Source organism: Mus caroli, unplaced genomic scaffold (genome assembly GCF_978045245.1).
Source record: "Mus caroli unplaced genomic scaffold, Mus_caroli_1 scaffold_9, whole genome shotgun sequence".
Classification (NCBI taxonomy): Eukaryota; Metazoa; Chordata; class Mammalia; order Rodentia; family Muridae; genus Mus; species Mus caroli.
The window spans coordinates 40,573,877-40,862,234 of record NW_028227264.1 but is presented as its reverse complement, the minus strand read 5'-3'; the positions used below and the strand labels follow the sequence as shown (position 1 = coordinate 40,862,234).

At 44.8% G+C, this 288,358-nt stretch overlaps 3 protein-coding genes and 1 pseudogene across 6 annotated transcripts; 3 read left to right on the top strand and 1 right to left on the bottom strand.

The window, feature by feature from the left end:
* The first annotated feature begins 21,653 nt into the window (after positions 1-21,653).
* Nr2e1 (nuclear receptor subfamily 2 group E member 1) lies at positions 21,654-42,444 on the top strand. Of its 2 annotated transcripts, none has more exons than XM_021175021.3 (9): positions 21,654-22,549; positions 27,102-27,247; positions 30,647-30,734; positions 32,108-32,343; positions 33,558-33,704; positions 36,684-36,780; positions 37,168-37,317; positions 37,552-37,657; positions 41,686-42,444. In XM_021175021.3, exons 1-9 carry the CDS (start codon positions 22,525-22,527, stop codon positions 41,846-41,848), a joined length of 1,158 nt encoding a protein of 385 aa, XP_021030680.1. In that variant the 5' UTR covers positions 21,654-22,524; the 3' UTR covers positions 41,849-42,444. The 2 variants fall into 2 exon arrangements, with proteins under 2 accessions (XP_021030680.1, XP_085699471.1); XM_085843345.1 differs by lacking the exon at positions 21,654-22,549 and adding an exon at positions 25,052-25,189.
* A 29,785-nt stretch (positions 42,445-72,229) lies between these two features.
* Snx3 (sorting nexin 3) lies at positions 72,230-104,844 on the bottom strand. Its single transcript, XM_021174179.2, has 4 exons — positions 104,407-104,844; positions 80,793-80,888; positions 74,330-74,454; positions 72,230-72,946 (listed from the first exon to the last, which is right to left on the bottom strand). Exons 1-4 carry the CDS (start codon positions 104,566-104,568, stop codon positions 72,841-72,843), a joined length of 489 nt encoding a protein of 162 aa, XP_021029838.1. The 5' UTR covers positions 104,569-104,844; the 3' UTR covers positions 72,230-72,840.
* Positions 104,845-126,861: 22,017 nt separating this feature from the next.
* Positions 126,862-288,066, top strand: Afg1l (AFG1 like ATPase). Of its 3 annotated transcripts, none has more exons than XM_021174127.3 (13): positions 126,862-127,098; positions 150,800-151,023; positions 166,521-166,572; positions 179,975-180,076; positions 181,235-181,365; positions 190,928-191,027; positions 206,945-207,003; positions 239,635-239,717; positions 260,392-260,462; positions 260,719-260,819; positions 281,877-282,017; positions 284,144-284,257; positions 287,051-288,066. In XM_021174127.3, exons 1-13 carry the CDS (start codon positions 126,960-126,962, stop codon positions 287,174-287,176), a joined length of 1,443 nt encoding a protein of 480 aa, XP_021029786.1. In that variant the 5' UTR covers positions 126,862-126,959; the 3' UTR covers positions 287,177-288,066. The 3 variants fall into 3 exon arrangements, with proteins under 3 accessions (XP_021029786.1, XP_085698925.1, XP_085698926.1); XM_085842799.1 differs by lacking the exon at positions 126,862-127,098 and adding an exon at positions 127,132-127,323; XM_085842800.1 differs by lacking the exons at positions 126,862-127,098; positions 166,521-166,572 and having other exon boundaries at positions 150,933-151,023.
* LOC110303157 (U1 small nuclear ribonucleoprotein C-like) lies at positions 268,447-269,912 on the top strand (annotated as a pseudogene).
* Positions 288,067-288,358: the final 292 nt, after the last annotated feature.

The following is a 288,358-nucleotide window of genomic DNA, read 5'->3' as shown; positions in this document are numbered from 1 at the left end:
CTAGCCCCAGTTATTATACAATTTTAAAAAGGTAATAGCAACTTTCAGATTTTGATACAAAAAACAGTAGAAGTTCACATTCATTAGCCTGAGGATTTCAAAACAGTTCACAAATCTGTAAAAATGTAAAAACTATCAGATTTTAATTTTCATACATAATTTAGCCTGCACTATTATTTTCCAATGCTTTTCTCTTTTTACGTACTCTACTAAGCTTAAAGTACTAAAATCTGGGCCAATGAGATGGCTCAGTGGGTAAAGGCACTTAATGTCATGTCTGACTGAGTTTGGTTTCCAGGGTGTATATGGTAGAAAGAAGAGAAGGCTAGAAAGGCATGCTGTGACATGAATATGGGGAAGAACACCACACACACACACAATTAATTAACTAGTTAATTTTAAAAGTATTTAAAATTAAAATGCTAAGATATTTAAGAATGATGCAGTTTAAAACATTTAAGACTCAAGATACTTATTGTAACGGCTGGACTGTAAGCTACTAATTGATAAATGCAACATCACTAACTTCAAGTGTAATAACTGTCAGTAATTAGAGCTGGACATAAAAATTTAGTGAAAATATATAGATTTTAAGAGAATCTTTAGAATGGAAAACGGGTCAATTTTTGATTACTAATAATTGCAGTGGCAATTCTGTTTAAGCTCGCAGCCAGCAGGACTACGGGATCTTTAGAGTTTAGCTGACAAAGATCTTCAGGTTGGGTAACTCTAGTTCTCTTAATATGCAATCTCCTGGTAGTTTGTAGGTCCTTCTAACCTGGTTCCCCAAAGTCAGTCTGTGATGGATAATCTTGGTTGGCATCCTGACACGCCTGGCAAGCAGGATTCTCAACTGAGGAACTGGCTCCATCAGTGGCTTATGGGTATGAGATGAAGGCTTTTCTTGGTTGCTACCTGATATAGAAAGATCCAGCCCACTGTGGGTGGTATTAGCCTTAGACAGGTGGGTCTGGGATGTACAACAAAGGCAACTAATGTGGCGAAAGGGAGCCAGTAAGCAGGGTTCCTCCACGGCCTCTGCTGATGAACAAACAGTGAGATAAAACAATGTTTCCTCTCCAAGATGGGTTTTTATCTCCGTGGTTCATCATGGCAACATGGCAGGAAGCTAACCAGGACACAGGCTCATATACCTAGGTGTTAAGTGACTTCTTTAAACACAGTAAAAGTCTTTTTTCTTCTTCTTTTCTTTTTCTTAAATTAGATATTTTCTTTATTTATATTTCAAATGCTATCTCAAAAGTCCCCCATACCCTCCACTCACTCCCCTCCCCACCCACTCCCACTTCTTGGCTCTGGTGTTCCCCTGTACTGAGGCATATAAAGTTTGCAAGACCAAGGGGTCTCTCTTCCCAAAGATGGCCAACTAGGCCATCTTCTGCTACAAATGCAGCTAGAGACACGAGCTCTGGGGGTACTGGTTAGTTCATACTGTTGTTCCACCTATCGGGTTGCAGACCCCTTCAACTCCTTGGGTACTTTCTCTAGCTCCTACATTGGGGGCCCTGTGCTCCATCCTATAGATGACTGTGAGCATCCACTTCTGTATTTGCCAGGCACTGGCATAGCCTCGCAAGAGACAGCTATATCAGGGTCCTTTCAGCAAAATCTTACTGGCATATGCAATACTAACTGTCTGGGTTTGGTGGCTGATTATGGGATGGATCCCCGGGTGGGGTCTCTCTTTCTTTTTTAAGATTTATTTATGTTATGTATGTGTGTACCCTGTCACTGTCTTCAGACACACCTGAAGAGGGCATCAGATCCCATTACAGATGGTTGTGAGCCATCATGTGGTTGCTGGTAGTTGAACTCAGGACCTCTGGAAGACCACTGACAGCTCTTAACCGCTGAGCCATCACCTCTCCAGCCCCAGGACTTTTTTTTTTTTTTTTTTTTTTTTTGACAACTGAGATGCAATGGCTGGGATAATGTAGCAGAGTAGATTTAACTTTGTGTCTAAATCATGTTTTCAAATATACTGTTTACTATGAATCACTTGGGGTAGTAATTTATGGCTTTAGTGTCAGAATTAGGTGAAATCTTACAGAGTTTATATCTTTTAATATTAATGTTTCTTGCCTGTACACAGCACACCACAGACAAAAATTAATAAAAAAAAAGAATTTTTAAGAAATTTAAATCGAAATAGCAAGATAAGTAACTAGTTAAAAACTACTTAAAAATTGTTTCAACAAAAACATTTACCTAAAGAAGCAAAGTATAATACTGAGTTTGAATAGTAGAAGATTTAAAATAAAAATAAAAATTGCTGGGTTTCAAACATTGCTAACAGTCCTTTTACCCCTCTGTCTCACTCTATCCCCACGTGGGTGCTTACAAATGTACTTGATTTGAGTATGAAACTTTTGTTTTGTTTTGTTTTTCGAGACAGGGTTTCTCTGTATAGCCCTGGCTGTCCTGGAACTCACTCTGTAGACCAGGCTGACCTCGAACTCAGAAATCCACCTGCCTCTGCCTCCCAAGTGCTGGGATTAAAGGCGTGCGCCACCAAGCCCGACGAGTATGAAACTTTTTATCTGTGAAATTTATCACTTACAGCATAACTGTGGATTAAGTTGACAGTTGTGGGGGGTAGGAAGAGCATGCCCCAGGTCAAAGCTCCACGATCCTCACTCAGAGAAGAGCATCAGGTAACCTGCTAATGGGCCTCTGAGAAGAAAGCCCAGATAGTATACAACGCGTGCACCTGACAGACCAGGTAACCTGCTAATGGGCCTCTGAGAAGAAAGCCCAGATAGTATACAACGCGTGCACCTGACAGACCAGGTAACCTGCTAATGGGCCTCCGAGAAGAAAGCCCAGATAGTATACAACGCGTGCACCTGACAGACCAGGCAGTAGAGAAAGTAACTTTGGAAAGCACTCTTCCAGGTTAGGGCCATTTGTGTCTCTGTAGGTTTCTGGATCAATGTTCCTGAATTAGTTTCCCTACTTGCTCTTAGGGAAAATAGAATCCCCAGGAAAAGGTAGGGATGGGCAGAGAGACAAGGGCCTCCCTGTCTAAGAATTCACACCATAACCATCCCTTACCTCACTATATGTGACAGAGGCCAGAAGACAGAAGTTGAAGGCTGAACTTGTAATTTGGAGCATTTGCGGGGTTAGACATCACCACACATGCAGTGCCTGCAGAGGCCAGAGGAGGCGCTATATCCACCAGGACTGGAGTTACAGGAGGTTGTATGCCATCGCATGTACAAGGAGAACTTTACCTGGGTCCTATGGAACAGCAACCAGTGCCCTTTCTTTTTAAATGGTGTATTTATTGTTATTTCTTGTGTATTGGTGTCTTGTCTGCATGTTTGTCTGTGTGAGAGTGCTGGATCTCTTGGAACTTGAATTATAGACAGCTGTGAGCTGCCACAGGGGTTCTGGGAATTGAACTCGGGTCCTCTGGAAGAGAAGCCAGTGCTCTTATCTGCTGAGCCATCTCTCCAACTCGAACTCTCAATCTGCCTCTGCCTCCCAAGTGCTAGGATTACAGGTGTCAGCCACCGTATCTGTCCCCTAGACAGATTCTGTAAAGCTAAACTTGATACACATGCACTTTTTGTGTACAGACACATTAAACATGTTCTGGATTTGAGTATCGGTCTCTGGGTTTCTGCTGCTTATTAATTTCTCTGCTAATCCAGATGCTACTTGCTCTTAGAGGGGTCAGTGAGTACCATCCTGATAACCTCCCAGAGACCAATGGAATGTCAGAAGACCTCTTCCTCTTCCTCCTCCTCCTCCGAGTTCGTGCACGGCGAGCATGCACACACACACACACACACACACACACACACACACACTCTGCTCCTCAGTCAGGTGTCACTCTTTGTGAAGTCACCTGTGTGTGTACAAGGCCATACACACTTCCCTTCTATGCCACTCCCCTGCAGTAGGAGCTGCCCACCTTGAGTCTCTGTCCCTGAACAAGTCCTTCTGACCTTTGATTGGTTACTCCAAAGACTCAGTTTTCACAGATGGACCTGCCTCCTGATTCTCACAGCCAAACTACAACCAGCCTCTGTGAAGACAGCAGGGATTTGAATGAAAGTGATGAAAGTTGCCTACAAAGCTGCAGTGTGTGTGTGTGTGTGTGTGTGTGTGTGTGTGTGTGTGTGTATGCACATTGGCTTACATGTGCATCTGTATATGTGAGCATGTGTGTCTGTGGAGTATGTGTGTGCATGTGTGAAAGTGTATGTCTGAGTGGTATAAATATGTGTGCATATGTGCGTGTACATGTGTGTGCACATGTGTGTGAGTGTGGTGTCCGTGTGTTCACATACATGTGTGTATATGTTTCTGTGTAAATGTGTGTAAATGTGTGTGGCTCTGGTGTGTATGTGTGCACATGTGCATCTGTGTACCTGTGTCTGTGTGGTATATGTGGTCATGTATGTGTGTGTGTGTATATGGTGTATGTGTAGGCCAAGAGGTCAGTTATCTTTTTCTTATTCTTTACCTTATTCTTTGAGGCAGTTTTTCACTGAACCTTGAGTGACTCAGCTAGCTGACTAGCAAGCTCTAGTGTATGCTTATCTCCCTGTATCCCCAGCTGTCCTGGAACCCACTATGGGGACCAGGCTGGCCTGGGATTCACAGAGATCTGTCTGTGAGAGGATCTTTCTCTGTCCTGGGCTGGGAACTGAACTCAAGGCGTTGTGGGTACCAGGCAAGGATTCCACCTCTGAGCTGCAGCTCCAGGCTGAATACGAGTGGAAATAATTTATCTGGATGTAATTTTATAAAGAAATAAAGCCTAATTTTATAGAACAAGCATAAGAAAAATCTCACTTGTGTTTAAAATAAATATTTCTCAGTGTTTCCATTTTTGCTTTGTGAATTTAAAGAGAACCTGGGATTTTTAAAAATGGATGAGTGATGGAGTGCAGTTATGAGCACTTACTGCTCCTGCAAAGGACCAGATTCCATTCTGAGAACCCACACGGCCGCTCACAACCATCCACCCTCCAGTCCCAGGGCATCCAGTGCTCTGACCAACTTAGGTACTCGCCACATCAGTAGTACACACGCATACATGGAGTCGATAGTCATACACACAAAATAAACCTTTAAAAGTAAAGGTATGGGGCTGGAGAGATGGCTCAGTGGTTAAGAGCACTGACTGCTCTTCTGTAGGTCCCGAGTTCAATTCCCAGCAACCACAGGATGGCTCACAACCATCTGTAATGGTATCCGATGCCCTCTTCTGGTGTGTCTGAAGATAGCAACAGTGTACTCACATACATGAAATTTAAAAATCTTAAAAGTAAACATATTTTATTATTATTATACAAAAGTTGAAAAGCACAGAAAAATAATAAAGAAGAAAATATTAAAAATCAAAAAAAAAGAACTCACACAATATGTATTCACTGATAAGTGGATATTAGCCCAAAACTTTGGATACCCAAGATATGAGATACAATTTACTAAACGCATGAAACTCAAGAAGAATGAAGACCAAAGTGTGGACACTAGAAACAAAAAAAAAAAAAAAAGAAAAGAATCCTACACCAGCCAACCACTGCTTATAGTTTCTCCCAGTCCCTTGACTATGTATATTGTGAAATTGGTTTTTTTGGACATTAAGTTTTAAAGTAATGGCTCAGCTTTTTGGATTTTCGTTTTGGGTTTTGAGACAGGATTTGTGTGTGTGTGTGTGTGTGTGTGTGTGTGTGTAACAGCCCTGGCTTTGTAGACCAGGCTGGCCTGGAACTCACAGAGTTCTGCCTGCCTCTGCTTCCTGAGTGCTGGGATTAAAGGCTTGGACAACCAAGCTTGGTTTTGTTTGTTTAATTTGAGCCATCACCTGTTCTCTCAAGCATCCACTTTAGCAAAGCATCTTTTCCAGGCTGCATCCAGAAAAAAACACCAAGTGTCTGTTCTCAGCCAAACATCCTCCCACACCTCTGCCTCAGCAAAAACATCTTCTCTTAAGAGAGTTATCAGAAAAACATCACATGACACAACTAAGTCTCCAAAGAAACCAGAAATGTCCACTTCCAAGTGCCACCTGCTTAATAAAACAAAATGGGAGCTTATAAGTGTTACTGCGTAGAGCCAGCAAGGGGGCTCACTGGGTAGATGTGTTGCTGTGCAAGCCTGAGGACCTGGGTTCAATCCCCACGTAAAGGCAGAAGGAGAGTCTTGAGATCATAAAGTTGCCCTTTGAACGCCCTGCCCCCCCTGCCCTGCTCCCGATCCCCACCCCCATACCACAGTATGCATGCTCTCCCCCACATTAACAACAATGAATTCCAAACATTAGCAAGATGGGGCCCGGAGAGATGGCTCAGCAGTTAAATTTCTCTTTGGAGACTTGTTTTCAGTTCCCAGCAGGCACACACACACACACACACACACACACACACACACCAATTCAAGTTTCAAGGAACACAAAGCCCTCTTCTGGCCTCTGAGGGCTCTCGCACATATACGCATGGTTCACATACATGCATGCATGCAGGCAGGCAATCGTACACAGAAAATATTAAAAAAAGTGGGGGTGGGGAAATGGCTCAGCAGTTAAGAGCACTGACTGCTTTTCCAGAGGTCCTGGGTTCAATTCCCAGCAAGCACATGGTGGCTCACAACCATCTGCAATGGGAATCCAATGTCGTCTTCTGGTGTGTCTGAAGACAGCGACAGTGTACTCATACATTAAAGAAAGAAAAAGAAAACGTCAGCAAGAAGCAGTTTACAAGGAGCATTTCATCAGCTCTGGGATAGATCTAAATCACACTTTAGGAAATAAAAATTTCAGTGATTCCTCTTTAATTTGGAAGTCATTTCCCATTTATACAGAAGAGAAAATTAGTGAAGTGGAAAATAGGTATATATATTTTCCAGAATACAGTTCAGAAGCAAACAGTGCAAAAAAAAAAAAAAAAAAAATTCTAGAAAGAAGTCAAGTTTAAAAATGTGAAGAAGGTGCTAAGTTTTGGGGCTTTTTGTTTTGTTTTTTCCCCCGAGACAGGGTTTCTCTGTGTAGTTCTGGCTGTACTCACTTTGTAGACCAGGCTGGCCTCAAACTCAGAAATCTGCCTGTCTCTGCCTCCCAAGTGCTGGGATTAAAGGTGTGAGCCACCACCAGTAAATTGGAGAGGAGGCATTTTTCAAAGAGGTAACAGTAAACACTTTCCCAAAGTTGTTAAAAGGTACCAGTCCTCAGGCCCAAGAGGCCAAGCACACACCCACCAGGGAAACAGGAAGAAACACTCACAGAGAGCTGTGATTATAAAAGCACAGAAGTCCAAAAGCAGGGGAAACCTGAACTCGCATGTGAGTGCCCTGTGAGTGCAGAGTATAGTACTATATAAGTAATATCATATAATAAATGAAAAATAGGAAAAACGAGCAAGGTATGGTGGCATATGCCTTTAACCTCAGCACTCAAGAAGTAGAACAGGCAGATTTCGGTGAATTGAAAGCCAGCCTGACTACATGTTCTGGGAGCTAGCTACAAACGTAGCTGACTCAACGTTAACAATGAATTGATTAAAGAGAAGAGGTCAAAGTGGTTGTATGAAAGAATTTAATGATAGAACAATAATTTTTAAAAGAAATCTGGTGTAGCTAAAAGATTAAGCCATAGAATTACTAAAAATGATTTTTTAAAACTATTCACTAAAAAGATACACAAATTCTACACCCATATGCATCCTAAACCCTCTACTCCTTAATGTCGGAAAAACAGAGTTTAATGCCTCCCCACTCTTCGCAACATTGTATCAGAGGCCTAGCCTGAGGTGGCAAACAGAAAACAAGTCAAACGTTAGAAGAAATGAGGATAGAAACATGCCACTTGTAAATGCTGTATTGACCATACAGATAACCCCAAAGAAGCTAAGGAAAATTATTATGATCCATAATAATCAGAATATATTTAAATACAGTAAAAATATTGATAAGAAAGTGTAATGTTTAGGAAAATGTCACTAATGCTGAGTGGTGACAGCACGTGCCTCTGATCACAGCACTTGGGAACTAGAGGCTGGTGGAGCGCTGTGAGTCCGGGCTAGCCTGGTCTGCAGTGAGTTCCCAGACAGCCAGGGTTATACAGTGAAAACCCTGTCTCAAGAAACAAAAACAAAAACAGACTAGGAGGAGGAGGAGGAGGAGGAAGAGGAGAAGGAAGAGAGGGAGGAGGAATCATCACAATGGCAAAATATATCATTTAAGTCCAGCAAAAGTTGTACATTTGGGATGGAGAGGTGGCTCAGTGGTTAAGACCACTGACTGCTCTTCCAGAGGTCCCAAGTTCATTCCCAGCAACCACATGGTGACTCACAACCATCTGTAATGGAATCTGATGCCCTTTTCTGGTGTGTCTGAAAAGAGCAATGGTGTACTCATAGACATTAAATAAATAAATCTTTTTTTTTTTAAGAAAAAGTTGTACACTGCTGGCTTAGAGAAAAAAAAATAAACCTTATTACAAAGCACTGACAATAGCCTGTAAAAAGACTGAACTGAGTCAGCTGAGACGGCTCAGTAAGTAAGGGAGCTTGCCACCAAGCCTGACAGTCCGATGTCTGAAGGCCACAGGGTAAGAGTTGAGCACCAAGTCCTGCAAGCTGTCTTCTGACATCCACACCCACACCGTGCTGTGCCTAGGACACCCTACAAATCAATTCAATAATCGAGAAAAAATCCAACCCCTGTTACTGAGGGGATGCACTAACCCTGGATGATACAGGTTTACCGCCCACTTCACAAAAGCACGCCTAATGGGGTGAAGACTTAAAGGTAGACAGAGAACTATAAAGTTCAGTAAATGATTTGGGAGAACAAAAATAAGACAAAGCCGCCTGGCTGTGGTGGCGCACGCCTTTAATCCCAGCACTTGAGAGGCAGAGGCAGGTGGATTTCTGAGTTCAAGGCCAGCCTGGTCTACAAAGTGAGCTCCAGGACAGCCTGGGCTGTACAGAGAAACCCTGTCTCAAAAAAAAAAAAAAAAAAAAAAAGACAAAAGCTGAGTAGAATGGTGGTTTCCCTTCCAGCACTGCAGGGGGGGAGGGGCGCGGGGGGGGGGAGGGGGCGGGGGGGGAGGGGGCGGGGGGAGGGGCCTGAGAGGGAGAGAGATGGGCAGATCTGCCTGACAGAAACAGGAGGAGAAGCAGAGGGAAGAGGAGGTGCTGGAGGAGGGGCAAGAAGAAGAGAAGCAGGGGAAAGAGGAGATGCAAGAAGAGGTGAGCCAGGAAGATGAAGAGGAGCTGGAGAAGGTGGAACCCCCGTGGTCACTTGCATCATATTCCCACAGCAGACATCTACACACCAATGAGACTGCTGTACATGGAGGGAATTACCACAATTGACTCAATACCAACACTAAACCTATTGAGAGGGCAGAAAGCACAACCTGTTGAAGATTAAGTAATGCTTGCTTCTGTTCATAAAGTTGATAAAAAGTAAATGTCACCGTGTGTGTGTGTGTGTGTGTGTGTGTGTGTGTGTGTGTGTGTGTGTGTGTGTGTTTGTGATTATACTGCAAGCAGTGAGTTGTTGGGAAGGGGTGGGTGATGCTGTCCCAAAGAGGCCTCCTTGTGGACACTGAAATTCTCATTTTTAACACAGCAGCTCAGGTGTGAGCATGCATTTCATTTCATTCTCCTCTTTCTTTTCTTGTGCAGATATCCAGCATTTTACTGGCTTGATACAGCTCACCATCAAATGTTAACTATATCTTAATTCCCTGACCTTGGCTAGTGCATTGAGGCTCAGACTGCTCTGCTCTGCTTCTTGGAGGACTAGCCTATTAAAAGCGGCACTCTTGGGTAGGGTTCCCTCCCTCTCCCCTTCCTTTTCCCTAACCCCTCTCTCCCTCTTCCTGTTTCCCCCTCTCCCTCCCCTCCTCTCTTCCTCCTCTCCCTCCCTTCCCTTCCCTTCCCCTCATTTCCCCTTCCCCTCCCTCTCCCTCTCTCCCCCACTCCCTCCTCTTCTCTCCCCTTTATTGGTCTTCATACTGTAGAGTAGGCTGTCCTCACAATCTCTGTAGCTGAAGGTGACTGTGGGCTGATGGTCCTCCTGCCTCCCAACAGCTAGGATTACAGTCTGGCCTTTCCATTCTGTGACTGATTAAATCTAGAGGACCTGGGGATGCAGGGCTCTCTCTGGGGCTCCTGACTATGGATTCCCGATCTAGGGCCGTGTTCCTTCCCTATCATTTCTGCACTTTTCTGGCCACCTGAGCCTGAGCTGTCAGGACCCTCCTTCTTTCTTTTCAGCTAGGTTCACACTTGAGGACCTCTGACCTCTGTGCTCTAATGGTGTCCACACTGACTAACTCAAAAAAAAAAAAAAAAAAGTGCGTTTTGTTTTTTTGTTTTTCCTAAAAAATAAGTACTTCAAACTTGGTTTACAAATTAACCAAGGAGTGCTGGGGAGGTGGCTCAAATGGGGTTGCACCAGGTGGCAGTGCCACACAGTGGTAGCAACACACAGCACACACCTTTAACCCCAGCACTCAGGAGGCAGAAGCAGGCAGATCTCTGAGTTCTTAGCCAGCCTGGTCTACACGCTGAGATGCAGAAAAGCCAGGGCTACACAGAGAAATTCTGTCTCAGGAGAGAGAAAAAAAACAACAAAAGGAGAGCCGACCCAAGTTCAATTCCTGGCACCCCATTTCAGGTGACCCACAACTGCCTGTAAACCCAGCTCCTCAAGTTGATTTGACACCTTTGGCCTCCAAGGGTCAGTACTCACAAACACAGACACATGCACACACACTTACAAATAATAAAATGTATCTTAAAAGGGACAAAGTTAACTAGGGAGTCATGGGGAGGCCTGGTATTAGTACCTGCACCACCCTCTGTGTGACTGGGCCTCTCATAAATGCTAAGCAGAACTCCACCTGTAAAACAGGAATATAAGCAACCATGCTGGGTGCTCTTAGAGGCTGGGGCTATAAACCTGTTAGGAGTCATACACACCATCTTAAGATACACACCTCGCTTTGGTGTGGCAGTTTCACCAACGGGCTCATTCTTGCATCCCATAATGCATGACTGCAGGCTTCATGCTTAGTATCATAGCCATACTTGCTGATATAGGTTGAATGCTGTATTAATTTTTGGCAGGAGTTAATAACTTTCACAATAAGCTGAGGGTCTCAGCATTTATTTGTTTGCACTTGCAAAAGGCACCAACAAACCTAAAAGAAAGCAGACTGAGGGCTGGTGGAGGGAAAATGTGGATTCCCAAATTCCTCTTCTGGGAATTCAAAATACACAATAGCCACAGCTGCTCCAGATTCCGACCAGAAATTAGCAGAGAAGTTATCATTGAAATTCAAAGTTGTGACATCTTTAGATAAATATTTGTCCTTGATTTTTCACAGCCTCAGATTCAACAGAAATCTGGAAGGGTTCGCTGTCTGGCTCAGAGATCTTTTTAAAATGTGGTTGAAACAGAGCCTAGACTGGATGCTGCCAACAGGTCTGCCCACCAACTCTCGCTTTGATACCACCAGGTCCGGGTCTCTGCCTTCTGCCCTCCTCAGTCTGTCCCTCAAGATTTCCCTCACCCCTTAATGCCTCCTTGGGTTTGGTCCCTGCTATCAGCAATCTTCCACTGTGCCCACCTAGTGTGCCAGGACTGTCGCTGGATGCCCTCGGAAGGAACAAATAGACTTCTAAATCCAAAAGCCATGGTAGAGCAGACACAGGAGAGGAAACGACCCCTCTTGTCAGCTGTTGGCTTCAGCTCTCTATCCGCTGCCCCTCCGCCCTACACACACACACACACACAAGCACACAACACAGGTAACTCCTGCCCAGCTGGAAGTTCGTTCTGGTTGAGGATGAGGCCTTTGCCACTTAACCAGGACTGGGATATTTGTAGGGTACGCGCACCTTCATAAGCGCTTGCAAACTGGGGAAAGCATCCATTGTTGAAGGAATCTCTTCTTCCTCTCAGTGTCAGCTCAAGAGGGCTCTGCACCCGTCCTTGCTCTCTCAGCCTGAAAAGGGGACAGGCTCCACTGTCTGTGGTGTTTAGATCATGGACAATGATGAGTCCGTAATTTATGTTTGTTTTAAATCATGAGCACTTCTCCAAGCATGTGTGTCTACAGGGTAATTATGTATCTTTTCCCATAAGTCACTTCTTCCAGTTAGTGTCACTGGTTACAAGTAATGATTTCCCACTCAACATTCATAGTCCTCCCCCTCCTCTCGCTCCTCCTCCTCTTCCTCCGCCTGCCCCCTTTCTCTCTCTCTCTCTCTCTCTCTGTCTCTCTCTCTGTCTGTCTCTGTCTCTTTCTCTGTGTCTCTCTGCCTGTCTCTGTCCCTCTGTCTCTGTGTCTCTGTCCTCTGTCTCTCTCTCTGTCTCTCTCTCTGTCTCTCTCTCTGTCTCTCTCTCTCTGTCTCTCTGTCTCTCTCTCTCTCTCCCTCTCTCTCCCTCTCTGGCTTCGAACTCTCAGAATGCTGTAGAAGTCTGCGGTCCTAGACCTCACATCATAGACTAACTCCCCTTTTGTCCTCCAGCCAGAACACAGTAGCTGCTTAGTAGCCACAGGGGTGATCAAATCTGCCAAGGCTCGAGCACTAATTGGGGCGTTTCTGTGTCTCCCAAGTCACCTGCCTGTACTCCCCGCAACCGAGAGGACCCTTCCTCAACAGGGTCAGTGCCACTACCCCACGCCTTTCCTCAGCCACTCTCAAGACGGGGCGCCGGTATCCCATCCCGCCTGGTGGGTGTGGCAGGGAGGCTGCACCTCACCTTGAGTCCAAAGAGGGCAAGAGGGGCGGGGACAGTGGTCTGGCAGCCACACCCACGTCCCGTCTCCATCCTTGATCTCCCTTTTTCCCAGTCCCCTCAGACGCCTTTCCTCTTCCTCTCGGGGTTCACATCCCTTGTCCCTTTAGAGTTCCTGTCCCTCCGTGGTCCCGCCAAAGTTCCTTAGAGGTTCCCACCCTTTTGGGGTCTCTATACTTTAGGGGTCCTCATCCTTTCTCGGTCTCTGTTTCTCTTAGGTACCATTCCTCCGGGATCCCCACCCCAGTCCTCATCCTTCCAGTATCCTCGTCCTTCCAACCCCGGTCTCCCCACCCCTCGTCCCTCCAACATCCCTTCCCCCGAATCCCCCCACCCCCAAAGCAAGAGCTCGGGAGAGAAGCGGGTGGAGAATCTCGGCGGCCTCCCCCTCCCCCTCCTTATAAAAAAGAAATTGACTTTTGTTTGGAGTTTGTGAAAAGTGGGGCTCGGGGCCCAGTCAATGGGGCGCCCCGCGGCGCGGGCTGAGTGGGGCTGGAGCGCTGCGCTCCGCCGCGGCCCCAATTAATCCGCCCTTTGTGCGGCCCGCGCCGCCCCCGGCGCTCAGCCCGCGGCATTGTTCGACCGCGCCGGCCGCGGGATTTTCCCTTTTCAAACAGCGGGTTTTGTCCAGCGCAGTTCGAGCGGAAGTTTCTCACTGACAATTTGCCCCAAATAGATAGATTTGTCAGCAGCGACCTTCGGGAAGGAAGCAAAAAGCCACCGGTCTGAAGGTTGGGCCCCCCAGGCCAGGACTCGCCGCCCCACCCGGGACTCCCGCTCACCCGCGGCTAGTGACCCAAATCCGCGCCGCGCTTTTACGCATCTGTGAAATGGGCCGGCGAGCCGGCGGTCCAGGGCTCGGCTTCGCGGGCGCCCAGCACCCGGGTTTCCTTTCCCTCCCCAGCTCCCCAATTTGCAACTGAGGGCCAAAGCTCCAGCCGGAGCCCGGCCACCTTGCTGCAGCCCGAAAGGTAGGTCAGGATGGCGTGCACGTGCGACCCCTCTCTGCCCTCCTTAACAGAGATGTCAACCGAGTTAAGTCACAGGTGGCGCCTTTGTACGCCGGCCATTGTCTCCTCATAAGTCAAGATAGAAAACGCTTTGTACTGCCCGGCCACGATCTGCAACTCTCAACTTGGGAGTCGGGCTGTTGGACTCACCCACCCCCACCCACCAGAGATATCCTCCTGCCGAATGACCTCACTTAATAAGCAAAATTGAAGTGGAGGCTGCTCGCTGTTGGTGAGAAGAATGGTTGCTGATTTCTTCACTTAATGGCTAGTCTTAAAATGCAGTCACACTGCACAGATCTGCAAGTGTTCCGACGACCTGAGCTGTATTAATTCGGTTCCTTCATTTTCTATCTCGCTGTGGAAAATACAAAAGATGGGGTATGTCCACAGCATGTCTCAACTGTACCCCCAACGATTTCCCCTCCCTTTCAGAAAATGAAAATGTCTTGCTTGTTGCACATGAGGAAAAAATGAGACAAAAAAAAAAAACCTGTTTTTTTGTTTACCCATCAGGTGAATGCACGCTTCGGCACCACGCGGAGGAAACCCTAGGTGGTCTTCAACAACATTTCAGCGGTTAAGAGCTACAATTTAGAGAGATGACAATACGCACACAGTGTCAACAGTATTTAAACAAACATCCCAGACAACAGAATAATGGTTATTAACGATGGTGCTTTGAGCTCCTGACAAATTTCCCATGGCTGTCTGCAGCTCAACAGCTGCAAGCTTCCCCCTCCACCTCCCCCCCCAAAAAAAAAACCCCAAACCTGTTTCGGAGCATCACTTAAACATCTCATTAACAGTCATGTGCTCCAGAACAGCCCTTTTGAGTGCAAGCAAAGAGAACGCTCCTTAGTAGCAGGGATGAAGCCAGAGGTGCGACTGGCTTCCATGCCCAGAAAACTGTAACCACTGTGCTGGGAAAAAAAAAAAAAAAAAAAAAAACGCTATCAACCTCTCTGCAATGCTCACAGCCGCCTGTTGGTCTGTGACCTTCAATACAGGTTGGCATAGCTGCGGAAAAGGAGCTTTGCCCTGCTAATACTTGCACAGGTGTTTGCAAACTGTGTTAACTGTGATGCTAGGCCCTGTGTTTGATCATTGTGGCAATCAACCAACAAAAACTACCTTACGGATGAGGGCCTTTGGAATCAATTCGTCCCCTGCACACCCTGAGTGTACATATATAATTCGAGCTTCCACTTAACTACAGCAACTGGAAATGCCCTTGTGTATAGTTTCAAGTATGTGAAACATATAAAACTGGCTAAGTACACAGTTTTTTACCTAAGCATAAATTCGGGGACTGAAGTCTAAGTATCCTCATTGAAGTCTATGTATCCTCATTGAAGTCTATGTATCCTCATTGAAGTCTATGTATCCTCATTGAAGTCTATCTATCCTCATTGTCTTCAATGTTCTATTGGATAATTCCTTAGTATCCACTCACCATTAAACGGCATGAAAACTTCAAAGAACTTCAACCTTAAGAAAAGGGCATCTGAACCTGGGGGTCCTATCTTGCAGAGATGCCCATGCCGTGTATCTGGTGAGGATGGGGGTGGAGAGAAATGAACTGCTTTAAATAGTTCATTAGTTAATCTGATAGAAATGTCAGACTTCAAATTTCATGTCCATTCCAAGTGAAATTTTCTGGACAGAGGAGAAATTCTTGCAACTTAATTCTTGAGTTGTGAACTCCTGTACCTGAAAGGCCAGATCCTGCGCTCCCAGCCAGCAATCATCTTAACGCCCTGAAGCATGAGATCTGATTACCCCTATCATCATCTTAGCTTGTAGGGATACAGATGTTATTAACGGCTGTAGTTTATCCAACCCTTTTTTAAAAACGCAGCTGCAGCGTTTGACTTAGGGACCTCCTGTGAATCCCACTGGTTGCCTCCTTCTTGCTCAAGCACTTGTGGGGGGGGGGGGGGTGGGGAGAGCAGAGAGAGGGATGTTTGCTTTGTTTTGGAGGGTGTTTTTTTTTAATTTTTCTTTTTTTAAAGATTTCCTTAAATAGCCACTCTGCGTCTTTGTAAGTGATGTGAATTCTGAATCACTGAGGACAGCAGAGTTCTGTGTGAACTGCATCTCTTGGAAACAAAACATACTAGGGTGCTGGATGTTTCCCTGCCTTGGCAGGAACTGATACTAAGGACTGTTAAGTATCCTCCAATGTGTTAGCCACGTTTAAATCAGGATACATGTTTTAACATTAACAGTTATTTCTGTTAGTGCTAAAATGATTTTTTTTTTAAAGCTAAGAGACCCAGTTTGTCAACCCACAGTGGTCTAATCTGGTGCTTGTTTATTCTAATCACTGGCCTTTTCCATGCATATCGCCTTCCAGTGATTCCCTTGTAAATCTCAGCAGTTCATCTACAAAACAGAAAAAGACCTCCCAGGCTTCCTATCCCTTAGGACACAAGGAACTAAGCAGTGGTAGAGAGGAAGTGTGAGGGAGTGTTGAGGAAAGGAGGCTGGGGTCGCAGAGATGGCATTCTGTCGCTTCAGGATACACAGGCCACTGCTCCTAATTCCCGGGCCTTCGTTGGGAATCCAGTGAGTCTCCTTTAATTGGAGCTCTGAGAAGCCTTTTTAGGCAGTGTGGGGTGGCTTCCTGCTATGCAATAGATATTAAGGAGCATCAAGAGACCAGGATTCTTGTGTGGTCTTTATTTTCAGATGGGTGACTAAGGACAGGGTTTTGTTTTGTTTGTTTGTTTGTTTGTTTGTTTGAAGGGTCCCAGTGTCCTAATCAGTAAAAACGAATGTGTACTGTGGTCCTTTCTGATTTGTGTGCTCTGAGAGTCTGGGCGTTACAAGAAAGCCAAACTGATTGGGTAACTTATAGGAACTGAAGGGGCTAAAGGAGGATGGGTACCCAGCATCTTCCAGGAAGATGCCTCTTTTGTAATCCCTTAGACAGTTTTGTTTCAGAAAGTCAGACTCTGTTTTGCCTCCTGAGACTAGGGGACCCTGAACCTGTCCCTATACCTTTTCACCCAACACTGTCCCACTGAGGGGGGGGTGATGCCAATCAAACAGGTTCACTTACATATCCCATTTATGTAAACCCCACTAGAGCTAAACTCACGGAGGGCTGGGTAGCTTCTACTGCTGCTGCTTCCTCATCCTCTTTCCTTCTCCTCCTCTCTCCTCCTCCTCCTCGTTTGTTTTTCAAGACAGGGTTTCTCTTCATAACGCTAGCTGTCCTGAAACTTGCTCTTTAGACCAGGTTGGCCTCGAATTCAGAGATCTACCTGCCTCAGCCTCCTGAGTGCTGGGATTAAAGGTGTGTGCCACCACAGCCCAGCAGGGCAGACACTTCTATTTGAGTGTTAGTGCAAGGTGCAGTGAGACTCCAGAAGTTTCTCCTCTTTGACTCTAGAATTGAATTTCTTCTGCCCAGTAGGGTGTGTATGTGTGTGTAAATACGGAGACAGGATTTATAACGGACAACTCTCAGCAGCGCTGTCCTGCATTGTGCTAAGAAAAGTCTGCAGCTCAGTGCCCATTGTCTTCTGGGGGAGCTGGGATTGCTTTCTGGATTGTTCTCTGTGGGGTTTTTGTTTTTGTTTTTTTGCTGAGTAGAGTCAGTAGCCAAGCAATGTGTGAAAAGGGTCAGTAGCCAAGCAATGTGTGAAAAGGGTCTTGGAAGAACTGAAGAATCAGAAGCAAGGCTGGTACCAGTTCTGCCACTTAGCAGAACCTTACTGGACCCCTGTTACCTGTCGGGGCTCTGCCCCATGATCCACCTACTGGGCAAGCCATAGCCAGGGGCTGTCTGGCAATACACTTAGAAGTAACTGAAAAGCATGTTTCTCCCTCATGCAAACTAGCATGTAAAGAAGGAAGGGGCTGAGTTCCACAGTGACTTCAGCAGGGCTTGCTGCTTACAGCCTTCCCTCCCCTCCCCTCCCCTCCCCTCCCCTCCCCTCCCCTCCCCTCCCCTCCCCTCCCCTCCCCTCCCCTCCCTTCCCCTTCCCTTCCCTTCCCGGTCTTTTAGGTCTTTTCCATTTAGTAGCAAGGGAGAGAGGCAGGGAAAGGAGGCTTTGGCATCCTTTGAGGGAAGCCAGTGCAGAACAAGCATCACATACAGCTGTCACCCCCCCCCCACCTCCCCGGGGACTTAGAAGGGTCCCCTCACCTGCCTCTCACACAGCCTGGTTAACATGAATTGAAGCACTGCTTTAAACTGGCTGGACAGAGGAAAGACCTGTAAGAATCGGTCTCAGAAGCTGCACAGAGCATGCACTCAGTCCAAGACCAACTTTCCAGGATCTATGTGTAACCCACAATGCTGCTCACTGATCTGGGAACCTCTGTATACTTTCCAAGTGTCTCCTGCATTGACCTCAATCTAAAACATTTTTAAAATGCTGTTTTAGCCAGGTGGTGGTAGCACACACCTCAGTCCCAGCACTCAGGAAACACAAGCAAGTGGAACTCTGTGAGAGGCCAACATAGTCTACAGAGCAAGTTCTGGCACAGCCAAGGCTACACAGAGGAAACCCTGTCTCAAATTTTAAAACACTGTTTTATGTACATGGGTGTTTGCCTGTATATACATGTACACCACATGCACGGCTGGTGTCCATGGAGGCCAGAAGAGGGCATCAGATCTCCAGACTGTAGTGACAGATGGCTGTGAGCTTCCATTAGAGTTCAAGGATTCAAACTCAAGTCCTCTACTATAGCAACTCTTAAATGCAGAGCCAAAACTCCAGCCCTGCTGCCCCAAACCACTATTGTTATGTGTCATCGGTACCCACTCCCAGTCTCTATGAGTAAGGAAGGGGCCATACCATTAATCTATATCCCCAGGACTCACATGTTGGGTGCTAATTATTGTTGCATGAATTTTTCCCCCTGAATCAAAATGGAGTCATCCTTCAATGAAACAAACCTGGCTGGGGTTGCAGGCTTTAGCTTAGGTTGAGGCAGCAGACTCAGAAGAGGTGAGGGGGAAGTAGGCACCTTTAATCCCAGCACGTAGTGGGCAGAGGCAAGAGGATCTCTGGATAGGAAGAAGCCAGCCTGCTTTACTCCATAGTGAGTTCCTGGATAACCAGATACACAGGGAGACCATGTCATGAAAGCAAACAGACAAACAGAGGTGAGAGAGGAGATAAGGGGCTAACTTTGGATCTGGTCCTGGAATTTGGCTTTTCCCTTTTGCCAACCTAAAAATGTATCTTTGCATCTGTTAAAGATGGGATAGATGGCACTTTCTTTTATCAATCGTTCTCCTTAAGAGTCTTATAGGGAGAACTTTGGGAACTGGAAGTTAAACAAAGGCACAATCTTTTTTTTTTTTTTTTTTTTTTTTTTTTTTTTTTTTTATAGATAACAGTCTGAGGGTCAGAGAGGTCTAGTCGCTTGCCTAAGGTTACACAGCTAGATGGGCAGGATCTGATTTCCCATCTCCTGGTTTCCTCGCTGTGCCTCTAGTAGGCCCCTCGGGAAGTCTGCCAAGGACTTCTTTCTTTCCCACATTCTGTGGCACCTCCTATGAGGCGGGCAGCGTGTTAAGGCCAGTGGATGGGAAATGAAGTCAGTCTTTGCTCTGCTAAAGATTTTTCTTTGAGCCGTGTCCCAATTAGCTTCAGTTTTCCAAAGTTTAGAGCCAGGGTCCCTGTGGCCTTCAGCTGGTTGGCTCGAGCAGGGGCCAGGCAGCCCTTGGGCTTCTCCGCGCATCTAGGGGCTGTAGAATCCTAAGCCCGCCAGCCTATTCTGGAGCTAGTTGCTGCCTTTACCACCGAACCAATCATGCCAGAAAGTCATCACGATGATTTCAGAACTGTATTGTGAATTATGCAAAACGCGCGGATAATTACAGTCGGGCGCCCAGAATACAGAACGCATATGCTGCGGGGTGGGTAGCCCCTTGTGGCTTTTGCCAGAATTGGATAGTTCTCTCGGTGTGGAGTGGGGGTGGGGTGTGTGCACCCGTGTCTGTTTAGTGGGCTTCTTGGCACCTAGTTCCATTAAGAGTTAGTTAGTGGCTGGAGAAAGAACATTCCAATTTTGTTTGGGGGACAACTGTGCCGAGTTTGGGAGTATTTTTCACAAGTTTTGGTGTCTGTAAATGAGTCAGCAGGCACTGCAGGAGGAGTTGTGAGTTGTTTGGAATCCAGGGTAGCCAAGTCCTTCCACCTTCCAGACTGGGCACCTGAAAAATCGCTAGTTCTCTTCCTGTCCACAAATCCTTAAACTTCTCCCTGAAGACAAGTCGGTGTTTAGTTCCCACCACCACTTGCCCACATCTTTGCCCGCGGCAAATTAGTTCCACTTGAAGTCCTTTGTCCTTGACCAAGCGCCCCCTTCTGCCTCCACATCGCGATGGTGGTGTCTGCCGCAGCAGCATCAATTGGATCTCTGGCAAGAGTTAGACCCGAACACCAAAAGCCGAGCCTGGCACCCTGGCTCTAAAACCCTAGCCGGAAATGCCTCTTCTCTCTGTGCACTGAGTTCGAGTTTAAGCTGTGCTGTGAGCAGGGCTCGCTGGCAACCCAAGTTGACTGTCAAAAAAATGTTAATTTTCCCTCCTTGTCATCTAAAAATCCCCAGCATACCCTATACTCGCCCTTGTTTGAAAGACCATAAAGGAGAGGTGGTATGGGACACGGTCACTCGCCTCTCGGTTGTTCCAAGTGGCCTGGCCCTAAGCCTGGTAGTTGCTGTGTGTGCTGCTCTTGGTTCCTTGCCTCCCAGGCTCGGGAAATCCGGGAAAAGTCGCTTTCAGGAGCTGCGGCCTGAGACGCGAGCGTACAGCCCTTTCGAGTTGGAACCCGGTCCTTGGATCTGCAGGGCCAAGCGGCCACAGGGGAGACGCCAGCAGGCACTGCGGCCAGGTGAGGAGGGAGCTGCGGGAAGGGTGGGCTAGCGACCAGGAGGAGCGCTGTCCACCGCTCGCCAGACCCCAGCCTCTAATTCGGTCTGGAGCGCTGGAGGCGCGACCTCTGACCCCCGGCCGGGCCCACGTCCCGAGGAGAGGCTGACAACCTCTTGTTCGACAAGTTCAAGCGGCGGAGGGAGCTTAAATAGAATTAATCTCTTAGAGATCGGAGATCACTGCTCCCTCGGCGCGCGCTGTCCCCGCGCCCTGCCACGACCAACGTGCCAGAGAGCTCTAGGATTTCGGGTAGGCGACCCGGCTGGGGAGGAAGGTGGCGGAGCTCTCCAGAGTCCCCAGGCCTGCAGGGCGAAGCCAGCGACACCCGCTGGGTACCAACCTCAGGAGGGAAGGCTTTTAGGCTTTGCCTCTCCGCTGCTCAGTACACGCAATGGAGGCGAGAGGGACTCCGCCAGCTCCGGGTTGGCCGGTTTTGTTTGCAAGAAGCTGGCGAAGCCCTCCCCGCGGCGGTGCCCAAAGCCGTCACGCCGAGACCGAGGGACCGCCAAGATCCCAGACCAGTCCCCAAGACCGCTCACCGCGACCTCAGGTCTGGCCTTCCATAGATAGTTGCAAAATGAATAAATTACTCACCTCGGGCCAGATCCAAGTTTTACCCAACAGAAGGGGCACGAGACCAACAATGAACCAACTCACATGGCCATGTCCGGGCGCACACAATCATACACAGACACAGCTACCCAATATCTTCCACGAATCTATCTGTCTGGCATTCTGGAGAGAGGGGAAAAGCGTTTTGAGAGAGCCCCGCCACCCCTCCCCTCCTCCCTTCCCGTGAAATATAAAAATTCATATTTTTTTTTATTACAAGAGCGGCTCCGTCCTCACCATCACGCACGCACGGAGCCGCTTGCCCGTATTCACTCTCAACTCCTCAGCTCCGAGAGCGCTTGCATTTTCTTTGGAAGCCGCTTGGAGGTTCATTAATATCATTAGCATTTAACCCCCTCCCTCTTCCCATCTCCTCCCCGCACATGGCTGACGTCAGACCCCGCCAGGAGTTGGGGGAAAAGCTAAGTGGGCCAGGGACGCCCTATTCCCCTCCCCGCGGCTGCCTGTCAGAGCGCTACTGGAGATATTACCAGAGACCGGGCCCGCAGCGACAGGCACAAAGTCACAGGGTAATGAACTTCGGGGACCCTTCGCCGCTGCACGCGCGGCTGTCCCCGGAAACTCGGATCTGGCCACCTCTCCCCTTGGAAGATCTCCCAGCAATCTAGTTTCCCCTCTCCGCGCCCGGGCTCCGGCAGCGAGGAGCTTAATCTGCCTCTGAGACTGCGGCTGTGATTTTCGCCTTTCCGCAGAAGATCTGCAGTCTGCAGAGAGCTGCCCACTCTGCATGCCTGTGTGGAGGGAGAGATTGGAAGCAGTACCAGGCATGGGGAACGAGGGGAACTTCGCCCTCGTTGCTCCGTAGGAAGACCATTTCCGTGTCTCCATCTCTGTCCTTCCATATTCCCCTCGCGCTGTCCTCCCTCTTCAGCCTGTCTGTCCATCTCTCCATCTGTCTGTTCAAGACTGTGTCCACATCAAGCCGCATCCCCAGCAGCTGCAGTTTTGCTAGAGCCGGGAAAGAAACTTAAGGATGCTTACATTTCCACTGTGGAACGAATTCTGAGCGCAGGGGAGAGCAGGGCAGCGCGCAACCAATAGCCACCTGTCTGTCCCGCCCGGGAGCCTCGCAGGCTGGAGGGCGGCTGGAGAGCGGCGGCGGCCGCCGGCGACGTGGGCGCCGTGGGTCGGGAATCCGGCAGTGCCCACCAACCGCTGCGCCCGGGGACCGCCAGCATGAGCAAGCCCGCCGGATCAACAAGTGGGTACCGCTCGGGCAGCCGCGGGGTCCTGGCGCGTGGCCTGGGGAGGGCAGGCTGGGAGGCCGGGATGGTCCTTCTGAGAGCTCTGAATTTGAGCCCCAGAGTGATACTCTCTCGGGCTTGTAAGTCCGTTGGCCTAGCTCTCTTAGACTGTTGCGTTGGAGCGTTTCGTGCAACTAGGAGAGCAATTTCGTTGCTTCTGGATGCTAGTAGCTCTTCCGGGTCTCCCCGGTGTATCAGGAAGGTTGCGACCCGTGGCAGCCCACCGGTCCAGCCTGCTGTTTCTATTTAGCTGCAGGTGCCGAGGGTGGGAGGGGTGAGCCGGGGGCGGGAACTGGGCCGCAGCTCCAGGCGGCCGCACAATAACGCAGCCGCTCAAAAACTCAGAGCTTGCAGCGCGCAAAAGCAACTCTGCAAAAAGCGGATTTCGAATGGAATGCTTTGCACTCCGTTTCCAGCTATTTCAAATAATCCTGCAAAACCGGGAAGCAGAAACCATTTAAAAGTCACATTTTCCTTAATCCTAAATCCGCGTAGGTCATAACTGGGGAATGTAAAGTATGGCGAGCCAGTCTAGCAAAGAGAGGACCAAATCCCTAATCCCAAGGACTTTCGGAGCCGGAGCCCAGCACCGACAGGAGTCTGCGGCCTGCTCACTCCGGGCGCTTCTTCTTCCAGCTTCCTCTCCCATAGACTGCACTGCTGCAACTGATCTCTGCTGACCTCCAAAGACAGGAGTGCAGGGCAGCTGTGCGTGTGCGAGCGCAGAATCTGCAGACCCTCGGAGTGCGTAGGCCTGAGCCGGCGTAGTAGGCGCCTACGAGGTGCAACGGTCTCCCCGGGGCTTTCCAGTTCCCGCCTTCCACAGGCCGGAGGCTGGGAGTTCTAGGGTCTGTGTATAGTGCGCACACCCTGAAACTCGCTAGCCACCGGTGTAGTCCCCCCCACCACCCAATAACATTTTTGGCGCTCTCTATGAGTTCCTTCCCGCCCCCTCCCCCTTCACTCGCCCTCATTGTCCAGGGTCTTTGAAAGTTGGAAGAGTCTTGGTTACTTCTGGGGACTGATAATGAAGTCTCACTTAGGATGGATGCAGTTCCCGCCTCCACCTCTCGCCCCCGTAAGAAGTGGCTTGTGTTTTCATTTTGTGCGCTTGTTTTGATTTGGGTGCTGAGTTTAAAAACTAGAGTAAAGTGAACGTCAACAAAACAGAAAAAGAAAGAAAGAAAGAAAGAAAGAAAGAAAGAAAGAAAGAAAGAAAGAAAGAAAGAAAGAAAGAAAGAAAGAAAAAGAAAAAAGGAAAAAGGTCAGAGATAGGGCCCAGGGAAGGAACCTTCACCACAGCTTCAGTGCACAACCGACTCTTGGGCAGGACCACGGCTTCCATTAGCCTTGGCCTATCCTTGCCCTGGCTGTTCTGAGCTCTGGAAAGTAGTGCAGGCTCAGAAATTAATAATAATAATAATAATAAAATTCTGGGTGAGTATCTTTCCCAAGAGAAACAGGAGACCATTCCTGCTGCATTACAAACCTGCATGCCAGGCAAACACTGAGGTTGAAGGGCCTGGGAGGCCTCCCTGGCACGTTCACCCTGGAACAGCCAAACCTGTCTCTGAGATTTTGAGGAGCTTTGCTCCTTTGAAGCTCGAAGCTTCCAGCGAACTTGAAAAGTGTGTCCTGGGAGGCGAGGGAAGGGACGGGTGCGAAGCTAGGCGTTCAGCTCAGCACCCCAGCTCTGTGAACAAGACAGATGCTGGCTGGCAGACTCTGGACTTGGGAGTCAGGGTGGGCACATGACGTGAGAGTTGAGTTTTCTAGCTTATCAAGCGTTGGATATTGCCCTTGAAGGCCTGGAGACTCCAGTCAGTGCCCGATGGCTTTGAGAAATTTGCTCTCTGGGTCAGGGAGCAGACCCTGCAAAAAGTGCCGCTTCATCCAGGTTTTCAGACCCAGGCTGTGGCCAGCAGAAATTCTGTGGCCCTGCGGTCCAGGCAATGAGGGGACTCTGAGAGCAGCGGGGCCGGTCTGGGCCCTGCGAGGCGGGGAGGTCTTCATCTTCCTTGGCTGGCTGGAGAACAGAGCCTTGTTACCCGGATCCCCGCCTGGGTGGTACCAAGACCCTGACCAGTCACCCTTGCAGCCCAGACTAACTTCTTTCAACAGCCTCTGATGGTAATTACAGTAATCGAAGCTGCCATATATCTTTAGGCAATTATGACCCACAAAAAGCTCCGAGGGGACCCCCTGGGGAGGGAAGTTAAGAACCGTTTTCCAGCCTCAGGAAACTCGCTCGACTCACGTCTGAGTTCGCTCGGCTTGCTAAAAGAGAAGAGCTACGCCGCAGTCAACCAGCTTGTCTGTGACCCCAAGTCACCTTAACGTGGCTGGGTGGTGGAGTCGGAGGCGTCGACCCTCTATGCCCTGGAATTTTCGCTTCCCTCCCTTCTGTGCCCCGCCCCAACCCAGCTCTCAGGCTCTCCTTTGCTTGGATGGGGAAGTCAGCCATTAAGGCCGAGCAGCAAGCCCAAGTGGTGACAATTGGGCATCCTGACCGATGAGCCAGAAAAGGGCCATCCACCTTGAGCTCGTCTTCTCCAGAAATATGTGACCGTAGGCTCCAATCTGGATGGGAAGCCTGGGTAAGCGGCCCGCCACTGCTTCCCCTTTGGGCTCACCCTCAGTGCTGCCGGGACGAGAAGGGCAGCTGGGGCGACAGTGCTCCTGAGCCCTTAATAGGGGGCCCCAAGCGACCAGAGGGAGGAGAACTTTGGAAGATCTGAGCTCTGCGTTCTGTTTCCACGGGGAGTGCTGTGCAGCAGAGCTGGTGGCCGCGCAGTCCAGGCGCGACCGTGAGTTGTTTGGGGAGTAGTGACAGGCCCCAGGGGGTGAAGGACAAGAACTACACTTGATTCACCCCAGCCCCTCCCTTCCCCAACACAATCTCCGCTCTTGCCCTGCGGGAGAGGGGGCGCCCAGGCGGTGGCCGCAGCGCCGAACGCCTCCCCCGCCAGCCTTTGTCGCCGTCCGAATTCCCATGCTACTCTTTTTGACGGGTCACTGGTGGCTCTATAGGCAGGTGCTGCGGCGGGGTTGTAATTACCCGGGCTGAGCCGGGTCCTTACCGACCTCCCCCTGCCGGGCCCCCCGCACTCCCCCCTCCACCTGAGGAAGAGGAGGCCAGGGCCCGGAGTGCAAGCCGTCTCAGGCGCCTTGGGGTTCCCTCGCCTCGGGGCCTCCGCAGACAGCGCCCTCACCTCCCCAGCTCCGTTGGCTCAGCTTCCCACCGCTGCCTCTCCCGCCCCCAATCTGGGTGCTCCCGGGGCTGCTGTGGGGTTCCCACGAGGCGGGAGATAGCCTGGTCCCGGGTCGGAATGCCTTTGACCCGGAGCGATGGGAAAATCAGGTGTTAATTGTTGTTGGCTGTATTTTTTTTTTTAATGATAATGTTAACACGTTTTATAAATATCCCCATTGTTTACGGAAATGTGTCTTCGTCTGTAGCTTGATTCAGGCACTTGTTGGACTCAGGCCTGAGAGAAAACACGCACCCCTTCTTAGTGCCCTCTTCCCAAAGGCCGGCAGGCTTGGAGAGCCCAGGCAAAGTTCTCCTGCGTGGGTAGCAATCCCAGACAAATTAGAGCCAGTCAAAAAAACAAAAAACAAAAAAGCAAAAACAACTCCCCTTTCCTCCAGCAGCAAAAAAAAAAAAAAAAAAAAATGCAGAAGACGCCACCACCACGAAGTGGTGAAGGGAAGAGACCGGTGTTTCGGGCGGAAAGGACTTGGGGGTAAAGGGGGAGAGGTGACTACCTCTGTCTACCCCAACTAGAAAGCCACCAATTGGCTATCTCTGTTCTTGCTCACACCGGTTACTTCCCTCCCCCTCAACTTTTTTTTTTTTTCTGAAAGAAATAATTTCTCAAACTCGCAGCACTAAGCATTTTTTTCCATAGGTAAAAAGAAAGTTGGGCAATTACCACTACCCTTATTATCATTAATAATCTGAGTATTAGCATCACAATAATAACCCTAATAATAACAGCCGCCCGGCTCAGCTCAGAGAAAGCTCGATTGCCTTCCAGCTGCCAACCCGGTTCCAGTCGTGTTTGTTTTTCTTCTTTTTCCCTTTTACATTTCAAGTTTGTCTCCTTGCGCGCTCACTAACAACTTTTTTTTTTCCCCTGTTAAATGCAAGAGCAGAGGAGGGAGGCAGCCAAACTTTCGGCGGAGCAGAAAGGCAGCGGCGGGCCGAGCTGCTGCCCGGGCCTGCTGTAATCTTTTATTCCAAAATGGGTCTCGGCGATTAGAGGAGACCCAAATACATGTAGCGGTGCATGAATAATGCTTATTGTAGGAAGCTGACACTTGCTCAGGGAAAAAAAGTTTGGCTATAAAATCTCTTCATTATTTGCTTTTACTGCAGCCCCGATGCTAATCCCCTCAGAGGTCAGATTGCTTAGCATCTCGCTCCCCCTCTCCCCTTTCCTCCATCTCCTCCCCCCACATCCCCCGCACTCCCTCTCACTCTTTCCCCCTCTCCCCGTCTTTCAGGCCGCATTTTAGATATCCCTTGCAAAGTGTGTGGTGACCGCAGCTCCGGGAAGCATTACGGGGTCTACGCTTGCGACGGCTGCTCTGGATTCTTCAAGAGGAGCATTCGAAGGAATAGGACCTATGTCTGCAAGTCTGGAAACCAGGTACTCCCCAGGGTTGAGCTTAGCGGCTCCCCTCTGCGACGTGCCCCCCACCAATTTCTGCCAAGGCTGCCTCTGAATTCCCTGACCTCGGTCCTTTTGCCTCCTCTGTCTCATCTTTGGGTGGCCCTTTGGCTCTGGAAAGGCCAGATTAGGTTAGGGAAGGCAAATGAGTTTACAGGAGAGAGTCAGAACTCCCACGGTTTTTCTTGGTCACATTTTGACACTGAACAAGGCCCACACCTAGTCTGAAGGCCTGCCCAGAGACAGCAAGGAAGCAAGCAGAAGCCAGCAAGTGGCCCATTAGGCTGCCCACCCTTTGCATTCCCAGTCTTAGCAGCAGCCAAGCTCAGTCTACAACCACTGAGCCATGGCCACCTCCACCTTGAGCTAAGACTCCAGAGTGAACGCTGGATACTCAAAAGCCATGCAGCACCAGATGCTGGGTCCTTTTGGCTCTGCAGATGCTCTGGAAGTAGGCAGGTGTAAGGACTCAGAAAAGTGCAGGGTTGGCTAGAAGAGAAAGCTCAGAGGAAGTTAGGATCCTAATCAAATTGCCCTGCATGTGTTCCTTTTCTGCTTACAGGAAGACCCTGCTGAGTTGCATTTCTGTCTGGCAGGGGCTGACCTATCTCACAGACACGGGGCAGTTAGGAAGTGAGCAGAGCCCAACTATAGCTTCCAGCCAGAGCTAAGTCCATTCCCAGGTCAGACTCATGTTCACCTAAGTGGTCATCTTTCCACTCCACACGTGGCTCATCTTTACATAGAAGCCTCCCCTTCACTCCTCCCAGACTCCTAAGAGTTCCTTGGTTAGGAGGCATCCTCTAGCAACCAAAATAATAATAATAATAATAATAATAATAATAATAATAAACCACCCACTAGTTAATGTATAGAACACAAGTCAACTCACATAGTCATCTGTCACTAGTAAATTATTGTGAGTTCTTGTTCAGATGGACCACTTGCTCTTACCCATTCCTGATAGATTTTGATTGGCAGCACACACACAAGAAGACATGTGCTGGTAGATAAGTTATTTTGAACACCTCACCTGCTTTCTTGGGTTCTCAGTGTCTAGCTCACCACTATCACATTATATACAACATGGGGTTGTGGCCCAGAAGCTCCATGGGTTTGACATTCGTAGAGTGCCGGATCTCTACTTAGAATTCTGTTGTTGTTGTTGTTGTTTGTTGTTGGGAGGTCTTGGTCTATAGCCTAGGCTGGCCTGAAACTCACAATCTTCTTTCAGTCTCAGGTGTAGGTCACCATGCCAGGCCACATTATCTTACACACCTTATACGTGCATCTAGTGCATCTAACAGACAGAATTGGGAAGTCTGAGGTGTTGTGCTTCCAAGAAGGTGGTCACCAATTCAAAGACACTTATATAGCAGTCTGCAGTGATTGCAAAGAGGTGGTAGCAAACCCATCAGGCCCGTGTCCTTTCCTTGGCAAAACGAATAAAGGTGTCAAGTTGAGGCTCCTACTCACTGGCTCCAGATCTCTCCGTGCGTGCATTTGATGGGACTGAAAACCCACTTGAGACATTTTGCCTTTAAACGTTTATCAATATACTGGAGAAGGGATCATTCAAATTGGAGATCCAACTACATTTAATAATAAATCATTTGAAACTCTTTACACTGAGCTATTTTACTGCTGGCCAAAGATGCTGTGATGACTTCTAGGAACTAAAAATCCAAGTTCTTCTCTTGTTCTAAGACTTAAGTAAACACCAATTCAATTTCTTATTAACAGCACTGATGGCATTTAAAAGTCACTGTGAACCTCCATCTACCTTTACTTTAAACAAATCAACATCCTTTGCTTTGGGTTGGTTCAGTGTGTATGTGTGCGGAGTATATGCTGTGAGTTACATCCCCAGCCCGAGGCAATGGACTTTAATTGGTGAAGAAAATTAGATGAGTTGTTCTTGTGTGTAATTTTCCTCATGAATATTTCAAGAAGTAAATATACTCATTCCAACTTCAGTGTTTAAGAATATGTAAAATTGTGAGGCAAAATTAAAATACTTTTCTGTGTATAAAGTACTTGTGCAGAAGGCTAGGAATTTCACTCAGTGCTTCAAAACAAAACATATAGATATTATGTATCTATATACATGCCCCCTCAGTAATGACACGGACACACACAAACACTAAAAAGAAACACTATCCGGGCTGGCTGTGGTGGCCATAGGAGAAGCAGGAGGATCATAGATTTAAGGCCAGCCTAAGCTACACAGTAAATTTCAGATCATCCTGAACTATAGAGCAGGAAGACTCTGTCGCAAAAACCCCATGATCTGGGGATACAGCTCAATGGTAGACACTGGCCCGGCCCTGCATTCAAAACCAGCGCCAGATTACTAAACAGGGGAGGAAGAAGCCTTACTGCTTATGTTTTTGCTCTTGTTGTTGTTGTTTTTCTTGGTTTTGTTGCTGTTGTTTGTATTTTGAGACAGGGTCTCACTCTGTAGTCCTGGCCACCCTGGTCTCACCAAAATCTGTCTCTGTCCCCCTAGGTGCTAGAATTTAAGTTGTGCACCACCACTCCCAGCTAAATCGTCTTTTTATAGACTCCCCTCCCCCACACATATACAATTACATAAGACATTTGTATGCTTATCCCTGTCAGAAAAATATTCGTAAAGCAGCAACTGTTTACCCCCATTATCTGGCTGATTCTTCACTCTACCTTACCCTCTTCTCTGGCACTGTCTCCCGAATCTTCCTGAGTTTTCCTCTGCCCTTCAACTCTGCCCTCCCCCACACTCTCTCTGTGGGCCTTTCCCTTCTAAACACCCTGGCTTTCACCCACATTCCAGGGATGGCTATTCCCGGTAGATCTAGGCTGAGACCCATCCTTAGTACCTCAGGGTTGACTCTGCTTTGTGGTTGTGCAAGGATGGCTTAACTACAAAAGGAAAGGACCTAGAGGTGCAAAGAGTAAGTGGTGTCTACTTATCAGATCAATGGGCTCACTCGGAGGTTGGCAGCAAGCAATAGCTACAGGCTGGCTAGCTTCTGGCTGAGTTCAGGACCAGGTCGCTGTCTTCGGTCCTGAAAAAAAAAACGTCATCTGCGCGTTGTTCCGCTACTGTTTGCTTCTTGAGCTTCTTCTCTTGGCCCGAGGACATCTCGAGAATCAGGAAAAACTTTTCTCTTTGTCCAATAACTTGAGGTCGAGGACTGATCTTCTTGTCTCAACCCTGGGAATCCCAGACCCTCACTTACCTGGTAATGCCCAAGGTCCTCCCAGGTCATTGGGTCCAGACATCGGCCCTGAGTTGGGGGCTGGCCAGAGTCCCCACGCTGGGCCTCACACCCCAGGATGGTTCTAGTCCCCACCTAAGGGCTATGGGGAGCTCTGACTGCCTTCGGTCTGTTTCAGGGAGGATGCCCCGTAGACAAGACACACAGAAACCAATGCAGGGCGTGTCGACTGAAGAAGTGTTTGGAAGTCAACATGAACAAAGATGGTAATCAGTACATGCTTTTATTCTTCTAATTTTGATTGGGTAGTAAGTAAATTATATGTACAGAAAATAGATGGCACTCCTATGCATGTAAATCATTTCCCCAACAGAACTCTCCTCTCCAGATGCTGGGGACTGGCCTCAGGCTGTGAGTTGTAGCCTCTCTGCAGCAGTCCCCAGCTGACCCCACAGTATTCCAGGAAGCCCCATACCCACATGGGAAACTTGCGCCCCAAACGCACACTCACCAAGGCAGTGCTTGAGGGCAAGAATCCCATGCCCAGCTGCATATTTCCTGCTTAGGATCTTAACCCTGTTTCTCACCTCTTCTTGCAGTCTTTTGTAACCTCCCTAAGATCTCATGATCAAGTTTTTATGGAATTCTCCAAGCACAGAGAGAGGAAAGTGGGAGATTTCCGGTCCTCGTTGGCAAATTCAGTATAGCCATTGAGTTGGCCTTAAGCTTTCCAATAGCCTTTTCGGTGGACCAGAAGAGAGAGAAGGGGGGTTGGCTAAAGAAGAAGGATGACACACAGGGGTGTGTCACACATCCGGGGCGTGCCCACATCCCGGGGCCCAAAGTCAAGCCAGACCTGGGTCCTAAATAAGTTCAGGATTTAGATAAAGCTTCAAGCTGCATTTCCCAGCCTTCCTCAGGTCTGGGCTTTGCAAGGACATCCCTGGGCCTAGGAGAAGGTGGAGGAGAGCCTGGGGTGGCTGTGTAGTGAGTCTTGCGGTGGAGGCTGCCTGTCTGGAATGCCCTCTCTCTGGCTGCTCAGGAAGCAGGAGGGAGCGTCCAACCTGTTGAACTTATGTATTGACAACTTGTCATGCTCTGCGGGTGGAAGATTGCCCTGAATTAATTTGTTTGTTTAAACTGTTGGTGGTAATTGTCACTTCTCGCACACACGTTCAAGACAGCTCGCCCCTGTCCCATCCCCCATCTTTCCTTGAGCTCAAGTCTTTTTTGGGGGGAGGCTTGGAGGCCAAAGCCACTTGTGGGGGGGACACCTGCAGGTGGGGGGAGTCCATCTCTGTGACTCTGATTACGTGTGATCCTCCCTTTCTTGATAGTGGAAGCGAGAGCACCTTGTGATTTTGGAGACCCTGAGGGTCCTTGGTTTCCCTGAGATGCCTGGGTGGGAAGGACCGCTGAGCATTTCCCTCACTCTTGTCCATCTCAGATCCCTGCTTCCCACCCGTGCCGGGAAAACGTGCCCAAGCGCCCTGCAACACGTGCCCTCTCTCTTCTTCACCTCTGCCCCTTGGTAACCTTGCGGGTGGGTCTATAAGTGAAGATGGAGACGCAGCCCGCTGCATCCAAGTGTCACCGCGCCTTTAATCCCAGGCATGTGTCCATCTGTTTGTCTCTGTAGCTGTGCAGCATGAGCGGGGTCCTCGGACGTCCACCATCCGCAAACAGGTGGCTCTCTACTTCCGTGGGCACAAGGAAGACAATGGGGCCGCTGCGCACTTCCCCTCCGCAGCGCTGCCAGCCCCTGCTTTCTTCACAGCGGTCACGCAGCTGGAGCCGCACGGTCTGGAGTTGGCCGCTGTGTCTGCCACTCCTGAACGGCAGACTCTCGTGAGCCTGGCTCAGCCCACGCCCAAGGTTAGTGGCTTTGCTGGGTCCAAAGAGACTCCTCTTAGGCAAAGGGAGGGGGAGGCCACGCTCAGTTCTGAGCTGAGCCGCGGTCTGGGAAAGATGAAGGAATTCCCAGACGCTCTCTCTGAGTCTCTTGCTCCTTCTGTTGAGCCAAAGATGCTGATGTTTGGCTCAACCTACAGTAGACCACTCTCTGGGCACTACAAACGCACGCACACTCCTGAGGATGGGGGTGGGTGCGGGGGTGGGGAGCCAGAAACCTGCACCTTTAGGAACGCTAAATCGGTTGGTGAGTGGAGCTGTCTAATCTCAGAGTGCAGCCTCAGGTGCTCCCAGGGGCCAGAACAGACTAGAACAGAAGTTGGCTCCACCTGGATGAGATGCCCCGGGATCTATAATCTTGGACGATTTCAGCGCAAGAGAGAAAATGTAGAAATCCCTGTTAAAAAGACTGTATTCTTTGTTCTGCCCTTACCCACAATCAAGGATCCCCCGGGTTGGTCCTGTGGGCAGGGTCGCAGCCTGACAGACCTGGGAAGGCTGCCATCTAGGGACTGCATTTCAGGCCTCGAGTTGATTCCTCCCAAGGCTCCCACTGAAGGGGAAGAACCTAGGATTTCCCCCCAGAGGAGGCCAGCTGCAGCCTCACACTGCAGGGAAGCCAAACACCTGGGCACATACACACGCACAATATTTAATATTGCTTTCTTACCCTTGATATGTATAATAAGCTCTGGAAAGTAGTGTTATGAATATGTTGTCAGTTATGAATGGGAATGCTCTGTGAATGATTAAGATGTCTAATTGAAATATTTCCATAATATACTAATCCTTTCTAAAAATACTCATATGCATATTTGTGTTTGGGATGCCTATTAATTTATACTTTTTTCTCATCTATTTTTATTTACACAAATGCAAGCAGTTCTTGTCTAAATTGGGAGCCAGGCCTGGAACTTGGCTCAGCCCAAGAAATTTTTTATTGCAGGGGACAGAATAGCCAGACACCCCTTTGGAAGACAGAAACCCCCAAAGAAAGCAAACATGCTTCCCCCAATAGACAAGATTTCTCAAACCCTGTAGATAGAGATGTTTGAAGGCAACTGAATGTTTAACCAGAGCAGCTCAGCCTCTGTTTCACCAATGCATTGAAATGTCAGCTGTTTTTGCAAAGCTGGGGTTCCCTCACTTGCAGTATTTGTCTTTCTTCCTCCTCTCAGTATCCCCATGAAGTGAATGGGACCCCAATGTATCTCTACGAAGTGGCCACTGAGTCCGTGTGTGAATCAGCTGCCAGGCTTCTCTTTATGAGCATCAAGTGGGCAAAGAGTGTGCCAGCCTTTTCCACTTTGTCTTTGCAAGATCAGGTACGACCAGGGGTGTGTGTTAAAGGAAGCAAGGGTGCTCAGCCTTGTGAGCTGGACATTGCCTGTATATACCAGCAAGGCAAGCATGCTTTCGGAACCACAAGGAAGCCACTTATCTTTAACAGTATCATTCTAGAGTTCCAAAATATTTATGGAATAATTAGTTAGAAATGTAACTACGCCCAGGCAGTGGTGGCAGACACCTTCAATTCCAGCACTTGGGAAGCAGAGGCAGGTGGATCTCTGAGTTCAAGGCCAGCCTGGTCTACAGAGCAAGTTCCAGGACAGCCAGAGTTACACAGAGAAACTCTTACCTTGAAAAAAGAAAGAAAATGTAACTACATTACTTCAGGATAGCCAGATGTGCTCTAGGTAAAACACATACAGAAGTACATTATATCTTTTTACAGTTTCATTGAGACATCAAATTTAAAATCTTCAGTGTTCCCTAACACTGGTGACAAGCCAGGCTCAGGAAGCACAACTGTGATCCCCACTCAGCCTCACTCAGGAGGTGAGGCAGGAGGTGAGGCAGGAGGTGAGGCAGGAGGTGAGGCAGGAGGTGAGGCAGGAGAGCCTTGAGTTTGCAGCCATCTTGAGCTACAAGGAAAACCATTGATACAATGATGTTTTCTTACAAACACTCAAGCTGAGAGGAGTAGAAGGTGGCAAAAGAATTTCCAACCCGGTGAGATTTTGTATCTTCAACTGTTTACTCTCCACTGTGATATGCACAGTTTTGGCTACAGATTTATCACCATGTAGAACCAGGAGATGCTGTGCACCTGTCTTGTTAACTAGTCTCTTGTTAGGTTTGTTCCTGTTGGTCTGTTTGGAGGCCTTGCTGGAGATCAAATCCAGGGCCTCGTGTGTGAGAGAAGCGTGATATTGCTGGATGACACTCCTGCTTTCTTTCTTGACTCTTTCACTGCTTTTAGAGCTTTCGGGAAAAAAACAAAAAACAAACAAAGCAATTCTACATAATTCTTTAGTTATAAACAGTGTTCAAAAGTAAGAAAATTATGTATTGGAAAACTTTGCATTTTAGCAAATCCCATACATTTTGTTGTTGGGAATATAAAAATTATTTAAAATGCCATTATGACATAATTACATTTCTTTTTTTCTGTTGTTGTTGTTGTTGTTGTTGTTGTTGAGATAAGCTTTCTCTGTGTAGTCTTGGCTGTTCTGGAACTTGATTTATAGCCCAGGCTGGCCTTGAACTCACAGAGCTTCACCTGCTTCTGCCTTCCAAGGGCTGGATTAAAGGCATTTGCCACCACCACCTGGCCATAATTATTTCTAACTAATGACTCCATAGGTAGATGCATCTTTGTCAATGTATTTTTTAATCTTTTTTTTTTTTTTTTTTTTTTTTTGGTTTTTCGAGACAGGGTTTCTCTGTACAGCCCTGGCTGTCCTGGAACTCACTTTGTAGACCAGGCTGGCCTCGAACTCAGAAATCCACCTGCCTCTGCCTCCCGAGTGCTGGGATTAAAGGCGTGCACCACCACGCCCGGCTGTATTTTTTAATCTTAAGAGAAAGAAAGAAGGGCTGGAGAGATGGTCTAGCAGTTAGGAGTGCTGGCTGTTCTCCCAGGGGCTCTGTAGTCAATTCCCAGCACCTACACAGCAGCAGCTCACATCTGTCCATGATTCCAGTTCCAGGGGATCTGACGCCCTCACACAGATGTGCATGTAGACAAAACACCAGTGCACATAAAATAAAAATAAAAATTTTTTTAAAAACAGAGGAAGAAAGAATCAGGGCAACCACAGTCATAGGCTCTCGAGAGCACTCACAGAAATGTAGTGATGGTCCTTTCCCCAAAGGCTAATATGTTTTTTTTTCTTTTTCTTTTTCTTTTTCTTCTTCTTTTCTTTCTGGTCAAACCTGGACTTTGCACATGCTCAGTGGGTGCTCAGCGAATGCTCTGACGCTGTTACACATGGATCCCTGATACAGAGTTCTTAAAGCAGAGGGTTTAGCTCTTTTCATAGCTAACTAATCATAAGCGCATCCTTCCAGATGCTTCTTCGAGGAGGGCGAAGGATGTGCCAAACACATGTGATCTCCTAGCGTGAGATATGCCCACAATTACTGTTTACCTCTCATTTAAAAACATTTCCTGTATTTGATGCAGAAAAAAAAAAAAAACCTTAATTTTGAATGCATTTAAAAATTAAGCATTTTGGTCTAATTGTGAATTTAGTTACAAACCTTCATGAGTCTCAGCGCACGTGCACATACATGTATGTATAAATTGGCTACTTTTTCTGAAAACAAGAATTTGTAGACTCTAATCCTAATAAAATTCACTTTTTGTCTGCCACTTAGCCTTTGGCTAGAAACCCTTCAATGATAAGCAAACTACAGTGAAGTGGAATTCAGTATATTAATTTGGAAAAGGAGCCAGATTTTCATTTTAAATATTCAGTAGCACATTTTATTAGAATGAAGATGGCGGGCACCTTGATGCTGTCCACTTATGAGCCTCAGAAAAATCAGGCAGGGAGAGGAAGTAAACGCAGCAAAACCCGATTAACATAATTACACCCTGATTTTCCCTCCCTCGCCTCCTGGGAATTAGTGAATTCTCCCTCTCCAGGAGGATGGGAACCCTGACCTAGGAGCTCAGCCAGCCTTCAGGGTTTCACACCAGAGCAGCCTACCTGCTCAGCAGCTGCTAGTTTCTAGGTGGCCAGCAGGTTGAAGCAAGGACATGAGGGGTTAACTCTTTCCTGAGGGGATTGAACTGTGATGAGCTGGAGGGGCTGACTCTGAAATGCCTCTGTGTGTGTCTATAAGCACCGCTTCAAAAAGCAAAATGTGGGAGATAGGGGGGAAATAGATTATTTGGGGGGAAAAATGTACCAAGACAGGCATTTAAAACACTTTAACGGAAATTTACATATGGAAATTGTTTATAAATTTATAAATTGCACACTATATTATATTATACATCTATTGTATGACAGCTGATGCTTTTGGAAGACGCATGGAGAGAACTGTTTGTTCTAGGAATAGCACAATGGGCCATTCCGGTTGATGCTAACACTCTACTGGCTGTATCTGGTAAGAATTGCACAATTTAATGACTTTGTTGTAGAAATTACCATAAAAATACATTACTGAAAAAAGAATAACATGTAAAGAATAACAAATTCCCGCAGAACAATAGAGTCTACCTGTCATTTATAAATCTATATTTAAATGCAAATAATGTTGTTCCGTTGTATTCATGACTGCTTGCATTGTTATTTAAATGCAAATTACTGTGTTTGTTATCATCCAAGAGAAGATTTTATATTAACTTTCATACAATATAGCCAGTTTACATGGAACCAGATATCTCGGAGTGACAATTGGATAGATATTGATATGCAGGATTTTGTCAAAAATCAATATTAAAACATGAAAATGCCTTCATAGTAGAGGATTTATCCCAGATTTCAATTCTAGGCATGAATACTGACAACACAGACTCCCAGAAGCTGAACAAGATCATATCTGAAATACAGGCTTTGCAAGAGGTGGTGGCTCGGTTCAGACAGCTCCGATTAGACGCCACTGAATTTGCCTGTCTGAAATGTATTGTCACTTTCAAAGCTGGTAAGCAGGCACACACCCCTACCTCTTGCCACCCTATTAATGAAGCTACTTCAGAGCCTAGCCTAGACTGACCTATGGAGGGGGGGGAGAAGGAGAAACATGGGAGGAGGTGAGGTGGTGTTTTCACAGAAGTGACATTCCAAGGTTGGCAACTTGCTTGCTCATTCATCACCTGTTCAGTGTGCCCACGGTACTCCCTGCCATCTCTCACAGTTTCCTGGTCTCCATTTCTAGTTCCTACACACAGTGGTTCTGATCTGAGAAGTTTCCGGAATGCTGCCGCCATTGCAGCTCTCCAAGATGAGGCTCAGCTAACTCTCAACAGCTACATTCATACCAGGTGACCGCTATTTGCTGGGAACGTGTACTTAAGAAAATTGCCTCCATTGTGAGTGCTCCAGCAGGCTGTAAGAAGCCAGTTCAAACGTCCTGGCTAATTATCCTGTTGCCAGCCAGTTAATTGAGTTAGAATCCATGTTCTCACCTGTCTCTAGAGGGGAGGGTGAGAAGGGCAAATTGAATTAGGTGATGTGTGTGTGTGTGTGTGTGTGTGTGTGTGTGTGTGTGTGTGTGGCGCATTGTCGGGCACAGTACGCTGTTCTGGCTGAACAAGCTGACCAACCAAGAGGATCCATGCGTTTGTGAGTCTAGGCATGGAGAAAGTCAAAAAGCACTGCAGTCCGAAACACTGAGTTAGAAAAGGCACAGATCATTCCTTAGACAGGAGCGTTCCTTCATAGGCCAACCCCAAGTTCAAGGAGCGCAGAGCTTTTAGCCATCTTTGCTCCGGTCATGACTGTTACTTGCTCTTAGTGGTTGGTGTCTGCTGAGTTATCTAGGGTCCCAGCACCCACAACTTTACCTCCGTCTAAGCAGGGCCCTCTAACTGATGCAGAATATTGGTAGAAACTCTCCAACTTGGAAGATCAATAATGTCCCCCCAGCCCAGCACCAGTGTGGTCTTTACCAATCTATTTCGAGGCACAAAAAGGCAGGTTTTAAAAAGAGTAGTGAGACCTGTTTAGCTTCCTAAGTTAGGAGTGTGGTGGATCTGAGGTTGGAGTAGAATGGAGACTAAGAGATAATGTTGATCATCTCAACAGTAGCCACAGATACCCCGTGGAGGTAAGCGTATGGGCAAGGGCCATTAATGCCTCCCTCACTAAGGGAGAAGTCCCAAGTCAGCAGTATCCATTTAGATGCTAGGACATCCCTATTCGTGTCATATATCACCCTTTCAATGTTGAGGGAATAAAAGTGTACTGCATTTTTTAAACAAACAAAAACCACTGAAATGACCTGGCTTGGTAGTTTATGTATGTACGCTTTCCCACAGTAAAGTGCCACGGCTGGAGATGTAAAATCCACTTTGAACTATAGAATATAAATCGGAAGCACTTAATTTTGTAATTCAGAATTACAAAATGGAACAGGACCTAATCTGAGCATGTTTCTCCCATTAAGCTCTGACTTGTATATCACAACTAACCTCTGACTCTGTGAGCTGGGAGTATATTCAGAACACTGAGCAGAAAACATGGAATTCAGTTACTGGTTCAGCCCAGCCTGTGCACAAGTGGGGTGGTGTAAATTATCTCCAAGGTCAAGAGACTGCCCTTACCATTGTGTGAAGCAGACAGAAACACCACCTTCAGTTCATACAGGAGAGAGGGAAGAATGGGAGAGAGAAATTCTAGTTGGGAAAGAATAAAGCAGACTCAGCCCCAGAAAGGGTTGGCTAATGAAGAGGGCACGTGGGAGGGGCTTCTTGTGGTGGAAGGATTTCAGTAAGGAAGTGTGAGTGCAGCCCCGGGGGTGGGGTGCCACCAGAGGTGGTGTGTGAGGTGCCAGAGGACCTCAGAGATGGCTCAGTACTACAGGAGCTTCTGGGGTAGGGTGGCCTGGGAGAATCCCACCCCTGCTTATCACTGTCTAACCCTGGAACTGGAGTTATAGACAGTGTGAGCTGCCATGTGGGTGGTGGGGATTGAACCTGGGTCCTCTGGAAGAGTAGCCTGTGCTCTTAACCACTGAGCCATCATCTCTCCAGCCTCCCCCTCCCCCCCCCCCCCCCCACCAGTCACTTATTCTCTACAGTTTGACCAGTTGTCTCTGCGGTATCATCTACTGATCTCCTGGAAAAAGCAGCCCCCTGGTGAGAGCTGGGAGCTACACTAACTATGGGTAAATGGATAAAAATTAGGAGAGCAGTTTGATAGTGTTCAATTACCAACATAATACTAGGAGGCTCTTCTCTAAAGTGTATGACCACCTTAGTCACAGGTTCTTAGTCCAGTTAACACAGTACCAGGCATGAGTTCATCTTGGAGCGGTCCTTAAATCCACTACAAAATAATCTTGAGCAGCCAGATAATGGACACACGCATTGTTTTGTTTCTAGGGACTCTACTGCGTGTGTAGTAAGCTGTTCTTACTGACAGAGTGGCCAGCTCTTTCCTAGCTAGAGAGTAAGAGGAGTGGAAGGGATGAGTAGCTGACCCACTTGCCAGACAGTCAGGAGCTGACACTTGGCTTGGGTGTGGCTCTGTGACAGAGCACTTGATCGCTGTGCACACACAAGGCTCTGGGTTCATTCCAGCGCAAGCATAAGGCAGTTGGCTGCCTGTGGTTTCTGGATTCTCCCAGGTCCATCCTTTCCAGAACGTGTTGTTTTCTGCAGCAGCTTCTCACAGTAGGGAAGGGTTGGTGTATTGGGCAGATGCCACGGACAGAGTAGACACTTTAGGCATCCCTGCTACCTCACCTGAGCCCAATCTGGAGAGAGAAACAGAACCTCAGAAGAGAGAAATGACCAAAACTAAAGGAAAGCCTAGCAGATCGCTCAGCCAACAGAGCAAATGGTGAAACTTAGCTGTTTTGCTTTTCTGTTTGTTAATGAGGTTGTTTGGTATTTTTGTTTAGTTGAGCATTTTGCTTTTGTTTTTGTTTTTGTTTGGTTATTGCTGTCTGAATGAGGGTCTCATTCTATAAGCCAGACCTACCTTGATTCACTATCACTGTATATAGTCCAGGCTAGTTTTAAACTCAAGGCAACCATTCTTTCTCGGCTTCCCAGGTCCTAGGGTTATGGGGATGAGCCACCATATCTAACATTTTTTTTAACCCTAGATAAATGTCATCATTTCTGTATTCCTTAGTAGGTGTGCTCTGGTGCCTTGTCCCTGAGTTCCTATAAAACTTGATACTGTGAGATCCAAACAGTCAGAGTGATTTATACACTTTGTGTCTGGCTGGACGAAGTTCTTCTTTGTCTAGAGCAATAAGGTGAACATGGAAGTTGTTCTCCTTGAGTCCCTCTGTAGTGTGGGGCTACTGGGCAGTTAAGCACAGTTCGCAAGGTCCTGTGAAGGATCTCTCCGTTTCTGGCACCTGTGGCAGAGGTGGAACACGGATCAGCCACACAAGTGTCTCTGGAGCTCAGTTTTAGGTAGCTTTTTCTTAGTGAAGGGACGCTTTTCTGCAAAGGGCGTTGATGCCCGTGTCCAAACCATTGGCTGGAGTAGGATCAGGGTTTGAGAGGTAGGACATAGCATCTAAAGACAGCGGGGGAAATGAACGTGCACATCTGAGTGCAAATGTATGTTGAACATCAAGTAAGGACATTGTTAAGCAATTTTTCCCATCTTTAATTATATGCCAATTTCATTGACATGAAAGTTGGGTGGCACTGCCACCCAACAGAACTTAGTCTTTAATTTGCAGTGTAATAAGGGTGGAATTATTCCTGAGAGTGACAAAGTATAATGCCTGAATGATAATTTAGAGAATTGCTTAGCAAAAGAAGCCATTTTATTTGAGAGAAATCGTCTGCTCAAGAGTGTTGAGAATTTAAAAATATGAATTCCACTGCCAACTTCATAATCAACCCTATGGTCATTCCCTACAGTGATAGCATTGCGTTTATTATGTGGCTAAAATTAGCATCAGGTGTCTTAAGGCTGATTTTTCTAGAAATAAAAATGTACTCCCTTTGCTAACATTGAGATAGAAAGAATGGTATTGATGGATGATGGATGGATGGTGGGTGGGAAGATGGATGGAGGATGGATGGATGGATGGATGGATAGATGATGGGTAGGTGGGTGGATGGATGATAGATTGAGTGAGTGAGCGAGCGAGCGAGCAAGCATGTGATTTGGGCAGTGTTTTTCCTGTTTTGGAGGATTCCAGTAGTCATCCTGTGAAACAGACAGAGACACCTGTCCTGAAGTCTGCTGTGGGGACAATATGTTTCTGAAGAGGCTCTGGTCAGCAGTTCCCTGGGAGATGATGTGTGTTCAAGCATAAGTTGTGAATGGCTGTTTGTGTGGGGCTCTGACATCAATTTCCTGCCTTCTCCTATTGCAGATACCCCACCCAACCCTGCCGATTCGGGAAACTCCTGTTGCTTTTACCAGCTTTACGGTCAATTAGCCCATCCACCATAGAAGAAGTGTTTTTCAAAAAAACCATCGGCAATGTGCCGATTACGAGACTACTTTCAGATATGTACAAATCCAGTGACATCTAAGGGCTCCAGTACCCACTTTTCCAAGATGGGGCAGTATTAGATGGACATCTACATGCAGGTCAAACCTCAAATAAAAAGACTTTCTGGAAGGAAAAACTTGGGAGGGAGTGGCCTTCAGGAAAAAAATGCCAACGGACTCAAAACAACAGCTATGACCTGCTGTCCCCCTGAAACAGGACAGCTGGAAAGGCCAGGTGGTTACAACAGTTATTGTCACCATGCCCTGGGATGGGGTGAACTGGGCTCACCAGCACAGGCTGAACCAGGCGTTCTGCCTCTGACCTGGAAGATCCCGCTGAATCATTCAAAGCTGAAAGACAAGCCATGCTTTCTTCTCCTTCATAGCACATAAAGTCAGTTGATCAACAGTAGCTTTTTGTGTGACACCATCATATACTGCAGCCTTCAGGACTCGGTTGGGTTGGAACATTTACTTAAAAAATAATGCTTAGGTTTTAAATCAAAAGTATTATCAAGCGTTTTCCTTCTATCATAATACTTCATTAAGTGGCCTTCAGAACCAAGCGAGTAAGCGAAACGTAGCTTATGCTGTGTGATTTCCTTTCCCTCCTCCTCCTCCCCTTTCTGGTTATTTTCTCTTTCTCTTTCTCTTTCTCTTTCTCTTTCTCTTTCTCTTTCTCTTTCTCTTTCTCTTTCTCTTTCTCTTTCTCTTTCTCTTTCTCTTTCTCTTTCTCTTCCTCTTCCTCTTCCTCTTCCTCTTCCTCTTCCTCTTCCTCTTCCTCTTCCTCTTTCTCTTTCTCTTTCTCTTCTCTATTTTCTTCTCTCTTTTCTCTTCTTTCTTCTCTTCTCATACCGTAGGCCAGGCAACCTCATTAAAGGAACTGACGACAATGGCACTTCTCGGCAAGACTTCAGGGTGAGCAGCATGGTGAGACACAACAGCTCTACAGAGAACCTCCGTCCAAGGAGGAGGAGTCCGGACAGCAAAACCAAATGATGTCGAACCAGGTGATTAGGTGAGGTGGTCGCTGTCCCGTCATCAAAGTGCTGAAACCAAAGGCCATAGGGTCAGCGAGTCACACCAGACAGTGAACAGGGACACAAGCCAGAAAGAACTTCAAGGAGATGCGTGCTAAACAGACTCCTGAACATTCCATTGCTAACAGCCTGAGACTCTTGGATGCCTTTCAGAAAACTCTGGTTTCTAATAAAGCCTCAAATGCATACATACACCTCCTCCCCCCAACACACACCATTCTATACTCTCAAGCTGCTCCTTGGGTATGAATCTATACTTATGGAAATATAGAAACAAACAGTTTTAAATAGCTGCTGTACTTTTCACGTTTTGATTTATTAGGTACTAGCCTGAGGGGGGAAATTCAGCACTGGCCTAGCATAGGATGAGTCAAACTTCTCTTGTACAATGTGAATTAACTGATTTGTGAAGTTAAAAGGTTGTACTCATTGTATTTACAAAGAATAAAAATATATTGAATTTAAATAAACACTGCCTGATTCTTTCCCACCTCTCTGGCTTGTTAGTCCCCATCAGTTACAAGGTGGTAGCATCCCCAACTGGTATAAAAAAAAAACAACCAAAGCTCGGAGCCCTCCAGCACAGAGCAGGAAGAAACTGAACAACAAAAGAAATGTCCTTCCTACAGTGAATCTTATTTGTAAAATGGCAAATAAATAAAATTTAAGATCCCGTTCTCTATGGCTCTCAGATGTCATTGCATCTGTTAGGAAGATTGGTGCGTGAGGAAGACCAAGACTGGCAAACAGTCTTCATTTCACTGGGTTTCCAGACTCTAATCCTGACCAGGAGTTTGCAATCACTGTACTTGTGAGTGGTGTGAGGAGGGAACCACAAGAGGCCATGCAGGTTCCCAGGAGCACTTAGGGAAGTTCTCCCTGCAGCACAGGGAACAGCGTGGACTTGGAGGTGGCAGACCAAGCAAGGGCCGGTTTGCCTCTGTTCTAGTCTGAAATGACCTTGGAGATAGGATGCACAGAAGTTCAACCATCCACACCTTGTGGCTGACTCTACAGAGAATGGGAAGTCCACCTTGCTCGGGTAGCACAGTGCTAGAAGAGTCATCTGTTGTGCACATGGCTCTGGGTTCTACACTCAGGACCATACATGAGCAAAAGGTACTCAGCTAAGTATCCAAGAGCATCCCTTCAGCTCTGCATTTCACAACTTAAATGCCCATCAACAGAGAATGGACATACTGTGGCAAATAGAGAGTGACTAGGTCCTTACGTTTCAGTGAGGGTAAATCAGACTTACAGAGGAGGGAAAATGAACTGCCTGGTATATGTGACCTGGTGCCATTTAATATAGTTTTGCATCCTGTAGGCCAGATGCTCTTTGCAAGCATTTAAATGTTCCAGTAAACATTTAATACAATCATGAATGATATAAATGCTTTTCCTCATTGTAGACAGAGGTCCCATCTGGGAAATGGTAAGATTGGTAAGGGGTAACATCTTGTGTGATGGTTTAGTTACTAATAAACAAATATGAAAAGCACCTGCAAGAACAAAAGCTAGAACTGATAATACTGGCTGGTGGGTCCAGGGCTGTTTATCCACATTTAGTCCAGTTTTGCTTCATTGCTGCAGGGTAGCAATTCCCAAAGCACAAATCAAAATCTCCACCTCTGTCATTGGGCGTAAGTAATATATCTGGGGAAAAACAAAAAACAAAAACAAAAAACTTCCCAGATTTAGAAAGCCCATCTATCAAACGAGAGAACTGCATTGATTTGACTGGGGTTGTTGTTGTTGTTATTTTTTTATTTGTTTGTTTGTTACAGACAAGGCCTTGCTGTGTAGCTCTGGCTAGCCTCGAATGCCCAATCCTCCTGTTGCAGCATCCCCAGTACTGTGTTTGCAGGCATGTGCCACCATGCACCAAAAGCACGGAGAGGGTGGCGTCTGGGGCTGAGTTCATAGAGCGCCACCATGTGTGAAGCCCTGGGTCTGGTCCCCAGCATGGCATAAGCCAGAAGGGTACAGCGCATGGGTAACCTTGGCATTGGGGAGGCCATTCTTGACTAGAGGCTTGCCTGGGCTATGTGAGAAAACTGTTTCAGAGGGGAAACAAGTATGTGTCTTAGTTAGGGTTTTATTGCTGTGAAGAGACACCATGACCAAGGCAACTCTTATATGTGACAACATTTAATTGGTCCTGGCTTACAGTTTCAGAGGTTCAGACCATTATCACCATGGTAAGAAGCATGGCAGTGTCCAGGCAGACATGATGCTGGAGAAGGAGCTGAGAGTTCGGCATCTCAATCCCAACGCAGCCAGGAAGAGACTGTCTCTTCCTGGGTACTGGGCAGAGCGTGAGCATAGGACCTCAAAGCCCACCCCCACAGTGACACACTTCCTCCAACAAGGCCACACCTCCTAATAGTGTCACTCCCAGTGGGCCAAGCATTCCAACATATGAGTGGGTGGGAGCCAAACCTGTTTAAACCACCACAGTATGTAAAGACGCTCACTTTTCCATCTCGAGGCTGGGCCCTGCAGATACTCTTCTCTGCTAACTGATGGTTTGCTTTGTTTGCAAAAGTTTCCAGCCTGGTTTGGTTCTCGTTTGTAAGAGCAGAGATGATCAAGCAAAGACCATCCCGTGAGGGCCTGTGTTCTGTGGCTTGTCACACCAATTTCACTTCCCTTTAATGTTACTGGGGATGCTTAGGTCGATTCAGAGGGATTACAGTTGTACTTGGTATTATTGTGGGTGAGCTACCCGTCACGCCACCTGGGAGGGAACTCCTCCCCTGAGGTTAGAGTTGACCATGGGCCTAGCTGTGGCCAGTGGAAAGTAACCTGGCTCAAGATTCTCAAATTATTTCATTGATAGCTCAAGGTTTTTAATCTAATTTAGGATTCCATGAATTGAACCCATTAGCCAGCGACATTTTCCGTGGTTGCCTTCCTTGATCTCCTTTTCTTTGTTTTTAAGAGGGGCTTCCTACATAGCCCAGGCTAGCCCTAACTTCTAATCCTTTTTCACCTTCTTGAATGCTGGTATTCCAGGCTTGTCCTGCCATACCTGGTCCTTAATTACTTTTATTCAAATGGAAACACTTTACTTTCTCCATGTGTCTGGCTGTTCCCTGGCTGTTGGGGGATCAAACCCAGAGCTTTGAACACAATACGCGATACCAGGTTGGATCTCATCCAGTGTAGCTACTTTGGTGCCTTAGGTTTCTATTGCTGTGATAAAACACCATCACCAAAAGCAACTTGGGGGAAACAGGGCTTAGTTCATCTTATAACTCTCAGGTTACAGTCCATCACCGAAGGAGGTCGGAGCAGGAACTCAAGGCAGGAGCTGAAGCAGAGACCATGGAAGAACTGTGCTTACTGGCAGCCAGAGCTACCTGCCCAAGGGAGGCACCACCCACAGTGAGCCAGGCCTTCCCACATCAATCACCAATCAAGAAGATGCCTCACATGCCATCTGGCAGGGGCATTTTCTCAACTGAGTTTCTCTCTTCCCAAATGACTGCAGCTTGTGTCTAGTTGACATGGCGTAGCAAGCATGCCAGGTATCTCACATTAGGATGGTTCTCTGACCACCTCATGGTCGATTGACAGCTTCTCACTACAACAAACTCAACTACAAAGAAACACACTTCTGGGTATACTTTTTGTGGCCTCGTGGGGGTATTTCTGTAGGATAGTCTCCCAGTGGTGTTTCTGGGTCAAAGATTATATGCATTTTTAATTTCGATGGGTACAGCCAAACGGCTCTCCAAAAGGGTTGTATCAATTTGCACTCCTGCCAAGAGGGTCTGAGAGGGCCCATTTCACCGCTCAGAATTTAAAAGTGCTTAATCAGACAAAGGCTTGATGAACACTTCAGAGGCTGTTAGAAAAATACAGAGAATGCATATGTTCCCATCATTAATATGCCTCCCATACGATGCGCTGGCTCTGGGTAAGTAGGTCTTGCCCGGCCCCCATGGTCAGAGCTGCATTGCTAGGCCACTTCTGCGAACCTGACAGCTTTCCATGTCACAAGGAAGGTCAGGAGAAAGTGGGTGCGTGCAGATGAGGAAGCACTGTGGCTGATCTCCTCTACTGAGAAAGATCTTGCTGCATAAGCTGGAGTGTCACTTAGAGATAAAATAAGTGCCTGCTGTGTGCAAGGCCCAGGGCTCTGGCCCTCAGCACTGTAACAGAAACACCAGCCCCCAAACATCAGAGAACAGACTCTCCTTTAAAAAGAACATTAACAAAAATAATCGCTGCAGAAGTAACACTCTCCCTCCCCCTCCCCCTCCTCTCCCCTCCCCTTCCCTCCTCCCTCTCTCTACCCAGGGTTGGGGAGGGAGAGGGAGAGAGAACAGAATTACTGTGTAGACTGCAGGACAGCAGGCTGGGCAGTAACTCTCTTTAAACTGAGTTAACTCCAGTACCCTTACCACGAATGACAAATGGCTTCTTTCCCATGTGGTTTGCATTTTGAGTAGTGCTTGAAGGGTTTTGGAACGTATGCTAGCTCTTTTTCTCCAATTGCTGCTAACCTCCACAGGGCGTGTGTGTGGAGAAGGCCTCTAGCTCAGCTGCACACAGCCAGCTGGCCCATCAGCAGCGGGGCACCAGACAGACTCAGGGAAGGAACCAGAGTGCCGCCACGTGTCCTGGCATCTTTGTGTCTCGACGAAGTGATACAATGTTCTAATTGGAAACTGCCTGCAGAGTCAGTGTCATGAGGACACCAAGCTTTGCTCTTTAGACCAGCAGGGTGGCCTTATTCTGTCCATGGTACCAGTGCCACAAACATCATCTGGTTTCTATGTCCCAGGACACTGAGGCAGGGTCAGGAGAGATCCAGATTCTGCATGGAGACTGGAAGACAGAAACAATTCCTGTCCATCCTGGTCAGCCTGGATGTTTCATCAGCCATGATCCTGAGGGAAGGAGCACAGACCAAGGTCGAGCAAGCTCTGAGCTTGGAGTTCCAGCCATGAGACCCTCGCTCATCAGCTTTGAGGCCTCTCCGCTCTTCTGGATTTCATCTGTGAAATGGAGTATCCAGTTCAGCAAGGCCTAACTGCCCTCCTTCCAGTGTAATATCCCATCATCATTATCTTCAAGAGGGCCTCGGAGGCCACCGGAGAAGTTCTCCTCGGTGGTAAGAATAATCAGATTAAGTCCGTTTCCAAACGTGCTCTGCCTTGGCTACTAGCTCCCCAAATCCTTCCACTTAGATAAGTCCATCTCCATCTTGGCTGCTCATAAGATCACCTGGGGGTGGGGGTGGGGGGCTGGAGAGATGGCTCAGCGGTTAAGAGCACTGACTGATCTTCCAAAGGTCCTGAGTTCAAATCCCAGCAACCACATGGTGGCTCACAACCATCTGTAATGGGATCCAATGCCCTCTTCTGGTGTGTCTGAAGACAGCTACAGTGTACTTAGATATTATCATCATCACCATCACCATCACCACCTGGGGAGTTTTGAAAAGCTTAATACCCAGGCTGTAGTCCAGGCCAATTATATCAGCCCCTCTGGAGGTAGGGCCCAGGCATCAGATATGTGTGTGTGTGTGGTGGGGGTTGTGTGTATATGTTGTGTGTGTTGTATATTATTATGTGTGTTGTGTGTGTGCTACGTGTATGTATTTTTTGTTTGTATGTGTGTGGTGTGTGTGTGTGTGTGTGTGTGCTGTGTATGTTATGTGTGATGTGTATATGGTATGTGTATGTTTCATGTATATTTGTGTGGGGTGTGTGTATGTATGTGTTGTGAGTGTTATATGTGTGTTGTGTATGTATTATGCATGTTGTGTGTGTGGTGTGTATATGTATGTTTTGTCTGTATGGGTGGTATGTGCATATTGTGTGGTGTGTGTCTGTGGTGTGTATGTGGTGTGTGTGTATGTGCTATGTATGTTATGTGTTATGTGTGGTGTGTGTGTGTGTGTGGTGTGTGTATATGCTATGTATGTTATGTGTTATGTGTGGTGTGTGTTTATGTGCTATGTGTGTTATGTGTTATATGTGATGTGTATGTGTGTGTGTTTGTGGTGTGCATGAATGTTTTGTTTGTGTTTGTGTATGTGTGACGTGGGTTGAACCCAGGGCTTTGTGTTAGGTGCCCAATCACTGAGCGAGACGCCAGTCTGATACAAACTACCAAGTGACTTCTGCTGTAGCTAAGGCTGGATGCCCCAGCTCAGGAAGGTGCATCTTCAGGCTCCGGAACTGTTGGTGAGCCTCGTCCCTCCCTTGTGTCTGGTTGCTCTCCCTCTGCTCCCTGGTGACCTTTTAAGAAGTTAATTCTTCCCCCTCTTCTCCTGCTCTGGCCTGTCATTGAGCTCACCCCGCTGATTGCAGAGCCTGTGATTGAGGGCCTCTTCTGACCGATTCCCTTTCCCCCAAAATTAACGTGATCATTAAGGCTTATAATTTCACTCACCAGTGCTATCAATCAAGGGTCTGTGAAAACGGAGTTAAGAGTCCTTTTGTAATTGGCAGCAGCCTGGGATCCTGAGCAGAGCATTCATGGTCTGTAGGGAGGCTGGAGGAAAGTGGGGGCTGGTATGCAGAATAGAGCTGCACCCCTGAACTGACTCCCAAAGCTTGCCTCCCCCCCTGGAGCTAGGAAGCTTCAGTTTCTGTCTTCTGTGGATGTCACACGGAGGAAGCCGGTCTCCCCACCCCAGTGTCTCTCCGTAGCATACCAGGTCTCCCTGGAACCCCTGGAATAAGAGAGATGAGTGGATTCTTCCGAGATCAGATGAGATCGGGCGCGTTCAGGGTGGTATGGCCGTAGACGAGTGGATTCTTCATACAAAATGGAGAACTCTAGTCTGGCTGGGGAGGACCAGTTAGTTTGGATTATCCATAGTTCAAAGTGGAGCTGAGGCTGTCAGGTCGAAAAGGCTTTTGTACATTCTTGCCTGCTTTTGTTGTATAGGGATACCTCAGGACCACATGCTACAGCTGAGCCCAAAGCAATGCACATTGTGGCACCTCCCCACAACCCAGATAACTGCATGATGCTTCTGAGTATGGGAAACAGTGGGTTAACCCAGCCCTGTGAGAAGAGCTTAGTTCTTCGTGGGAGGGCTTGGGTGTCTGATTCCAATTCTAGCTTATGCAGTGCCTCATGGAACACTTGATACATACATGGTAGGTGGCATATGGGCCAGAGGTGAGGGGATAGCTATTTCAAATACAGCATTGTGCTGTAACAGGGAAAGAGAAGCAAGAAGATCAGGAGTTCAAGACCATCCTCAGCCACACAGCAACGTCAAGGTCAGCCTCGGCTACAGAGGACCTTGTCTCATGCAAGCAAACCAAAAATAACAGCAGTAAGAAATTAAATACAATGTTATAACAGCATGCAATATCTTTTTTCTTCTTTCTCCTTTAAAGACAACAGCAGGAGAATCTGAAGGCAGAGAAGGCTGCTTCTAATTGCAGCTCCTCAAGGTAGACATTTCAGCTTTTATTTTTTCTACTTGCTGCACGCACACCTATATATTTACCATAGCTGCAATCGGTGAAGACACTTTGCATGCTGATGCCAGTACTGTCCGAGAACTAACCTTTCCATTTGTAGCCATGGGCTTACAGAATTCCTTCCACTGTTTGCATGATAATTCTGCTACTCGAGTGTGCGAGGCTGTACTTGCCATTCGTTGTTTGGATAATTAGGCTTAATGAAAATGCTTAATAAAATAAATGCAGAATGTGGGAAGTACCATGAACAAATCGTAGCCTGAACTGGGTTTAAACTGTGGACTTGGGATAGAGAGGTAGCTCAGAAGCTAAGAACGCTGGCTGCTCCTCCCAAGGACTTGGGTCGGATTCCCAGCACCTCATCAATCAATCAATCAATCAATCAATCAATGAAGTTCACAATCAATTGCAGCTCCAGTTTCAAAGGGAGGTAACTTTCTTCTGTCCTCCGTGGGCACTAGGTATGTGTGTGGTACACAGACACACGTCTAGGCTATGAAGAGCTTTTGGGACTGTCTCTAGAAACTTGGCAAGAATTTGACACTGGACCAGGACACTGAAGTAAGCTCAGGCAGGAATTTGACTTTGGACTAGGACAAGGAAGTAGGCTCAGATGAGAATATTTACACTGGGGCTAATACAAAACTCAAGGTAAATTCAGCCCGTGTGACATTCCTTTTATCTTGGTCATCCTAATAAGCCCCTAGAAACAGGGATCACAGGACTTGTTTATTGCCTTGTCTGTTCCTTCACTGAGAACTTAAACCTAGTACTTAAAATGGTATAAAAGCAGACTGGGAAAAAATAAACCCACTTCAGCCTTGAAACAGGCTGGGGCCATGCTACAGTGTTGTCTAATTGTCTTTTTCTTCTTTTCTTTTCTTTTCTTTTCTTTTCTTTTCTTTTCTTTTCTTTTCTTTTCTTTTCTTTTCTTTTCTTTTCCTTTCCTTTCCTTTCCTTTTCTTTTCTTTATTTTTAAAGATTTATTTATTTATCTATTCATTTATTTTATATGAGTACACTGTAGCTGTACAGATAGTTGTGAGCCTTCGTGTGGTTGCTGGGAATTGAAATTTTAGGACCTCTACTCTCTTCAGTCAACCCCGCTCGCTCAGTCTCTGCTTGCTCTGGCCCAAAGATTTATTTATTATTATACATAAGTACACTGTAGCTGTCTTCTGACATATCAGAAAAGGGCATCAGATCTCATTACAGATAGTTGTGAGCCACCGTGTGGTTTCTGGGATTTAAACTCAGGACCTTCAGAAGAGCTGTCAGTGCTTCTACCCGCTGAGCCATCTCGCCAGCCCTTCTTTTTCTTTTTAATCTTTGATCCCTCCCTGCATAACCTGTTGACTGACTGAGCTGACTTGGTCACCAGGCAAAATACCCATACTCATAAAATAAAAATTTTTTAAAAATCTTTGAAACAAAACCTGTGAACTCCTGGTTCCTGGTTCCTACTTCCTGAGACGAGGACTCAAGCAGAGCTTGGGCTGGGGATCTGCATTTAGCAGCCCTCCAACATCTGGCTCTGGTTCTATGATCACCTAAAACACTGCTTGACACTTGGAGTGACTTTCTTCTGGGGCCATAAGTGATATCAAAAGTCAACTCTTTCATTTAGAGCTCTTCCAATCAGTACTAAGGCTGGGCACAAGAGTATTCTCTTCAAAAAAGCAGGTCCTGGCTGTCGAGACCACACCCCACGGCTGGGAATAGCTCAGAGGGTAAAGGTGTTTGCCGTGAAGCCTGGCCACCAGGGTGTGAGTCTCAAGATCCACATGGTAGATGGTAAGAACCAATTCCCAAAGTTGTCTGCACACACACACACACACACACACACATCTATACCTCTAAGAAGACAGTATGGACCAAGCTGGGCGTGTGGCTGTGTAAACCTGTAACCCACCCCTTGGGAAGCAGAAGTGAGAGGATCAGGAGTTCAAGGCCAACCTGGCTTATATATCTGGGTGGAGGCTTAGTCAGGGCTACAGGAGACTCTGCCTCAAAAGAACAGGAATAAAAACAACCAGGGAGTGTGGGCCATGCTGGAATGTCTTCACCACACCTGGCTGTTTGTAGGTGTCTGCTGTCCGGTTGTTGTCCTGGAAGATAGTGTCATCCGAGATCGTGCTGACATTGTGAAGGTCCCATCCTACTCCCCAGGAACCAAGAACATCATTCTTGGCTCCTGGACGCAGGAACTCAACACTCCTGTGACGGGCTAGAGGGTGAGATGAGATTTCCTTCCATCTGCCTGGGGGAAGGGGTCTGAACAGTCAGTTTGGCGAGGGTGTCGATGCAGCACGGTTTGGCTCAATATGCGGTGTCTGCATGACGAGAACGCCCTGCTCATATGTTTGAATATTTGTTCCTCAGTTGATGGAATGGTGTGGGAAGGATCAGGAAGTACAGTTTTGTGAGACGTGTGTTATTGGGGGTGGGCTTTGGAGTTTCAAAAGACTGCTACACTCCCTGTGCTGTTTCCAGCTTGCTTGAGATGTGAGCCCGCAGCTGCTGTTAGAGCAGCCTGCCACCTCCTCTCCACCACTGTGGACTCTAAACCCCGGAAACCACAAGCCCCTTCAAAACTAATCTTCCTCTTCTTCCTCCTCCTCTTCCTCCTCCTCCATGTTTGCCTGCTTGTATATGTCTGTGTGAGGGTATTGGATCCCTTGGAACTGGAGTGACAGTGCATGCTGCTATGTAGGGGCTGGAAATTAAACCTGGGTCCTCTAGGAGAATAGCCAGTCCTCTTAACCTTTGAACCCAGTGCCCAGCCCCCAAACTCTTTCTTCTATAGTTGTCTTGATCATGATGTCTTACCACAGCAGTAGAACAGTATCTTAAGACGCTCCTGGAAGCGTATCCTCTTCCCTGTGTCCACCAAGGCTTTCATACCAGCTTCCTTTCTCTCTCAAGCCTCACTATGATGGCTTCCTATGCTGGCTAGTTTTAGGTTAACTAGATACGGACTAGAGTTATCTGAGAGAAGGGAGCCCCAGTTGAGAAAATGCCTCCATAAGAGCAGGCTATAGAGAAGCCTACGGAGCATTTTCCTAACTAGTGATAGATGAGAGAGGGTCCAGCCCACTGTGGGTGCTGCCATCCCTGGGCAGGTGGTCCTGGGTTCTATAAGAAAGCAGGCTGAGCAAGCCATGAGGAGCAAGCCAGAAGGCAGCACGTCTTCACAGCCTATGCATCAGCTCCTGCCTCCAGGCTCCTGCCCTGCTTGAGTTTCTGCCTTGGCTTCCCTTAATAGACTGTGATTTAGGATATGTAAGCCAAATAAACCCTTTCCTCTCCAAGTTGCTTTAGTCAGATGTTTTCTCAGAGCAGTAGAAACCGTAACTAAGGCATCTCCTCATGGAGAGCTACTTTGCTTAGTAATGGGACTTGAGGGTCTAGAAGCAATGTCTGCCTCCTTTCCCATTGTTTGCATGAAACCTTGTGTGAAGACTTCGCTGCTGTTTCAGAATGCTGGAAATAAATAACTCGAGAGAGAAAGGGTTTCTTTGGGGCTCATCATTCATAGTCCTTGGTCAGTGTGGTCGTGGTGAGGCAGAACAACATGGTAATGAGAGTGTATGACAAACAGGAAGTAAAGACGGGGACGGGACTAGGGATCTGATATAATTGTCAAGAAGATGCTCCTCCGAATGGATTGTCACCACCTCTCAAACTAATGCCATGATCTGGAGGACCAAGTTTGCACCCCACAAGGCTGTGGGGGACACGTCAAAGTCACTCCTTGACACCTCCAAGCCTGGAATTGGTGCATCTGTAAAACAAAAACAGAAAACAAAAAACAGTAATGAAGCTGAGTTCCAGAGCTCTGGTAAATGCAGACACACAGTGAACAGATGATGTGGCACTCGGAGGATTGTACCATTCCTGTCCTCCCCAGCTGGCAGCTTTCAGAAGATGAGAAGGAGTCTCTGTCTCACGCAAATCCTCCGGAAAAAGTAAGGCAGTAACCAGACCAGCTACCCAAACTGGATGTAGTGGTTTGACTATGCTCTGATCAGGCAGTGGCACTACTAGGAGGTGGGGCCTTTTTGGAGTATGTGTCACTGTGGAAGTGGGCTTTGAGGTCCTGTCCTTAAGCTCTGCCCAGGGTGGAAGAGACCCTCTTCCTGGCTGTCCTCAGATCAAGATGTAGAACTCTCAGCTCCTTCTCCAGTACCATGTCTGCCTGGACACTGCCATGCTTCCTGCCATGAAGATAATGGACTGAACCTCAAAACCTGTAAGCCAGGCCCAACTAAATGTTGTTCCTTCCCAACTAGGAGTTGCCTTGGTTGTGGCGTCTCTTCACCAATAGAACCCTAACTAAGACAATGGCCTGCCCAAATTTCCTTGGTCTTTCAAGCCATAGGAAAATTTATAGATGGCGAATGAACATTATCTCCCGGCTTTATGTCAGTCGGTTTCCAAAGACAGGTAAGGAACCGCTTCCCAGTCAGCGTCACATCCCTTGTATTGTTTCACCTCCCTTCAGTCCTCATTCTCTCCTAATTGCTCATTACTGCAACTTGAAGGCGCAGGAGAGTTCAATGACAAACTGTCACCTCTGAAAGCCTGCAACTAGACACACCTGATAAATAATTTCTCTGCAAGGGAAATGACCCAATTCAAGCCAGATTAATTATAGGAAAGGCAGGTTTATTGGGAAGCTGCTCTCAGATGAGTTCTCTGGGCCCAAGAACAGAGACCAGGGGAGTCATTATGGGGAGAGGGGAGGGGAAGGGGAAGAGAAAGAGAGAAAGAGTGCATGTGTGCATGTGCAGAGAGAGAGAGAGAGAGAGAGAGAGAGAGAGAGAGAGAGAGATTCCTGGCTTATGTAGGGAAGATCCTCTGTGGGAAGAGCAGCCCAACCCCTGGCTTGAAAGTTCAGGGTTGGGGGCAGGGTATGCCAGGTAGGGGCTGAGGGATGCTGGAGATCCTGGAGGCCAGATCTGCTTTAGTATGTAAGATATGCATCTTAGTTTTCTGTCCCAGAGTCTGAAACCAAACAACACCTTCTCTGAGAAGTCACCGGATTTCTCTCTAGGATGTTGGGTCTTTATCTTGGGTAGGATTTTCAAATATATATTTTAACACAACCGTTAACTTGCCTAAAATCTACACTCGCTTTGAATAAACTACAACATCATGGGCCAGGAAGATATCCAGTGGGAAAGGCACCTGCTGATAAAACGTTCAATTCCTGGCACTCACATGGTAGAAGGAGGGAGCTCTTCTCTGACCCCTGCAAGCGCATCATGGCATGTGCAGTCCTGCTCATAAATCAGAATAATAAATATAATAATGATGTATAATAAAATGCCACTATCACATCCACGCTCACCTTTCTGAGATGATCTGCTAGTCTCTGAGTGCTGGGTATGTCTATGAGAACACAGGGAAGCATTATAAGAGAGTCAGAGGTTCTGAGGAAACAGAGCTGGCCCTTTCTTAGTACTTCCTTCCTTAGAAGGAAGGCAAGCCGGGCGTGGTGCGCACTCCTTTAATCCCAGCACTCGGGAGGCAGAGGCAGGAGGATTTCTGAGTTTGAGGCCAGCCTGGTCTACAAAGTAAGTTCCAGGACAGCCAGGGCTACACAGAGAAACCCTGTCTCAAAAAATCAAAAAAGAAAAAAAGGAGAAGAAGAAGAAAGAAGAAGAAGAAAGAGGAAGAAGAAAGAAGAAGAAGAAGAAAGAAGAAGAAGAAAGAGGAAGAAGAAAGAAGAAGAAGAAGAAGAAGAAGAAGAAGAAGAAGAAGAAGAAGAAGAAGAAGAAGAAGAAGAAGAAGAAGAAGAAGAAGAAGAAGAAGAAGAAGAAGAAGAAGAAGAAGAAGAAGAAGAAGAAGAAGAAAGAAGAAGAAGAAGAAGAAGAAGAAGAAGAAAGAAGAAGAAGAAGAAGAAGAAGAAGAAGAAGAAGAAGAAGAAGAAAGAAGAAGAAGAAGAAGAAGAAGAAGAAGAAGAAGAAGAAGAAGAAGAAGAAGAAGAAGAAGAAGAAGAAAGAAGAAGAAAGAAGAAGAAAGAAGAAGAAGAAGAAGAAGAAGAAGAAGAAGAAGAAGAAGAAGAAGAAGAAGAAGAAGAAGAAGAAGAAGAAGAAGAAGAAGAAGAAGTGTGGACGCCCAACTCGCCAGCAAGGAAGACACCACAACAGGATTCTTCTGCACACGTTTATTGAGAGAGCTTGATAGCAAAGGCAAAAACACCCCCAGTCCCAGAACTGGTGCTGCTTATATAGGCCTAGGAGTAGCGTGTCTATACTTGATTGGTTGTGCTTTCAGTGCCTCATTTACATTCCCGGGGATGGCTGTGACTTGCCAAGAAACCCTTATGCACATGCGCACATTGGTTGTCTACCCGAACTTACGGGCGGTGGCCAGCGGTAGCCAGCGCCATCTTGTAATGGCGTATGTGGCTTCCCACAAAGAAGAAGAAGAAGAAGAAGAAGAAGAAGAAGAAGAAGAAGAAGAAGAAGAAGAAGAAGAAGAAGAAGAAGAAGAAGAAGAAGGGGGAGGAGGAAGAGGAAGAGGAAGAGGAAGAGGAGGAGGAGGAGGAGGAGGAGGAGGAAGGCAAGGTCAACAAGGCCTACAAACAAGGTTTAGCCAGTCTGAAGTTTGAGGAAAGTCACCCTAACTTCTTCACTTATGAACTATGTAGGAGGAAATCTACACAGCTGCTCTGCCAACATGGTGTCACTGAGACCTTCATATTCTGGTGCTGGGCGAGTCAGCTGAGTCCCCCAAACCCTTGCTAGCCTGCACTGTCTCCAACCTCCCAGCCTGGCCCTGTCACACCCAGTTCTGTCTCAGTCTCAGAAGGGTAGCTCTCACTCTCATCAGTGATGCTTCTGGCAGAAGATGGAGACCATGACAGAAGTCCACAGCGAACTGTGGAGTGTCCCACCACAACACAAGTACATCTTAGGCTCAGGAAACATCCTGGAAGAGGAGGGTGTGGGGATGACTGTGAGAGCACAGGACCAGGAAGCCTTCTGTGAGATAATATCTTCTCTGATAGGGAAGCTGCTCCCAGGACACTCTAACATTCCTGCCACCTAGACATGACCTGTACATGACACGGACAGCTGGTGTGCCAGTGTCGATGTGCATGTGCGTGTATATGTGTATGTGCGTGTGTGTGTGTGTGTGTGCGTGCGTCTGTGTGTGAATACCAGTAAGAATTAAAAGAGAGATCATGAATTTGGGAAGGAGTAGGATGGTCAAGGGAGGAGTTAGAAATGATATAAGTAGAGTACTCGTGTATAAAATTGTTTTTAAATAGTGAATATTTCTACTGGTTGGGTAAGCCATATTGGATTAGACCACTTAGCTTTTGTTGTGTGGAAGCCATTCTTAGTCACGCTCTGTCTACTGGACACTGGCCTTCTTGGCATCAAAGGTATGTCTATTTGGGTTGCATTCCTGTGGAAACCAAGATGGGTCACAAGAGAATACAGACTCTCCTAAGGGTCATTTCTCTCTCTCTCTCTCTCTCTCTCTCTCTCTCTCTCTCTCTCTCTCTCTCTCTCTCTCTCTCTCTCTCTCTCTCTCTCTCTCTCTTTTTGTTTTCGAGACAGGGTTTCTCTGTGTAGCCCTGGCTGTCTTTGAACTCACTCTGTAGACCAGCCTGTCCTCAAACTCAGAAATCTGCCTGCCTCTGTCTCTCAAGTACTGGGATTAAAGGCGTGTGTCACCACTGCCCAACTGGGTTATTTCTTTCTTTTTAAAATCAATTTGTGTGTGTGTGTATGAAAGTTTTGCCTGCGTGTATGTCAGGTACTTGCATGCTTGGTAATTATGAAGGCCAGAAGAGGGTGTTGGAAATTGAACCCTGGTCCTCTGGAAGAGCAGCCAGTGCTCTTAACCAGAGCCAGCTCTCCAGCCCCAAGCTATGGGTCATTTCTTGATGGCAGGTCACAGTTCTCATTCAGAATCCCCTTGTCCCTCCTTGGTGGCAATTGTCCCCACAGGTCCAGCCTCAGCATCCTATGCCTTCATCTTTTTTACATCTTGCCTTTGTTTTGGTAGTTGGTCCTTTTCCTAAAACTCTCCTGAGATTCTATAGTTTGGTCCTGAGTGGCCAGCTGTTTGCTGTTTTGAAAAAGATTCAGCACATTTTAGTGTTTCCATGCCTTTCTGAGCATTGTGTTGTTGTCATTGTCTGGCCTGTGCATCTATCTGCCCCACATAAACATAGAATTTATTACAAAAAAAAGGAAGGGGGAGGTCTGATTCTGACGTCAAAAGTTGGTTAGGAATGAGGAGACCGACTCAGTGGCCCAGGGAGTGCTTAGCATGTACTCCTGGGTTGGATTCTGTCTTAGTTACTTTTCTATTGTGTGACAAACCACCATGACCAAGGCAACTTACAAGAGAACGGGTTTTCTTGGGCTATGGTTTCAGAGGGTCAGAGTCCTTGATGGTATTGGGAATAGCTAAGACCTCACATCTTGATCTGAAAGTAGGACGCAGAGCATTGAGAATTGCCAGAGCCTCTTAAAACCTCAAAGTCCACATCTAGTGACACACCTTCAACAAGTCTACACCTTCTAATCCTTCCCAAACAGTTCTCTAACTGGAGACTCTCCTAGTTAGGGTTATTGTTGTTATAATGAAACACCATGACCAAAAGCAACTTGGAGTTTATTTGACTTTCCTTGTTAGAGAACTCTGATGTTACAGTCACAATCCACCATGTCTGGATAGCTCTCCAAGCGTGGTGCAAGCTTGGACTCTGTTTCTCAGCGGGGCTCCCACTTCTCGCCTGACCTTGTCTGGAGACTGTCTTTGAGCACAGATGCCTGGCTTTGTTTGGAGGACAACCATGTGCAGAGCTCTCTGCAAACGACACAATGCATGACTCAGCACACAAGGCCTGCTCTAGCTCCCCTTCCGCATGATAATCAGGTGCTGTGTTAGGATCAATCTGCCTTCTCCACCATACCCCTAAGAGCCCTTATGTACCCTACCCCTGGAACAACAGAGTAGAGCTGTCCCACTGCAGCTGACTTGGGAAGTTCTTACATCATATGGCCTTCCGAACCCTGCTTGCCGCTTCTGCTCTCTCTATCCTCAAGGGCCAGTGGCCATGACCCCCTCACCCCCTGAGAAGGGAGACCCATTATACCCCTAGCCACAGTTCATTGAGGGAAGCCAAGGCAAGAACTCAAACTGGGGGGTGGGAATGGGGAGCAACCTGGAGGATTGCTGCTTAGTGGCTTACTCCCTATCTCTTGCTTAGCCTGCTTTCTTATAGAGCCCAGGCCCACTAACCCAGGGCTGGCCCCACCCACAGTGGGCTGTGCCCTCCCCGCCAATCACTAATTTAAAAAATGTCCCACAGACTTTTCTACAGCCCAATCTTACAGATGCATTTTTTAAAAATGGAGATTCCCTCCTCTCATTGACTCTAGCCTGTGCCAAGTTGATATTATATAAGCCAGCAGAGCAACCAAGTGTCATATCATACAAGCCAATGGGAGTGTCCCCTGCATCCCCACATACAGAGAGGGAGGGAGAAGCTTGAGAATCATGACAGCACATACCTGGAATTCCAGCACTCAGGAAACTGAAGCAGGAAGATAAGTCTAAGCTAGCCTGGGCTACATAGAGAGAGGCCTTGTCACACACACAAAAAGGCTTAAACCACCTGTGGTGGTTTGAATAGGTATGGCCCCCATAGATTCACAAGTTTGAATGGTTGGCCATAGGGAGTGGCACTATTAGGAGCTGTGACCTTATTGTGTGGCCTTGTTAGAGGAAGTGTGTCACTGTAGAGGTGGGCCTTTGAGGTCTTAAATGCCCAAGCTGCATCCAGTTTCCTCCTCACTGCCTACAGATCAAGCCTGTAGAACTCTCAGCTCCTCCTCCAGCACAATGCCTGCCTGGATGCAGCCATGCTCCCTGCCGTGATGATAATGGACTGAACCTCTGAACCTGTAAGCCAGCCCCAATTAAATGTTGTTCCTTATAGGAGTTGCCTTGGTCATGGTGTCTGTTCGCAGCAATGCAAACCTTAACTAAGACACCATCTAATACTATAAAGTCAGGCTGTTGTTTTAAAGTTCCAAATTCTTTTCCCATGTCCTTTCTCACAGACGGAATACAGAGAATCAACCTCCCTGAATTCTGTGGTGGAAACCACTGGTCTATGACGCTGGGAGCTCAGGCTTGCTTCTGGGAGACATCGAGGAGAGGATATATATATACCAGGAAGCGCTTTCCTTTCTCATCTTTGCAGGAAACCCTGAGGAGTATCACAGAATGAATCAGGCCTTCCAATCAGGTGGGGCATGAAGTGACTTGCACACCTTCCTCAAATCCATAATATTCCTGGCGTGGCCATGTACACTGATCATACACACGTGTGGAAAGACAAGCAAGGTGCTAAGGCTTGGTGGTCTTTTTTTTTTTTAAGATTTATTTATTTTATGCAAATGAGTATGCCACCACTGCTCTCTTCAGACACACCAGAAGAGAACATCACAGATGGTTGTGAGTCACCATGTGGTTGCTGGGAATTGAACTCAGGACCTGTGGAAGAATAGTTGGTGCTTTTAACTACTAAGCCATCTCTCCAGCCCAGGCTTGATGTTCTTGAAGCTGTGTTACAGGTGCTAGGGGCCATGTGACAGCATGGAGTGGCAGGCGTGTCAGCAGAGGGCAGGGGCAGACTGCTGGCTCTGTGAACCTCAGGGATCAGCAGTCAGCTGGAGCCGAAGCAAGATCTTGTCATCCCAGGGCCACCACAGGCTCTGATGAAATGTGGAGAGCAAACCACGTTTGCTCAGACCTTGATCAGTGTTCAGCTGCATGGTGGGCAGTACCCAGAGACAGGGACATCTTCCTGGGACCCTGAAGTCAGTGGCGCTATGCCTGAGGGCCTGACGCCTTTCCTACAGCCAGGAACACATCTACTGAATAAGCCTCTATTATAGAGGACAACTTAAGGAGCTGGAGAGCAAGGGGGAGACAGAATTGCTCTCTGGATACCTGAATGCCATCTAAAGGGCTACTTAAACATTCTCGTAAGATGGGCTGGAAATTCTTTCTGGGACCGGATCTTGCTCTGCAGCCCTTAGCTGGTCTGGAATCCCCTCTGGTCTAAGGCCAGAGTTAGCTCAAACTTACAGCACTCTTAGCTCTACTTCCCAAATGCTGGCACTGTAGGTGTGGTCACTGTGTCCATTTCAAGGTGTGGCTCTGGATGTTCACACTCATGAGTCTCTTATTTGATCTTCTTTAGTATCTGCCTATTGGCATGTGTTAGCACATGCCAGCAAAATGCATTCATGGATAGACTTGATTTATTTGGTGTCGGGGATTGAACCCGTGATCATGAGCACGCTAGGCAAGTGCTCTACCGCTGAGCTATTCCCAGTCACCTCCCTCACATTTACTTTTATCTCTAAGTAAAATTTATGAAGGCCAGGTAAACGTGCAGATCACCTTAAAGGGCTGAATTTGTAATTTGAACTGTGTGAGGGCATTATTTAGTCCTCTTACCGTAGTCATTTGATTTGTGGAAAGGCAGGTTAAAAAAATATCATCAGCTGGGTGCAGAGGCACACACCTTTAGTTCCAGTTCTCAGGAGGCAGAGACAGGCAGATCTTGCGACTAACCTGGTCTACAGAGTGACCTCAGGTCAGTCAGAGCTACAGAGTGAGCTCCTGTCTCAAACAGAAACAAAAGTAAAGCAAACAACCCCCTGGAACCAAAATAGATATTGCCAAATAAAAATGTAAAGGAAAAAATAGTGGGAGCATGGGTAAGATTATTCTTGTTCGTTTTTCAAACAATCTACCATGTGAAGAGAGAAGAAGCGTGTGTGAGTCCTGAGCAAATGCATATTGCTGGTGTGGGCGTGGCCACGGAGGACTGAGGTGGTTTGAATATGCTTGGTCTATGGCAAGTGGCACTATTAGGTGTGGCCTTGTTGGAACAGGTGTGGCTATGTTGGAGGAAGTGTGTCACTGTGCAGGTAGGCTTTGAGGGTCCCTAGTGTTCCAGCTCTGCCCAATGTAGAAGAGAGAGTCCCTCCTCCTGGATGTAGAACTCTCAGCTCCTTCTCCAGCACTACGTCTGTCTGTATGCACCTTGCTTCCCATCATAACAATAATGGGCAAAACCCCTGAAACTCTAAGCCAGCCCCAATTAAATGTTTTCTTTTATAAGAGTTGCCTTGGCCATGGTGTCTCTTTTCAGCAATGGAAACCCTGACTAAGACAAGGTCTTCACGGCCTCAGACCCACAAGACATTTTCAAAGCTGCTACCCATGCAGGCTGGAATGAATGGCAGAGCCTGTTCATGAGTTTGAGTGTTTGTGGATGATTGATGCGTGTGTGCAAAGACTATCAAGTGACTTCTTACTCTCTTACCGTAGACTGCTCGCCTACAGAGACCTCCTAAGGACATGAGACAATCCCTTCCTGTGATGTGCCTGACAGACACTCGAGGTTCCCAGTCGAACACATCTGTCTTTTCTGTGCCCCATCTGTCACCGTTCTTGCCAGAGATCAAGGGCCCAAGCCGTGAACCATGCTTTCTTTTTGTTAATGTAATAGCTTGATATTCATGAGGTGATTTATATTTTAATACTTAAAAAAGCAGTCTATTTAAATTTTCCAAGGCTGAACAAACCAGCTGCTTTCTTTTTTTTTTTTTTTAAGATTTATTTATTATATGTAAGTATACTGTAGCTGTCTTCAGACACTCCAGAGGAGGGCGCCAGATCTTGTTACGGATGGTTGTGAGCCACCATGCGGTTGCTGGGATTTGAACTCTGGACCTTCGGAAGAGCAGTCGGGTGCTCTTACCCACTGAGCCATCTCACCAGCCCACTAGCTGCTTTCTTTAGTCTTGCACTTGGTGAACCTTCAGGTGATAGAGCGTCTGAGGACATTTGCACAGTTCTTGCTTGAGGCAAGAGGAGGCTCCTTCCTTCTTGGGAATCCCAGTGCAAGTCCAAGGAAAAGCCATCTCTCCATGATAGTTAACACCTACAGAAATGATTAGTTTGGTGGCTAAAGAGAGGAGTCTAGGAGGGGTGGGAGCGGAGGAAAGAGCCGTATGGACACCACTGGGCCCTGGCTTGTCAGATGGGAAGTGTATTGTCCCTCACTTTAAGAGCTGTCTTTGGGGAAAAATGGGGGTACCCTCTCCCTGTGACCATCCCACACATCACCTTCATCCTCTCTGTCAGCACCACCTGTGCTGGAGACCTAAGGGTAAAGCAAATGTTTATTTGGTGTGGTCTCAGACCAGTGTTTGCCCAGATAGAGTCTGTTGGTTGGTGCTGCCTTTCTGAACAAGCACAGATGACAGGTGGACACATCACTTGCTTCTGTGAATGGGTTTTAGGCATCATTCATTCTTCCACAAAGAACTGCTGGGTTTTCATCTGATTTCCAATTTTTTTTTTTAAAGATTTATTTATTTATTATATGTAAGTACACTGTAGCTGTCTTCAGACACTCCAGAAGAGGGCACCAGATCTTGTTACGGATGGTTGTGAGCCACCATGTGGTTGCTGGGATTTGAACTCTGGACCTTTGGAAGAGCAGTCGGGTGCTCTTACCCACTGAGCCATCTCACCAGCCCTGATTTCCAATTTTTAAAAAATAGATTCATTTTCTGTTTTTTCTTTTTTCTTTTTTTTTTTTTTTGTTTGTTTGTTTGTTCGTTTTGTTTTTTGAGACAGGGTTTCTCTGTATAGCCCTGGCTGTCCTGGAGCTCACTTTATAGACCAGGCTGGCCTCGAACTCAGAAATTCGCCTGCCTCTGCCTCCCGAGTGCTGGGATCAAAGGCGTGCCCCACCACGCCCAGCAAAAATAGATTAATTTTCAAATTATGTGTTTCTGTGTGGGTGTGTGAGTCTATGTGCCCACTGGGTCCAGGTGTCAGCGCCTCTGGAGCTGGAGTTGAAGAGGGCTGTGAGCCACTGGAAATGGGTACTGGGAACTGAACCTGGGTCTCTGCAAGAGCTGCATGCATCCTTAACCTCTGGCCATCTCTCTAGCCCATAACTGTCTGATTTTTAAAGCAAACTGCTGATTTATACAAGATGGATGGATCTTAAAAGACTATCTTAGATGAAGCAAACTTAGGTTGAATGTGATTGAATGTAAAAAGCCAGTCAGAAATAATCCTGAAGACAGCTGAACTCAAGCCTGTGGGTGATGGTGTAGGGGGTTGGGGTTGGAGGCCCACCCCCGGCCCTCCTGTCAATCTTCTTGGTTTTTAGCTTAGGTTCTGGGACTATTGGGGGTGGTGCTTTGAGAATTCCTTTCCATATCTAAGATACTTGATTGGGTTGTTTCTAAGATTCCTGTGGTTCTAATGAGGCTTTCTTTTTAAATTTTTACTTGTTTTTGAATAGTTAATATTCACAGTACGAAGCTTCCTGTCACCAGTTACATGAGGCTAGAGAGACACCGTACTAACATAATGCGGGACCTGCAATGGAATTTGGAACAAAGAAAGAGTGTCAGAAAAATTAGCGAAGCTTGGAAATGATACCAGTATCAGTGCCCTACTTCTAACAACGGTACTTCGCTCACACAGTGGCACAATGGGAAATTTGATGAGGAGGCCTTTGGGAATTCTCTGTTGCAGCATCTTTACAATGTTTCAAAATCATCCAGTGTAAAGAGTGTCCTGGGCTTTCTTTTTTTTTTCTTTTCTTTTCTTTTCTTTTCTTTTCTTTTCTTTTCTTTTCTTTTCCTTTTTCTTTTCTTTTCCCCCTTCTCTTCCTCCTCTTCCTTGTCTTCCTAGTCCTCCTCCTCCTCTTCCTTCTTTAGTTTTTCAAGATAGGTTTCTTTGTGTAGCCTTGGCTGTCCTAGAACTAGTTCTGTAGGCCAGGCTAGCCTCAAACTCACAAACTCAGAGGTCCTACTGCCTCTTTCTCCTAAACCGGGATCAAAAACATGTGCTGCCACCTGCTGCTTTCTTGAAGGTGAAATTTGATGGGCGCACACACATCTTTAGTCTCAGCACTCGGGAGGCAGAGCCAATCGGGCCACTGTGAGTTTGAGGCCAGCCTGGTCAACAGAGCTAGTTCTAGGACAGCCAGAGCTACAGTGAGACCCTATCGACAAAATTTTTTTTTTGTTTTTTTTGTTTGTTTGTTTTTCGAGACAGGGTTTCTCTGTGTAGCCCAGCTGTCCTGGAACTCACTCTGTAGACCAGGCTGGCCTCGAACTCAGAAATCCGCCTGCCTCTGCCTCCCAAGTGCTGGGATTAAAGGCGTGCGCCACCACGCCCAGCCAAAATTTTTTTTAAAAGGTGAACTAGTCTCCCCTTACTTCAGTCTCTGGGCAACCAAGAGCCAGCGTGCCAGCTTCTGACTTAACACAGGGATATTCAGTTAAGACTAGGAAAATGAGTGTACCCTATGAATGTCACTTTCAAATGTCACTTTCAGAAAGCAGAAACCGGCTTCAGTGGCAAAGAGCAACGAGGTCCTGAAGAAGCGGCAGCTACACGATTAACATTCCTAACATCAATGACCACTGTCCCTCAGAGAGGCAGAAGGCTATTGTCTAGGATCCACAGCACACAAAGGGTCAAAGCCTCCCAGATCTGTGCCTGCTGGGGGGTGGGGTGGGGGGACACTCCACAGGTCAAAGTGTTCAGATTACGCCCAAGAAAATCCCTTTGCAGAGAGCCAACAAATCCCCAGCGCAGTTGAAAGGACAAAACTTTCTTCACCTTAGAGACATTGCAATGAATAAACCGGTTAAACATGGTTTGGATTTACTGAACACGAAAACAACTGGATTAAAGTATATAATCTGGCTCGAAAGGAAAGGAAACGTACCAAGCAGGCTGAGTAACGGGGAGGCCAGCGCTTCCCTCGGCCAAGCAGGAATGGCCATTCCAGTTTTAACACCTCGGGTCCATCTGGAGAGCACTCCCCTCGTTCGTTGTGCACAATGCTCTCTAGAAAACTGTCACCAAATGGCTGGTCTGTCCTCAAGGAGCACTTAACAGAGGAGAGCTGCATGGCTATGCACCTGGGCAAACTGCACACAGGGGCAGGCTTTAGGGCCACAGAGACTGGGGTTTCAGTTTTTCCTGGCCATGTGACCTTGGGCAATGTAAAGCCTGTCCCAGCTCTTCTGATTAGATGAAGATGCTAAGCTTTGTTCTCTGCGTTACCCACACACGCCTGTGTGTTGTCAACCTTTTCCGTGAGGTCGTTTAACTTACCAATTGCTCTAACTTGTACTTCTACAGCCTGCTACGGGCCTCTCTGGCTTTGCCTTCTCTCTTCAGACTTTTTCTTCTGCTCTGCCATGACTTGTTAGACACGCTGCACTGGGTAATACTTAAAACTTAGAACAGGCCTTAAGATGGGCAATGCATGGCAGATCTGGTGGGCGTTGGACTGTTTATGGTTTGTGGTAGTTTTTGTTTTGTTTGTTTGTTTTGTTTTGTTTTGTTTTGTTTTATAGCCTGCTGGAGGCTTCGCCTTCCTCTAGTGTCTTTGTTTCTACCCCTGGCTGTCAGCGATAGCCCCTGTGATGTCCATGCACCACTGGTGTAGAAGAAGGTGCAGAAGGAGACACAATGTCCAGGTCAAAACTCAATACTTCCTGGGTTTCTGGCATCACAAATGTACCCGGTTGTATTTAGCTTTGTGGTCCTTACTCCCTCTGGGCAGTGGCATTTTCTATTTAAAACTCCCTGTAGACAGGAACGAGGCTGATGCAGGGGCGAGATGAGAAAGAAGTCAGTCTGGGCCTGGTATAAGGCTCTGGAAGTTTCACTCTGACGATCAGGGCAGAGCAGGAGATCCTGGCTGTTACTTCATGATGAGTATTCACTGTTTATCCTGCTGTTCATCTTCACTGTTATCTGCTGGATCCCTGTAAGCGTTTCTGTAGAAGAGACTTCCAGGGATTTCTTAGTCTCGTGGCAACCATACCCAGCCTTCAGCAAGACACGTGCGCATGTGTATGCACGCGCGCACACATGCTGTGGCGCCTATGAGTTGGGAACTGAAAACAACTTTGGGGAAGTCAGTTCTCCCCTACACCTTGTGAGTCTTAGGTATTGAACTCCTGTATCCAGGCTTGGCAGCAAGCTCCTCTATCATGTGGGGCCATCTTGCCAGCCTCAAGTCATCTGCATTCTGTTCTTAACCAGGTTATAGCTCCAGTGACTTTACCCTGAAATCTGACAGTAGTTGATTCTCTTAGATGAACAACCCTGCGAGATCTTGGGGAGATAGTCTGCTCTGAAACCATAATTCTCAGGGGTCTAAGAAAGGACTGATTTGGGTTTTTTGTTTTGTTTTGTTTTTTGGTCCCCCCGCCCCATCTCTCTGTGTGTGTGAAGCCCAGGGTCTTATACCTTAGTGTTCTATCATGGAGCTACCACCTCTCCCCACCCGACCTCCAGGTTCCTGAGTGCAGACTCCAAGTGCCTTACAAGCTTGATTCTTCTCCCACCCCTGAACCCCATGTCCCTTTGTCCTCACAATCACTGTGTTTACTCTCTGGCCATGGTGAGTTTTGACCCAAGACTGGCCTTGAGGAAAGGGCTGGTGTTTGACCTCTCCTGCCCACACTTCTGCAGCACCCAGTATCACTGGCTGAGTTTCCATCACAGCTCAGTCTCTGATGGTGACAGGCAGCTAAGTGCCCTTTGGGGCTGTAGAATGGCTTCCTAGCTTAGAGTTCAAAGGGCATATTTTCTCTGAGGTCAGAATAGGTAAAGCCTCACTCACTATACATGGAAATTGATAAAAATAATTTTTTTCAAGATCTGATAAGTACCCTTTTCTTTTTTTTTTTTTTTTTTTTTTTGGTTTTTCGAGACAGGGTTTCTCTGTGTAGCCCTGGCTGTCCTGGCACTCACTTTGTAGACCAGGCTGGCCTCGAACTCAGAAATCCGCCTGCCTCTGCCTCCCGAGTGCTGGGACTAAAGGCGTGCGCCACCACGCCCGGCATAAGTACCCTTTTCTTAATTTCTTGTTTTCAAAGATGAAGATGAGCCAGGCAGGATAGTGTACACCTTTGGTCCCAGCACTCAGGTGGCAGAGGCAGGTGGATCTCTGAGAATTGGATGCTAGCCTGGTCTACAAAGTTGAGTTCCAGGACAGGGAAGACTGTTACACAGAGAAACTTTCTCAAAAAAACAAAAGCTGAAGTTGATCTATGAGGTTCAAATGTGATCAAATTCATCAGAGGATCTCCCCTTAGCTGGGTGTGCATCCATGTCAGGACTTCCTGGGAAGTTAAAAACGGGCCCAGACTCAGTCTTAGTGAGCAGCTGTGCAGTTTACTTACTTGAAGCCAAACTTAAATGCGCTCATGTTCTCATGTCTGGCTACCCCACCTCGGCAGACTGAGGGCCAGGAGTCATAGCAGGAGACCATCCTGGAAACTCAGCCGTTCAGTCTGCTGAGAGCTGTATGGAGAGCCACAGTCTGTCCCTGGCTGCAGGACAGGTTGCGGGGTGGGGGGTGGGGGGGTGCACGACTTCTGATCCAACCATCTTGAGTCATCCATCCAAGCCCAGCTTATTAAATTTGGGAGCCTGTTTCTTCATCTGTCAAGGAGAATGCTACCTGCATAAGGGTCAGCACACTCAGAACACTCAAAACCCTGGAGGCTGACACGATCCTAGAATAGTTTCAAACTTAGTTCCCATTCTGAAATGGTCTTGTAGTGATCAACGTTAGCAAGCTCTGGCTATGTAATCTTCAGGCCACAGCACGCCCAACTATCTGTCCTTCCAAAACACCAATGAATGTTATCTGTACTAGCTCAGGGGCCTTGGGCCTCCTCACAGGCTTCGCTTCTGCTCCTACAGAGGGAGGAGATTCCTTCAGAGCGACCCACAAAACAAAACAGAAAAAAAAAAAAAAAAAAAAAGCCCATCAAGGTGGCAAAACATCCAAGCAAGAAAGCAAATGCCAGCTGCCCACTGCAAATGGCTGAGGCCAGTTACTAGCAGGACCCAGGGCTTCCCAATGCTAGAACAGCGCTCTTGCCAACCTCCAAGCCCAGAATTAGGGAACGGCATGGAAGCATCTCCACGGCCCCAAGCTTCGGCTCCAGACTTTCAGTTAATCCTGCTAGTTACTTTTGTGTCCCCAGGACCAAAGTACTTCAGAGGGATCATTAGTAGCTAGAAGGGTTAGTTTTAACTGTGGTTTAAGGGGCTGTCAGTCCATAGTCTTGAGGAGGGCACGGTGGTGTTAGGGTAGCAGAGATGGTACAGTGCCGGTGACCACTCACATGGCAGTATCCTAGGAAGCAGAGGCCCCCTGATATTAGGGGCTGGCCCGATAACCTTCAAGAGCAAGCCCCTACTGACTTACTTTCACCAGCTGGGGATCCACTTCTCCATGTCTCCACTGGGCCGAAACGAACCAAACCCCAACTGGGGAACAAGTACTCAAAACATAAGCCTGTCAAGGACACTTGAAACCAGTCCCCAGCAGGCCCGGGTTATTAAAGGCCCTGCTGATACTAACCAAAGCAAGCATAAGTGGACCCAGGATAGGCAAGGCCTGAAACTCCCTTCAATCACCCAACCAAGGCTTTGAAACCCACATACAGAATAAGTTCGGTTAGAAGTCTTGGGCCTTCCTCTATTACCTGGAAGAGACAAGTCAGAGCCCACTCTAAAACCTCTAATTTTTCTGGGAGCTGGAGAGATGGCTTAGCAGTTAAGAGTATGCACTATTCTCCTAAAGGGACAGGGCTTGGTCATTCCAGGAGGTTGCCTACCGTGAGGAAATTCTGAGACTCACCCTAAGACTCAGGATCACAATCAACAGAATCCCACTGAGTGGAAACATCCTGCTTTCTTCCTGTGGGAAAGGCTGTCCCATGCACTGCAGGTTTAGCCGAGTCTGATGACCTGGCAAGACCCCACTTCTCAGCTATGACAACCAAAAAAATACATCCAGACAGCACCCAATGTCTCCATTGAGGGAGAAGAGGTTTAAAAAAAAAAAAAAGTCATCCATACTGCTTTGCAAGAACTACTTAGCCATCACCACTGTTTCCTCCAGACAGGGTCTTGCTATGTTGTCCTGGCTGGGCTGGCAACTATGTAGACCAGGCTAGCCTCTGCCAGTATTAAACGTGTATGCCACCATGTCCAGCTCCACTTTCCTTTTTTTAACACCTAATTTTGTCTGTGCATTTAGGTATGAACACGCTACTGTGAACACATGGTCAGAGGACAACAGGAGGTCGCAGGCTCTCTCCTACCATGTAGGTCTCAAGGATCAAACTTAGAATCTCAGGCTTGGCAGTGGGCATCTTTCCACGATGAGCCATTATGTCAGGCACATCCATTTTGTGTAGCAGAACCCAGCAACCTTGATGTCCTCTCTGTGGCTCATCTAATCTGTGTTATCATTTTTGGTTTGTGTATGTGTGGGTGCACTGAGCATGTATGTCTATAAATGTGGAGACCCAAAGTCAAAGGTGGGTGTCTCCTTTGATGACTCTCCAACATGCACACCCGCAGAGGATTTCATGTGAAACCCTAACCTTACTTCCTATCTGCTGGGATTATAGGAAGGAACATGCCCATCTGGGCTTTTCATGGCTTCTTGGGATTTGAACTATCACTTAGGCTTAGGTAACAAGCACTTTCCCCACTGAGCCTCTCCCTGTTTATATCTTTCTATCTTTACAAAAGATACTTTGTTTTTAAGTCAGGTGTCTATGAGTGCAGCTGTCCTTGGAGGCCAGCAGAGGACGCTGGACTGCCTGGAACTGGAGTTATAGGCAGTTGTGAACTGCCAGATTATGTGCATGCAAATGTGGAGATCCAAAGTCAAAGCCAGGTGTCTCTGACTTCTTTCCAACATGCATAAATGCACTGGGAGGATTTCACACTTCACACGGGTCCCGAAGTTTCCTACGTGCTGAGATTATAGGTAGTGACATAGCACACAGGTTCTCAGGATTTCAGCTCTGCTTTTTTGTCAGCTGAGCCCTATCTTCAGCCTTGTTTATATACACCTCCCCCTTCTTCCCATTTTTCAGTTTTGCTATGTGTCCCAGATTACCTCTGGAACTCACTATAACCCTCTTGCCTTTGCTTCCTGAAGGCAGGGATTACAGGTGTTCACCACATCTGACTGCCTTCTAACATCTTGTAGTTATTCAGGTAACTGGTTTTACGGAATTCTGAACTACTGTCTTTTTCTGTGGGCGTGACCTCACTGCTTGTGGCTCTCCCAAGCCTGTGCTTGTTTCCTCTCATGCTTGTGTGGTGGCCCATGCCTGGGATTCAGCATTTGGGAGGCTGAGGCAGTAAGAGCCTGACTTTGAGATCAGTCTGTGTTACTCCCATGTTTCCAGAGAAGATGCTCTGGGGTTGCTCTTCCTGGAATCTAATACCCAATCACGGCAGAATCCCAAACTGTTTCAAACTATGAACCTCATTCCAGTTGCGTTAAGTCTGGTCAAAACGTCATGAAGCAAGAAGCTGTGTATTTTCTGGTCTTGTGATTTATGTACATCAGGCTGCAAGGCTGTGTTCTTCTCTCCTCAAAGGACACGGCGTGCCGACAGTACAAGCCAAATGACAGAGAGCCGGCACCTGCCACTCCTACATGGTCGCTAAGTTCCAGCAAGTCACTCCTCTGCCTGGGGAAGAGCTGCTGAGAACAGGAGGTGCGCTACTGGCTAACTAAAGACCTTCGACAGAGTGCCTCGAGATTACACAGCATTTGTCAGCATGAGTCCTCCCCAACAAGGCAGGAAGCCAAGGAAGCCCTTCCAGTGTTTAAAGCCCCCAGTCAAAGGGTGGCGGTGTATTTGAGCCCGCTGCCTTTACAGAGGACGGTGTTCTGGAATGAAGTACACAACCCTCTTGGGAAGGAGGCTTTCAGGACAGCACGGACACCAGGCTCTGCAGGCCGTGCAACCAGAGCACACAGGAATGCATTTCAACTTTTATTTGAAAACAACTTAAATTTTAGACAAATGATTTTAGTATATAAATTTGATTTTGTTTTTATACAGAATATAAAGATTTCCCTCATTAATCTTTCATGGGAAGGGGATTACAGGCCAGAAGGAAGAGACATTCTGCACACAAAGTACACCTCGGATGTGTGGCACTGGAGACAAGTGGTGTCGTGCTCCTGCACAGAAATTAGGACCAGGTGGTGACATCACACATCAAGGGGCAGGGGGGAGAAATATTCTAGTCAATCAGATTCAAGAAGCAAACATGACACAGAAACTGCAAATGAGAGCAAGTCGGCAGCTTTAGTCAGGACACTGCAGGTTCTACGGGGCTGTGGGGCTACGTGTGCACACGGACACAGCGGGAAGAGCTACTTAGAGAGGCTGGAGCGAGGGAGTTTCACTAAAGCAAATGAATGCCTTGTCAACTGCCAAGACAAACGAAAGGAAAGAGAGCAGGTGAGTGTTAGTGTACCCAGGGCATGCTATGCCAGTGTCTGTGCAGCATGCTAGTTAGTTACAACTTCTTCATTGGTGCGGATGAATCATTAATGGTCTCGGGTTTTGCTGCTTCTCACCAAACTCAGGCATGTCTTATTTTAGATGGAGTATAGCTTTTATCTATAATTTCATCCTGTAAAAACATGTGGAGACAACGTTCATTCTGGGCCAGAGGATGACCAGCGACCCTGGAAATAAAACAAAAAACAAAATTTTAGCCCATTGTTTATTAAAGATGGTGGTGGGAGGGGTCAAAACAAACACACTTTAAGGCTAGGAAATGTGCACTATTTATTAGATGCAAGCATTACTCTGGACAACCCATAAGCTATGCTATCAAACAATGGTCTTTCCCTCTGGTTCATGAACGTGGTAAGATGGCTCAGCAGGTAAGGGCACTTTCAGCCAAGTCTGATGACCTGAGAGTATGGTCCTTAGGACCTCACATGGTAGAAGTGAAGAAAGGACTCTGTAAATGATCTCCTATCCGCCATGTAAGCACTGGGGTGGATGCACGTGTACACAGAGGCTGTGTGCTGAGCAGATAACAAAGTTACAGGCTTTTGTTCACCTCTCACAGAAACCAAATTATTAGTAAAAATGAATGTGTAGCTCACACAGCCGCCTCCTCTACGTCCTGGCTAGCCGGGTAGACCTCAAGGCTGGCACATAATTACACCGGGTCCTGTGTCGGGCTGCGGTCTCAGAGGACTGCTGCAGCCCGGCCCAGGGACAACAGTGAGCAGGGCCCGAGCTCAGACAGTCAGGCAATCTGTCTGTCTGTTTCTCTTTCTCCCCACTCCCCAACCCCCTTCCTCCTCCCTGCAGCCCCAGCTGGGTGTGACCTTGTAACACTTCTGCTTAGCTTCCTCAATGCTGGGCCACATCTCTTATAGGAGGAAAGAGAGAAAGAAAGAGAAGGGAGGTGGGAATAATACTGGTTTAAGCTTATCAATCAACAGCTACTAAATAACGATCATAAATAAACTTTCTTACTATTTTTCAAAAGAACATTTTGCCATGAAAAAAATTAACGTACTTTTACATAAAACACGTTGATAATACTGCTACCTGCAATCAAACAAAATGATTGCAAATATAATGTACATTTTATTACATGAGAATATACCTTAAATCAGAATCACAAGTAAAACTACTTTCTGAATGATGCAATTTTAAATGTAGTTTGCATAAATTATCTAAGAACAACAAAGATAAAACTTAGGTCAACACACAAGCCTCACTGCAAGCACTCAAGAGCATCAGCACTTATCACATGGTGTTCAACACAGGGTACTTTCAGTTCAGTTAGACAGGACAGAAAGGCTGGAAGTGGCTAAAAGGAAGGGCGGCGTGGACTTAGATTAACTTTAAATGACATGTAGTCAGGGCTGAAGATGGTACAGCAGTTAGAGCACTGGCTGCTCCTGTAGAGGACCTGGGTTCGATTCCCAGCATGCATGGGACACATACAGGCAAAACATCCAAACACACAAAATAAAATACTGAATAAATAAAAGCTGACCAGCAGGGCCTCAAGGCATTGCCCCCACAGGGGTGGAAGTACTTACTTGTTTATGAACTGTTCCAGCCCTTGCTTCCTTTCCTCGATGAAATTGTCATCAAATATTCCATCGTCTCCTCTAAAAGGAAGCTGCCGCAAAAATGCTTTCCCAGGGAGTGGGGGAACTACAACCTAAAACAACAGGAACAAAGTGAGTCCTGGTGATGCCAGCCCAGGAGCCACACCCATCCACCAGAACATAGCTGTCCACAAGGTGGGACAAGAGACCAAGTCTCCCAAGTTGTCTTTGACCTCCAAATATACAGTGTGGCGCTCATGTGGCCACACACATGTGCATGTGTGTGCGTGCATGCATACACACACACTAAATAAAATGTAGTAAGAACATGTATATGTCAAGCGTCAAGTGTGGTATATGCGTTTAATCCCAGCACTTTGAAGCAAAAGCAGGCAGATCTCAGTGAGTTCCAGGCCAGCCAAGACTACATAATGAGATCTTTTCCTAAAAAAAAAAAAAGTATAAGGCACAACACAAGTCAGGAGACAAAGAATACCCTCACAAGGACAGCCATTTTACCTACAAACGTTTAAATACACAACTGAAAAGAAAACACAGAAGGCAGAGAGTATAGTTCAGTGTTAGAGTTCTTGCCTAGCAAGAGTGAGGCCCAGGTTCAATTCTCAGCACTGTAAAACCAATTCAAAGGAACAAAGGAACAAACAAAAAAAGGCATGGCTCTGGAGCCAGATGGCCAGCTATGGATGTGGAGAAGTCCACAGTCCACAGGACCAAGGCTCTTCAAGGTGGTTTCTTCTTGAGTTTATCAAAGAACTATACAGAGACAACATCCTGTTGTTTGGGACTGAGACAAAGGTTCCTGAGCCTCTCAATACATCTAATACTACGTGGGAAAGACGATGCTTCAGCGCTGACCAAACTCAAGCCCCAGCTAAAGAGCACAATGTTCTTTCTGTGCAGCGTAGCTGTTGTCAAGAACCCCTTCACCCAGGGAGGGCTGCCCGTTCTGACTTGTGTGTGAAGGGGCCCATCCTAGGCACTGTGGCCATCTTCTCACAAGCCACCAACTTTCCCCCAAACTTCCTTTTCTACTCTCTCCAAAAACTATCATTTCTTCTTTCCCACTCTCAGAATTCCCCAGTCCTTCCCACTGAATGGAATACACAGACTCAGCTTCCCCTGCTGGGAACTTTCTAAGACATTTGGTTCCTTTAGCCAGCACCTACCTACCTATATAATTCAGTTCCTTTGTCCATCCTGGAGTCTCACACCTGAGCTGTGCTCCCTCCTTCATCCAGGGCCTTGCCAATGTTAGGCAAGCAAGGAAACTGATATAGAAGATCAAGAACTCAAGGCCAGCCTCAGCGACCACAGAGAGACTGAGGTTAGCATGGGACCCGGTCTTAAAACAAAACAAACACTACCAAAATACAACTGTTGCCATGGTTCTAGGGGCTGTAACCCTAAGCAGCACCCCACCTAAGGAGCTGCAGCCCCAGACCAGGAGCTCAGCTCTATGACCCTGGTCCTTTTAGTCGGGTCCTTCCTGTGCAGCCCCGGGAACTTATGCTCCCTGCCTCTGGCTCTGGAGTGACGACGGCATTGTAGACATGTTCTCTGTCGCAGGCTCTGTTTCTTTACAAACTTATCCTATACTAGTAACTCAATCAAGTTAAAAATGGAAGGACCAGTTCAACTGCACACAGACAAGAGGGGGGCAACAGAAAACAGCAGCAAGGAAATGAACAGGAAGCCAAGCAGATGCTCAAGACACCCTCAGCAATCCCGTCCTTCCTAGATCTGCTCTTCCATGATTTAAAGGACTTACTTCCAGAAGTCTCTGCTAGAACCAACACATCTCTTTCCCACATTGTCAGTGTGTCAAATTAAGTGTTAAAACCTGCACAGACTTTACAGCAGAGAAAGGACCCTGCCCCACAGTTCTAAAAGCGCCTGCAGGGAGGGAAGATACACGTACAAAATGGTCTATTAAGGAAAAAAAGGCTGGGTGTGTGTGTGTGTGTGTGTGTGTGTGTGTGTGTGTGTGTGTGACACACACCTTTAATCCCAGCACTCGGGAGACAGAGTCAGTCGGGTCTCTGTAGTTTGAGGCCAGCCTGGTCTACATAGTGAGTTCCAGGACAGCCAAGACTACACAGAGAAACCCTGTCTCAGAAAACCAAAAAAGGTGGAGATATGCTCAGCAGGTAAAATCACGGAGCACTGGCTGCTCCTACAGAGGACCCAGGTTTAACTCCCAGAAGGCAAATGGCAGCTCACAACTCTGCAGCTCCATTTCTCAGAGACTTGGGCCTTCCCTGGCATACAAACAAAATTTAAGATCAAAACAAAATAACCCACCCCAACCAAAAACAATAGAACCAGTGTACTAAAGAATCATCCTTAATCCAAGATAAAGAAGATGTGTAAGATTGCTTTGCTGTATTTTCAAGAAGGTTTCATGTAGCCCAGGCTACCCTTGAGTTTATGACCACCCCCACATCCCTGCTTCCACCTGGGATTATAAGCTTTGGTCACCACGTAGACATTGTTTTCTGTAGATATATATTCTTCCTAACAATGTTCAAAATAGTAAGTAGAATGGACCTTATAGGTAGCAGGCTTGATACCTACAGAAGTCATGAATGGCTTATCTAGCAAAGATCCTCTTAAGTATCAAATAAATTAAGAAAACGTTGCTACATTTGCTGACTTATTTGTGCATGTGTGTGCTTAAGTGTGTAGCACATGTATGTGCACACTCCTAAAGGTGCACGTGTGGATGACTCGCAGGAGTGAGATCTTTGCTTCCCTTGTGTAAGCTCAGGTCATCAGGCAAGTGCCTTTACCTGCTGAGCATCTCAGCAGCATCATAGCCAACAATCTTTAAGTAGAATGAAAAGATTGAATTAGAGTGCCTTTACTTCAGCTCAGATGGCCTCAATCATTTCGTGACTAAGGATGACCTTATGCTTCTGGCCCTCCTACTGGGACTACCTGCAGGTGCCATCACGCTGGGTTTGTGTAGTGCTGGGATCTGAACTCAGGGCTCTGTGCATCAGAGGCAAGCACTCTACTGACTGCTGCATATATTCAAAGTTAATCAGAATTCTTTTTATCAATCTGCAGCCAGGAGTAGTAGGGCACACTCGTAATTTCAACATGTAGAAGCAGGAGGAAAAGACCTCAAGGTTATCTTTGGTTACACAGAGTTTGAGGGCAGTCTAGACTGTGTGAGACCCTGTCTAGAACACTAACACTTCTTGTATTTGTTTCTGTATGTGGGTTAAAAGGAAGATGTCTGCTAAGTATACTGTTGAAAGCTAAAGAATCAAACCATGATGACAGATACTGAATGTCGGTTTCTAGCATAGGCCTTCGAGAAAAACAAATAACAGAAGGACCCATGTACGTTGCTCTTCGCAATGATGTGAGTAAGATTTCCAAACAGGCTGGACTCCCAAGATGCTTGCATAGTCCATGAGTACAAAGTAGAATGGCCCACAAAGACTGCAGAGCAGGTGGATGGTGAGGAACCTGGAGTTACTGTTTTACACTTTAGATAGTACAACGTAATAAAAAGGTAACCCAACTAAACAGACAAAATATCTCAGTCAACTTTTCTCCAAAGAGCATACAGACTCAAGGAGCAAATGAAAAGGTCAGCAGCAACATTGGCCACCAAATGGACACCAAAAGCCCAGTGATCCACTCACTCCCTATGCGACCAACACAGGCAAGAGTGAAAAGCAGCACAGGAGAGCCGTGGGTTGCTCACACTGAGGGCAGGAAGGAGAATGAAATGCCGCCCATACGGTACAATGGCATGGGAGCTGAAAGACAAACCTGGCTGGGCTACAAGGTGAGTTGGACGCTAGTCTAGGCAACACAGACTTTACTTTCAAAGAGAGCAGGGGGTAGTTATGGGCTGGCAAGACGGATCAGGGGGTAAAGGCATGTCTGCCAAGCCTCATTTGATTACCTCCAGTGTAAAAAGAGAACTCACTCCTGAGAGCTGTCCTGTCTGTGACACTCATGACTGCAGGCACACATGCACATACCCAAATGTAATAACAAAATCTTAAGTTATGTAATTCAGCAACATAATCCTAGGTGGTTATTCAAGAACAGCAGCAACCTAAACATCTATCAAATGATGAATTGCTAGAGATCGGTACCTATCTTTGTGGATGGGCATTCTTCTACCGTGTGAGTCCCTGGGTTCCATTCCTAAGATGGCAAATGAAGAAAGATAATAAGAGCTGGAAAGATAGCTTGCTGGCTAAGAGCACTGACTGCTCAAGAGAACCCAGGTTCCATTTCCAGAACACACATGGCAGCTCACACTGTCTGTAATGCCAGTTTCAGGACAGCTGACACCTTCTGGTCTCTCTGCACACACACAGCACAGACAGACAGAAGACATACAGGCAAACACCCACACACATAAAATGATAAATAAATCTTTTTAAAAAGGAAAACTATCGGGCAAATTAAAAAATGGTCTTTCTATACAACAGGCTATTATTTTGCAATAAAAATCAATAATGGGCCAGAGAGATGGCTCGCCAGTTAAAAGCCCTTGCAGTTTTTACAGAGAACGCAGGTTCTGTTCCCAGCACCCACACGGCAGCTCACAACCATCTGTAACTCCAGTCCAGGGGATCTGATGCCCTACTCTGGTCTCCTCAAGTACCTGATAAGCCTTCATATGAGGCAAAATAATAAGCACACAAAATGAAATCCTTTAACAAGTGTGACATGTGCTACAATAGGATAAAACCTCGAGGACATGCAAACTGAGAGAAGCAACATACAACACTAGGCATTCTGTCCTGCCATAAGGCCATAAAGTGCATACATGGTTGACAAGGATGGGGAGGAGAAGCTGAGAAGAGACTGGCCACTACTACCTAGAGACAGACACAGAGACAGACACAGGAGTCCTTTTTCTCTCCCTTCCCCTTTCTTCCTTCTTTTCTCTAGAGATAGTCTTGTCATGCTGCTCTAGCTGGTCTGGGACTGTAAACCTATAGGCCATGAACTTTCAGCAACCCTTCCTCTGTCGCTCGAGTGCTGGGATTACTCACAGGTAGGTAGGTTCCAGCGGGCCCAGCAAGCTTTTTTAAAAAGGATAATTGATGATAATGAGTTCCTACACTGTGGTTATGAGTTGTGTAATTCTGAACATCTTAGGTGAATTATATCACTAACTGTATACAGCACACAATTTATCTCTTAATAAAGCAGTTGCTGGGGGGGGGGAGTATATAATCAGCAACATTTATTAAACATTCCAGGAGCTGGAGAGATGACTCGGTGGTCAGAAACACTGGATGCTCTTCCAGGACCCCGGTTTAACTCCTAGCACATACATGCAGCTCACAACTGTGTGTAATTCCAGTTCTAAGAGGATCTAGCACCCTCATGCATACATACTTGCAGGCAAAACACCCATACACTTAAAATAAAAATAAATAAATCATTCCAGTGTACATATAAGCTATGTTTGGGGGAAAAATGCAGCCTACCAAAATACTTCTTCATGGTCATTAAAATTTTTATTTTCCTAAATTGTTCAATTTGCTTTATTTTTTATCATATACATACATATGAATGTACATACATTTGACTTTTGAGACAGGGTTTCTCTCTGTAGCCCTAGCTAGCCTGAAACTGACTAGCCTGAACTCAGAGATCCTCCTGCCTCTGTCTCCTAGGATTGAAGGCATGTGCCAACATGCCTGGCTTTATGTTTGTTATTTTCTACTTGTTTGAGACAGATCTTCTCTCTACAATTACCAGCAGCCATATATTGTATTCCTTAATACTCTCCAGATTTTCCAAAGTCTTTAACTGAATTCACCTGTCCATTGATTACTATGTGGTTTTGGTAGACGGATGTGCTTTGGTACATGCTAAACATGTACTTTGCCACTGAGATGCATCCCTGGTCTCCACTCATGATATCTGTGTTACAAGCTAAGCTCCTATAAAAACCTGGGTTTAGCTTTTAAACTCCTCACATTCTGCTAAGTCTGTGTGCACAGCCCCCAAACAATATCATATATAAGACTTCTCAGGTGTGTCTCCTATGCCCACACAAACTCATCTCAAGAATATCCATCTATCAGACAATAAGATCATCATTTTTATGAAACGTCTACATACATGTGAGATAATAAAATATGCAGACTGTGAGTTAAACAAAACTGGAAAAATATACTGCCCTTGAGGACGAGGAAGGACTGAGAAGGGCTATTCCAACGTCAAGCTGCAAAGGCCCAGTTGCACTACTGAGCAGAAAAAAAGAGCGCTGAACAGTGAGGACGACTGTCCTCTACTCAGGTACAGCCTGAGATGGGCCCTTCACAGAGCCCTGCAGCGGCTTTCGCCCACATTCTGGGGATCTTAGTTAGAACTGGCAGGGCTTGCTTTAAAGTTACATGGTAAGTCAGAAAAGCAGAGCTCCACTGTAAACAAGTCTTACCTTGCTCTCTCTTTCTAGTTCGCTTCGAAGCCACTCAAAGTCACTGTATCTTCTTCTAACAGTAGATTCCTTCAGCTTGAAGATAGGAAGATTTGTCTGAAAGCAAAACAATCACTCCTAAGTTGAAGAACATTAAGACATTCAGAAAGGGAGGAAAATGTCTGGCACACTGATAAGGTGACAAACATGGTTACCTACCATACAAACACTAACATTATTAAGCACAATACCCAGGCTAAGCCTTGACTACCCCTCACTATGTAGACCGGGCAGGCCTTGAACTTGCTATCATTCTGCCTTGGCCAGTTAACTCTTCTTTTGGCAATGATGGGGCCGGAGCAGCGGCTCCTCACACCAACCTGAGACTCATCTCCAGTTCAAAAATGTAACTGTTTTTTGTTTTCTCCTTTGAAATTCACTTCTCTTGAATGTGGGTGAGAGGGTGTCTGGGTGTGCACGTGGAGGTCTGAGCACAACATTTTGGGTTAGTTCTTTCCTTTTACCATGTTTTGAAGTAGAGTGTCTTGTTTTAGCTGCTAATCTGTGTATTCTCGTGTGTCTGGCCTGCCAGCTTTGAGCGAGTCATCCTGCTGTCAGAAAGCTGGGGTTACAGAAGCCCACCACCATGTCATCCAGCTTTCCAGCAGGGGTTCTAAGAGGCTGAACACGCATGGCAAGCACTGTCATTTGCTGAGCATCTCCCTAAACCCTAAATGGTACCCTTAATTTACAACCTTAGGGTACCCAAAAGGTCAGGGAGTGTTAGAATTTATTTATCACTAGGAGAAAATTAGGACTCATATAAAACAACACAGACCCTAACCTAAAGGGTAACTAAGGGGCTGGAGAGAGCAAGAGTCCTCCTGCAGGATCAAGTGTGGCCCTCCACACCATGCTGCTGGCTCACAGCCACTTGTAACGGGTTCCGAGAGATCCAGTACCTTCTCTGCTCTCTGGCTACTGTACTCATGGGCACTCGTGGGCCCACAGTCTTTAAACGATGCAGAGCTTTACAGGAAGAGGGCATGTTTAAGAACATGATGCTGAGTATTTGGAGGTTAGTCATAATGCAACACAATTTTTGGACTAAAGGCTACTTGTTGCTATTTCTGCCAACTTTGGGGGAGTGGGTGGGCGTGGAGGGAGGCTGAGACAAGGCCTCTCTATATAGCCCTGTCTATCCTGGAACTCACTATGCAGACCAGGTTGACTCTGAACTCAGATATCTTCCATCTCTGCCTCCTAAGAGCACTGAGATTAAAGATGTGCACCCCCAGCATTCCTGATCCAGTAACAAAAGGGTCATGATGGCCAGGGCAGGTAAAGGTGCACTTTCTATTAAGCAAAAATTCAACGCCAGAAACTCATGCGATACAAAGCGAGAGCTAACTATTGCAAGCTGTCCTGACTTCCACATGGGTACTGTGGCATGTGCATGTGTTCACACACAAATAAACAAATGTTAAGGAACATTCAAACAAGAATTGGCTGGGGTGGGGGGGGCAGCTTAGTAGTAAAGTGCTTAACTGGAAAGCCGAGGCCCTGGATTCAATCCCTAGCTGAGAAGAAAAGCACAACCACAAGTCCATTTTTATCATTAGCCGAAAAAAAATATTTTAATATGCATGTAAGAATTATAATCCTTGTACTCTGGAGGCAAAGTGGGATATCAAGTGCAAAGCCCCTGTCACAAAGTTTACCGTAGAGCTCAGAAATTACTTCATGCAGCAAATGCCAAGCTCTATTAAAGTTCTACTTAATACTACCGACTCTCTTGGGTCAATTTTATTCTTAATTCAGTATTGCATTTGGAAACTGAAAACTGTTTTATAGCTGAGAATCAAAAAAACCCTGAGGCACCTGGAGGTGAGCACTTCCTGCTGTGTAGACCAAGGCACCGACCTACCGACCATGCTGTGGCGTCCATTGCTGCGAGCACTCTGCTCACTAGCTAACTTTAATGCCGTCAGTAAACAGAAGAATGCCTTCTATTCATCAGGACCTTGAGTTCAGTTTGTAGTGGTGTCAATTTTTTCCAAAGTGTATTCCCTTCTATGTTGTACAGCTTAAAGCTTGGAGCCTTCTGCAGATGCTACTGGGCATAACAGCGTATAGGTTTCAAGCATGAAACCCGACCTCACGAGAGGTTTGAAAGCACTTGAGCTTTCTTTCCCAGGTAACCACAACATTTGTTCATTGTATTAATGACTAGGAGCAAAATTGCACCTAACAAGACTCTTATTATACTAAAAGTCAAACTTGCCTTTAAGAGGCGCTGGCTTGCTATACAGAGGGGCATTCTCACTCCTCAGAAGGGAAAGCATCAGGTCCCCTGGAGAGCGGGATGATGATTCCCAGAAAGAAAGCGCTGGATTATGTCTCTCTAATTTCACCCACTGGCTTTTTAACCAGGCTCACCCTTCCGCATTAAAATATTAAGTCTTTGTAAGTGTCTAAAGATAGAAAGGTCTTTACAGAGCTGAGTATTTCTGCAGGTGAGATTTTACATTCTGAATTCCCTCCTCTCAAATTACTTTACAAAAGGGATTAACTGCTCTCTTTATTCAGTATGTTAAGATCAAGCCTGTGAAAAGAGGTCCCCAAGAATTTTCATACTTCTGGGTACGGAAGTCTGTAAAGTTAATCTCTCAAACAACAGATCAAGCTTACAGGTACAATGTTGAGGGCAGAGAGCCAGCTCGGCTCATTTTACCTCCCATTTTCCCTTTTGAACTTTTGACACAATCATGATTATATCTGATTCTCTCTAATTGAGTGAGGAATGAGGGGAAAGTCTCTTCCCTTCTATATTAGCTTGTAGTTTTTCTATTTGAAAAGAGATCTTTAAAGTTTACTCAGCTGGGTATAATTTCTCTTCTTGTACAAGTGCTACGCTGGAGTTCTGACAAGGTCTAGCAGGAAACCCTGGGCTTAGGGTGTGACCGACTAATGATGCTCCGGAGAGCCTTTGCCCAGGAAAGAGACTCTCTAGCGCTGTAAGAATAAACAATCAGATTATTATTTTCCCATTACACTTAGAATACTGAGCTTGACTGCAGGTGTCTGTCAATGTTTTTCCTAATTAATTTCAGGAGCAGCTAGCAAGGCCAGCATTAGCTATGAGGCTCAGAACTGTCGCCCTCAGCTACAGAAGTGCGAGGCCAGCCTGTACTATATATATATCTCAAGAATCAAGTTTTCCTGAGGCTTAGAACTTAGAAGCACTGGTTACTCTTCCAGAGGACCCGGGTTTGATCCCGAGCACCCATGTGGTGGCTCACAGCTTTCTGTAAATTCAGCTTCAGAGGACCCAAAGTTCTCTTCTGACCCCTGTGGACAATAACCCACACATGGTACACACACACATATACACACACACATACACACACACACACAACACTCATACACATAAGTCTAAAAAAGAAGTTACCTTGATCATTAAAGATCACTTCAACTTACCTGATCAAAAAAAAAAAAAAAAAAAAAAGAACTGCCATGTCTTTGTTTGAACTACTGAGCTCCTACTATTTGATTACAAGCTCTTGTTTGGCCACTACCAATTTCTTTTCTTTTCTTTTTTAAAGATTTATTTACTTTTTTGTTTGTTTTTTTTCTTCTTTTCAAGACAGGGTTTCTCTGTATAGCCCTGGCTGTCCTGGAACTCACTTTGTAGACCAGGCTGGCCTCGAACTCAGAAATCCGCCTGCCTCTACCTCCCAAGTGCTGGGATTATTATATGTAAGTACACTGTAGCTATCTTCAGACACTCCAGAAGAGGGCATCAGCTTTCCTTATAGATGGTTATGAGCCACCATGTGGTTGCTGGGATTTGAACTCAGGACCTTCCGAAGAGCAATCGGCACTCTAAACTGCTAAACCATCTTGCCAGCCCTCCAATTTCTTTAATGTTTATAAAAAGAGCCTGCGGCTGGATATCCCCCTACCTCCCAATGTTGGCAGACTATTATTTACCAAGCGTCCATAAGACAACTGTGCTAAATATGGAATCATTGTTTAAAACGATGAATAAAATGCAGAACAATCCCTCTTGACGCTCATGAAACACCAAGGAAAATAGAAATGATATAAAAATCTAAATTTGTGTGGTTAAAACACCACAAATAGTACTTGGAGTAGTTTAGTTCATCAGTGGAGCCTTGCCTAATAGATGAAAAGCCCTGGGATCTCATAACCCACCCCCACCCCCACCCCAGCCTCACGCAATGCCTGTACATCCTTCCCTACTACATCAAACCAACCATACCCCCAAAAAAGGGAAACAAACAACAAAAGCAGGAAACTGAGCTATTTGACCAGGACAATGACACTGTGACAGGGACTCACTCTATCTAGAGCCCAGGCTGGCCATGTGATCTCCCCTCAGAGCTCTCAATGATGGAATTTTTTTTCTTTTTAAAGATTTTTCTCTTTGATTATAAGTGTGTGTGTGTGTGTGTGTGTGTGTGTGTGTGTGTGTGTGTTTGAGAGTACATGTGCCCAAAGGACAGGGGCACTGCATCCCTGATGCTGCAGTCACGGGCAGTTAGCTGTGAGCTGCAAATGTGGGTGCTGAGACGCAAACGGCAGTCTTCTGAACGAGCAGGTGTGCTCCAGATTATAGGGGTGACTCAGGACTCTCTCTGGATGATAAAGTGTCTCTAAGGGAAAGCTGAAAGGCCCAGGGTAGCCATGAACTACAACAACTCTGTTGTAGGAAGTGAGATGAAGACACCTCAGCAGGAACAGGCAGGCAAGCCACTCAGTGAACACTGCGAGGCACAGGGAACTAGATATAAGTTCTAACACTTCAAAGAGCTACACAAAGTTATTTTGAATGTTTTTATCAGAAAAAAAAAACCAATGTATGTTTCAGATCTATTTAGACTTCATTTTAACATATAACCAAACATTTAGCTGATATCATTATGTAAACATTTTTGTTGTTCTGAGACACATGTCCCCTGCATACTCAGGGCTAGCCTCAAACCACTCTGTAGCCCTGGGATGGCCCTGAACTCTGATATTCCTGCAGCAGGCTCCTTGAGAACTAAGCTTACAGGAACACACATTTCACCTTACCATGTGCAATTTTTAAGTGCCAGGTAAAACAAAAAAACAACAAAAAGATGGTCTGAAAAGATGGTTCATCAGGTAGGGGCAGCTGCTGCCAGCAAGCCTGATGACCTGATAATGATTCCTAGGGCCCACATGATGGATGGAGGAGAGAACTGCTTCCCACAAGCTGTGGTCTCATCTCCATATCTGAACCCTGTCACAAGTGAGCACACAAGTGCATTCGTACTGCATGTGCACACACCGAGTAAATAAAAATGTAATTTACTGAGACAAGTTCTTTCACTGAGGCCTGGGGATCTTGACTGGCTAGACTGGGGCCGCAGACTGTGCCACCAAGGCCAGCTCTTACATAGGTGCTGGGATCTGAGCTCACGTTCTCACACTCTACAGCAAGCACTTTATCCACAGAGCCATCTCCTCCGTCCCAATGTGTCTTTGAATAGAATATTTGTAGGAAGAGATGACGTAGCTCAGGGGTTAGGAGGAGGGTCTGGAGGGACAAGGGGAAGGTTTCCTGTGAATCTCTGTTGTATTTGCTTACTTGTACATTTTAAAAGACTGTAAATGAGAACAGACAACAAACCAAACCAAAGCTACAGAATAATTCAATACGCTGTAGGTTATCTCCCTCTACTTTCTCTAAGTTAGCAACATATTTTATAACTCTTTTGCTATAACCTAAAAGGCAGTGACTCCCATGTTGTAAGAGTCGGCCTTTGAGTCTGAGTAAGGATGAGAGGGAAGAGACCATTGGAGTTCATGTGCTGAGTGTGGCTTACTAAAGTAGCAAAACTGCTAACTTGTAGCTGTGCCTTCATTCTTCCTTTAAGCTGCCAGAGGTTCAGTGTATCACAGCAGGGCACTGAGTTATGATAAACAGGAAAAAACGTGTTTGCCACTGCTGCAGTCAGTTCCAAGTAGCCCCATAACCCCACCTCTGTGATTAACACAAAACCACATTCTGTGGTTTTGTTTTTAAAGAAACCAAAAGTACAGAATTGTCACTATGTATATGTATTAAAATACTTAAGAATTTAGGTCCAGTGCCGGGCATGGTGGTGCACGCCTTTAATCCCAGCACTTGGGAGGCAGAGGCAGGGGGATTTCTGAGTTCGAGGCCAGCCTGGACTACAAAGTGAGTTCCAGGACAGCCAGAGCTATACAGAGAAACCCTGTGGTCCAGAGCAATGGCTTGGTGGTTAAAGAGCCCAGGCCACTATTCAAGAGAGGCCATGTTAGAGTCCCAGCACCAACACAGAAAACCACAATGGTCTGTAACTCGTTCCAAGGGATCCGTTATGTTCTGGCCTCCACAGGCACCATATGCAAAGTCATACAATAGGCTTAACACTCATAATCATGAAAGTAAAAATAATGGTTAGAAAAAATTAAGTATAGGGGTATGGGTTTGGCGACTTATGCCTGTAACCCCAGCACTCAGAGGCTGGAATAACGGGTTACAGGCAAACCTGGGCTACAAAATGAGTTTGAACTATACCCTCAGACCTTTCTCAGCACTCAAGAAGCAGAGGCAGATAGATCTCTGAGTTCAAGGCCAGCCTGGTGTGCAGAGTAAGTTCCAGGATAACCAGGACTACACAGAGAAACCCTGTCTTGAAAAACAAAACAAAACAACCAAAGAACCTTTTAATTTAATGTACATGCATGTATGTCTTATACTCTGCTACTTATAAAAAAATTAAAATCAGCCTTTTTCCCCCCCTCCCAAAACTGTACCATTAATCACATGGGTAAGACCATCAGGACTTCAAATGGACAGAGAGAGGACACATTTCTGAAGCCATGGTAGAGAGCTCTAAAACAAACACTCCCTTCAAGTCTAGGCACAGTAAGCTGCTCCTCATCATTAGACACTTACACAGGCTGACCAATGAAAGTCACAGCTCACATATACCCTATATGTAACCCGATGATCACTGATACCAGGCAGAAAACCAAGCTTTAAAATGCAATCAACTGAATATAGCTTAACAATAGATAGGAGGAAAATGTTTACTGAGTATTTCTAGTATTTCTTCAGATAGTGTCACGTGTGCACTTGAGAAAGACTGGCAACAACATCAAAAGTACACCCAACAGACCACACTCTATTCAGCCGACCCCGGGGTGTAAGCGGATGCCCGCCCCAGGCGCTCGCTCAGCACCTGCGTTTCTTCAGATATCTGCATCTAGAGATAAAGGATAAGCTGCAGTGCAGAGCTATCACCTCTCCCCCCAGCACTTCTAAGATGCTTATTCCACCCAAGTCAGAACAGCATGAATAAGCAGAGATATGGTTTATAACCCAGATGAACTCCTAAATATGGCCGGAGAGAAGTCACTTGAATGAAGAATAAGCTTTTAGTCTGAAGAACCTTTGAAATGGAGATTGTGCTAGGCCAAGGTATTTAGTTTCATCCTTTTTAAAAACTAAGGACATGGCTCTCCAATGATACAATTCTTCATTATTATAAGGTGCTTTATGGTATAATTTCCAAAAAGGACAACAAAGAGTTATTTAAACTAGTTTAATGTATAAACCACTAACTCCATGTATTCTTCCCACTTTGTTCACAGCCTTCATTTATGAACTGCCAAGAACATTAAAGGTTTTCAATGAACAACTTAACAGAAATGTATAATAATTCCACTATAAAGAAAAATCATGTACAGGTTTACAATCACATAATTCTACATACGTAGAAAAAATAGGCCTATAAATGAATATATGTTACTAATCTAACATTTTGTACATTTTATACGTACAAAAGTTTAAAATTTGTATTTAATATCTATCTTCCCAACTTGCCTAACCCTAAGAATCATACCTAGAAACGACTACCACCTAGAATGGAATCCAAATGGTCTAGGGTAGTGTAGTAGTAGCTTTTCTGTTGCTGTGATAAACACAATGACGAAAAGCAATGTATGGAATAAAGAGTTAGGCTTAAGAGGGTAAGACATGTCATGGCAGGAAGGCATCAATACCAGGAATGACAACGGGAGCAGGAATCTAGTGTTCACATCTTTTTTGGCTCCTTTTTCTGTTTTTGAGACAGGGTCTCTCTGTATAGACCAGAGATCTGCTTCTGGCTCTTGAGTGCTGGAATTAAAGTGTGTGCATAGAGAATGCTCACATCTTGAACCACAAGCACAAAGCAGAAAGAACGAACTGGAAGGAGCCTGAAGCTTTAATCTCAAAGCTTACTCCAAGTGACTGACATACTTCTTCCATCAAGTCTGCACCACCCTGAGCTCCCCTCTGAAATTCAAAGTACTCCAGGCAGAATCTAGCCATCAGCATTTTAAAGAAACCCTAGGGTAGAACCAGAGTTGAGAACTATAGCCAAGACTTACTAACATGAATTAAGGCAAAAACTCATGAATGTCAACATAGATTTTGATGTAGCTAAAATAAATATGAACAACATGTTGCCTTGGATAAAGATCCAGAATACAATGAGAAATGTGAACTGGGAATGGTATGCAAAAACCACTGGGAGTCAATTTAGGATGTAAAAGTGGGGAAAGACTTAAGTGGCACTACTCAACAATCTTAAAATTCTTAGGGACCCAATGAAGACTTTGAATAGCTAATACAATTTTGAAATAGGAAAAAGTTAAAGGCATTACATTTTCTGAATTAAAAGTAATGAAATTGTATAAGCTGACCAGATAGCTCAGTGAGTAGAGGCACTTGCTGCCAAAACTGACCACGGGAGAAGCCACATGGAGAGAGAACCGATTCAGTAAGTTGTCCTCTGACCTCCACATCTGTGTCCCAGCTCAGGTGTATACACACACACATGAATAAATACGTTTTTTTGTTTTTTTTTTAAATGAAAAAAGAGAAAAGGGGAAAGTCTAGTAAATAGACACAGAAATAATATGGTTAAGTAATTTTGACAAAGAACAACAAAAGATATGAAAGGAAAGAAAGTCTCTTTAATAAACTGAGCCAGAGGGCTGGTGAGATGGCTCAGTGGGTAAGAGCACCCGACTGCTCTTCCGAAGGTCAGGAGTTCAAATCCCAGCAACCACATGGTGGCTCACAACCATCCGGAACAAGATCTGACTCCCTCTTCTGGAGTGTCTGAAGACAGCTACAGTGTACTTACATATAATAAATAAATAAATCTTTAAAAAAAAAAAATAAACTGAGCCAGAGAAATTGGATTGTTTATATAAAAGTAATAAAACATGCCTGGCAAGACGACTCAGTGGGTGACAGCACTTGCTCCTCAAGTCTGAGGAGCCGAGTTCAATTTCTGGAACTCTGATGTCTAAGTTGTAGAATTCTTCACCTCAGCCTGTGAACCAGGGCATCTGCACAGCCAGCATACATAGTAGACAGTCTTAGGCAGCCTTCTGCTCCCACTCAAATGCTCAGACACACACAATTTTTTAATATATATATTTTTAAAGATTTATTTTATTTATATGAATACACTGTAGCTGTCTTCAGACACACCAGAAGAGAGCACCAGATCTCATTACAGATGGTTATGAGCCATCATGTGGTTGCTGGGAATTGAACTCAGGACCTCTGGAAGAGCAGTCAGTGCTCTCAACCACTGAGCCATCTCTCCAGCCTGCACACACACATCTTAATAGAGGTGCACACACACCACACCACTCTCCCACTCAACAAGAACAATATGAGTTAAGATCTTCAAACTTACTGGGCAGTGGTGGCGCATGCCTTTAATCCCATCACTTGGGGGGAAGAGGCAGGCGGATTTCTGAGTTCAAGGCCAGCCTGGTCTACAGAGTGAGCTCCTGGACAGCTGGGCTACACAGAAAAACCCTAACTCGAAAAACTAAAAATTTCAAGCTTTAGAGGATAAAAGAAATGTATAAAATCAAAGTGGAGTACTTGGAGGTCTTGGGGTGGATCTTTAGTACCACCAAAGCAAGCAAGGGTGCAACTTCCACATAGCTGGATGGAGTGAGCTCAATAAAGCCTCTTCCACAAAATTAACAAGAAAGTAGACAAATGAATTAAAGACCTCTGGCCTTTGTAGATTGGGCAATGGCACAAGCAAACTGAAAGCACTTACAAATAAACCTACAGGCTGGGTGAGTGAGAGCCTAACACCCATGCTCTTAGGAGGCTGAGGTGGGAGGACTTTGAATCCGAGGCAGTGCAGGCTACACCAGATGCTGTTCCAACAACGAGCCACTGTAATTAAGTAATTAAGTAAGAGTGGAAGTGTGGTATTTGGGGCCAGACTATAACTATCATACCAGCTCCCACTTGAATCCAGCAACGATAGAGGAAATAATAAAGTTGTATTTGCAGGCATACTGCTAAAAAGAAGAGAAAAAAAACTGTTCTTGAGAATTGAAAATTGGGGAGGGCGAATACCGCAGAAAACCAAAATTGCAATTCTAAGGTAAGCAACAAACCAAGAGACCTGATGAACAGAGGGAAAGAGCCAAGACGAGCCGTGATAAGCTTGTCTTCTCTTGGGTGGCTTGAAAGGCTGAGTGTGCTTCCATAAAACTACAAGCATGAGAAAGACTGGACGTTAGGAACACTGGCTATCTACAGAGCTACAGCTAAATGTGACGCCTTCCACAGAAAAGGACAGAAATAAACACGAGAATCTTGCTATGTAAAAGCTAGGATAAACTCATAACCTGAACACACTGAGTACATTCCCCAACCTACACACTGGTCTCTTCCAAAGGCCTAAGTTTTCTAGCTTTTTATGGATTTATGTACCTTTGACCAGTGGCTAATCACTAGTGTACAATGGTCCAGGGGTGACCCCCAGGAGGCCAGGCTTAAAACCCTCTGAAGAAAAAACAAAAACTCTGCTCTGAAAAACTGGTTCACATTAGACTAAAAATGGACATGATGTGTCTCTGTCAAACTGTCTTCAAAATTTTATGTTTCCTTTTATTTTTTGCCCAGAGATTGACAGTGTCCTTAACTTTAATCAGAGGTTGTTTTTGCAGTGGGCCGTATATATCGCAGACCCATAATTGGCCAAAGTATTAAGAATAAGTGACTTGTGGTGCTGCACGCCTTTATAATTCCAGCACTTGGGAGGCAGAAACAAGTGGATCTCTGCGTTTGATGCCAGACTGATCTACAGAATGAGTTTCAGGACAGCCTGGTAGGGCTACACAGGGAAACCCTTTCTCCAAACAAGGTTATCAAGAGGTCACTTAAGAGAGTGGGATGTGAAGTCAACCCACACCTGGAGTTTGGCATGGAAGTATCAGTGACCAGACTGAGTGACAAGTAATTAAAACAGACGGGAAGTCAGCAAAAGTCAGGGAGCCACATTCTAGTACACCCCGGTTCTTCTATTAAGAGCTGTCCTGTCCATCTCAGAGGCCACCATCAGTTATGATCAAATAAGCACAAACTGAACAAGCCAAAATCAATTTCTGAGACACTAGGCAAATGGATATCTGGTAGTAGGAATCTAACACCCCAACTTAAATGATTGCTAGGGGCTGGAGAGATAGATAGCTCAGAGACTAAGCACTTCTGTTCTAGAGGAGCTGGGCTCAATTCCTAGCATCCACATGGCAGCTCACAACCATCTATAACTCTAGTCCCAGTGGATCCGACTCCCTCTTCTGGTCTCTGCAGGCATTATATCCACACACTACACAGACATAAATTAGGGCAAATACTCACATACATGAAATTAAAATTAGCACCCTCTGGCAAACTTAAATGATTGCTGGGTACTGTATTAGGAAAATTCTAGAGCAGAGAAGACCAAAGAACACACACTCAGTAATTCACCAAATTACTAAGAGTTTCATAATTGATGGCCTAAACACCTGAAGCTTTCCTTTCCCTCTTTCTTAGCCATGGTCTCTCTGCATAGGCTGGTACTCATCACGTAGAGCGGGATGTTAACAAAAAATAGACATCAACTACTGAATCTCCTGTCTCTACCGAGTGCAGGGATCACAAGTGTATACCACTGACGTGATATGGACATTAAATAATTCTCAAGCTGGGTGGGCATGGTGGTAACCACCTTTAATCTCAGCACTTGGGAAGCAGAGACAGGCAGTTTGAGTTTGAGGTCAACCTGCTCTAAAATAGCCAAGCCTACATTAAAAAAAAAAATCCTATCTTGAAAACAAAAACAAAAAACCTCTTTGTGGGCTGGTGAGATGGCTCAGCGGGTAAGAGCACAGACTGTTCATCCGAAGGTCCTGAGTTCAAATCCCAGCAGCTACGTGGTGGCTCACAACCATCTGTAATGAGATCTGACGCCCTCTTCTGGTGTGTCTAAAGACAGATATAGTGTACTTACATATAATAATAAATAAGTCTTTTTAAAAAAAAACCTCTTTGTATGTATGTATGCTGTATGCATATGTACTCAAAAAACAATTTAGGGGAATTTGGTTCTCTTTTCAGCTTTAACTTTCAGACTGAACTTGGAGTGTCAATACTTGCAGGGGACAAGTACCTTTTTATACACTCAGCCTTCACATGGTCTTATAAAAAAAACATTGTTCTTGTTATCCTACAGTCTACCTAAAGTTCAGGAAAATTGTGCAGTTACATATTAGCTAAAAAAAAAGCTTTAGGTATGTTTTGTACTTTGATACTTAGGAGCCACAAATGCAAAAGGACTTTTCTCCTAATGCATGCAAAAAATATGACACTTCTGATTCTAGAACCTTGCTTAGAATTCTGGTGGGTCAAAAGCCTGACAATAAAGCTTGAAATTATGTCACAGTTAAAGACTGTATTGCGTATGTACATCAGAAAAAAAAGTGTATGAACGGGAGATGGAAGGTTCGGAGCGTCAGCTTTACCACACAAACTCAAGAAACCCAAGAGTTTGGGTACCCAGAAAAGGGAAGTGTGGTATTTGTCTATAGTCCCAGCACCCAAAGGCTGAGACAGGAGGATCTCAGGGACTTGCTGACTAGGCCGTCTAACCAAGTTATGAGCCTCAAGGACCCTGTCCCAAAACATAGGGGCAACGCCCTACCATCACTTGATGCTGCCCTGTGGAGCTAACAGGTCACACAGGCACATGTGTATTGGGTACATATACATGCATACAACCTCAACCCCAGGAAATAAATGCTATAGCATTATATAATCCTCTCATTTTTCTTTTCTGTTTCTTTTTTTGTTTGTTTGTTTGTTTTGTTTTTTCAAGACAGGGTTTCTCTGTGTAGCCCTGGCTGTCCTGAAACTCACTCTGTAGACCAGGCTGGCCTCGAACTCAGAAATCCGCCTGCCTCTGCCTCCCAAGTGCTGGGATTAAAGGCGTGTGCCACCACACCCAGCTTCTTTTCTTTCCTATTTGTTTTTAAGATGGGGATGTTCATCTGTTCCTCGAACTGTCCTTGGACCAAGAACCCAGACCAGCAGCCTTCAGCATCGTCAGGGTTACAAGCATGTGCTGCTATACCTAGCTCACTTAGCCTAAGTGAGCTGTCTTCGGGAAATTTTTACTTCTTCTCTTTATAACCATTTACTTATTATCAAGAAAGACATTCAGAGTCGGGCAGTGGCAGCGCACGCCTTTAGTCCCAGCACTCAGGAGGCGGAGGCAGTCGAATTTCTGAGTTTGAGGCCAGCCTGGCCTACAGAGTGGGTTCCAGGACACAGAGAAACCCTGTCTGGGGGTGGGGGTGGGGGTGGACATTCAGCTTTTCTTTTCTGACATGTGTGCACTCCAAGTGTATATTCATGTACAAGTTGTGCTTGCTGTGTGGCCAAGTCTGAAAGCCAGGAATTGACATTAGGATGTGTTTTTCAATCACGTAAATTTTGAAAATTATATTGTGTATGAGTGTTTTATATGTATGCACTTCTGTACATCACTGTGTGCCTGATGCCTGGGGAGACCAGAACAGAGCATCAGATCCGCTGGAACTGGAATCATACATAACTGTGAGCCAGCACATGGGTGCTGAGACTCAAACCCAGTCCCGTGGAAGAGCAGCCAGTGTTCTTAATCACTGAGCCGTGTCTCAGCCCTCTTAAGTCAGTTTTCTATCTTTTTATTTAAAACAGGGTTTTCTCACTGAATCCAGAGCTTATCATTTTCGTCAATACCCAATGAGCCCATAGAGTATTGGCAATCTTTGCCTCTCAGGTTGGGGTTTAAAGACACTGCCCACCACACCCAGATTTTTGGTAGCTGGGAGATAAGAATTTAGGTTCTTATGTCTGTGTAGCAAGTAAAAGTATCAAATGCCAAACATATCAGTCATTTGGCTAAAAGTCATGTAAGTGACAGAGGTAACACAGAGGTAATATTGAGACTGGTGGGAATAAATTGCTGTTATAAACCAGTAAAACCAGGAGTTTGAGGGTGGTTTGCCGTACAGTGCTAAAAACCATTTAGAAGTAATAGAAGTGTTCAACATCCTTGGCCATCAGGAGAACACTGATGCTCTCGAGGGCCAGGCAGATGGCTTAGCTGGTAAAAGCACTTGTCACTACACTTGACAACCTCACTGCAACCCCCAGGACCCAAACATTGAAGAGAACAGACTCCCGTAAGTTATCTTCCAAAGGGCTGGAGAGATGGCTCAGCGGTTAAGAGCACTGACTGTTCTTCTAGAGGTCCTGAGTTCAATTCCCAGCAACCACCTGGTGGCTCACAACCATCTGTAATGGGATCTGAAGTCCTCTTTCTGTATGTCTGAAGACAGCTACAGTGAACACACATATATGAAATAAATACATCTTAAAAAAAAGAAAAAAGTTATCTTCTGAAACCCACAGGTAAACCATAGATAGATATGTGCACCAATACCCTCAGATACCCAAAACAAAATAAAACAATCACAAACACTTTATCTCAGCCCAGTCAGAATGGCTATCATTTTTCTGTAAAAAGGCAAATTGGGAGAGTTGTGTGGGTGTTAGTTAGAACGTAGGCGCCGGTAGTATGAAGGTTCATTGATTATATGACCCAGCTATAATTTATGACCACTCTTTAGGTCTAAGGATTCTGTGTCAGAGGCAGCTGTACGTCCTTGTTTACTGCTGTACTATACACAACTGCCAGTGTGCAGAACCAGCCTTGGTGTCCACGTGGTGTCACATGCCTTTAATCCCAGCACTTGGGAGGCAGAAGCAGGCGGATTTCTGACTTTGAGGCCAGCCTGGTCTACAGAGTGAGTTCCAGGACAATCAAGGCTATACAGAGAAACCCTGTCTCAAAAAACAAAACCAAAAAAAAAAAGAATGAAACTGTGGAGGCAGGTGGATTTCTGAGTCAGAGAAACCCTGTCTCAGGAGAAAAAAAAAAAAAAGATTGAAACTGTGACATTGCAGGAAAATAGATGGAAATAGAATTATGTGAAGCTGGGTTCATAAAGACAAAAATACTACATTTTCTCATATGTATAGTTGAAAACTCATTCATGTATGTGGGGAGACATGAAAGTAGAAAAGGGTCTATGGAGCCGAAAGAGGGCAGAGAAATGTTTCAGTCAGACGGTAACAGGGAGTCCTGGGGAATTCAAGTAGTCGGAATCCAGTATCAGTATTCTACAACCCAGGCAGGTCTATAAACCATGACACTGGCAGGCAAGTACAGAAATCATAGGTGCTCCCTCTACTGGTCCACCTTCTGTACCCATACTCCTGGCCAGATTTGGGTTCTCACCACACATCCTGCACATTTTCACTATGCGTGCACCAAGCTAGAATTGAACTTACCTCTTTCCCTCTCCCCATCTTCAATCTACCACCACCACCCCCCACACACACACAGAGACAGACACACAGAGTGTGTGTGTGTGTGTGTGTGTGTGTGTGTGTGTGTGTGCATCCAAGTGCACGTGGAGGCCAGAGGTCAATCTTGCGGACTTTTCCTCAGGATCCACCCACGTTGGAGACAGGAGTCTCTTACCAGGACCTAGGCCTTTGAAATTAGGCTGGGCTGGCTAGCTACAAGTTCTAGGCTTCTTCCAGCTTCACCTCCCCTTGCCATCACAACTAATTTTTTACAGGGCTGCTGGAGGGCTATCTCAGGTCACTATGCTGGAATAAATGTGTGTGCCAATATGCCCAGGTCTCAGGGCTCCTCATCTTTTAGTCAAGCACCTAACCAATACAGAATCTGTCACACAATAGAGTTTATAAATGTTCACTTATTGGCTGATTGACAAACTTTTATTTTTGCCTGAAGTTCACTGTGTAGCCCAAACTGGCCTCAAACTCCTATCAATCCTCCTTCCAGCCTCCAAGTGCTAGGATTGCAGGTGTGAGCTACCATGATTTATTAAACTCAATGTTTTGAGCAGTTAAGTTAGTAAGGAACTAGCCCCCAGAAACTACTCAAACCTAAGATTTTTTTTCTTAAACATGTATTCGTCTTTTCTTGATTTCTGGCTTCAAAATAGATATGCTTAAAGGTAAACCCACCAGACATAGGTGTGTATAGTCTAGGTCTCTCCCTTTCAAATACCAAGCCATAGAAGCTGACAGTTTTTAACCTATTAAACTGCCTCTCCAACTCAGAAATCCACCTGCCTCTGCCTCCCAAGTGCTGGGATTAAAGGCGTGCGCCACCACTACCCAGCCAAAACACATTTTCTTTTTAAAGATTTATTTATTATATGTGTGTACATTGTAGCTGTCTTCAGACACTCCAGAAGAGGGCATCAGTTTTTTGTTACGGATGGTTGTGAGCCACCATGTAGTTGGTGGGATTTGAACTCAGGACCTTTGGAAGAGCAGTCAGTGCTCTTACCCGCCGAGCCATCTCACCAGCCCCCAAAACACGTTTTCTATCTTTGAAAATTATCCATAGTTGTTTTCACAGGATCTGATATATTTGTATTTATTATAACTATTTTAGAACCCTTCCAATCCCATCAAGGCTACTAACAAGTATAGCTGTGTTTTTCTCAGTCTTTCCTACTGCCTGTATTCCTCAGGGAGACCACATAGTACACAGTGAGAAAATTCCTAATTAGGTGTCAAAAAAAAGTGCCTTGCTGGGATACTTGTTAAAGTACCAATGCCCAAGCCTTATCTATCTAGTTAAGAGCATCTCTAATGGGACTCAAAAGCTCACCACATGACATGGATGTATGAGGTTGGTAGAACAAATATACACTCTATCAGATTTAAATCCCAGCGTTACCACTAAGAGTTAGGACCTTCAGCAAGCTAATGTCCTGAACAGGTGTGAATCTAGGTGTCCACTTTGTGCTAAGCAGTGTATGGTGTGGGACAAGGGTGTGTATGACAGTATTTATCTTTTAGAAACTTCTAGTGTGAGATCCAGGAATCAGACAGCCACCAACATGAAATAGGGCAACTAGGGCACACAGGAAGTAAAGCTAGTCTAGTGAGGCAGGGTCAGCAAAATCTCTACAAAGGGGACATTCAACCTGAGTGCTGTGGGATAAGTCATGAGAGCGGAGAGGAAGGACATCCCAGTCCTGAGTGAAGTGCACTTTCATCTGTAAGTGGAGCTCTGCTGTGGCCCCACAGTACAGCTATCAAGGGAGAAATTCCTCCCCCCACAACATTAGACCAACGCTCTCCTGGTCACCTCTTCACAACAGACTCTGACCATCTTCTCAGCTGGTTTTCAGGCACATCTTACCTACTGACATCAACTTCTACATCTCAAGCATGGCAACACTGGAATGCCCTTCCAAGGGTTAAAACATCTGAATACACCAAAATTAGGGTGTAGATATAACAAGTTTAATGTATTTTTTTAAATAAAAACACAATTGCAGCCCGTACCAAAGACTTACAGTAGCTCTTGTGCATTAAGCAAACTACTTCCTTTGGGGAGGAGAAAAGCTTTGTGCCTTTGTTTCCAACTCTTTTAAGCTGAATATAGATCTGAGTTTCTAATCATCCAATAGAAAACAACAGGGCTTTTTTTTTTTTTTTTTTTTTTTTGGTTTTTCGAGACAGGGTTTCTCTGTGTAGCCTTGTCTGTCCTGGAACTCACTTTGTAGACCAGGCTGGCCTCGAACTCAGAAATCCGAACAGGGCTCCTTTTCAGTTGCTACTGCCTTTATGATATTCATATTTTCTCTCTCTCAGGTTTGTTTGTTTGTTTGTTTAATGTGTATGAGTACACTGCAGTCTTCTGACACACTAGAAGAGAGCATCAGGTCACACTGTAGATGGTTGTGAGCCACCATGTGGTTGCTGGGAATTGAACTCAGGAACTTTGGAAGAGCAGTCAGTGCTCTTAAGCACTGAGCCATCTCTCCAGCCCCTATGAGATTCTCTTAAGGCTGGTGTTAAGTTAGAACACAACCTTCTGCCATCAACGAGTGACTCCACTTGGTAGAGATCAGAATAAGCAATCACAGGACTGGAGAGATGGTTCAGTGGGTAAGAGCACTTGTTCTAGGAGATCCATTGCTCTCTTCTGGCTTCTGTGGCACCACCAGGCTTGCAAGGTACACATACAGGCAGAACATTCACACACATAAAAACTAATTCTAACGCCTTTAATCCCAGCACTCCGGAGGCAGAGGCAGGAGGATTTCTGAGTTCGAGGCCAGCCTGGTCTACGAAGTGAGTGCCAGGACAGCCAGGGCTACACAGAGAAACCCTGTCTCGAAAAACCAAAAAAAGAAAAAAAAAACTAATTCTAAAAAAATAATCTTCAAAAGTCAATTACAACCGATCTCAAGTGTGTAATTAGAACATATTTCAGCTGTGTGTGGTAGTAACCCCCTTTATTCTCCGCACTCAGGAGACAGAGGCAGGAGGATTTCTGAGTTCAAGGCCAGCTAAGACTACATAGAAAGACCCTGTCTCAAAAAAGAAATAAAGAAAAACAAAACACCCCAAATCCATGGCTAGCTGAGTAAATGAAAGAACTATGAAGATTAGACAACTGCCCTCTGGCATCAAGATGACCTGATTTGGACTCAGGAGTTTAGAGCAACTGCTGCTTTTTCGGAGAACCTGGGTTCAATTCCCAGAACCCACACAATGCTTTACAAACATCTTAACTCCAGCTCCAGGAGATCTAACATCTTCTGACCCCTGAAGGCACCCAGCATGATCATGAAGCATAGGCATGCATACAGATAGGATAAATGTATTTTTAAAAGGATCTGGTTTTCAGTTGGGCACAGTGACACATGCCTTCAATCCCAGTTCTGTGGGAGATAAGAGGCAAATAGGTCTCTGTAAGCTCAAGGCCAGTCAGAGATAAATGAGAAACTGTCAACAAAAAACAAAAAAAAAACAAAAAACATGCAGGCCTGTGATATAGCACTTCTGAAATGTAGGCAGAAGGATCAGGAATGAAAAGCTAGAGTGAGTTGAAGGGCAACACTGCCTTAAAAATCACAATATAAATAAATGAATATATACATACATAAATATATACATGCATACATACTATTCTGACCCTTTAATAAAATACTTCCAAATTTAATATCAGAAGACTGAGCACAAAGAAAAACCTAGACGTCTTTAGAATGGTGAATGTTATCAAGCTGCTACTCAAAACAAGGTCTCCCTATGTAGTCCTGGTTGGCCCGAAACTCCCTATGTCAACCAGGCTAGCCTCTGCTTCCTAAGTGCTAGGGAAAGGCATGCTAGATACCCAGCCATTTTGCTACTTCTATAGAGCACCTCCCTTGTTAAGACGATCAATGTTGGTGTTAAGCTTTAAACTTTAATGTCAATTTCAAATAGCTATTTAGTTAGGTACAGAACAAGATGGCTTCTTTTTATATCAGACTTGCCTCAAAGAAGATAGACGTTCATGCCAAGTGTGTTTCTGATAATAAGGCAATCCATTTTAGTAAATCAACTGCAAGTTAACACTCAAAAACGTAGTTGCCTTTCATTTAGAAGGTATTTATATTTAAAAGGGGCCAGACTTGGTGTGAGTATTGAGTGTCAGTCACTATATTATCCAGTCCTGGGAGGTAGGGGTGACTACCAAGGGCTTCCTTCATGGAAAGGGAAGTAGAACTTTAATTTTTGGTACCTCATTCTACTAGGAAATGGTATTTATTTTTGAATCCAAGGCTAGCTAAAACCTCAAGAAAGAATCTCAATTTTCTCCAGGAACAATAGTAGAGTCTAAATAATTGAAAAATCCCCAAACTATTAACAAACTTCATTTGAGCAGTGGCTGAGTTTCCTTTCCAGCCTTCTCTTTAATATGCCTAATAATCTGGACCCTACGCTTTCCCAGACCTTTAATCATTTACAGTGCTCGCTGCTGTACCTATCCATTATGACAATTTAAAAAACCAGTAACACTGTGCCAATTATTTTCCGAAGCCCAGAGATACTAATCAAGTGATCCTAATAGTCTTAAACACTGTTCTCAAAGAGAAAAGATAAATGGAGATTGGGAAACTTGTATTCTAAAGTGCCACTATCTAGATGAAATTACCCTGTGAATTGGAGCAATTTCAATCAGTCCCTATAAAACTGAACATTTTTCTCAAGGCTAGAATTAAGAGTTTAACTGTAAGATAGTTTAAAGGCCCAAACTCTGGAAAATAAAATGGCTTCCTCCATGGTAAATACAGTGGCGGAAGGCAAGCAGTGGAAATGAGGGAGACTATCAACAGTTTAGAATAGCAATAAACAAAATTTGTTCTACCTTCCCCCTATCCTGGAGCTCCATAGACCAGCCTGGCATCAAACCTGGAGACCTGCCTGCCTCTGCCACTCAGGTACTGGGATTAAAGGTATGAGCTACATTTCATTCTACCTTAATACAAGATCATAATTACTCACAAATATCGTATGTTGCTTAAGTAAAGCCTAGTGTCTTACTACATGCTGTCCTGAGTATTTCTAATGTATTTCTTTCAGTCAATACATTATAAACTATGAACAACTCTAACATTTTCTAAGCATTAAAACCTCAATTATATTTTATTGTTGGGGCTGGAGAGGTGGCTCAGCCATTAAAGTCTAGGCTTAGAACCAAAACTCTTAAGAGTTTAGTTCCCAGCACCCATGGCTGTCTCTCCAGCCACAAAGAAAGAAAGAAAGAAAAGAAAAGAAAAGAAAAGAAAAGAAAAGAAAAGAAAAGAAAAAGAAAAAAGCCGGGCGTGGTGGCACATGCCTTTAATCCCAGCACTCGGGAGGCAGAGGCAGGCGGATTTCTGAGTTCGAGGCCGGCCTGGTCTACAAAGTGAGTTCCAGGACAGCCAGGGCTATACAGAGAAACCCTGTCTCGAAAAACCAAAAAAAAAAAAGAAAAAGAAAAAGAAAAAAAGAAAACTATGTTTATTGTTGGGTACCATACTTGTAATTAACATACAACCCTCACTAACATACAACCAACTGCCTCATAATAAAAAATAAAGCAGAGTAAGTATACAGTTTATTTAATTATCGAACTCACTAATCACTCTTAAAAAGAACTGTTTTCTACGTCCGTAGCCAGGCTGTTTGTTCATAGTTATATCCCAATGTCATATTCACTCTTTGGAAATAAAGGCTCGAGTATTTTAGGACAGAGTCACCTACTAGGATCCCTTAAGGACTACTCGGCAAGATAAGCACTGAGTCTCCTTAGGTGGAGGAAGTGAGGGCGGATCCAACTCAACTGCGACAGGAAGCAGCAGCTATGGAAGTTCAGAAACAGGAATACCAAGTTTCATGCTAACACAGGGAAAAACATGCTGGTGAATAAAGGCAAAAGAGGAAGTTCTTTTTTGTGACAGGCCATACATTAACGACGAAAATCATCCCCAAAGCTAAAAAGAAAAAAAAAAGTCACCTTTTAAAAATTTTTATTAGTTTTTTTTTAAAGTATGTCTGTCTGTGTGCCATGTGTCTGAAGGTGCTCAAAGGGACCAGAAGAGGGCATTGGAGCTCCTGTACCTGTAAGTGAGAGGTGTGTGAGCCACCTGATGTGGGCGCTGGGAACTGAGCTCAAATCCAAATCAGTTAAGTGTTCTTGAGTACCCTAGCACCTAAAATTACCCCCTTTAAAACAGGCTTGGAATAAGAATGTATTTCCCTAGGTGCACTGGAGCCTGAACTTTGCAGTCTGCAGAAAACAAGATACTAATTTGGCTCCTGTTTTACACATCAACGAGTAGCCCGAAAAACCAGGCTATTAAGCTTAATATCTCAAAAGTTTGATGATCCAACAGACAGGGAGACACACGACTTTTAATTCCAGCAGTTGGGGCCAGCCTGGTCTACAGTGTAAGTTCAAGGCCAGTCAGGGGCCTACCTAGGAGATTCTATCTCATAGGGAGAAAAGTTTGATTAGCTTTAGCCATTCTTTAAAAGTGTGCAAGTTTCACAAGCTAAATATATACAGCACTCCTGGGCCTTACTACTTAAAAATGACTAGGACAGCAAATTCTGTTTACCACACAAAAAGTGCTTACTTTAATAAGAAATTCCTTCACATAAAAGCTAATGTTAAGCTGGGCGTGGCAGAGCACGCCTTTAATCCCAGCACTCGGGAGGCAGAGGCAGGCGGATTTCTGAGTTCGAGGCCAGCCTGGTCTACAGAGTGAGTTCCAGGACAGCCAGGGCCATGCAGAGAAATCCTGTCTCGAATAACCAAAAAGAAAAAAAACAGCTAATGTTAACAGTGATCCTGAGTCCTCTAAGGCCAAAATTTTCATGGTTACTATTTACTATTTAATTTTTAGCAATGAATTAATTTAATAAGTTTTTTTTTCAAATATGGAAAAACCCTTTCATCCTGCTCTACAGAGTGAAAAACAAAGCAGTACTTTCATTTAGCGTCCCTCGAATCATCTAAATTACTTACTGCCAAAGCCCCATTAGTTATGGGATTCTAAGTGTACGTTTCTACTTCACCCTATTCCTTTATTCAGTTGAAGTGAAAAAGCTAAAGCTTAAGCGAGCCAGACACTTAGATGAGTAGGGTTCCCCATTCCTGGGCAGTTGCTTTTTTGGACACTGAGGTAGATGACATTCCACACACCTAGGCCTTCAGCAGGAGGACAGCCAAGCATGCTAAGGTCAACCATTTCTCATCACTGCTAACCGCTTGGTTGAGCCCTACCACGAAAATCTGACATGCTCCCGTGAACTCGCCATCAAGTTCTGCTCACAGACGTGTACGGCCCAGGATACTCTTACTGTAGCTTGAGAAAGGCCTGGAAAGAGCAGCTAAGCTTGGCTTCACTACGTCTTGGTAAGCGTCCAGGAAAAAAAGGAGACAGGGAGGGAGAGAGGGCTTCAACTTTGCGCACACACGCCCCCCTCCCCCTTTCTTCCTCAGTCACACCTAGCTCCCTTTTGGGAGAACAGTGTTCTCGAAAGATCTACCTCTTCAACTCAAATGTCAAGCCCAGATCAGCTGCCTGAGATCTCGGCAAGCAGAGCTCAACCCACGCCCTCGTCTTCCAGCACCTTCTACCGGAGCCAGCGAGCTGGTCCCCATACAAACTGTCCACGGAGAGCGAGCGAGCCCCTGGCTCACGCCTCCGCCCGCAGACAAGCTGCCCCGCAGGGGCGTCTGGCCTGGGCGGCCGCTGAGACCTCAAGGCCCCGCGCCGGGGTCTAGCGAGGCTTGGCGGCCCCGGAGCGAGGGATGCGGGAGAGGGGTGGACGCCTCACCTTGACCCTGATCTCGTAGGTGGTGAAGCGGCCCCGGCCGACCCCCACGGTCTGCGGGTTGCTCACGTCGATCTCGAGGAAGTTGCTGGGCGGCCCGTAGGCGTCATTCAGATTCTGCGGCTTGGTGATGAGCCGCCGGGTGTCCGCTACCGTCTCCGCCATTTCGCTGTCGCCGCGGCAGCCGCGGGCTTCTCTCCACCGCCGCCGCCGCAGCCGCCGCCGCCTTCCGCCAACGCCACCGCCGCCCGCCGCGGGGACTCCCGGCTCGCGCGCAGCGAACGGAGACGAACGAGCACGCAGGGAGGGTGGGCGTTCGCTCCGCGCGAAGCTCCGCCCCAGGCTGCTCGGGCTTCCGCCCTCTGCCCAAGGAGAAACAGCTGACTGGCCTGAATGCCGCGCCCGGTTCGCAGGCCCCGCGGCGGCCCCGGAGGGACACTGCGGGGTGGGGCTGAGGCGCCGCGGCGTCACGGGACTGTGGGCGCCAAGGATATGGGGGAGACTACAATAACCACAATGCCTCGGGCGAGCGCGCCGCCGCCGAGTGACGCGCAGGCGTAATAAGGGAGCTCTGGGGAGGAGGTGTGGGTTTCCGGCTTTTCTGACCCAGCTTCTCTGCGGGGAGGGACTCCGGAAACGATTTTAGCTGTCCTGGCGCTTTGAAGGCAGTCGTTGGAACGGCAGGGAGGAGACAAAACTGCCTATACTGTAAGACAGCCAATCCAGTGCTTCACTGTGATCCCTGGAAATTCATTTCTAGAAACCCTTAATGAACGTCTCAAATGAATCAGTACACATCTGTAATCCTGACCTTTGGCTAATGGAGAGCGGAGAATCAGGAGCTCGAGGCCAGCCTGGGCTACTTGAGACCTTATCTTAAAAAACCAAGGGAGAGCCAGGCAGTGGTGGCGCTCGCCTTTAATCCCAGCACTTGGGAGGCACAGGCAGGCGGTCTCTGAGTTCGAGGCCAGCCTGGTCTACAAAGTGAGTTCCAGGACAGCCAGGACTATACAGAGAAACCCTGTCTTGAAAAAACCACAAAAACAAAACAAACAAAAGGCTTTTTAGCCGGGCGTGGTGGAGGCAGAGGCGGGCGGGATTTCTGAGTTCGAGGCCAGCCTGGTCTACAAAGTGAGTTCCAGGACAGCCAGAGCTACACAGAGAAACCCTGCCTCGAAAAACAAACAAAAATGATGATGTAGCTCAGTTGGTAGATTGATTGCCTAGGATTCATAAAGTCCTGGGTCCAGTCCCCAAGAAGGACATTAATCTTAGCATAATGTAATGCCAGCACACAGAAGGCTGAGAATCAAGTTTCAAGGTCACCCTGTTCTACACTGATAGATTCGAAGCAGTAAAATAAGGGAGTGGAATTTTTAAAACCTGATAAGCTTAAACTAAGGTCAAACAGTGCCTAAAGACTGGTCTGGCCCCTGAAATAAGAAAGACAAGATGAAAGCCGGGAACCCTGTCTGGGTAAGCGGCCACTCTTGTGTCCCACAAATCCTGGTAAATGTGTTTGGTTTTTAAGCGGTAAATCTCAAATTGCACTTGGAATGCTACTTAGAGAAGCCTTTATACAAAATGGAAAAAAGGACCACGGAGAGACTCTGGAAGCAGAAGGGAGACAGGAAGACAGGGGAGTGCCGAGAACCAGGATACCAGGAGCTAGTGCATCCGGTTGTCAGCCACGACCTGAACAAAGCCGTCACGTGTCCTAGGCAGCGTCACGTGACCTTAGAGACCCTTCAAGTCCGCCTACAGAAACAGCAGTGTAGCACAATCATAAAGCTAGCACGTTCCAGAGTTAGCCGTTTATTTCCAGAGTACAGGAGAATACAGATCTGAAAAGAGAAAAGAGTTGGAGCTACGGGCCACCGATTAACAGTGCTTGTCGTGCGAGTACGAGGGCCTGAGTTTGGATCCCAGGATTCATGGAACAAGACTTGCAGTACCACCAGTAACTACAACACTGTGGGGGTGGGGTGAGGTGGGGTAGAGAACTACAAAACAATGAGCTCCAGGCTCAGGGAGACATGATACTTCAGAGAAACAACTAAGAGTAATGAAAGAGGACATGGATGCTGGCTTACACACAACATGCTTGAGTGCCCTCCCACATACTCATAGACACACACACACGTAGACACACATACACACATAGACACACACATATATAGACACACACATATACACACATACACACGTAGACACACACATACATAAACACATAGACACACCATAGTGCACATACACACAGGGGAGAGAGAATAATCTAGAATTAAAGAGAATACAGTGGCTAAGTGAAAGTAACAGTAATTTCGTTTTGTCTAGGCAAAGTTTGCCTAGTTATAATGGCAATGGAAAACGTTTTAAAGAACGCAAACAGAGAAAACAATGAATCTGATTCATAACAATGAATAAGATAACCAAATCTCAGGACTCAGTGGGAAAGCATGTGGACTTCAAGGACACCCTGGGGTACATACCAAATTCAGAGATTTGCATGAAAACTTTTTCTCAAAAACTGAGTTCAAGAGTTAAAGTAATAAAGAGAGGGTCTGAGATACTATGTGGTTGGGAGAATGGCTGCCTAGCATGCAATGGGGCCATGGGGTCGATCCCAGCACCACATTAAATGGCTGTGATCCTAGCACTCGGTGGAGGAAAGAGAAACAGAAGTTCAAAGCCAGCTTGGACACCCGAGACCATGTCTAGAAATAATAGATGCTGGGTTTGGAGATATGTGCCTGTAATCCTAGCAGTCAGAAGACTGAGGCACGAAACTCTTCATTGGAGACCATCTTGAGATTCATATCAAGATTCTGTCTCAAAAGAGAGAGAGAGAGAGAGAGAGAGAGAAATGGAAAGTTGTAGAACTTAGAACCTCAGGAGAAGAGTGTCTGTCTTAAACAATGTGGGAAACAACTGTATTAGTTACTCTGATTTTTTGCTGTGACAAGATGCCCAACAGGAAACAACTTAAGGAGAAAAGGATTTATCTTGGCTCGGGGTTTAAGAGAGCACAGTCTGTCACAGTGGGAAGGCATAGCAGAGTTTGTAGGGGTGGAGGGGCAGACAGGCAGGGGCACTCAGCTGGGACTCGTTCGTCACAGCTGGGGAGACCCAGAAGCAGAAAACAGTGAATGTTGGCATTTTCTTTTCAGTTTTTATTCAGGCACAGCCCCTAATCCATGGGTGGTGCTGCTCATGTTGTGAGCTGTGCTTCCTCCTTCAGTTTAACCTCTTGGGAAACACTCTCACACACTTGTAAAGTCTGTGTCCTTAGTGATTCCAAACCCAGTCAGGGAAGTTGTTGGTTTCAGGACTCCCCGACCTGGGACTGGGGTGCACATTTTACAGACCTGGCCTCCAGTTCTCCCAGCATCCCTCAGTCCCTACCTGGCCTACCCTGCCCCTAACCTTGAACTTTCCAGCCCAGGGGCTGGCCTGACCTTCCCTCAGAGGCTCCTCCCTATAAAATCCAAATGTCTTGTGCTCTTTTCTTCTCTCTCTGCACGAACGCCCTTTCTTTCTCTCTCCCTTCCCGTCCTCCCCTCCTTTCCACATGGCAATTTTCCCTGGCCTAGGTCCTTGGGGCCAGTGAACCTGACCTCCCAAGAGCAGCTTCCCAATAAACCTGACTTTAATATAGCCCTTGTTGAATATAGCCCTTGGTGAATTATGTCATTTCACCAGCCGTGAAGAAATAACCTATCAGTAAGTGCATAACTTTCTGGATAAAAAAATACACAGCAAACTGGGCGGTGGTGGTGCACACCTTTAATCCCAGCACTTGGGAGGCAGAGGCAGGTGGATTTCTAAATTCAAGGCCAGCCTAGTCTACAGAGTGAGTTCCAGGACAGCCAGGGCTACACAGAGGAAACCCTGTCTCAAAAAAAACAAAAACAAAAACAAAAAAACACACACACACACAGCAAAAGTATCCTAATGAAAAATGGAGGAAGCCAGGTGTAGTGGCGTATGTCTTTCTTTATTCTCAACATTCAGGAGACAGATCTCTGAGAGTTCAAGGCCAGCCTTGTCTATATATATAGCATAGTCCAGGCTAGCCAGAGCTACAGTGAGACCCCCTTTCAAAAGGGAGATGTCTGTGCTTATCAGTATTACATATGACCTCTGAAGAAAGGAAATTCAATGGACAATAAGCAAAAAGCATGGGCCCAAATATTTTAATTAAATATATGCAGCTGGCAGAGGCCTCTACCACTCCACCCAATTTATAATTTTCATCTTAATGTTTTCATCTTAAATGTCGGTTACCGGTGTGCTTTATCAACTGCCTTCTTGTTTGATTAGAAGATTACTTCTCCAAACCCAGAAATCTCAGAGGGAAACAAAAGCAAGTAATTGGACGTCCAGAGAGTCAGGATCTAGAACCGCAGCACAACTAAGAAGATTTAGGGTGGCAGAGATCAGCCTTGTCTCTTCTAGATCTTTTACCAGTTCAAAGCCCTTTCTTTAGTCCTCACATTCTGAGCCGTCTCCAGGCAGTCCTCAAGAAAATTCCTTACTGAATAGCACCTTAGCTAATTCACAGTTTCCAATTTCATTTGAGTTGTCAATACACCTGAGAAATCTCTTTTTGTTTGTTTGTTTGGTTGGTTGGTTTTTTGAGACAGGGTTTCTCTGTGTAGCCCTCGCTGTCCTGGAACTCACTTTGTAGACCAGGCTGGCCTTGAACTCAGAAATCCGCCTGCCTCTGCCTCCCAAGTGCTGGGATCAAAGTCGTGCACCACCATGCCTGGCTTAGAAATCTCTTATTTTGCCCTCTTACATCGGTGCATCCTTGCTTCTAACAGGTCAGCTCATGTGTATATATATATATATATATATATATATATATATATATATATATATGAAAGAGAGAGAGAGAGAGGTAAAAAAAAAAGTTGGGCATAACCGTACAGAGTTGTAATCCCAGCACTTGGAGGGTAGAGGCAGGAAGATCAAGAATTCAAGGTCATCTTCAGCCACATAAGGAGTTAGAGACCATGTTGGGCAGTGGTGGCACATGACTTTAATCCTAGCACTTGGGAGGCAGAGGCAGGTGGATTTCTGAGTTCAAGGCCAGCCTGGTCTATAGAGTGAGTTCCAGGACAGCCAGGGCTGCACAGAGAAACCCTGTCTCAAACAAACAAACAAACAAACAAAAGGAGTTAGAGGACAGTCCAAACTACTAAGACCCTGTCTCAAAATAGACAGGTGCTCATTCTGCAAGCCTGGGCGACCTGAGTTGCAGCCCCAGAACCCAGGTTGCGGTGGAAGGAGAGAACCAACTTCACAGAGTTGTCTCAGACCTCCACATGCTCGCCCTGGCATGTGTCCACCTGCACACGCACCCCACATACACCAACAATACTAAAATTAAAAATCAAAAAGGAAAATAAAAAGGAAAATATGGAGCCCCACACGTCCCTGTTTGCAGCACAAGTTTCTCCCAGAGCTTTTCAGACTATGAGGCCATATTAGGCCATGCGAGTCTTTTGAGAATCTGGGTAGGTTGTTTTTGTTTTGTTTTATTCTTACTACAGTATTATAGCTATGCTAAGGACTGTACTTTCTAGACTGGCAAAGCATTGTGATATATGCTGTCTTTCCTGCCATTGCTCTGAGGAAAGGGTATGATTGGCCACGTCTTAGGAGCTAAGCAGAGACTGGAGGAATGCTGTTTATTGAGTTGTTCCCAGTGGCTTGCTCAGTCAGCCTTCTTAAAAATAATAATAATAAAAAAGATTTGTTTTACATGTATAAGTATTTAGCCTGCATGTATGTATTGCATGGTGTGCTTGCCTGGTACTTGTGGGGGCCAGATCTCCTAGAACTGGAGTTATAGATGGTTGCGAGCCACTGTGTGTGCTCAGAGCTTGTCTACAGGTAATCTGATGAAGGCATTTTCTCAGTTGAAGTTCCTCTTGCTGATAAATCTAGCTGTGTCATCTAACTAAGATGCAATCTTTCCTGTACATTGTAAGTACACTGAGTAGTCTCGAGTGTGTTGCGTATTGGGGGTGACTGGAGGATACAGCTGTGTGTAGATGGACGTACTGAGCTGGAAGATCCCGTAAAATCTAAAAATGTCTCTCTCTTTCTAAAGTTAACATTTGATTATGATTTTTTTTTAACTGAAATCTGCCTGTCTCTGACACCAAATGCTAGGATTAAAGGTGTGCACCACCGCCACCTGGCTCTTTATAATTTTTATTTTTTAACTAAAATGTTGAATTTGGGGGCTGTAGAGATCACTCTGTGGTTAAGAGCACTGACTGCTCTTCCAGAGGTCCTGAGTTCAATTCCCAGCAACCACATGGTGACTCACAACCATCTGTAATGGGATCCAATGCCCTCTTTTGGTGTGTATGAAGACAGCTACGGTGTACTCATATACATAAAATAATTAATAATTCTTTTTTTTAAAAGGTTGAATTTATTTATCTTATGTGTAAGAGTATTTTGTCCGAACCTGTGTGCACTGCGTGTGCCTGGTGCCTGAAGGGGTGGGAAGTTGGCACTGAATCTCCTTGAACTGAGTTATGGTATTGGAAACCAAACCCTTGTCCTCTGAAAGAACAAGTGCTCCTAACTGATGAGCCATCTCTCCAGTTCTTGGCCTTTGACTACACAGTGCATGGAAATGCATCTTTGCCTGCTGCTTTGCAAACACGGTATATTATCCTTTTTTTAAATCTTTAGTCTTGTGAGTGGTATCCTGATTGGAGTTTTCCTCATTTTGAATGCCTGATCACCTCACAATTTATCAACTTTAATATTTCCTTTTCCTATGCGTGACCTATACAAAGTTTTTGCCTTTTTAAGTCGATGGTTCCTTTTACTTTTCCTTTTTTTAAAAAGTTAGACATCTTTTGTGTGTGTGTGCCTTGTGTGGAGCGCCCTGGAGAGCAGAAGAGATTGTTAGACATCTTGTGTGTGTGTGTGTGTGTGTGCCTTGTGTGGAGCGCCCTGGAGAGCAGAAGAGAGTGTTGGAGCTGAAGTTACAGGCTATTGTGAGCCGCCGTGTGAGTGCTCTGGACTGAACCTGGGTCCTTTTCAAGAGCAGCAAGTGTCCTTAACCACTGAGCTATCTCTCTAGACCCCGATGGCTGCTTTTTCTTAAAGGATACTTCTTTTGTAGATCACAAATTACTTTATCAGTTTAACGTTTGGTCATGATTATAATGATTTTTAACACCCAGTTCATTTACTTTATGTTTATTTACTTATTGAGGCAGGGTTTCACTCTGTAGCCCTTTGCTGGCCTAAAACTCACAGAGGCGTCTGCCTCCCGAAGGCTGGGATTAAAGGTGTGTGCCCCTGCTCTGTAATCTTCTCTTTTATAGCTTCTGAATTATAAAAAATGGCAAGAGGGACAGCAAACCCACCACCACCACCATCACCACCACTACCAACAACACCTCCACCACCAGCAGCACCACCAACAACAATAACACGACTACCACCACCACCAGTACCATCACCACCAACAACAACAACCAGAACAACAACACCTCCACTACCAACAACAACAACCAGAAGGACACCTCCACTATCACCACCACCACCACCACCACCAAAACCTCCAGCAATTACTGTTGCAATAGGAATGTCAGAGTGGAGTCAGACTAAAATGTAGCAAAGACAGGTGTGAATTACAATCAGAGAACCAGAGTAAGGGCATCAGTGCATGGAAAACTACTGAGAGGGGCCACCCTGATGCCGAGATGCTTGCTAAGCAGAACTAAGAAGATTCTTGCCATTTCCAAGCCAAGGGTTTAAACATCTATCACGGTTAGAGGATGGAACTGATCTAGCATCTCTGAGGATTCTCTCTAGACTGACTTAAGCAATGGTTTGTTGAGGATGGGCATGCAAGGCCAAGATGAGGAGGGCCAGCAGAGAACAGAGCTCAAGGATGTGAGGGTGATCTGGCTGCCATGTCTGTCATTCCATTAATCACCCAGGCTGACTTGGCTGATCTGGCTGGTAGGCAGGTGTCCCCTTCCTCTCTCATGGCTCGAATCCTTCCTGAAGTTTCATACTGGGTGGAGACTGGCTTCTGATGAAGGAGGACCTTTCTTCTGTAGCCAGGATCTGTGTTCCTCTACTAGACCCATAAGCTCCTCTGAGCTCAGCGGGGCCTCTGTGCTGTTTATTCACTGGGAGAGGCACCAGTAGTGTTAGAGAGGGTACCACCAATGATCAGTGAGTTTAAAGAGCAAACTCAGGGTTTTCTCTGACCCACCCCCTCCCCAGCTACTTAATCATTCCCAAAGCACAGGGAGATAAAAAGGCCTGAACCTTCCTTTCCAGGAGGAATGCAATTCTTAGGAAATCCCACTTAAGAAAGATTAGCCACCTGAGAGAGAAAAGGCTAAAGGTCTCTTCTTTGTAAGAATGGCTCCAACAGATCACCTGAGAGGTTTTATCTACTTAAAACGACCTTTGGGCACATGCCAATGGTCTCAGAAACTCAGAAGGCTGCATCTGGAGGGTCATGAGTTTGAGGCCAGCCTAGACCTGCATAGTAAATTCCTATCTCAAAAAAGAAACGCAAGAGCAGAAATATTTGGTCAATCATGAGGTATGAAGGAAAATCCCATTCTAGGATCAATAGCATTTTGTAATCTTGTGGCTGAGTGGAAATGTCCTCTGCAGTAGAGTCACAGTGAGACCCGTCTCAGAGAACAAACAGCCACAAGAGAGAAGTTTCCTCTGGGACTTTTGGATCCCTTTGGTCATTTTAAAAAAAGATTTATTTATTTACTATATATAAGCACACTGTAGCTGTCTTCAGACACACCAGAAGAGGGCATCAGATCTCATTACAGATGGTTGTGAGCCACCATGTGGATGCTGGGAATTGAACTCAGGACCTCTGGAAGAGCAGTCAGTGATCTTAACTGCTGTGCCATCTCTCCAGCCCACTTTGGTCATTTTTTTAAACAAACATGTCTTAAGCAGGTTGTATAAGGCTGGTGAGTGTGAATGTGAGCCACACAAGGGGAGGGGAGATAGAACACAGCTGGGCATAGGCACAGAACAATCCCAGGACACCATAATCCCAGCCCGGGGGAGAAGGAAGCATGAGGTTCAGCAACTCAAAGCCAGGGTATAGTGAATCAGAGGCCATTCTGGGCTACGAGAACCTGCTTCCAAACAGCAATAAAACAATAAAAGTCACATAGCACCATCTGGGGAAGGGGCAAGGGGTCCAGAAATAGGGAGACAGAAACACGAAATTGATAGGGATTTTTTTTCTTTTCTTTCTTTTGTGTGTGTGTGTGTGTGTGTGTGTGTGTGTGTGTGTGCGTGCGTGCGCTAATGACTGAACCTAGAGTCTTGTACAGGCTGGATTGCTTACTGTTTCCTGTCCCTGGAGCTGATGACTGACTGGTAGATCGCCTGTGACTTGGGTGCACCTTTATGAGGGAGATACATTTCAAAGATAGCAATTAAGTGTCCACAGTGTCACTGGCACACCTTCAAGCCCAGCACTTGGGAGGTAGAGGGGAGTGATTTCTGTGAGTTTGAGGCTGGCTTACTCTCCATTGTGAGTTCCAAGACACCCAGGGCTATGTAAAGAGACCCTGTCTTAAAAAAAGAAAAGAAATGAAATGAAACAAAATGAAAAGAAGAGAGAAGAAAAAAAATCACAGGAGGCTGGCTTTGTGGTTCACAGTAAGAATCCAGGACTTAGTGTCAGCAAGGGTTATATGAAAACATCTCAAAAACAAAACAAAACCACCAGCCCAGACCAACTGACATGGCTCAGCAGATAAAGGTGCTTGCCTCTAAGCCTAATATTTTTAAGATTTTTTTAAAGACTTATTTTATATATGTGAGTACTCTTGTTTTCAGACACACCTGAAGAGGGCATCGGAACCCACTACAACTGGTTGTGAGCCACCATGAGGTTGCTGGGACTTGAACTCAGGACCTCTGGAAGACCAGTCAGTACTCTTAACCTCTGAGCCATCTCTGCAGCCCCTCTAAGCCTAATAACCTGAGTGCAATTCTCAGGATCTACGAGCACGGTGCAGAGAAAGATCCAACTCCTGCAAGCTGCCCTCTGACTCCATATAAGAACCATGCGCACATACACTCCCATAAGTAAGTGGAAAAAAAACAAAACCCAAATCAGCCAAACCAAATAAACAGCAACAAAAACTACAAGACTGAGTACCCTCATCAGACCACAAGAGAACAGGCTAAAAATAGTAACCGAGTCAGTCATTCTAAAGTACCATGGCAACCAGACTCAAATCAATCAGCTTATCAGACTTTCTGAGGCTCTAGGGGAAAGGTGAGACAGAGTTACAATCTCAGCACTTGGGAAGCTGGGACAAGCATACAACAATTTCAAGGCCAGCCTGGAGTAGCACACTGAGACCCCTGTCCTTTTTTTTTTTTCTTTTGAAGTTGAGTTGTTTTTGTAAAGAGTTGTGTTCTGTGCGCCATAGTTAACAGAAAAGAGGATGCTCAAGTTGGAAGATACACCGGCGATGTTGGTGTAGGCATGATAGGTAGGCATCTCAAGAGAGTCATCTCACTGAAAACCCTGTCTTGGGGAAAAAATAAAACAGAAGAACAAAATGAAGCCGGGTGGTTGTACTTAATTTTAATCCCAGCACTCTGGAGGCAGAGGCAGTCATATCTCTGAGTATGAGACCAGCGTGGTCTAAATAAAGAGTGAGCTTCAGAACAGCCAGGGCTACACAGAGAAACCTTGTCTAGAGGTGGGAGTGGGGGAGAAAGTACAGAAAAAAAAATGCTAGAACCAATTACAGGTACACCCAGAACTATGCCTAGCTTCTTACAGGGAGCTGGGATTTGAACTCAGGTCCTTGTGCTTGTGCAGTGAAAGCTTATATCTACTGGGACATTTCCAGCCTCAAAAATGGCAGTCTCTGTACTATAGTCCTTCAATAAAATAAGCTATTCCGGATAAGCAACAGTCTTTTTCTTCTGGCTCTGTCTCCCATCCTTGCCTTGTGAGGAAATTAATTTTCAAGTGACTAATCTACTTTTTTGTCTGTTTGCTTGTCCTTTTCTGTCGATAACACGGAGCTTTTCTTTTTGGCTCACTGAAACATTTATTCTGTTTTATGGAATGAAGTACTGCCACTTCTATAATGGAGAAGAAAGCCAATCAAGACATTTAGGGACAAAGAGGTGGCAAAGAAGGTACAGGCCTTTACCCCACCAGCCTGGCCACCTGCGTTTGACCCTGACTCAAAAGTGGAAAAGGGTCAGTGTCACAGAGTTGTATGCAAACACTCCCCTCCATCAAACTCACATCATACACAGTAACAATAGGAAGGAGGAGGAGGAGAGGAGGAGGAGGAGGAAGGGGAGGAGGAAAGGAAAGAGTCTGGGCTGGGGATGGGGGTGGGGTGTAGTTTGTTGGTAGAGTGCTTGCCCATCAAGTACAAGACTCTGGGCCCAGTCTACAAAAGCAAACATACAAAGTTTAAATTGCTGTCCCTGTTTTAGCCTTAGGGAAATAGACTTCAAGGCGTGCCAGGTGTGGTTCTCAGTTGTAGTTACAAAGGAAACTGCAGCTAAGTCTTCATTTGGGAGCACCTAGATAAACAGGAGGTGTTTATCTAGAACCTGTGTGTTGGGTTTGGTAGGTACCTACAAAAAACCAAAGTGTGGGCCACTCAGCTCTCCACTGCCCCCCAGTCTATCATTCCTTCCACTGGAGTGTGAGCTGATCACTATCTTACTGACCATGCAGGGGACAGTGAAACGGTTCAGTGGGCCAAAGTACTTGTCTTCATCAAGTTTGAAGATCTTAGTTCTATTCTGAGATTCATAAGATCCAAGGAGGAAAAGGACACTGCCCCTGCCCCCAAACACACACACACACACACACACACACACACACACACAACACATGCAAACACATGCACATAGAGGGATGGGGAAGGGGTTGGTAGGAGGGGGGTGGGAGACAGGGGACTGTAATTAAAAATGAACAGTGGGCCGGGCGATTGTGGCACACGCCTTTAATCCCAGCACTTGGGAGGCGGGGGCAGTCAGATTTCTGAGTTTGAGGCCAGCCTGGTTTATAAAGTGAGTTCCAGGACAGCCAAGGCTATACAGAGAAACCGTGTCTCAAAAAACCAAAAAACCAAAAAAACAAAACAAAAAAAACCCAAACCAAAAAAACCATTCTCATCTACTTCCTCTCAAGTGAGTCCCAGTGTTTCTGTCCATATCCTGCTCGCGCTCTCTCTCTCTCTCTCTCTCTCTCTCTCTCTCTCTCTCTCTCCTCTCTCTCTCTCTCTCCCCTGCTTGGAACTGGGACATGAAGTCATGGCTTCTGCTCCTCTCCCTGCCTCCCCAGGCTCAGCAGATGTTAGAACGCTCATTCTCTGCCCTGCCTTGCTCCTGCTATCAGCTCCAGTCAGTTGTGCATAACCCTATCAGGATCTGTGTATTACAATTCTAGTCTTTTTGGCTTTTATATAATATATTTCTCATGGCTGAAAATTTATATTTTATGTAAAAAATTGTTTAAGATGGAGGCGATACTGTAAGCAAATAAGATCCTGTGGGCCAGTAACTTTAAGGTAGTTATCTCTGGCCATGCTTCTCTTTCTTTCCTGCCCTTAGCGGGATCCCCCAGCTCCTGATCGCACTTTTTAACCCCTTCCCCTCCTTTCAACACAGTCTCAGTGTACATACAGCTCGAGCTAGTCTGTAACTTGCCACATAGCCTAGGCTGGCCTCTGGTTTGTGATACTACTGCCTTAGCCTCTGAAGCGCCATACCAGGGTGAGTCTACATCTCTTCACATATAAGATGTGGATAACCAGCAGGGCATGGTGCCTCAAGCCTGTGGTAGAAAGACTACTGTGATTTTAAGGCCAGTTTGCATTCCGGTAGTAAGTTTGAGGCCAGCCATGGCTACATAGCAAAGCCTTGACTTGTGAATGAATGAATGAATGAATGAATGAATGAACAAATGAATAGGAGGGCCCAATCAGAGCTCGCTGAATAAGCATGAGCACTGTTGAATCCTCAGCAGCCACATGACATGATAAACATGACGGAGCAAACAGGAGGCTCTGACTCTTATTAGGCAGGCAGTGTGACTACATCATCAACTCCAGGCTCTATGAGAAATTCTGTCTCAAAAAGTAAAGTGGAAATTGGTTGAAGAAGACACCGAGGACCAAAGAGATAGCTCATCAGGTAAAGGCTTTTGCTGCTAAGTCTGAAGACCTGAGTTGAAGAAGAGAGGTGTCTCCTTTGTCTTTCAGCTTCTGTCTGTGTGCATGTGCACATATGTGTGCACATACATAAATGTGATAAAAAGGAGGGGGTCTAGCAAGATGGCTCAGCAGTTAAGAGCACTGACTGCTCTTGCACAGGATCTGGGGTTGGTCTTCACATGGCAGCCCATAACTGTCAACTTCAGTTCCAGGGTATGTGACCCATTCTTCTGGCCTCTTTGGCTATGCACATAGTGCACATATAGACATAAAAGCAAAACACTCATACACACATTACAAAAAAAGAAAGAGGACACCCAGTGTTGACTCTGGCCTCTACATGCAGATGCACACACATATGCACACACACATGAACACATAAAAGTAAATAACAGATAAAAATAGGGATGGTAATAGGACTACTTCACTGAGTACCAAAGAGTTATTATTCTGAAGGCATTTGGGATGGTGTCGGACTCATGAGATCTCTATGAAAGTCAACAAGGAAATGGACTTATGCACAGAGAATACAGTTTTAAGGTCATGAGTTGAGGCCTGGACTGCCATGATTGGGAGTGACCTTGGAAGAGTTTTGTGGTGTCTCAAGAGGAAGATGGTGCCTGACCATAGGGACACAGTGCTGCCTTCTCTTGACCATAAGAACCCCAAGCTTAAATCTCATGGGATGTTTGAATACCTTTATTTACCATGGTTTTAAGTTCAGGACATAAGTTTTCATGTCAATTGAATGCAATGTCAGTTAGTGAGACTCTAAACGGAGTAGTGTCCATAAAGATTTATATCAAAATAGTTTTCATTTAAGAGAGCCAAAAATTTCTAAATGTGCTTAGTTTCAAAGTAATTTTTTGATAAACCAACTTGAATACTGCATTGTGGGTAACAAGGTTAAATAAAGGTTCTAATAAGACAAACAGTGACAATTTAAATAAATCAGATGTTTTTGTGGAAGATTACTCTGTGATTTTCTCCAATTATTCATGACATTTCACCCATTCATATTGTGATCTGCTTTAATAGTGGAATGGGGGAAAAAAAAAACTCTTGTCTCCTTGTTTATTCTTTGTTCTCAAGGAGATAAGCTGTTTATAAAGACACGTTATTTGTTATTTAAATCACTTTTACTGAAGTTGTTTATTTCCTTGTTTCAGTTTCTAAAAATATTGCAACAATTGTAATGCTTCTTAGAGATGTCTATTCAATTCCGCATGATTTGTACTGAAATCTTTGCTAAATGGGCACAGGTGCTGATGTGTAGAACACACTAGTGTGAGTCAAAACCCACAGGCTGAGCGATGGGAGAGGGACTTACTGTGTCAACTTCTCAAATCTGTGGTGAAAAACGTTTTAGGCCTTTAAAAAGTCTACATGCTTGCAAAGGACTAATGCTATTACATGCGATCTTGTAAGTATTTAATAATAGTAATAAAAATAATGATAATAATAAGTCAGGTCTAAAGCTAAAAACACAAGCAGAAAAATTGTGCAATTTAAATCCAGAAATCTGTTCCTTAGAAAGTGGCCTTTAATCACTTCTAAGACTTTCAAGATCATAATTATTACATAAAAGTAATTGCATTAAAAGATAATTTACCTGCTAGGAAAGTATCAAATTAAAGCTGAAAAGCACTACTTATAAACAGAATTAAATATATATTTTTAAAATTGTTGGACAGCAAACATGAAATTACATCTCTCCTACTTCCTTTTTCTTGCCATGTACAAAATTACCACGGAAATAAATTTCGGTGCTTTGATGCTAAGAAGGCACATGAGAATCTGCCAAGTGGCCACGTTGGACATCTTACATAGTAACCTACAAATCTAAACAATGGCCCGACTTAGGTAAGCGACAGGGTTGATGTATGACATCAAACTGAGTGCATTGGATGTTAGAAGGGACTGTTGATTATCTCCAGGAGCGAAGCGCTCCAAATCCAGCTGGGTTGATTTGCCTGAAAAGAAAGTGAAGCCCACTCATAATTTACAGCCGGCACTCCCGCTGAGCAAGCCCGGGTACTGCAAGCTCCGGTCTGTGGGTGCGCAGCTCTCCCTTTGAAGCTGATGAGAATTGCTTGTGGTAAGTGAGATACATGCTGGGAAAATTGGGCCCTTACGTTGGTGTGTGTAGACATTAGCGGTCAAATGACACTTTCCTGATCTGGTCCCTCAATTTTCTCCAGTTTTGGTTTTGGCAGAAGATACTCAGCTTTGGAAGGGACATTCCTTAAATAATATCCATGATATCTTCCGGTCTCACTTGAGAACTTTTCCATTATCAGTGAAGTTGGATAAATAAAACTTACCTGATTTAAATCTTATCTAAATCATCTGAGGTATCCAGTTGAAAAGCCTAACCAAATGGAACCCATCTGACTCCTCTGAAATCTAGGCCAACTCCCTGATAATTCGGAGTATAGTCCCCAGATCAGGGAATAGAGCAGATTCACAGTTTATGATGAGCCGTGATGACTGGCATTGCAGGCCGGCTTCAGTTCCTCTGGAGAAGTGGGCTATAGATAGACACTTGGTTCTTCTTATTGCCTGGGCACAGCTATGACATGCAAATGCCAGTGCAACCATAATGGTTAGGTCATCAGGGGGCAGGAATGTAGTTTTGCTTGGTTTTTGAGAGAAGGGCTCTCTATGGCTTGAACCTGAAATGTTCGAGTTTTGAATCTTGTTCCCCAGCTGTTGGTAGTCTGGGATCTGTGGGGTCTGATGCAGGGCCTGGCTATTGGAAGGAGACACCGGGGGGCAGGCCTTTGAAGGGCGTTGCCTGGCTCCTATTTGTCTCTGGGCTCTGCACTAGGTTCTTCTTATTGATCTATATCATGTGACCAGCAAGGTCACGTGACCTAGCCACTATTGAGAGAGAGAGAGCCTGTCACCCTGCTTTCTCTGCTGTGATAAACAGAAACTTCTGAAAACATCTGAGTCTAAAGGAGTCTTTCCTCTGTTTCGTCTGGTGACGTGTGACAGCAGCAGAAAGGGAACCAGCCCCTCTTACAGCATAGCCCTGGCTACCTCGAACTCAAGATCCTCTTGCGTTAGCCCATTAAGTGCTTGTAATTATAAATGTGTGCCACCACCGCTGAACGTCCAGTTGCTGAAATCTACTCTAAGTCTTACAACAGGGCTGGTGAGATGGCTCAGTGGTTAGAGGTGCTTAAGTCCAGAACCCATGTGGTGGAAAGAGAAAACCAACTCCAGCAAGTTGCCCTCTGGCAATGGCACATGTGCGGGTATCGGAGGGTGTGGACCTGTGTGTGTGTTTGCGCACATACACATACCCACACACAAATAAACAAATAAAAGTAAATTAAAAGAACTAACCCTAAAATCCCACTATCTGTGTCACTTGAGCCTGTAAAAATACACAACAGTCAACTTGTCTTGCTGCTCTTGCATCCCAAAGCGTTCCCCATCTTCACCACCTCTTTTCTGTGGCTAATACAGATGTACAAACAATAATATACATCTTTTTTTCTTTTTACCTGCATATATGTATGCGTACCACATACCTAGTGCCCATGGGGGGCAGGGAAGGCATTGGATGGAGTGGAGATGCCGATGGTTGTGAGCCATAGGTGGGTGATGGGAATTGAACCTGAGTCCTCTGTAAGGACTATAAGCGCTCTTGACCGCCCAGACCTCTCTCCAGCCCCTGAAAAAGATTCTTTAGTCTGGCATAGTATATATACTTTCCGGGTCTACTTAACTTCACTGGTGGTAGCTTTTGGAAATGTACCCTGAGACCTGGCCCTTTTCTGGCTAACATCTATTTTGTTCCCCCTTAATAAATTCCCCCTGGCTGCCCAGGTTGACCTGTAACTCCTGGACCCAAATGCTTCTCTGCCTTGCCTCTCAAGCAGACAGGACTGTGGGCATGTGACCCTGAGCCTGGTTTCTGGCAAACGGATATAACAGCTTATTAAACCCTTTTATTTAAGAAATTCTCAGGCTTCTGAGTTCTAATTGAAACATAGAAACTCAGTGCATATGTAGTATTAAGCCTGGAACATTCTTGGTATTTCTCTGGAAACTTAAATTTTAGTCAATTGTTTTAATATTTTCTTTAAAAAAACAAACATACAATCCCCATACAGCTCCAGCTGCATAAACTGTGCTCTTCCTGCCTCTGGAGGAGTGGGTCCACCATTCCTGACTTTTTTTGTTTTGTTTTGTTTTTCGAGACAGGATTTCTCTGTGTGTAGCCCTGGCTGTCCTGGAACTCACTCTATAGACCAGGCTGGCCTCAAACTCAGAAATCTGCCTGCCTCTGCCTCCCAAGTGCTGGAATTAAAGGCATGCGCCACCATTGCCCGGCATACCTGACTTAATAATATGTTTTTCTTATTAAAACCACAACAACCCACAAACAGTATCAGAATACACACTTATAAATAAGTAATAGTGAAATAGTGTTCGTTGGTAGATTGGATTAGTATTCTAATTCTTCTGGAATTATTAATATATAGTAATAGCTATACTAAAACATAAATAGAAATAAAATACTTGCTAAACCACTGATGTCATTTTCCAAGCTGGAATTCTTTGGGTGATGTGAACAGAGACAGGAGCCACATCTTGATTTCCTTAAGGTCTGTTACAAAGACACTGTGCCTTAATTTTTCATTCCTTGGTCTACAGGGAGGTTCCACTAACTTAGGTGGTTGGAAGGGCTTTTGCTCAGTTAGGTTACAACTTTGGAAAGACATACTAGAGCGGTTTGAAGAGGAAAGAGACTGCATCAGCTCGGACAGAGCAAATGATAACGGATGGATTTAAGGTGCTTTAAGACAACAAGGCCAATCATATTTGAGGAAGGATTCCTCGTGAGGGTTGAGGATCAGAAATATATTGAAAGTGGTTCCTTGGTTCCTTCTGTGGAGCTGGGTGCGATGAAGCATAGATGCGATCCCAGTCCTTGGGAGGCCTAGGCACAAGGATTATTGCTAGGCTAAGGCCACTTCAGGCTTCTCAGTACCCGCTCAGCTAAGGCTCTCCAGTGAGTGTGTTGGGGTCCAGGGATCACCTTACAAACCACAGGAACACCGACCTCAGTAAGAAAGGGATAGTTTACTGAGCATATGCCCCAGGACTGGTTGGCCAGGGCCATAGTCTGGATTTGGGGACTGGACCATGACGCTAAGTTAAGATCCTACAGGGTATTTAAGACCCAAATCCACAAACGTCTGTACCAAGTTATTTCGCCAATCAGGATTTAGGGATAGGGGGATTTCCTTAAGAACATGTCTTTGCTGTACACTTTTCCTGGTCTCTTGGTTGGGGTATTCAACTGTGGCAGGAGACTTGCCTTGTCTAACATTCATGTCTTAACTTGCCAAGCAGGATGTCAGTTGCCCACATGCATGCCTCTCTCTTTCTGCCAAGTAGGATGTCAGTTCCCAGGGAGGTCTTGGGAACTTAATTAACCTGTACCTTGACCACTACTCAGAATGGAAGTCTTATTCCAAGTAAATTTCTTTTTTTTTTTTTAAATTCTTTTTTTTTTTTAAGATTTATTTATTTATTATATGTGAGTACACTGTAGCTGTCTTCAGACACTCCAGAAGAGGGCGCCAGATCTCATTACAGATGGTTGTTAGCCACCATGTGGTTGCTGGGATTTGAACTCTGGACCTTTGGAAGAGCAGTCGGGTGCTCTTACCCACTGAGCCATCTCACCAGCCCCCCCAAGTAAATTTCTTAGGTTGGTACGGGTATCTCTCTTATGTTGGGGTCCATCCCAAGGGCAGCTTATATCATAAAAGCTTATACACGGGTGCAGGAAGTGCTGTTGAGTGGTTGGTTCAGGTCCAAGCTTACTGTTAGTAACTATACAAAGTAGTTCTGACTTTTATGGTGATTGGTCTCCCAGGGCACAGAACATAACAGAATATGTAATCAACTTGGCATTAGAAACTTTCCTAGTGTAAGACCCCAGACACTGGGGAGACCCCTGCTTAAGTCCCGGGATGAGCTGGCCGGCACCCCAATGACTCGAGAGAAAACCACACCTGATGTAAACTGCAAGAGACTTTATTGTAAGTTAGGTGATCATGGACTCCTTTTACAGTGCAGGGCAGGGGGCTTTTAAAGGCAAAGTGAGGAATTGGGAGGAGTTTGGCTACAGCTCTTCTCTGTGGAATTTATCTCTGTGTCCTTGGCACAGGGAGCCAAGCAAGCGCCTGGCTAGGTCTTTTTACAATTACTGCATCTCTGGTTGTAAGGTATAGAAACAAAAAGGCTTTTTGCTGGCTATAGAGAACAAAGAGCTTCTTTCTGGCTGTATTTTTAGAGCTCAGGGAAAACAAGCTTGGGGGAATGTTTTAGGGGCTTTACCTTTCAGGGAGAAACGCTTTAAGTCGGGATCTCACACTAGTAACAGCAGAAACATATGTGAAAGTTTCCTTATAATGATGGACCAGCCAGGTAACAGGTCCCTAGGCCTTAATACTCCATGTGGACCTTAATATTTTACCTAGGTCCTAACAGGGTGGGATAATAGGAGGTGGCTGATGGGTGGGTAGACAGGTACAGGGCAGGTGAGGTCATAGCTGGTGGGATGCACAGCTGAAAACTCTTCTCTGCTGCCACAGCTCCTTCCCCTTGGCACTGATCACGGTGAGTCCTATAACCGCCATGGGAAGTCTCACTGCCTCTCTGTCCCTTGGTTCTGCAAGATGAGTAGAAACACTACACATTGTGTTCCACAAGCTTCGTGGAATCAGAGGGGTTGGAGAGAGCATAGCTTTCCTGAACAGGATGGCAGAAGCCAAAGCGCAGAAGACACCAGCCTCCTCTGTGATGTTGGTCTGGGGTGGGGGTGGGGAAGGGACCACGCACCCCACATTCTCCAGTGTGGATGCTGGGCTCCCTCCATGTCCCCTTCCCAGCAGTTGCATTAAGAATCATGGGTGACTCTGCAACACGTTCCAGTTTTCCGTAACAACCCCTCAGGTCCTTTAAACAGTACACTTTGTATTTTTACTGAAATTACTCTTTCAGTTAAAAAAAAAAAAAATCCTTATAAGCTAGACGTGACTCCAGGTCTGGGAACACAGCTGTGAGCATACCAAGCACAGAGAGCCTCAGTTCTTGGAAGAGCAGATAATAAGCTAATCACCTAGCAACGCACAGTGTTGTGGTCTGAGGCTGGTGCCACTGCTCACCTACTGTGCACAGCACCTTCAGTTCAGGCTCTGTAGTGTGTAGACTATACAGTAGGTACTATATGGTGTTAAGTGTTGTGGAGAACATACAATTGGCAGTGTTGTGTGAAATTATAATTTTATATAAGAAGAGAATATAAAATTGGGAGTGCTGTGTGAGACTTATTTATTTACTTATTTCAGTTCTGGGTAGTGGAAGACCTTTTTATAAAATCAGCTTGTGAGCAGGAGAGACAGCGGAGCAGTTAAGAGCACATGGACTGCTCTGTCAAGAGGACCTGGGTTCAACTCCCAATACACATGCAGAGGCTCACAACCATCCATCTTCAGTTCCAGGAGATTTGGTGCCCTCTTCCAGCCTCCTTAGGCACTAGGCACACATGTGAAAGAGGTACAACAACTCAGTCGTCCAGGTCAGGTGTGATCTGTGCATCACTGGCCCACCAATGCCCAGCTCCAGTGTATCCTAAGAGCTGGTTCTGCACGTTGTCTGAACCGTGTGACGTCACTTCCGGGAGACCAGCTTCTCCGTTTTCTGGTTGGCACCAGGCTTCAGCCTTTTCCTTGTCCCAGCGTGGGATTCTTGGGAGCAGTTCAATTTCTTAGGGCCATTGTTTCAGTAGTGCAATAGCCAAAGGGAAAGAAGACACAAGTGTCTCTTTAGACTATCTTCAGTCCCATCGGGGTGGGTACATACTTTGACATATTAGCAGAGAGAAGGCTTGAAGTGACTGTGCCATACTACACCTTCCATTTCCTGTTTCTTCAGAATTCCTCTTCTGGTGACCACAATCTGGTTTCCTGGAATTCGTCTTAGTGTTCTCTTTTTTGGTCACACAGTTGAAACTTTGTTTCCTCCTTCCTAGGAACGCTAGACTTTCTTGCTTTCCATAATTCCCAGCTAAATGTTCAGGTCTTTTAGATATGATCCACGGTTGAAGGGTTTATTTTTTTTTTTTAATTTATTTATTTTTAAGGATCTCACGCAGCCCAGGCCGGCCTATGTAACTATGTAGCTGGACTTCTAACACTGCTGTCTCCATTTCCCAAATGCTAGGATTGCAGTTTGCGCTTTTTCTTCCCAGACTGTTGAATCTTGGGCTCCCTGCTAACTAGGCAAACACTCTATCAGCTGAGCAACACCCGACACCCCCTGGGAAGGTCTTTGTCTTTTGTTAAAAGTTAATCTTGTATGGACTAGGGAAGTGGCTCAACTGTTAAAATAATGTGTAACTTATGCAGCTGACAAGGGTTTGGTTCATAGCACCCACGTTGAGTGGCCCACAGCTGCCTTTAACCTCAGCCAGGATCAATGCCCACTTCTGGCCTCCAGAAGAATCGCTTTCAATATAGGACACACACACACCTAGACAAAAATATAAACTCCGTACTCCGCCACAACAGTGCTCTCTCCTCGATCCCACTATTGTCTTTAGCTGCTGCGTTCATCTAGCCTAAGGGTCGCCAGCCTCAAATGAGGGCAGCCGCAAATTCAAATGGTCACACCATCCCATGACTGCCACATCCACCAGTTGTCAGTCTGGGCCCTTTGGCTTTCCTGTCCCACTTATAAGCTTCTTCAAAGCATGAGAACATGTGCTATATAAAAGATAATTTCTCTTCCATCAGAGAGTGGCAGAAACACATTTCAGGTACCCTTCAGAGACACGTTGGACATCGAAAGAAAAGAAAATTGAGGCTATATTATAGCAGTTTGGACGAGGTATAATATATACCTCTTGGTCACCTTCATATTATGCGGTCTTAGAAGGTTCACGATTGTTACTACAAGCTACAATTGGTTTCTCAGGCCTGGAGAACTAGGGTTCCAGTGGGGGCGGGGTGGAGAGTTAGTTCTAGCCGCCTCTCAGCCGGGTGGGGCACACCCGCGACTGTCAGGACACGCCCCCTCAAGGCGCGAGGCCTCTCGGGAATTGTAGTCCCAAGGCCCACCGGAAGGCGTTGAAGGGCAGGCGTTGCAGCCTTTTTAAGCTTAAGGTCATCTGTCTTTAACGCTCCCTCATTTTCAGGCGTGGCCTCCTGGAGCGCCACGGCACCCGGCTGCTCTGTCGCGTCTTCTGAGTTACAATAAAGTTTTTCTCCCTGTACGGAGTTCAAGATGGCGGCCTCCTGGTCGCCCTTGGTTACTCTGCGCTCCGCCGCGCGCAGCCGGCTGACTGGGAGAGGTGTTGGGTGCGGGGCGCGGGTCGTCGCAATCCCTACTCCGGCCCCTGGCCCTGGGAAACCCCCGTGGAAAGGTCAGTGACCGTGTCACGAGCCGGCCGTGCAAGGCCCTGGGGTCACCCCACTGTCTGATCCCGCCCAGCTGCACCCGTGGCTTCCCAGGTTGTAGGGATCCTAGAGACGAGTTCGTGTCCATTGACCTTTTGTATCTCGTTGCCCCAAAGAGCTCTGAGCGCCTCAGGCAGCTGCCCAGAGTAACTTCCATTTGAGGGTCAGAGGCCAACCCAGTTCTTCCCCAGGTACCCACGGCTTGGAGGGATGGGGCAAGCAAGAGTGGGGTTGGTGTGTGGGGAGCCTTTCACCCCACCCCATCTGGGCTCTTAAGGCTGGTGATGGACTTAATGGTCATGTCAGTCAGGAACCCTGTGCCCCCTCCCCGCCCTTTTTCTCGATGCAATCTTAAATTCCTAGGGCATCACTTTGTCTGTCTGTCTATCATCTATCTGTTTTGCCCCCTTCGATTCTTTCGTTCTACTGTTGTGTGTCTGTGAATGAGTGCTTAGCCAAATTACAATCACGTGGCCTCACTGTGTGGTACAGGCTGGCCACGAACTTGAGAACCTCCTGCTGCCGTTTCCCCGAAGTGCTAATTTTACCTCTGTTCACTGAACTGGTTTCTCAAAAGAAGCAAACCCTGTGCCATCATTTCCTTGGCACGTAGGATGGTAATTGGTGTCTGATGAGCAGATATTTTCAAATGAACGACGTTATTCTCATGGTCTTCCTCAGTCACCTTTCCTCATCTCCAAGCGCCTCTTTATATACCTTCAAAAACGGATATAATTTAACAGAGTATATATATGCAAATGCCGATTCTCATCGTCTCAAGATAGGTTTTTTTTTCCCCTCAGTCATTGAAATAAATACCAGACTGTGAGCTTTACAAGTTCCTTGATAGCAAAGGGCCTTGGTATCAAGCCTGAGTTCAATCCCTAGGACCCATATGGCAGAGGGGAAGTACCAACACCCACCACTTGTCCACTCTTGTGCACGCACACACACACACACACACGGTAAAAAAAAATTTTTAAGTAAAAAATATTCCCTTCTATTTTATAAACAAGAGAAATGCTGAAGTCTAAATCTCATTGAGTCTGGATTACAGTTTCTGCCCCTTTCTTTACACACACCTCTTTCCCCCCTCTTGTTTGAAGTTTCATTTACAAAGCTGGCTTAAACAAAGGCAGGAAGGAAGCCTTGGGAGAGACCATGAGGACCGGAAGGGCAGGAAGGGCAAGATTTGGCTTGATTTTCAGCAGTACTGTGCTTTGAACCCAAGGTCTCCTGTGCGCTAGGCCACCCTTCTGCCTCAGAGCTATAGGTTCAGTTCTTTTTTTTTTTTTTTTTTTTTTTTTAAGTTTTTTGAGACAGGGTTTCTCTGTATAGCCCTGGCTGTCCTGGAGCTCACTTTGTAGACCAGGCTGTCCTGGAACTCAGAATTCCTCCTGCCTCTGCCTCCCGAGTGCTGAGATTAAATGCGTGCGTCACCACCCGGCCAGTTTTAACCCTCTTAATAGTTAAGGGAAAGCCTTTTCTCAGACAGCAAAGGGGCCCTCTGTTCCAGGGCTCAGGTGCTGATCCTAAAACTTAATGGCTGAGGCTAGACTATCACAGCAGATTTGAGACTGGCTTGTGCTACATAGTGAGTTCAGGTCTAACAACAACCAAGAAATCATATTAGCCAGTGGTGTGTAGGTAGAAACGTGACAACATTGTTAATTCATATGAAGTCGTAAACTAAATGTAAGGAGTTATATGAATGAGTTGGGCCCAGCTCTCGGAGGGAGGCAGGATTACAGTACTCAAGTTTGATAGCTAATATGTGATGAGCCCTTTTCTTTTTTTCCTAAAAAAATGTACATACTCACATGCGGACACATGTAGCATGTAGATACACGCTTTTTTTGTTTGTTTGTTTGTTTTGTTTTGTTTGTTTTGAAAGAGGGTCTTGGCTGGAGCTGGCCTGGGACTCACTTGCCAGGAGTTCACTAGCTTCAACCTTGCAACCCCCTTGTGTTGGCCTCTCAGCTGCCATTACAGGCAGGAGCCACCAGCCCCAGCTGAGCCTTTTCTATACTCTAGGCAGACTTCTAATTGGCTCCTCCTTTTTTACAATCTGAGTTTCGTTTGTTTTTCCAGCCATGTTTGGAGAGAACAGCCTATGACTCTTACTGGGTTTTGTGGTTCTGAGGGAGAGGGACCAGGGATGAACCTGGGATGGGGGGCTGCCATTTGGGTTCAGAGAGCCCTGGATGCCAAGGGGGCTGTCTAGGCTTAGTGAGATAAGGTAGTGGAGGGTTCTTGGAATAAATGTGGTTGAGTCTGTTTCAGCATGTGTGCTCCTGGATACACCAGGCATTGGGGGTTGGGGGACGATGCTGAGGCTGGAAGGAAGTTCAAATCTTTGAGAAGGCAGTTAGGTTATGCTGTGGTGGAGAGGGAATTCAGACATGGCTTCTTGATAGAATTGACAGCCCTGCAACAGATATGGAAGATTAGTTAATATCATTGTGGAGTTCCTAGTTTGGGCTATGTAAGGGAAACTAAGTCAAGATAGAAAAGAAACCCAAAGAGGCAGTTCCATTGTTTTTGGGATAAATTGTTGTTATTGTTTTCTTAGCTTATTTGCTTATTTATTTATTTTATTTATATGGGTACTTTTGTTTATATTTTATTCATATGGGTATTTTATTTATGTGGGTGTATGTATATATGTATGCCAGAAGACAGCATCAGACAGTTGTGAGCTACCATGTGGGTGCTAGGAAGTGAACTCAGGACCTTTGGAAGATCAGGGAGTGCTCTTAACCACCGAGCTATTTCTCTAGTCCCGTTTTTGTGTGTGTGTGTTTTGCTTTTTTAAATTAAACAACTCAGGCCCCTTGCAAGGGCAGCAAGCATTTATAACCACTGAGCCATCCTCCCCAGCCCTGAGATTTAGTTTTGATTGGTTAAACTTAGGGTGTTGGTGATGGTGCTAGTTGTAGGGTGTGGGGAGGGAGGGAGGAATAGGAGGCAGGTGGAGCAGGAGAATGCAGGACTTGCCTGGGCAGGTCTGCAGAGTGGAAAGCAGAAACAAGTGTAAGTCCCAGGGAAGACTTAAGACACACCATGAAGAATAGAGAAGGCGTAGACAACTGGGACAGATACCGAAAGGGAGGACATCTCTTGGTTTTCCAACAGAAAAAAAAACCTCCTGCCTAAAATCCTGCTTTATTTGAGTTAGCCTAAGAAGAGTGTGTTTCATAGGGGTAAGAGACTGTGAGAATCAAATCTCACCATTTGTTGTAGCACAGTCTTGGGGCATGTACTATATTTTTAGGTGTTGCTATTGGGTGATACCCTGTTCCGTTCAGCTCACTGCAGTCTCATCTCCTGCACAGAGATCCTTCTCAGCAGGAGTGGAAGTAGCTTACAGGGTGAGGACCGTACTTACTGAGCTGTCTCCTAGCCCCGTGGGTGGATGGACTTCGTAGTTCTCAATGTAGTGACTGTCTTTATGTGAAACAACTCAAGTCCATTTGTTTTTGGTTTTATTTTTTAAATGTTTATTTATTATTATATCTAAGTACACTGTAGCTGTCTTTAGACACATCAGAAGAGGGCATCAGATCTCATTACAGGTGGTTGTGAGCCACCATGTGGTTGCTGGGATTTGAACTCAGGACCTTCAGAAGAGCAGTCAGTGCTCTTAACCACTGAGCCATCTCTCCAGCTCCTCAAATCCATTTGTTATTATTAGCATATATGATTAGAGATGAGCATTCTTTACCCCACCCCACCCCCTTTGTTTTGTTTTCAAGACAGATCTTGGTCCGCCTGCCCCTGCCTTCTAAGTGCTGGGATTGAAGGTGTGTACCAGCTCTACCCTTACGTCCACTCTTGAGGGTGCCTTTTTTTTTTTTTAAGATTATTTTTAAAATATCATTATTCTTTTAAACACTAGATATCATTCTGTGATAGATGGAAGGTTCGTTGTAGTAGGACTGATCTACAAATAGATGATTGAAAACCTGACAAACTTGGGGGTGAGGAGATGGCTCAGCAGTCAAGGGCAGTGGCTGCTCTTCCAGAGGACCTGGGTTCGACTCCCAGTACCCACATGATGTCTCCGAATTGTCGGTAACCTCAGCTCAGGGATTCCAGTTCCAGGGCATCTAATGTCATTGGTACACAAGTGGGACAAAGACATATATGTAGGCCAATCACATAAAGAAAAATGTTAAATATAAAAACATAAACTTCAGGGGCCTAGACTAGATGACTTAAAAAGCTTTATCACCTTAAGTGGCTGGTGAATGTGTGATGTTAATGTTTTAGATTTGTCTTTTCATGGAAAGAGCCAGGGTAACAAAAGATACCAAAGCCTGGGAATTAGTGATGCAGCCTTGGGCCCGTATAGTAATACGCTATCTAAATTCTCCAAGGGGGAAAAGTCATTTTGGTTCTTGTGTATATGTACTAGTTTCCCTATGTAGTTTGTTTCTTTCTGACCTGAGATCAAGATTTTTCCAGCTTTTTTTTTTTTTTTTTTTTTTTTTTGGTTTTTCGAGACAGGGTTTCTCTGTGTAGCCCTGGCTGTCCTGGCACTCACTTTGTAGACCAGGCTGGCCTCGAACTCAGAAATCCGCCTGCCTCTGCCTCCCGAGTGCTGGGATTAAAGGCGTGCGCCACCCCGCCCGGCCCAGCTTTTTTTTTTTTGGTTGGTTGGTTTTTCGAGACAGGGTTTCTCTGTATAAGCCCTGGCTGTCCTGGAACTCACTTTGTAGACCAGGCTGGCCTCGAACTCAGAAATCTGCTGAGATTAAAGGTGTGTGCCACCACACCCGGCTCCAGCTTTTCTATTTTGTTTTGTTATTTTATTGTGTATGTGTGGGAATGTTTTGACTACATGCATGTCTGTGTATCACTTGAACGCCTGGTACCTATAGAGGCCAGAAGAGGGCGCTAGATTCCCTGGAGCTGGAGTTACAGATGGTTGTGAGCTGCCCTGTGGGTGCTGGGAATTGAACCCTGGTCCTCTGCTAGAACAGTCAGTGTTCTTAACTGCTGAGCCATCTCTCCAGCCTCTATCTCTTACAGGCACTTTCATGTGGAACTGCAGCCCTGTATTCTGAGTCCAAGGCTAGCCTGGGCTACACAGGAAGACACTATATTAAAACCCCTCTCCCCCCAAACCCCAAAACAACAGCAATGAAAACAAAAACTAGAAGGCTGATGAATTGGCTCAGGGGGTGATGATGCTTGCCTCCAAGACTGGGTGGCCTGGGCTTGATCTCTGGGATATGGTGGAGGAAGAGAATCAAGCTCCTTACGTTGTCCTCTGACCTCCACAGACGCACTGTAGCATGTTTGACCCACCCCTCCCCACCAAAACAGCCAGCCAGTCAAAAAGGCAGTCAGAGACACAGAACAAAAAGCGTGCTGGATGTTTTCCTTGGCTAGAATGGTTACTTGGGCTCCATCTGTAAATTCCATCTTTTGGAGTCTGGCAGTGGCTGTACTACTGTGAGTGCGCCTCATCTTTTATGGATCTCTCTGTTTTTAATTTTTGTTTTTTCAAGACAGGGTCTTACTGTGTAGCCCTGACTGTCCTGGAACTCACTTTGTAGACCAGGCTGGTCTCAAACCTGCAGAAACCCACCTGCCCCTACCTCCTGAGTTCTGGAGTTCACGGACCACTTCACTGAGGTTTTTTCTTATAACCCACCAAGTGTTGCCTATGTGAGCACGATGTGGGGCAGACACTGGAGAGTGGGCAACCTACACCAGTGTGTATACTACCAAAGAAAACTGTTCTCCGTCCCTCAGAGGCCCTGAGTACTAACTCATCAGTTAGGGGTAGGGTCCCGTGGGCCCTTCCCTCATTCATGCTGGGATGTTGGCTGGCTTGGTTTTGTGTATTTAACCACTGTCGCTGTGAGTTCATTCACATGACAGTCATGTCGTGTTCAGAATACGCTCTGTTCTATCACTAAACCCCATCCTCCGGCACTTCCACTTGCTCTGCTCTGCCCCTCCCTGAATCTTGGTGGGGCATGTGGGAGTAGGCAGGCTGAATGGTGACTTGCTCTCACTGTGTGGACCAGTTGGCTGAGAATTTCTGCCAACCACTGCCCACTGCAGAAGAGGCTCCTCAGACCAAGGTTGAGAACAGCACTGAGCTATGGGTATTTGTGAACGTATTTATTTATTTTTGCAATTAGGGTTTTATTTTATTTTCTATTTTTTATGTGCATTGGTGTTTTGTCTACATTAGGTCTCTCCCCTGGACTTGGAGTTACAGACAGTTGCAAGCTGCCATGTGGGTGCTGGGAACTGAACCGGGACCTCTGGCAGAGCAGCCAGTGCTCTTAGCCACTGAGCCACGTCTCCAGCCCCAAGTGAATATATCTAGAAGGCAGTTTGGCAACATGACCATCTAGCAAAACAAAGCAACAGTAGTAGGTCCTCTCCCCGCCTGCCCTGGTGACAGCCCCCCTCCCCATCTTTTGCTGGATTTATAGTACCAGTCTTGAATTCCGTCCTATGGAGTAAGCCTCAAATCCATCAAGGTTGGTGACTCCAGTAACTGTCATGCCACCACTACAGCAGACACACCTTGTCTGGCATGTCAGTGTCGTAGCATCAGGGTCCAGCTGTGCGGTGGTAAGGTCACTGAGATCTTCTCTTCCTTAGTGGCAGGGATAGCATCCAGCACTAATGGAAGCTAGTTGGCAGGGCGGCACTTCTGGGTCAGTTGCCATACAATTCTGTTTTGTTCTTTTAAAATCTCTTTCAGTCCTGCACATCTTTGGCACAGAGTACAATAACTGCATACATAGATAACTATCTCCTTCAACACATCACTAACGTCTGCTGGGAACCCTCAGCTCCCCTGTTACATCTTCATAAGGCATGTAGTAAACAGTTACAAACTGGAGTGAGCCTGCTGTATTTTGATACCCACTACCTGGCCTTCCGTCCCACTTCATCTCTAGCCTGTCAGTTGCCAGCTATTCAGCTCTCTACTTCTGTAAATGAACTTTAGCTTCCCTGTGTAAGAGAGACCATGCCGTGAGCAGCATCCGTCTTTCTCTGCCTGGCTTGTCACACTTAGTGTACTGCCATCCAGCTCCACCCATGAACATGGACTTCTTAGGGCAGTTCTCTCACAGGGCTATCCTATACCTTATATTTTATATGTGACTCCAGCAGACTCCATTTAAAGATCCTCATTTACATGTGGGTGAATCTATCCAGTTTGAAGTAAACTGGGTCTAGGATGTAGCTCAGCAGGTAGAGTGCTTATCCAGCATGCACAATACCTTGGGCTTGGTCCCTCATAAAACCAAAGGTGGAGGCACACACTTGTAACCCCAGCACACAGAGGTGGAGGCACTGGGGTCAGAAGCTCAAGGATACATTCAGCGACGACATAGTGAGTTCGAGGCCAGTCTGGGTTGCATGAGACCCTGCCTCAATTAAACAACACAACAAAGCGATCAATCATTTTTCTTTTTTAATTTGAAAGAAAAGAGATCTCTTAGTCCTCATTATGAAATCGTGTGTGAGCACAGTGAATACTGGGAAGTTATGCAGCGTGCTGGGCAATGCTTGTGATTACCTCAGAATGGTCTTATTCAGAATTTTAGGCACTATTTTACTGATTTGTTATCATGAAATTTAAAGTAACCCCCCCTCCCCCATAGCATTAAACACATCGGCACATTTAAGATTAACTACCTTCTAAAGGGAAAGAATGATAACCAGGAAGCGCTTAGTTTTAATTTTCATAATTTTTCTATTTAAATCAAAAGCACCCTTTTAAAGCCCCCAAATCAGCCTTTTATAAATAAAGTAAATCATCTTGCGATGCATTCCTTGATGACGGCTTATGTTGTTTTTCTAAAGAAAGAGTTTAATTAAGATTTGATTTTCTCTATTCTGCACCCTGTTTACTCGTCACCAAATCAAACACGGGTCTTCAATGTCACCCAGGAGGCTTGACTTTTTGAGTCCTTTGTGACCGTTTCGTTTCTCAAAAAAAGAAGTGGAATGTTTATCTTTTGGGTATGATTAGAACGTAACAGAGCTTAAAGGAGCTGCCTCTGACCCCAGGATAAGCTTCTGCCTCCGTAACAGGACATCGCTGGTCAGTGGCTACCGTGGACAGTTTGCTGGAATCAACACAAATGTACAAATAACTCAGGAATAATTTGTACACAGTATTTGAATGATGTTTAATAAATATGCATTAAAAATCTAATTACAGTAATGAAGTTTACAGCTGAAATTTTAATCCAGCCCTTTAGAAATATTAAATGTGTTTTTCCTGATTGTGCATTTTTCTCCCGGCAGTTGGGTAAACATTTTAAACTAGGAATCGAAATGCCTTATAGAGTTTTGATTCATTTAACTAAGCATGCATTTGCTCCCCTTTGTGAAGATGGGACGCTTCTTCCTTCTGTAACTGTAATTTGAAGAATTTTCCATTAGTTCTGTCTTGGGACCCGTGGACATATGTGATCCCGGGTGACCACTAATGTGACCTGGAGAGATTTAACTGCCATCTTGGTTCCATTCTGGGTCTATTTCCTCATCTTTGAAATGGAGCTGATTAGTCTTGTGTCTTCCTTGTTCATCATCTGCGAGGCTCAGATAGCTACTAGGAAACAGACAGTCCATTGAAAGCTGTCAGGAATGTGTGGCTGTGCCGGCAGTGACTGAGCCTCTGAGCCAATCCTAACTCAGTGTTTCTGAGATTGTCCATGGGGCCTCTGTAGATAATCTGGTTCTTTACTGTTTTTTTTTTTTTCTTTTTTTTCCATTTTATTAGGTATTTAGCTCATTTACATTTCCAAAGCTATACCAAAAGTCCCCCATACCCACCCCCCTGCACTCCCCTACCCACCCACTCCCCCTTTTTGGCGCTGGCGTTCCACTGTACTAGGGCATATAAAGTTTCCAATTCCAATGGGCCTCTCTTTCAAGTGATGACCTATTAGGCCATCTTTTGATACATATGCAGCTAGAGACAAGAGCTCCGGGGTACTGGTTAGTTCATATTGTTGTTCCACCTATAGGGTTGCAGTTCCCTTTAGTTCCTTGGGTGCTTTCTCTAGCTTCTTTACTGTTTTGTTTTTTTTTTGTTGTTGTTGTTTTTTGTTTTTTTCCGAGACGGGGTTTCTCTGTGTAGCCCTGGCTGTCCTGGAACTCACTTTGTAGACCATGCTGGCCTCGAACTCAGAAATCCGCCTGCCTCTGCCTCCCAAGCTCTGCAATTAAAGGCATGCGCCACCACGCCCGGCTACTGTTTTTTTTTTTTTGTTTTTTTTTAACACAGAGTCTCATTATGCACATACCCTTGTCTGGAACTCATTATGTTGTGGAGGTTGTCCTCGAACTCACAGCAGCCGACCTGTGTTCCCTTTCTCAGTGGCTCTCAGCCGTTTATGCATCCTGAGGCTTTGATGGTTACCAGCCCTGTCCCAGGCACATTCGACAAGTGGGTTATATTACTGTAGGTTTGTCTGTTTCTGATGTATGTGCTGTCTGGTTACGGTCAATTCCACACAAGCTAGAGAGACCTGGGAAGAAGGAACCCCAATTGAGGAGTTGCCTCCATTAGATCGTCCCGTGGTTAAGCCTTTGGGGCATGGTTTAAATCGCTAGCTGATGAAGGAAGGCATACCCCACTGTGGGATGGGAGGCGTCATCCTGAGGCAGGAGGGCGTACCCCACTGTGCTCCTGGGCTGTGTCAGCTGAGCAAACCCAGGAAGCAGGCCAGTCAGCAGCATCCCCATGGCCTCTGCTTGGCTCCTGCCTCCAGGTTCCTGTTTGCATTCCTGCTCTGACTTTCCTTGATGGCCGACTCTGACAGAACCTGTGAGCCAAATAAACCCTTTCCTCCTGAAGTTATTCGGTCAGTGTTTTATCACAGCAGTAGAAAGCAAGCTAACGTAGAAATATAACCATGGGTTACTCTGCTGAACATTACGTTGGTGAGACTTTACTAAGGCAGTGCTCAGTGGAGAAGTCCAGAGTTAGAATTTCTTCATGTGTAGTTAACTATCGTTCTCTAAATAAATAACTGATTTACTATGCCACAGGTTTGTTTGTTTGGTGGTAAGCATTCTGGTTTTTTTGTTTGTTTGTTTGTTGGTTGGTTTTTGTTTTTTTGAGATGGGGCACTCTCTCAAATGTAGTCTTGGCTAGCCTGGAACTTGTAATGTAGACAAGGCTATCCTAGAACTTCTATTTGTCTTCCTGACTCAGCTTCCTGAATGTTGGGGTTACAGGCATGTACCACCAAACCCAGGTGGTTTTTTGGAGGGGGTTGGTTTTTTTTTTTTTTTTTTGTTTGTTTGTTTGTTTTTTTGAGACAGTCTCCTGGGTCACTTAGGTGGATCTCACATTCTTAGATTCAGGCAATTCTCCTGCCTTGGCCTCAGCAGTAGCTAGGACACAGGCACCCACATAGATGTGCGTAGCAAACAACTCATTTCCCCTTTCACTATACTGGGCATCCAACCCAGAGCCTTAGATATGTTAGGCAAACATTCTGTTATTAGTCTAAACCTCTAGCATTCGTTTCCAATGCTAATTAAATTTATTTTTAGATTTATTTTATGTGTGTAAGTGTTTTGCTTGCATGTATGTATGTGCACCAAGTGCATGCTTGGTTTCCATGGAAGTCAGAAGAGGGTGTTGGAGCCTTTGGAACTGGAGTTAGATATGTTTGCAAGCCACCACATGGGTGATAGGAACCAAACCTGGGTCCTATGCAAGAGCAGCGAGTGCTCTTAGCTATTGAGCCACCTCCAATGCCACATTTTAAATTCATTTTATATTTTTAGGCACGGGGGTGCTTTTACAGTGTTTGGTTAATACTAGTTATGATACTGCTGTGAATATGTCTGTGCATATATTTAGTTACAGGTATATATTCTTTGTTGAATTTATAACTAGGAATGTAATGATTCCTAGTTATAGGAATTGTCCCAAATACCATGTTCCAATGTGCTAATGGTCCCATGATGTTTTTATAGTTACAAAAGAAAGTCATAGGTAAATCAAGGTGCTTTCAAATACTTCATTATTTGAATGAAGGGGGGGGGCACATCAGGCCCTTCATTTTACTTTGAATTCAGCCTGTCCCTTCTCACAAACCAGCTCTATTCTCAGCATGTTTTAATCAGGTAATGTTTTAGTTACTTTTGCTTGCTGTGACAAAATGGCATGATCAAGATGACTTTGAAAAGAAAGCATCTCATTTTAGGTAGCAGGCAGGGCTCTGGAGAGAGCCACTGCAAGGGAGAGGGAGGGAGGGAGAGGGGAGGGCAGGGGGGTGCTGGGAATGGTGTGGGTGTTTGAAACCTCCAAGCCTATCCCCAGTGACACACCTCCTCCAGCAAGGCCATACCTCATCCCTCCCACTGATATTTCCAAGTGAGGTCAAACAGTTAACTCTATATGAGCCTGTGGGGGCCATCCTCTTTCAAACCACCACAGTCAGATGGCTACAGCCAAGGGGAGATCTCAGCTTCAGGCCTCAGATGCTATCCAGTGCCTGCCTAGCATAGCAGGTTAGGCACTGAGAAGAGCGGTGAATGGTACCAAGGGGACTAAAGAGAACGCAGCCTACTCTGGCTCTGGCTCTGCAGTATTCTGGCTCTCCACAGCCACGAGTCAGTCACTCAGCTTTGCAGAATCCTAAGGACAGGTATGGCTGTTTTCCCGGGAATTGTAGTTTGTATGGTTGAGGTTGATTATAATCAACCCCATACTTATACTTAATAGACATTTGAATAGGCTTTTATGATATGAAGTTTTTGCTTTGTCTGGTTCCCCCTCCCCCCCAGCCCCACTGCCCCCTCTTTCTCTCTACTTCTTGCTTGCCATGTAGCCCTGGCTGTTTTAGAATCTGAGATTCTCTGACCTGGACCTGTGGGGTACTGGGATTCCAGGTGTCACCACAGCAGCCTGGGTGCAGCTCCCTTGTTCAGTGTTGTTGTAGACAGAAAACTCTGAGGCGTGTGAGGCTCGCCTTTCTGTCCTGCTGAAGATAACACGTCCCTTGGTCAGAAGCGCGGGTCTTTACTTTCAAGTCTCAGAGCTTCCTGTGTCCCTCAGTCCTGGTCCCGCCAGTGCCAGAGTTGAACATAATCAGCAGTTGTTGGTATCACAGCTGAGAAACTCAGTGCTCAGGACACCCCATCTTTATTGGGGGGTCTGCAAAGAAACCTTCCCAGCCTTTGATCTGAAGAGAAAGAACAAACCAGAATAGAACCGCACTGTCTGTTTGGCAGAATACCCTTTTGGCTTTTGTGGTCTCTGTTGTGTCAGTCCATAAGCCAGGCATGGCAGTGAGCCCTGCGGAGTGTACAAACCTCTCCCAGCTACATAGTCATATATGCTTGGCTTATTTGTTTTGAATTAAAAATATTTACAGTAAATCTGGATGTGGTGGCGTGGATTCACAATCCCAACACTTGGGAGGTGGCAGGAGAGTGAGCCGTTTACCGCTGTGCTTAGTGAGTTTGAGGTCAACGTGGGCTTTGCCTCAGCTCAGACAAGCCACTGCCAAGTAGTCACCTGGCAGGTATTTTCGTTTGTAGTTGGATATAGTCTAAATTAAAGTCTTTTGTTTGTCAGTTTCTACATGTTAGTTGTTGAATGATCTGTTGCCTCCCATAGCTTACTTCACCCTCGCAACAGATGACCCGCGCTTTTCATGTATGTTCTGCCTCTACCATGCACTATAGATACTTGGTAAACATTGAGTTAAAGAGATATAGGCTCTTTAAAATGAATGACAAATGTATAGTTACTGGTTGATCAAAACAAAACAAAGAGCCAGGCAGTGGTGGTGCACGCCTTTAATCCCAGCACTTGGGAGGCAGACGCAGGCAGATTTCTGAGTTCGAGGCCAGCCAGGTCTTCAGAGTGAGTTCCAGGACAGCCAGGGCGATACAGAGAAACCCTGTCTCGAAAAACCAAAAACCAAAACAAACCAAACAACCAAACAGAACAGTGGTGAGATTTTTCTGTGCTGCGCTGTATGGTGGGTAGAGGTACCTACCCCAAGCCCGTGACCTGGGCTCTTCCCAAAGCTCACAGGGTCAGAAGGAGAGACTGCACTGCCAAAACTTGTCCTCTATAGTTTAAAAAATTCCAGAGATTGGTTTAGTCCATTTCTCGCTGGCATATCTGTCGCAGGCACGGCTCTTTCACTGTTGTTGGGTTTTGGCTTTTTGTTTTGTTTATTTTATCTTGTTTTGTTGAGGAGACAGAGATCGAGACAATCTCCTTATTCCAAGCTGCCTTCGAACTCTAGCTTGTAACTGATGATGACCTTGAACGCTTGGTCCTCCAGCTGCCTTCCCCTCCCAAGTGCAGGGAAATGGGCCTTTTTTTTTTTTTTTTTTCCGAGACAGGGTTTCTCTGTGCAGCCCTGGCTGTCCTGGAACTCACTCTGTAGACCAGGCTGGCCTTGAACTCAGAAATCCGCCTGCCTCTGCCTGCCTCTGCCTCCTGAGTGCTGGAATTAACCGCGTGCACTACCACGCCCGGAGAAATGGGCCTTTCTATTGGAGTATTTCACGTCTATTTACACATTTGGTAGTCAGGAGCTCTTTACCGCTTTATTTCTGGGTGTGGCGAGCGCATGTGCTTGTGTAGCACGTGAGTGTTCCCGTGAGAGGGAGACCAGAGGTTCTGTCCTGTCTTCCATTGCGCTCTCCCTTGTTTTTCGAGACAGGATCTTTCACAGAACCTGGAGCTCATAGATTGGCTAGTCTGGTGATCAGTGAGTTCTAGGATCAGTTGGCTCTGCCTTCCCCGGGCTGGGCTTATAGTCTGTACTGTAGGTGGCTGCTGGGGACCGTGACTGAGGACCTCACGCTCAGCTGGCTGGCAGGCACTTTACCAACGGAGTCCCTCCTTCATTACTTTCTAAGGGATTTGGGGAAAGTTTTGTTTATTTTGTGAATTGATTGGGAATAATTGCTAATTTATAACATCTTATCTTCCCTTATAACATGCTTCTTCTCTTGTGTTTTGCTTATGCCTTTGTGAAAGATTTTCTGTGTTTTTCATAAAGACCTTGCATATTGATTAGTATCAATTCTTAGACGTTTTTTAAAATCTCATTTTCTAAGATAGGATCCCATTGTATAGTCCCTGGCACCTCCTTCCACTTGATTCCAGAGCCATACTGAACTGGGTTGAGAGTGTGCACACACTGAGTTCCTGAACCTCCTGGCCTGCCTAGGTGCCGCCTCCCTTCCTTCCCTGGCAGAATTCTTTCTGTCCTTTGATCTCAATGGAAGGATCATTTCCTTTCACCCATCCTTAACTTCCTGACCTAGGCTGCTATCTTTGGCTTCGTGATCTCACAGCTCGGTCCTTCCAGGTCCTTCCCCTCGCTGCAGAGCAGTGTTTTGTCTGAGTCTGTGCTTTTCTGAGAGTGCAGTTACAGGCCGTTTAGCTCATGGTGGATGGCAGTGGATGGCATTTGAGTGCTGTGCTGTGCACAGAGCTTTGTACTGTAGACGCTTCGTTTTTCCAGTTCTTTACAGCTAAATAAATTCTTCTGTTGAATGTGTTTTTTGTTTTTGTTTTGTTTTGTTTTTTGGTTGATTCTCCCCGCTACCCCCAGACAGGGTTTCTCTGTGTAGCCCTGGCCATCCTGGAACTCACTCTGTAGACCAGGCTGGCCTCCAACTCTGAAATCCATCTGCCTTTGCCTCCCAAGAGCTGGGATTAAAGGCCTGCACCACCACTGCCCAGCCTTGTTGATTCTTTTTTTTTTTTTTAAAGATTTATTTATTTATTATATGTAAGTACACTGTAGCTGTCTTCAGACACTCCAGAAGAGAGTGCCAGATCTCATTACGGATGGTTGTGAGCCACCATGTGGTTGCTGGGATTTGAACTCTGGACCTTTGGAAGAGCAGTCGGGTGCTCTTACCCACTGAGCCATCTCACCAGCCCCTTGATTCTTTTACAGACAGTTAAGGACTTTTTTTGAGACAGGGTCTGGCTGGGTAGCCAGGCTGCTCTCAGATTTTCTTCTGCTTCTGCAGCTGAGAGGCTGAGATGACACAAGGTGCTAACATATCCAGCTAAGTCTTTTTTGCTCTTGTGACAGAGTCTTGCTGGGTAGCCCAGGTTGGTCTCAAAATTGTGGCAATCCTCCTGCCCCAGCCTTTCAAGTGTTGGGATGGTAGATGTGTTCCACACCGGCTCCCAGCTAACTTTTTACACTTAAACACACTGTGGTCAAATTCTGTGTCAGCAGGTTCATCTGTTTGTTGTAGCCACTGAGATTTTGAGTTTCCTTTGTGATCTGACCTAATTTGGTGTCAGCTTCACATTGGAGGTCATAGTGGGGGTCATAGCCATAGCAGAGGTCATAGTGGGGGTCATAGCCATAGCAGAGGTCATAGTGGGGGTCATAGCCATAGCAGAGGTCATAGTGGGGGTCATAGCCATAGCAGAGGTCATAGTGGGAGGGGGGTCATAGTCATAGCAGAGGTCATAGTGGGGGTCATAGCCATAGCAGAGGTCATAGCCATAGCAGAGGTCAAAGTAGAGGTCACAGCCATAGTAGAGGTCATAGTAGAGGTCATAGCCATAGCAGAGGTCATAGTGGAGGTCATAGCCATAGCAGAGGTCATAGTGGAGGTCATAGCCATAGCAGAGGTCATAGTGGGGGGGACATAGCCATAGCAGAGGTCATAGTGGGGGGGGTCATAGCCATAGCAGAGGTCATAGTGGGGGGGTCATAGCCATAGCAGAGGTCATAGTGGGGGGGTCATAGCCATAGCAGAGGTCATAGTGGAGGTCATAGCCATAGCAGAGGTCATAGTGTGTGGGGGGTCATAGCCATAGCAGAGGTCATAGTGGAGGTCATAGCCATGATGGAGGTCATAGAGGAGGACTATACATTTCTGTTTTCATCTAGTGTCTGTATATGTAACATGTATAATTGTATATAAGTCTAATTACCCTCACAATTCTTTCAAGTCAGATTTTCTGTCTGACTCTTTGTTGGAGGAGTTTTTCTAGTATGGTGATGACCCATGACCCTGCCATGTTGGAGGGCAGAGTTCCAGCATGGACAAACAGAGCCAGGTAGAAGCTTAAGGAGGAAGGCCTGAGAGAGGTCTGCATTCAAGTCTGATTGTGACCTGAGCGTAGTCTGTTTTCTGTCTTGGTGGCTTTAATGAGGTGCTGGCCTGATGGGCTTCCTGCACTTTCCTTCCACATCCTGGCTAGCCTTCTGCTTTCCTGCCTGTCTTAGTTGGGGTTTTACTGCTGAGAGCAGACACCATGACCAAGGCAAGTTTTATAAGGACAACATTCAATTGGGGCTGGCTTACAGGTTCAGAGATTCAGTCAGTTACCATCAAGGATGCATGGCAGCATCCAGACAGGCACGGTGCAGGCAGAGCTGAGAGTTCTATGTCTTCATCTGAAGGCTGCTAGCAGAATACTGGCTTCTAGGCAGCTAGGATGAGGGTCTTAAAGCTCACACTCACAGTGATGCACCTACTCTAACAAGGCCACACCTCCAAATAGTGCCACTTCCTGGGCGAAGCATGTACAAACCATCACACCACCCATTTCAGTTATTTTAGTTTTCTCCTGTGAGGAAACACTGTATCCTTCAGCTTTGTTGTTATTCATTTGTTTTGAAAAGTCAGATAATAAAAGGAAATGCAGTTTCACGACTTTGGCGGTGACTGTTAATGCTGGCGTCCCTTCTTTTTACCCTTCAGAGTTGCATCAGACATGTTCTTTTTGAAAAAATTATTAAAAATTTTATATTGTTACTGGGGATCAAGCCCAGAACCTTGCTCAGGCAGAGTGTGCTCTGTGCCCCTGACCAGTGTCTCAGGCCTTGAATTTTAATGCCTCCAAATTTTGATTCTTTAAAACTTTTTTTGAGATGAGGTCTCTTGTCGTCTAGACTGGCGTGACTTCCTGCCCCCACTTCCCAGGTACAGGGAATACCATGGTGCCTGGCTTGGAATCCACTGTGCAAGAAAGCCCAACCCTGCTGAAACGATCAGAAAGCATTTGGTGTTTATGTTGTCCATGCGAACCGGACATAATCTGTTGATTTTATGTTTCTTCAGGGTATTAGGAAGGGAAGGGGTGTGTGTGTGTTCTCACTGTGAAGCCCAGCTGGCCTTGAACTTGTGCCTTAGACTTTGAGGAGCCTTAACTTTTGAAGCTTGTCAGACTGCCCCCATATTGACTAACTGATTAATTGATTGATCGATTCCCTCCTTCTTTCTTTTCTCCTCTCTCCTTTCCTCCCTTCCCTGTTCCCTTACTTCTCTCCCCCCTTTCTCTTTGAGACAGGAGTTCACTCTGTAGCCCAGGCTAGCCTTGAACCCTCAGTCATTCCATTAGGACTGAAGTCTCAGAGAATGGCTCAGTAGGTAAGAGAGTTAGCCACACAAGACTGAGCACACAAGTTTGGTTTCTGGAAATCTTCTAAAAATCTTATGTGGGGGCATGTGCCTTCAACCCCAGGATGCTTGCCTTGCAGTGGGAGGTGGAGCCAGGAGAAAGCACGTCTAGAACATACGGCACAGCCCCAGAACCCAGAGGCTGTGCCCCCGGGATGTGGGGAGCAAGGACCAACTCATGGAGGTTGTCTTCTGACCTGGCAAGTGATGGGCACATTCATGCACACACTCAACACACACAGACACACAGACACACACAGACACATAGACACACAGACACACACAGACACATAGACACACAGACACACACCACACCCACACCACACCACACCATACCATACATACACACCTAAGTACTGCAATTATTAGACTGATACCTGGCTTGAAAATAGACAGACTAATCACAGATTTGACTATTTCTGGATATGCACATGTCATGGAGTGTTCTGGAGTTTAAAAAAAAAAGTTTTCTTTAATTTGGAAATAGACATGTGATAGCTTGCTTATCTTTAATCTTTTAGGTTGTACATTTTTGTTTACTTTTTTCTTATTCTTGTTTTTTTTTTTTTTTTGAAGGTGGCAGGGAGATGGGATCTTACTATGTACTCTATAGCCCTGGTTGGTGGCCTAGAGCTCACTGTGAAGACCAGGCTGGCTTTGAACTCACAGAGACCTGACTGCCTCTGTCTTCTGGTCATATGCCTCAGGTTTCCAGATAGCAGTGACTACCAATATTCACTAGCTAAAAACCTCAAGATTGGGACAAATTTTCAACATTTCTTAAAAGAAATGCTTATTTCCTGTTGGATTTTCTTTTTTGTTTGTTTTTGTTTTAAAATCTATTTATTTATGTGTATGGATGGCTTGCCTGCATCTATGTCTATGCACCCAGTGCATGCTTGCTCCCTGTGGAGGTCAGAAGAGGGAACTGGAGTTACAGACAGCTGTGGGCTGCAATGTGGGGGCTGGGAATTAAACCTGGATCTTTTGGAAGAGCAGGCAGTGCTTTTAACTACTGAGCCATCTCTCCCTATTTGACTGTTTTGTTTACCATTTTGTCTAAAGTTCTATAGAGATAATGAATCCATCCATATAAAAACCTTTTCATCAATCCACAAAGCCTGTGAATCCTTTGTTGTTACCAATCCAGCCAGTACAGTTGTACGTCATAGCGCATGTGTAGATTATGATCGCCTTGGATGGGTCAGCCATGCTTCCTTTCATGTTCTTGAACTGCCATAGCAGTTCAGATATCCTGCCACCATAGGAAAAGAGTGAAGGCAGAAGAGAACGAACTCCTGTCTTGGACTCCTTCTGAAGGGGATGTCACTGTGAGTGAGCATCACTGGTGAGGGAGGTGATCAGACGCTGTCTGCCAGGGAAAATGACAATTCTGTGATTGGGACCCAGAGTGTTCATGGAGTCACATGACGAAGCCCACGGGAGCCTGAGCTCCTTCCCTTGGCATCACACCTCCCTTCATACTCCTGGGTCATGCTGCCCTTGCTGTGTCCTGACCTGAGAATGTGGATCAGTTACTAAACTTCTTTGTACGTCTTTTTCCTCCATTGTTTTGTTTTCTGAGACAGAGATTAATGTAGTCCAGGCTAGCCTTGAACATGTCATGTGGCTGAGCATGGTCTTGAATTCCCCATCCTCTTGCCACCAAGTGCTGAGATTATAGCCTGTGCCACCTTGACTGTCTAGGACTCTGGGATAATGTATCTTGTAAAAGTGACTTTTATTTGCCAGGTGTAATTGTCATCTTGGAGGCTTACTCCTGAATAGCTCACCTTTTCTGGCTATTTCTGAACTCTGGCTGGCTGGTTCAATCCAGCTGTTCTGGCCCAAACTCCTCTCCAAGCTGACTGATTCAATCTGGCTTCTCTTGACTTCTCACTGAATTGCATGGCCTCAAACTAACTCTAGCAATCTGTTTTAATCTTCTGGCCCCTTCTTTCTTAACCTGTGTGTAGCTTGTTCTCTCTGCAATCTGTCTCTGCACCACTGTTTCAATAAAAACTGCCTTTGAACACTATGTGCTGAGCTGCCACTAGTGAACTGCACTACTTCTCAACGGACTCTCTCTTCCTGAGCTGGTCTTAAATAGCTTCTCATGTGGGTGTAGCCTATCTCTGACTCATTCTGTTAAATCTTTCTCTGATTCATCACTTTGTCTGTCCCTCAATTAGATGTCATTGTTTAGGAGTAAAGGTGTGTAATAAAGGATTCCAGCCAGAGGGATTAAAGGTGTGAACTAAGGGCATGTCTGTATTCCAGCCAGGTCACATAGACCTAGGTCTTTGGATGTGATCCCTTGCCAGAGCAGCCTAGGTGCTGGATTAAAATTCCTCTATAGTATCTACCTGATAGGGTGGTAGTGAAGATCAAATGAGGTCGTCTATAGAAAATACTCAGGAAAGGTTAGTGGTTGCAGCTGCTGCTGTTCTTAACTACTTGGTTTCTGACAGTTTACTCTGCCTTCAGTGGTACCTAGTTCTAATCATTTCTCCCTCTGTCTCTGCACACACACACACACACACACACACACACACAAACCACACTGCCCCACCATGTAGCTGGGGTGACAGGCACGAACCACTCTATCCAGCTCTGACTAAGTTGAACAGCCAGTGGGCTATGGTATATAACAGAATCTTCCAGAAAGTACTGTCATAAGATACAACATTCAGGTGTTAGAAAGAACAACATGGACGTTTGGGCTTCTAAAATCTTCCATTTGTGTTTGTAGATTAGTCTATGGCACTTCAGAAGGCATTTCTCCACTGTCCATTTGGAGTACAATAAGACAAATTAATACAAATCAAAATAATATGGGAGCAGCATCACATAATTTGTGTATACTGATGTAGTCACAGATTTAATCTAATGCAGCTTTGGAGAAATCTTTTGTATTTCAATTTATACAGCTGCTCTCCAGGGGTAGGCTGGCCAATCTCAGCCTTGAGCATCTTGCAGAGAGAGTCTCTATTCACGGCTGCTAACTGGCTGAGCAAACGCCTCTTCCTCAGTTCACCTTCAATTTCTTTTTTTTGAAAAAGGTGTATATAGTACCCAGTAATTGTTGAGAAATAATACAAGCAGTAAAGAATGCTAAGCTTTTCAGAGCTGGGAGCGACCCAGTGCGCTTTGTCTCCAGGCCTTCCTATGCACGACCTTTAGAAGTGAAATATTTTACACACGTAGATGGGGGATAGGAAGCCCAAGCTGTTGCTGCTGAGTTTGGCAGCGGTGAGTCCTGGGGCCTCGTGAGGATCTGTCTCCTCAAGGCCTGTTATCCCAGGCTGAGTGTGGGCAGGATGTGACCAGTGGCTGGGAAAGGCTCCAGAGGTTGAGCCACGACAGGAAGGGAGGAGGGCGTATGTCCCTCAACAATGGGACTCAGGATGCTCTGGTGTTAATTTTGATGTTTTTAAAATAGATTAAGAGTTGAGTGGTAGGGAAAAAAAAATTGAGTAGAAAGCCTGGTGTGGCTCATACTGATAGCCCCAGAATCTAGAGGACAGAGAGGAGGGGGATTGTGAGTTAGACGGTGGTCCGGGCTAACAGTGAGACCTGTCTCAAGCAAACAAAAGACAGAGCAACAAAAAAGCAACAACTCATAGGCAGTGCAGAGGGGACGCTGATGAGATAGTACAGCTGTTGTCAGTGAGGAACGAGATAGTCAAAGAGGTCACAAAAGATTGAAAAGTATCCAGGGGGTGTGGTGGTGTGCGCTTTTGATCAGGCACTAGGGGGGCAGAGGCAGAGAGAGGCAGAGGCAGGCGGTTTCTGAGTTCACAGCCACCCTGATCCAGAGTTCGTTCCAGGCTCATGTGTGGAGGTCAGAGGACAGCCTGTGAAAGTGGGTTCCCTCCCTCTGTGTCTGCTATGCAGTTCTAGGGATTTTCAGAAACACACCATCAGGGTGAGTGCTTTTGCTGAGTGCGCCATCTTGCTGGCCCAGCAGAAGGTTTTCATGGTGATTGTCATATATAGGAGCCTGCTGCCTAGCTGTACCAGAGGCCAGGAGGCTGTTGGGAAATGCGAGCTATGGGGATAGGTGTGCTCCTCGCTTCCCACTTTTCTTTAACCCACTGAGGATTTTAAATTTTATTCATGATTATGTATGTGTATGATGTGCATGTGTGAGTACATGTCACTGCCTGTATGTGAAGGTCAGAGGTCAGTCCACCTTCTACCTGTATGAGGGTTCTAGGGATCAAACTCAGGGCATCGGCTTGTAAGGAAAGTGCCTTAACCTCTTAAGTCTTCTCACTGGGCCTAAAATGAATGAAAGATTTCTGTATGTATAAAAAAAACCCTCATTAAACAGGATATCAAAGCTTATAGCAGGATGCTTTTGGCTTTGTTTCTGGTTTCTTCAGCACGCTATGAAACTAACCTCTGCCCAGCTCACTGGAATGTGGACTGAATTACTCGGGATGCTGTGTTCTAGAATTGCAAAGAAAGCCAATTAAGGCCATTGGATAGGCTGCAGTTTTGTCTGTTGATGTAAACAGATGGAATCACATTCGGGTTGGTGGAAGGTATCCTAGGGGATGTGATGGCGGTGAGCAGAGGCAAGGGGACCCCACCAAACCTACACAGGAGATAATGAGCATCCCAGCGAGGGTGCTGTGGGATGAGAGGAACCAGGGAATGGGCATAGCACTGAGTCAGGAGAGGGGTTTGTGGGAAAGAGGGAAGGTAAGTAGTATTGCTTTGAGCTCTCCTGATTTGGTTAAACTCCAGAAAGTTAAGAGACTGAAAAGAGCATTCTCCTCTGATTGTGAGACTCTGAATTGTTTGTCTTTCGAGACAGGTTCTCTGTGTAGCCCTGGCTGTCCTGAGACTCACTCTGTAGACCAGGCTGGTCTTGAACTGCCTACCTCTGCCTCCCAAGTGCTGGGATTAAAGGCCTGGCTTCTGAGATCTTTCAATATCAGGTGTAAGTCCAAGAACCAATTCAGTGCAGAGACTGTGCACAAGGAACGGAGAGCACAGCCCCGAGTGACAGCCCAGTGTCACTGTGTGCACGAGGAACGGAGAGCACAGCCCCGAGTGACAGACCAGTGTCACTGTGTGCACAAGGAACGGAGAGCACAGCCCCGAGTGACAGCCCAGTGTCACTGTGTGCACGAGGAATGGAGAGCACAGCCCAGTGCCACTGTGCGGCTCCCCTTCCTATGCCAGCTGCAAATGAGATGGCCCACTTGCTCACATCTCTGCTCAGCAGGCTATGGGTCTAGGGACTTCCATTCCTCCCCTACCTCAGCTTTGGTAATTATCTAGAATGGCTCACATAACTCAGGTTTATGACTCATTTATTATAAAGGTTTAGCCGTGGGGCAGGAAAACGGAGAAAGCACATGAGGCAGGCACACCTCGCTCTCAGTACATAGCTGTGTTCACTGACATGGAGGCTCTCAGATCTCCACATAAGAGTAACCTCGAGTCCTCCTGCCCTCCCCAGAGTTCTGTGCATGGGCTTGGAAATTCAGTCTTCTGCTTGCTCTATCTTTTTGGCAAATGTCTCTGTTTTGAAGCTATCCAAGTCAGACAGGGGTCATTATGAATAACAAGATGAACCACTCAGGGAATTATTATTATTATTATTATTATTATTATTATTATTATTATTTTGTAAAAGATGCCATTAAAATAAGAAGTTTATTTTCATTTATGTGTATATATGGGTGCTTGCTTTACTTTATATACCATGTGTGTGTCAGAGGATGTTGGATTCCCTGATTTACAGATGGTTGTGAGTTGCCTGGTGTGGATGCTGGGAACTGACCCTCTGGAAGAGGCTATTTCTCCTGCTCCCTTTAAAATTTTAGAAAAATGATGTCTATATGTGTATAACTGTGTGTGGGTTGAGTCACTTGCGTGCAGAACCTTCAGAGGCCAGGAGAGGGCGTCACTTTTTTTTTCTGGAGATAGAGTTAAGAGTTGTGAGGCATTCACTCTACGTGGGTGCTGGGAACTGAGCTTTGCTCTGCAATCTTACTACCAAGTCCTCTCTCCAGCCCTTCTCATGGAATTCTGAGTCCATCCTTTTTAGGAACTCTTAATAAGAACCAGGGATGAGGACCAAATAGCTTGTCGTCCACCTACTTGAGAGATGAAGGCAGGAGCATCTGCAGGTCAAAGCTGTCCTCAGCTATGTAGGGAGTTCAGCTGCTATTCCAAGACCTGTCTAAATGAGTGAATGAAGTCTAAAATCTTGCATGTTTTTGTTTATAGCCTACACAGTCCAGACATCCGAGGGTGCACGCCCAACAGCCGCTTCTGAGGCCCATTTGAAAGCCTTGGCTGTTTGCCACGGGCCTCTGGACCACTACGACTTTCTGATCAAATCTCAGGAGCTGAGGGAGGATGAACATCAAAGAAGAGTCGTTCAGTGTTTGCAGAAGTTACAGGAGGACCTTAAAGGATACAGCATAGAGGAAGGAGGGCTCTTTTCAAAGGTGAGGTGATTGCATTTTCTAAAGTAGATTTGGTGCTGGGGGGTGGGGGAGGGGAGGCAGCCCTGAAACCGCGTGAAGGTTTTCCACAGGCTCCGCTGGATCCCCACTCCTGCTCTTTTTGATGTTCCTTAGTGGTCTCTTACCTTCACCTGTCCAAGCAGCTTCATAATCACTAGATCCTGTATCCCTGGCTAAGTTAAGCCTCTATGCGACCCCCTTCATCCTGGTCCTTAAGCCTCATCCTGGAAGGTTGTGGGGTGGGGGGTGGGGTGGGGGTGGAGAGGAGGTGTGTGTGTGTGTGTGTGTGTGTGTGTGTGTGTGTACCACTTCCCTTCTCCTTTGCTTTGCTATACATCTGTGGGTCCAAAGGAAGGAGAAAGTGTGGTTGAACAGAAGGTGGGTCAGGTAGCTCTTAGTTAAGGGGCAACTTGTGAAAGCCTCCTGGGGACTTTTGTGGTGTCCCATTGTTTGACTGTCTTCTTGTGGCTGGGAAAACACCTCCACCCCTGCCTCCTGCTGAGACCTCCTGATGCTGCACTCAGCTATTTTTGGTCCTTTCTGGATGCTCTCTCTGGATCACTCTTCCTGGTCCACTGAGGCCATGGGGAACATAAGATTTTGTTCCACAACCCTGTTGCCTCCTGCTGAGACCTCCTGATGCTGCACTCAGCTATTTTTGGTCCTTTCTGGATGCTCTCTCTGGATCACTCTTCCTGGTCCACTGAGGCCATGGGGAACATAAGATTTTGTTCCACAACCCTGTTGCCTAGAGTGCTTTAGTTACCCTGGATTTCTTCTTTCCTGCTCTTCCACCTTTTTCTTAAGAAAGAAAGTAAATTATACACGTGCAAGCCTTTTATCTGCATGAGTGTCTTGCACCGCATGCCTGAGGCCAGAAGAGGGCGTCAGGTTCCCAACAGTCGGGGTTACAGATGGTTGTAAGCAGCTGTGTGGGTGCTGGGAACTGAACCAGGGTCCTCTGTAAGAGTGGCCAGTGCTCTTAACCACTGAGCCACCTTTCTAGTCCCCAGCCTTGACTTCTATGGGCAAGAAGTAGGCACCAGATAGATTTTGTCCTGTATACCCTTATATTTCTGAGGATTCATGTCAGGCTCACCCACAGCTCTAATGTACCCTGCTGTGGTAGCTGCCTGTGAAATTCCTCATTCACCCAGGGAGGGAGATCTCTTCTTAAGTCAACCCTAACCTTCGGATGCTTCTCTTCCGACCCTTCCCTGCACTTACAGGCCACCAACTTTCTGCCTTGATCACTCTTACCAATTCCCCTTTTGCCTTTTTTATTTCTTATTAATCAATTGGTCGATTAATTAATAGGATCTTGCTGTGTAGACCATGCTGCCTTCAAACTCTTTCTCAGGTTTTTTCCTTCTAGTGGTACTGGGGATTAAGTTTGGGACTTCACATATGTGTGATAGGCACGCTAACCAGTGAGTACAAGGCACGTACCATCGTGCCAGGGTTGCCTACTTTTTTCTTTTTAACCACACGTGGATGTGAGCTTCTGGGGGTGGGTGGAGCACTTGCCTCCTGTTTCCCTCTGCTTTGAGCTTTAGCTGAAATTCTGCTCAGTAAGAAAACCCATACCTTATCCAGCTATCGCCGGCTGTAGAGGCCAGCATCGTCAGAGGAAGTCACTTCAGTGTAACAGGAGCTGGACACTTGAGACACGAGTTTTTCCTTAATTGACTGGCCACCATTCTGCTGCTTCCCACAACCCAACCATTCCTTCACTGTAAGGGCTTTAGGGAAGGAGGCACCGTGTGATACATAGTATTAATAGTTTATTTAAAACTCTGATGTGAAACCTAAGGTAGCTCAGTGGTTAAGAGCACTGGCTCCTCTTCCAGAGGACCCGGGTTCAATTCCCAACACCCACATGGCAGCTCACAACTGTCTGTAACTACATGCAATAAAAATAAGTGAATCATTAAAAAGAAAAGGAAGAGGCTAGAGAGATGGCTCAGCGGTTAAGAGCACCGTCTGCTCTTCCAGAGGCCTTGAGTTCAATGCCCAGCAACCATACAGGATCTGATGCCCTCTTCTGGAGTGTCTGAAGACAGCTACAGTGTACATAAAATAAATAAATAAATCATTAAAAAACCAAAAAAAAAAAAAACAAACCAAAAAAATCCAAAAAACCCATTAAAAAAAACCCAAAAAACCCTCAGATGAGGGGCTGGAGAGATGGCTCAGTGGTTATGAGCACGCGCTGCTCTTCAGGAAGACCCATGTAGGGGCTCACAACCACCTGGAACTCCAGCTCTAGGGAATCTCATGCCCTTTTCTGGCTGGTGGGCACCTTACACCTGGAGTGCATTCATGCAGACACATCCTGCAAATTAAAAAAAAAAAAAAAAAAAAAGCCCCAAACAAACAACAACGCAAACTTAAAAGAGAAAATTTCAAGGAGAGTAATTTGATTGTTATTTGTTTCCTTCAATTGAGTATTCTTATTTTAAGATAGGGTCTTACTCTGTAGCCCTGGCTGGCCTCCAGCTTGCTTTGTAGATTAGGCTGTCCTCACGCTTAGAAAGGTTTGCCTGCTTCTGCCTCCTAAGTTAATCAAAGCTGTGTAACATCACACCCAGCTAGTAATTTTATTTTTTAAAATGCTCTTGAAGGATTTGGGACACTAGATCTGTGATAGACTCTTGCCTAGCATGATGGTGACCCTGGCTTTTATTTCTAGTCTGGTAAATATATGAACAAGCAAAACCCCCACAAATTAAAAAAAATCACTTTTGAGTATTAAAATTCTCTTATGCTGGCATACTGGCACACCTTTAATCCCAGCTCTCAGGATGTAGAGGCAGGGGGGATCTCTGTGAGTTAGAGGCCAGCATAGTCTACATAGTAAGTTTCAGGACAGCCAGAGCTATGTAGTGAGACCCTGTCTTGCAAAAAATCCAAAAAAAACCAGTTTTACTTTTAAAAGTATTTTTATTTTGCTATGTGTATGGCTGTTTTGCCTGCGTGTACGTCTGTGCACCACATGCGTGGAGTGTCCTCAGAGGCAAGAAGAAGGTGTCCAGTCCCCTGGAACTGCAGTCACCAATGGAGATGAACCATCACATGGCTGCTGGGAACCGAACCAGGATCTTCTAGAACAGCTCATGCTCGTAGCCACTCAGCCATCTTTCCAGCCCCAAAGTCTTGCTTTTTATATAAATAAAAAGGCTTCCATTGTGTTCATATATTTTGATTGAAATGAATAATGATCTTCCAGGTTATGATGAGAAATAGATGTTGAAAAATAAGATCACACATGAAAATACAAGGCCATGCATTCCCATTGTAACCAGGCTGTTTGTTTGTTTCATTTTTATTTTTTGAGATAGTATCCCTTGTATGTACACTTGTGGTGTGTTTGTGTCTGTCTGTCTGTCTGTTTGTCTACTCATCCATCTATTATTTAGAGATCTATAACTGCAGCTGGAGTTTGCCTATTGGCTATGGCCAGCAAGCCCAGGGACAGTCCTTTTTCCATGTCTCCTGCACTGCCTGCTGTTACAGACATGGAAGGAGCACCATGCCCGCTCTTCTGTCGGCTCTGGGGATGTGAACTGTATAACAAACTCTGCTGAATGTGTTCTCCTTCCAGCCCAAGACTCAGACTGTAAAGATGCTACAGACCCATTTCTTTTAAATACAGTGGGGGTGGGGGTGGGGGTGGAACATAAATCTTCCAATTGTCATAAAAGGGAAATCTGAGTGATTGGGCCTCTGAGTTCCCAGATGGTGTTTGTGGCATTCTTACTTTGGTCTTAGATTCATGACTTTGATTATGTTTTCGTGGACAAGTTTAAGGTCTATTTTGCTCTCCTCTCCTCTCTCCTCTCTCCTCCCCTCCCCTCCTCTCCCCTCCCCTTCCCCTCCCCTCCCCTTCCCCTCCCCTCCCCTCCTCCTCTCTTCCCCTCCCCCTCCCCTCCCCCCTCCTTTCCTCTTGTCTCTTCCTGAGAAAGTTCCTGTAACTCTGTACTGTCATAATAGAACTCCCTCCTTCACTCGGCCGTGCTTTCGGTAGTAAACATTTGAAGACGTTCAGAGCATTGCCTTTGCCCCGGGAGCAGTGGACTGTGAAGAATGGGAGCTCGTGGATACTTTGTTACCAAATAAAACTTACAACCAGGTTAATCCAACACATTTAATGTATGCATAATTGTTATTGTGCTGGGAAGTAATTAGGCATAAATGATAAGTAGTTCATGTAAATCACTATAATTAGAATTACTTTTACACAGCCGAATCAAGCGTTTCTGGAGTCAGGGAGGGAAAGAATTAAACAGCCTTCCATTCTCGCTCTCCATTAATCAGGGCTGTGCAGGCTCCTGGTTTTTTCATCCTTTGGGAGGAGACTTCACGGCTTGTTTGTAAGGAAGCGAGACTGGGCATCTAACTATAGCCACGTTTCCTGGAATGGTGCTTTGCTCGACAATGGGAGGGTGGCACTTGCCATGGTGTGTCTGTTCCATGTCTTGGCCGAGGAAGTCTCACCCAGTGATGTGGTAGCAAGATGCCCAGGTTTGTGTGACAATGTGCAGACAGCAGTGTGGAAATGTAGCACCTATAGTTATGTGCAGTGCATTCCACTTGAGGACAGTAATTACCGTTACTTGACCACATGGGGTGTGTGCACAAACGGTTGTGAAGTTGTATGCAAAGCTGTGTGTTGTGATGGAATCTGACTTCCCACTCATCAACGAGTCTAGCTCACTCTCATTCCTTCTCACTCTGTGTGTCTATATGGTGTGTGCTTGTTCCCCAGGGAGATGCCAGTGGCACATTGTGAGCTCTGCATGGCAGCAGTGGTGATGGAGACGTATAGTGAGAGTTTCTGTTTCTTTAAAAATCTAGTGATGCGATGTGAATCCCAGGTTTTGTTTTAATCCCAGGTGTGGGATATGAGGCTGCTTCAGTTTGTCCACAGCCACAAACTATAATTGGCTTGTGTTCTAGGAAGGGCATCGTTTTTTGCCAGCTGCAGATAGTTTTAATTCTGGGGACTCTGGAGAGGGAAAAAAAATGCCAGAGTCCCAAGAGGGTCCGGAGGCACTTAGAGAAAGAGAAGGCTTCTGCTCTCCCTGCTGCTCCTGGTCCCTGCTGCTCACGTTTGTCAGGTGGTCCTGACTGCAAAGATTGGACTCCTTCCAAGGAACACTTCGCCCCTAGTCAGGAGGAAGGAGCCTAAAGAGATCCCCGCCCTCCTTTCCTAACCTCCCTTCTCTCCTACTAGTGCTGGGGCGGGGGCGTCAGAAGGGAGGCAGAGCTATAAGAACCCAGTTAAATAGCACAAACATACATCAACAGAGACCACAATGGGGCTGTCCTGATTTGCTTTTGCTCTTTGAACTATAGTGACCCTGCTCTCCCTGGACATTGGCTTGGCTTGCAAGTGGAACAAAGGAATGCAGTGTCTCTTCTATTGTTTCCTCTCATTCATCCCATTTGCCACACTGTGTCAAGACTGTTCCTAACATATGCATATTTTTGTTTCTTTGAGACAAAGTCTGGTGATATAGTGTCCCCTTCTCTGCCTCCCAAGTGCTGGAATTAAAGATGTGTTGCTTCACCAGTTTTGGGGACCATCTTAGGTTGCCCACATGTGCCTTTACTAAATACTTTCTTTTCTTGGTCTTCTTGGGTCTGTAGAATCAAACTCAAGGCCTGGCATAAAGCAGGACCTTAGTGTCCAATCCATGTTTATAGAATGAAAGAGAAAAATAAGTAACAGAGCCCTCATAGAAGATGCATAAAATAATTCTGTGTGGATTTGAAGGCAGTTGTGGTAGCTTTGGGCCTATCCCATGTGTACCTGTGAGTTCCTGTTTCTGTGTCTGTCTCTGGGAATGATTCCTTAGCGATAGTTGTTGCTGGATATTTGATCACATTGTGAACCTCAAGATTGTGTTATTTACTGGAAAAAAAAAAGCTATTTCTAGTGGTGTGGCTCAGCTCTAGCACACACCTTTATCCCCTCTGGCTGGAATACAGAAGCTTCTAGGACGAGGTCTAGGTTAGGAGACGGAGGCAGTAAGGCTCCAAGATGACATTTGTTTCAGGAGGATAAGTTACAGTTACAAATAGTTCTTTTTTTTCTTTTTTTTTAAGATTTATGTATTTATTGTATGTATATGAGGACACCATAGCTGAACAGATGGTTGTGAGCCTTCCTGTTGTTGTTGGGAATTGAATTTTAGGACCTCTGCTTGCTCCCATTGGCCCTGCTCGCTCAGTCCTTGTTTGCTCCAGCCCAAAGATTTACTTATTGTCATTAATAAGTACACTGTTGCTGTCTTCAAACATACCAGAAGAGGGTGTCAGATCTCATTACGGGTGTTTGTGAGCCACCCTGTGGTTGCTGGGATTTGAACTCAGGACCTTCGGAAGAGCGGTCAGTGCTCTTACCCTCTGAGCCACCTAGCCAGCCCTACAAATAGTTCTTACTAGTATAGAAGACGCCTGGAATCCCAGGGTCATCCTCCAACTGAGAACCTCATTCAGAGTAAGATGCTGTCCCCCCCCCCCCCCAACTTCCTTTTAGTGATTTCCTGGTCATTTTGAGGCATATGCTCATGTCCTGGGTGTCCAGTTGATTTGTGGGAGATGGGGGAGGGGTGGAGAGCGGGGCACGGTGAGGGGCTCGCCAAAACCAGAGTTTCAGACAGGAGCATGAGACCAGGGAGGATTTGCTTGAAAATTGCTTCTTGTCACTTGTCTCCCAGTGGCACCTAGGAGTATTTAAAAATCCTTGTTGCTGGACCTATAAGTTCCCAGCACTAGAGAGGGAGAGGAAGAAGGATCAAAGCCTGAAGCTAGCTTGGGTTACCTAGCAAAACCTTGTCTTAGAAAGGTTAAAATCATTTATGTTTGTCTATTCTGTTATCAGAGATTGAGAGGTGTATTGTTTCCTTAGTATAGACTGGGTTTCTCTCTGCTTGCCAGGTTGGTCTCCAGCTCTTGGCCCCTAATCAGGGGGCTTCCTGAGTAGGTAGAACTGTAAGTGAACACCATCACGCCCAACTAGTTCCTCCCTCCCTCCCTCCCTCCCTCCCTCCCTCCCTTCCCTCCCTCCCTCCCTTCCCTCTCTCCCTCCCTCCCTCCCTCCCTCCCTCCCTCCCTCCCTCTCTTATCCTTCCTTCCTCCTTTCCCCCTCCCTTCCCTCTCTCCTTCCCTCCTTCCCTCCTTCCCTCCCTCTGCTATCCTTCCTTCCTCCTTTCCCTCTCCCTTCCCTCCTTCCCTCTCTCCTTCCCTCCCTTCCTCCCTCTCTCCTTCCCTCCCTCCCCCTCCCTCTCTCTTTCCTTCCTTCCTTCCTTCCTTCCTTCCTTCCTTCCTTCCTTCCTTCCTTCCTTCCTTCCCTCCCTCCCTCCCTCCCTCCCTCCCTCCCTCTCTCCTTCCCTCCCTCTCTCTCTTATCCTTCCTTCCTCCTTTCCCTCTCCCTTCCCTCTCTCCCCTTCCGTTGGATGCTTAAGTCCCATGGTTTATTAAATTAACTTAAAAATACAAATCATGAGAATCGGTAGGTAGATCAGTGGCACATTCAGGGCTGTGTCTACACAAGAGGAGCGCTGTGCAGGTGTGAACTTCTGGGCTTACCATGTCCTGTCAGTCCACTGCAGCAGCTTTTTTCGATGACAACATTAAGCCAACAGGACTGGGTTTGAGCATGTGGTAGGTGAAACATCCCTGTTCTGTCTACAGCTCCATGGCTGGCTTCTAGATGCTGCTCTGCAAGCCATTTCTTGTGTGTGTTGTAGAATCCGAAAGCCCCTTTATTTAGATACTTAAATACACTTAATTATACTAGTAAACTGAGCAAATTGATGTACTTTAGGTTAGGAGGGCTCTTTTGAATATCAGCTAAAGCCATTAAAAAACATTTTCATTTAAGGAAAGTTTATGGATGCTAACATATAGTTCTGCTTTTTTTGTTCTTCTTTTTTTAAAAGATCTTTAGAAACCTGAAGGATGTACTTTTATCAGAAGTGGTCCACGTGGAGAAGGCTGTAACGCCAGTTTTTAAACGATGTAATTATCCTCAGCATTCCAGCTGGAATCATTGTCTCTGATTCCGCCATTTGGGGAGATAATAATGCAGTCGTGGGGAAATGGGGGGAAACAGGAAAAGTAATATTCCTGAATTTTAAACAAACTGAAAACAATACTTTTTATCTTAACAGCACTGCCCTTCTTATCTAGTTGTTCTAATGGAAACTATGCTGGAGTAGTAGGGCAGATAACCCCGAGAGGCAGAGGTGTGCCTTTTAGTTTAGAGCATTGATGAGAACCACCGTGGATCATTATGGGTAGGATTAAAAAAAAGAAAAAGACCTTTATTTTTTGAGACAGTGTCTTGCTATGTAGCCCAGACTTGCCTTGCATTTGAGATCCTCCTGCCTCTGCCTTCTGAGTGCTGGGATAACATGGCTGTATTATGTGCCCAGCACCTTGGATTATTCTTAATGTTAAAAATTTTAGCCAGGCGTGGTGGTGCACACCTTTAATCCCAGCATTTGGGAGGCAGAGGCAGGCGGATTTCTGAGTTCGAGGTCAGCCTGGTCTACAAAGTGAGTTCCAGGACAGCCAGGGCTACACAGAGAAACCCTGTCTCGAAAAAAAACAAAAAACAAAAAATGAAAAACAAAAAACAAAGAAAAAAATTTAATGACATAGAGAACAAAAGATGAGATCTAAATCATTAAATGTAAGTATTTGGAATGGTCGCTTTGCATTTATAGCAGTTAAAGCAAAGGAGTAGTTTGGAAAGCAAATATCTAGAACATCAGTATGCAGGTGGGTTTTCTGTTGTCTGCGTGGTTTTGGAGACAGGATTTCAAGTAGTTCAAGCTGGTCTTGAACTCACTGTGTAGGTAAGGATGGCCTTGAACCTTAACCTTTACCTTAACCTTAACTTCTCAAGAGCTAGTGTAGATGCGTGTTACTATGCATGGCTTGATTTTTAAGAAACAACTTTAGAGCCAGGCATGGTCCCGCTTATGTGTAATCCTAGCAGAGGGAGAGGAGGACCTCTGAGTTGGAAACCAGCCTTATCCTCATAGTGAATTCCAGGCAAGCCGAGACCACCCTGAGACTTTGCTTAAAATCTCTGAAGAAAGAGATGAGAAAACACTAGAAAAATGGAAAGAAAGCCCGTGTTCATGGATTTGTGGAATTAATATTGTGAAAAGAACCATCCTACCAAAAGCAAATTACAGTGTTGAGGTCCAGGAAATGACCCACAAACCACTCAGACACTGATCTCAGTCACACAGGGATGGTTTATCGAACACACACCCTGGAAATGATCAGCCAGGGCTGCAGTTTCACAAGAGAAGACACCGTCTAGTTTCTCTATGGAGAAGCAGGAGCCAGTGTCTGAAAGTGGCAGGGGTGTAGCTTAGCTTTGAGGAGACTGAGAAGGTTCCAGAGAACCATTCAAGAGAGAGTAGACTAACTAGAAGTTCTTGAAAGCGTTATTGTGTTGGTATAGAGTTCAGTTGTGCTGCTGGGAATTGAACCCTGGGCCTTGTGCATGCTAGGCTGTCTGCTGCTGAGCTGTAGCCCGGGGCTAGATACAGATCTAAAGTTGCTTGAGCTTACTAACTTACTGGGATTAATTATTTTTATTTTCTGTGCATGAGTGTTCTATCTATCCATCTACCTATCATCTGTCTGTTTCTCTCTCTCTCTCTCTCTCTCCTTTGTGTGTGTGTGTATCACATAGTGCCTGATATGTGAGGAGGCCAGCTATGTGGATTCCCCTGGAGATAGAATAAATAGGTGGTTGTGATGCCTTGTGCATACTGGGAATCAAACCCAGTCTTCTGCAAGAGCTGCAAGTGCTCTTAACCTCTAAGCATCCCTTCCCATCCCCCGACTCCGCCATGCAAGTTTTAAATAGTTTTAGTAAAGTATGTTTCTATGTTTTTGTTATGAGTTGTTATGGCTAATATCTTATCAATAGGTCTATAGGAAAGTATGGCATGTATGGGGCTCAGGATAGTCAAAGCATAGAGGTCCAGGAGGACCGTGCTTCCTGAGAATCAGGGCAGACTGTTCTGTGTGACGTCATTTGAGGGACTGTGGGAGAGCTCAGTGGGTATGTTTGCTAGCAGCCAAACTTGATGACCTGAATTTGATCTCTGGGACTCACATGGTGGATCAGGAGAAATGACTCTCAAAAGTTGTTCTCTGTCCTCAACACATATGCTGTGAAGTGCACACCCCCTCTGCTTACTCACAGAGAAACACATAACTGCAATACAAATGTAAATGTCATTTAGATAGACTATGCTTTTATATATTTGAGTACACTGTAGCTGTCTTCAGACACGCCAGAGGAGGGCATCGGATCCCATTACAGATGGTTGTGGGCCACCATGTGGTTGCTGGGAATTGAACTCAGGACCTCTGGAAAAGCAGTCAGTACTCTTAACCACTGAGCCATCTCTCCAGCCCCTAGATAGACTATGCTTAACATTTTTTGGTAGATGGTATCCAGTTTTTTTTTTTTTCCAAGACAGGGTTCCTCTGTATAGCGATTAAAGGCGTGCGCCACCACGCCTGGTGGTATCTAGGTTTTATTCTTACTTTAATTAATTTTGTTTTTTTGAGACAGGGTTTCTCTGTATAACAGCCCTGGCTGGCCCAGAACCAGCTTTGTAAGACCAAGGTGACCTCAAACTCAGAAATCAGTTTGCTTTTGCCTACTGGGTTCTGTGATTAAAGTCATGTGCCACCTGACATCCAGCCAGCATCTAGGCTTTAAAATAAGTAGTCAGAACTTCTTTATTTGTTTATCAGCTTTTATTATTATATTATATTTATTATTATTATTATTATTTTTGGTGATGCTGGGATTTAATCTAGGGCCACGTAAATGGGCAAAGCTCTACCAAATAGCTATATCTCATCCTTAGTTTTTTTGAGACAAGTAGCCCAGGCTAGCCTTGAACTCAAGATCCTCTTGGTTGAGCCTCTAAGTGCTAGGATTGCTATGGATACCTAGAAGTATCTCTTTACCATTTAAAAACATGTGAGATCCAGTGTGGGCCTGGCATCGTGCTACAGGCTCTCAATCCCAGCACTCGAGGCAGAGGCAGAGAGGCAGAGAGGCAGAGGGGCAGAGGGGCAGAGGCGCAGAGGGGCAGAGGGGCAGAGGGGCAGAGGGACAGAGGGACAGAGAGAGAGAGAGGCAGAGAGGCCGAGAGGCAGAGAGAGGCAGAGAGAGGCAGAGAGGCAGAGAGAGGCAGAGAGAGGCAGAGAGAGGCAGAGAGGCAGAGAGGCAGAGAGGCAGAGGCAGGCAGATCTTTGTGATTTTAAGGCCAGCTAGTCTACATAGAGAGTTCCAGGCCAACCAGGAACTATATAGTAAGACCCTCTCTCAAAAACCAAACATCCTTGCCCCATAAAAATTCCAAACCAAGCACAAATTCAATTTAATTTAAGAAGAGGAATGGGAAGTAAATATGAATTTTCAAAAAACCAATAAAGTATATTTTAAAATATATAAAGCAATGTTACATAAACTGTATATGTAGCATGTAAAAATCTGACAGGTGCTCTTTCTAAAACATATGCGTTATTGAATAGGAAGGAAAAGAAGAAGACAGATCTATAAATGCTTCTTCCTGAAGTACTGAGCATGGAGTCCCAGCCATTACATTTGCTAGGAAGCATTCTGTCCTTGAGATGTTCATCCCATCCTCAGAGCTACCTTTGCTAGAAAGACTGCGCCTCAGTGAAGCACTCCTTCCAACCTTGTTGTTTTTCTAACTTAAATTTTGTTTATTTAGTGTATACTGATAGCATCGTGTGAACAGTACTGTTGAGGCCTGAGAATCGCCACACAAAGCACTCAGACACTAATCTCAGTCAAACAGAGCTGGTTTACTGAATGCCCACCACAAGACTGACTGACTGATCAGGGTTGTAGCCTACAGAGCTGACTATACCCAGGAATGTCCCCCAGGGCCAGTTTATAAAGGCAAAACCCACGATGAGCTCATATACACGTGCAAGAAGTGCTGCCCAGTGGTCGGCTCCAACTCAAGCTATTTTGGCTAGCTAGCTAGGATAGTTCTAACTGACCTTTATTCTGATTGGTCCTAAGTGGAGCTTATGGTTGTGGAATTTCTTAGGATTAACAAACCTCTGAACATAACAGGCTATATGGTCAGCTTGACCCTGCTCTGAGTCAAGCTATTTTTCTGTGTCAGTAACAAAATGGCCTGACTGGCAGGCATGGAACAAAATGGCTGCAGCTATGCAGGGGGAGCCAGCTTCAACAAATACCAGAGAAAGAAAAACTAGTCAAGGTATGGTGGCTTACACCTTTAATTCCAGAACTGGGGACCTTTGAGTTCAAGGCCAGTCAGGTCAACATAGCAAGTTCCAGGCTAACCAAGGCTATGCAGATACAGGGGGATACTGTCTTTAAAACAAACAAACAAACAAACAAACAAACAATCAAACACCCCAAAACAGCAATAATAATAAAAATTATTCTTTTTTTTTTTTTTTTTTTGGTTTTTCGAGACAGGGTTTCTCTGTGTAGTCCTGGCTGTCCTGGCACTCACTTTGTAGACCAGGCTGGCCTCGAACTCAGAAATCCACCTGTCTCTGCCTCCCGAGTGCTGGGATTAAAGGCGTGCGCCACCACACCCGGCTAAAAAAATTATTCTTACAGAATGTATTTTGAAGAATTATGAATGACAACACCCACACTGGGATCCAGGAGTCACCCCCACAAACCACAGAAACTCCAATCTCAGCCAGATAATGATAGCTTGTTTATATTTATTTATTTATTTAAGATAAGTTCATTAAAGCATCTTTATTTTTAGATTTGTATCTAGAAAGTTAAATATAATCCCATATTATAATAACATCACAATATTTAACCCCATAAAAAATCTCACGATATTTAGATTATGTTTTACTTGTCTTTCTTTCTTTCTTTCTTTCTTTCTTTCTTTCTTTCTTTCTTTCTTTCTTTCTTTCTTGTTTTTTATTAGATATTTTCTTTATTTACATTTCAAATGTTATCCTCTTTCCTGGTTTCCCCTCCAAAAACCCTCTATCCCTTCCCCTCCTCCCCTGGCTCACCAACCCACCCACTCCCACTTTCTGGCCCTGGCAGTCCCCTATACTGGGGCACAGAGCCTTCATAGGACCAAGGGCCTCTCCTCTCATTGGTGCCCAACTAAGCCATTCTCTGCTATGCTACATATGCAGCTGGAGCCATGAGTCCCACCATGTGTTTTCTTTGGTTGGTGGTTTATTCCCAGGGAGCTCTGGAGATACTGTTCATATTGCTGTTCCTCCTATGGGGCTGCAAACCCCTTCAGCTCCTTGGGTCCTTTCTCTAGCCCCTCCATTGAGTTCCACATGCTCCATCCAATGGATGGCTGTGAGCATCCACTTCTGTATTTGTCAGGCACTGGCAAGTGATAGTTTATTGAGCATTCACTCTAGGATTGATTAATCAGGGCTGAAAACCAGACTTGGAGCTGACTGTGATCATGAGTCAGAATTCTATGGAGCTTTCAAGCCTGAAATCCATAAACATCTGTACCAAGTTACTTCACCAGTCAGGATTTAGGAATAGGCAGCTTCCTTAGGAACATGTCTTCATTGGTTGAGGGGGGCCATTTATTCTACTATGGCAGGGGACTTGCCTTGCCTATCATTCATGTTTTAACTTGCCATCCAGGATATCAGTTACCCAAGAGCATGAGTCTGTCTGCCAAGTAGGATGTTAATTCCCAGGGAGGACTTGGAAACTTAAAACTTTACTCAACCACTACTCAAAGTATAACTGTTATCCTAAATGGGTTCTTATATTGGTGCAGGTGTCTCTCTTATATTGGGGTCATCCCAGGGGCAGCTTATGAAGGCAGAAACCATAAAAGCTCATCCAGAGGTGCAGGAAGTGCTGCCGGGTGGTTGGTTTGGGCCCAAGTTTATTGCAGCTAACTCTACAAAGCAGTTTTTACTGACCTCTAAGAGCACCAAAGCATAGAACATATGCCATCAACTCAGGCGTGAGAAAGTTTCCTAGTAACGGTAGTAACAGTATAAAATGGCTGGCTAGACAGGCAGCAGCTACCTAGGCCTTGACACCCCAGTTTTCTAACACAGAAATGCTTTCAAAAGATTTCTAGCTGGACAGTGGTGTGCACACCATTAATCCCCATACTCAAGGAGGCAGAGGCAGGCAGATCTTTGTGAGTTTGAGGCCAACCTAGTCTACTGAGCAAGTTTCAGGACAGCCAGGGCTGCATAGAAAAACCCTATGTGGAAAAACAAAAGAACAAAACCAAAAAACCAAAAAACCAAAAACCAAAAATCCAAAACAACCCCCCCCTCAAAAAAACCAAACCCAAATGAGACAGAGAGAGAGAGAGAGAGAGAGAGAGAGAGAGAGAGAGAGAGAGAGAGAGAGAGAGAGAGGAGAAAGAGAGCGAGCTATTTAACATTGCAAACATACATTTAGAGACTTTTTAGGTTTTATATTAGGTTTCAAATTATGACATTGTTCTAAAATTGTTTAAGGGTATAATCCTTTTTTTTTTTGTTGTTGACAAGTTGAAAACCAAATGACACAATGTTTCACACAAAAAAGAAAGAAAGCAAAGCTCAGATGTTGGCAGGTGGGACTCTGTTTCCAGCTGTGTCTTAAGAGTAGTGACTTGCAGGGGACATAGGGAAGCTGTGCATGAGTTGGAATCAGAGCAGAGAGAGCACACTGGCCTGGCCTGTACCAGGGCGTGGCCTGCATCAGGAGATGGATTAGCCTGGCCTGTACCAGGGCGTGGCCTGCATCAGGAGATGGATTAGCCTGGCCTGTACCAGGGCGTGGCCTGCATCAGGAGATGGGTTAGCAGAGTTGGGTGATACAACAGAAACAAGAGTGTTACGGATTGGATTCTGAATTGTGGTTTCAGGTTTTGCGCTTTAAGGCATAGTCTGATTGTATGTATAGTGGAGATTTCCTCCTGCCTCAGCGCCCTGTGTGCTGGGATTACAGGTATCTGACATGCTAGCCATCTTAAGCACTTCTCACGACAGCTCAGTGGTAATAAGTGTGGACACAGGTCTCTGTTTAACTACAGTCACTCCTACCCATCTCTTCATGTTACACAAATGGGACGCTGTATCCCCTAAACAGTGACTCCCCACCTCTGCTTCACCCTGATAACATGGGTCAGAAGTACTTTATCTTTATGTGTCTAGCTTATTTTACTAATACAATGTCCTCAAGATTTACCTGTGTTTGGGTCTATCAAGAATACCTCCCCTTTACAGGCTGCATAACGTATTGGCTTTGCAGACTTTCACACCAAGTTTTTTCTACTTATTGTATATAATTGCCTCCTTGATGTCCTATATATAGCACAGTTGGGAACATTATGTATATATGATTATATGTAATTATTTGCATGGTAGAAAATTTGTAATTTGTTCTTAATTTGCAGCTTTTTTCAAGGAACAAACCTCCAAAGGGCCTCTATGTTTATGGAGACATTGGTAAGTGTTAAAAAAGTGTTGGGTGGGCCAGTCAGGAGGTTCTGCAGCTTTCCCTCAGGGATAAAACTTCCGCGTCCACACCTCTCAGTCCCAAATTGGAGAACAGGATGAGGAGTCTGACTTGAGAGGGAGGGACAACCATCAGCTTCCGCCATTGATGCTCATAGGCTGGGGCTACAGTTTAAGGCAGAAGCAGTGTCACACAAGACTGTAAATACACTCACACTAGGGCGCCCCACAGGATGGAAGTCATCTGTAGTTGACTAGACAGCCAGGGTCTCAGTACAGTGCTGCTCTCTAAGCCTGCCTCTTTTTAAAGTGGGCTTATTCCTTTTTCCTTTTTAATTTCCATGCACATTTCTACTCATGATCTAAGTGTTAGAGTAATGACCTGGTTGTTACTATTGTCTCCCCAGAACTCCTGAAGAAGGGTCTTATGAACTCCAGTGGTCCCCCTGTCTCAGCACCACCCTGCAGTTTCCCTTACATTAGTTAGTAGACACAGTTAGGGTCTCAGCGGCAGCAGTTCCGTGCTCTCTGGGTTCTGTGCATTGAGCAGACTTGCCTTTTCTCAGCTCCTCTGCTGGTCCTTGTGAGTTTCCAGATGGGTAGTGCTCCTCACTCACATTGGGTGCTCCTCACTGTTCTGTGCCTGGGGTACTGCTCAGGGCCCTCACTCTGGCTGACTCTTGTTCTTTGGGAGAACATCACAGTTCCAGAACCTTCCCTTTCATGTTCAGTCATTGCAAAAGATCTGCTCTTTGTTGTTCCTGTTACCTTAACCACTGAACCAGAAATGGAGATGGTTGGTAAAGACTTATACAGAAGGGCCTGACAAACAAGACTGGTGAAGGTTGCTGGGAGTGTCTGACTGAACAGAGATGCACTGTGAGTAATGCATCAGAGGTCCTGAAAAAAACTAGCCATGAAGGAGGGAGACCTGGAATCCTAGCACTCAGGAGGCTGAGGTGGGAGGAGCGTGAGTTTGAGGCTAGCCTGGGCTATGTTGTAAGGTCTTGTCTTGAGCAAAACATAGAGGAAAGAAGGGAGGGAGGTGGGGTTGGGGGTGGGGGAGAGATACAGAGACAGAGGGACAGAGAGAGTCAGAGGGACAGAGACAGACAGAGACAGAGGGACAGACCGAGGCAGAGAGACAGAAGGAGAGAGAAGAGAATATAAATATGATCAGGGATGTTTGATGCAGGCTGGAGCACATAACCATTGGTTAAAATACCTTTATATTACAGAGGGGAAGAGAAACCAACCTTGAACTAGGAAGTGAGATAACTTTTGTTGGCCAACACCCATTTAGAATACTCAGAAAAGGGGTAGTAATAAAAAGTGTCAAGTTCTCATTTGGGGGGCTCTCTGGCTAGAAAAACAGTCTCAGAATGCCTCCATAATTAACTCTTATTCTTCGCCCTCCCATTTGGACTCAAGAATCAGCTGTCAAATCTAAGGAGATTCACAGGGAAGGAGGGAATCTGCTTCCTAACCCCACTGGCTACCGTTCATTTCCCCACTGTCTTGTGTTCTGTGGTGCCCACAGGAGTGTACTCTTTATTTATAGATTGGTAGAAATGAGGGACTTGGGTGGACCCTACATCCAGGGAACCTCCCCAGGATTGGTTTTAAGTTGGTGGATTAACATTGTAGCTTAGCCTTCAAGAAAACTTGTAGTATATTTTATTCTCAGTCAGGGGTTTCTACACTGCCTTTGATCATTCAGTTCCCAGATAAAAGACACAAATCTTTCATATTTATGATATGCCTTTAAAGCACTAGGGCTGGGCAGATACCTAACCTCTAAGCCACCAGTGTCTACTTCCCCATCCATAACCCTGAGTTATGACCTGCACGTTCCACTGGGACTGCTCTTAAATCCAATTGAGCCCTCATGGCTGTGTTTTCATGACTCATCTACCCCATGGCATTTTCTCCTCTCTTTACCTTCTTCTTTTACCCCTCATGGTCCTCCTCAGACCCAAAGCCCAGGGACCAAAACACTTCCCACCTCTCTTCAGCCCAGCTATAGGCTGTAGACATCTTTATTCAATCAATAGTTTTAAATTAAGGAGCAAGGTTACTGTCTCAGTTAGGGTTTTACTGCTGTGAACAGACACCATGACCAAGGCAACCCTCCCCCCCCCCCCAAGATATATAAAAAGACTTTATTTGCAGGGGAGCAGGAATTTAATCAAACAAACCAAACCCCATGTCGTCGTCCGACTCCTCGGACTCTTCCTTCTTCTCATCTTTCTTCTCCTCTGCTGCAGAGTGGGCAGAACCAGCAGCAGGTGCTGCAGAGCCAGGGGCAGCAGAAACTGCCACAGCCCCACCAGCAGGCACACTGGACAGCTTGCCAACACCTGCACCAATTTTTAGCATCCCCAGTCCCTGCTCACAGAAAAGGTTTTCACATCCTGGTAGAAGCCATAAAGTGACCCCATTGCCAGCTTCTGAGCATGTTCAGAAGCGCTGCAGGCACAAGCCTAAAATGAAAAGGCCTTGCACAACTCTGGCAGTGTTTCTAGGATGCTCTGGTCCACCAAGGTAACTCTTATAAGGACAACATTTAATTGGGGCTGGCTTACAGTTCAGAAGTTTAGTCCATTATCATCAAAGCAGAAGCATGGCAGTATCCAGGCAGGCATGGTGCAGGAAGAGCTGAGAGTTCTACATCTTCATCTGGAGGCTGCTGGGAGAAGACTGTTTTCCAGGCAGCTAGGAAGAGAGCCATAGTGCCCACACCCACAGTAACACACTTCCTCCAACATGGGATCCACACATGATCTTCTGGGATCTTTCAGAGCTTGTATCACTTGTCCAGCTCTGCCCTCTGTAGCACTCTAGGCTCTGGTTGACTCTACTCCACTGTTGGTGCTATTCCTGGTGATCATCTCATGATACTGGCATCTCCAATACACTTCCACTGAAACTAGGCTTCACCGATAGCCTCTCATAGGCTCCCTTCACGGTACCAGGCTTCAACTTCTTTGCATGACCCCTCAGTCCTGGGCCATCAACTGCAACTGGGGCTGCACCTTCACCAATGACCATGTCTGGCGTCTCACAGTGCTAAGCCTCAGCTTCCCTCTATGACCCCTTCATGTCTTCAAAACCAGTACCACCTGGGTGACTCTTACACATTACCAAGTGCAGCCACAGCATGGGGTACAGCCTTGGCTATCTCTGGAACACAGCTTCTTTGTGCTCTCAGAAAACACTTCCCAGAAGATTTCACCTTACTGATGCTGGCCTCTTCTTAATCACTGCTAATTTCTTAGCTCCAGCTAACCAGTATCAATAGTCCCAGTAGTCCCTGCTATTCTTGACTCTAAAGCTAGAGCCACATGGTGGACCTGCTGAGTTCTGCTGCTTGCTGGGGCTGGAACATGGTCCTCTTTATTCTATTACCAGCTTTTAGTTTTCCAACTCTCTCAATGCCTAAGCTTGGCTGTACTGAAATTTGCTCTGTAGGTTGACCTTGAACTTGGAGATCTGTATGTCTCTGTCTCCTATATGCTGGGATTAAAGGTGTATACCACCACATCTGGACTTAAGCTTTTCACCTAGAACTTGCTCTATTCCAGGCTGGCATTGAACTCAGAGATCTGCTTGATTTTGTCTCCTGGGATTCAAGGTGTGTACCAACATGCCTGAGCCTAAGCTTTTCATGGCCACTTTTCCTCAAGATCCAGATCAAAAGCCTGTGTCTTCTAGCCTCAAGATCTGAATCACAAATATACCCTCCATTTCTGGATTGCAGTTCATTCCAGATTAAAAGTCCAAACTATTTCTTGTTCAACTGCAAATACAAACATGAAGTTTAGCTGGATAGGCTCTAGCTCTGAGAGATCACCACTCCCTTAATCTCTTTATCTCCTTGAACACAGGATTCAGCTCCATTGCACTTCCTGGAGCCCTATTATTACTTAAACCACACATTTTGTATTTTTTCTTTCTAAGCTTGCTATGATTCGTCATAATGCTCTTTGTGAGACTAAACCACAGCATAGGGGCTAAACTAGATAGTTTTGAGACCTCCTTTGTCAATGCAATTAATTTGACTCTCTTCACTTGAACCTCAGGCAGACTGTTTGGACAAGGGCAAAAGCAGAGACTACTTCACCAAAACATCCTAAGAACAGTCTCTCGGCCACATACTAAAATTCTCTAGAGACGTGTTTCCACAGTTCAAATTACCCTCAGCAACAAAGTCTTCCATATTCCTACTAGGATGGCCCATTAAGCCTCACTTAAAGCATTCCACTGCTTCCAAATCCAAAGTCTCTAAATCTACAATTTTTTTTTCATACAAAAGCATGGTTGAGCCTACTATAGCAATACCCCACTCCTGGTACCAGCTTCTGTCCTAGTTAGGGTTTTACTGCTGTGAACAGACACCATGACCAAGACAACTTTTACAAGGACAACATTTAATTGGGGCTGGCTTATAAGTTTAGAGGCTTAGTCCATTATCATCAAGGTAGGAGCATGAGAGCATCCAGGCAGGCATGGTGCAGGAGGAGCTGAAGGCCACAAGGAGAAGACTGGCTTCTAGGGAGCTAGGATGACATTCTTAAAATCCACACCCGCAGTGACAACCCACAATGACAGACTTCCTCCAACAAGCCTACACCTACTCCAGTGAGACTATACCTCCAAATAGTGCCACTTTCTGGGCCAAGTGTATTCAAACCACCACAGTTACATAGCATCACTTGGTGTAGGTGAAAATTTCCTCATCCCTGGGGGCAACCGGACATTGGGACCAATATTTAGCATTACAATACATAGCAATAGACCAAGCTTCAACAAAAACTATTTTCAGTAATAGTATTTATATTTAGCTCATTACCTCCAGAGGCTGAAAGCCTGTAATGGTAATGTGGTGGTGGTGGTGGTGATAATGATTTGTGTCCTCACTCTTGGCATGTAGCTGGTTCTGTCACAAGCCTTTGACCAGAAGACAATGTCAAGGCAAAAACTCAGCTCCCAGCTCAAAGAGAGGAAGAGGCCATTGCTTTCTGGACCCATATGAGCATCCAGAGCCTAAAAACACAGATTCAGATTTCGAAAACACTGGGCTCCACTGTGGAAGTGCTTACACAAGATTCTTGTAGTTGCAGAACAAAGAAAGTTGTACATAAACACATTGGTGGGGCCACAGGTGTTTGGGCTACAGCCAGGCAAGACGACTGTAAGCACTTCCACAGTGGAGCCCAGTGTTTTCGAAATCTGAATCTGTGTTTTTAGGCTCTGGATGCTCATATGGGTCCAGAAAGCAATGGCCTCTTCCTCTCTTTGAGCTGGGAGCTGAGTTTTTGCCTTGACATTGTCTTCTGGTCAAAGGCTTGTGACAGAACCAGCTACATGCCAAGAGTGAGGACACTCTTGGTAGGTTTGAGACCTAGTAACATTCCTAAGTTTAGGGTTAGTGGTCAGATAATAAGTTTTAAAGTTTTGATAGTCACAAGGATGTTAGGTCAGATATAGGTGTGGACTATGGATGGCTTTCAAAGGATCTAAAATTAGCTGAAATAACTTATCTCTGGTTTGTAACATTTTAACACTCCTTAATCTTGAAATTTAGTCATTTATCCTTGTAGAATCTTTACTACAGGTGCATCTTTCCCTCCCTCCCTCCCTCCCTCTCCTCCCTTCCTTTTTTCTTTTCTTTTCTTTTTTTTTTGGGGGGGGGGACTTCAGTTCTTACTGCAGTGGTGCCAGTAGGGTTAATGATCTGTCTGGAGTATGAGAGTTGGAAGCACATGTTCTCATCCCTACTCAGAGCAGCCTGGGAAGCACATGTCCTGTGGTCCTTACCCAGAGCAGCCTGGGAAGCACATGTCCTGTGGTCCTTACCCAGAGCAGCCTGGGAAGCACATGTCCTATCATCCTTACCCAGAGCAGCCTGGTGCATTCTACCCTCACACCGAACTCCAGAAGCTGCTGAGACTGGGGCTGGAGGGGTGTGGAAAACACACTTACAGCCTTGTCTGCAAGGGAGAGAAGGAACCACGAGGGATATTCTCCAGGAGTTGTTTAGACTTCTTACTATAGGACTTTACTGTAAGCCCTCAAAGCTTTAGATTGTCAAAGTTGATCCCCTGGCAATACTCCTCTCTTGAGAAAACAGCAGGTTTAATTTATGAATCTTAGAATAAAACAACATCGTGAGTGTGGTAGAAGTTAGTGTCAGACTACTTCTGTCTTCGTTAGGGTTTTACTGCTTGAACAGACACCATGACCAAGGCAAGTCTTATAAAAAACAACATTAGATTGGGGCTGGCTTACAGGTTCAGAGGTTCAGTCCATTATCATCAAGGTGGGAGCATGGCAGTATCCAGGCAGGCATGGCACAGGAGGAGCTGAGAGTTCTATGTCTTCATCCAAAGGCTGCTAGTGGAAGACTGACTTCCAGGCAACTAGGGTGAGGATCTTATACCCACACCCACAGTGACACACCCATTCCAACCAGGTCACACCTATTGCAACAAGGCCACACCTTCAGATGGTGCCACTCCCTGGTCCAAAGATATACAAACCACATTCCACTCCCTGGTCCCCATAGACTTGTTCAAAAACATGAGTCTATGGGGGCCATACTTAAACATAGCATAATGCAAAATGCATTTAGTCCAACTTTCAAAGTCCTCATAGTCTATAGCAGTTGCAACAATGTTAAAAGTCCAAAGTTCAAGGTCTCTTCTGAGATTCATTCAACTTAATTAACTGTAATCCCCAAGCAGGCAGGAAACCAGCTGGGCAAACTCCAAACTCTGCATCTCCATGGCTGATGTCAAAGCGGTCTTCAGATCTCCTCTCCTTTTTCATCTTTGTTGACTGCAACAAACTGCTTTCTCCTGGGCTGGTTCCACTCCCTGTTAGCAGCTTTCCTCAGCATGTATCCCATGGCTCTGGCATCTTTAACATCTTTGAGTCTCCAAGGAAATTTCAATGTTACAGCTTCTTGTTTCAGTGTCTGGGATTCCACTTGATCTTTTGGACTCCTCCTAAGGGCTGGCATCACTTTTCCAGCTCTGCCCTCTGTAGCACTCTAAGCTCAGGTTGATCCACTCCATTACAGCTGCTGTTCTTGGTGATCATCCTATGGTAATGACATCTCCAATACACTGGGGTGTTCCACTCCAACTAGGCTTCACCAATAGCCTCTCATAGGCTCTCTTCAGGGTGCCAAGCCTCAAATCCTTTGCATGACCCCTTCAGTCCTGGGCCATCAACTACAGCGAGGCTTCACCTTCTCCAATGGCCTTCCCTGGCCTCTCACAGTGCTAAGCCTCAGCTTCTCTCCATGATACCTTCATTCCTTCACAAGCAGTACGACCTGAGTGACTCTTACACATTACCAAGTCCAGCCGCAGCATGAGGTACAACCTTGGGTATCTCTAGAACACAGCTTCTTTGTGCTCCCAGAAAACAATTTCCAGATTTCAACTCAGTGATGTTGGTCTCTTCTTAATCATTGCTAATGTCTTAGCTTCAGCTACCATCATCAATTGTCCCAGTAGTTCCTTCCGTTATTAACTCTAGAGCCAGAGCCACATGGCTGAAGCTGCCAAGTTCTGCTGCTTACAGGATCTAGAACATGATCCCCTTGTACTATTACATTAACACTGGCTTTATGTTTCCTAAATCCTTCACTGCCTAAGCTTGGCTATCCTGGTTCTTGCTCTGTAGATTGACCTTGAATGCAGAGATCAGCATGCGATTAAAGGTGTGTACCACCATGCCTGGATCTGATTAAGCTGGGTAGAATCTTGCCCCAAGGTCCCACTCCCTTAATCTGTTATCTCCTAGAACACAAGATTTTGCTCCATTTCACTTCCTGGTACCCCTTTAATACTCGAACCATATATTTTATATTTTGCCTTTCTAAGCTTGCTATGCTTGTTCAAACTTCTCTTTGTGAGACTTAACCAGAGAACAAAGTCTCTGCTGGGCATTTTTGAAACTTCCTTTGTCAATGCAATTAATGCAATTAATCCAAGTCTCCTCACCTTAGCCCCAGGCAGACTTTTCAGACAAGGGCAAAAAGTAGCCCCATTCTTAACCAACATACCAAAAAACAGTCTTTATACGACATACTGAAATTCTTCTCCTTTGAAATCTCTTGGGCCAGGTTAACACAGTTCAAATTACTCCCAGAAACAAAGTCTTCCATATTCCTACTAGGATGACCCATTAAGTCCCATTTAAAGCATTCCACTGAGTTCCAAATCCAAAATCCAAAAATCCACATTCTTTCAAATACAAGCATAGTCAGGCCTATCACAGCAATACCCCACTCCCAGTACCAACTTCTGTCTTCGTTAGGGTTTTACTGCTGTGAACAGATACCATGACCAAGGCAAGTCTTATAAAAAACATTAGATTGGGGCTGGCTTACAGGTTCAGAGGTTCAGTTCATTATCATCAAGGTGGGAGCATGGCAGTATCCAGGCAGGCATGGCACAGGAAGAGCTGAGAGTTCTGTCTTCATCCAAAGACTGCTAGTGGAAGACTGACTTCCAGGCAACTAGGATGAGGATCTTATACCCACACCCACAGTGACACACCCATTCCAACCAGGTCACACCTATTGCAACAAGGCCACACCTTCAGATGGTGCCACTCCCTGGTCCAAGGATATACAAACCATCACACCTTCCATTTCTCCCTAGGTCCTCTGGCCTTTCCTCACCGCTTCATAGGATTTCTGTTGAGCATCTGCCCCGTGCCCAGCAGTGTGTCGCTTTGGGGATGTAGTGCATAGACAGATGAGCCATTGCTCACTTAAAAGTTTATTCCTAGTTTCCACTTCCCCCATTTTCTTCAGCCTTCAATACCTGGAGACCACTGTCCTCCTTTGGGCTGTGAGTCTGAATACTTTAGGCTCCTCATGGAGAGGGAATCACTTTCATATCTGGCTTGTTTTAGTTATTAAAATATCTTCAATATTTATCTATCTTGTCCTCTACACCAGAATTTTTTCTCCTAGAGTCTTTGTTGTTATGGTCTTCCCATTTTTAAATTATTAGTATAGTTTAAAACAAACTTTATAAGGTATTAGTTTGAAGTGAGGTAATTTGAAGAATGTATCATGAATAAACTAAAAATATTTTTTCAGGGGCAAAAAAAGAAAAATCCAGCCACACATGAATTTTCTTCCTCTTCAAGGCTGAATAATATTCCCTCACTTGTGCATACCACAGGTGGTTCTCTATTCATCAGAGGGTGTTTTGAGCCAGTCCACCTTCCATTATTGTGAATAATGCTGCTGTGAACTTTAATGTATAGACCTTTGTTTATCTTCCCCTTCCAGCTATTCTATATACCCCAAAGTGGAGTTGCTGTGTAATGGTTGTATTATATTTAATTTGGGAGCCTGCCATACTGTGCCACAGCAGTTGGCTGTGCCATTATTGTGCCTACCAGCAGAAAACAGGAGTTCAGTTTTTATCTTGCTGTTGCTTTGTTTTTGAGATGAGGTCTTATTTAATCTGAGCTAACCTCAAACTCAGTGCATAGCTGAGACTGGCCTTGGGGTTCTCGGATTGTAGGTATGTGCCACGGTGACTTGTGGTTGAGTACCTCTATGCTCTGGGCTCCCCCAAATGCCCCTCACATACCTTGCTGGAACCTGGCTCAAGGTGGCATTGAAACCGAGCATTTGAATATCTACAAGAAAATGTCTCCAAGGTCCCTTAGGGAAACTCACATAAGTGACATGCTGTGTGCTGCTACTTCCAGCCGTTGCTTTGTGTTTCCTCTCATATATTCATATATGGTAAATATACACACATATGTATATGTACATATATGCTTTATTAATTATATTACTGTATTAATTATATAATTATATAAATTGTATAATTATATAGTTAATTATATAACTTATATAATATATACATATTAATGTAATACAATATATGTGTGGGTATGTATGTATATGTGTATGTGTGTATATGTATATACATATATGTATATTATATATTAATGTTTTCAGTGATTTAGTTTCTGGTTTATTAATTTCTTTTTTTTTTTTTTTTTTTTGGTTTTTCGAGACAGGGTTTCTCTGTATAGCCTTGGCTGTCCTGGAACTCACTTTGTAGACCAGGCTGGCCTCGAACTCAGAAATCCGCCTGCCTCTGCCTCCCGAGTGCTGGGATTAAAGGCGTGCGCCACCACGCCCGGCTGGTTTATTAATTTCTTAATTTTTATTTATTTTATTACATTTCCTTTCCACTTGCTGCCTTTTCTGACGTTGTGGAATAGGATGGATGAATCCCTGTTGATTTTAAAGTGTTACATTCTAATAGAAGCATTTCATGAAATTATCTCTAAGCACAGCTGTTGCCTTTCATGTCTTGTTCATCTAGAAGCAGGGTGGAAAGACAGGAAGTGAGGAAGCTGTGGGAAGGGAAAGGAACCCTCTGAGATATCCAGTCCTGAAACTCTCAGCACTCCTCTGACAGCCTGACCTGAGAGTCTCGGTGCTCCTCTGAGATAGCTGGGGGCTGGATCCCAGGTGCAGGTCATGGTGCCCACCTTTTTCATGAATCAGTTTTCCTACTATGTCGTTCTTTATCCTCGATTCTTTGTCCAGTTTGTCTGGACATATGATTTGTCTAATTCATATAATAACTGCAGCTTTCTTATGAGGAGTGCTTTGGGGCAGGACTTCTCAGTTTTTACTTTTATTTTATTTTGTTAATTTTTGAGAATTAATGAATTAAACATGTTCCTAGTGTTCTGCCTGCATTTATATCTGTGTATCACGTGCATATAATCCTACCAGAAGATGGTGTTAGAACCCCAGGACGTGGAGTTATAGATGATTGTGAGCTGTCATGGGTGCTGAGAATCGCACCAGGGTCCTCTGGCTTTTACTGTAAACACACATGTTCAGGTATCTGCAGTTTTTACTTTTTGCTCATTTATCTCAGCGAGTTAGGCTAGCTTCCAACGCACATGATGGCCTTGCTCTGTTTTTTGTTTGTTTGTTTGTTTTGTTTTGTTTTTTTGAGACAGGGTTTCTCTGTGTAGCCCTGGCTGTCCTGGAACTCACTCTGTAGACCAGGCTGGCCTTGAACTCGAAATCCGGCTGTCTCTGCCTCCCAAGTGCTGGGATTAAAGGTGTGCGCCACCACGCCCGGCCTGACCTTGCTCTGTTTTAAGCCCATTTGAAAGAGAGTGTGCACACATATCAAGTTCAAGCATATATTCCTCACATTTTTGGTTAGAAATTCAGGAGCTTTCCTGCATCAGTGCTGCATGAGTAGAATTCAGAAGTCTCCTGCTTTACTCTTTCTGGTAAAGGTCATGATTGAGAATCCACGGTTGCTTATTCTAGCCAGAAGCACTGCACCAAAGCTTTTGCAGAGTCAACTGAAGTGAGCCTTTTAATGGAAAGTCTGACTGGGAATTTCATTTTCACATACAAAAACCCCTGGCATTGAAATGGCATGGATGGCCTGATGTTTTCTGGAGTGGAGGAAAGCTTTAAGATGAGTCTGTGTCTTCCTGCTTGCTGAGCTGCCTTTGAATTTTAGTAATTGCATCTCCTGATATGTGTGTGTGTATGGGGCAGGAGAGGGGGAGAGAAAGAGAGAGGTGGGAGGAAAGGAGAGGAGGAGGAGGGAGGAGGAAGGAGGAGGAAGAGGAGCAAGAAAAGAAGGGAGGAGGGAGAGAAGAGAAAAAGGCAGAATAGGAAGATGCAGAGGAGGAAGAAGAGGAGGAGGAGGAGGAAGAGGAGGAAGAGGAGGAAGATGAGGAGGAGGAAGAGGAGGAGGAGGAAGGGGACAAGATCCCTACATGCTGGTTTGGCTTGCTGACTTATGGGCCCTGTCTCTGTCCCCCGGGTGCTAGGTTTTCTGGGAGAGAAGAGAGAAACAGTTTTACTTTTGCCTGTGTCAGGTGACTGGCATTCAACTGCTGGTGCAATTCTAGGGAGTAATATTTTCAAGTTTGAAAACTAGATAATTCAATTCTAAAGATGGATTGTCAGAGTTTCTGAAGTAGGGCTCAGTTTTGAAAAACATGTTCTCAGTGTTAATTAGAACAAAGTATTATAATTGACCATTTCCTCTGAATTTATTGTTTAACTTTAAACTTCCTTAAAAAAACTTATTTGTATCTATTATTGTTGTGTACGCCTGTGATATATGTGTATATGGGAGTGGTGTGTGTGTGTGAGTGAGTGTATGTGTGAGTGAGTGTATGTGTGAGTGAGTGTATGTGTGTGTGTGTGAGTGAGTGTGTGTGTGTGAGTATATGTGTGTATGTGAGTGTGTGTGTGTGTGAGTATATGTGTTTGTGTGAGTGAGTGTATGTGTGTGTAAGTGTGTGTGTGAGTGAGTGTGTGTGTGTGAGTATATGTGTGTATGTGAGTGTGTATGTGAGTGTGTGTGTGTGTGTGTGTGTGTGAGATCAAATGCAGGGTATTAGAGTTGCATGGCAAGTGTAACCTGCAAGCTTGCCTGCTGAGCCATCTTGCCAGCTGAAAGAACCTAGTGGGGAAACCCCAACTCAATTCTCGATTCGGTGTGCACCCAAAGAATCCCGAAAAGACTGTCTTGATGTAAATACACGAGGTAATTTAATGGCGGAGCTCCGGGTTGAAACGTATCTCACGCAGGAGACAGTGGATTCGACCATGTGGCTTAAAAGCTGGGGGGTTTTATAGAAAAGGGTCTGGGTCTGGGGGAGGTGTGGTTTCACATGATTGGTTCATTTAAACAGCAGACTGTATATGCAGATCGAGGTAACAGCAGAGCATCTGGTTAACATTTAACTTAGGTCAGAAGGGCGGGAGATAGGGAGGCACCGGGCCAGTCCAGACATTCTTGTATGTCTTCCCTATCTTTATGGCTAGTTGGTTCCTGGGATGACTTTACAGCCTTTGTTCTTTGCTCTAAGCCCCAAAAGCCCTCTAACTAGCAAGCCGCATGAGTCATGGACCTTGAATAAACTTTCTGGCTAGGGCTTTGAAGTCTTGAATTTAGTTTTCTTTCTTTCATCAGCCACCTCTCTTGATATTCTTACTTCTAATTTCTGAATTTCCCCCACTTCCCACTATGTAGTAAAACCATTAGATTAATTCATTCTAATGCCTTTCAGAAGAGAAGACGGAAGAATAACCTATAAGTCATGCCAGGTTATGGGCATACCTCTTAATGTTGACTACAAACAGGACTGTGACAAAAAAGAGACAATCAGGCTTTGAGAGCCAGTTTAGCAGGGAAAACAAGTGCCTCCTCCATCGGAGCAGAGCTACAGCCTCTGGCTTCCCAGCGGAAGAGCAGTCTCATTATCCCAGAGCTAATGAACAATCATTAGTGTAATCAGCACATGCTGTTCAATGGTATGCCTCAATTTTTTTATTTTTATTTTTAAGGTACAGGAAAAACAATGGTGATGGATATGTTTTATGCATATGTGGAAACGAAGAGAAAGAAGCGGGTCCATTTTCATGGCTTCATGCTGGACGTGCACAGAAGTAAGTCCAGGTTCTCAACATCGGTCCTCAGTGTGACGCCTGCAAAACCAGTTTCCTCTCCAGTCAATGAACATACAAGTTGTTAAAAAACAAACAAACAAAAAAACCCGAGGCTTTTGCTGGAAGTGAGATTTTCTTTGCTATCTTTTGCTCTGTGGTATATGGAAAAAGGGAGGGAATCTAGGGAGTGTTCTTAGGGCCAATTCAGTGCTCCATAGCTAGAGAGGAGAGGTTAGGCTTGGTGAACTGGTGAATGAAGCCTTTGCTGCTTCAGGCGGTTTCCTTGTGAGCACTGCTGTGCCTACCCTGGAGGCACTCAGTTTGCATTTGCATGTGTTTACAGGTCTTTCTGCCTTTCTTGGGTTTTTAAATTTAATTTTATTTTGTTTGAGATAAGGTTCTCAGTGTAGTCTTGGCTGTTCTGAAACATGATCTGTAGATCAGGCTGGCCTTGGTCTCAGAGATCTGTCTGCCTTTCAGAGTTCTGGAGTCAAAGGTGGGAGCCACCATGCCAGGCTTCTTACTTACTTTTTGAGAGGGCTGGATATATTTTCTGACCCTTCTGCATCACCTTCCATTGGCAGATCCAAGTGTGTTCCATCTTGCCCATCTCCTGGTGTTTGTAGATGATTTCATTGACTGTACCGTGTGCCTGTTGGCTATAGCCCCTAGATAGAATAAGAACATCCCCCTTTTCCCTCCCCTACCAGGACTTTTAGCATTTGGTCTGAATATCATGACTAAGCAGGAATGGCTTGAGTTTTGGGTGGAGATGAGAGAACACTCTGATCAGATGTACTGGACCAGATGTGCACTTCCCAGGCCGATTCCCTGTCTCTGCCCTGCTCTGCTCTTTAACCTCAGGATGCATCTGTCTGCCTATCGCTGCCGCACATAAACTGATCCCAAATGAGGCAAATGACTTTAACTTTTCCCTTACAGTTTTAAGACTATAATATTTGAATAACTTGTTTTGAAGTAGACATAATGGAATTCCTTCCAGTAATCGAATTGGAATGATTAAACTCCATTGCATGTGGAATTTAAACTTAATTTTTATGTCCAAGTTAACTTTCATTTAGAGACTAAAATACGTTCTGGTTTCTTAAACTTTTCTATTAATATAACATTTTGTCTGTTTTATTTCAAACATCTAAGGGATACACCACCTTAAACAGAGTTTGCCAAAAAGGAAGGCGGGATTCATGGCTAAGTCATATGACCCGATAGCTCCCATAGCCGAGGAAATCAGTCAAGAAACTTCTCTCCTATGTTTTGATGAATTTCAGGTAAGGTGGAGATTTTTCTCTTTTTTTTAGATTTACAATTGTGTGTGTCCATGTGCTAGTGTGTGTGCATGCACGCGGGCAGATGGGGATGTGCACGGCAGTATGAGTGTTCAGCAAGGCCAGAGACATTGGGTTCTCTGCGACTGAGGCTATGGGTGGCTACAAGCCTGACTTGGGTTCAGAGAACAGAACTCAGGTCCTTGGCAAGCGGACTTAGCACTCTGAACTGCTGAGCCATCTCTCCAGCCCAGAGTGGCATATTTAATAATGTATAAATATTTACATTTTGCTCCTGGTATTTTCATTATTTTATGAATGGATTTCACATATTCCTTGTTTCTAGTTCATTTTTACTGTCTTGTTTAGAGTTTCACAAGCCGTGGCCTACTCAAGATAAATCGGTCCCTGCTTTTGTGTGGCTACTGAGAAAAGAAACACTTTATTCTGCTTTAAGATCTATTTTCTTATTCATTCATTCATTCATTTGTGTGTGTGTGTGTGTGTACACCGCATGCCCCACCCCCCATGTACGTACACACTTGCAGGTGGTCCTGGGGGCCAGAAGAGGGTGTCAGATCCCTGGAGTTGGAGTTACAGGTGGCTGTGGTACTGGGAACTGCACTTGAGTCCTCTGCAAGAGCAGCAAGAGCATTGGCTTCTTAGCCATCTCTCCAGCCCTGGGTTTATGTTTTATGTGGTACCTGAGAGAAGGAGGAGGGGGGGTAGGGGGAAGAGGAGGAGGAGGAGAAGGAGGGGGAGGGGGAGGAGAAGGAGGAAGAAGAGGAAGAGGAAGAGGAGGAAGAAAAGGAAAAGGAGGAGGCATAGAATCAAAAATAGCACAGAGAGCCTATGTGGCATGGAAAGCCTGAACACTAACTTAAGAGGCATGTGCTGACTTATAAGTTATAGTAAATGGCATGTTTCCCTTCTTCTATACCAGACATTATATAATTATAAAGTAGTGCTTGAGTTTTAAAAGCAAGTGATTGACACATCTCATTTTAGACTTGGGGGTACCATTTGTGATAGAGTGTGGTGGCTTGAATGAGAACTGTTCCCTTAGACTTGAATGTTTGAATATGGTGGTGGAACTTTTGGAGAAGGATTAGGAGGTGTGGTCTTGTTGAAGGAAGTGTGTCCCTGGTGGGGCAGGGTGAGCTTTGAGGTTTCAAAAGCCCGTGCCATTGCCAGTTAGCTCTCTGTGTCTCCTAGCAGATCAAGATGTGAGTTCTAAGCTACTGCTCCAGTACCATGCCTGCCTGCTGCCATGCCCAGTGGTCATGGACCCTAACCCTCTGCAACCATGAACCCCAAACCACTTGGGGAGGAGGGATCTTTCCTTTTCTCTTGAGTCATATTAAGACAGTTTGCCAATTCACCCTTATAGTCTAAAGTAACAAAGGTCTTTCGAGGCAAGGCTTTTTCAGAAGAGCAAGTACTCCTTGCCCCTCTAAAGAGCGAAATTAGGCACATTAATGCATGCAGAAGGAGAGATCTCATTTGGCTATTCTGAAGATGGCACTGTGTTTAATAGTGACACTGCTTCTAAGAATGCCAGGCCATGATGATTAGTGTATACTTAGGGCTTCTATAGCTGTGCTAAAACACCGTGGCCAAGGTGACTTATAGAAGAAAGGCCTTATTTGGATTGCTATCTTATAGCAATGGCCTGTGATGGTGTATTGGAGGTGATAGGTGGCAGCCAGCTAGCGCAGCTGCTGTGACCTCACATTTGAACCCCAAACAGAAAGCAGAGAGCTAACTCAAAATGGCACAAGTCTTTTGAAACTTCAAATCCCCCTGTCCCCTAGTGACATACTCGCCCCAACTAGACCATAACTCCCCACCCCCAGTGACATACTCCCTCTAGCAAGATAAAAACTCCCCAATCTCAGTGACATACTCCCCACAGCTAGGCAATATATTCTAATCCTCCACCACGGTCACCACCTGGGGACCAAGTCAGTATTCAAATGCCTGAGACTCATGGGAGCATCTCATTCTAATTATCATAGTCCGAAAGGGCCATAGCATCTCATTGTCATCGTTATCCTCTTAACTAGCCGAGTTCTAAATATGTTAATCTGTGGAGTTAATTTTTTATTTCATTTTAAACATGTTTATTTTATTTTGTGTGTCTGAGCTTTTTAGCTGCATGTATGTAAATACATCACATATGTCCTGAGCCCTTGGAGAGCAGAAGAGGGCATTGGATCCTCTAAGATTTGAGTTATAGATTTTTTTTTTTTTTTTTTTTTTTTTTTTTGGTTTTTTGAGACAGGGTTTCTCTGTATAGCCCTGGCTGTCCTGGAACTCACTTTGTAGACCAGGCTGGCCTCGAACTCAGAAATCTGCCTGCCTCTGCCTCCCGAGTGCTGGGATTAAAGGCATATGCCACCACATCCAGCGGTTTTGAGCCCCCTTCTGGGTGCTGGGCACTAAACTTTTGTCCCTTTATGCAAGAACAACAGTTGTTCCTAACTGCTGAGCCATTTCTCCAGACCCTTTTATTTTCATTTTTTTTAATCAAGGATATGTTGATATGCAACCTTTGAAAAATGAATCATGCTTTCAATGTTTTTGTGTCTGTGTTTAGCGCAGTGATATAATTGCTACTTTTCTCTGCTAAGAGATGAGGCTCCAAAGGTATTAGAGTTTCCCAGATGCCACGTAAGAATCTTCACCTCTGCTCTGCTGAGCTGGCTGTGCAGGCAAAGATCCCTGCACTCAAGCCTAGTGATTCAAGTTTACATTACTAATAATCCATAACATTAAAAAAAGAGTTGCTGTGCTGCTGAGATAGGTCAGTGGGTAGCAGTGCTTGCCATAAAGCCTTATGACTTGAGTTTGCTCCCAGTACCCATGTGGTTGTCCTCTGACATCTGCATATATACCTGCACACGCACACAAACATAATAAAAAAATACATAAAGAAAGAAACATAAATTTAAAAAGAGCTGTTACCTTTAACTTTAAGAATATGATGTTAGCTGGGCGTGGTGGCGCACGCCTTTAATCCCAGCACTCAGGAGGCAGAGGCAGGCGGATTTCTAAGTTTGAGGCCAGCCTGGTCTACAAAGTGAGTTCCAGGGCAGCCAGGGCTATACAGAGAAACCCTGTCTCGGAAAAAAAAATGAAGTTAAAAACATTCAGAGAGGTAATTGTCGTGTTCCTATGGATGAGAGCTTTGGAAAGGCAACACTAAGGAAACCCAGGGGCCACTGCACTGTGGATGTGCGAAGCACACAGTCCTGAAAAGGCTCCATAGCTAGCAGGCCTGATACACCCATTAGGCCCAGTGAGCACAGTGTCTGAGGCCTGTGACACCTTTGGGAACTTGAAGATGTTTTAACTTTGTTCCTTTTAAAATTCAAAGACTGAAATAAATATGTTGTAGTGAACAAAGTCTGTGTATATTTATATCATTATATTTATTTCATTTCATAAAAATGAAATGTGTTTGCCTACATGAGTTTATATGTACCATGTGTGTATAGAAGGCCACCAAGGCCAGAGGACACCAGATCCTTGGAAACTAGAGTTATAGGCAGTTGTGAGAGCCCGTTAGGAGTGATGAGAGATGACTTAAGCCCTCTGTAAAACTATTAAGCATTCCTAACCACCAAGTCATCTCCTCAGCTCCCTGAATCTTATAGTATGTGTATATGTATGTGTGTATGTGTGTGTGTGTATGTATATATATATGTGTGTGTGTGTGTATGTGTATGTATGTATGTATGAATTTTTATTTTAGTTGTATGAGTAGTTTGCCTGCTGGTATGTCTGTGCACATGTGTGTACATTGTTCACAGAAGCCAGAAGAGAGCAGAGAGCATCATATCATCTGGGACAGGAATTACAGTCTGTTGTGAACTGCCATGTGGGTATGGGAATCAAACTGGGTTCTTTGGAAGAGCAACCAGTGCTCATAACCACTGAGCCATCTCTCCAGCCCTGTATCTGTTTTTTGTTTTTGTTTTTGTTTTTGTTTTTTTGAGACAGGGTTTCTCTGTATAGCCCTGGCTGTCCTGGAACTAACTCACTTTGTTGACCAGGCTGGCCTCAAACTAAGAAATCCACCTGCCTCTGCCTTCCGAGTGCTGGGATTAAAGGTGTGTGCCGCCACGCCCGGCCAGCTGAAGACTTCTTGAAATTGAAAACACATTCACAATTCCTTTGCATTTCTGTGGTGACATTCTTTTTTTTAAAAAAAAGATTTATAGCTGTCTTCAGAAACCCCAGCCGGTGCTCAACCATTGAGCTATCCCTTCAGCCTCCCCTGCTTTTTTTTTTTTTTTTAAAGATTTATTTTTATTTTAAGTGAATGAGTTTGCCTGCATGCATTTAAGTCTACTGCATGTGTGCCTGGTGCTTGCGGAGGGTACCAGATTTCCTGGAGCTGCAGTTATGGATGGTTGTAAGCTGCCACATGGATGGTAGGATCTAAACCTGGTTCTCTACAAGAGCAGCAAATGCTCTTCATGAGCCGTCTCTCCAGCCCCTCGTCCACAGCTTTAAATGTGCTCACATTCGTTTCTTTGCCTAGTTGAACCTAGTTTTTATCTCTTACATCTGCCTCTGGTTTTTTTTGCTGATTTCTCACTATAAACCTGGCATCAAACAATAACCGTGCCGCAGTTGAATGCTAGGCTGGGTTAACTTTTTCCCTACAACAAATTAAACGCCCACTGGCTTTGAAGTCAGCCTCACTTCAATATGAACATTTCAGGACATGAGCAGATCATATTGCATTCTTGCCAGACTCTAATAGAAATGGCCTCTAGCTCATTTCCCACATGGGGTCCTTTTTGCCTAAACCCCATGAACAGTCCTTACTGGCCATGTTTTGTCGTCCTGGTCTTCCAGAATCCCACCAGAATGGCCCAGTAAGCTTTCCTTACAGCATTCCCTAATAAGCATTACTACCCTTGTGTCTAGCACCTCTCACGCAAAATCAGTATTGTTGATCCCCAAAACTTAAACTTCAGCCCACATTTTCTCCTGTCAATGTCTTGAGTTTTCTGATAATTTTTAATTGTTAATAGATGCAAATGGTATCTTATTAATTTATATTATTTGTGCATCAATATAAATTTTCTCAATTGTTTGCTTACTAGTTAAATTAGTCTTTTATGAAATGTGTGAGGTATTGCTTATTTATTTATTGGGATGTTACATTCAATCTGTCATATATAGTCTTTATCTTTTTGTTGTTGTTTTTAGGGGTGCTAGAGATGGTCAGTAAGGCCTCTTGCATGCTAGACAACTCCTCCACAGGCTGCGTCTCAGCTCCTTTTGTATATCCTATACTGTTGGGTACTGTTTACTGGGTGTTTTCTATGTGCCTATGTGTTTTTGTTGTTTGTTTTTGTTTTGTTGTGACAAGGCCTCTCTGTGTAGCTCTGACTTTTCTGGAACTTGTTTTGTAGACCAGGCTGGCTTCAAACTCACACAGATCTATTTGCCTCTGCCTCCTGAATACAGGGATTCAAAGTATGCTCTATCCTGTCTGGCCTCTATGATCATCATCACCTTCTCCTTCTCCTTCTCCTTCTCCTTCTCCTTCTCCTTCTCCTTCTCCTTCTCCTTCTCCTTCTCCTTCTCCTTCTCCTTCTCCTTCTCCTTCTCCTTCTCCTCCTCCTCCTCCTCCTCCTCCTCCTCCTCCTCCTCCTCCTTCCCCTTCCCCTTCCCCTTCCCCTTCCCCTTCCCCTTCCCCTTCCCCTTCCCCTTCCCCTTCCCCTTCCCCTTCCCCTTCTCCTTCTCCTTCTCCTTCTCCTTCTCCTTCTCCTTCTCCTTCTCCTTCTTCTTCCTCTTCTCCTTCTTTTTCTCCTCCTCCTCCTTCTCCTTTTTCTAAACAAAAGCTTTATTTTAGTTTTAATTGTATACATGTATGCACATAAATTGGTTGTCTGTAAGAAGGAATCATGGATCCCCTGGAGCTGGAGTTATAGGCAGCTATGAGCTTCCTTGCCTGGGTTCTGGGAACTGAGCTAGGGTCCTCTGGATTAACAGGAATTACTCTTAACTGCCAATCCTAATGCCTACGTGATATCTACCCTTCCATTTACAATCAAGAGTCTATATAGCAATGTGTTACTACTATGGAGTGTATATGCCATATATATAGATAATAACCCTGGCAATTGTTTCTTGAGAATTTAACATATGTCTTACTAAAGCTTTACAACTAAGTATTGTTGCTGCTTTCATTATATCGATGAGGAAATGGCCAGAGAGATGATGTGACTAATTGATGGGCATAGAGGTAATGCAGCTTAAATCCAGCATCCTTGCCCTGACTTGGAACAGCTAAGTTATGTATTTTCCTTAGTATACAGAGTCTTGTACCGTGTGTTTAAATATCTAGTACGGCGTGGCTTGGTCGACGTTTTAATTTAGTCAGCCTTAACCCTTGTATGATACCTGCTGGATTTATTAACAGAGAATTTTTTGGTGCTTTATTCTTAGTGCCAGTGTATCTGCAGCTGCCACTTCCCTCTTAAAACTGAACCCTGTCATTCATTAGTGTTGCTGGTTTCGATCTATGTGATTGGCCTTTGGGGTGGAGGGAGTGAATGTAATGCCTGTTTTATAAGGAGATAAATGGAAATTATTGCTGCTTAGAAGCAAGGACCTGTCTACCTGTGCTTCTGAATTTAAGGAGGTTTTAAGGTGCTATCTCAGCAGAATTTAGCTCAGATTTTGCAGAGCAAATTCTCTCTTCGTCATCCTTACCAAGTGTGACAGCCAGACACGCTGCTTAGCTTGGCTGAGGGATGTGTCTGCATAGGCTTTATTTTTTCTTTTCCTTAAGTGTGTTTTAGATGCTAATAAATAATAAAAGAATACCCCGTTCTTAAGATTTTCTTTCAAATATTTATTGTATTTTCTTTGAATATGTTACCTGTTAAACCACTTACTCAGTCTTTGAATACGCTAACCTGCTTATGATTCTGAGGACATCAGGTTCCTGAGGGAAGACCTGTCTTCCTCATGCAGTATTCTTTAAAGAGCATTTTGATGAGCAGACCTCTGTGTAAATTCTCCGTAAAGTATCAATATCCTTCAACAGATACTGTTAGCCATTCTTTACAGAGCAGGAGTGCATTAAAAACTGCTAATAAAAAGTAGGTGCTTGTTTTTGTGCTAATACTAATTACTGATAATGCATGCTTCTGTTTGTCAGTCACTCCGTGGCGTGGTACCAATCAGTGGGTGACTGAGACGCAAGCACTTACACATGAAAATGAGTTACTGTTTTTTTTTTTTTTTTGAGTGCGTCAGGATGGAAGGCAATCCTGGGTCATGAAGATCTCTTCTCTGTAATGCAATGTCTCCACTCTCTGCTCCAGAGCAGACTACCCTTATTGGTAATCTGTAGCCTTGTCTTTTGTTCCGGATGGTAATGAAATGCTGGGCGCTGAACACCCCAGCTCTCCAAGAATGTGGGGCCAATTGTCTTCTGTTCACTTACACTGTAAAATTACTGTTCCCCAGCAAGGCAGGACAAGTGCAGGGCCGGGATCAAAGAGTCTACACTGGCATCCAGCTGCACTGGGTGACTCCTGCTTTATTAATTAGTCATAGCGCCTCCAAGTTAATTTTCTCAGCTAGCACAAAAACACCCTATAATGTAAAAACAGCTAAGTGGAACTCGACCACAAACCCTGACTGTCTGTCTGTTTCATCCATTTCTGGTTTAAGCTTTTGTAACGTGTAACCAGCCGAATATTCTGCTCTGAACCTCGGGGCACAAAAGCTGTTTTTTCCTTTTTTGTTCCAAAAAGCATTGTGGACGTCGTCAAAGGATGGCCTTTGTTTTCCAATATTGAGTCACATTTCATTGATTTTCACTGTAAACTAAATGTATGGAGAAAGCTAGACCTGGCTTCAAAACCGAATTTAAAAGTTCAGTTCCTGCTGAATTTTGCAAGCTCGTTCTGTCCCCTCATCAGAAATGCCACTGGTGTTTAAGCATTTGAAAAGGACCTTCTCTATGAATGTTTTTGTGAGAGCAAAATTTGTCCGTGATCCTGAGCTCCCACTGAGCTCCTCAGTCTCTTTCTTCTTCAGAGAGCACTTGAAGTTCCAGGAGTCTTTTAGAGAAGGCATTTCCAGCAGTTTCTCTTAGGTAATATGTTTTTAAGTCATTGCTTGAGACAAAAAGAACCCCTGCTGTCTCACTGTCCCTCCAGCTTTCCTTTGGTTCTGGTAGGTGGAAAAATCTTCACCATCAGGAAGGTCCTGGCCAGGAAGAGAGAAGTAGGCTAGGCTTGTACAGCTCAGGTTTGAGGGGCTGTGTTACATGGGGTCAGTTGGTAACCTGATTAAACAGGAAGATTTCCATGCATTTGATTTCCATGCGTTTCTGTATCCTGTACCAGGGAGTAATTTAAAAAGGTGAGGCATTAGTAAGTAGTACACGCGAGGCCAGTGTAACGAGCGGGTTCTTGAGATGTGCTGGTAAAGAAAGTCCAAGTACTGCTGCCCCGAGTAGCTAAGGACCATTCAGCAGCCGCTGCGGCCAGCCTGTCTTCATCCAGCGTTAGGCTATGTGTAGAGTTTGCCCCCTGATTGCTGATTTCTTTGTGAACTGTAACAGCCTCTTTTAAAAGTGGCTGATAAGTGGACTTTTTGATTATGGATTTGAAGAAGAAATAATTTTAGAGGAGACGAGTAGCTGTGTTTCTGTTGTCTCACGTAGTTTCGCCTGCCCTCTTTTATGCCTTGTTTAATCTGCACGGTGCGTTCCTTGTTTTGCCAGAGGCTGTTTTAAAGCACTGTATTAAGCATCCTGGTTCGGGATGGATTTATTTCTATTTTTTTCTTTTTTCTTTAGCAGGAATATTTGTGTTTGGAAGGTTAGCAGAGGCTGGCATGCTGGAAGTGACTGCAGTGCCTTTGGATTATTCATGGACAGTAATAGAAGGCACTTAAAAAGAACAATGAAATTGCTTATTTCTGTGATGGGCCATCTGTTGAATTGTTTTGTGCAACAATTGCACAATAGTATCTATGTCATATCATTCTATTTTCAACAGCAGCTGATTATGTCTCACTGGCTACTTGTCCTTATTTCTGAAGTCCCATGGCCATTAAAAGTCACCTTTCCAGGGACCTTTGCCAGAAAGGTATTAGGAATTGCAAATATCCTGTATATTTTAACGTTGTTATTCTTACTCCCTTGCCTGTGTGTGTGTGTGTTGGAAAGGGGTGGTAGGATTAGGAGAGAGTTGCTCATGCTCTAATTAATTGGATTTCCTAAATGCTCCGGACACTTTCCTAGGTTTCCTACGTGTGCTTGATGAAGAAGTTAGCATAGAACCACTTGCGAATCTGGGTGGAATGATTGACTTGCAGGCCAGGATGTGTGACTTTAAAAGACTGTTCGATGGCCTTTCATGCTTTTAATTATCTACTTTTTCTCTCAGGACGATAATTAGAATTTTTTCTCTCGGAATTCACTTCTGTCTTAATGAAAAAAAAAAAAAAGAGGAGCCATTAGCAAATTTGTTAGAGCAGAAGTGAAATAGAAATAAAACAAATGTGTTGTCGTCCACAGGTCACTGACATCGCCGACGCCATGATTCTGAAACAGCTTTTTGAAAATCTGTTCAAAAACGGGGTCGTCGTTGTGGCAACATCCAACCGACCACCGGAAGGTAACGGAACATAGCGAGTGCTCCCCATCCAATTAGATGGAGACTTAGGAAGCTTTCAAAAGCTCACGTTTCTGTAGTAGTTTTCTTGGGCTTGTAGATCTGATGACCTCGCCTACCCTTGCCAGGTTTTACACCAGGCTCAATCTGAAAAATTAGTTGGGATTCACATTTTAAAATATTTCTGTTTTTTGGTTTTTTTTTTTTTTTTTTAAGCAAGCTGAGCCCAGTTGATTCCCATGTTGGATATGGTTGGTTCCCCTAGCACTAGACATGTGATGCGTACATATAAAAACATAAGTCTTTTCATCTGCTTTTTATGCCATAAAAGAAAGCCCAATGAAAATGAAAAACTCTTAATTAAATTTTAGAAAAAGACGAAGCCCACTCTCATGAGTAGTTTTTTTTTTTTTCTACTTCACTTAATTTATCATTTCTAAAAAGGCACTTGTGGCTTATTAGGAAAGCATTTAAGAATTAAAATACAAGTACTGGTTAGACAAATGTAATACATTTCAAATCTTGTATTTTCTTTTTATAGCTCATCATGTGGTCAGTTAAAGGTGAGGATTCCAAAATAATGTTTCACAGGGGACGGTCAGATCTGCTCAGAAATACCTTTCCAGAGGGCCCTAGGCCTGTCTGCCGATTGCACAGCCCCGCCCTCTTACCCCGTGGCACTACTGTTTACCCTTCTCTCTCTCTTCACATGGCACATATGCCCCACCATAGTTGATTTCTTTATTGTCTTTTCGGCTCATTGTCTGTCCGGAGGCTTTGTGAGAGCACCTTTTATCTCCATGCGTGGGTGTGAGTGTGTTCCAGTTCTCTCAGAATGCCTAACACGTGGATGGATCTCAGTAAGCAGCCTCAGATTGAATGTAGAATGTCTGCATTTCTGCAAGATTCTCTGGCTGCAGTGCAGAATGGATTGCAGGGCCGAGTGTTTGAGACTGGGAGTAAGGACTGAGGAGGCTGTCACAGCACTCAGAGGGGACGGAGCTGTGGTAAGAAATGCTCAGGTGCTGTTTCTATTATAGGCCAAGCCAACAGGGCTTACTGATGGACTGGGTCATAGGGAAGAGAAACACGGAGACCAAGCAAGCAGTCTACCACTGGGCTATCTTCTCATCCTTCAAGAGTATGGGAAAGGGCTGGAGGGATGGCTCAGAGGTTGACAGTACTTACTGACTGCTCTTCTAGAAGTTCTGAGTTCAATCCCCAGCAACCACATGGTGGCTCAGAACCATCTGTAATGGGATCCGATGCCCTCTTCTGGTGTGCATGAAGACAGCTATGGTGTACTCATAAAAATAAATAAATCTTTTAAAAAAGAAGAGTGTGAGAAACTCTGCTAATTAAGGTTGAAGTCTACCATTGACAGGTAGCCTTCTGGGACTTGGCAAATAATGGAGGACTTCTTGTTAACAGGTTTCTCCTTCTCTGACCCTGTCTGGGGGTTTCTAAGCCTCCACACTCACCTCTACCTAAGGAATGTCACATAGCCTCAATTAGTTTATAGGATTAATTTCTTTTCTCCTGACAAACCTGTTCAGCCAGCACCTGGGATTCCTGAAAAGCTTCCCCATGCTAATGAGCTATGACCATTGCCCATCTTGGATGTCCCTGCCCTCAGTTCCCCAAAGCCTTGAATCACCCTAAGATAAGTTGATCTGCCTACTGACAATCAGTCCCGTGTGGTCGTTCACCGTACCTACTCACAGGGCTTTTGAACCCCTCTCCTCCACACTCAGTGTCTCTGTTCCCTCTGCCCATGTGCACCAAAGGGTTGACAGTCCACGGGGGGTAGGGAGACTCACACGGGAGCTTCTTTAAAAAAGAAAATTACTGTTTGGGCATCTCAGGGAGGTAGAGGCAGGGGGATTTCTGTAAGTTCAAGGCCAGCCTACTCTACATACAGACTTCCAGACTAGCCAAGGCAACCTAGTGAGACCCTGTCTTAAAAAAAAAAAAAAAGAAAGGGGGGCATTGATTACTGTGGTAGTTTGGGTGATAATGCCAGCCGTAGGCTTGCATATTTGGATGTTTGTTTCAGAGTTAAAGGAGTATGGGTGTGGCCTTGTTGAAGGAGGTGTGCCACTGTGGGTGGGCTTTGAGGTTTCCAAAGCCCACCCTAGACCCAGAGTCTCCTTTTTCTCCCCATTGCCTATAGGTCAGGATTTAAAACTCTCAGCTACTGCTCCAGCACTACACAGGTCTGCATGTTACCACCCTCCCTGCCATGGTAAGGGACTAAGCCTCTGAAACTCTAAGCAAGCCCCCAGATGAATGCTTTCCCTTATAAGAGTTGCCTTGGTCACGGTGTCTCTTCACAGCAGTAGACCAGTCACTAAAACAAGAGTAATAGAGGAAGACAAATGATACAAATGTATGTATTTTAGTGCACGTCCCCCCTCCCCCACATGCATATGCAGGTAACACCATACACATACAAATACTAGATTGTTCAGCTAAGTGAGACTGATGTCTGCCTCTACTATAACTGATCTAACAGTGCTGTCAGGATCATCTTTGCACAGCGATAATGCTATGTTCATAAGTAGCAAGGTGCTAGAACAATCTAGGAAGTTCTAGCAAGATTGCTGAAGGAAGGCAGTGCTTGGCATTGTGGCAAAGCAAGGCAGGCAGTCACAGGGAGAGGCTGAGGGAGGCATGAACAGGGTCCCTGGGCTGTCAGGTAGTGTGCTGAACATGAGCTGGAACTGCTCTTCTGAGAAGACCCAAAGGGAATTCAAGGTGCAGAGTTGCAGCAGTTGAACTCTAGTCAACTGACAGCCCTTTTCTCCACAGCTCTAGAATCTCTCCACTGGCAGACGAAAGTCATCTTAATAGGCTATCTATCCATCCATCCATCCATCCATCATCCATCATCCATCCATCCATCATCCATCCATCCATCCATCATCCATCCATCCATCCATCCATCCATCCATCCATCATCCATCCATCCATCCATCCATCCATCCATCATCCATCCATCCATCCATCATCCATCCATCCATCCATCCATCATCCATCCATCATCCATCCATCCATCCATCCATCCATCATCCATCCATCCATCCATCTATCCATCATCCATCCATCCATCCATCCGTCTGCCCACCCATCCATCCGTCCGTCTGTCCATCTGTCTGTCTGTCTGTAGATAAGGTGTCACTATGTAGTTTTGGCTAGCCTGAAACAACTTACTACCTAGCTCAAGCTTGCCTTTCTTTCTTTCTTTCTTTCTTTCTTTCTTTCTTTCTTTCTTTCTTTCTTTCTTTCTTTCTTTTTTCTTTCTTTCTTTTCTTTCTTCCTTTCTTTCTTTCTTCCTTTCTTTCTTTCTTCCTTCCTTTCTTTCTTTCTTTCTTTCTTTCTTTCTTTCTTTCTTTCTTTCTTTCTTTCATTCTTTCTCTCTTTCTCTCTTTCTCTCTTTCTCTCTTTCTCTCTTTCTTTTTTCCATGACAGGGCCTCTGGCTCTCCTGGAACTCACTCTATAGATCAGGCTAGCCTCTGCGTCCCAGTGCTGGGGTTAAAGGTGTGCACCACCACCTCCTAGCTTTGGGCTGGCTTTCAACTTGTGGTCTTCTTGTCTCTGCTTCTGAGTGCTAGGATCAAATAGCTTAATGCTTTGACACTAAGGCATGGTGGCATTACACCTGTAATCCTATTACCCAGGAGGCTGAGTGTAAGTTAAGGGGCAGCCTGGGCTATGGTGTAAGACCTAGGTCAGCCTGACTGACAGGAGAAGACACCATCTCAACAAAACAAGAACAAAACACTCCCAACCCCTCTCCCCCCAAATTAAAAAACCTTAACGCAAAGAATACGATACAATATGAATGTGGATATACTTATTCATGTGTGTGAGTCTATTCCTGTGTGTGTATAATTTTATTGTTGAAGAAAAAGACAGAATATTGATATCAGGAAAAGACATAATAAAAGAATGAAGGATGGATGAGTGGTTACGTCGCCTGGGAAGGGAGATTTTGAGTGCACAGGAGCAATGGGAGAGTATTTCTTGGTGTACTGGAGTTGTTCTGTATCTTGATTGTGGTGGTGGTTATATGTGCTAAAAGTCACACAACTGTATGCCACAAGAGTTAATTTTATTCTATATAAATTAAGAAAGACTGTACTGGCTGCTTTCTCCTTGATGGCTGTGAATGATCGTGGTCTAGCTGCCCCAGTTAAAGGTTGTTCTCTTTTCCAACCATGAGAATACACACAGGTCTTCCTGCAGATTATAGCTTTGATCCAAGGCCCCAGATAGTGCCGTTATTGAAAAGATAGAAGTAACCATTGGGCCGAGTAGCACGTGCCTGTAATCTAATGCTGGGATGGCAGGGGTAAGAGGATTGGAGTCTGAGAATAACCTAGCTTACATAACAAGTTCCAGGCCAGCCAGGGTTAAATGGGAGACCTTTTTCTCTTCTGTCCTCCAGATAGCAGATTCTCAGATGGCTTACCAGCTGGGGAAAGAAAGTCCTTGGCACGGAGCTGGGCCATGCTAAGTGGCCAGAAAGAGAGTAGTGTACCAGAGAGCTCAGAAGGCAGCAGTGACCAAAAAGTGGGCTGTACAGGATGGAGCTGCAGGCAGGAGCTGGCTTCCGTAAAGCATCAGTAAGGATGCTGAATTCTGCTGTAAGAAATAATGTAAGCCACTGAAGCTCGCCTCAAACAGGAGGGACCAGATTCCAGGTGGGAGGACTGCACTGGCCATGATTTAAAGATGGGCTTCTGGGTAGAGTGTAGTGACATGAGGGACCCAGGGGGACCTGCCAGGAAACTACTGTGGACTACTAGACAAGAACTGACTATGTCTTAGTACCAGACAACAGTTCTCCAGAGGGGACTGTTTGCTTTGAAAGACATTTAGCAATGTCTGGCTGTTCTACCCAAGTGTAGGGGTGTCCTGGCAGGCAGCAGGGTTAGGGCTGGGACTGCTGCCAGAGACATTGTTAGTGCAAAGAGCTATTCTTCATGCAAAGGACCACGTGGACAAACATGTCAGAAGCGTGCAGAATAAGAAACCTGGTGTAGGGTGATGATGGCAGTGGATCTGCAGGGAACAACTAAACAAGAAACCTGTGATTTAAAATTTCACGCACAGAATTCTCATGTCTTATCTCTGAAATTGAAGTTTTTCTGTTTTCATGATACTCACAAGTTTTTCTAGTTTCATGATATTCCAGTAGAGAAAAAAAAAAAAAAAAAAAGAATTAATTGGATGGTGACCCAACAAGTGAGCAGGTCAGGAGATCAAATTAGTTAAAAATTCAAAATTAACTTAATGATTAAACTTGAGAACTCTATTTAAAAACAGGAATACAGTGTTAAAGGGAAGTAGACTGGGTAAGTTGGGTGACTGCTCTTCAATGTCAGTATAATTTGGGCCACCAAAAAGAAAGCGGACCCCAGAATTGAGCCTAGAGCTATACAGAAGATGTTAGAATGTCTGCATTTTTCCTTTTATCCCAGCACTCGGGAGGCAGAGGCAGGCGGATTTCTGAGTTCGAGGCCAGCCTGGTCTACAAAGTGAGTTCCAGGACAGCCAAGGCTACACAGAGAAACCCTGTCTCGAAAAACCAAAAAAAAAAAAAAATTAAAAATATTTATTATTATTATTTTCTGTGCATGAGTGCTTTGCCTGCATGTATGTCTGTGCACCACATGCGTGTCTTCTGCCACTGGAGGCTGGAAGAGGGCAGTGGATCCCCGGAAACTGGAGTTTTACAGATGGTTGTGAGCCATGTGGTTATAAAGAATCAAAGTCATGTCCTCTGCAAGAGCAGCCAGAGCTCTTAACTGCTGAGCCATCTCTCCAGTCCCCCCAATTATTTTAACATTTAAAAATTTAAAATCTTACATATATGTTTGTATGAGCACACACACGCACAAGAGTGCATGCCATGCGCATGCACATGGGAGGTCTGTGCACAGCTAGTAGGAACTGGCTCTCCCCTTCTACCACATAGGTCCCAGGAATTGAACTCAGGCCATCAGGCTCGGAGGAAGTGACTTTACTCACTGAGCCATCTGGTTGGCTCAAATTTCTGTTTTCTATGTACTGTTTATTACAATGATAAAAGCATTCGGTAGCATTAGAATACCTTGAGTAGGATGATTTGAAAATTTCATTTTCTCAGATCACCAGGCAACAATGTTAAATGATTTTTATTCAGACCAGTATATTCATTGTAAACAAAGGACTAGATAGCAGTACAGTTGGCTACCAGTAGGTGCACACTCACATTTACGTGCACACTCACATTTGTGCATTTATTTTATTACTTAGAGGAAAAGAATTAGCTGGATGTGATGGTGAATGCTTTAATCCCAGGATCTGGGAGGTAGAGGCAGGCAGATCTCTGTGAGTTTGCGGCCAGCCTGGTTCACATAGCAAGTTCCAAGCTCTTCAGAACTAAATAGGGAGACTGCAAAACAAAAGAACAACAAGAACAATAATTCAGTGGTCATTACTACACAAAGACTGAAAACACATTTGGAGCAATCTAACACCTTTCATAAAATGTAATTAGAATTATCTTTTAAATATGATATCAGATCTATGTGTTTTATTTCAAAAAACTGTGTATTTATTTCAGAATTACATTTAGCAGTGAAATTATATAAAATTTCTGATGCAGTGATGAGCTTGTCAGGGTGTACAGCTATAGATTTTTAAAAAGTTACTGCTTTGAGAATTTTGTACAGTGTGTTTTGATCGTATTTATCCCAACTCTTCCTAGGGCTACTTTCTTCCACCCCTCAACTTTGTGTCCTATTTTAAATATCAGACTGGCTCCAGTTTGTGCTGCCCATGTATTTCTGGGTGTAGAACCTTTCACTGGAGTGCGGTTGGCTCTCCAGGGGCCACCTTTAGAGAAAACAGTCAGCCTTAGAACCCATGCCTTACACCCAGCCCAGCTTCTCAGGTGGAGTAGCTTGTGAATCCCCTTGGACTGCTTGTGAGAATCCTGGATGGCTTGATCTTGCCACAGTTCTTGTGCGGGTATCCACAGCCGCTGTGAATCCTTGAGAGCAGGAGTCCTGTCAGGCCTAGAAGACAGGGTTTTGCTCCAGTCCTCCCTGACCTCTGGCTCTTAAATTCTTCCCACCCCTTTTCTGTGATGGCCCCTTAGTTTTGAGTAGGAGATGTGATTCTTGGCCTACTGGTGGCTGAGCACCCCAGGAAACCTTTTCTCTGCAGTTTGAGCAACAACAATCACTGTTTAACACGAAACATCATCTGAATTACAGAGACACACAGCGCTCACGCATGGCACTGTTTGTTCAGTCAGAAACCACCGTAGCATTAGAGCAACAACAGACTACAACATTAAATATGGTGACTAATGGCAAAAAGCAACAGTTTTTTAAGACAGCTGAGTGGCCAGAGGCAGATGCAGGTGGGTCTTTGAGTTTGAGGTCAGCCTAATCTACAGAGTGAGTGCCAGGATAGGCAGACTACACAGAGAAACCTAGAAAATCTAGGGGAAAAAAAAACCCCAAAGTGTGTGAGTAGGGACATTTGAATGTGACCGACTTCAGAGGCCAGAGGCATTGGATGTCCCTGGAGCTGGAATAACAGGTATTTGTGAGCTGCTGACACGAGGTCTGGTCCTTTGTAAGAGCAGTACGCGCTATTAAACATTGAGTCATCTCTACAGCCTCTAGCAGAGCTAGTTTAGTTTATAGTAAGAATTGTGACCAAACAGCAGAACAGAATATTTTTCAGTTTGCCTAGGAAAAAAAAAGTGTCTATAAGGTTATGGGCCAAAGAAATATGGCTGCTGAAGAGATTCAAGCCAAGTCCTTTGCCTCAGAGAAGCTACACTTCTCCCTCAGTTCCTCCCTCTCCTCTGTCTTGCACTGGGGTCCTCTCTCATCAGAGTCCATACTCCAGTAGACTCTCCATCCTTCTGCCTTCAGCTTCCATGTGCTGGGATTCCGACACACACTGCTATAACTAGAGTAACCGTACCTGTGACAACTCACAGTCAAAAGGGGAAACTTAATCTGCGATACTATTTACAGATTTAGCAAAATATTGTTTGTACTTTAGTTTTATTAGTGAAGGAAGCCAAATACTATGCTGTAGACATTGGGAAAAAGTATTCCAGTTTACTATATTGACCTGACATTTGTACAGAAATTTACAGCCAGTGTAGATAAGATGCACTGTATTAAATATGTAATGTTTTACCTATGTGGGTGGATCACAGAAACTGATAAAATATTTTCTAAATAATGAAAGAGAAAAGCTAAACTGCTGTTACTGCTTAATTGGTCTAAAGATGTCCTTTAAAAAAAAACTATGATAAAATAATAATATCTTAGAATGATAAATCATATTGACCCCATAGAGCCATGTAAGTAGTTTATTCTGGGACATATTTTATTCCTGTTTTATAGGAAAATTCATTTGAATTACCTTTTTTAAATGCCTTTTGTACTCTAAACCAGTTTGTATATGTATAAATAGGTATTATTCATCCTCTTGGTTTTGAAACTTGAATTTTAAGGAAAGGATCTGCCACCCATGCATCTGCACTGTATGGATATGCTTGTCATTAAAGTCCTCTCTGCATGCATTTTGCCTCTAAGTGTTATTACCATTCTTCACTCTGGAGAGTTTGGAGGCCCTCATTCTATTCTCTACAAATGAATGTTCCATAAGCCCACTCCACTGTCTTATACAACCAAGTGTTCATTTAGCTCTGTTCAGAATCATTAAAAAAACCACAGGCAAGAGCAGGTGAATTTTAACTGATATTTAGTATATAACAGCAACTGTTGACATAAATATAATAGAAACCTTTGCCTCTAAGTGTAAGGGTCCATGATTTGCTGAAGAATGATGCCACAGACTCAAACAGTATGCAAATGCAAAAAGTGTTTTACTTTGCGTAAGTCCAGCATGCTGGGGTCTACCATCTACAAAGATGGAGAGACCCCAAAGTGAGCTCACAGGCCTGATTTCAAGCACATTAGGGGAATTCTGTGGAGGGGTAAGTGACCTCTCTCTTAATCTTGGCTTTATCTCTATGGACATTCCAGAACCATTGCTGGGGGGACTGGAAGCTGTTGTTGAGGAAGTCTGGAAACTGTTGCTGACAATGGTCCTTGCCTCAGGACTAGTGGTAGAGCAGCTTCTGAGTCCTGGACTTGCCCAGTTCTGGGAAACAGAGATGTAGGCCTAGTTTCCTGAACTGCCAGTTTGAAGCCTGTCATGGAATCAGCCTAGCCTTCTTATAAGAAAGTTAATACTAAATGTGAAAAACTTTGTAGCTAAATAACATTTCAGGAGATGAATCTATTGTATTGCAATTAGCATAATATTTGAGTTGCAGGGAAACTCTCAATGTGATGATTACAGCCCCTCTTCCATTACGTGTTCCATAAAAGCCTGAAGATTTTCAAGCTACCCGATTTCTGCTTAGGATTCTGTTTAGAAAATGCCTCTCGGAGCATAGCGTTTTGAATCACATGTTTTTGTAAAGGCACAGTTTTAAAGACTTAACCCTTTGAGACATTAAGTCTGTAAGACTTAACAGCTATTGTCGTTTCCCTTTAACTTTGCTAATGAGGGGAACTCTTTTACTCAAGAACAAGTGAGCCTCCACTGCTGTCACTGGCTTCAACATTCCAAAGCACCATAGCATTAACAAAAGATAAAGCAGACGTGGCGGTGCACACTTTAATCCCAGCACTGCTCAGGCAGAGGCAGGCAGATCTCTGTGAGTTTAGGCCAACTTGGTTTGCGTGGTGAATTCCAGGACAGTCAGAGGGCCGTATAGATAGACCCTGTCTTGGAAAGAAAAAAAAAAGCAAAAACAAAAGTACCTTAAAAGTACACCTGGGCTTTGTTCTAGTCTGTTGTGCTCATAGATATTCATGAATGCTGGGTATGTTTTTATAATGGATTTCTAATATATAATAGAAGTGTGTTGCCCTGCTAATTCAGGTTGAAGTGAACCATTGTCAGGACAATGCTCAGCACAATAGGCAGGGATTCCCCATCTCTGACCTTGACTGGGGAGTTATAAAACACCTCTCTGCCTCTACCTGAAGAATGTCTCATAGCCTAGAGTAAGATTACAGGTTCAGCTTCCTTTCTCCTGATAAGAACCTGTTTAGCTAGCACCCAGAGACTCCTGAAGTGCTTCCCCATGCTGATGAGGCATCAGCCAAGGACCTCTGCCCATGCTGGGTATTCTGACTCTAGTCCTGTGTCCTTTTGTCATAGATGGGCTTGTGTTGGCTGTAGTTTTATATCAAGAGAGCTACCAGTCTATATTGTTTTGGGTCTAGTTCCTTTTGAGATTTGCCTGTTGTACACATAGTTTGTCTTTTTAATTGCAGAATAGTATTTCATTGTGCAGTCCCCCACGCTGCTCCTTTGGATTGCCTCCAGGTTGGGGGTGTTACAACTGACGCTTAGGAAGTTGTTTGTTTTGCGTCTTCATTTATGAAACTGCTAGAATATGAGCTGAGTTTTAAAAATTCTTACTTTTCCTTTTCCTTACTTCCTGTCAATCTCTCTGTTATTTCATTTTTTTGTGAGTAGGGTCTGAGGATTGAACCTGGGCCTCTTGCATGTTAGGAAAACACTTTACCACTGAGACAGCCCCCAATCCCCGCTATATTTTTATGCACCTCCTCCAGCAGCGTTTGCAGTTGGTGAAAACTATGGGCATGCTTAATTTTAAACCCATTTTTTGCATTTTATCCTTGTACTCAACAGAGGTCTGGACTATAGTAAAGGAAAGATCTCATGTTGAACCTGGCCAGTATTATTATACCTTTTGTGATGTTCCTAAATCAAAATGTTTGGTGTAGGACTGGAGAGATGGCTCAGAGGTTAAGAGCACTGACTGCTCTTCCGAAGGTCCTGAGTTCAAATCCCAGCAACCACATGGTGACTCACAACCATCCGTAATGAGATCTGACGCCCTCTTCTGGTGTGTCTGAAGACAGCTATAGTGTACTTAGATATAACAATAAATAAATCTTTAAGAAAAAATTTAGGTGTACGTGAAACAAAGCCTTCCCTTGATCACCACAGAATGTACACAGCCCCCCTCACTGTGATGATGCCATGATTACACCACAGAATATACACATCCCCCCTCACTGTAATGATGCCATGGTTATTATTTCTAAGGAAAATAAATGTTTTCTAATGACCATTTTATTTTCATAAAAATATGGCTGTTGAAATCTCTCACAGTTTTCAGTTTTTCTTTAAATAAGGAAATATAGAAAAGGTCCTATAATGCTATACTTCAAAAAACCTGACGTACAGTATAATCTATTTTGTGTTTTTCACTATGGAGGAAACTGTTTTACTGTTTCCATTTTTAAAATTTATAAAAATCCAATAGCATAATAGGATGGCTGTCAAAGACAACTGTTGATGTGTGATGGTTTGTATATCACTGGACCAGGGAGTGGCACCATCTGAAGGTGTGGCCTTGTTGGAATAGGTGTAGCCTGGTTGGAATGGGTGTGTCACTGTGGGTGTGGATATAAGATCCTGACCCTAGTTGCCTGGAAGTCAGTCTTCCACTAGCAGCATTTGGATGAAGACTTAGAACTCTCAGCTCCTCCTGTACCATGCCTGCCTGGATACTGCCATGCTCTCACCTTGATGATAATGGACTGAACCTCTGAACCTGTAAGCCAGCCCCAATTAAATGTTGCTTTTTATAAGACTTGCCTTGGTCCTGGTGTCTGTTCACAGCAGTAAAACCCTAACTAAGACACAAATTGGTACTGGGAGTGGGGTATTGCTGTGATAGGCCTGACCATGTTTTTATTCGAAAGAATGTGGATTTGGGGACTTTGTATTTGGAAAGCAATGGAATGCTTTAAATGGGGCTTAGTGGGTCATCCTAGTAGGAATATGGAAGACTTAGTTGCTGGGAGTAATTTGAACTGTGTTGACCTGGCCCAAGAGATTTCAAAGGAGAAGAATTTCAGAATGTGGCATAAAGACTGGTTTTGTGGTATTTTGGTGAAGAGTGTGGCTACTTTTTGTCCTTGTCTGAAAAGTTTACCTGAGGCTAAGGTGAAGAGACTTGGATTAATTGCATTGACAAAAGAAGTTTCAAAAAAGCCCAGCAGAGACTTTGTTCTCTGGTTAAGTCTCACAAAGAGAAGTTTGAACAAGCATAGCAAGCTTAGAAAGGCAAAATATAAAATAAATTGTTCGAATATTAAAGGAGTACCAGGAAGTGAAATGGAGCAAAATCTTGTGTTCTAGGAGATAACAGATTAAGGGAGTGGGACCTTGGGGCAAGATTCTACCCAGCTTAATTAGATCCAGGTATGGTGGTACACACCTTTAATCGAATACTGATCTCTGCATTCAAGGTCAATCTACAGAGCAAGAACCAGGATAGCCAAGCTTAGGCAGTGAAGGATTTAGAAAACATAAAGCTAATGATAATGTAATAGTACAAGGGGATCATGTTCTAGTTCCTGTAAGCAGCAGAACTCGGCAGCTTCAGCCACGTGGCTCTGGCTCTAGAGTTAAGAATGGAAGGAACTACTGGGAAAATTGATGGTGGTTAGCTGGAGCTAAGGAATTAGCAGTGATTAAGAAGAGACCAGCATCACTGAGGTGAAATCTTCTGGAAATTGTTTTCTGGGAGCACAAAGAAGCTGTGTTCCAGAGATACCCGAGGTTGTACCTCATGCTGAGGCTGGACTTGGTAATGTGTAAGAGTCACTCAGGTGCTACTGCTTGTGAAGGAATGAAGGGATCATGGAGAGAAACTGAGGCTTAGCACTGTGAGAGGCCAGGGAAGGCCATTGGAGAAGGTGAAGCCTCAGCTGTAGTTGATGGCCCAGGACTGAAGGGGTCATGCAAAGAATTTGAGGCTTGGCACCCTGAAGAGAGCCTATGAGAGGCTATTGGTGAAGCCTAGTTGGAGTGGAACACCCCAGTGTATTGGAGATGTCAGTACCGTGGGATGATCACCAAGAACAGCAGCCGTAGTGGAGTGGATCATCCTGAGCTTAGAGTGCTACAGAGGGCAGAGCTGGAAAAGTGAGGCCAGCCCTTAGGAGGAGTCCAAAAGATCAAGTGGAATCCCAGACACTGAAACAAGAAGCTGTAACATTGAAATTGCCTTGGAGACTCACAGATGTTAAAGATGCCAGAGCCATTGGATACATGCTGAGGAAAGCTGCTAACAGGGAGTAGAACCAGCCCAGGAGAAAGCAGTTTGTTGCAGTCAACAAAGATGAAAAAGGAGTGGAGATCTGAAGACCGCTTTGACATCAGCCATGGAGATGCAGAGTTTGGAGTTTGCCCAGCTGGTTTCCTGCCTTGCTTTGGGGATTACAGTTAATTAAGTTGAATGAATCTCAGAAGAGACCTTGAACTTTGGACTTTTAACATTGTTGCAACTGTTATAGACGATGAGGACTTTGAAAGTTGGACTAAATGCATTTTGCATTATGCTATGTTTAAGTATGGCCCCCATAGACTCATGTTTTTGAACAAGTCTATGGGGACCAGGGAGTGGAATGTGATTGTTTGTATATCACTGGACCAGGGAGTGGCACCATCTGAAGGTGTGGCCTTGTTGGAATAGGTGTGGCCTGGTTGGAATGGGTGTGTCACTGTGGGTGTGGATATAAGATCCTGACCCTAGTTGCCTGGAAGTCAGTCTTCCACTAGCAGCATTTGGATGAAGACTTAGCTCCTCCTGCACCATGCCTGCCTGGATACTGCCATGCTCTCACCTTGATGATAATGGACTGAACCTCTGAACCTGTAAGCCAGCCCCAATTAAATGTTGCTTTTTATAAGACTTGCCTTGGTCCTGGTGTCTGTTCACAGCAGTAAAACCCTAACTAAGACATGATGCAATAAGATTTTTCACTTTTAAGAATTTTTTTTCAAAGAAGCCTCCCTTAAAAACATTTGTTTTTTTTTTTTTTTTTTGTTTTTCGAGACAGGGTTTCTCTGTGTAGCCCTGGCTGTCCTGGAACTCACTTTGTAGACCAGGCTGGCCTCGAACTCAGAAATCCTCCTGCCTCTGCCTCCCGAGTGCTGGGTTTAAAGGCGTGCGCCACCACGCCCGGCCCTTAAAAACATTTTGAGGTTTTAATATTGTTCTAATTTATATGTATATATGTTCTCGTCTGCATGTATGTGTAAGCATGTGCATGAAGGTGCCTGTAGGTGCCAAAAGAAGGCATCAGATCCCTTGGGCCTGAGGTTACAGACTGATGTGAGCTTCCTGACATGTTTGCTGGGAACGGAACTCTGGCCCTCTGTAAAAGCAGCAAGTGTGATTAAGAACTGAGCCATTTCTACAGCACCCTCTTTCTTTTTTAAATACTTACTTTATTGTTTATTTAAGTATATGGGTGTGGGTATGTGCACATGTATATGAGTACCCAGGGAGGCCAGAATATGTTGTGGGATGCCCTGGAGCTAGAGTTACAAGTGGATGTGAGCCCTTGTTCTGATTTTTAAAGACAAAGCAATTCTATATAGCTCAGGCTGGCCTTAACTGGAGTCTTCTGAGCATTTGCCTCCTGAGTACTGCAGTTACATATGTGTGCCATCCTCAGGACCACAGTTACATATGTGTGCCTCCTGAGTACTGCAGTTACATATGTGTGCCATCCTCAGGACCACAGTTACATATGTGTGCCATCTTCAGGACCACAGTTACATATGTGTGCCTCCAGAGTACTGCAGTTACATATGTGTGCCATCCTCAGGACCACAGTTACATATGTGTGTCTCCTGAGAACTCCAGTTACATATGTGTGCCTCCTGAGTTCTGCAGTCACACATGTGTGTCATGCTGGTTAGCAAATGTCTTCTTCCTTTAAAAGAAGAGTATAGCTGGGCAGTGGTGGCGCAGGCCTTTAATCCCAGCACTTGGGAGGCAGAGGCAGGCAGATTTCTGAGTTTGAGGCCAGCCTGGTCTACAGAGTGAGTTCCAGGACAGCCAAGGCTATACAGAGAAACCCTGTCTCAAAAAAACAAAACAAAACAAAACAAAAAAAAGAAAAAGAAGAAAAGTATAAAATCCTTAAAAGTGTGCTGCTATTTTCTTTTTGTTTGCTTTTGAAAACAAGTGTATTTATGTATCTATATTTTGTATAAGCGTGCATTCACAGTGACAGATTCATATGTTAACAAAGTATCTAAGTAAGAAGATTTTTGCCTGTGATATAATTACCTGATGTCTTAGGCTACTAGGAAGAGCATTTGGACTTTTAGACAATTCACTTATACTGGCCTTTTGAGCAAATATGTCACCTTGGTACAAATTCAGGAGTAGTCTTTGTCTAATGATGTTTTTTTTAATGGTTAATTTTACATGGCTTTTAGTTAATCACTGAGAACTTACAGGACAGGAAAAGATAATGAAGCCTTTCCTCTATGTTCAAGGACCAAGTGTTTTTAGATATGTCTTGTCTTCATCTCCTTCTTTTTCTCCTCCTCCTCCTTCTCCTTCTTCTTCTATTTTTGTTTTTGGTCTGTTTTTGTTTTTGTTTTCTCTGTGTAGAATCAGGTTAATTTTAACTCAGCGATCCGCCTGTCTCTCTGATTTGCCTGGGACTGAGGGTGTGTGTCACTGTGCCTTTCCATCGGTCCTCTTCCTACACTGGATGATTGCCTTGGGATTCTGAAGGCATGGCTTCCCATTCTCAACCCTATCTTCCTCCCACTGGGCATTTTTCCATAGCTGCTAATTTTTTCTTCTATGAAAAGTGTAGTGAGTTTTGGTATTGTATGACTAGAAATAATTTTGGTGATTTTTTTTTTTTTCTTTCACTCCCTTAGTCAGTAGAAAGCTTCCTTAGCCAGGCTCAAGATAAAGTTTCATGGTGACTGACGTGAAGTAAAAGGCTTATGCGTTTGTTTGTTTCAGATCTCTATAAAAATGGACTCCAGAGGGCTAACTTTGTGCCATTTATAGCTGTCCTGAAGGTAAGGGGAAATCATTTGTTCATCCACTGAGTGACACAAGCAGATGACTCCTGACTCATTAGTAGGAAGACTTCGGTCTTGCATCAAGCAGAATTCATCTTCCTATCCAGTAGTCAGACAAGAGCAGATATCTTTTTAAATAGTATTGCCTAGCGTGTTTGTGGGAAAAATTACAAAACATAGTCCAAGTTGTCCCCTAGCTGAAACATTTGATAGTTTACATTTTATAAATCTTAATTTAAGGGTTGCTTATAAATATTATAGCAGAATGTTTAAACTTATACATTTATTTCTGAAAAAGAGGGTTTGGTGTTCTTTGTTTCCTTCAGGCTAATGGCCATTATTAACATGTTTTCCTAGCTATTAAAGTTGCTATTCTAGAACACCATTATTACAAAAATATTCTAATATATTTAAATGTGATTGCCATCAAGTTATCATGAAATTATGTCAAGTTGAGGCACATAAATAGTTTAAATATTTGTGTGTGTCATTGCCGCACAGAGTTTAAAATAGTCTTCATTACAATATCATTAAGATAAAATAGCCTCCCCTTTTTACTGTTAATTTTAAGTAATTTTTGCATGATTATTCACTAATTCTATAGCCTACCAATATTTCTTGAAAACCTACTCTGTGCAAACTGCCACACTAGTCAGAGTAGGTAATAGAATTATGAAATAGGTGGTTTTTATCTCTATAATCTTGTTGAGAATGCAAAATGTACACAAATACTTAACGCAGAAAGCAAAGTATAGAGTTCCCAAATGACGCTCAATTATGTGCCAAATGTAATTTATCTAATTTTAGATATGCAAATGGTCTTGATGCATATCAACATATTCAAAAAAGAATAAAGTTTTATTTAGCAAAAACTAAACTTCAAATTTTCGTGCTAAGAAGGAAGAGTTGAAATAGCTTCAGATACTCTAAACACACAGTCAGACAAGTTCTTTACCATAACGCTGGATTATTGTTGGTGCCTAACAGAGAACTAACGCAGAAGAATTCAAACATCTGTTTCCCTCACCAATTTTAGGTTCCCGGGGAACTTAATTTCTCCGAGATATTTATAGAAGTGAGGAAAGTGCTTTCAGAGGGTCCATCCTGTCAGTAATGTCTCCCTTTGATATTCATGCTTCACACATGGGGAGAGGTGATTTGCGATGTTTCTGCTCTACTCCAAAGTAATATAGTCTATAAAGAGACCACAATACAGACAAGAAATGAAGAAAAATCGTGCCCAAAATAGTATCTTCATATGGTGCTAATACACGAGCTATAGAAAAAGAAGGCTCACAGAACTTTGTCTATATACTTTTCTGGAGGAAATTTGAGCCTTTTATTCCTCTGTGGCCAGTAATTTACCATAATTCAATATACGATACCAATGACAGACAACTAAATGGACCCATCAAATTTCCTTTCCTTTTCTTTTTCTGCTCTTGATTTTTCTGAAGACAGAAGAGCACCCAAAATGAATAATTCATAATTTCAAATTGACCATGAGCTGACATGTCCAAGAATCAATGTAAAGATTGCATTAGAAAATATCTAACATTGCATACACTAGCAAGCATTTGCTGAAAGGACCCGGATATAGCTGTCTCTTGTGAGACTAGGCCGGGGCCTAGCAAACACAGAAGTGGATGCTCACAGTCAGCTATTGGATGGATCACAGGGCCCCCCAATGGAGGAGCTAGAGAAAGTATCCAAGGAGGTAAAGAGATCTGCAACCCTGTAGGTGCAACAACATTATGAACTAACCAGTACCCCAGAGCTCTTGACTCTAGCTGCATATGTATCAAAAGATGGCCTAGTCTGCCATCACTGGAAAGAGAGGCCCATTGGACATGCAAACTTTATATGCCCCAGTACAGGGGAACGCCAGGGCCAAAAAAATGGGAATGGGTGGGTAGGGAAGTGGGGGGTAGAGTATGAGGGACTTTTGGGATAGCATTGGAAATGTAATTGAGGAAAATACGTAATAAAAAATATAAAAAAATATATTAAAAAAAAAAGAAAATATCTAAAATGTCCAGTTCATTGCAAAGTTCTCTCATACATAACAGAGCACAGGTCAATGACAAGAAACTAGACCTGGCGCAGGTGGAGCTTGTCCGTCTTTTTGCTGTTTAACCACAAGAGTGGCCGTCATGAGGGAAGGTCTGGGGGACATGCTTGTGGGGCTCTGTCTTAATAGCTAATTGATACAAGAGGCATAGCCTTCTGTGGGTGGCACCATTCCTAGGCAAGTGGGGCCTGGGCTGTATAAAAAAGCCAGGCTGGAAAGCAAGCCAATAAGCAGCCTACCTTGGTCTCCGCTTCAGTTCCTGTCTTCAGGCTCTTGTCTTGGGGACCTTTGCTTCCCTCCATGAAAGTGAAATCAGCCCTTCCCTTCCCTAATATGCTTTTGAACAGTGCTTTATCAAAGCAACAGAAAGCAAAGTTGAGCAGTTTGTATGTGTGAAGACTCCTTTGAAAGCAAGGATGGCTTCATATTTAATTCACTTTAAATCTTACCTACTACAGATGATAACATGACTTTCATCTTGGCCCAGCTGAGAGAAATGTACAGCAGAAACCAATGTAAGCACATAGGGGTGCTGATGATTTGGTAAAGGGATAGAGGCACTGGTGGGAGGAGAGAACTGACTCTCAGAAATGGTTCTCCAACCTCCACACACACTATGATATATGTGTGCAGCCACACACACACATGTACATAAACGTGTTCTCTCTAAATAAAGATATAAAAATAACAGAGTCTTATTAGTTTAGTAAAAAGAAAATTAGAATTTATTGAGGGAAAATAATATTATAAATACATTTTCGGGGCTGGGGAGATGGCTCAGTGGTTAAGAGCACTGACTGTTCTTTCAGAGGACCTGAGTTCAATTCCCAGAAACCACATGGTGGCTCACAACCATCTGTAATGGAATCTGATGTCCTCTTCTGGTGTATCTGAAGACACCTACAGTGTACTTACACACATTAAATAAGTAAATAAATATTTTTAAAAAATAAATATATTTCTTTGTTTCTCCCTAGTAAACAGAATTTATAATGTACCACAGAAGCTTATAGTTTATTGCTTGATGTATTGAAAAATAACAAGCACTTATGTAAGCTCTTAATAAATAATAACACTTTTATTAGATAATAGGAATGGTAGGGAATTGTATAATTAAAATACAATAAATATCAATAAATATGGTATAAATGTGTATAAATAAAATATACTATATATTGGAATAGTATGCATATATATTAGAATTGTATACATGTATGTTAGAATAGTATATATATGTATTGGAACAGTACATATATATATTAGAATAGTATTCTGTCATAAAATGGATTGAAATTCTGACTTATAGCTATAATATGAATGAATCTTGAAAACACTCTATGAAGTGAAACAAGCCAGGAACAAAAAGGATACATTTTTTTTGAAAGGCCAAATATTGTGTGATTTGTTTATGTGAGTTACCTAAATTGACTTGTATATAGAGAGCAAAACTAGACTGGAGGGTATCAGGTGTTGGGCAGAAGAAAGAATGGATATTTATTTACTTAATATCTATGAGTGTCTTGCTTACATGTATGTCTGTGTATCATGGGCATCCTGAATCTGGAGTTATGGATGGCTGCGAGCTGCCATTTGGATGCTGGGAATCGTAATCAGATTGTCTTTAAGAACAAGAGTTCTTAACCCTGATCTATCCCAGGCCCAGAGGAATGGATACTGTGTATACTGAGGACAGAGTGTCTAGTTAGTAATGTATCTGTTATGATGAAAGGTTCCCTAAATGGATAATGCTGATGAAGAACCCAGTGGATATGCTTAAAGCCAGAGTTAAGGTGATACATCTATGGTATGCATATTTTTTCCTGGATAGGGTTTCTCTATGTAGTCCTGTCTGTCCTGGAACTCAGAGATCAGAGTGCTGGGGTTAAGGTGTGCACTACCATGCCTGCTTTGTGTGTGTGTGTGTATGTATTTAAATTACTTGTATTATGATATATACACACACACACACACACATACACACTATAAATGTCTAATTAAAATAAGCTTCAAGTCTCATGACGTTACAAAAATGTTCTCAGGTTTTAGTGAAAAAACACTCCCTCCAAAGACCAGGAAGATCTCAAATTAGTGTGAAAAGACCACCTGACAGTGGCATCAATCAAATTGATAGAGATATTAGAATTATGTGATTAAAAATGTAAAGTGGCCATAGTAACAGTGCTTGCACAGGCTGTCTGTATGTGCCTGGTACTGTGGTATTAGCACGCCATGATACTAGCATGCTCTATTGACCAGTGATGTTTACTCATTTTGAATCAGCGTGCCATATAGGGATGGCCTCCAAGCATGTAAGAAAAGTGACAGAACCATCAGAGGACTGATTCCCTTAGGAGAGGATGCTTCTCATAGAGCTTTTTATAGCTGTGGGGAAACGGCAGCAAGGATCTGAGCAACCCCGCGAGCCAGTCTTACTAGTAAATCTGAAAGACAGAAATCAGGTAGAGCACAGTCTCTGGACACCGTGTCCAATCACCCGTGAGCAGCACCATAACGTATGGTAAGTCAGAGTTTCTTGTTTGCAAATGAAGACATACACTTCTAGATAGCACTCGAGTTAAAGAAATCACTCAGGGACTGAGGGCATGTATGTATGGAACACTTGTCATACAAGCATGGATCTAGTAAGGGCAGGAGGCAGAGACAGGTTTTCAGAGCAAGCTGGCCTGGTAAAAAGGTCCTGCCCTTGTAAGTATATAAAGTAGAGAGCAATTGAGAAAGACAGCCAATGTCAACCCTCAGGTTATGTGCACAGCACACACACATACACACATGGAAAAGAAAAGAAGTCACATAAGAAAGTAGAGAAAAATAGTGTTTTCAAGGTCTATCCATGTGGTCGCATATCTGAGCATTTTGTTCTCTGCCCTCTCCCACTTTTAAAGGCAAGGTTTCACTGTGTGGCCAGGCTGGTCCTGAGCTGACACTCCTCTTGCCTCAGTCTCCAGAGTGCTGGGATTATAGGTTTGTACCACTGTGCCTGGCCTCTGTTCTTTTGAATGGTGTGAAAATTACCTATTATTATATATACCACATTTTGTTTACCCAGTCCTTTGCTGATGGATATTTGAGATATCTGCACATTTTTGCTATTGTGAGTAAAGCCACCGTGAACATTTTTGGTGCAAACACATGTCATCCTGGGTAGGGTTTCTATTGCCGTGGAAAACACCGTAACCAAGGAAATGGGAGCACAAAAGGATTTGTTTGCCTATCACGTTCTGATCATAGTCTAGCGCTGAAGGAACTCGGCAGCAACCCAAGGCAGGAACCTGGAGGCAGGAACAGGAGCAGAGGCCATGAGGAGTGCTGCTGACTGACTCGCTCCTCTTACCTGGTTCATCCTGATTTTTTTTTATAGCACCCAGGACTGTTTACTGAGGGGTGGCATTGTCCACAATGTGCTGGGCCTTTCCATGTCAAACATTTAAAAAATGCCTTACAGGCTTGCCCACAGACCAATCTGATATAAGCATTTTCTCAATTGAGGTTTCTCTTCCCAGATAACTAGTTTGTGTCAGATTGGCAAAGGCCCAATGAGGACAGCCATGTCCTTTGGAGTCTAGAAGTGGAACGAGGCACATCAGTTATGTTTGTTCTTGCTGTTAAACTCCTTACAGTTTATAAGGCATACAGTTCAGCATGACTGCGAAGGCATGGCAGCAGGAGTGTGAGGTCCTGACCACAGTGCGTGGACAGCCGGAGCGCAGAGGGAGTGCTGGACTCGGTAGTGTTCTCTTTGTTCAGTCTGGGACCCAGCCCATGGGATGGTGCTGCCCACAATCAAGTGAGTCTTCCTTGCTCAGTTAAGACTTTCTGGAAACATCTTCATAGACACACTTGTGATATGTTTCCATGGCGATTAGTCAAGTTGGCGATGGAAATTAATCATCACATGTGGTAATTGCATACTTAATTTATTTGAGACATGGGTATACTGCTCTCTATACTGCTCTCTATAGAGGCCTTACTATTTTATGTTCCCACCATCGAGGTCGTAGTGCCTCTACATCCTTGACAATGCTTGTTTCTTTTCTTGGAAAACAAGCAAACAAATAAAAACCAATACACATCCCACTGAGGCTGAGGTAGGGTCACATTGTGGCTGAACATCTTTTCTTCCTTTGGGGGAGTACAGTAAACTTTATTGGTGATGTATGCCATTGTAGGACCTTCAGCACTTCACTGTAGGACCTTCAGCACTTCTTCTCTGGGGAATCCAGCACGGAAACTGTCTGTGTATGGAGGGACTGCATTGGTGGAAATGTATAGGGAACTGAGGCCCTTTCTTTCTGCATGTGCTCACTGGGGCTCAAGATCAGAAGACGTGACTCCTTGGAGTCATATGGACATAGAGTTGGCTGTACTTTTTATGTAGCCGAATCCATTGTATACCAGGACATGAATTTGATAGAGAGGTTCTTGGGAGCAGTGCAGCCTCAGCATCAAAGGCTGATGAGTGAGGGTCACTGTGATGCTGAACAGAAAACCACATCCTCAGGGCCTCGCAGGGTGCCCATCGGAGCTTCAGTGTCTCTTGTGGCGTACGCCTTTAATCCCAGCACTTGGAGACAGGTGGATTTCTGAGTTTGAGGCCAGCCTGGTCTACAAAGTGAGTTCCAGGGCAGCCAGAGCTACACAGAGAAACCCTGTCTCGAAAACAACAACAACAACAACAAAAAACAAAACAAAACAAACAACCCCCCCCAAAAAAACAAAAAACAACCAAAAACCAAAAAAAACGTTCTTGATATCATTACATCTGAGCCCTCTCTCCATATGCAAGTCACACCCATGATATGTTATGGGTGGGTACACAGAAGCCCATGCCAGTGGACTTCCTGTTCAGCTAGAGCTGAGCTTGCCCATAGCTGTAGCAGTATCTGTAAGTCCAGTACCACAATTCCCTGGGGAAGGCACCTATAGTCTTCTGGGTGGCAGTGATGATGTGGGCCTCAGTCACAAGTTCCATGGATGTCTTTGGTCAGAGGACTAAACAGTTGATGATGTTAGAGCTCTGCTGGCAATATATATATATATATATATATATATATATATATACATACATATACATATACACACACACATAGATATATCATGATGAGGACCACATAGATAGCTCAGTGAGTAAAGTCATTGACCTGAGTCAAATCCTTGGTGGAAGAGGAGAACTGACTCCTGAAAGTTGTCTCCTGACAACTGTATATGTGCCATGGCATGCCTGCACACATAGAGTACATGTCCCCCCCTCCCCCATCCCCTCACAATCAATCAATGTAAAAACATGTGTGCACACACACACACACACACACACACACACACACACAGAGTCTTAAACAGAGCTGGCACTGGGCTGGAAGCTTCTCCCTCTGGCTGGCTGCCTTTCATAGTGCAGAAGATGATATGTAGGCTGCTTGGGAGAAATGTCATTCCTGTTGCTCATTAGGTATTGGGGCAGTCGTCCATATTGATGCTTTCAGGGTCTTTTAATATTTGCTTTATAAGTAATATCCAGAGTTCAAAATTATACATCTCTACATCCCCAAAGTGGAAGCCACTGTATTAAATGTCTTCATATGTAAGTTCTCCCATCTCAGCTATTTCTGGTTGTTGATTAATTCCCCCATATCTGGTAATTTAGATCAGATGCTAAGACACAGTGTTCATTGCCTTGAGTCTATTATTTCCTTTAAATGGGCTAAGAATTTTTCTTTTTTTAATTTGGCAGTGGCTGAATATCTTGCTTTGTGCTAATACTTCAACTTTAAATACAAGAGTCCTGTCCAGATCTGCTGATTTCCTGAGAACAACGGGCCAATCTGATCTGTTTAAAAAATTTATCCATCGGAATAACTCGAGTCTATTGAGAGTTGCTTTTCGAGACAGGGTTTCTCTGTGTAGCCCTGGCTGTCCTGGAACTCACTCTGTAGATCAGACTGGCCTCAAACCCACAGAGATCTGCCTGCCCTTCCCTCCTGAGTGCTGGGATTAAGGACATGCACCACCACCACCTTTGAGGTGTTTTAGGTACCTTTAGGACGCATGTGTCCGGGTCTGTCTCAGCACTTCCCTGGTGACTCGGCTCAGCTCCAGCCTGGGCTCTCCAGTGAAGCCATTGGTGTTAGAGAATGTTAGTTGACTTTGGCTAGTCAGAGTGTTTACATGCTTCCCCGTTTCGTATGGCTTGTTCTTTGCTAAGTCATGCACCCTTAGCAATAATTCACCTTAATGTCAGTGCGTGTGATGGCACCACAGCGTCGGGTATTTGAGTTCTTGGTTCCCAGTTGGTGGCACTGTTTGGGGAGACTTGGGCGTGGCCTTGTTGGATGATGTCACTGAAACCACAAAGCCCAGTACCCGTTCCTGTGCACGCTCTCTGTTTTGTACTTGTGGTTTGAGATCTGAGACTTCAGCATCCTCTTCCAGCCTACTGCCATGCTGTTCCTGCCATTGACGACCTAACCCTCAGGAGATGTAAGCCCAGGTAAACTTCTGTCAGTCTCCTCAGACTGGTCCTTTATCACAACAATGAAAACGTAACTAATAGGGAATTTGGTTCCAGGGATGGAGGATGTCTATTTTGTATGTCTATTTTGTATGTATATTTTGTGCTGTTATATGTTAAAAGTATGAAATTTTATATTTTTTTAATTTTTACAGGGGATTAAGGTTAAGAGATAGCTTTGTGTCTCAGAAAAAATTTTGTGCCTTTTAAACAATATTTAGACTGAAAGAATCTGAGGACTTACGGATTTAGACTTAAGTATGTTGTTATTATAGCATGGCCGCAAGTCTATGGAGGCCAAGGAACAGAATGACATGGGTTAGTGAGAATGTCCCACATAGACTCAGATAGTTAAAGACTTGGTCCCCGGTTGGTGAGCTGTTTGGGTAAGTGAAGAAGGTGTGACCTTGCTGGAGAATGTTTGTCACTAGGTGTGGCTTTGAGGTCTCCAAGCCAATTACCATTCCCAATATAATCTGTCTCCATTGTGCTCTCAGTTCAAGACATGAGCTCTGAGTTTGCTCTCCCCACCCCTTCCCTCCTCGCTGTGGTGTACTCAGGGCCTCTGTGCCCAGCCTACATTTTCAGCACCTTGGATTTTAATTATAAGCAAAAAGAGAGTTTTTTGCCCTTAGTTCTGCTACTCAGCAATGTTTTACCATAGACATAGGAAAGTATAAATCTGAAAACAGTGGTGAGCACAGAGCCCCCCTCCCAACCCCCACCTCCCGCTTTGTTTCATGTGTGATGCAGTTAGGCAAACACTGGCCATGCTCACATGGGAGGATCTAGTGTAATTATTCAGGGAATGATTATCTAGAAGCCCTACTAATCACAGACATCAGGAGCACAGCATAATGCAAGAGCTTGACTAAAGCCATGAAAGTGTGAGGATAATGTACACACAGGACCATACTGGGAAGGAGCATCCCAAATGCTGATTGAAATTGTACCTGAATAATATTTTAAGTGATTTAAATATTCTCTTTGAGATATTTTCAACACAGCTAAAATGATCATATATTTTTATTCCGATGGATAAATTTTTTAAACAGATCAGATTGGCCCGTTGTTCTCAGGAAATCAGCAGATCTGGACAGGACTCTTGTATTTAAAGTTGAAGTATTAGCACAAAGCAAATGGATTGAACATTACCACCATAAAAGTGAATGTAGTGGCAGGTATCTTTGTCCAGTTTGTGATGCTAGAATAACTGGGAACAGGACGGGTGTTGTAAAGAATACAGGTCAGTTGGTAAAGTTCTGGAAGCCAGGAATTCCATGATCATGGAAATCACTAGGTGTGGATCTAGTGGGTCCTCATGCTGTATTCACTCATGGTGGGGAGGGGGCACACAGAGAAACGTGAAGGAATGCACGCCCCAGGAACCTCTCCTGATAACAGTATCTATCAGTCCATCCCTAAGGTCAGCATCCTCAGGCCACAGCCACCTCCTAAAGTCCCACCCTGAATTCAGCACTGTTGTACTGAGGATACGTTTGTACCACGTGCCTCTCTGAGGATGCATTAGAATGGCTGTAGGAGAAAGGACTGAGGCCCAAGGTCAATCCTCAGAACTGTGGGCGTGCGGACGGAGAGAAAGGACGACAGAGTTGTTCTCTGATCTTGTGCATAGTGGCATGCGTGTGTTCTCTCTCTGTCTCCCCCCTCTCTCATAGAAATGTGCGTGCATGTACACACACACACACATACACACACTTATAGGAAGGCAGACTCGGAGCAGGAAAGAGAGAAAGACATGACTACTTACTTGTTGCTCAGAGTAACACAGGATGACCGCACTGAATTGGAAAACAAGTCAGAGAAATTTTATTTTCAGAGCAATTAAAGAAGTCACGTTACTAGTACAGTAAAGGAGATAAATTGAATATAAGACCAGAAGAGAAACAAGCCGGCAGAAATAAAAACAAAGAGAAAAATTTTGGGGTTAAAAACTATTACAGAGATGACACCAGATGGGCAAAGCAGGTCCAAGTGTCACCGTTCACTCCATTCGTATGTCTGTGTCTGTGTCTGTGCCTGTGTTCGTGAGCGTGTGAGGTTTTCCAGTTTTGCTCATGTTGGACTTGAACTCATCACCCTCCTGACTCAGCTTTCTGAGTCAATGGTCACAAATCATGTCTGAAGGAAAAAAAGACCTAAGGATAAAGTAAAAAATAGGTTTATTTAGAATTGGGAACAAAATACCCATGGAAGGAGTTACAGAGACAAAGTTTGGAGCTGTGACAAAAGGATGGACCATCTAGAGACTGCCATATCCGGGGATCCATCCCATAATCAGCTTCCAAACGATGACACCATTGCATACACTAGCAAGATTTTGCTGAAAGGACCCAGATATAGCTGTCTCTTGTGAGACTATGCCGGGGCCTAGCAAACACAGAAGTGGATGCTCACAGTCAGCTATTGGATGGATCACAGGGCCCCCAATGGAGGAGTTAGAGAAAGTACCCAAGGAGCTAAAGGGATCTGCAACCCTATAGGTGGAACAACATTATGAACTAACCAGTAACCCAGAGCTCTTGACTCTAGCTGCATATGTATCAAAAGATGGCCTAGTTGGCCATCACTGGAAAGAGAGGCCCATTGGACATGCAAACTTTATATGCCCCAGTACAGGGGAACGCCAGGGCCAAAAAGTGGGAGTGGGTGGGTAGGGGAGTGGGGGGGAAGAGTATGGGGGACTTTTGGGATAGCATTGGAAATGTAAATGAGGAAAATACCTAATAAAAAAATTAAAAAAAAAAAGAAAATAGGTTTATAGTATTCACTGTGTAATTTGCCTAACTCCAACAAGAATAATATATTTATCTGTTGTGTGATTTAACTCCTGGGTAAAGGAAAACTCTATAGTCAGTAAGAAAAGAAATTAAATGGGGAGGATCCCCGAGTTGGTCTGAGAACTGTCTATTCCCGGTAGATCCCAGAGTAAAGTAGACTTGTTCCCACCGTGTCAGGGCTGGCGAGATGACTCAGGGGTTAAGAGCACTGACTGCTCTTTTAAGGGAGTCCTGTTTAATTCCCAGTATCCAAATGACAGCTAACAACTGCCCCGAACTCCAGCTTCACGGCATCCAATGCAGTCTTCTACCTTCCTAGGGTGCTGCACACATCCATTCAAGCAAAACACCCATACACATAAGATGAAACAATGAAAAGAATAATGATTTCTGATCGGTTAGATCAGTGTGCACATATAACCCCCTAGACTTGCCAAGCATGGTGGCAGACTCCTGTGATCCTGGCACTGGAGAGGTTGAGGCAGTAGAATCCCATATTCATGGCTAGCCTGGACTACATTGTGAGACCCTGCCCAAATAAATGGGCCAGTGTATAAATAAATAAATAGATAAATAAATAAATCTCTGTTACATTTCAGAAGGAGTTAAATAAAAAAAACCCCACAGATACATATTTTTGGACACATGATAATGTAGGAATTACAGTCTTTATAAAATTTCCTGAGCGAATTACTTTTAAGATTTCATACCACCAGTCAAAATGAATAACTTATAAATAGAGATATTACAGTAAAATAATTGGTGGTGGTTGAATTGAATCTGATTAAACATTTCAGGCAATAGCATTCCTATCATGTCATGTGAGCACTTCTGTAATTGAATTAAGTACGAGATGCCTGAGTACATGGTAGAGAGAGGCAGCTTGAACAGAGAGAGCGGGCAGAGGTCAGGATTCTCCCAAGGGGCACTTGGTCCTTACCTGGAGACTTACAGAGTCAAAAGTTACAGGAAAAACCCGAAAGGCATGACCGTGAAGGAAGGGTGTACAGAAAGGAGGAAACCATGAAGACTGTACATTTAAAATGTGATTAGTAATTAAGTTCATTAATATTTTATGAACTAATCATTACTATTCTTCCGTTTACTGGAGGCTTTGCGCGTTTGTGTAAAACTTAGATTTCCCCTCCATGCTTCCAACGAAAAGCAAGATGTACTTGGTACATACGAATAAAAAGCACCGTGTTGGCGCTTCTTCCTCTTATGCAAGAAAGATGGTTAACATAGCAATTGTTAAAAGTCTGCAATTTAAAACTCCCCACTGGCCAGATGATGCGATGTGGTATTTGTTGTGGGTTTTATATGTTGAGTGATTTTTTTTTCCCTAAAGTAAGTGATTATTTCTAAAGTATTTTTTCTAAAGCATCAATAAAATTGTTAACACTTTTGCTAGAATCTGCACAAGATCATTTTTTTACAATTACATATATCTGTCTCAGCCTCTGCACTGCAGTAGTTTACAGAAACAGTACCAAGGTCAGCATACATAGGCAGTGGCCAAATCTGGCCTGCTACCTACTTTTGTGAATAAAGCTTTATTGAAAAAGCTTCATGCCTTTTTGTTGTTGTTGTTGTTGGTATGTTATCTATAGCTCTTTTCACACTGCTGCTACAGGGTGGGGTCCCCATGGCAGAGACTAATGGTCTTGAAAGCCTAACCATGCCCTTTCTGCCCTTTCCCAGACAGTGTGTGGACCCTCACTGATGAAGCGTGTGAGGAATGAACAGATCATATGTGTAAACAGCACATGTTTACATGACAGGAACTCCATGCTAGGGTAGACTCAGTAGTAGCTCTCAGAGAAGATATTACTTCAGCAGCTGGAGAAATGTTTGATAAAAGGAGAGAGTTTGTCTGGCCAGATTCCAAGAGGGGAGCCATGAGGAGTTACAGCTAATTCAGTCACTTGGCATTATTGGCTTTGTTAGAATCAGATGAAAGTTCATTTTCATATGCGGATACATGCATACCTGCAAGCATCCAGGCACAGTATGTACTTGCAGCCTTGGAGACTGAACCCAGGCTCTGGTCAACTACTGGTCACATAGCCTCTGTCTGAGCCATATCTGTAGCCTTCTTTCCACTCCATTGGTTGATTATTCATGGTCTGTATGTCAGGCTGGCCGAAAGCTCACTGTGAAACTCAGACTGGCCTCAAACTTGCAGCAATTCTCCTGCCTCGGCCCGAGTCCATGCTGCCCAGTATTCTATACAGAGTAAAAGAATAACAGGCCTTGAGTGTATGTTGATTGAGTAATATTCATTCAACATAATCCGTGCTACCATCGGCATTTAAGATGGTTGTGATTAAAGTTATAGAGGACGACTATACTTTGTCCGAAGAATAGGATTTTCTTTCTTAGGCTACTTCCAATTAGACTAATCTTAGCCGTGAGGGTCGAATTAGCTAGCAGTGATTCCTCTTCCCATCTGATCAGGTTCTGGGAACAGGTGACGCATCAGGGCTGTCTTTTATATTTGGGTAGAAATCCTGTTTACTCCACCGCCTACCACTCACAGACCATTTTGTGTGATATATTTTTTCCCATGATGAAAGAAATGCTGTCTGTAGGTTTTAAAGAGATTCATCATGAATCTCACTTTCTTTGTAGAACTTTGTCAGTTGAGCTCTAGAGTAACTCTAGAAGAACACCCTCGTGGGAATGTCCTGGCCATGAGCCTATGCCTTGTTCCTCACACACAGGTGACACCACCCGTAACTCAGCGTCTGACTGTCATCCCCCAATGACAGCAAGTTGCCTTGTTTTGAAAGTTCTTTATTTTCCCTTAAATGCTAAAATTGGGGTGAATGACACGATAGTTGTGAGCTGGTGGCCAGCAACCTGCAGAGCAGTCCACCATTTTATCTTTCTCTACCGTTAGTGCCGTGTAGAAAATGAAATCGGAGAACAGTAAGGTCCCAGCATCAGCTGTTAGGAAATTCCCATTTCTGATAAAACATTACTCATTTAGAAGTGTTGTTATTATGATTTGACTTAAATATGCAATGTATGGATACTTAATAATCAAAGAGAGTAACAGTTTTGTTGTTACTAAGTTTGTACTATGTAATATTCAGGGATGACTATACATCTCCATGGTAATATTTCTAGACTGTTATGTCTTCTTGATTAAAAGCGTGAAAGCTGTATCCTGGTCTTTATGACTTTCTTTACTGAGAATCTTTTCAGAGGGACTCTTAGCCTGTTAGCGACACTTTGAGAATCTTCGTACGCTGTGCTCTTCAGTGCCAAACTTTAGAAAACTTGATTATGACCTTAGGCAAGCCACAGTGGCATTTCTCTTTGTCCAGCACCTTCGCTAGGATGCTAGAGTTGCTCAGTAAATGGATCTTGCTCTCTGGCCTGCTATGACTTTCACAACTGCTGAGCCTTATTTGCTGCTGTGTTCCTGATGCCTTTTGGCATAGTGCATTGAATCATCAGAATTAGCCTCATAGGTAGTGTCTACCTAGCTGGCGTCTGCTGGGCTATCCCTCCCAACCCCAGTCAGCCTTACAGGCAGACGTCATCCTTCCTTAACATGATGTTGTCTTGACTTAGGAGTTGCCTTTTTAATACTTAAAACTGAAAGAAACAAAGGAGATCAGACGTAGCAGACCAGACTCCTGGGTTCAAGAAACTCTGACTTCCCACAAAACATTAGAGTTCACTTGAGTCCTGTAGGGTGTTTGATGTCTTATAAGACGCCCCCCCCCCCATGATCATTTCATATGCATTTCTGTGATAAGTGTCTCTTGGACCCAAGTAAATTAAGGATATCTACCCAAGGCATCCCCTATGAATTTATTTCATACAAGCTTGAGAAAAAAATCGACTTAAAATTACTGAAAAATATATTGATAGAAGAATTAAACGTCACTGGCAGTCATGTTCTTGTTTTGTGTTTTTGAAGTGGATAAATGGGATTAAAAATTTTTAAATTTTTGTGAAATAATTTTGAGAGGTAATTCTTACCCATCTTTATCCCCAGAGGAATACTTTGTGTTAGACAGCCTATAAGAAAATAATTTGGAGCATATGGTTTTAAAAATATTTTTCTTGTCTTTTAAAATGAAAATAAAGATTTTCTATAAAATATATTAGTTATAGACTAGTTTTTAACTGAAATACAAGCAGCTGTGGCTTATATGAAAATATATAGTTTAATACTTGAATTTTTGTCCTTGAATAAATAGTTATTTTCAATTTAATTACAAGGAATCAGTTCTGTGGTGACAAAAATGGTTTAAAGGAAGTGTGTCTTAAATATGAATTAGTGGCTTCTTTGAATCATGAGATAAATTAGTTTAATTACACATGGCAATTTTCTTGGCTAGTGATGTAATGTGAAATAGAATTTTCCCTTTCCCTTCCCTTAAAACTCAAGCCAATTAAAAGAACTTTTAAGCTCTTTGTCACAGGCCACCATGGAGGGCTGCAGAGAAGAACTTTAATCCAATAAACATTGCATTTGGATCATGAAAAGCAAACAGAAGGAGACGCTCCTATACAGGCGGGCGTTACTATGATCTACCCATGAAGAGTCGTGAGGAATTTGCCAAATTAACCAAGAGGTCCTCATATTTAACGCACAAACGTGTCAAAACTAACAGAATCATTATTTAATTTGCTTGAACTCTACTTTGAGGGAACTCTGAAAAGCCACAACTGTTTTCTTCAAAGCCTCCACTGTGGGGCGGGACGGACAGGGCAGAGGGAGGTTGTGAGAAATCCAGATAGCATTTAGCCCTGGCCGGAGCTGGTCAGAAAAGGGAAGAGATAATTAGGCATAATTAGCGTGTATGAATCGTTGTCTCTCTGCCCTTAGCTTGAATAAATTTTGAAGAAAAAAAAACCCTCGTGGTGCAAAGCCTTTGATGTTGGAAGAGTCATTGTGACTTGGCTGCACACAGGCAGTGTTTTATACTTTTGACAGAATGGTTGTGGTACAGAGAGACTGAATGGATCCCGCACCCCCGTCTGCTTTTACACCAAGGACTTTTGGATTCCCTTGAAACAAAAATGCATCCCAAGTTTTCAGTTGTCCTTAATGAGGCAGCGGACCTTCTCAGGCCTCCGATGGAGCCATCTTTAGCTTTGTTTAAATCTTAATCAGACTTTGTTTTTTTTTTTTCCCCCTGGGAAATCTGTTTTTCTTTCTTTTCTTCTTTTTTTTTTTAACAAAACAAAACTTCTCCCTACTCCTTAGCTTGCTCCTCTAGAAAGGATGACTGTGCAGGAGAGCCGACCAGAGAAATTAAACAAAATTTATCCCACAGGAGACAATACATTTCTATCACCCAGAAGACAATAAATACATTTCTGCGCTTTCAATTCCTCCCGGTCAATCTTTCGCTCTTCAAATCGGTAACATTCTAGTAAGATTGTTTTATAAGGAAGATGATAAGAAGCCACACAGGGAGTAATTTTAGATTGCTTTTTGCAAAGAACTGACCTTAAAATGGAAATGATGCTAAGGAAAATGGAAGTGTGTTCTTAGAGGGTTTCCGTTTCTAAATGAGATCAGCTTGGTTAAAATATCCCTCAGTATGTTTCCTGTGAACCTCATTTTATTTTCCAGTGAGATTCCCATCCTGAGAACCTGGCTGTGTGTCCACAATGGTCTGTGCACTGTCCTTTCACTCCTGGGAGGGAAGACTTTCTTTTGGAGGAACTCTTGAATTTATTTTGAAATTTTGGAGTGCTCAGAAACAACCAACTCACCTAAAATCCAGTGTTCGTTTATTTTGCTGGTTGATTTGTGTTCCCTTGGATGGCCTAACATATTTTCAAATTGATCCCCAGCAAAAAATAAATTAGCCACCTGAAAACTCAGAAGTAACCTATCTGTTTTGCAAGGGTGGAGGGAAAGCTGAAGTGGGTAGGTAGACCGCTCAGGCTCAGAGCAGTGCCCCTCCATTAAGTCTCCTGTTTCTGACACATTTCCAACTGTTCCCTTGGGCGATTTGGCATTGCATGAAGAAACAACCCTCCCCTTCAGATCCTAAGTGCCGCACTGCACACCCCCTTCCCCCAATGTCCTTTGAGCACATGTCATATGTAATTCAGTCACCGCCGTCCCTTCCTCTCTTGTCATCTACGAACCAATGCTTGCTAGTGTCAGTGCTTGAGGATAGCTCTCTGATGACGTTGTGATTCCAAGTAGACTTCTTTCAAGCCACAATGCTCTGGGATGCTTTTGGCTACTTCACCCACTTTGCATATTGTGTCATTTGTAGAATAAAGTAGCCTTTTATACTTCAAGTTGATTTGAACTCTGAAAGGCAACACCTGAACATCTCACAAAACTGGATAATTATGGCTGATTGTGTTTTTCAGGTATAGGTCACAGGAAATTCATTTGGGGTAAAGTATGTACAAAGCTAAGAAATATGCAGATTCCCTGTTGTAGGACTGTGTAAAAATTATTTACAGTTAATACTTGCATAAAGGTTAGAAAGGTTGATGAAGTGATATTTAGTTTTGCTTTACTATTCACTGCATGTCAGAATGTAATTATGACTGATTCATGAAACTGTCTTAGAAACGAACCATCTTTATTAAAATGCTGATCAAGATAAGAGCTGACAGTAATAAAGAATAGAACAGTTTAGTCTTGTTGCTTTTGAATGATTGCTAATTACCCCAGAGGTCATGTATAGTGCTTGGTAGGATTCATTGACATTATTTCTTTTAAGTCTGCTGTTTCAACAACATCTGAGTGTGAAGACACAAACTGTGCACAGTGAACAATAGTTTGGCCAAGTTCTCCAGGCTCCAAATGCCTAAGACATTTGTTTTCCTACTATGTGGATTTACTTTTTCTCTGACAAAATCTTAATCATCCCAGGGGTGCCGGGCACACAGTCCTTTGTGTGCATTTGCTGCTGACTCTGTCTGTGTCTTCATTTCCCATTTGTAAGCTGCTCTCGTGCATTAGACAGGATACTGAGATAGCCTTGTCTCAGTTTATATATGCATATAGCAAAAGCCAGACTGTGCTCTGGCCCATAGGTTAGAATCCTCAGAAAGGCTTCCGAATGCATACTTAGAATATATTCTTACAATCCATAACTAGTGCTTAATTTACTTCTTTGGCTTTACTAAAAAATAACTTTGTCATTTCTTCAAAGATGCTTGGGAATCTATATATTCTATTCCTTAGCCTAAAATGCTTGGTATGATACATATATTAGTAAAATTTGGTTATCTGGTTAAACTCTTTCATAATATCTAAAGTAACCTTTAAAATTCTTTATAACCCAAACTAGTAATGTGTGTGTGTGTGTGTGTGTGTGTAAATCACACAACCATTCCAATCATCCCACACATCTGTGTACTTTCAATACAGCAGAAAAACCAAGAGCTTCCGTAGGTCATCTTTAAATTGCACTGTCATTTTCCTTAGGATTGTCCAGCTAGTGGCAGAACCAGGTTTACAATCCAGACTCTGTTCTTTCCTGAGAGTTTTTTTCCACCAGACCATGTTGTACAGGATGTGTGTGCTCATTATAGTTGCATATTTCATACATTATAACCTCTGGAGAGAATACATTATTTTGCATTTTTTTCAAATAAGAATTCTTTATCTTTGTTGTGTAGATGTGGAATCTGCCTTCCTCATTTGGCCATGGTCTGAGAGGCAATGAGTTGGATGGAATGAGATTCAAAACTTGTTTTTAGCTAACAGCTTAAAGTTATTCCTCAATGACTTTCTTTTTTTGGTTCTCCCCCCCCCCCCCCCAAGACACAGAACCCTGGCTGTCCTGGAACTCACTCTGTAGACCAGGCTGGCCTTGAACTCAGAGATCCACCTGCCTCTGCCTCCTGAGTGCTGGGATTACAGACATGCACTACCACGCCCAGCTCTCAGATTCTTTTAGTAGGAATAACTGTTAGACTGACTTAAGTTGTCTCTTCATCCTCAGAGAAAAGCACTAATGAACAATGGCAGAGACAAAGTTGAGCAAATGAAATGAAGAAAGAGAAGAACTGGAGTTTAGAATTTTATACATGCTATGTTGGATACCATAAACTATTATTAATCAAGTGTACAGAGAAGATCAGAGGCTGTTTTTTTTTTAAAGATTTATTTGTTTGTTTTATGTATGTGAGTACACTGTACCTTTAGCTGTACAAATGGTTGTGTGCCTTCTTGTGGTTGTTGGGAATTGAATTTTTAAGACCTCTGCTTGCTCCGGTCAACCCCACTTGCTCTGGTCAGCACCACTTGCTCCAGTCAATTATTCTACATAGGTACACCGTAGCTATCTTCAGACACACCAGAAGAGGGCATCAGATCTCATTACAGGTGGTTGTGCGCCACCATGTGGTTGCTGGGATTTGAACTCAGGACCTTTGGAAGAACAGTCAGTGCTCTTACCCACTGAGCCATCTCGCCAGCCCCCGAGACTGGTTTTGAAGCTAAATATTTTATTGGGATTTAGTTAACCCCATGATTTCTGAGTATGACTATAAGGATTGTGTGCTGTGAGCTTTGCACACTTCCAGTACAGCCAGCAAGGTATTGCATTCTGTTCATGTGAGGTGGGCAAGTTCTTTCTTACCTTCGTGACTTGTACAGAAGAAGAAAAAAAAAATCCTTTAAGTAGATTTCTGGTTGTGAATAATCTAGATTTTTTCAAAGTGACATTTACTCTGGGAGATTCCTGTTACCCTGGAAGATATCTTGCATAGTTTCTTTTTGTGGGAGAAAATAAAGGTTAGTTTTAAGTTTGGTAGGACAGTTATTCCAAAAAGAATTGTCTCAGAGCACACATTTGACCTTCTCTATACCTGCCCGCCATCACTGTGCCTTTCTGTCTGCTGTCAGGATTGAGGACACTGTTGATAAAGTCAACAGCAGGGAAAGACTGCAGTGTTAGCTGCAGTTGTGCGCTAAGACAGAGCTGGCTGGCAACACACAATGATTGTGAATCCAGTCAGACTCAGCTATCAGCATCTCCTGAGCATCACTTGTGGGGTACAATACACAAAGTGCCTGAAGGAAGGTCTTTTCTCTTGTAAAATTTTATTGGTGGTAAAGAAATACATCTTGGGCTTAAGAGTGTAACCATGATTGTGTGTGCGCGTGTGCGTGTTTACTAAGTAACAGAGGCCCCCCTTTTACCTCTTTCCTTCCCCAGTGTACCCACTTTCCACTCTACCTCATGTGTCTGTCCCTCCTCAGGAAGAGACAGTTTTAAATCTTAAAGTATTTTTGTTAGAATCATATGCAGGCATATCTGTATCTATCAATCAGTTGCCAACATATGATTGTAGTGGCATATGGGCAATATTTTATCACTTCTGACTGGATCAGTAGCTTGGCCCAGGGAACTGAAATGGTCTTAAATGGCATTCAAGGTTTTAAATAGCTGGTTTAGGTTTTCTACAGTGTTTACTGATATTTTAAAGATGATAAATACTGCATTTTTTAGTCCAAATACTTTTAAATTTTTATTTATGTATTTATGCATGTATGTATCTATTTATTTAATGTGTGTGTATGTGTGTGTGTGTGTGTATGATATATTGCTAGCATGAATTTAAGTGCATCACATGCATGCAGGTACCTCAGAGGCCAGAAGAGGGTGTCCGATCCCCTGGAACTAGATGGAAGTTGTGAGCATCTATGTAGGTGCTGGCAACCAAATCTGGGGCCTCAACAAGAGAACAGGCAAGTGCTCTTAACTGCTGATCCTTCTTTCAACCCCCTCGAAGTGTTATAAAGGAAGTCGGTTTATCTAGATTAGAAGAAAGCAAATCGTTAGCCTGCCAAACAAGACCTGGTAGACAGCAGAGTTGCTCGCAGCAGGTGTCTCTCTTCTGTGGACAGGGGCAGTGGTGCTGCCTGAACTGTTCTTCAGAGTTCTGACCACAGAGACACTCACTCCTTCAGTGCTGCATGTGGAGTCTGATCAGCTACCCCACCGACCTCTGATGCTTTGCCCTGTTGGAAAGAATGGAGGCTTGGCCACCTTGAGCGTATTTTCAGTGACGTATGTAAAACTCCACTGCTTTAGAAGGGTGGTTGCTTGGGATCTCGGTTGTGTTTACAACCCAATTCTACAGCTAGGCTCTTGGGGTTTGAGTTGTTGAAATCCCTTTCCATACCAGACCAGTGGCTCAGTACCAAGGCCACCATCTGTTTCTTCTGTACACTTTCCTAGTGGCTTTATTAAGTTCCCTTCATTGGATGTGTGTTGGCTTCATAAGTGTGTTGTTCCTTGACACGCTACTCCTCATCCATTCGAATAATTCTTGACAACCTGGATGCTTTCTGTTTTTTGCTGCCATTTAGAAGAACGAGGGTTTTTTTCTTGTTATTTTATTCAAATATAAAGAAGAGGAAGTCCAGGCAGTTATGGTGACAGAAACAACTTAAGAGAGGGTAGGTTTATATTGGTTTATATTCAATGATCAGTGTTTCAGAGGGTTTCAGTTCACCTTGGCAGAAAGTCCTGATGATGGACCAGGACACAGGACAAGGCTTGAATCAGGGATGGGTACAACTTTCAAAAGCCTGCTTCTAGTGACCCCACTTTCTAAGGGCTCCACGGCCTTGGAAACTGCTACAAGCTGGGTACCAAGGACTCAAAGCATGAGCTGGAAGGAGACGCTGCACATTCAAATCAGAGCATCCCACACTTGGAACCCCAAAGGGTCAGAGCTCACTCACGGTGCAAAATGACTTCAAGCCAGCTTCAAAAGTCGCATAGTCTTAGCAGATCTGACACTGTTCAAGAATTTAAAATCTTTCCTGAGACTCAAGGCAGTCGCCTAGCTGGGAGTCCTTATAAAATCAAACCTACAAGTTCCATACTCCTAATCTATAGTAGTACAGAGCAAACATTCCCAATCCAAGAGGGAGGTTGGGCAAACAACAAGAAAAGACTGGATCAAAGCAACCGAAGCGAGGCAAACAGTAAATTCCATAGCTCGGTGTCCAGCATCCAGGGCACACTGGTTATGATCAGAGATAAAACCAGCTAAGGCAGCTGCTCCATCTCTAAGGTCCTGACATTTTTAACACATGTGGCTCTTCTCTTGGACTGGCTTTGCTCAGTGCTGGCCCTGGGCTCCCCTGCCATATCCTTACTCCCCCTCTGGATTAATACATATTGATTATTTATAACAGGTTTCATCAAGGCATTATTGCACGTGCATGTACTGTGTTTTGATCATATCTCGCACTGCCTCTCCCCTCAGCTCCTGTTGACCCCCCTCCCTCCTTCCAGTGAGTCCTCTTCTGCTTTCGTGTCCCCGATTTTTTTTTTTAAAGATTTATTTATTTATTATATGTAAGTACACTGTAGCTGTCTTCAGACACTCCAGAAGAGGGCGCCAGATCTCGTTACGGATGGTTGTGAGCCACCATGTGGTTGCTGGGATTTGAACTCTGGACCTTCGGAAGAGCAGTCGGGTGCTCTTACCCACTGAGCCATCTCACCAGCCCGTGTCCCCGATTTTTAATTTTTAATATTGTTTTGCTATCTCTCTGGATTTCACTAGGGTTGCTTACGTGAAACTTAGGAGCTATGCAGAGAAGTATGGGCACCTTCCCACTGGCTACACCACTGAAGTAATCGTCGTTTCTCCTCCTCATATCCCCATCCCTTTACCCTACCACCATGAACTGTGTATAAACCCTCAGAGAGGGGTGGGCTCTCCAGAGCTTCTCCCCACCCATAACATGACGTTGGTAAGCCCAGTCCTGTATAGAGCTTTTACAGACATTCATAGACATGTCCCTCATCTCCTTCCCCCTTACATTCATTCTGCACCTTTGGTGATGGTCCCTGGTCCTGATAGGATGCCCTACTTGTAGCTGAGCATTCGACAACAGTCACGTATTCTGAGTACTTAACATGGTACAGTTACCACCACCCTCTGCAAAAAGAAGCTTGACTGAAACCCACAGCATCGGTAATCTGCAAGCGTAAACGTAGTTGGATAGAAGGCAATCTGAACAGCACATCATTTCCGTTAGGCTCCCATGAAGCTATGGTCCCTAGCCATGGCCTTTTGACTGGGTTTATTGACCAGATGTGAGTTCCCTTGTGTGGAGCAGGACTTGAATCCAACCATAAAGTCCATCACCTCCAGATCATGGCGCCACTATTGTAAAACATCTTGCCTAGCTGGCTGGTGGTGTTGCAAGCAGGGTCCATTGTTGATGATAATTCTGTCCCAGCAGCCTGCACAGCCTCTCCCTGCACTGTGAGGGTGAGCCAGCAGGGAGGAACTTTTCAGGGTCTGTCCCAGCTTGACTTCTCTATGTCTTACAACCCAAGTGTGTTGTTTCTTCAGCAATAAGGTCTTGCCATCTAGTGCTGGTAGCCAACCAACAGCATTGGTGATATTCACTCACACCTTCCTCTGGCCCTGGGACTTTTAGCTGCCTGTGGCTTCTCGCAACAGTGTTGTCTACACACAGGGTACCTGCATCAAACTATTTGCATTTTTAATGTTACTGAGTGTATGATTTCCTTATGGCTTATTCATGTATCATTAGTTTTGCTTGGCCCCCTGGTGTGCTCTCCTTGCCCCATCTCTTGCCTCCCTCCCCACTTACACCCCCACTCCACAGTCTTCCCCCCCAACTTTCATATCAGATGTGATCTATGACCCCATCTCACAGCTCTAAGAAGTTATTTCAGTCTTCTTGTATTCTTGCATTGAGACATGCGTTGTGTTCTAATATATGATCCAACTTAGAGGAAGTTCCATGGGCTCCTAAGAAAAGCTGTAATTTGCAGTGTTTGGACAGAATGCTGTACAGATGTCCTTTAACCTATGATGTCATTTTAACTGTAATGTTTCCATTTATCTATTTATTTTTTGATTGAATGACCCATATGTTGGTGATAATAGAGTACAGAAGCCACCCACCATTGTGGAGTTATCCTGTGGCTTAATGTCTTTTAGACCCACCAGTGTTTGGTGTGTGCATGGCTAGAGTTGTAATGTCTTCTTGAGGGGTTGCTCCTCGATCATAATCAGGTGACCTTTAAAGACTCTCTTCGCACTAGTTTTGGCTCTCTTCTCTTCCCAGACATTAGTGTGGCAATGGCCGCTTGCATCCCCACTCCATCTACTTGGATGCCATGCCCCGTCCTTTTACTCTAAAGGTGGTGTCTGCCTTCAGTGAGTTATGTTGTTTAGAGGTGGAAAACAGACAGATCCTGGTTTTTAAATCCAATCAGCCAGTCTGTGTCTTTTGTTTCAGGGAATTTGGGCCATTCAGAGTTAGTACTGAGAGGTGTGTGCTAACTTTAGAAAGGAGGAGACATTCTGAAACAGCTTATTGAGAACTCAGTTCCCTTCATTGCAAAATAAAGGAAAGAGAGAGACAGAGAGAGAGAGAGAGAGAGAGAGAGAGAGAGAGAGAGAGAGAGAGAACATGACTAAGTAATTGGCAGTGGAAACCAGCTTATCAAATTTGCCAGTGGTTGGGAAGAAAAGAAAATGGTGGGTAACTTGAGGCAAATACCTGAATCTCCCAGACTGTCTAAGAGAAAGCCCTCACCCATCCTTAGCTACCCAGTCCCCTGGGAAGCAGCTTGCAGTCACAGCTCCTTTGTGGTTCTTAGGCAGATCCAAAATAAGTATTGAAGTTGGCGGGTACTTGTTGAACTGGGAGTGCACGTTTTGTGATATAAAGCAGCGTGGCATATTTATGAATTATAAGAAGATTTCAAGGAAGGCAGTCTCCATATTTAAAATTCAGTTGTGAGGGGTTGTGGAGTTAGCTCAGTAGATAAAGTGCTAACTGCACAAATGTGATGGCCTGAGTTTGTCCCCAAAAGCTTTCAAGAGCCATATAGGTGTGATGGCTGCCAGTGACCCCAGCCCTTGGGAAGCAGAGTCAGGTCCCTGGAGCAGGCTGGCTAGGGACACTGGTACAGACTTGCAGTTTCCAGGGTCAGAAAGAGGGCCTCAGAAAATAAAGTGGAGAGTGAGCAAGGAAGACACAAACATAAACTTCAGGCCTTGTCACTCACATGCGTGCATCATGTGTACCATACATGTATATACATGTACACACACACACACACACACACACACAGACACACACACCAGTTATAAGCCAGTGGTGGTACATGCCTGTAATCTCAGCACTTAGGAAGCTGAGACAGGTGGATCACCAGTTTGAGCCAATGTGGGCTAAGTAATGAGTTCTAGGCTATCCCAGGCTACATAGTGAGATTCTGAAATGTACAGACAGTTTTAATTGCCATCACAGCAGCAGCAGATGAACAGGGATGTTCACATGCCACTGGTGTGAGTGTGGATAAGTACAGCCATCTTAAAAAGCTGCTAATGTCCACTGAAGCTAAGCATATTCTTACTGTGTAGTCAAATGGTTCCTGTTGTGGGACTGTCTAACATGAGCATGGACATACCACAGCAGAAATCACATGCAAGAATGTTTGTTGCTGTATAAATAAAGCGAAATAACTGGAAGCCTCAGCTGTCATGAACAGTGGAGTGCGCTGTGCTCTGCGGTACATGCTGTCATCCCAGCCTCTGGAGGTGGAAGCAAGAGGATCAGGGCTTCATGATCATCTTCATTGTTTGGTGACTTAGAGGTCAGCCTGGGCTACAAGAGACCCTGGCTTAAGAAACCAAAAACTAAACCAATAAATAAACAAACAAACAAATAAATAGAGCCACAGAAGTATGACTGTTCTGGCAGACTCACAAAGAAAATATTATAGAGCAGCAGATAAATTAGTGACCTACGATGCCTGGAGCAGGGATCTCACCAACATAAAGAAGGCACTCTGTATGGTTCTGCTCCATAAAGCTGTGAAAGCAAGCCAGACTCAGTGGTGCTGAGTCAGGGTTCTGGTGCCTGCCTGTGGGGAGGGGGAAGGTGATACTGGACTGCAGGCATTGTAGGGATGCTTTGTTCCGAGTGAGTGTTTGTGTGACATCTTAGAGACAAAAGCTAAACAATGCAGAAGCTATGTATTCAAGTTTTTAATCATCGTTGCTAGAGAGATGGCTCAGGTAGGTAGGAGTGCTTGCTCTACAAGTGGGACCTGAGTTTAGGTCCTTAGTTCCCCGCATAAAAGTCTAGATGCTTATAACCCCAGCAGTGTCGGAGATGGAGGCAGGAAGATCCACAGGGCATAGTACCTGAAAGCCAGTGAGCTCCGGGTTTAGGGAGAGACTCTGTTTCGATGGAGTTATCTGGAGAGTCATACAAGAGACACCCAATTTTTATACACACACATATACACTACACACATGTACACACGTGCACACATATACACCTGTACATACTTACACACATGCATGAGGACACACACACATACACTCTTAAGCTGTTGGAGTGTAAAGCTGGCTCAGAAAAATAAAGACATGTCCACTCCTCGCCTGTCTGGTTGTGGCTCAGTTTCTCCCTGGCACTTGCCACCGGCTCATGGGATTCTGTTCTTAGCCTAAAAGGTAGGATAGTATTCAAAAAGCTTTCCTGTGTTTATACCTAACTTTATTTTTTTCTTATAAAAATTTCAAGATATCTAAATGAATTGAGTTCAGAATAATATATACAACCATGTTTCACATCTGTTTGGCAACAAGGTCTCAGACTCACTGTGTGGCTGAGTCCGGCTTTACTCTTTGAGCTCTCCTGCCTCTGCGGAGTGACCACTGGAATTATAGGCATGTGACACCACATCTGGTTTTATGGTGTGATGGGGACAGAACCCAGAGCTTCCTACATGCTAGGCAAGCACTGTTCCAAATGAGCTCCATCCCTACCTCTCATCTGCCATTCTCATTGCATTCATGCTCTGTGTGTGTGTGTGTGTGTGTGTGTGTGTGTGTGTGTGTGCCTGGTACCCTCAAAGGCCAGGAGAGAGCTTCATATCTCCTAGAATTGGAGTTAGACAGTTGTGCGCCATCATGTGGGTTCTGGATAAGGATCTAGTGCACTGGAAGAGCAGCCAATACCTCTGAGGTATCTCTCTAGCCCCGCCCCCCATTATTTCTTTATATCTAGGAAAAACTTAAGGCATGTAAGTTATTAGCAGACATTTTTTAAAAAAGACTAGGAGACGTATTTAAATTTTTTAAATGTATTTTTCTGGACACAAAAATCTCACTATGTACCCCTGGCTGGCCTTGAACTTACTAAGTACACGAGGCTGGTCTGAAGCTCAGAGATATCTCTCTGCCTGTCTCTGCCTCTTGAGTGTTGATATTAAAGGCATGCAGCATTATGCCTGGCTTATTTTTACTTTATGCTCCTAAGTAGGGGTTGAGGTGTGCACATGCTTGTATTTGTGTGCATGCTAAATAATAAGAATGGAATGGATCACATATTTAGTTCAGAAAGATAACATTCTGAGAAGAATTAAGCAGTAAAAGGTATTACACTATTTTATTTTCTGAAACAGGACAGTCATTTTTCTTTGTATTTGTTACTTACTAATAGGTAAAACCAATCAAAAGCTCATGGTTTCATCCCTCAACTTTCTATTTAACATAGTCACTTAGGTAACATAAGACCTCATCTTAGGGGCTGGAGAGATGCTCAGTCATTAAGGGCGCTGACTGCCGGGTGGTGGTGGCGCACACCTTTAATCCCAGTATTGGAAAGGCAGAGGCAGGCAGACCTCTGTGAGTTCAAGGCCAGCCTAGTCTACAGAGTGAGTTCTAGGATAACTAGGGCTACACAGAGAAAACTTGTCTTGAAAAACACCAGAAAAGAGCAGTGGTTGCTCCTCCAGGGGACCCAAGTTCAATTCCCAGCACCCTCTTGGCAGCTCACTACTGTAACTTGAGTAGTCGACTCCTTCACACAGACATATGTGCAGGCAAAACACCAAAGCACATTAAATCAATCAATCAATCAATCAATCAATCAATCAATCAATCAATCAAATAAATACTCGCCTTGTGCTGCTTCTTCCCCACTTTTATATTTTCTTTCATTTTAGAGTAAGCTTTCAGGTTTTAAGTAAGGCGTGTGAAGCATAGGCACAGCTTCTCAGGCTTTCCTTAGAGGTTCATATGCTGTGGTTTCAGAAGGGTTTCTCCGCTGTGTTGTTCCTTTGTTCACACTGGGAAAGCACGCCTGGCTTTCTAGCCCTGAGGAAGTACCCAGTGCCTGGCACATACACGTTGGGCAAGTGCTGCTCCTCTGAGCTCTGGTCCCAGCATCAGACTGGGAGCCAAGTAGAAGCTATAGAAAGCCACTCAGTGTGACAGCCCTGGTCCCTAAGGGCTTATTCCGAGCTGCTGTAGCAATGACAGACGGTCGGAGGATAGTGCCAGTGGCCGAGGTACAGTGACTTTATTCGGATATTTTTCTTTCCAAAGTTAGAAGCCCTTGACTCACTGCCATCTGCAATCTCCTTCCTGTTCTCCCCAGGTCTTCCTAATTGCACTTCCAGATTATTCAATTGTGTTTGTCCTTTGTACATAAATACACAAACTATTTGAAAATAAACTTCACTCGGAGGCTGATTGGTATAGTGCTTATGCATGAAAACCATTGCTGTGCTGTTAAGAGGTCTCGGGGCTTGAAAGGGTACCGGGAAATTAGGGGATGTCCTAGAGGCTAGATCCATTAGGTTCCTCCTCAACTCGGGGACAGTGTAACTTCGAGTCTCTTACACCCATCTGCAAAGTGCTTTGAAGGATCTAGGCTAGCGTAAGTGCAAACAATCTGAAGATTTGACGTTTATTTTTCCTCTAAAAATATAAACTGGGAGTTAATCTCTTGCAGACAATTAAGAGCTCACATCCCGGGGTTTTGGTTACAGATCTTAGCTGCTGATTAGGTGTTCCTTGGTGGTGATTACAGAAAGTACCAATGCAATCATTTGCTGCAGCTTAATCACTCACGTTTGAGAAGTTAGCTACCCAGAAAGAAACTGAAGCTCGTACAACTCCCATTAGCCTCATTTTTAATACCGAAAAAAATAATAATAATAAGGAAAGAAAGAAAGAGAGAGAAAAGGAGAAGAAATTATGGCTAAATTAGGAATAGTGAGTCATATAGGATAAATTGTACTGGAGAAGAGATACAGAACCTGGCAAATACATGGCCCTGAACGAACAGGTTCACTGTGGTATGCTGTCTGCAGCAGAGGGAACAGATGAATGGCTGCCCTTGCCCACAGTCCAGGATGGTTTCCTCAGAGAAGAAGAGGAAGGCCATCTCTTTAATCATGCTGGTGGCTGATCCCTCACTATCACAGGAGGGGCAAAGGAAAGGATAAATTTCTTTCCTTGGGTTTCCCACAGTACTCAAAGTAGAAGAGAAGAGAGATGGAGGTGGGGAGCGACAGATGAGCATGGCTTTTGTTTTTGCTTTTAACAGGTCCTATGAAGCAAGGAGAACATGGGATGGTGCGCTTGCGCAGTGCTGCACTCCTTTTCCGCTGTGATGGGTTACAGGCAGTCTTGGGAGTGGGGCGTGGAATGGATTTAAATGATAAGCCCTGGGTGACAGGGACAGGTGACAAGGCAGTTAAGAAGCCACGATTTTGTTAGGTTCAGGGTCCATTCTTGGAACATGTGCTGCCAAGGCTCAGCTGTCTGATTCCGTCAGAGGTTCAGCTGCATGGAGCTTATTTTATGGAAAATAGATTTACAATGGCAGCTGTATAATCCTAACACTGCCCAGGTTCCTACCCTCTAGTCTAGTGTTCTGGATCTCTGTCAAGAGATTACCTAGACTATCCTGATATGTCCTGGATAGGCCTCTGTCACGAAGAAACCCCTCAACCCCTGGCTCACTGACCACCCTGAGGATGGGTTCTTGTGGCCCCTATGGGTGGTCTTCTGCCCTGGGCCATTGAGAAGGAGCCCAGTGCCTCTATACAGCAATACACCTTGGGAGGAAGAATGATGCTACCTCCCAGGTATGCCCAGACCGTATGTTCTCGTGATTCATTGGTGGACAGCCCATGCCTGTAATATGTGCAGGCTTAAAAACAGTTAACTTCCTTTAGTTCTTGTGCTCTCAACTGCTCGTCCAACTTCCTCCGCACCATGGCAGACGGCCGTGGTGGGAATAGCTGGGAACTGGTCAACATGTTGTCTTCATGTTATTGCAGATCCTTGTCAGGATCTTTTCACGGAGAGCTTAGCTTTTCTTGTGTCATGGTGGCTTCTGGGCAGTTGGACACTTAGCTGGCACTTCAGAGTACCTGAGGAAATATTCCAACTACTAGCTAAGAAGGTGCTGTGGGTGTCATGTCAGGTGTTGGGCACTATCATTATTTCCAATTTTTTCCTCCCTTTCCCCCTCTGGTACTAGAGACTAAGCCGATGGCTCCCTGCATCTAGACAAGCATTGCATCACAGAACAGTCCTTTGGCCTCATTTATATTTTGTATTTTGAATTAGGCGCTCCCTAAGCCATCAGTGTTTTGGAGTTTGTTTGCAGGGTCTGTATATGCAGCATTGCCTGCCGTGGCACTATAGCCAGGTCGTTCTTAAATGCACAACAGTCCTCTTGCCCCAGCCTCCTGAGCCTGGGCTGATGGCCCTGAGCTGATGGCCCCGCCATGCCCAGCATTCCCACCTTTCTCAGGTAAAAGATTTGCGGGACAGATCACAGGTCCTGTTCCTTATTGGTTGACATATCAGCAGCACATTGTAAGAACATGTTAGGATAAGTATTTTGGAAGGACTGTCTGTTCTCAGTATCTTGGCCTAAGAGATTTGAAAAATGCAGTTTTTATTAATTAAAAAATAATAAAGTCATAAGGATACTTTTCCTCATCACATTTTTAAAAATTCAGTTTTTGTTTTTCATACAAACTAAAAGGACATCCTAAAAATATTTCTTAACGTGTCCTAAACACCCTGGATTACTCTGCTGCTCAGTGAACATGTGTGTATGTGTATGTATGTGTATATTTATAAACATGTTCCCTCCATCAAAACCCTAATTAACCCAGGTAGATGCTGCAAAGTTCATGAGTTTTTGCAATAAGATATTTGGAGTGGTGTGTGTGTGTGTGTGTGTGTGTGTGTGTGTGTGCGTATTTATACAAACAAACCTTACGCCTAGAGCAACCATGGACTCTTGTGGAGGCCTACACCCTGCTGGCTGTGGTCCAGGGGCAGGAACCATGTCACGCCATCCCTGGCATGAACAAGCTGGACTTGGGAATATTTAATATTGCAACTTCAGTTTTATGAATCTTACATGAGTTAAATTGTTTTCTAAGTTCATTATATTATTTCATTGAAATATCTCAGGAACCACACACATGCACACACACACACATATATACACACATACTCACACATACTTATATATATATATACACACACACACATAAACACACATACATATACACACATGCACACACATACAGTCACACACATACACACACATATACACACACATACACATTCCTTAGGAATTTTTTGTTTGTTTTTTGTTTGTTTTTCACTTTTCATTTTTCCAATTTTTTCCAAAGAATTTTTTAAAATTTTACGTTTTAAACAACAAAACGCAACAAAATAAAGTATAATAAGGTAAAACCATCACATTAAAGTTGGATGAGGCACGCCAACCGAAGGAAAAGAGCAGGCACAAGCATCAGAGACCTGCTGTGTACACACTCAGGAGTCCCAAAAACACTTAAACTGAAAGCCACGGGACATACACAGAGGACCTGGTGCAGACCCAGGCAGGCCTTGTGCCTGCAGCTTCAATCTCTGTGAGCTCACAAGAGCTTTGCTCAGTTGGTCTAGAGGGCCTTCTTCTCCTGGTGTTCTCTGTCCCCCCCCACCCCTACCGCCACCCCCAACCCCTGAGCTCTTAGGGGAGGGATGTGATAGAAACATCAAATTTAGGGCTGAGTGTTTTAATGTCTCTCTCCCCCCACCCATGGGTGTGGGTGTGGGGGGTGTGTAGGTGTGATACCTGGCTGTGGGTCTCTATATTTGTCCCCACCTGCTGCAGGAGGAAGCCTCTCTGATGATGACTGAATAAGGCACTGATCAATGAGTATAGCAGAATATCATTAGGGGGTCATTTTCTCATTCTTATTTTAATTGTTTTTTTAAGACTTTATTTGGTATTTGCTTGGTATTTTCCCTGGGCTATCCAGTCTCTGGTACTTGGTCATCCAAGCAGTGTTGGGTATGGTTCCATCTCATGAAATGGGCCTTAGCTCAAATCTATTTCTGGTTTAAAAGATGTTTTTGTGTGTGTGTCTGCATTATAGGAATATTGTGATACGCTCCAGCTGGATTCTGGGGTAGATTACCGGAAAAGGGAACTCGCCCCTGCAGGAAAACTCTACTACCTGTAAGTGTTCTCTTTGTGTGTGTGTGGTTTCTAATTTTTCAAGCTTATAATTTAATGACTTATCAGGGAAAGATTAAGAAAACAAGTGCTTTATTAGACCCCAAAAGACTAATCTGAATCTCATAATTTTTAAACAAAATGTGATGATGTTACCTTCTTTATACTGCTTTAACTGTTCATATTTGCATCCTTTCTAATGTGTGATTGGCTGAAACCTTAATTAGGTTTTTGGGGAGGAAATGACAGATGGTCAGGAAGTAATGAGTGTCCCCTCAAAAGAGGCTGTGATATTAAGAGAGTATTTTTAATGTGCTAAAAGAATTAATTATTTGTGGACATCTCTGACAAGTGTTCCATCCCCCCCCCAATTGTTGCTGTATTTTGTTGGACAATCTGTCTATATTTACTGTTGTTGATTGACTCCTATGCATAACTGATATAAAATGTATCCTATATGCAAATACAACAGAGTATATCTTGAAGTCCTTTAAAAGATTTTCCCTAGTAGGAGCAATTTATAATAATAGATGTGTTCAGCACATGCAGTCATTGCTGAGAAAACAAATACAGGTTTGTTTGAAGATGTCACTTGTGAGGACCCCGGGCGGGAAGAAGTGCTTTCCAGACGCGACTGTTGTTCAGTATCTGCCAGCAGCGTTGGGCGCACAGTGGGCTCTCAGGAGCTACATCCCAGGCCTAATTGTAATTTAACTAAAGAGCATGTTTCTGGTAATTTGAATTTTGATGACAACGTGGCCTAGGAGAGGTTGAGAAAACTTCTTGTCTTGCCGCCTTGTAAGCAGAAGTACTTGGTGTTTTTGAAGCAGAAATTAGCCAGGAAAATCACATAATTAAAATTGCATACTTTATATCAGAGCAAAGGGACGGTTGCAGCTAACGTTTAGATGCTGGTGATTATCTTAGATGCTGCTTCATCCGCCCGTAAGTACTTTGTCTTTAAAGTACTTTATAATTCATAACAATTCTCTGAATGCTATTGTCTGCTTTCATATGGGCGCTTTCTTCCCAGTTTCTTTTATCTTGAGGTTTTCTGGGTCTTTTATCTTTCTGATGTTAATAACCTTTCCCTGACTTGCTGTGGCCTATTTCATGTTTCCAGTATGTGATACTTGTCAACAAATGGTTATTTCCTTTATTCCTTTTTCAAAGGAGTATCCCCTGCTCTGAGGCAAAGTATTGTGGAAACATTAACATATTTCTTAGTGAGGAATTGCTTAAGTGAAGAAAATGGGCTGGGGCCTAGGTCTGTCTGCACAGAGCTCACTGTGCAGGTATGAGGACTGGGAGTCTACTTCCAGCAGCTACAGAGAAGCTGGACATGGCAGATGTATTAGTTAGCCGAGCACTAGTGTGTAGAGACCTGAGGCTCTAGGCGTACTGGGCTGCCCGTGTAGTCGTACTGGGCCACCCAAGTAGTCAGATCTCTAAGTTCTAAGTTCCATGAGAGGCATTGTCTCAAAATGATGATCAAGGAAGTTACCAGACATCGTCTTCTGGCACGTGCACACGTGCATATGCACACGCATGTACGCACGTGCACGTATTCACACACACTCAAGTCTGCATCATGACGTCTCTGTCATGGTGCTAACACGGACTCAGTAGGGTTTCCTGAGGTAAAAAGGCTGCTTTTGCTGAAAGCATAGACATTTTACCTAACCCTGGGGGTATCCAGTTCTTTTTCTGATAAAATCAGGGTGATTTTAGTTTAATTTTTAATTATTAAAAATTACTTGTTTTAATTACTTTCTTATTTACTTTTTTGATTGTATGTATGTGTTTACATGCTTACATGAAAATTCATGCCCTGACACACGTTTCTCAGGAACGTGTGTGGAGGTCAGAGGCAGCTTATGGGAGCTGACTCACTCTTGCCACTGTGATTCTGATGATCAAAATCAGGTAGTCAGCTTTGAGAGCAAGTATCCCTGAGCCATTCTTTTTGACCGCAAAGCGAGGCATTTCTAGCAGGGGGAAACTCAGTTTCTAAGACATGCAGTGGGAAAACACAGGCTCACACTAACATCTCGGAGTCCAGGAAGCCAGGATGTACAAGGGAACCCTGAAATAATGGTGGGGAAGGAGGCTCAGGGTGGCCCCCTCATTTCCTCGAATGAGCCCACAGGCAGAACTCCTTCACAGCAGAGTGAGAGACAGTCCCCTTCGGCCATGACAATGGCTCTGCTTTAACTGTTTTTTTGTTTTGTTTTGTTTTGTTTTTTTTGGTCTTTCTTTTTGTGGTGTTAAAGATAAAACTTAGGACCTCACAGAGTCTAGGCAAACCCTATACCATAAGCTATACCCCACGCCCTGGGATCTTACTTTTTATGTATTATTTATTTGTAAAAGATTTACTTTTATTATTTTAAATCATGTATACAGATTTATCTGGTGGTGGCAGGTGTGTGTGTGTGTGAGAGAGAGAGAGAGAAAGAGAGAGAGAGAGAGAGCAAGAGCTGGAGTGACATGCAGGTGGTTGTAAGTGGCCTGAAATGGGAGCTAGCTGCAGAGTCCAGGTCCTTTGCTCATACAGCCATGCCTCTGAGCCGTCCCCTCCAGGTTCTGGACTTTTGTTTTGAGACTCTCACTCACTTGTCCTATGTAGCCTTGCCTTGTCTCTGAGCTCAGGCAGGTCTTGAACTTGGGAGCTTTCTGCCTTATCCTTCTGAGTATCTGAGATTACAGGCCTGTGCCCCCAGCCCCAGCTTATAGAAAAACTTAGTACCTTTCCCTTTATAACAGACTCTTGTGTGCTCTTGCCCTGCCAAAACCTGTTTCCCTCCACTACTCTCTGGACAAAGTCCGTTTCTAAATATATGGGTCCAGGCTACTCCCTGTCAGTTTCACTAGAGTCCACCTGCCTGACAAGTAGAATCCTAGCTTCTCCCTCAGGGACAGCACCTACTGTCAGTTCTCTTAGAAAAAAAAAAAAATCCCATACATGATCGTTAATTAAATGACGACATCAGTGTATTCTGACTAGGGGGTGGGGACTAGACTAGAAATATTCATTAGCTCAGCACTTTACTTCTTCAGGTTTCCAGAGGCAATGAAAAATGTCCCAAGCTAGAATCCAAATAATACTAAAAATTACTGGAGAGTTCACTCAAAACAACCTGCAAAGCTGGCATGGAACAAGGTGGACAGTTCAGAATATTGTCTGCTTTCTGAGAACTGGTTCACACAGACATTGCCTGTTTGCTTGTCGTCCATTTCAGTTGGAATTTTGTGTATGTGTGTTCAGTGTCTGTGCTTGTGCCGTGGCATGCATGTGAGGTCACTGGGCAGCCCTGGGCATCAGCCCGTACCTTCTCAGTTCTTCCGGTCAGGGTCTTGTGTGCTGCTGAGCTGCATGCTCTAGGCGAGCTGGCCCTTGAGCTCTAGTAGACTCCGCTGTCTCCAGGAATGATGCTGTTGCTATAGGAATGATGGAGTTACAGGCATACATCCTCATACATGGCTTTACACTAGGTTCCAGGGATCCAAACTCAAGCTTGGGCAGAAAGCATGTATAGTTTTTGAAACATCTCCCCAGCCTTTAGAGTGTCTTTCTAAGTAGGTTCCAGAGTGGTTTTATTGTTGTTGTTTTGTTTGTTTGTTTGTTTGTTTGTTTTATCCCAAGGAGTTTTTAATCCTACCTGTGCTAAGCTAAGCTTAGGTCAATGTTAGCAAGTTATCAGCAACAGAGTTTGAATGTAAATGCTCAAATTTGCACCTGGCTGAAACCAGGTGTCACTGTCCTGTAATCCCTCCTGCAGTGGCTGAACCTTTAGTCCTTGGATAAGCACAGTCTCTCTCTGGATTCTTGCCGAGGAGGTCTGTGAAAGCCCAGGCACTTTGGTTAAGTTTTGGAGTTCTCGTTTGGGTCTGGGTGGCTGCTCAGACCGCTGACTTACGTTGGCTCTCATGGAGCTTGCCAAGCGTGGCCTGTCTCGCGCTGACCAGAGAATTTCCTTGCCTCACATTAGCTCTTTGCGTGGGGCTGGTAACAGGAGAGAGTTATCATTTTGTGTATGTGATGAACAAGTCTGTCCAGCAGGGGGCACATCTGTGGAGGTGGCCCTAAGCATGCTTCCCTGGCCATTTTGCTGTCTCTTCTGCAACAGGAGAACCCACGGTCACCTTAGCTTTCTGTTTGTTTTTCATTTGCTTCTAGGAACTGATAAGTGTTAGGCTTTTCTGATAAGTCTGGAAGGATCTAGACTGGGACGTTCTTAGGCATACAATCCATCTTTCCCAAACTTACATACAACCTCCATTCTCAGCACAGCAGCTGTGGCCTCACGGGAAGATTTGATTTCATTTTCTTTTAAATTGTGTGTGTGTCTGTGTATGTGTGTGAGTACATGCGCATAGTGCGTTAAGTGCAATGTATTTGTATGCACACGGGTTGTTTATTGCTGTGAAGAGACACCATGACCATGGCAACTCTTATAAAGGACAACATTGGGCTGGCTTACAGTTTCAGAGTTTCAGTCCCTTATCATCATGGCAGGAAGCAGGGCAGTGTCTAGGCAACAGAGTGCTGGAGAAGGAGCTGAGAGTTCTACATCTTCATTCAAAGACAGCAGAAGAAGATTGTCTTCCAGGCAGCTAGAAGGGTCTCAAAGTCCACCCACCATAGTGACAGACTTCCTCCAACAAGGTCACACCTCCTAATATCACCACAGGGGCATATCGTGTGTGTGTGTGTGTGTGTGTGTGTGTGTGTGTGTGTGTTTGTTAGTATGCAAGTGTGTGGAGGACACACACTTGAGTAAGAGTAAGAGTCTTTCTTACTGAACCTGGGGTGTAGCATCTCCACTAGAATTGCTGGCTACCAAACTCCTGGGATCCTCTCCCCAGTGCTTGACTCACAGGCTCACACCACTGCACCTGGCTGTTCATGGTTATAGGCATCTGAGCTCAGGTCCTCAGGCTTGCACAGGAAACACCACACCCACTGAGACAGCTCCCTAACTGCTCACAGGAAGAGTTTGAACTGAGCAGGGATAGGTGGCAGACCTGGTATCTCTTTTTCTTTTCATTAATTTGTTTATTCACTCTACAGCCTAATATCACCCCCTTCTCTCCTCCAGATCCCCGCCTCCACAGCTCTTCCTCCCATTCCCTCTCCCCTTGTCCTCTGAGAAGGGGGAGCCCCCCCCAGAGCCAATGCACCCTGGCACATCCAGTCAGTGTAGGACTAGGTGCACCCTCCCCCACTGAGGCCAGACAAGCTGGCCCAGTCAGAGAAATGGGATCCACAAGCAGGCAACAGCTTTAGGGACAGCCTTCACTCCAGTTGTTGGGGGACCTACATGAAGACCAAGCTGCATATCAGCTACATGTGTGTATGTTGGGGGTTAGTCACAGCTCTTGGGTTGGTGGTTCAGTCTCTGGGAACCCTAAGGGTCCAGGTTAGTTGACTCCGTTGGTCTTCCTGTGGAGCCCCCAACATTCTCAGTCCCCTAGTCCTTCTCCCAACACTTCCACAAGACTCACCAAACTCCATCTAATGCTTTGCTGTGGGTCTCTGCATCTCAATCTGTCTGCTGGGTAGAGCCTCTCAGGGTACAGTTATGCTAGGATCCTGTCTGCAAGTATAACAGAGTATCATTAGTAGCATCAGGAATTGGTTCTTCCCATGGGATAGGTCCCAGTGTGAGCCCGTCATTGGCTGACACTCCCTCTGCCTTTCCTCCGTTCCTGTCCCTGGACATCTTATAGGCAGAACACATTCTGGGTTGCAGGTTTTATGGGTAGGTTGCTGGCCCCACCCCTCCACTAGGAGTCTTGCCTGGCCACAGGCAGTGGCAACTTAGGCAACATATCCCCCACTGCTAAGAGTCTCAGCTAGAGTCACCCCTATAGACTCCCTAGGGCCTCCTTCCACCCAGGTCTCTGGCACCTCCTAGAAATGCCCCCCACCTGTCCACTGCCAATTTCTGTTGTAATACTTAAAAATCACCCAGGTGGTACTGGTTTTGAAGGCATGAAGGGGTCATGGAGAACAGCTGAGGCTTGGCACTGAGAGGTCAGGGAAGGCCATTGGTGAAGGTGCAGCCTCAGTTACAGTTGACAGACCAGTTCATGCAAAGAAGTTGAGGCTTGGTGCCATTAGGTAGCCTATAAGAGGCTATTGGTGAAGTCTATGCAGTGGAAGACCCCAGTGGATTGGAGATGCCAGTGCCATTGATCACCAAGAACAACAGTAGCAGTAGAGTGGAGTCAACCAGAGCCTAGAGTGCTAAAGAGGGCAGAGCTAGAGAAGTGATGTAAGCCCTTTGGAGGAGCCCAGAAGATCATGTGTTGATCCCAGACATTGGAATAAGAATTTGTAAAGTTGACTTTGCCTAGGATACCCAAAGATGGTAGAGATACCAGAGCCATGGGCTGCCTGCCAAGGAAAGCTGCTAACCAGGAGGGGAACCAGCCCAAGAGAAAGAACTGTGTTGCAGTCAGTAAAGCTGAAAGGAGTTGGGGATCAGACATGGAGATGTAGAGTTTGGAGTCTGCCCAGCTGGTGTTTGCTCTTTCTTTGTTCCAGGATTTCCTCACTGTGACATTCTGGAGTGATAATGCAAATATCCTGTGATGTTTAAAGTATGTGATCTGCTTTTTGACTGTATAGGTGACTACAGTTAAGAGAATGTCAGAGAGAATTTGAACTTTGAACTTTTAAACACTGGTGAGACTATGATAGACTATGGGGATTTTTGAAGTTGGACTAAATGTATTTTTCATTAAACTATGTTTAGGTATGCTGCCCCCCACCCCCAGACTCATGTATTTGAAGAAGCCTATGGGGACCAGGGAGTAGAATGTGGTAATTTGAATATGCTTGGCTCATAGGGAGTGGCACTGTTAGAGATTTGGCCCTGTTGGAATAAGTGTGTCACTGTGAGGTTGGGCTCTTTCCTAGCTGCCTAGAAGCCAATCTTCTCCTGACTGCATTTGAATCAAGATGTAAAACTCTCAGTTCCTTCTCTAGAACTGTGTCTACCTGAAAGCTGCCATGTTTCCACCTTAATGATAATGGACTGAACCTCTAAACTTGTAAGCCAGCCCCAATTAAGCATTGTCCTTTCTTTATAAGAGTTGCCTTGGTCATGGTGTCTATTCATAGCAATGGAAACTCTAAGACAGGGAGGTATCCCCATCCCTGACTTTAAGATGTATTACAGAGCAATAGTAATAAAACTGCATGGTATCGGTATAGAAACAGACAAATTGATCAATGGAATCGAATTGAAGATCCAGAAATAAACTCACACACCTATGGACACTCGTTTTTTGACAAAGAAGCCCAAACCATACAATGGAAAAGAGAGAGCAACTTCAACAGATGGTGCTGCTCCACCTGGGTGTCTGCATGTAGAATGGAAATAGATCCATGTTTATCTTCCTGCACAAAACTCAAGTCTAAGTGGATCAAAGACCTCAACATAAAACCAGATACACTGAATCTAATAGAAGAGAAAGTGAACACATTGGTATAGGAGACAAGTTCCTGTAAAAAAAAAAAAAAACAAACCAAAAAAGCAAAAACAAACAAACAAACAAAAAAAACCAAAACCTAGCTCAGACACTAACTAAGATCAACAATAAATGGGGCCTCTTAAAACTGAAACGCTTCTGTAAGGCAAAGGGCACTGTCAATAGTACAAAACAGCAACCTACAGACTGGGAAAAGAATTTCATCAACCCTACATTTAACAAAGGGATAATATCTAAAATATATAAAGAACTCAAGGAGTCAGATACCAATAACCACAAAACACAATAAAAAATGGGGTACAGAACTCAGCAGAGAATTCTCAACAGAGGAATCTGTAATGTCCAAGAAACACTTAAAGAAATGTCTAGCACCCTTAGTCATCAAGGAAATGCAAATCAAAACGATGCTTAGATTCCACAGAGCTGGGATTTTTATGTTCTCTGCCTCTGAGTTCACAGATCGCCGCCTCGTAGTTTGTGGATCTTGGCAGAAGTGTCTTAGTCAGGGTTTCTATTCCTGCACAAACATCATGACCAAGAAGCAAGTTGGGGAGGAAAGGGTTTATTCAGCTTACACTTCCATACTGCTGTTCATCACCAAGGAAGTCAGGACTGGAACTCAAGCAGGTCAGGAAGCAGGAGCTGATGCAGAGGCCATGGAGGGATGTTCTTTACTGGTTTGCTTCCCCTGGCTTGCTCAGCCTTTCCTCTTATAGAACCAAGACTACCAGCCCAGGGATGGCACCACCCACAATGGGCCCTACTACCCTTGATCACTAACTGAGAAAATGCCTTATAGCTGGATCTCTTGGAGGCATTTCCTCAAGGGAGGTTCCTTTCTGTGTGGTAACTCCAGCTTATGTCAAGTTGACACACAAAACCAGCCAGTACAAGAAGCAAGACATTTGGGTTAGAAAGACAGGATTTTATTAGTTTGGTACAAAGAGCAGCCTGAGTATTAAGATATGCCATTCCTTCCTGGTGCCCAGGTTCCCTGGGGTGGAAGGGAGTTTTCTTGAGGCCTGGATGTCTCCAGAGCAGGCCTTGAGTCCTGTGACAGGAGAGGAGCTCTGAGCTTGGGGGGAACCTATCGTTTTCCAGCCCGAAAGAAGCATGTCTGCCTTTTGTCTCATGGGTAACACTGTCTCATCTCAGAGCAACCTTGCGGAGAGTGAAGGCCTTGCTTTCTCAGCACCCCAGCTCAGTGTATAGGAGAATAAAGACCATAGAGACTTCTAGAAGTCTGTCTCAACAGCTGTCACCACCATGACATCACTGCGTCAGCATGCCTGTGAGCCCACTGTTAGTGCTCTAGGGTTCCATGGCTGTCTTAACATGGTGTGCGGGGATTGTGGGACCTCCCACAATGAAGAAGATATGACTTGGAATACTTTAGACACAACCTGTATCCATCAATTTTCACCTGGCATGTGTGTGTGTGTGTGTGTGTGTGTGTATCACACATCCATCCTTTGAACAGATTTCAAAAATCAGTTTCTTCTTAAACTCTTCTTAGTAAAAGCTCCTTCTCACAGCCATTCTTAGGTTTCCTTCCCAGAAGCATCTCTTCTGAGAAAAGAATCATTTTGGTGGCTATATCTTTGAATTCCAATTCTTAAAGGAGCCACAACTAGTTGGCACAAAAAAGCTCCCGGTGCTCTAAGGCCAGACTCTCTAAAGAAGACAGACCTGAAGGGAAAGATGAAGCTCACACTCTCACACCCGCTTCAGCGTAGCTGAAACACCCCGCTTCTCTCCTGCGGTGTCTTTATAAACGCCTCTCACGCTTCCGCTGTGAGGTCCACGTCAGTAATGTTTCTTAGCTTCATTGCTGTTCCTTCCCACACCTAAAACCTTGGCATCATTTTTTTAGACTAAAATTTTAATTAATTTTATAAGTGTTTGGAGGTTTTTGCCTGCATGAATGTCTGTGTATCATCTGCATGCCTGCTGTTCTTAGAGGCTAGAAAGGGTGTCTGATCGCCCAGAACTGGGGTTACAGATGGTTGTGAGCCACCACCTAGGTCCTGGCTATTGAACCAGGGTCTACTTGAAGAGCAACCTGTGTTCTTAAGCACTAAGCCACCTTGCCAGCCCCTTAATTTTGATTATGAATTATGTGTATATGTTTGTCTGTTTGTGAATGTGTGCATATGAGTGTGGTGCCCGCAGAGGCCAGAGCATTGTAGTTAGAGTTATGGGTAGTTGTAAGCTGCCTCTCGGAGGTGCTGGCAATCCAACTCAGGTCCTCTGCAAGAGTATGGGCTCTTAATAACTGAACCGTCTTTCTGGCCAAACTTTGGCAAGGTGGTAGTTCCTGCCTGGAAGGTCGCAACATCCTGGGTTAGAAGTTGTCTGGGACATCTTGGGACCTCTTCACCATACCACACAATCATAAGTCAGGTATTTCTCCCAGATGTTGGTGCTTGTATTTTGAGTCCCACACTGGATGTCACAGTTAGAAAAGCCTATTGATTTTGGCCTTTAATGTCTTTCAACAGTGCTTTGTCCTTTCCAGTATACAATATGCTTTAAAGTTCTTCTGTTACATTCACATTAGTACTTTATTCTTTTTTTATGCTCTATAAATGATTTTCCCCTCAATTTTATTTTCAATGTCTTTATTACTATTATAAAATGAATTTTTTTAATATATTGATCTTGCTGAATTGGCTTATTAGATTCTTAGAAGAGGTCCTAGAATTTTCCAAATTCAGGATAAGCTGAACATGTTTTATTTATTTTTCTTGCCTGACTTTCCTTCTAGTACATTACTGAAGAGACAAAAGCTCTTCTAGTTTCTGGCCTACATCGAGTGACTTCAGTTTGGCTATCACTTATACTTTTGTCTGGGTTTTGTAGATGTCTCTTACCAGTTCATCTTATTCTTTTCTTGGTTTGTCGAGCCTTTTTGTGATGTTAGATCCGGTGAGATGCGTTTTCTGCTTTTACTAAGATAACTGTGTGTTTTGGGTCCATTGTTATATTAACACATGCCACTATTTAATGTTTAGGTTTTCGACTAGCCTTGCATTTCTGCCATCAATACCGTCATGCTGGTCAGCTTTCCATCCCCTAGCTGAGCATCTGAGCCAAGCCCCTTAGCAAGAGGAGAGCCTCTTTCTACCCATGCTTTCACAGTTTCCATCCATGTGCAAGCGGCACCCACTGCCATAGGGCTGTGTCGAGCGAGGGTGGCTGGACATTGTGGCTGGGAGTGCAGTGGGGCAAAGGCAGCTGGGAAGCAGGAAGGGGAGAGCAGGAGAGAGGGGGGCAAGGGTATCAGTGTCTCTGTGTCTTATTCTAGGGAAGGCCCTGCCCCCAAAGCTTCCTCTACTCCCCGTAGAGCTGGGAGCTGGGCACCACGCCTTTAACCTAAGTTAACCCCAGTGAGAGCGCACGCGTCTCGAGGGGGCACCGGCTCAAAGCTGTAGTAATCAGAGTGCACAATCCCGTTGTGCCTTGCCCGGTTGGGTTTGCAGGACTTTATTGGGGAGTCTTATGTTTATAGTCAGAAGAAATATTTCTCACTGGTTTTCTTTTCTGGACATACTTTAGTCTGGTTTTGATAGCAGGTGATGCTGGTCTCACGGAACAAGTTTGGGAGAACCCCCTTTTCTTCCACATTTCCTTTCTTGGGTCGTTTCAGTAGTCTGTATCTTTCTAGGAATGTGTACATTTCCCCCAGGCTAGCCCATTTGTTACTTTGCAGCTGTTCATCAGACAGGTTGAATATTCCTTATCGAGAATGCTTACAAGTATCTCAGATTTTAGAGTTGTTTGTTGTTTTGCTTTGGAATATTTGTGTAAAGTCTAAGATTGAGCACACCTAAGCTGAAATCTAGGCTTTCAGATTAGAATTACTCATTTTAGTATCTTAGCGCCCACTTTATTTGATAATAAGACCATTTCTTTCCCTTCTTCCTGCTGATGCAAACAGCTATATATTATAAACAGCAGCTTCCTGCTTTATATCCCATAAAACACAATCACACAAAGTATTTTTCAAGTTTTTAGCTGTTAAAGCCATAGAAGTGTTCTATTTGACATAATTTGGATGTACACTTAAGTAGTAATTAATCACACATTAACTCAAGGGCTACTGAATGAGAAATTAATACCAAGTGCGTGGCACTGCTTGAAATCCACCTAACAAATGATACAGCAAAGTAGAGCCCGTATACAGACGTCCAGAGCAACTGAATCTATCCATCGTAGCTCTGTCCTTCTCTATTGAGCTGCATATGACAATCTCACACCACAGGACATTTAGGCTGCTGTCACAGAAGCAAGCTGCTCCGTCATTCCCAGCTTAACCGCATTGGCAGAAGTACCCAGCTGTAGATAGTGGTCTGTAAACATACACTATGTGAGCAGGCCATGCGCATACAATTTTTCAGTCTTACCATTACCTTACCCTGCCCTGTTTTTAAGACAGGTCCTGTTCAGCCCTGTCCAGGCTGCCTTTGAACTTACGCAATCCTCCTGCTTCAGCTCCTCTTATCTTATCTCCCCTTATCCTCTTATCATAGTCATGAGCAATGATGCCCAGCTCAGGTTTCTTAGCATTTTTGTCTGCTTGTTATTTCATCTTCAAACAGATCACAGTTTGAACTGAAAGTCAGTCTCTAGTATTAGAAAAACCGATCTGGCAGAGTTCCAGGTCCTTAGTTACATATACGGACTTTTAAAAGAAAGCTCTGAAAACTCCCCCGACTCTCTTCCTCATTATTCAACTGTTCTTTTTTTTTTCTTTATTGTTTTTTTCAACTTTTTGTTCATTTTGCCTTTCTAAAATTATACAAAAGGAAAAAAATTTAAATGTATCAAACTGAAGTTCCACACGTTAAGCTACCGACTTCTCTTAGGAAACCGTGACATAGAAAATTAGTAGACATTTTATCTGGAGAAGAGGGCGGGGGGAGCCCTGCAACTTGAGAAGAGATTGTACTTTCTGCATTATATGCAGGTCAGGATTAATGGACCCAGGTAAGTTCTTCAGCAGGTGACTGAGAAGGGTGGGAAAGTGCAGATTGAAATGCATCTCTGAGCAGTCAATTAAGCCTGTACGTGATGGAGAAGATAAATGGCGGGGCTAAAGCTCCACTTGGACAGCCGATTCCCGTTATGTAAAACACACCTACAGGATCTGAAACGCGACCAAGCCTGTTTTATATTAAGGCAAGTATAAACCAACTTCATTTTAGACCTGCCTCCAGCCCCAGATTCTGTTTGGTACGAGGACAAAGAGCCATACAGCATGAATGCACAAGGCATCGGCGGAGTGCGAAGAGTCTGCCAGGAAAGTTTGGCAACGAACCCCAAGAGGAAGGAGAAATTTCTCTGTCAGATCAACTTTGGCTCTCTGGCATCGAGCACTCGAGCGAGGGGGACTGAGGAAAGCCAGCCCCAGTCTACTTGTTGATACCTTAACAAGCTGTTGATTTTTTGAAACTGGACAAAGGAGCAGAGTGTGGCTAGCATTCCCTTCCCTTGAGTCAATCCTAATGAAGTGGGAGGTGCTTGAAGAAATGAATTTCCATTTAAATTATGCGTGACCCTCTTCCAGAAACCTCCAAGTGTTTGGGAATTTTTTTGTTGAGAATTTCAAATGATCCAGTAATAATAAGCTCTTTTTCCGACATGTTCTGGTTCTTTGAGGCTAAGTTTTACATTGAATGCCCGGTTTCAGGTGTAAAAAAAAATTTTTTTTTCAAATTTGGAATGCCTGATTATTTTCTTTTCTGTTTACCGATTTAATGTGGAAAAGACAAACCACAATTCTCATACGCGCAAAGCCAGCAGGCTTTTAATCCAGGTACTGTACTCAAGATTCCTGCGGGAGTTGGTGCGGATTTCCTGGCAACTCAACAGTGGTTGATTCCAGGGCTTTTCTGACTTAAAGACACAGTGGTACTGCTCAACAGAAAATGGAAAGCTGCCCCGAGCACAGTTCCTGAGGGGAACAAAGGTGACTGGAGCTACGAGATGGCCTGGCCCGGTTTCAGGGCCAGGCGGAGCAGAAGAGAAGGAGGCTGTGGTGTGCTCTGGCTGCCCAAGCCCTCAGGGGAGGGAGCAAGCTTTGGAAAAGGAGTGACTTTGCCTCAGATCACAAGTGACCCCAATGCTCCGTCTGTGTCAACTTCTGATTGGCCGCAGACAGACTTTCTTTTCTTGCATCTTATCTACACAAAGGCCTAGTATTTAATAGTGTTGTTCCATGAGCCATTACCCAGAGTCCAGCTGTCTCCAGGGAACTGAAGCAAGTCAGTTAATTCTCACAGGGCTGGGGATCAAACCAGGGACTTGTGCAAGCGAGCTCGGCAGGCGCTCTACCCCTACACAGCACCCCACCCCTCGCTGCTGCTCACTCCGGCTTCCTTCAGGAGAGGAAGGCCATACTGTTCACAACATTGGCCTCAGTCCCTGTCTTCTGGCCATTTTGGTGCTACTCCCCCCCTCCAGTGCTACTCCTCCCTTCCAGGATATGCCTCTTTATGGTTGGAATGGAACTACAGAAAACCGACTGGGATATTTGCTTCATTGCTACATACATTTTTGTAGCTCCAAGAGAAAACTCGGAATTAAGCTCATTTTGTTGGGGTATGTGGTTAGGTGTGTGTTTGTATATTTGTACAGGTGCACATGTGTGTGTGTGTGCACATGAGGGTCACAAGTCCATGACGGATGTATTCTTTGGCCTCTCTCCATCTTTTTTTTTTTTTTTTTCTCAGACAAGCCACTCACTGGACATGGAGATCACCAGTTCTGCTGGCTAGCACGCCCCATGGGCCTTCATATGTCCAGTACCCCAGTGTCAGGATTTCAGGTGTATGCCCCCGTGCTCACGGTTTTCCATGGATACTGAGCCATCTCTCCAGTCCCCAAACCCTCTGGACTAGGCTGTTCTGAGGCTGAGCTCCCAGCTCTCTGTCATAGAGATTGGCCACCTACGTTATATAACCTAACCATTCTTTGTTATAAGGTCTTTAGGAAAAAGGCCCTGTATAACACATATTCATAAAAGCTTATTTAAAACACTTATGAAGATCTGGAGAAATGTCTCAGCGTTCACAATCACTTGCTGTCCTTGCAGAGAACCCTGGTTTGGTTCCTAGCATCCATACCGGGCAGCGCACAACCGCCTGTAACTCCTGGTCCAAAGGGCTCATTGCCTTCTTCTGGCCTCTGGGAGCATTTCCACAAAGGCAGCATGCCACAAACACACATCCATACAAAGAATGAAACCAAGTCTTTCAAAATCCCAAATTTACCAATCAAAAACCTAGCAAATCCTAGTCCTTATTAGAGCTACATGGGTCTGGTTACATTTCTGAATAAAGACTTTTAGTTTAAGGTAATGTTCTTGTCCCTTAAGTGAACTATGGGGAAGCCATTGCTGCTCCTCTAACTTGCCATGGAAAAGGTCATGTCCTTCCTTCCTTCCTTCCTTCCTTTCTTCCTTTCTTCGGTTTGCTTGTTTTGTTTGAATTTAAATGTATTTTCTCTGGGCTGAAGTTTTTATAATAGTGTTGTACACTTGAAATTTTCTGCTTAAAAGCAGCCAAGGGTGAAGGCTGGAGAGATGGCTGAGTGGTTGGTAGCATTGGCTGCTATTCCAAAGGACCTGGATTCAATTCCCAGTGCCTACATCGCAGCTCACAACCATCTGTAACTCTAGTTCCAGGATATCTGACGCCCTCTTGTGGCCTTTGAAGGCACTATGTGTGCACAGACATACATGCAGGCAAAACATTCATACTCATAAAATAAAAACAAGTCTTAAAAATTAAAAAAATAGTAAGGAGAATCTTAGATGTTTTGATATGTAATTTTACATATTTTTATATAATCATGATATTTTATTTTTAAAAATTCTGGGAAAAAAAGAAAGGATTTCTAGCTTAACTGTTTTATTAAATTATTATATATGATTTTATGTTCTATTCATACCTAGAAATAATTTGAAGCAACTTACATTGAAGCAATTTATAATGTACACACCATAATCACTTCAAAAGAAAGAGCTGCAGAATTCTAGGTATTGACATTGAAGCCATTTATAATGCACGCATCAGGATCATTACAATGGAACAAGGGTTTCAGGACTGTAAGGCTGTAGAAGGTGTGGACTTTCCTGTGCACTTCCAGTTGAAGTGTAAACTATGGTAATATCTACCACATTGGACATTGGTATTGTACTACTTTTCCATTGCTGTACCACAGCCCAGACAACTTACAGAGGAATTTATTTTGCTCATAGTTCCAGAGGGTTAGAATCCATGGTGGTCGAGCAAAGGCATGGTGGCCAGAGCAGCATCTAAGAGCTCCCATCTGGAAACCCAAGTAGGAAACAGAGGTTTAACTCAAAATGACACGAGGAAAGGGAAAGGCTGTCATTAGACCCGCTGGCCACAGAGGCCAGTGACTCTTGATCCCCTCCCTTGCTTTATGAAGACATCGTGGTGCACGGAAGATGGGGAATGGTAGAGGGAGGTGAGAGGGAGCCTCTATAATTGTGACAGCAAGAGCTGGAGCCAGTTTTTAGAGGCTCGTTGGCATCTTTAGAAATGGCAGGAAGTTAGCAATTCTCTGAACTTTGTGAGACGCATGAATGAACCAACCACGAATAACGGAATCCTCAACTGCTTGATAGTCCGTCTGATAAATGGATCTAACTAGTTAATCAAATTCCCCATCACTGGATGCCCGTTTAGATTCCTTTCATTTTTGTGTCACGCTAAGCCTTTCTCCCAGAAGTTATCTGTTAGTATTTCTTAAGTGTTGTCCTATGAATGGACATGGACGGACCGAGTGTAAAAAGTCCCCGTAGGCGTGTGTGTTTGCTCCCTGCTGTTGGAGGTTGTAGATGTTTTAGGAAGTGGAGCCTAACTGCAGAAGTGGGACACTGTGGGCAGGGGGAGGGGTCTACACTAACCAGGTTCAACCATGAACTCTCTATTTCAGGATCTGTAGAAAGAGTTGCAGAATTTTCTATTTCGGGATCTGTAGAGGTCATAGCAAGCCACCACTAGGCTCCCAACACCACAGACATTTAGGGAGTGGTTCTATTCCAACTCTGACTTCAGGAACAGATCGACTGACCAGGCTGCCTCTCAACGTTGCCATCAGCACCGTCACTGAGCTACTTAGATGTCACAGCGCTGTGACACATACCTGACAGAAACATAGAAAGGAGGAATGACCTATTCCGTCCCATGGTCTCAGAGGCTTCTGCCCACACTTCTTGAGTCTGTTGCTTTCTAGGTATACGGTAAAGCAGAAGGTGGGGGGAACCTGGACCGGCAGGAGCCTGCCCTTCTCCAACCAAGCCCACAGCTAAACATGTCTCTTCCACCCTGCCCCCATGCACTAATCTATCCATGAAGTCCCTGTACTCCTCACATGCCCTCCACCTGGCAGCATACCCCATCAGGGAGCCTACAAGGGCCATTTCCTGCCTCCCCCCACCCCACCCCACCCCCCGTCCCATCCTCTTGCCCCTCCCCATCCTCTAGCCTCAGCCCCCAAGGGTGGGGATTATAGGCAGGCAACACCACACCTGCATGATTGTTTTTTTTTTTCTTTTCTGCATTTATTACTTGGTGAGAGGGAGCGATGGGCTCTTTACCCTTTTAACCATCGTTGTATGCAGCTTCTTGGGAGTCCTTCGGCAGTTGTTCTGTGGAAGTTTTTATATGGTGATAAATTTGTATATGCTGTGATACAAGTATTATCGCAGCGCTCCCACTTTGGTCATGCTGTATTTATATTTTCTATCATACAGAAAGTTTATGTCTCTGCATATTCTGATTGGATAAGTGACATAGTTCTGAGTATCTGCATTCTCTCCGGTGACTATCCGGTGATAGTGCTAGGATCCCCATGGTGAGACGGGAGTCAAGTGTAGCTCGCCACGCAGAGCAGTCCAATGAAGGGTGGCTTCTGCTGCTCTGCACACTGAAAAGGCTAGAATCGCCCGAGGTTTTTGTGGCAAGTGCAAGATATACTCAGAGCTGCTTAAATTTGATTTGGAAACGTACCATAGGTAACTGCTCCTTTTAGGCTAATGTAAATAGGTAGTTCATTTTTTTTTCTCTTTATTTTTTTAATGCTTGTCTTTAATAAAGAGAATGCGGACTGGCAGGACAGTTCAGTGGGTAAAGCGTTTGCTGCATAAGCCTGGAGGACGCCCTTTGACACCGCCACCCTCCCCCCACCCCCATCCATGTAAAGGTCAAAGGGAAGACGACCCACAGAGTTGTTCTCTGGCCTCTGCTGTGCTCCGTGGCCCACACGTGCCTGCACATATACATCCTACATCCATACATGATAATATATATAAAAATGCTGGGGTCTGAGTAGACTGAGGGAGGGACGATAAGGAGATAAAAGGTTATTTGTTAAGGAATTTGAGAGTATCTGTTTATGGTAAGAATTTCCTTTCTGCTTGCCTTTATTTTGTATCAATTTGGTTAAGTGTAAACACATGGAAATGTGTCATAGCCACCCATGCTACGTGCTTTAAGGCAATGTGAAAATGAGGCACCTGGCCTGGCCTGGCCTGGCCTCAGCAGTAAAGCTTACTCCTATGCCCAAGTGCATGCTAGCTTCCATGGGCAGCAGTCAGTCACTTTTATAAGATGCTTTTGGCTTTGGACCACTTAACACTAATACCTTTTTTCTATTTTGGGACATCAGTGTATCTGTTTACAGTAGGGTAATAAAATTCTTATAAGACAATGTTAAAATAAAAATAATTTTGTGCTGGGTGTGATGGTACAGTTCTATATTTTAGTGCTCAGGAGACAGAGGCAGGAGGATTGCAAGTTATAGGCCAGTCTAGACTACATGGTAGGCAGGATCCCCAAAAAACAAAACAAAACAAAATGCAACATGAAATCTAACAATGTCGTAAAGGAGTGGTTGTCTCCGTATGTGTCATGCATGCGGGTGTGCGTTAGGCAGGTACTGTCCTGATAGGCTCTGTCCCTATTCTCCTTGCTCCAGTTTATATGCCTCGACAAGTGCATCGTTAGGACCAGCGAGATGGCTCAGTGGGTAAAAGGGCTTGCTGGGAAAGCCTAGTGGCCTGAGTTCAGTCCCCGGAACCCATGGCAAACTGACATGGCAAAGCACGCCCCCACAACATACACCACGAATAATAAGTAAAGTAATTTTTAAGTAGATCATTAACCAGGGACAGTAGAGGCTAAGGCAGGGGGAACACAAGTTCAAGGTCAGCTTGGGCTATGTAGTGCCACCTATTTATTTATTTATTTATTTTTAAATCAAGTTTGGAAAGATGGCCCAACTGGTAAAGTGCTTGCCATGCAAGCATAAGGCCCTGAGTTTGGATCACCAGCACCCATATAAAAGTCGGGCGCAGAGTCCCACTTCTGCAGTCTCAGCGCTGGAGGTGGGGCGGGGGTGGGGAGCAGACTTAGAGACAGACAGCCCTGCAGTTCACGGTCAGTCATTCTAGCCAATTGAGGAGCAACTGAGAAAGATACCTAATGTCAGCCTCTGGCTTCACACACACATACACTGTACACCTGTATATACATACGTGTGCTTGCGTGTGTATGCTCACAGGAGCATGCACGTGCACATCCCTTCTCAAAAACATTGTGTGTAACTCTACTGCATGGTAGGAATTGTTCTATTGAATCCCATGTGGTCTGTGTGACATGGACATTGACTTTGCGGGGTCTCTTGATATATTTAAATTTGCTTTCAGGGCTGATAAAAGTGCTGCCAAGCCTTAGGACCGGAGATGAAGCTGGGGACTCACAGGGTAGAAAGAGAAAATTAACTCGCACAAGTTTTTCTCTGGCTTTCACATGGAATGCAAGCATAATTTTAAAAATTACTTAAAAAAATTTTTTTTTGGTGATTGTCTTTAAATCATTCTTTCCATAGCGTCATTTAGTTCCTTTAATGTGCCTTAACCTGAAGGTCTTATAGGGCTTTATGAAACTCAGGTGGCGCTCCCTATGGCGTCAACCATGCAGATGATATCTTGGAAACCTGCAGAGGTGGGCGGCCTCTTTGTGCTGACTGCAGCTGTGCTCTAAGTTGCTGCATTTGCTGCAGCTAAGGAGCTCCGTGGCTGTGTGTTAAATGTCAGCAACCTGCTAAGAAAGATTTTGTTTAGTCTAAACTTATCTTAATGACTAGTTTTCAATAAAATTGAAAGGATGTCAGTCACTTCCACAATTAGCTAAGATTGATTTGTGTCAAAATTAAGCATATTGTCAGGTCATCTTGTGCAAGTTTGTGTGCGGGATGAGAGGAAACTTAGATTCGCACTTGAAGGGTTTTTTGGAATGGCCTTTCTTCTACCAGTTATTTCTCCTATTGACTGTTAATTTATCAACCCTTCTTTGGAAAAAAAAAGTGAGAAGAAAAGGGGCCACAGCACTATCACATCTCTATATGTGAGCTCCTTAAACCATATGGTGATTTCTAATTAGAATACAAAAGACTGGGTGGTAAGACTCACTCCATAGCCTGTGCAATGAGGGCCTCACAGAAGGAGGGGGCGGGGGTGGGATTCCAACAAGGACATTTTTGAGAGAAACTGGAGTCTGTTCTTGTCCTTATCCTGACAGAAAGCTGTCCTGAATGTGTTCAGACGCACAGAAGTCTGATAAAGTTTCTGAGGTGCCGATTAAGTTGGTGTTTTAAGCTAGTGATCTCATCCTGAGAGCTCGATCCTCTCAGCCGGTGGCTTGACTTGGTTTTTCTCATTCTCAAAACACCCTCAATCTTTAATTCCACGTGTACCCTCTCAATGGCGATTTCAAAGGATACTTGCTGGATGCTTGACTGCCTTGCCTATTTGCTCTTGTTTTGCATGCAAGAGAGAGCCAGAAGCTTTCTTCTCATTGTGTACACATAGTATTAATGGATTTACTCAGCCTGTATTGTCTCATTACTGGAAACATCTAGAAGCTCAGAAGTCTTTCAATGTATGCAAATAAGGCAGGATCATCTACCTGAGAGTTAATATTCTCTGCTTTTAAGTGTATTCTAAATCTAATGTTTGTATTTAGAGCATAACATCCTGTTCTCCTTTTTTATGGGCAAAAAGCTAAGCAGGCTCAGGCAGCTGTTTGATGTTGGCTTCAAGTGTTATTAATTTCATATTCTATTATTCTTTTCACTGTAGCACAAGTGAGGCTGATGTGGAGGCCGTCGTGGATAAGTTGTTTGATGAGCTGGCTCAGAAACAAAATGATTGTACGTAAGTTAATTTCTCTTGAAAGAGAATACATTTAGAACACAATGCCCAATCTCCACTGACCAATTAATAAGTTCCATTGCTGTATACGGGTTGATGCCACACTCAAGTGGCCGTCATTGTATCAGCATTTTCTCTAATTTATGTGTTGAATCATGTGCTATTATTCATCAAGCTATGCATTTCCTATCTGTAAGAGATGAATTTTATAGTAATTATCCAGACAAGATTGAGTCTTTGTTCATGTTCCCATAGTAACTAGCCCAAGGATTCTGAAAGTGCAAGGCAGAGAGCTGCGGCTGAATAAAGCCTGTGGAAGCGTTGCCGACTGCACATTTGAAGAGCTGTGTGAGAGAGTAAGTATCCAGGCCTGGCCAGACTCACTGGCCTTTTCACATGTTAAAATACTTCATGTTTTCCCCTCAGCCAGCTTCAGATTTTAAAACGCCATTCACAGAGTCAGAACGGAGGAAGAAATCTCCCTAAAGGACATTTTTCATCCATTTACCGAGCAATGTTTGTAGGTCCTGGCACAAAATCTGCTCTTTGAAGGGCTTTCAGGAAAAATCAGAAATGCAGAGACAACTGTCAACTGTTGCTGGAAACAGAAGCAAAATCAGTGTCATATATGGCTTTATTGTGAAAGTCACATGTGAGGGGAGTAAGGAAAACAGGTGTAAGGGATGGCAAGATGGCACAGTGGGTAAGGACACTTGCAGCCAAGCCTGGCCATCTGAGCTCCGTTCTCCATGGTCCCACATGGTGGAAGAAGAGAGAGCAACTCCCACAGGTTGCCTTCCAGCCTGAGCATGGATGCATGGAATAAATGGTAAATGGAATAATTTTTTTTACAAGGAGAAAAAAAAATGAGGTGAGATTAGTGGGGGTGGGAAGCAAGATAAGCAATTTTACTGTGATCTCAGGAGACGAGGGTTAAAAACTGCATATTTCAGATTCATTGTTCAGCTGCCATGCTGTCTGAGCTGCTGGCCAGGTGAAAGAACATCAATTAAAAAAAACTATGACACTGGTATTATAATAGAAACAGTTTATCTCACAGATGAGATATATGCACACACACACACACACACACACATATCAGAACGTCTTTGACCACAAATCCTCTGTAAATAATGAAGTCTTTTCAAAGTGTGGGGGCCTCAGTGCTCAGTAGAATATTTAATGTGATTATCCAGTGTAAATCCCGAGGCATTCGAGTAACTTTCCACAGAGTTCCTCAATCGAGCATCCTCCCTGGTCCTGATTCCTGACTTTAGCTAGCCCAAGCAGAGCTGTTTTGAGGCACAGAGAAGCTTGCTCTCATTTCTATCTGCTGAGTGTTAACCAAGTGTGTTTCTCAAAAGCCGCTGAGCTCCTCCTAGCAGGCAAGCATTTGTCACCTTTAAACCACAGATGAGTCCAACCCGCAGTCATTTAGCTCTTTAGAGGGAATACAATTAGGATTAATTAAGACTCTGATGGAGAGGCAACCTCTGATCCCCACCGTGGCTGACATGACTCCTTCTTCTCTCCCAGCGTCAGTCTTAACTCCCTATTACCTGTACCTACAGGGAGAAAGTCCACTTGGACTTGTGCTTAAGTTTCACTGTCTTTGCTAAATCAGACTCTCTGGTCAAGGGTAAAGGCCCTCCTCTCACTGAGGAGGCCTCCAGTGAGGCAGAGGAACCAGCAGGCCGTGGGGTCCTGGAGGAGGTCGGGGCCCTCTCGTGGAGCACGTCCGAGTGTCGGTGTCTCTCTACGAGGTTCATTAATTCTGGACACTTGGTAACAGAGAGAGGTTGTTTAGAATCCAAAATCCCTCATCGTCTTTTTTCTGTGCAGTGGGGTTGGAGGGAAGAAGGTTAATCAGGATTTAATATTGAAAAATGAAATTAATACCAACACGGCTCAGCTTTATTTGACAAAAGTTTGGGCCTCATGACAATTGTGAACCAAATTCTCAAAGTCAACAATAACACAAGACTTCCATTTATTTTGGCATAACCAACACACTATTATATCTTTCACTTTGTGACTGGCTGTTCAGTTGCATAGGAAACCCCTTCTATAAAATGTTCCAGAATTTCATGATTTCTTGCTACCCTTTACTGCATGAACATTCCAGTTGTTTTCGTTTGGAGTTTTTGCGGGGTCATTACCACAAAATGCCACTGACTGCCTAGCTTTCTCTCCTCTAGTTAGATAGACCCCTCATTTGTCAGTGACACGCATGGGTAAGTCAGCATTGTTCCCTTGTAGCTGGGATGTTTTCTGAATCAGACAAGCTCTGAGTGACTGACAGGTCGTTGGCTCGAGGGATGCAGTGGGACAGGGTGGGATGCAGTGGGACGCGGTGGGATGCGGCCCGTTCCCCAGTGGTAAGCTCACTATGGAGAACTCTGAGGAAGGGCTAAGTTTTTAAGCGGTCAGTTCCTCACTGCCATTTTCTTTATTATGGTGGTTTTTGCATTTCTTTGCAGCTTTATAATTGCGGCAATTCAGAGACTGAATGTTCCACGGAGAGGATCCTTGAGATCAATCAACTTCAGATTAAGCCTAAAACTCTTAATTAGTTATGATGATCTTATGAGCCAGACTAAGTAGCTGCCACAAGATAGTCAGGCAAGATAAAAACAACACATCCAACCCAGGTCCTTGAGTAAACACTGGGGGGTGGGTCCACATTTGGGTCACACAGCGTAGTCTCTAGAAGGCCTGAGACCCCCCCCCCCAGCTGCCACCATGGACATCATTAGGAGAGCATCGTCCCCTAAGGAGCAAAAGGCTGACACTGCAGTGAGGAGTTTTGAGCCATGGGGGGAAATACTATTTTTGTGGACTTTTAAGTGGGTAGCAGCTTGTGTATCCGTGTGTAAGTTAACGAGGGAAGGGAAGGTTTTAACTTGAAGTACTGGAGATGCTCCGTAAGTCAACCATCCCACCCTCTGCACCCCTCTCCCTCCCTGCTCTAAGCATAGCCTCACATCTGTAACCCTGCAGATCAACATCTGCTTTCGTGGTATCTCTAGTATTCTCTATTCTATCTCGTCACAAGTCTGATTCAGCATTGCCATGCTTAGATCAGTCCAGAATAGGACCCCCTAGCATCCATATAAAAATAACAGCTAACAGAACCATGCATGAGGAAGCCATCATTCCAAGTGTTCATTATATAGTAGCTTATTTAGTGCCACCGTAAATAGGTGCAATTATTGTCCCATTTTACAGATGGGGAAATGGAGGCATTTAGATGTTAAGTAACTTTCATCTGGTCGTATAGCTAGTAAATAGCAAAAGGAAGACTTGAGCTCCTTACTGGCTTGAGGGTTAGATGCTGCATTCTTCGCCTTTACGTTGTGGCCTGGGAATTTCTGGGCAATTCTGTGTCAGTTCATAAATAGAATTCAAATTCTGCCATGAAATCCACTCAGATTCCTTGCACATTTCCACATCTGAGGTCAGCTTTGAGACACCAATAGAGCATGGCGCTAGCTGAGGAAGCAGACACTGCCAGTCCCGAGAGGCCCTTAATACAAATTCCGCTGCTTTATCAGAGCACCCCCAAAGGAAAGGGAGGCCAGAGATGTGGTGCCCTTTCTGGATCCAGAGCCATGGCGTGTCTAGTAGTTACTTATATCAGGGATTTGTGTTGAGTAATCACGGTATGCAAGAGCCCCTGTGAGCCCACTGGGGTGAGATTTCCACCAATGGTGCTATAGGAATGGCAGGTAAAGCCTGCTGAATGCAGACAGTGGCACCAGACTGTGCAGTGTCCTCCATAGCTGGGCTCTCACAGAGGAACAACACAGCAAAAGCCAAGCCAAGCCAAGCAGACTCTCCATCTAAGCTGAGGCCACATACGGTGGTTAGCTAACTGGTTTTGTTAAGTTTTGACTCTGAGAACATGCATTCTTTTATATTTGTGAGGATGGAAGGCCCACTTTAGGAGACACTTCTGTATGCCAAATACCATGGCCGCCTTAAGACAAAGCTCTTGGTTTTCATATTTTTCCCTCCCTTAAAGATTACATAGAAGCCTGAGTGACAGAGTGTGGTTGCTCCACTTGGCAGACGTTTCCCCACAGTGTTTGACAGGCATTTCTTGGAAATGAGTGGAAACTGTCATTTCAAGTTAAAACAATGAGCAATGTTTGTCACCAGTGTTGAAGTCTGAGTGAAGGAGTAAAAGTTAAAATTTTGGCACTTGTCTCTGCCATCATGGTTCCAGTCTTTGAACCTTTCCCTCGCCCCTCTGGTGAGATTGATGGTGGTATTAACAATGCAGAATTTCAGGGGTCTGGGGAGAGGAGGCAGGGCTAGAACACTGTCTCCCTCTATGTGACGTGGCTGACTCTGAACTCCTGCTCAGCCTTCTGAGTCTCAGTTCACAGGTGTTTGCTACCATGTCTACCTAAATGTTTTGGTAATTGTGTAATTGAACATTTCACATTTGGAAGGTCTAGTTTATTGAAGTAACATTTCCTAATAACCAATGCATACTGTTGTAAAATCACACACGACAGAAGAAAAATGCAGAAAGGCTAATAGAAAATAACAATCCAAAAACTCTAAGCTGGGTACGGTGGGATGTACCTGTAATCTCGGCATTGGGAGGCTGAAGCGGAAGGTTTGGGGATTTGAGGTCAGCCTGGGCTACGTAGTGGGATCTTGCTCAAGCTGAGGACAGGGGATGACTACGATGGTTCAACACTTAGCCACCAGCCTGTGGCCTGATTCACTTTCACACAGCCCCAGAGTGGAAAGAGAGAACCAACTCCAGCAAGTTGACCTCTGACCTCCACACATACATGTGACACATATAAATAAATGTGATTTTAAATATATACACACATATACAACACACATGCACACACACACACACAGCAGAAGTAGTTTCCCATTCTACTGTATAATTAACATTTTAAAATCTACCTCTTGTCAACTTCTTTAAAAAATTTAAATAGGCAGGTCCTACATCTCACGCAGGCAGCATAGTTGACCCTGGTAATGGGGGTTATTGGAGAGCCAGTGAGTGACTACACAGTGAGTTTGAGGTCAGCCTGGGCTGCGGGGAGATGTTGTCTCAGAAAGCAGGAAAGAAAGGAAGGAGCGAAGAGGGAGAGAGAAAAAGACCTGAGGTCAGAGTACGGGGTGTTCACATCTGCTCCCACGTCGAGGTTCCCTCATTATGAACGAAGGTGGAAACACATGAGAATTAGCCATTTTCTAGTGAGCCAAACATTAAAGAGCTTTTTTTTTTTTCAAATGTAAAACAGCACCACTCTTATCATGAAATTATTTTTATTTTGGAAAATACAACTAGTTTTTAAGTGTTATGAGTTTAATAATTTTTGACCGTTATAGATTCCATTGGTTATATAATTTAAGTTTTTCTCAGTTTGAATTTCTGATATATTAATAACAAAGGTTAGGGGAGAGAATCCACGGGCATCAAAGCGCCTGGGTGCTTTGGTTCTTTAGAGAACCGATGGCCAGGGACCACAGCACCCGGGAGCCACTCGCATTGCAGTTAAACTCTTGTGACCCAGAAACGAAAGAATCGTTTTCAGAGAAAGCAAGCCAAAGCTGAATTCTAAAGGCTTAATGAGTAAACTGGCTATTCCTGAATTTTCCTTTGGAGAAATGTAATTTTTACACCTGCAGAAAATTGGTTCCTCAACTAATAACTGTGTTCATAGGTAACTGTTTGCAAGAGCACTTCATTATTTGTGGTTTTAAAATGACAGGTGGCCAGGTGTGTTTATGGAAAGTCTGGGCAGAAAATATGTCCGTCAATGCATAAGCATGCAGTTGGTGGGTACTCGCTGTCACTGTCCTGTTCTTTCTCCCTCTCCCTCTCCCTCTCCCTCTCCCTCTCCCTCTCCCTCTCCCTCTCCCTCTCCCTCTCCGTCTCCGTCTCCCTCTCCCTCTCCCTCTCCCTCCCACACTCACTCGCTTGCCCTTGGTGCTCAAGGAATAGATGTCCGTCAGAATCAGAGTCGTGTATTGGCCTTCATCGGTCTCAAATCATACTAATTTATATACTGTTAAGCTACAAGTCTTACCAAATAGGATCTTCCAGAGAATTCTTGACTGGAACCCTCCTTCCACCTCATGCTTTATTTGGTTTTATTCCTAATGAAACTACTGGCTGGGAACTGCTTCTGGGTTTGTGTCCTGTCTTGGCACAGTGTCGGGAAATGCTAAAGGATGAATAGCTTTTATCTGTGCCATTTGGCCAAGATTGCTGCTGGTTGTCTTTGGATGCCCCCGTGGTGATTAGCATCAGGATGGGGCCATTTATTAGCAGGCTGAGGCAGTCCAGGAATCGCTATGGCCCTTTCTCTTCCAAGCATCAGGACCATCCTTAAGGAATTCTTTTCTTACCTATGCTGACTCTTGACAAAGCCAGGTTCTGAATAGAGCAGCTAGCCACCCTCCCTAAAGCAGAGGCCTCAAGTGATATCGATGATAAAGACCTTAGTGGAAAATTGGTCTGGTTTTTATGGGAGTATGAATCCAGTGCTGTGTTTTGTTCTCAGTCCTTCCTGCTTTAACCCTGGTTAGCTCTGTAGGAGGCACAGTTGTGGTGTCAGAAGGCACCTTTTGCGTCTCTCTTGCTTGTTTGCCGGCATACATCTTCTGTAACCATGGCCTCCACTTGTCCTGTGGCTTCACTGTAGGGATGTACTTCATCCCGCATCCTCCATGCGGAGGGCACACTCAGTTAGGTATAAATGCCACCTGTGTGTGCTCTTAGAATGCAAAGGGGTTTGGAATAAATTCTCACAATCGGTGCAGACCATAGTCTGATTTAAAAAGTACACGTAGGAATGCATACATCCCCCAGTACCTGAACTTATGTCATTATTTTGAAATTGTGGACATAAAGGAGAAAATAATTTTCTGTAATGTTGTGGTTGTTCTCTATTTGTTGCTGATTTATGTCTTCCAAGAAAATCTGTGTTAGGTGGTAGCTTGTTGACACATTGTATCTGTTGTACTATTTTAGAAGGATAAAGAAGAAAAGATTTTTGGAGAGATGATCGTGAAAGAGATACTGGATTAGAAATGTGGCATGGAGTCATACTGATGGTGTCCATGATGAAAGGAGACTTGGGAAGGAGTCAGAAAGAAGAAAGGAGAACTGGCTTAAGAGACACATTGTTCTCTCTACGGGGACATTTCCGTTGGAGGGCAAACCCTTAGGCAAGACTCTTTGACCATGTGCCTGTTTTCAAGCCTGATCAAGAATGGTACCTTTGTGTCTATTGTTTATGACTGTAGACTTAAATGTTTTTAAATTTCTTTTATGTGTATGAATGTTTTGCCTGCATACATGCCAGGTGCCCCTGGGGGCCAGAAGAGGGTTTCAGATATCCTGGAACTGGAATTACTGATGGTTGTGAGCCATGTGTGAGTGCTAGGAATTGAACCCAAGTCCTCTGAAAGAGCAGCCAGTATTCTAAGCCACTGAGAGCTAGCTCTCTAGCTTTGCTGTAGACTCTGTGAGCAACAACAAACAAACAAACAAACTAACTAACTAACAAAGATCTGTTTCCTTTCCTAACAGGACACTTAATGTTCTGCTATTTATGACTGATTTAAAAGCCAGTCCAGTCCCTGTACAGTGGAGGCCCCCAGGGATTCCTCATGACTCTCAGGGGAGAAGAGCTCACTTTGTCTCAAGGATAAAATTGTATTGGATCAAATCTAGTAGTTCCCTTCAGGGCCAATGAGCTGGCTCAGTGGGTAGAAGTTCTTTTCTGCCAAGCCTAGTGACCTGAGATCAGTTCCTGGGATCCCTGTGCTAGGAGAGAGCTGACTCCCGCAAATTAGAGTCACCCACCACCTCTGGCCCCTACAGAACCCAAGCGTTTTGGGAAGGTGTGTGAATCTGTGCAGTTGGAAAAGGGCAGCAGCTCTCACCAGCATTTCCATGAGGCCAAGCAACAGGGCCACCTCCTCTGGAGGCCTCTCTTCCAGGAAGATGGGGCTGCAGCATTCACCACACTCAATATCATTTATGCTGTCTATAAAAGCTAATGGACAGAAACCTGCCTTTCTTAGAGTGCCTGACCCTTTCCATAACCATCAGCAAGTATCTGATGTAAGGAAGGCTGGCTCAGTTCCAGGCCCAGCGAGGGGGTAGGTCCCCGAGTAGAAGAGTCAGTCTCCATTCTTACAGTCTTAGTTCCAGAAGAGAGAAGTTGATGAGTGTGTATGTCAGCACACTGAGAAGAGCAGACTAAGCTTAGCACCACAGGATATGCAGGAGCAGAAGCTGTGGGTGATGGAGGAGCTCAGCCTTGAGAGATGCCGAGTTGGGTATGAAAGTGAAAGGTGGGCAGGATCGAGGGGAGGTGCTCAGCCTAGAAGACTTCTGTGACTTCTGCCTCCTAGGTCTCACATTGCTGAGGGGACAGAGCTGGAAATGACAGAGTTGATTCAAAGGACGCTAGAGCCAGGAGGCTGTAGCCCTTCCATACTGCTGGGATAGCTTCTATTTGACCAGCCTGCTTGCTAACCACATTGTAAATCCTGGACAAAAATCTTAAGAACAACTGACCTAATGGCATGTCCAGTCAAACGCGTGGAGAAAGTGGGGTGCAGCATTGATAGGCTGAGTTTATCACAGTCTCTTATAGTTACCTAAAATTCAGTAGAATCCAGCCAGACTATGGTCTGAGGAGCCACAGTGGAGCAAGTGGGTATCACAGCAGCCAAAAAATCTAGAAAAGGAGAAAAAAAAAAGTCACAAAGAAATAGCCCGGAAAATCTTTTTACAGACAATGCTTAAATCTCAGCCTAGCCTGTGGACTGCATACATAGCAAAGGAAAGGCAAATGCTTGGACAGAGGTTTCAGTGCTGTCTCACAGAAGACAGAGCTTCAAGCCCAGGTAGCCAGCGGCTTGTGGAGCAACATGCCCAAGTCTTATTGTGACTACTGTGAAACTTATCTTACCCGCGATTCTCCATCTGTGAGAAAGACACACTGCAGTGGTTGGAAACACAAAGAGAATGTGACAGACTATTACCAGAAAGGGATGGAAGATCAGGCCCAGAGCCTGATTGACAAGACAACTGCTGCATTTCAACAAGGGAAGATCCCTCCCGCTCCATTTTCTGCTCCTCCACCTGCAGGGGCCATGATTCCATTGCTCCCCAGTCCCCTGAGTCCTCCTTGGCCTGGCATGATGCCTGCACCCCACATGGGAGACCCTCTCCTGATGCCAGTGATGGGCCCCCTCCTCCTGGGATGATGCCTGTGGGACCTGCTCCTGGGATGAGACCACCCATGGGAGGCCACATGCCCATGATGTCCTGGCCTCCCATGATGAGACCTCCCACCTGTCCTATGATGGCACCCACACAGCCTGGCATGACTCGGCCAGACAGATAAGAGCAGAAGCACTCTTGATCATTTTGTATTTCTTGTTCTGTTTCACCAGGAGATCTTGGCACTGAGCCTGAGTGTTTACTAGATGCATGGAAAGGAAACTTCCCTTCCTAACAGAATATTTTTGGAGGGAGAAGTAATACAAAAAAGTGTGGTTTTCACTTGTATTGTGAAATGTGAAAATAAAATCATCAGCTCTATTAGTTTAAAAAAAAAAAAGACAGAGCTTCAAGCCTGAGACCACCTGAGTTAATTATCTGCTAAAGTAGAAGCATTGAAATAAATTAGTATTATAATAATCCCAAAATGCCATGCAACCCAAAATCACTAGGTGTAGGCAGGTGCCAGAAAATGACCCATTTTTGAAAGAGACCATGTGGTGGTTTGAATATGTTTGGCCCAGGGAATGACACTATTAGGAGGTGTGGCCTTGTTGGAGTAGGTGTGGCCTTTTTGGAGGAAGTGTATCACTGTGGGGTTGGGCTTGGAGACCCTCCTCCTAGCTGCCCATGAGACAATCCTTTCCTGTTTGTATAAGGAACAAGATATAGAACTCTCTGCTCCTCCAGCACTGTGCCTGCCTGGATGCTGTCATGCTTACTGCCATGATAAAGGACTAAACCTCTGAACCTGTAAGCCAGCCCTAACTAAATGTTGTCCTTTATAAGAGTCACCTTGGTCAATAGAAACCCTGACTAAGACAGACGGTAACCAGCAGAGACTTACCCTGAGATGATACAAATGTCAGAATTACAGATGATATTTTGAAAATTACACTTATTTATTAGTGGGGAGGCGGTGGCTGCATGGCATGCTGTGTGTGGAGACCAGAGGGCAATGGAGTGAGCCTTCTGTTTTTACCACATGGGTTCCCAGAAATTGAACCCAGATGTCGGGCTTGGTGGTAGGTGTCTTTACCCTTTAAGCCATCTCACCAGCTCTAGACAATGTTTGCAAAGTAGCTTGAGGCACACAGATTTTTGTGAGTTCAAGACCAGCCTGGTCTACACAGCAGGTGTTAGGCTAACTAGAGTTGTCTCAAAAAGGTGGGCATTTGGGTGAGAAATTGAAAATATAAAAAAGAAACAAATGGAAATTTTAAACAATAATTCTAGACCTGGCACTAGAGAGATGGTGTGGCACTTAGCCATAATGCTGTCACTCAGGACTGGAGTTCAGTTCCAAGCACCCATACCTGGCAGCTCATAACCTCCCCTCTCCCACTTCAGGGGATTTGACACCCTTTGTGGCTTACAGGGACAACTGCACTTACATGTATGTCCTACAAACCCCGCTCCCACTCCTGAACATGCATATAAAATAAAACCTTAAAAATAAACCTTAATGCACTTAAAATGCATTTAAAAATAAACCTTAAAATACTCTCAACCTAGGGCCTAGAGTCCCTTTCTAATGTCTCAGATGATAAAGTTTCTTGCCATGTGTGTAGACAAGAGTCTGGATTCTGACTCTGTTACCTACATAAGAACTAGTAGAGCTGGGCGTGGTGGAAAGCGCCTTTGATCCCAGCACTTGGGAGGCAGAGGCAGGCGGATTTCTGAGTTCAAGGACAGCCAGGGCTATACAGAGAAACCCTGTCTCGAAACCCCCCCCCCCAAAAAAAAAACAAAAAAACTAGTGGGTAGTGCATTGTGGAGATGGAGGCATGGAATCCCTGAGACAAGCTAGCTATCTAGACTAGCTCAGTCAGAGCTCCAGGTTCATCAGGAGACTCTACTCAGTAAACAGAGTAGAAAGAAGACAGCCAGAATCAGTCTCTGACCTCCACATATGTGTATGTACATGCACTCCAACAGATGTGTGCCCATATAGATGTGCGCGCGCACACACACACACACACACACACACAATTATAGACCTAATCCTTTAGAAAACACTTGCTTAATACCAGATTTAAAATGATAGGAAAATTCCTGATAGGCCGGCATCATGGCCTACGCCTGCAACCCCAGCTCTTAAGCAGATGTAGAAGGATCCTGTGATCTCTGGTCTGCAGAGTGAGTTTCAAATCCACCAGGCCTCCACAGAGCCTCACTAGATGGTCTCAACAACAAAACAACAACAACAACAAAACAACAGCAGAAAGAAAGCAAACATATGTGGTCTTGACACCTGGGTAGAATGTGGTGGCTCAGTAGAGTGCTTGCCATGCAAGGAAGCTGAGTTTGCTCCTAAGCGCTCATGTCAAAAAGCCAGGCTTGGTGGCATGCGCCTGTGGTTCCAGCAGGAAAGAGGCAGAGATAGGCAGGTTCTGGGGCTTCCTGCCTATTCAATCCAGGACCCCAGCCATGGGGTAGCACTGTTCTCGTCCTGGTAGGCTTTTCCACCTCAGTTAACTTAATCTAGAAAAATCCCTCACAAAGCTAGAGCTGTGAGGTCAAAGCCGCGTCCCACAAGTTTGCATCCCTGAACATCGCTCAAACCAGAAAAGGTTTTAGGTTTTAGAACTGGGGAGGGTAAGGCTGTTCAGGGTTTCCTTGAATGTTTGTCTTTTGATAAAATTTGGGCAGATAAGTCAAGGTTGTCTTCTAGGCAAGAAGATGGAGTGAGTTATTCTCTTCACAGTGTTGTTCGTGGTTTGAAGGGTTTGGCCTTTGTATTCGCAGTAGTGTGGCGAGGCACTTAGCCTTGCTTAGATGAATGGGTGTCTTTACTCAGTACTTTGATGATGTGGAGAGCAGAAGAATGGGAGGGGGAATGATAACTCACAGAGACATGCACTTTGATTCCAGGACTAGTTACGCTTTTCTGACATCCGAGCGCAAGAGGAATCAGTTTGTCCCCAGTGTTACCCCCCTCAAAGGAGAACCAAGCAACAGCAAAACCCCAAACCATCTAGCTGCAAACAAAACACACGGAAGGAGACCTCTGCACTTACACAGCTTTGCCATGTTCAGACATTCGAATCCTGAGATTTAACATAAGTTCATTATCTAAAGCATTTCCCCTGTCTTGTACCCCAGCTACCCACAAGTGGACATACCTGTGCAAACCCTTTGCTGGTGGGGCCAGAACCTGATCTTGCAGCCTGTGAATAATCTCCCAAATTTCTGGAAAGATCCCAGAACCAGACACATTTACAGTGCTGGCCTTCCTTCCCGCAGACACAGCAAATGCTGCCCTCTGCTGAGGAAGATCAGGAGGCTCTGCTCTGTAAGTGGCCATGCTACCCTGCAGGCGCTGACTTACCATTTGAGCAGAGACATGGTGATGCCGGTTCTTTCACCTCTGTCCTATAGATGTCTGGCTAAACGTATTCCACTTAAAAATGAACAGGGGACAAATGGAAACATTTCAGTGTTGGCTATACAGTTTGTCATCTTCTGTACAGTCAAATACTATTATCCTCTGTGTGAGACATTCATAAAAATGGTTAGCCAGCTGATAAAATATTTTTCTGAGTGAAAAAAGGAAGGAATTGTTATAGGGTTGTTTTAATAAATGAGTTGTGAAATAACTCTAGCACACTTGGACTGTTTTTCTTTCCCTTGATAGATACTGAATATATATCTAGATTGCTAATATCCAGATTCGTATTTTTCAGAGAACTAGTTGGCTCGTGTGGTTAGCTAGTCCTTTATCGTTTTAGAGAGTTAACTCGATGTGTCTAACAGCCGAGGATCGTGTTAAACTGCCTTTAGACCATGGCCCTTAGGGAGACTGAGCTGGCGATGCTGTGCAGTTGTAGAGCACGTGCAAGCGTGCACACGTGATTCCCTACTCTGCCCAGTCCATCAGTAAAAACTGAGACATGATGGCCCTAGCCAGTGCAGCCTGGGGTGAGACTTGGAGGTCTGTGTTTCTAGGCTTACTGTTAGAATGCCACTCCCAGGAGTTCCTGCATTAGCACTAATAGGGGCTAGATCTGGTAGACTTAGAAAGAATTGGCCTTTCAACCTTGAAATGACATTCACAAAGGAGGGTGTTTTCCTCAGCACGCCCAAGAACACCTTTGGAGAGAATCTGTAAGAGTCGCCACAGTGTCCTAGGATAGTAAATATTCCCTTGCTGGGTCTTGTGGTCTCATGTTCCTGAGATTTCTCCCATCTGACTCTTGGGGAAATACTTCACAAATAGACTTCAGTGCCCTGTTTTCTAATTACAGATTTGGCATTTGACAGCTATAAGTTGTTTAGTAACATAAACTAATGTGACCTCTTGGTTTGTTTTAAGAAGGCCACGTTCACTCTAACTCACATCAAACATTCATTCCTGGGGTATTTTACGAACTGAGGTATGGCCATTCCTATTGTAAACAAAGCAAGATGCCATGCATTCTTGTTTAATGAGATGCTCTCCAGTACTGCTCCAAGAGATTTATAAAGAAAAGGCTAAATGGATGAAGGGTGACTCGTAGGATGGTATAATCCAGACAGAGCCTGACACGATAATCATCCTACCTGAGCCGAATCAGCTTTAAAGTAAGGCCAGGAGAAAGAAGCTCAGGCCACGTGGATGGGGAAGTGGACAGCTGCTTACTGTAGGCCAGGGGGCAACGCTGGGGGGCGGGGCATGGAGAAAAGCCCCACTCCTGGCACCAGGGTCAAACCCAAAGCAGACAGCTGTGCTTTTCCTCACACGGGAGAAAGATGCCAGCAAGCAAGCTCTTTATTCCTCAAAGTTTGCCAGAGAAACTGCTACGTGTGATGCAGCTGTACACTCCCGGTAATTAAGGAAAACAAACGCTCTTTGCAAACTCATTATAGATTTAAAGTTCCTTAAGTTTCCATCAGGTTTCCACAGAAACAAAGAGTTTGAGACAATAGTAGGGAATGCACAAACCATCGAATAAGTGGATTTTAATTGTTCCTGTCTCGAAAATTATCCAGATAACCAGCCGCATCAAAGACTATTAAACTTTTTAATTGTTCAGGTAGAAAGACGGAGAATGTCATCATTATCTCGCAGAAGAACCCGCTGTAGATAATGCTACTTGAATAACATACTCAAGGATACTACTAAGTGAAGTGCCATTTAGTACTCAGAAGTAATCATGGGCTTTAATTATTCATAGGGCACATCGCATGAATTCACAATATCAGTTATGGTTTCAGAAAGTATCCTATGCTGCGGCTTACTTACGCAGGATGAGCTACTGCAAGGTAAAAGCACAGGTACCCGCAGCTGCCATGGCATCCCGGGGATGCCGGGTAATTTTATGTTACTGTGGTCAGAAGGTCAGAGTGCTTTCAGAGTTCTTACAGGATTTGGTATTACTCTTCATCCAAGCTATAGTTGATTTGGAAGTCTTTGGTTTGTATAAATCTTTTTAGACAGAGTCTCACCTATCCCAGGCTGGCCTCAAACCTACTACGTATCAAAGGATGACTTTGAACTCCTGGTCCCTTTGCCTGTACTGCCCAATGCTGAGATTATTGGCAGCTGGAGGAAGTCTTGTGTTTATGACTTACATACAATGCAAGCCTTTGTTCCTTTCTGCTAGGGACTGAAGAAGGTAAGGTGGTAGTGCCCCTCTGAGCCTCCGAGTCTTGTACAGTGATATATTAAAAGGTGACAATGGCGAACCTAAGGAGATTTAGAACCTTTCAAGTTTTTCAGTGCAGTCATGTACTCTTTAACGTCAGTATGGGCTCTGAGAAATGCTTCAGTAAACAGTTTTATCAAGTGAACACCATAGGACGTGCTCACGAAAGCATAGGCTCAATGGAGAATCTATTGTTCCTGAGCTGCCAACCTGCACAGCGGATCTCTGCACTGAATACATACCAAAGATGCTTGAAACACAGGAGCAAGTGTTTGCATGTAAAGGTGGAAAGGGTACAGAAAGCTACTAAGATACAGGGCATTTTCAGCTCCTTTATAATTTCATGGACCCCTGTTGTATATAACCCACCGTTGATCAAAAACATCATCATGTGGTGTGTGATTGTGTTTGTATTTGTGCTGAATATTTTACACATTGACTTTACATCAGTATTGGGAAGTAAGCAGGGGACTGGGTAGCTGAAACTGTGAGATGGCGTGGGAGGTAGAGGTACTACAGACGAAGGCACTCGTGTGAGCCTGGAAGTCCGAGTCTGATCCCTGGAACCAGCTAAAGGTGGAAGGACAGGACTGACTCCACAGCTGTCTTCTGACTTCCACATGACTACTCAGACACATCATGCATGTGCATGTGAGCATACATGCACACACACACACACACACACACCACCACCACCACCACATACACAGTGTTCAAATTATAAATAGGAATTAGTAAAGATATTTAACCTTGCTTAACATCATCATTCTGTTTTATTCTCTTTTGTCATAATGCATTTTGCTTCTTTTATAAAATATAGATTTTTTTTTTAAAGAAGCTCTTTAAACACAAAGCTTAATGTACTTGCAGGTAGCAGTTGGTCCCTTTCCTGCTTACATGGTTTGGGCGAAACACGGGTCTTAACACAGCTGTAAACTTTCACTACACTTCTTCCACTCAATGTTTCACATAGGTGTGTTTCCATACCGTAAAATATTTTTTATGAACACCATTGTTGTTGGCAACATCCCATCTGCATGTCTTCTTATTCACTCACGTCCCCCATCAGATGTCAAGGTCAAGTTTGGCCACACCAATCCAAGTGTCCCTGTGCACAGAGCCCCAAGTGTCCCTGTGTACATAGCTCCAAGTGTCCCTGGGCACACACCTTCAAGTGTCCCTGGGCATACAACTCCAAGTGTCCCTGTGCACAGACCAGCCCCAAGTGTCCCTGTGCACAGACCAGCCCCAAGTGTCCCTGTGCACACAGCCCCAAGTGTCCCTGTGCACAGTCTTTTGTTGGATCTCAATTCCTTTGTCCTTCTGTTTTCTAGAAGTGGCAGAGTCAAGTTTATACCTTGTAAAGGGCTCTTCGCTGAGTCTGACATGTTGTTTTCTGGAATAAGTGGATAAACTCTGTCTTCAGTGAGCTGCAGGCGTGGTGACGTGCTTGCTTGCCTGCGTGGAGCAGCTGTTGATTTCCTTTTCGAGGCCAGTATGTGAGACATGGCCTGTCGCTACCACGTCATCCTTCTTCAGCGATTATGGCTCCTCTGCTCTTATCTCGTAGCCCTTACACTTCATGTAGATTTCTCGTTCTGTGAATCGTCATTTAAACCCCACATTCCTATTTCTGTTGGCGTGCTCTTAAGATGCTGCTCTCCCCTAACACTCTCTTCACATCGGCCCATTCTTTTCTCACTACTCTCCACTTTCAGTCATTCGCTCCCAAGTCGTCCTGCATCCTGTCAGGATGCTACATAATTTCCTAACCGTTTTTTACTTGACTCCTGTATGTAGTAAATCATAATATTTATTTCTGGAAATGAGATGTATACTGTGGCTTGAAATCTGAAGTCAATACAGGAGCCAGTGGCATCAAATAAATCACTGAATATATATTTACATATTTTTACCAGTAACGTAGAACTGAAAAATCTAGGCCAAATTTTTCTACATGTGCTGAACTTGTTATCAATAATGAGAACACGGAATTCTGCAGTAGCTCTCGCTGGTGAGCATGGTTCCTTTAGCTATTGCTACATAATGAATCCTCCCCAAACTCAGTGGACTACAACAATAAGCATTCATTCCTGCCCTCTGGTGTCCTGGTCAGCTGGGACGTTCTTTTGATCGCTGTCGGACTAGCTTTGGCATCTGCAGTTTTGCTGATCTGAGCTGGACTCTTGTCTGTTTGGGGACCTGCCAGCTTTATGCTAGTCCAGGGTCCGTTCTCGTCAAGGCAATTAGCCTTTCTGCGTTCTCTGCAGCAGTTGATCTAGGTATGCAAGAGCCTTAGGTGCTGAGACCTAAGCTTAGAACTCGAAACTGTCTTACGCCACGTTCTAATGGCCCCGGATTACAAACCGGGGCTGAAGAGTGGGCAGATCCCTTCACTTCCTGTCTTAGTAAGAGATAGCTGGGTAATCACAGTCCATACGGCATAGACAAGCAAGCAGGAACACGTGGAGCTGTTCCCAGGCGTCCACACCCCACGTGGGCATCCTGCATTTCTCCAAAAACATGTCAGAGGTTTTAACTTGTAATTTCCTAGACTATTTTTCAAATTGCATTGAATGGTTCCAAACATTTTAAACACTGACTGCCAGAAAGCAAGGGATTGCATGGCAGCATTATCTATGTATAGTCTCCTATAGTCTCCATGATGACTGGCATACATCAAAAGTGATACCATTTGTGTGGCTTACAGCAGTATCAGCAGCAATATGTGGTTCAGTGAAAACATCTGATTCTGTATGTTATATAATGAAAAACAGTTATTGGGTAGCTAGGCATGGTGGTACACACCTTTAATCCCAGCGCCCGGGAGGCAGTAACAGATGGATCTCTGTGAGTTTGAGGCCAGCCTGATTGACTGAGCAAAGTCTAAGTCACCAGAGCTATATAATGAAATATGGGGTGTGGGGGTGTGTCTGTGTCTGTGTCTGTGTCTGTGTCTGTGTGTCTGTGTTTGGAGACCAATGAGTTCTAAAGAAACAACTGGTCTTCTCTCCTGGCAGGCTTGTATGTTATCAGTAGATCTCTCTACTTACTCATTTCGTAAATATTAAGCACTTCCTACATCCTGTGTACCGTGTTAGAGCGAGCATAGTGGAGGCCTGGGCTCTGCCCCTGGCCGTGCATTGAGGACAAGATCTGGTACAGAAGCTGTTTGTCACCTACATAGGACTTGATGGGCAGAGGCCATGTAGAGCATGGTAGGAAGAGTGGAGGCAGCAATGTCCTTTCCTGAAGGACAGACCAGGTCAGTACAGATGTTGGCTCACTGAGGCTACCTGACCTCATGACCTCATGAAAGGATTACTGAACTGTTACTGGGTCATAGCTGCGCAGTGAATGTGGCATGCTAAGGAATGTCCCATGTGCCCTCACCCGTGAATCTGTAAGCGACCAGCATTTCCTGAGCATGTACTTGGTAGTCAAGACATTGAGTCCTCAGGACGAGCCTGCTAGATGGAATCTCCTTCACTGGTGAAGAAACCAAACTTCAGAGCAATCTGCTCAAGGCTGCCTGACTGCAAGGAACGGGCCCAGCATCTCCAACCCCTCCATTGCCCTGCCTGATGAAACATAACACTTCTAATTAACAAGCACTCATGTAGCTCGCCAGAGTCAGTCCTGAATGTTCCTTTCAGGATTATAGACCTTTAAACAAAGCCACTATGTAAAATATTTACTAAGCAAAAACCCTCTTTGTTTCTTTTTTTGTTTGTTTGTTTGTTTTTTGAGACAGGATCTCTCTATGTAGCCCTGGCTATCCTGAAACTTACTATGTAGACCAGGCTGTCCTTGAACTTATAGAGATTCACCTCTCTCTGCCTCCCAGTACTGGAATTTTAAAGGTGTGCACCATCATACCTGGCCTGTTTTAATTTTTTCATGGTTTTTGGAGATGGAGTCTCAAGTGTCTGAGGCCGACCTCAAGCTCACTTTGTAGCCCTGGCTGACCTTGGCTTTGACCCTCTTCCTCCACCCTCCAAGTGCTGAGACCCAGGGGTCACCACACTGGCTTTCCACAGTGCTGGGTGGGGCTTCTTGCATGTGAGGTACTCACTCCACCAGCCAAGCCCTGCCCCAGCTCTCACAAGTTCCCACTTTATATTTTAAATCCATTTTATTGGCGCTTACTTCCTTTGGAAAAGTCTTCACTAATTAGTACATCCATTCTTCTCTCTGGCGTTTGTAAAGAAGGAAGTCATCTTGCTCTCTATCTATAGCCTATGGCTTTTGTTCTAATTGGATATTTTCTTTATTTACATTTCAGATGTTATCCCCTTTCCCCCCCCCTCCCAGAAATCCTCTATCCCATCCACGCCCCCCTGCTTCTATGAGGGTGTTCCCCTACTCACCCACCCATTCCCACCTCCCTGCCCTCCATTCCCCTACACTGGGGCATCAAGCCTTCACATGACCAAGGACCTCTTCTCCTACTGATGCCCAACTAGGCCATCCTCTGCTATATATGCAGCTGAAACCATGAGTCCCTCCATGTGTACTCCTTGCTTGGTGGCTTAGTGCCCAGGAACTCTGGGGGGTCTGGTTGGTTAACATTGTTGTTCCTCCTATGGGGTTGCAAACCCCTTCAGTTCCTTCAGTCCTTTCTCTAACTCCTCCATTGGGGACCCTGAGCTCAGTCCATTGGATGGCTGTGAGCATCCACCTCTGTTTTTGTCAGACTCTGGCAGGGCCTCTCAGGAGACAGCTATAACAGGCTCCTGTCAGCAGGATTTCTTGGCATCCACAATAGTATCCGCATTTGGTGGCTGTATATGGGATGGATCCCCAGGTGGGGCAGTCTCTGGACGGCCTTTCCTTCAGTCTCTGCTGTCCACCTTGTCTCCATAGTTGCTCCCATGAGTATTTTGTTCCCCTTTCTATGAAAGACCAAAGCATCCACACTTTGGCCTTCCTTATTCTTGAGCTTCATGTGGTCTGTGAATTGTATCTTGGATATTCCAAGCTTTTGGGCTAATATTCACTTATCAGTGAATGCATACCATGTGTGTTCTTTTGTGACTGGGTTACCTCACTAAGGATGATATTTATTTTAATGTGGTAAAATGAAATGAACGCAGACTTTACCACTGGAGCTGTGGGTAGTTTGGCAGGAACTTAGTGCAAGCCCACTGTGTCGCAGCCGTCAGCACCGTCCTCTTGAACATTTCCATCATCCCCGGCTGCACACACTGAAGAGCAACTTCAGTGTCCTCAGCGACTGTTGCTTCTACAGAAGAGGGAGCCTATAATGCGCTTTACTTTCTTTATGTGAGTGAGCACAGAACTGTCTTCCTGCTATGAGGGAGGGGAATATTTGCTAATATAATGGCAAACGCAGGACCTACCGACAAAAGTGTGCAGTTTGTGAGACCGCCGAGTGAGCACAACCCTGGTTTCCAGTTGCCCTCGGCACTCCAGCAGTTGCCCTCGGCACGCCAGCGCACCTCTGATCGTGGTTGGTTTGATAAAAAAAACTCACAAAGCACCAGCTTAATTATAAGAACCACATACCAAGCATGAGGTCTTTACACATTCTTTGCATATGCTTTCTGATTTACAGAAGGGGAGGTGACCCTAACTGATTTCAAAAGAGACGCGTAGCTTTGGAACAGAGGGGCTGTGAAGCCATTCTCTCACGCTAGCGCACCATTTACCCTTTCCCTGACTTTTGATTCCATGGGTCCCCAAGGTCCCTGGTGTGACTCTAATGTCAGGCAGATGCATGTGGCTGCCCTATGGTTTGGGGGTGCAGAATTGGTTAGTTCCCATTGGGACTGGCATGCCTTCACATACCGGGCTCAGTTGGCCTCAGCTGAATCACTTGAGCTCAAAATAGTAATCACAAAAATGGCCAAGCCTGGCAGAGGGGTGCATACCTCCAACCTCCACACTCTGGAGGCTGAGGCAGGAAGATCACTGTGAGTCCCCAAGACAGCCTGAGCTAGGCAGTGAATTCCAGCCAGCCTGGAGTACATAGACACTTTTCTCAAAAACAACAAAAATGGCTTAGACTCATAGGCATGCCCCAGCCTCTGTGCTGAGTGCTACTTACCCAGTCCTCATAATTCTGTGAGGCAGAGATGAGAAAGACCACATAAAGTACCCCAAGGGCTCAGTTAATAAGCAGTATGCAGAGCAGGCACTGTGAGCTCTTCTCAGCAGGAGGGGCCCTTGGAAGAGAATCAGGGTTAAACTAGAATTCCCCCACTTGAAGCCTGGAGCTTTTCCATGACAAAAGAGAGTACTGTGGCTTCAGCCAGGCTTAGGCACAAGGTCTGGGGATGGAAACTCCAACCAGGAAAGATGGAAGGAGGGCAAGGGTCCCTACAATTTGTCATGTACATGCCTATGTCCTTACCTGGCCTTCAAAAACTGCCTCATCGGGTCTAGTCACCCTAAAGTTAACATCTAGATCCCTCTGTGACAAGCTTTCTAATTAAATGATTCCAAAGATGACCACAACTCCCTTCTTTCTGTTTTACTTACAGCCACTTGGAGCAAGTGACTATTTGGAATTATCAAAGAATTTTGATACGGTAATCATACGAAACATTCCGCAGTTTTCACTGGCAAAGAGGACGCAAGCGCGAAGATTTATCACTCTCATTGATAACTTCTATGACTTCAAGGTAAGGACGCCATGTTCCCAGCGCTAAGCATTGAGGGCTGTGAAGTCAGATGGCCTGGGCCAGAATCCCAGATATGCTAACTCCTTTATTGCTCCATTACTCACTGCAGTAGTGTCAAGCTCCATTACAAGTTGCTCTCTGCTCCATCCGTGTCCTGTTATCCCACAAGTAGATTGTGTACACCAGACCGAGTGTCATTGCTCACGTCAGCGTGAGAATGATGAATGACCCTTTGCCTAACGGAAATGTTCCCTGTGATCTCCCAGTGCCACCCAGGAACTAACCAGCAAGAGACAGCATGCTGTTCTGATTTTAATCCCTGTGTCTTAGCCAGGCAGTGCAGAGCCATTGCCTGACCATGAAAAGCCATCTAGCCTAGTGGTTAAGGAGCAGAGCCTGGCACCAGGCTGTCTGTGCTGGAGACTGGCTCAGCCTCTGAGATCGGCTTCCTTCTGTAGAAGTGAAGGGTAATAATGATACTTGCATGATTCTGTGAGGAAGAAGTGTGGCAGATTACAATCCGGGTGAGCCCCTCTTCACAGTGTACACCCCAAAAGAAGATACCCACAGTAAAAATAGTTTAAGTATTTTTTTGTTTGTTTGTTTTTTTAATGACGAAAGATCTCCCTGCCTAGTCTTTGCTCAGACTTAAGCAGTAATTCTAAAGCCGAGGGGATTTTGTAGGAAGGGAGGCAGGAACAGAAGGTGGGAGCGCTTAATGCTGCATTTACTCATCCATTCAGCGACCTCCGTGACCCCAAGCAAGACGCCAGGCTGAAGGACAGTGGCACTGAGACACTGTGGTAGCCATCCGGGGGTCCAGGGCCAGGCAGCATGGACTTCATGCCTGTGGAGGTCATGGCCCTCTACTACACCAAGAGACCCAGCTTCCCACTTCTCTATAGGGATAAAAGCTTTTACCTGGCAGTATGTGACAGAATACTCAAAGTACCCCCGACATTTATTCTAACTAAACCGCATATTTAGAGATTTTTATTCTCTTTTAAAGAACGGTCAGAATTATCTTATTTCAGAAATTGAGAGCATTAAGCAGACATTATTCTAGAATGTATTCATGAAGATTTGTGAAGTAGGACATTCCATTTAAGTAAGGGAAAGAGTACCAGTTGTGATTGGAGGATTTAGTGAATGGGAGTGCAGGTTCTGGAGCCAGCTTGTTGTCTTTAAGGGTGGATGGTTTACGTGAATGGTGACTTTTGAAAGGCTCACGGCAAATCTGGCTCTATAAACATCAAGAGGGATATGTTTGGGAGCTGGGCGTGGTGTACATGCCTGTAATCGTGCTGTGTGGGAGGAAGAGGCGGGGATATAATGGGTTAGGGGATAGCCTGAGCTACATCTGCCTGAAAGAACAAAATTACCTGAACAAGTATGATAAACTAATGGACATAAAATATATAAAAGACATGAACTGTTTTCAAGCTGTGATCATGTCGGCCCATTCACCTAATACTGAGATAATGAGAGGAAATTGATGTAATTCTATCTGAAGAGTACCCTGCAGGATGCTTATAGAAAAAAGGTCTGGAGAGATGACTCCATGGCTCAGAATGAGTACAGCTCTTCCAGAGAACCCAAACCCACGTTGGGCACTTACAACTGCCTCTAACTCCAGCTCCAGGGACCCCACACCCTCTCCTGAGCCCCATGGGCACCCATGCACATACCCACACACAGACATAGATGATTGAAAATCAATATTAAACATAGAAAAGGGTTCAGGCAGATCTTTGTGGAATTATCATGACCCCAGGCCCCCATCCCCCTTACTCGTCCTGTATTGGGAGGTTTTCAACATGAGCTTTGGAGAGGCCTCGGACATCCAAACCAGAGACATAAAGGAAGACCACCAGACCCGGGGGTCTGGACTGAGACTGCCACAGGCCTGGGGTTCCCTGTATAAGGCCCTGCTGTCTGCTTCACAGCACGGTCTAAGCTGTGTGGAAATGCCTTGGTAAGTGCTGTGTGGTTTTCAAACATCACATAAGTACAAGCTACTAGGAAAAACGTCACAGACATTGTAAAAGCAAAGACCCAAGCTCCTTATGTGACAGACAAGTTTTATCTTGTGAGCAGAGTCCCACCGCCCTCTCTTCCTGGTTCAGGTGCGCATTATCTGCTCCGCTTCAGCTCCTATCTCAAGCTTGTTTCTGCATCAGCATCAGGACAGTGAGTCGGACCAAAGCAGAATCCTGATGGACGATTTGGGGCTGAGCCAGGTAGGTGATGCTAACTTCATTTCGTTTTATTATCAAATGGCTCAATGGTTTAGAGTCTGATGCACGCCACGTTTTGCAGAAGGAATGCAGGGTAGAGTTAGCCATCAAGCAGTGCTGTCTAGCCGGATCTGGCTCAATTTCAGCACATTGAGTCTCATCTTGGAGCCCCTGTTGATTGTGTAATCCTTCCCTCCATTGTCACATCGCAGAAACAGAGTCCCGAGAGAATCTAGCAAGTCCCAGCTTAAAAAAGAAATCTATGCTTTAGTCCCAGACTTTTCATTAAGGAAACACTTAACAGAGAAAGCACCTCTGGGTGCCAGGCCTAGGGATACTCTGCAGGAAACAGACTGATATGGTCTGGGGTTTCTCTGGAGTTTGAACTCTGGATTCATCCAAGGCCGATCAGAAGGATTCCCTTCTTCTGTGAAAGCATTAGGGGGTATATTGAACAGCTACGAAACCATTAACCTATTAGTCAAAAGTTAAACTGTCAGCACTGGGATTGGAGAGATGGCTCAGTGGTTCAGAGCACTGACTGCTCTTCCAGAGGACCTGGGTTCGATTCCCAGCCCCCACATGGCAGCTCACAAATTCTAGGGTATCTGATGCACTTTTTGGGCTTCTGTGCTGCATGGTGCATAGACACACGTGCAGGCAAGATGTAAAATACATAATACAAGATGTAAAATACATGTAAAATAATAATTTACAAGATGTAAAATACATGTAAAATAAATAATTAAATCTTAAAGGAACTTAACTGCCAAGAATGGGGACAGCATTCTTCCAGGCCCAACAGTAAATTCTTGTCGACCTGAATAGACATTTTACATCCTTGGGTAAAATTTGAAAACATGATTGTTTTATGTGACCTACTCTTCAGACCACTGTAGCAAAATAGCGTAACATATACAGCATATCCACCATGGAAGCTGTTTCTCACAGTTCCGAGTCGGAGGTCAAGTTATTTTGTCATATGCCTCATGTGGCAGAAGGAAGAAAGGGTCATCCTGGGTCTTCTTTTATGAAGACACCATTGCTATTCTTGAGGACCCCACTCTCAAGAGTTAATCAACAGAGCCCCAAGGCTCTGTCACATAATGTCACTCCTTTGAGGGTGAAGAGCTAAGGTTTCTTTCTTTAAAAAAAAATTATATATATATATATATATATATATATATACACACTGTATGTGTGTATATATATATTATATATATATGTGTGTGTGTGTGTGTACATATATATATATATATATATATATATATATATATACTGTAGCTGTTTTCAGGCACACCCGAAGAGGGCATCAGATGTCATTACAAATTATTGTGAGCCACTATGTGGTTGCTGGGATTTGAACTCTGGACCTTTGAAAGAGTAGTCATTGCTCTTAACCGCTGAGCCATCTCTTCAACAAGGGCTAAGGTTTCAACATGGACATTTTGGAAGATACAAACATCCAGACTATAGTGGTATAGGATTAACTGTTTAAAACCCCCGTGTGAAGGCTGGAGAGATGGCTCAGCAGTTAAGAGCACCGACTGCTCTTCCAGAGGTCCTGAGTTCAATTCCCAGCAACCACATGGTGGCTCACAACCGTCTGTAATGGGATCCGATGCCCTCTTCTGGTGTGTCTGAAGAGAGCAACGGTGGTGTACTCATATGCATAAAATAAATATATAAATCTTTTCAAAGACAAAACAAAACAAAACAAAAACCCATGTGAGAGCTACAGCAATGTTGCCTCTCAAGGTGCAATGCCTACTATACAGTCCTTGTCCTTGTTGATTTCCAGGCATGTATCCAAGGGGCTAGTCAGTCAAGTTAGTTTCTCACAGAGGCTCTTAACATGTTTGCAAGAGTCGGGGTTCAGACACGGGCCCAAGTGAGCTCAGGCCATCGTGAAGAAGTCGGGGAATGTGACTCAGAGCCCTAGAGTCACGGGGACCCTGTGGGAAAGATGGGTTCAGGAGCATAGACATTTTCTCTGGAAGAACTTAAGAGCAAACCCCCAAGGAGAGAAAGGAAAATCCAAAGCCGTCCTCATGACCACATGCCATGTTGACATTCCTAGTCCTAAGGGTGCTGCCTGGCGTCACAGCGGAAGGCTCCCAGCCTACCCCTCAGCAGATACCAAATACCTGCAGCGAGGACCAAAGCTGCTCTACTCTTTACAAAGTCGGATCAGGCAGGTTCTCCAGGGCCAGGAGCCACAGAACCTCCCAGCCTCTCAGTCTAGAAAGGGCTCCTTGAAGAACTTCCTAAATTCCTTTCTAATGAATTGCTGATCTCTCTCTCTCTCTCTCTCTCTCTCTCTCTCTCTCTCTCTCTCTCTCTCTCTCCCCCCCCCCTCTCTTGGGTGAGGTGGGAGGGTAAGACAGTGTTGTTTTGAATTTACAGTCTTCCTGTCTTAGCCTATGAAGTTCTGGGATTAGAGGACAAATCACCATGCCTGGCAAAATTATTTTTGCTCTTGGCTGCTTTTGGAGAGAGATTTCTTTCTAGCATGTTCCTTTAGAATTTGCAGTAAACTTCCATTCTGAGCAAAACCTTTCTGTTCTTGGCTTTGAGCTAATATTCTTTTTTTTTTTTTCTTCCTGGTTCTGTTGATTATCTATTGGTTTAGATCAGTTGACACTTTAGTCCTATTTGAGAGATTACCTATGGAAAAATATATTATCTAAGTCGATTAGGGTGAAGGTTTCTTTAAACCAGGGTTTGTTTCTGCAAGACTTACTTCCGAGTAATGGTTCTCACAGGGGCTGGCTTCTGGGTCTGTTCTGCTCACAGGACTCAGCCGGGCTCTCCATGTTTACGGGGGAAGAGGAAATCTTCGCCTTTCAGCGCACCATTTCCCGGCTCACAGAGATGCAGACGGAGCAGTACTGGATTGAAGGGGACAGAAGCAGGAAGTAACTGCCACTTTCACAAGATTAAAAAGAAAAGGTGACTGGTTAGGGCTGCGAGACAGTGAGACGTCACTGCGTCACCGAGACGTGACGGGGGTCATTTCATCATCATCAATGCACTTTGCCCTCTGGACTGCTGCGTCTGTGGCAGTGGATGGACACACTGAAGAATTCTGTCTCCTTTGTAGATCTGCGTTTATTTATAAAGTGGAATCATTGCTCTTGAAGATTACTGCAAACCCTGACATGTCGGCACTGTCTGAATCACGAACGCACAGGCAGAGTATGCAGGATGTCTGTGCACCTCCCAGCTTCGGCTGCACAGTAGTCACACTTTAGAAATACATTCGCTGTAAGAAACAGGTGGCATCCTACTGTTCAGGTTAAAACAAAGAAAGCCTTCTGAACATAAACTGAAGGGAAAAGCACTTTACGTTGGCCTCTGTATTCCTGTCAGTTGGTTGGTTAGGAATGGCAATAACCTTTGGCCTCGAGGTTTCCTCCGCTCTATAAAGAACATGTGTCTAACCCATAGATCCAGGTTGGCAGGCAGTGCCTGAGCCCATGAGGACATAGGTTATAAAGCCACCAGGTAAGGAGCAAATGGAAAATTCCAGCTGATTGGCAGGTCTCCGCTCTGACAGACAGCCAAAGTGGGGCAGGTTCCAGGATCCTGATTGGTCGAGTGCTGGAGGAGGCAGAGCCAGAGCCACACCCACAGGAGCATGGACCATCCCCTCCATCACCCAAGGTTTCCACTCTGTTCACTAGCTTCTGCTTGCACTACAGAGTCCACTCCCTGTCCTTGATCTTGAGTCACAGAGTTGGGCCTTGTAGGAAACTGGAAGGACACTTGATAAATCTTCTATAAATAAAAGTTGGTTTCTCCTTCATTGAGCTTGTCTGATTCATTTATGTAAAATCCATCTTTGCTGAGTTTTATCACCAAAGGGAATTGGGTTGCAGTTATTTTAAAGAGCTGGAGAGATGGGTTGGTAGTTAAGAATGCTCACTGATCTCCCATAGGATCTCCCATATTGGGTGGTCCGAAACAATCTGCGACTTAACTCCAGGGGCACCCACATGCACATGCTCACCTACCCACACAGACAAACATACATACACATACATTAAAAATAACTCTTGTTTTTTAAAGAAGAGAATCTTAGTTCTGGGCCAATAAGATGGT

Excerpts from the sequence above, each read along its gene's own strand:
- Snx3 (XM_021174179.2), bottom strand. The coding sequence starts at position 104,568 with ATGGCGGAGACGGTAGCGGACACCCGGCGGCTCATCACCAAGCCGCAG. Across the intron at positions 80,889-104,406 it reads CCTACGAGATCAGGGTCAAG|ACAAATCTTCCTATCTTCAA; the intron begins GTGAGGCGTCCA and ends TTTTGCTTTCAG. Across the intron at positions 74,455-80,792 it reads AACTAGAAAGAGAGAGCAAG|GTTGTAGTTCCCCCACTCCC; the intron begins GTAAGACTTGTT and ends CTGTTGTTTTAG.
- Nr2e1 (XM_021175021.3), top strand. The coding sequence starts at position 22,525 with ATGAGCAAGCCCGCCGGATCAACAA. Across the intron at positions 22,550-27,101 it reads CAAGCCCGCCGGATCAACAA|GCCGCATTTTAGATATCCCT; the intron begins GTGGGTACCGCT and ends CCCGTCTTTCAG. Across the intron at positions 27,248-30,646 it reads TCTGCAAGTCTGGAAACCAG|GGAGGATGCCCCGTAGACAA; the intron begins GTACTCCCCAGG and ends GGTCTGTTTCAG.
- Afg1l (XM_021174127.3), top strand. The coding sequence starts at position 126,960 with ATGGCGGCCTCCTGGTCGCCCTTGGTTACTCTGCGCTCCGCCGCGCGC. Across the intron at positions 180,077-181,234 it reads CATGCTGGACGTGCACAGAA|GGATACACCACCTTAAACAG; the intron begins GTAAGTCCAGGT and ends CAAACATCTAAG. Across the intron at positions 181,366-190,927 it reads TATGTTTTGATGAATTTCAG|GTCACTGACATCGCCGACGC; the intron begins GTAAGGTGGAGA and ends TGTCGTCCACAG.